Source organism: Podarcis tiliguerta, assembly GCF_965153285.1.
Source record: "Podarcis tiliguerta genome assembly, chromosome: 11".
Taxonomy (NCBI): Eukaryota; Metazoa; Chordata; class Lepidosauria; order Squamata; family Lacertidae; genus Podarcis; species Podarcis tiliguerta.
Window position 1 is genome coordinate 36,249,441 of NC_139544.1, and position 226,587 is coordinate 36,476,027.

General features: G+C 41.2%; 5 protein-coding genes and 1 long non-coding RNA gene across 18 annotated transcripts in view; 2 read left to right on the top strand and 4 right to left on the bottom strand.

Annotated features, from left to right (window-relative positions):
- Window positions 1-9,443, bottom strand: part of ARSB (arylsulfatase B) — a 68,552-nt gene extending 59,109 nt beyond the window's left edge. The window contains exon 1 of the mRNA XM_083404080.1: window positions 9,060-9,443. Within this exon, the coding sequence (XP_083260206.1) occupies window positions 9,060-9,350 (291 nt within the window). The 5' untranslated portion in view covers window positions 9,351-9,443. The remainder of the gene's footprint in view (window positions 1-9,059) is intronic.
- An 865-nt stretch (window positions 9,444-10,308) lies between these two features.
- On the bottom strand, window positions 10,309-53,754 carry DMGDH (dimethylglycine dehydrogenase). 6 transcript variants are annotated; one of them, XR_014503052.1, is made up of 17 exons: window positions 53,457-53,754; window positions 51,029-51,197; window positions 48,134-48,232; window positions 46,099-46,263; window positions 44,382-44,586; window positions 39,345-39,593; window positions 37,597-37,795; window positions 36,244-36,413; window positions 34,675-34,828; window positions 33,002-33,167; window positions 31,911-32,041; window positions 30,836-31,053; window positions 30,476-30,633; window positions 28,180-28,239; window positions 17,639-17,773; window positions 12,373-15,378; window positions 10,309-12,233 (listed from the first exon to the last, which is right to left on the bottom strand). XR_014503052.1 is itself a non-coding variant. In XM_083403859.1 (16 exons), the coding sequence occupies exons 1-16, from the start codon at window positions 53,561-53,563 to the stop codon at window positions 15,163-15,165; spliced, it is 2,601 nt and encodes an 866-aa protein (XP_083259985.1). In that variant the 5' UTR covers window positions 53,564-53,754; the 3' UTR covers window positions 10,309-15,162. The 6 variants fall into 6 exon arrangements, 2 of the variants coding, with proteins under 2 accessions (XP_083259985.1, XP_083259986.1); XR_014503053.1 differs by having other exon boundaries at window positions 12,363-15,378; XR_014503054.1 differs by having other exon boundaries at window positions 53,460-53,666.
- Window positions 53,755-54,760: 1,006 nt separating this feature from the next.
- LOC310659961 (betaine--homocysteine S-methyltransferase 1) lies at window positions 54,761-70,538 on the top strand. The gene is made up of 8 exons (XM_083404214.1): window positions 54,761-54,901; window positions 58,385-58,517; window positions 61,263-61,381; window positions 62,563-62,754; window positions 63,811-63,958; window positions 65,181-65,363; window positions 66,761-66,989; window positions 68,615-70,538. The coding sequence occupies exons 1-8, from the start codon at window positions 54,866-54,868 to the stop codon at window positions 68,805-68,807; spliced, it is 1,233 nt and encodes a 410-aa protein (XP_083260340.1). The 5' UTR covers window positions 54,761-54,865; the 3' UTR covers window positions 68,808-70,538.
- Window positions 70,539-90,435: 19,897 nt separating this feature from the next.
- Window positions 90,436-135,818, top strand: JMY (junction mediating and regulatory protein, p53 cofactor). Of its 4 annotated transcripts, XR_014503050.1 has the most exons (12): window positions 90,436-92,532; window positions 104,181-104,354; window positions 108,053-108,203; window positions 110,106-110,275; window positions 115,829-115,994; window positions 116,668-116,855; window positions 119,711-119,791; window positions 121,695-121,790; window positions 122,395-122,926; window positions 124,802-125,112; window positions 128,565-128,620; window positions 128,725-135,818. XR_014503050.1 is itself a non-coding variant. In XM_083403840.1 (11 exons), exons 1-10 carry the CDS (start codon window positions 91,555-91,557, stop codon window positions 125,107-125,109), a joined length of 2,844 nt encoding a protein of 947 aa, XP_083259966.1. In that variant the 5' UTR covers window positions 90,436-91,554; the 3' UTR covers window positions 125,110-125,130; window positions 128,725-135,818. The 4 variants fall into 4 exon arrangements, 3 of the variants coding, with proteins under 3 accessions (XP_083259966.1, XP_083259968.1, XP_083259967.1); XM_083403840.1 differs by lacking the exon at window positions 128,565-128,620 and having other exon boundaries at window positions 124,802-125,130; XM_083403842.1 differs by having other exon boundaries at window positions 128,565-135,818.
- Window positions 111,975-115,636, bottom strand: LOC310660164. Its single transcript, XR_014503262.1, has 4 exons — window positions 114,848-115,636; window positions 114,598-114,711; window positions 112,162-112,665; window positions 111,975-112,009 (listed from the first exon to the last, which is right to left on the bottom strand). It is a non-coding gene; the product is annotated as an uncharacterized lncRNA (long non-coding RNA).
- A 2,542-nt stretch (window positions 135,819-138,360) lies between the features above and the next one.
- HOMER1 (homer scaffold protein 1) lies at window positions 138,361-214,106 on the bottom strand. 5 transcript variants are annotated; one of them, XM_083404217.1, is made up of 9 exons: window positions 211,693-214,106; window positions 182,221-182,377; window positions 177,888-178,019; window positions 174,923-175,015; window positions 168,716-168,858; window positions 155,511-155,667; window positions 145,752-145,862; window positions 144,365-144,445; window positions 138,361-141,481 (listed from the first exon to the last, which is right to left on the bottom strand). In XM_083404217.1, exons 3-9 carry the CDS (start codon window positions 177,987-177,989, stop codon window positions 141,293-141,295), a joined length of 876 nt encoding a protein of 291 aa, XP_083260343.1. In that variant the 5' UTR covers window positions 177,990-178,019; window positions 182,221-182,377; window positions 211,693-214,106; the 3' UTR covers window positions 138,361-141,292. The 5 variants fall into 5 exon arrangements, with proteins under 5 accessions (XP_083260343.1, XP_083260344.1, XP_083260342.1 ...); XM_083404218.1 differs by lacking the exon at window positions 211,693-214,106 and adding an exon at window positions 209,421-210,003; XM_083404216.1 differs by lacking the exon at window positions 211,693-214,106 and adding an exon at window positions 208,294-210,002.
- Between the last annotated feature and the right edge of the window lie 12,481 nt (window positions 214,107-226,587).

A 226,587-nucleotide genomic window follows, 5' to 3' on the forward strand; every position in this document is an offset into this window, starting at 1 on the left:
TGCTTAGTGCTAAGATGGAAGACAATAGATCCCTTATCTCCAACTTTGCCCTTAGAGCTTAGATTGGAGATGACAGAGCTTTCTTCTGACATCACATACGGGCACAGTTTGCTTCAAATGGTGTTAACAACCAAATTAGACCTGAGGTATGGTGGCTCCCCCATGTTGCTGTAGGCCATCACTGCTTTCAGTCATGGAGAGGGAATGAAGTTTTGTGGCCTTCCTAAAGTTGGAATCTGATTACTATTCAACACAGAATCTCATGATCATCAAATCCGTCACATGCAGGACTACTAAAACATTCTGTTCCCTAACACTTTGCATTCAACTCCTCCATCAAATGCCACGTACACCTGTACAACATTGCAACATACACTTGTGAAATGTTTTGCGCTTCTCTCAAAGTCCTCCCCAAAGTTGCAAGCTTCAATTAAATGCAAAATCTGTTTCCAGCTTCTGAACCACTAACCACAGAAATGACAAATACTTGTATCTCATTTTTCCAGTCATGGTTTCATTAAGCTATTTTGGAAGGCAGTTCTTAAAAGAGGAATACCAAATGTATCATAATTAGCCAAAATTATATCATCTAGCAAAATGAGGAGATTTTTGCCAGCCAAACATAATAATCAGAAGAACCAGTGAGCTTGAAGATTACCCAAATGGAGGATTCTAGCTGGCTTTAGAAAGCAAAGAAACAAGGGAGCTACTGAAACTGAACATAAACATAAAATGGAAATATAATCTGAAAAGAAAATTCACTGTTATTGCCAGAAAGCCCAAATGCATTATTTGACTTCCTTAACAGATGACCCACCAACCATCTAGAGACAGCAAAGATGAGTTTCATGAACAGCCAGATTTATTAAAAATTCTAAAGAAAGCAAAGCATCAATTTACATATCTTTGCATGCCTCTCTCAAGTAAAAATCACTGTCAAATATGTACTACACATTTAAAAAACACTATGAAGGTGCTCTAGTCTTCTGGTTTTATTATACTTGTGAGAAGGTTAATACGAAAATCTTCAAAACTGTCACATGCAACTCTGAACGGTGATCTAACAACAGATTTATGATCAAGTGTAAGGAAGGAATAGCAGAGGACTAACATCAATAAGATCACAGGATTAATCTTTCTTTAGGTGATTTTTGAAAATGGCTATGAACTGGGAACAAAGCAAGACATATTTTCCATTGGGCTCTTTTCATGTAAAAAAAAAAAAGGTATTTTAAAATGTTTCAAAATCGTCCACTGTTCTCCGCAAATTCTCTAGCCTGCCCTACCAGCGATGGAAATGGAGTGTCGCTTGCTAGTGAGGGTGAAAAGCACCTGGCGGCAGGTTTTCATGAGCAACTGACAGGGGCGGTCAATATCACTTGCCAATGCAGTAAAATATAAATTTCCATTTCTGATTGGAAAGCAGATGGCCAGGCTGAATTGACATAGATGGCTTCCTTTCAGGAAATAAAAAGCTCTGAAAATATATATGAAACTATAGGGCAGTTTTAGCAAGACAGGGTGGTGATCAGCAGAGGAATGGCTAACACCCCAGACTGTTTTTTTACTACTAATGTTTTAAATTAGCTTCCCCCCCCCTTTTATATCAACCAAAACAAAGAGGTGAACTAGAGAGAGAGAGCACACAATGACTCCTTAGACAGAGGAGAAAAAGATCACTGTTCTTACCTTGTGCTCATTCCCCAGGTTTTCAATTTATGGACAGACTGGCTGAAATAGCAAGAGCTCAAAGTAGCCATGCGCTCCCATGAAAGAACAAAAAGAGAGCCTTGTTGATCAAGCCAAATGTCTATCTAGTCGAGCCTCCCATTCTCACTGTGGCCACCTAGATGCTCATGGGAAGAATATTCAGCTATAAAGCATCCAGCTCATATGATGTGAGAGGCTAACACCAGGCAGAGTGAGGGTGGGGCCACCCCAAAGGGAAGACACCAAATGGATCTGTCTCTCTGGGGACATCTCAAGGTTTTGTTGACCTGTTGTTTTAAGCTAGACTTATATAAAAATATGAAGTTGTATAACTCCACATTTTTCTGCAACATCCTAGCTTATACGAGTTGTGTAGAATTTTTATTATCTGCTGGTGGGGAAACTAGTGGAAGGTGAATGGAAATTGCTTCATGTTCCAGGTGAGGACCTGTTGCCATTGATCTCGTTCCTCTGGGTGGGAGACAGGAGGGAAATGAGTGCTGTATGCCAGGTTTGTAGCACATTTCTATTCTTTCTTCTTTGCACTCTGGCTATTATAATATGGGTTTCATGCATATTTTGTCTGCTGGCTTCAGGAAGATAGAATTGGTTTCTACCCCCAGGGAGAGCCTGTTGGTAGAATCTGCCCTCCTGTGTGAGAGACGGGAATTAAATGTGCACATCATAGGTGAGCAAGATTAGGAGCTTTTTTTCTGTTTCATGCTGCAGGGCTGATTGGTGTTGCTAATATATATATATATCCAACATGACTGATTTAGTTTGTGGTTTTTGTTATTTTATATCATTTTTATTCTATTACTGCATTTATTGTATTTTTTTGCCTATTTCTTTTCTATTAGGGAGCACCCCCTGTTTGATAATGTTTTGCTCTTGTTGTGAGCCAGTTTGAGCTCAGCTTGGCTGTTGGAAAAGCAGCATGCAAATACAGTGGTACCTCGGGTTACATACGCTTCAGGTTACACACTCCGCTAACCCAGAAATAGTACCTCGGGTTAAGAACTTTGCTTCAGGGCGAGAACAGAAATCGTGCTCCGGCAGCATGGCAGCAGCAGGAGGCCCCATTAGCTAAAGTGGTGCTTCAGGTTAAGAACAGCTTCCAGAGCAGCTGAAAGAAGTCCACAAAGATTTAATTTGTTAAAAATTTGGATAAAACTGTATAATTTTGTTTGGAAATCAATAAAAACTTATTTATTTTTTTAAAAAGAACAGCTTCAGGTTAAGAACAGACCTCCGGAACGAATTAAGTACTTAACCCGAGGTAAAGGTAAAGGTACCCCTGCCCGTACGGGCCAGTCTTGACAGACTCTAGAGTTGTGAGCCCATCTCACTCAAGAGGCCGGGGGCCAGCGCTGTCCGGAGACACTTCCGGGTCACGTGGCCAGCGTAACAAAGCCACATCTGGTGAGCCAGCGCAGCACACGGAAACGCCATTTACCTTCCCGCCAGTAAGCGGTCCCTATTTATCTACTTGCACCCGGGGGTGCTTTCAAACTGCTAGGTTGGCAGGCGCTGGGACCGAGCAACGGGAGCGCACCCCGCCGCAGGGATTTGAACCGCCGACCTTTCGATCGGCAAGCCCTAGGCGCTGAGGCTTTTACTCACAGCACCACCCGCGTCCCAGCGCCACCCGCGTCCCGAGGTACCACTGTATTAAAGTGGGAACTGGATGTAACAGGTCTCTCCCCAACTGTGATTCCTTGCAAGTGTTCAGAGGCCTCATGCTTCAAAGAGTGGATGTAGAACACAGAACATCCTTGTGAAGAAACCACTACCCTATACTTAAAACGGAAGAGGAAATAAAATTGCCCTCTGGGTCACCATTAGGAAATATGAGATGACCACCTTTCATTTCAGCCGGGGAGCAAATCAGGGAGGTGAGCTGTGCCCTCCAGGGCCTCTTCCAGATATACCAGCTCTCCTTCCCTTGCTATCATAGTAATTGGCCACTAGTTACTGTTACAAAAGCAGAGGTCTAAGACATCTCCACATATCATGAAATAACTGGGTCACCAAAGCCCAGTCAGGATGGAATAGGCTGGGATCACAGCAGGGGCAGATGAAGATCAAGGGGCCAGAAGCAGAAGACATGGTCTAAGGCAAGCAATCTGCATTGTTCCCAGTCTGATTAGGGAACCCAAGGAAGCTGAAGCAAAGGGTATGTAGAACCAGCCAGGCCCCTATTGATTTCTCAGGTCACCCGGTCATGACTGGTGAAAAATGCTGCATATCCAGTATCAGGAACCATATGGCTGCTGCAGAACATTCCCCCAAATGTCCCAGTAGCAGAGTCTCTTATGGCTTACAAGGTCTTACCAGAACAGCTCCTATCTAGAAAATATTTTGTTTTTAAAACCTACTGAAATAGGAAAAATGCAGGAGTAGATAAGGAGAACATGTGGTCAAATATTTAGCCTCTGGCTATGATCTTCTTCAAAGGCTGTAAAGAGTGATTAACCGCAGGGAGAAAAGCAAAGTAGGTTATGGATCACAGATAAAACAAAACACAATTTGTGAAAGGCCTATATCTAAAAGAAATAATGAATTGAGCAAATGAGTTTTAAAAAGAGAAATATGTATTACATTCATTCCTTTATGAAAATAACAGTAAGGCACCTGTACTAGGAATGGTGAATTATATCTACCAAAGATCAGGAGGAGAGGGGGGAAAGAAGTGGCTTTGTGGTTAGTCTTGAAGATGGGGACACTGCTGGCCCTTTCACGACATGTCTGCAAAACCCTTTGCAGGGGTGGGGGACTCACGCTGTGTCCCTGAGTTGCAATATTAACAAAGTAAGAGAAATATTTGAGAAATAGCAACTTAGTACTCATGGATACATTTTTTTTAAAGCAATGTTGTATCTCATGTTAACTATTACCTGTTCCTGTATCTGCTACTTGGATCTGAATTTGCAGCTGCAAAGCAACTGGATAACCCTTGCAAAAAAACAAAAAACAAAACAAAAATCCTTGATGTTTGGGCTAATAAACCCTAAAAGTTGGGAGGAAAGGAATAGAAGCTCCACAGCAGAGATAGTTGCAAGTAGTAAAGGTTGTGCATGCATCTACCTACCAATCAGATGCCGACATGTAGCTCGGCACTAGCTTCATTTACTGTTAATAATAATAATAATAATAATTTTTATTTATACCCCGCCCTCCCCAGCCAAGGCAGGGCTCAGAGCGGCTTACAAGCAATAATAAAAACAAGTTGAATGATTACAACTTAAAAACAACAACATTAAAATATTGAAACATTAAAATATTAAAATGTAGCCTCATCGCAGGAGGAGAAGGAAAGGAAAAAAGAAAGAGAGGGAGGGAATCAAATTGGCTCCAAGACAAAGGCCAGGCGGAACAACTCTGTCTTACAGGCCCGGCAGAAAGAAATCAGATCCTGCAGAGCCCTGGTCTCATGAGGCAGAGCGTTCCACCAGGCCGGAGCCAGAGTTGAAAAGGCCCTGACCCTGGTTGAAGCCAATCTAACTTCCTTAGGGCCCGGGACCACTAGGGTGTTGCTATTTATGGACCTTGAGGCTCTCCGTGGGGCATATTGGGAGAGGCGGTCCCGTAGGTACGAGGGTCCTAGGCCATGAAGGGCTCTAAAGGTCAAAAGCAGCACCTTAAATCTGACCCTGTACTCTACCGGGAGACAGTGCAGTTTGAAAAGCACTGGGTGAATATGCTCCCATGGCAGAGACCCCGTGAGGAGCCTCGCTGCAGCATTCTGCACCCTCTGGAGTTTCTGGGTCAGCTTCAAGGGCAGCCCCGCGTAGAGCGAATTACAGTAGTCAAGCCTGGAGATGACCGTTGCATGGATCACTGTGGCCAGGTCGGGGCGGGAAAGGTAAGGGACCAACTGCTTGATCCGGCAAAGGTGGAAAAATGTCGCCTTGGCTGTTGCTGTAACTTGCACCTCCATGGAAAGGGAGGCGTCAAGGATTACACCCAAACTCTTAACGGAAGGCAATGGCACTAATTGGGCCCCCGCAAGAGAAGGGAGTTGGTCCCTCATCCCCATGCCATCCCTACCCAGCCATAGGACCTCTGTCTCTGAAGGATTTAGTTTCAATCGGCTCCCACGAAACCATCCAGCCACAGCTCCCAAGCATCTGGTCAGTGTGTTCGGGGCCGAGTCGGTGTGGCCATCCATCAGCAGATAGAGCTGAGTGTCATCAGCATATTGGTGACAGCCCAGCCCAAAGCTCTGGATAACCTGGGCAAGGGGGCATAAAGATGTTAAAAAGCATCGGGGAGAGAATTGCGCCCTGCGGCACTCCACACACCAAGGAATGGCGCGACGACATTTCCCTTCCTAGTGCCACCCTATGTCCCCGACCAGAGATAAAAGAGCACAGCCAGTTACGGGCTATTCCCTGTATCCCCACGTCTGCGAGGCGGTGGTCCAGAAGATCATGATCGACCATGTCAAAGGCTGCTGACAAATCTAAAAGGATCAGCAGTCCTGACCCGCCTCGATCCAGTTGTCTATGGAGATCATCTGTTAGGGCAACCAGAGCTGTCTCGGTCCCAAAACCAGGACGGAAACCGGACTGAAATGGATCTAAAGCCGATGTTTTCTCCAGAAACCTACCAAGCTGTTCAGCAACCGCTCTCTCAATTACCTTACCCAGATATGGAAGATTTGAAACTGGGCGGTAATTGGATAGGTCTAAGGGATCTAATGAAGTTTTATTTAAGAGTGGACACACTACTGCTTCCTTCAGTTCCCCTGGGAATGTCCCCGTGTCAAGGGACAAATTGATAATTTCAACCAGGGGGGTCCGCACATATCTGGACACTCCCTAATCAGCCAAGATGGGCACGGATCAAGGAGGCAGGTAGTGGGCCTACCAACGTGGAGGAATCTACCCACATCAGCAGGGAGTATCCGATCAAAATGGTCCAACACTGGACCTGAAGTCAGTCGAGGGGCCTCCAGTTCAGTCACTGTATCTAAATTGGCAGGGAGGTCACAGCAGAGCAACAGGACTGTTGGAAACTTTCCAGCGTTTCAGACAGGGAACTCCTTCAGTCCTGACTAGAAATACCGGGGACTGAACTTGGACTATTCTGCAAGCAGAGCAGATGCTCTAATTACAGGCCCATCCTAAGCTATAGAGCTTTGCAGAGTATGAAAGAGTTTAAGTTCTCCTTTTCTCAAATTGGTCATTGATGAATGAATGAACTGCAAGCAGCATACAGAGTCCCAACTATGAACAACTCTATTGTCATAAGAAATCAAAGGCTCCAATCCTTCTTTCTTTGTGTGTGCCATCTGTCAATCCATATAGCTAATGCTGCCAGGACAATATGTTTGGAGAAGGCAGGGGGCTGGAATCCTTCATCACCAGTCAGATGACTGATTAACCATCTTAATCAGGCTTATGTTCTCAATTTTTAGGTGGGTTTGCATTCTTGTATAAGGAAGGGTGTGCTTTAAACAATATTCATTGCCCTGTTTTGCACATAACACTAGGGCATGGTTTTTTAAACCATGGCACAGCATTATGTATGAACACTGCCCATCAGCTGAACTTTGTTTTGTCTATTACCTACAAAACCATGATCTGAAACCAGAGTTATTGGCTCATAGCTTAGTTTCTTTTAAACATGGCAAACTGAGCATCTTTCCTTAACCACAATTTATATGACCACCCAAGCTCACCAAACTACAAAGGCAGGATGCAGGAGCAGCTGGAAAACTGGCTAACAGTAGCAGCTGGAAAACAAACCAAACTTTGAAGACTTTTGGTTTGTTTGATAATCTGTGGGGCAACTCATGGTTTGTAAAACAAAGCAGGGCTTCAGCATGGTTTGTCATTACATCCAAATGAAGCCACCTGTGAATGGCGGCAGCTTTTCGCTGTCCCAGGCAGGGGGCTTTCACATCAGTTGCTTCCTGATTCTTTTAACTAAAGAAGGCAGGGATTGAACCTGGGACCTTGTGGATGCAAAGCATGCCCTCTGTGGCTTAACTAAAGTTCCTCCTCACTGCTGCTAAAGAATGAGATGCAGTCCCAGAACTAATTCTCCAGGTTGCCTAACAACAGCTTGAATAGTGTCCAGCCTGTGGTAGGGCTAGGTAACAGTAGTATCTTCTTGTGTAAGCAGTTTCCGTTGCCAGCAGGATAGGGTAAAGGAGCGTGAGTGTTGCAGCACTTTAGAATTCAATCGGCTTGCTACAATATGGGCTTCTGCAATAAATGCCACCAGTTGCACCAATTATTTGCTTTCTCCCTGCACCCCTGCCCCAAATCCAAACACCAGGCTTCCTAGCGGAGTGACTGGCACACATCCACTTTATGAGATAATCCCAGAATCATAGGCAGCAGGAAACACCCACAAATAGAAAGTCAGTTAGATCTGAGGCAGCCGCTGAAACTTGAGGAGAGAAGACTAAGTTTTAATCAGCGGTTTCCTTTCTCAGCTCTGCTGATAAAATGTTTCATTCATGATGCTGACATGCAAACCAAAAGGAGCTTTGTGGCTCCTCCTTCCCTTAAAAATATATGTTGTGCACTGGAAAACACTGCTTGCTGATATGCAAAAATGCACTGCTTGCTGATATGCAAAAATAAAGTATTACACGTTGCTTTCCCATTAGTACACGTTGCTTTCCCTAACAAATTACAGAAGTTTACAAAAGACACAATCCTGACCTCTTACTGAAATGCATATTAAACAGCCACTAGAGGTCTCCCCAAACCAGATAATTATCTATTCCTATGGTATCTTTGCACTAGGAAAACAATACAGTACTAGGAATTCGTCGTGCATTTTTGCAAGATATATCATTGGGCTAAGGTTTACAGGGCATACGGGCCGGAAGGGGAATATTGGCCCTCTCAATGTTAAGAGCTAATAACTTTTAGAACAACGGGCAAAGAAAACTACAAATACGTTGCCCAGAAATACAACCCCCAAACCTCAACCTTATTTCAGACGTCCAGTCAGCTCTGACAAGAAACTGACGTGACTCTTTTTGACTGTAGCTCGTCACGTTGCTGGAGAGACACAAACACACGTGACGCGCTACACGAATGAAGAGCTCTCATGATTTGGGAGTGACTTTCAAATCAGGGAAAAAAATACATATCCCTGATATGTAGACCTCAGCAGTTCCTAAGTTTTAGAAACCACTCATTCGAACTGCAACTGCGAGGGCTAGAAAGTTAGGCTGAGATTCTCACAGGAATCCACCGACGGCAAGGGAGAGATGCCCGGGCGGGAAGACACAAGCACCTCAGCCACCGTTTCTACACGTCCCTCCCTCGGTCTCTAAGCCCTTCGCTTGGCCAAGTCCAATCCCGCCGCGTTTTCCCGCCTACCTGGTACCTGCCGGTGAGCAGCTGGCTGCGCGACGGGGTGCACAGCGGCTGCGTGTAGTAGCTCTCCAGGCGCACGCCGCCCGCCCCCAGCGCGTCCAGGGTCGGGGTGCGGATTTCGGAGCCGTGCCAGCTGACATCCCCCCAGCCCAGGTCGTCGGCCAACACGAAGACCAAGTTGACGGGCCGCGGAGGCGCAGCGCTCGGGCACGTGCGCGCCGAGCATAGCAACAGCAGCAGCAGCAGCAGCAGCCCCGGGGGCGAGCAGCGCCCGAACACCAACCGCTGGAGCATCCCTAAGTCCTCCGCCAGCCCCAGCAGGAACTCACAGAGGAGGAAGGGCACAGGGACCTGCAAGTCTGCCTCCGAGGGCAAATGGTCCGCCCACCCTGGAGGAAGCCAATCACAGTCAGCTCCGCCCCCCGGAGCGAAATGAAACAGGAACCACCAGCCTGCCCGTCTCCCTTTCCTTCCCCAGCCTGAGTTTGTCCAGATGGCTTAAAGTAGTACAGAGCAGTACTGTACATGGGTTAGGGGTGGAAGGGGATGCCCCAGGGAAGCCTTGCTGCCTCATCCTTCTGGTGCCTTCCCTAGGCTTACGATATTGTTTCATTCTCTTGTTAATTGTGCTGGTTAAAATGTGCATCTCATAAATGGGCTTCTTTTAGTAATGTTTTATTTTGAAATCTTGTAAGAGAATGTTTCAGCTGAAGTGCAAGAGCGGTAAAAAAAGAAGTAATCTGGTAAAAAAAAATGGAAATATTAAAGCAGAACACAGCAGTATTATTCTATGAACGGCCCAATCCTTTGACTTAGCCCAGGGGTCAGCAATCTATTTTTTGGGGGAGGGGGGGGATGAATGAATTCCTATGCCCCACAAATAACCCAGAGATGCATTTTAAATAAAAGCACACATTCTATTCATGTAAAAATACACTAATTCCCAGACCGTCTGCGGGCCGGATATAGAAGGCGATTGGGCCAGATCCAGCCCCTGGGCCTTAGTTTGCCTACCCATGCCTTAGGCACTGTGCTGAGCTGCAGTGAGTTAAGATTACAGGCCCTACTGGAAACCATGACTCTTATCTGTTGGCTGGGAGCCCAAGGTTCCTAGGACAGTTAAAGGCAAAACCTGTAATTCAGGCTTAAGTAAATCCAGTAACTGCAAATGGGTGAAGGAGGGAAGCCATAACTTAAGAACTCTTACACGTGTGCTCCGGACAGCCTGAACCCATGTTGAGAACAGCAGAAATGGAAGAATAACAAGGTTTATTATTGTAGAAAACACTAAACTAACAGGTGCTTGTCTTATATGGATCTGGTGTTTATAAAGCTGGCTTAGAAGCATAGGAATCTTACTTTATTATTTCTATTCTGTTTTACATCGCATGGGGAAAGAAAATCTCTTAGCAGTTTACAGCACATCATACAACATCAAATACAAATATTACAAAATACTAGAAAAGAACATTGCAAATAACAATCATACACAAAAATGTAATAAAGATCCACATTTAAAGCAGCACCATTAACAGTGAAACAAAATATCAATTTGCTAAGCAAAATAACTAAGGAGGCAGCTGTGCCTAAACTTTCTTTCACAATAGCATCTCCCAAAAATAGCACACTCCCACATGCAAATCTCACTCTCAACCATTCCCACCAACCACAACCTTAACACGCTTTATTTCCAACCAACCACTTGTCACAAAGTGAATTTCTCGTTTGTAAAGAATCTATGGCAGTATTAAACATCTTGAGACCCAGATCATTCGCCTACCTCCACCCACATCAGTACAAGGCCAAAGAAACAGCAACACATCCACTTCCTTCTTGCCTTACTCTTTACTGATTCAGTCACTTGCTTATAGGCAACTTTTTGGAAGCAAAAAATATTATTTCAATTATCACCTAATAATGCATTGCTCATTTTCTTCTACTAGATTGATAAATTCATCAATGCAAACTTAAAGGGGGTGGCAGCCTCCAAGTGCCCTCTGGGGTACTTTCTTCAGGGTTGACTCCATCACCCACCCAATAGTCTGCCAAACTGCAGCAGCACTTTTATCTGATCTGTGGGCAAATCTGTTAGCTGCCGCAGTTTTCACTCTCCTCCTCCAGACCAAGGACAAGATGTATTTTCCCTTCACATTTCGGCTAATTTGTATGCTTGTCTATGTTCCCTCTCTTTTCATTTAACAATCGGTTATAGCACAGCCCAATTATCAGAACCTGATTTATCCTATGCTACTTCAGGCAACCTTCTTAACAATGTAAGTCTCACTGTACAGTGGTACCTCAGGTTACATACACTTCAGGTTACATACGCTTCAGGTTACAGACTCCACTAACCCAGAAATAGTACCTCAGATTAAGAACTTTGCTTCAGGGTGAGAACAGAAATCGTGCTCCGGTGGCACGGCGGCAGCGGGAGGCCCCATTAGCTAAAGTGGTGCTTCAGGTTAAGAACAGTTTCAGGTTAAGAACAGACCTCCGGAACGAATTAAGTTCTTAACCCCAGGTACCACTGTATACATTAGCAGGCCACGTGGATACTGAGGGTTACCAACGGGATTTTATTTTTTGTGAGTTTTAATAGGATAACAAGGATAGAAGTCTTCTACTAGTGAAAAAAAAACCAGCAGGAGGCCAAGAGCATTCTCCATATAGGACTGCTTCGAATCAGGTAAGAAAAAGGACGTACAGTGGTACCTCTGGTTACAAACACCTTCGGTTACAAACACTTTGGGTTACAGACTCCGCTAACCGGAAGTAGTAACTCGGGTTAAGAACTTCTAGAGTACCATTTAGGTGGCAATCCTAGCTTATCCTAAAGACAATCCGACTCCACCAACTCTTAGAACATCTAGTCATCAGTCTTGCTCTTCAGTCTGAGCTACTTGTATTTACTCTAGGAGTCTGGGGCCTTATATTTGCTTGCTGTTCTCCTATCTTGTTCTGGTATGCTCCTCACTACACTAGGCCTATTGGACCTGGGAACCTGCCAGCTAGGGATCTGACACTACTGTAGTGTATTAATCAGAGGCTATTTTGATGAGACTGCGCTATTATTGTATTGTACAGTATATAAAAATAATTATTTGTGGGGTTAGCTGTGCTGCCCAGTGTAACTCTTCTTACTGAAATATTTGTAAACTTAAACCAGGCATAGGCAAACTCAGCCCTCCAGATGTTTTGAGACTACAATTCCCATCATCCCTGACCACTGGTCCTGTTAGCTAGGGATGATGGGAGTTGTAGTACCAAAACATCTGGAGGCCGAGTTTGCCTATGCCTGACTTAAACTTTAGGAAACCGGTTAAGAAAAAAAAGTAAGGTCTCTCTGCATTTTATTGCTTTAACTTGTGTCAGTTAGTGTGCAACAAGTTAAGTAATCTAGGCATGTTGACAGCATTTCTCAAGGATAACTGCTAGAGCTACCTTTCTTACAAAACCACTGAATTACAATCTCCATCTGCTTACAAAATTGGCGACATGAAAAAAATGAACAAGGGCTTTTAAAAAACTATATTGCTTTGAAAGGAAAAAGTGTACGAATTTTAATAATGCAAGGAACAAAAATATATGATATTCATCAGGAATTGTAAACATGTATGAACTTACATTTTATGATTATTCAGCGAGTGAAATCACACCAATAAATAATTAATATAAAAGGCCTGATCTATTCTATTCACAAACATATCCTTAATTATATTGTCCCCTTTTAAGAGGCTTTAATTGTAAACAGCTTTGGGAGCCAATCCTGGCATGTTATAGATATAATAATCTGTAAAGGACTCCACAAAGCACAGGCTTAAATCTGGGGTAGGGTGTGCATGCGTACCTCCCGTAGTAGCATCTATGCAAAGTGCTGTGGGCAAGCTACTCATGCTCCAAGAGCAAGTAGCCCACTCGTGGTGTAGTAAAGACCAGTACCACCATAACAACCTTCTCCAACATTGTGCCCTCCAGATGTTTTGCACTAAAAGTCCCATAAACCCCAGACTACATGGCCATATTCTAGAAGACAGCAGGTTGGGGATGACTACACTATGGGAGATTATCTGTCTGTCTGTCTGTCTGTCTATCTATCTATCTATCCATCCATCTATGGACTTTCCGTTCCACATAACGGCTGGACAAGCACCTAGCCGCAAGGGGTAGGTGGAGAGATAAAAGTTTCCCTTTGTTCACAGTTTTACAAATGAGTTCTATAGGTAATGAGGCAAGAGAGAAATTGTGCCCTGTGTTTATATATTTTTGTTTCTACATAAAATATGCTTAAGTCTAATCCTTTTTAACATCTAAAAGAATGTATTGGCAAACTAAGATGTAAAAAGTGATTGATTACAAACAATGTCATCTTAAAAAAATAAAATCAGATCCTGTCATGGTTGAAGAAAATAGGCCAAATAATATAAAGTATAAGAGAATAATTTTGAAATGGATTTTTCTCTCTCACTCCAGCTAGCACTATGGGCAATCCTGTCAGCTTCTATATTTTATTGCGACCTGCTTTGTAAACAGATACTCAGATCTGTACAATGTAATGTCAGCTTGCATTAAATCACTGGCAATAATAGGTGCTCATTATTCAAACTGTGTTTCTACTGGCATGTCTTATTTATGCGTCAGCTTCTTTACTGAAGGACTTAGATGTATCAGTTTCTGTGGAAGATTCTGCACTTTTGAGCAATTTTTGTTTAAGTGACCTTTAAATAGGACAATGAAAATTTAGTGTTGAATAGTGTGAGCATTAGGCTTATGAAAAGGGAAAATTATGGCCTAAGTATGAAATTAATCAATGTTTTATGGATTTGGTATCCAGCACAGGCTATTCAACCAAGGCAGACAGATTTTCCTGGAAGGGCTAGCCCACCAGCCATGAAGTTTCAAATGAGAGATTTGTGTTGTACAGGTGTTCAAAGAAACACAGAAACACACACACACACACACAGAGAGAGAGAGAGAGAGAGAGAGAGATTCCCTATTTTCTGATATAAATCACCAACTAGAGTACCTAGGAATCTAGACCCCTGTGGTGTCATTGGTTTTATCTCCAATTCACTTTCCCAATTTCCTTTTTTTAAAAAATAGCCCAAATGGTGTGAACCAAGTAGCTGTTTTGCAAATAGGGATGGAGGAATCTGTCAATTCCAGTTTCACTGTTTCTCATCCCCCCTTCCTATTTTAAATTTACCTCTATGACTTCCATATCAATTCACCATTTTTCATATGTCCTCTACAAGATTTGACAGTAATTTACTGTGAATTTCCCCTGATGTTTACATATGTGTATGCAATTTTGCCTAATACAGTATGCACAATTTGGCAAAGCAATTTCCCCATATATAATGCATTTTTGTATGTTATTCTCACAGATATATGCATTTTTATGCATACTTAACCTTAGTATATGCATTTTTGTACACATGATTTGGTTGGGGAAAAATGCCCCCAAAATTGGAGAATTATGAATTTCAAAGGATAGCTATCTTTTGGTTTGTGCAGTGTTTCAGAAAGTGCAAATGAGATAAGTTCACCTTATCATACAAACTGAATTGAATTTCTCCCCCATCCTTATATGCAATGCAAGTTCAAAAATCATTGGGAGGTAAAACTGTCTTCTAAGTAAATTTCTGTTTGGTTACCTAGACCCTTGCTTCAGATATGGAACTTATTTCACCACTGCGCCAACCTAGGTAGGAGGCTTTCACTGCTTTCAAATTCCCATCAATTCATGGGCTTATAGCCTCAGTATTTTGTTCTCCTTTGTGATCAGACCATCATTTCTACAAAGATTTGCCACATGCTCTGTAGCCCAGGACTCCCGCCACTTGCTCAATCATACTGCAACAATCCCGTTTTTTTACAACATACTCAAGACTGTTGCTGCTGCTATTTACTGACTTGGTGTACATTATTTGCAAGAACTAATGTGCATAAGTAACAGTGGTTTCTTAAATTGTTCCTTATTCTTAATGATTAGTAAACATAAAGTATTATTTTGTTGCATATTTCATGTGTAATTTGCATTCAACTCAAATGAAATATGCTAATCAAGTCTTGACTCTTAATATTGAGGAATTAAACGCCTGCCTGTTTATATTTTAGCACTTCCACCCTTCTTCTGAAGCCGTGTTCTTGTTGGCTCAGTCATAACCAATGGTTCCTGGATAATAGTTGCTTGATAATTTTTGCCTAGTAGTTCAACTTCCAGTTTCTGTCCAACTTTACTGAGTTCCACAGGGACATATGCAAAAGCCAGACTCTGCTGAGTGCTGTAGCTGTAACATCCAGATGTGGTGTTGCCAATAACCTGAAAAATTACCCAAATATCACAAAGGTTTTAGTGCATGGAAGCCTACACAATTGATGTAGGCTGTATTATTCAATAAAACAGTCAGTATGTTAGAAAATCAAACACATGACTGCACGTTACATAGTTATCTTGTCTGCTTTAACAAAAAAAAAAAAAAAAAAAAGGCTGGGAGCATCTCAACATAGAGAACAATTTGTGCCCTGGAAAAAGATATTGCACATGCATCACCTGTTCTTGAGTAGCAACATAGCTCAACTGCTGCATACAAACTTACCATACAAACTTAAAGGTAAAGGTAAAGGTACCCCTGCCCGTACGGGCCAGTCTTGACAGACTCTAGGGTTGTGCGCCCATCTCACTCAAAGAGGCCGGGGGCCAGCGCTGTCCGGAGACACTTCCGAGTGTCAGAGCCGCACACAGAAACGCCGTTTACCTTCCCGCTAGTAAGCGGTCCCTATTTATCTACTTGCACCCAGGGGTGCTTTCGAACTGCTAGGTTGGCAGGCGCTGGGACCGAACAGCGGGAGCGCACCCCCCCCGCGGGGATTCGAACCGCCGACCTTTCGATCGGCAAGCCCTAGGCGCTGAGGCTTTTACCCACAGCGCCACCCGCGTCCCACACCCTACAAACTTACACTGAAGCATAAAAATATATCACATTCCTCAAGTAATAAATACAGTTTTTAGAATATTCCCCACTCTAAAGAAATAACTTTCATTTATATAAATGAAAGCTGTTGATATGGACACATGCAGATGGATCTAAAAAGTGACTCAATATTGTAATAAATTTTCCATTTCTAATTTCTGAGAAATATTAAATCATACTCAGAGTAGACCCACTGAAACCACTTGAGTTATTAAAGTCCATTGAATCATAGAATCATAGAGTTGGAAGAGACCACAAGGGCCATCGAGTCCAACCCCCTGCCAAGCAGGAAACACCATCAGAGCACTCCTGACATATGGTTGTCAAGCCTCTGCTTAAAGACCTCCAAAGAAGGAGACTCCACCACACTCCTCGGCAGCAAATTCCACTGTCGAACAGCTCTTACTGTCCAGAAGTTCTTCCTAATGTTTAGGTGGAATCTTCTTTCTTGTAGTTTGGATCCATTGCTCCGTGTCCGCTTCTCTGGAGCAGCAGAAAACAACCTTTCTCCCTCCTCTATGTGACATCCTTTTATATATTTGAACATGGCTATCATATCACCCCTTAACCTCCTCTTCTCCAGGCTAAATTGCATTGATCTGAATGCATCTCAAAGTATTCATTCTCTTTGGAAATTTGACACCTGAAGGTGGCACAATCTTTGTGTGAACACAGGTCTTCAACCATTTTGGACCTGGAACCCTCCTTTAACCCAAAAATGCAACTGAGGACCCACTTCTTATTTTTTTTTACCATACATTTGTATGAAGTTAGTGCTGCTATTGTGAGCAACTTAGGTCAGGATGCGTTTTTCCCCTGCTTTCCTGTTTCCTCCCAGACTCTCTCTCTCCCTCCTGAATTATAAGCTCTGTCCAATTTCAGCAGGCTGTCTTATCTTGTCTGCCTGAAAGCTGGGTGGACTGGGGTCCTGATTCTGTTTCAAAGTAGGGGGGGAAGCACAGAGTACATCAGGACAGTCCTCATCAGTCCTTTACTTTAGAGAGCCAGTGTAGTGTAGTGGTTAAGAGTGGTGGACTCGTAATCTGGTGAACCAGGTTCGATTCCCCGCTCCTCCACATGCAGCTGCTGGGTGACCTTGGGCCAGTCACACTTCTCTGAAATCTCTCAGCCCCACTCACCTCACAGAGTGTTTGTTGTGGGGGAGGAAGGGAAAAGGAGAAGGTTAGCTGCTTTGAGACTCCTTAGGGTAGTGATAAAGTGGGATATAAAATCCAAATTCTTCTTCCTCTTCTTCTTTACATAATCTTTGGGTCCAAGGTGCTTAGAGCTCTGAGAATTAACACAAGAACCTTGAACCTGGCCCAGTAACAAATTCCTTTTGTTGTGAAAAGCCCAGCAGAGGACTGTGAGAACTGCCACTGGTAGAAATTGCAAAGCGGTGGCATTTTTTAATCTGTTATAGCAAAAAATAAAAACATATATCATTCCACATGTGCGTATTTCCTTGCGCAAACATATGCTGGTGTTTGCAACCCTTTTTAAACTGTGTGCAAACTATCTTTTGTTCATTTTGAAATATGGATGGAAGCACAATATGTTCTAAAAAACTTTGCTTCAGTTTTTTGAAACAAAATCTATGCTACTTGCCTTGTTATTATACCAGACACTTTCATTTCCCTCTGGATCAACATTATCCGTTTCCAAGGTGAGATACACAAGTTGCCGTTCAAGCCCCTTTTCTTTAATCTGCTTCAGTGCTTGCTTTCCTATGAAGTCTGCTGGCTGGGAAAAAAAGATAATGATGATAAATGATTAGTCAGGCTCTGTGACAGGGTTATGGATGCAAGCATTTAAATTTGCCTTCACTTGTTTTTCCATCCATTATTAAGCTTTAGATAAAAGTACAAATTAAATCAAACCATTGGGCTTATTGAATGTTATTTCATCTTGCTCACAATGTGGGTATGTTCAGTTATTTTACCTCATATTTGTCTACATTTGTAACCTTTAAGCACTATACATTCTGATTATATACCTTAAAAAATATTATACTGAAAAGAGCTCAAGCTTCCTCTTGGCTACTTACATGGGGAAGTAACAGCAGAGTCATTTATAGAAAACTATTGAAAGAAAGCCCACATCCCCTTCCCCTGCCTCCTGATCCCACAAAAGATAGCAACAACAGACATTTATCTGGTAAGCTACTTTGTGCATTCCAAAGCTATTGGGGTAGCTCATGCTATGTGCAAATACTTTGCATGCAGAAAACCCCAGGCTTTGCCTGCGGTATCTCTCTCAAGTTAAAAAGACGTAAGGTAACAGTTGTGGGAAAGACTCTTGCATGCGTGTATGAACTACTGACAACTAGACCAAAAGTCTGAGGTTGTGTGCACATTAACTCACTGGTAGCACAAAATCCAGAACCATTCATGTTTGTCTTCAACATGCTGATTTCAATCAAGATTGATTCTAGATCCTGCCATCTACTTAGGGTGGGTGGAGTTACTTGATATGTGTTTCAAAACCATCACCTTGCTTAGGTTAGGCACACCGTTTTCTCTTTGCACATTCCCCAGGAGAAGGAAGTTGTGATTGTGCTTTTAGTATACACCCATCCACAGCTTCATTGGTCAGGTATGGAGACAACCCCCCCCCCGCCCCACATACCATTGCTGGGACCGCCTACATATTACTTGGGGTAATACAGAATCAATCTGCAATGAGCCTTTATTTTCAGAATGAATCCAGTTTCTCAAGAAGCGCTTTTCAGGAGCAAAATATGCAACAGATCTAGATAGTGTGCGTATGAAGAGAAAACAAAGAATTTCAACTGATTCTAGAATAGAATGCTGTGTGTATACAGAACTACAAGGGTGCTACATTGGCTGCAGTAGCTGAGTACAGTGGTGCCCCGCAAGATGAATGCCTCGCAAGACGGAAAACCCGCTAAACGAAAGGGTTTTCCGTTTTCAGAGGTGCTTCGCAGGACGAATTTCTGTATGGGCTTGCTTCGCAAGACGAAAATGTCTTGCGATTCTTGAGGGTTTTTTTCACCCCCCACCCCCTTTTTCTAAGGCGCTAAGCTGCTAATAGCCTTTTAGCAGCTAATCCGCTAATCCCTTAAGCCTTTAATAGCCACTAATAGCCGCTAATAGCCGCTAAACCGCTAATAGGGTTGCTTCGCAAGACGAAAAAACCGCTAGAGGAAGAGACTCGCGGAACGGATTCTTTTCATCTTGCGAGGCACCACTGTATCAGCAAACAGGCTTACTTAGGCCTATCCAACCCTGGCCTCAAGCCTGGCCCCTGTGTCTGCTATCAGCAGCAGTAGAGCCAAATCAACTTTTCATGCCTCCTCTGGAATCAACCTTCAGTCACACTTGTTTAGATTCCGCCCTTGCCTCTGAGTCTTTCCTGTTTCTGGTTCCTCATAGCTTTATATGCCTACCCTGGCCTTAATCTTTCTGGTATGGACCATGCTTGCCCACGTTCAGGTTGGCACCTGTTAAGAGCAGCCCCTTGCTGCAGCCTGACAGAAGACCTGAACTAAAATCTGTCAGGCAGCCTTTTTCAGCTTGCTAGGCTTTCAGGAGGCAGGTAAGAGAAAAAAACCCTCTTTGCCTTTTTGTTGTTGCTTTTTGATGGTTTCAGTGGTGATGGTGAATATGTTTCCTTCTGATACTAGATGCTAGAATTAATTGGGGAGCACTTACTCCAATTTAGTTTCTGGATGATACAATTTGTCTATGTGATGACCTTTGAAGCCAAACTAGAGAAAGAGCAATGCTTACTAAATTCACTTTGGAATGTTCTGTCTAAAACAAACAGACAGACAGACAGACAGACAGGCAAACAAACAAACAGATAGAGAGATATGCCGGTGAAGTTCTTCAAGCTAGTCTTGAAAATAAACTTCAGGAGCTTTTAAAGCTGACCTCAATATGAAAAGTGAGCTTTACAACTCCCAACACTCTACTCAGGTTTGGATTAAATACTCCCTGTCCGTATCCACCACTCTGTCCCACACCCAAGAACACTTTAAGCTAGAAGCTGGCAAGAGAAGCAGTAGAAATACATAAATCTTCCTTCTCTTCTTTCCATCACCCCAGTGCTGGCCACATGGAGTGGGGGAGAATTTTGCCTGCAATTCCTTGCAACCTGGCATGCTATTACTGTAGTTGTGACAGGGCAAAAGAGAACATAGGAGGAATGTGGGAAGCCTTCCTAATCTCAGTTCAAAATATGCTTCTGCTGCTGTTATTGCCACTGTCCAGTTTCAATATAAGAAAAGGAAACAGAGTATGTGTTTTTTGGCAGGCAGCAAAACCGCACACAGAGTGGCTCAGGATATTTACGCAGGTTTTCCTGAAAAATGCTGCAGACAGTTGATGTGACCAGGACAATCCTAAGTGGCCTTCCTCCACAGGACTCCACCTCTCTCAAGAAAGTCAGTACTGAACTTTCCTGCAACGTCCCTCAAGGCCAGAAAACAATATGCGGGGGGGGGGGGGGGCTCTGGTCTGCAGACCTACCGTAATTAGCCAGCCAGGTTTCTCATTTGGCTTGTAAGGCCACTTTACAGGTGTGGGGCAGGTAAGGGTGGGGCTCAGCCAAAACAGTTGTTTGCAGGTACCTGCAAAGCCCCAAGGCTGCAGAAAACAACGTTCTAAAAGGGGTTTCTGAAGATCTGAAGATTTGACAAATCAGCTGATTGCCAGAAGCGCAGCTCAAAGCACTGCACAAATAGTGTTTTGAGAGTCTTTGTCTTTTTGGGGCAAAATAGGATCTGCTGGCCTGTCAAACTTGGCCCACAAGGGGTGGAGGAAATAACAATCTGGTCTGCCAGGCTAGAAAGTTTCCTTACCCATGTTTTAAACACATGTTGCCCTTCTACTTGCCAATTAATTTGCTAGCAATTACCGTAAACCAGGACACTATGCTATTGCAATCCATGTACCACTTGTGAGCAGGCATGGGCAGCATGCTGCTTGAACAGGCACAATTTATTTCTTGTCCTTAGTGTCTCCTTTTCCTTTGCTGTCCTCTCCATATACCATGAATGTATTAACAGAGGGAGAGAGAAGATGAGAGACAATGAAGGGCAAACCAAAACACGAGCCACCAGAGAGATAGCAGTGCAGACATACCCTTATAGAAAATGGCAATCAGGCTTTGCCAATTAAAAGCAGTAATCCATAGTACACCAGATGATATAAATTGAGTGCACTACTGCTTTTGGTTGACTCCAGTTATTTCCAGGAGATACACTGGAAGGGGGGGGGGCAGGGTAGAAATCATAAATGTGAATCTGACAATTTACATTTGTTGGCTCTTGGCATTTCTTATCTGCAGCCAGTAATTCTGTGCATTGCTTCTCCATGTTCTAGTGAAACTGTCCTTAAAAGAAGCCCATGCATTTGAATACTTCCAAGCTCCCCCATGCTTACTCTTCAACATTATTCACTTGACTCCCATAAATCCATCATTTATAAATGGAAAACACAGTTTGCATGAAGGTTAATGCAGCAGTCATAATTGGAGCCTTGAGTATGACCTGGTAACAGATGTGAATTGCTTTAATGGGTCACTTCTAGATTAATTGCATAGAAGGTAGTTAACTCCTGTGAATATATAAACAGGGCAACAGCTAGAGTAATTCTGATTTGCTTTAGCCTTTTTTTAAAAAAAAAACCTCACAAATTAATTTGCGAAAGAAAATTTCATGTGTGTTATATTTAGTTCTAAGAAAGAAAAGGATGGTTCAAACCACATTTACCAGATATTATACAACAGCTAAATCAATGATCAAGAAAACATTTTAGTTTATGTGCTGTGTTTTTTCCTGAAATAGTTGTTTAGTGAAGACAAAGAAGCATATTTATATTACAATACAAAAAAAGAGCTTTTAGAATATTTCCTTTCCTATTGACAGTAAAGGAAAAGCATAGCTTTAATTAATATACTTTCTCTGTATTTCTTTTACTGATTTTTTTTAATGTTTTCGCATTCCACTGTGGAGGTTCTGGATTTTTGCTATACTGTATGTTAGGATAATTTTCGAAAAATTGTTTTGTAATAGTTTTTACCACAGTAGCCAGTGCTTTTTTTCTTAAAAAAATGTTTATGGGTACTTTCATTTTGACTCAAGAAATAACCATTTTATAGTTCAAATCCAGAAAAATAAATACAGTAAATGGACAAAGGTACAAAGATTCACAAAATGTTTAGGGGTATGTGTACCCCTGCGTACCCCCAGAAAAAAGCAGACTATAGCAGATGAAACTATACAACTTAAACTTAAAAAAATGTTCACTGTATATATACCCCAACCTCCTTCATTCACTATAAAATCATGCATGAGGAACTAAAATCCCAACATAGGGAAATGATTCACATGTCATGTTATTGCCAGAAGGAAAATGTGTTAGTGTACTGTAGTCCAGTCTACGTGTCCAGTATCAGCAGAGAGAATCCATGAATGAATTCAACAAAGGGTGATAAAAGTGGAGCAAAGAAACAAGTACTGTATAAAATTGCAATCCTGCAGGAGCTTCTCTTGTACAAGGGACAAACAATACTAGAAGAGTACTTGTGCTCAACTCCCATTACTTTCAATAAAGCTCATGTATGATAAAGGCTGGCTTTCCAATTGCACAGGGAGCCTTTCCTTGTGCCCATGTGCTGTAGGGGGGGTCGTAGAAAACATGCCACATATGCAACTTGTGATTGGACTCCTCCTAACCATCTTTCTCAGATTCGACTGAAATGATTTTTTAAAAGGGTGAGCAATCTCCCTCTTGAGGATCCCCACCCCTACCTACTCTTGTAGTAAATTAGTGCAAGATTTCTCTGGACCCAGTGTTAGCTGCTGGTTGATGGGATTAGGAAGAAAACTTACCTGGGCCCAGTACTGGCAGAACTGATCATAGAGTTTTTGCAATCCTGTGAGGTATATTTTCTTGTTTACCCTACATGGGAGGTTTGTTGCTTTCTGTTTTCACAACTTTGATATATCTATCAAAGGGTGCTCAGGTAGGATCCTTAAAAGTGAAGGAGTTGCAGTGGGCTCCTGAAGGCACAAGCCATTCCATCTCAAGGGTGGCGACAGAATTGTGCCCTAATGGTGGCAGGGCAGTAGCCACCAAAACACAGTTGTCACCTGTAGCTGCTTCCTGACTTCTGAAGACTCAACAGCCTGGGCTGAGCCAAGCATCATTGCAACTCAAGAGTTGTCAAAAATAGGACCACTTGTCTCTGTGAAGCTGTACCCAACAAGAGTTGTGGCCATTATAAATACTCTTTGTGGGATAAAGACCTCTTGCTTATTTGTGTGCAGGTACATGCACATACACACACACCATACCTCCTAAGTACCCTGGAAAAACAGGACATCCCGGGGTTTTTGCACAAGATCTCGACGACCATTTTGGGTGCCATGCTCTAGTGCTGCACTCTCGCCCTGGAAAAAAAACTTTTTCAGGGCAAGGATGAGGTGTGGATCATGTGACTCGCCTGGGACTACATCCCAGAAGACACACATTCTAGTTTGGTGCTTGAAAAGTTGGCTAGTATGACACCCCTCTCTGACTTTTGTATGGCTAGAATGGGGCCTCCATATCTTTTTGATTCTGGAAACTCTGAGCACTGGCCTGTGGTCCCTCCCTGGTATGCTTCCCACGAAAAAATGTGACCCTCAAGCTGATAAAACTCCACACCCCTGCTCTATACCCTAAAAGGCTACCTAAACAGCAATGGAGCCAAAAGCAACAAATTATATAGACAACCTATTTTGGCTGAAATATTTTTTTGGACTAAAATCTAATCCTTAAGTAAACAATACAACATTTCAAAATAACAAGACACCTTCAATACACACATAAATCACTGTCATGGTTGTAACTGTATGGATTTTGGCACCAGTCCACACACTTGCATGCTGATTTCCAGTTCACTTTCACAAATAATGCACATAAGCAAACTGATGTCCACTTGTACACCCACAGGTTGTAATGTCCAATCACTCAGCTAAATGGCTTTTGTCATCTGTAGAGACTGCATACTTTGCTCAATGTGTCAACCACTTTCTGTGGGACTTGGAAAACTGAGTTTGCCACAATAGCATTTTATAAAATTAAGGCTTGGTGGTGGGGCTCAACAATTTGCTGAATAAGTGCTTCTTCTGTTGGTAGCATTGCACTTCTTTCGCTTTCTGAATGGAGCAAATGAACAGAATATGAATTGAATGTGTCTTCCTGGTAGGTTCATACATCAGGTGTGTAAGACACTTCAAATCAGGTGGACATCAGGTATGTATGAGACAGGAGATGGAGACTTTGAACAGGTCTTCCAAACAGTCTTGGAAGCTGGCTTGTGGTATCATGCCCCAAGGTGGCATGAAAGCCCAGCTGTCCATCTCTTCCTTAATCATGCCATTCCACTTTGTGCTTGGCAACTTATAATTCATATAATTTGACATGACTGCTTTCATCCATAGCTCACTGTTGAGATGAGGTTAGAAGGTCATCAGTAGCAATAAAGCATCTCTATCGCTCCTTGTGACAGTGACTCTGTTATGTCCTCCTGACCCTGCCTCAGACAGATGCACAATCATATGAATGGAGTTGAGGTGGTCTGTGTTTCTTCCAACTGATGAAGCATCCTAACCATCATGATCACCACTGCTTGTCTGTGTCACTATGTTATGCCTGCTGCAGCAGTTCTCTTTTGAGGAACAGAACAAGTGAGGCCTTGTTTTCCTTGGATTTGATTAATGGTCTCCATTGCACAGGCAATATGCTGTCCCTGCTGCTAATGTCAACTCTTATTTCCTTCCTTTCCCAATTTGACACTTTACCATAAGGTTTTTGATTGATGGGTCTTTGCAGCAGTCAAGCACAATACCAACCCTGCTGCAAGTTTCCTTGAAATTCTTCATGATATTCACCACAAAAGCATCCAAATAGTCTCCAAAAGTCACTGCATCCTTGACCTTCACCATGGCTGGAAAGCCTTGCCCACTCTATGTATACCGATCCCCAATAGTTGAGGGCTGACTCTGACCAAGTTATTCCAATCAGAATTTTTTAAAAAATGAAACCAGAAAAATGCCAGTTGATAAATATTAATGTCAGAAACGTGGGACGCGGGTGGCGCTGTGGGTAAAACTTCAGCACCTAGGACTTGCCGATCGCATGGTCGGCAGTTCAAATCCCCGCGGCGGGGTGCACTCCTGTCGTTCGGTCCCAGCGCCTGCCAACCTAGCAGTTCGAAAGCACCTCTGGGTGCAAGTAGATAAATAGGGACCGCTTACCAGCGGGAAGGTAAACAGCGTTCCGTGTGCTGCGCTGGCTCGCCAGATGCAGCTTGTCACGCTGGCCACGTGACCCGGAAGTGTCTGCGGACAGCACTGGCTCCCGGCCTATAGAGTGAGATGAGCGCACAACCCTAGAGTCTGGCAAGACTGGCCCGTACGGGCAGGGGTACCTTTACCTTTACCTAATGTCAGAAACACAGAGACTGATGTAATTAATCTTCATATAACTTCCATCAGTGAAAATGAATTTTCTAATCAAGGGAGTGGTCCTCTAAAAATAACAACACACTTTTTAGTAGGTCTAGTTACTGACATTTTGATTCCTTAATCAAAACAGCAACACACCCATACTTCTATATTAGAGCCAGTGTGGTGTAGTGGTTAAGAGTGGTAGACTCGTAATCTGGTGAACCGGGTTCATGTCTCCGCTCCTCGACATGCAGCTGCTGGGTGACCTTGGGCTAGTCACACTTCTTTAAAGTCTCTCAGCCCCACTCACCTCACAGAGTGTTTGTTGTGGGGGAGGAAGGGAAAGGAGAATGTTAGCCGCTTTGAGACTCCTCCGGGTAGTGATAAAGTGGGATATCAAATCCAAACTCCTCTTCTTCTTCAAATCCAAAACCCCCATGGGCAAGGCAGACCTCCCTCAGTCATTCCATGGATGTGGAATTCTGACATAGCCACTTTTACGCCTACATTACCATGACCACCTCAGTCAGCAGCCCTCCATCAAAACCAAGTTTTTTCCTGGATTTTCTTTGTCTACATTCAGCCATCAGGCGGCTGTTTCTGAAAACCAGCAACACCAAAGCAGTGACAGAAATGAAAATACCTCTTACAACTACTGCTGCTGCGGCAAAACTGCTGTATATGGTTGCTTACCTGTAATAACTGCTGTACTTTTAAAAATCAAAGATATGAAATGTCTCAAAATAATTCATACTTTGACAAAAAAAGTAATGAAGACTAAGGTTACAGTCCCACAAACATTTGAAGTCAGTGAGACTCCCTTCTGAGTAAACAAGCATGGGATACAGTTGCACTGTTGCAATTCTTCACATAAGGCTTAATTGGCTAGGAAAGTGCATTCCAAGGTTTTGTGGAGTTTTAAAGTCCCAAAAATGTCTATTGTCAAAATGGAATAGCAATCAAACCAGCCTGACTTTCTAGTGTGAGCGTATATGGCAGAATACGAAGACTCCAAGCAAAGTACTGTCCTTCCATTTATGTCTAAGGTTTCTTTTATGAGCAAATTGTATAAAAGGTTCTGATTCCCAAATTCTTTTTTAAAAAATTATTTATTTAAACTATTTCCAGCCTGCTTTATAGGCCTGAGAAGCTTTCAAAGTGACTTACAAAAGATTTGCTCAATTAAACTTTCATTCAAGTGTGGTATCAGGAACAGAAAGATAGTATCCCTATGGTGCCATGATTCTTTTCAGGTGGCATTTCCTTCCCTCATCCTTGTACTTCCTTGGTACTGATCTTTGGCCTCTACCTACTGTGTAACAGAGCTCATTCTGATCCTCTGAGGCAAGGAAGTGGGGCTGCTTAGTAGGAGTATTAGTCTGTCATTTGCTTTTACTCTATATCATATCTGAAGAGATTCATCTGAGTATTTGTGGATCAGATTGTTACAGCAGGTGCCTTCTACAGTGTAACATGCTATATTCTCCTATACGCTGTATTCGTTTATAGGAAACATTCTAGTAGCAATTGCTATTATTTTTAAGCAAAGTATGCAGATGTGTAGAGTGTAGATAGAAACTCCCAAATTGTGAGTTTGTTTTCTTATCCAGTCAGAAAAATAAAAGGAGTTAATTAAGGACAATGATGTTTGGGGTCCCTTGGAACTAAAATATTATAATTCAATCTGTCAATAAGGCATGCAAACACCTTTTAATGGCACAATTTATTGGGTAAATCTCTTATGAATCCTGGAATGGATCCAAATTATATACACAAAGCTACTCAGCTGAGTAAGATAGCACCAACATCTGCTGCAATCTGCTTTAACCATCACCTTACAGCACACAAGAGCCAGGCCTGTGCAATATTTTGAAATTAATTATTCTTCATTGGCCATTCCTGAATAATTCCAGGACAGCCTTCCAAATTAAATTCCCTTGACATGTAAACACAGAAAAGTCTTTTTTGCCCCTAGAGGCAACTAATATTTGACAGACTTCCTATCCTGAACCGTTTCACCCTGGCATATTCTTTTTTTAAGGAGTCACAATCAAGACTATATCTGCAAATTTATTTCTTCCATTGAAGCAGGTTAATAGTTTAGGCTTGTGTAAACTTCTTACCTCCATTCATGCTTTCAAAAGGCTCACTGTATTTTGCAGCAAATTTATTTCTCTAAATGCTGGAGATAAATATCAGCAGCTGGACATTTATTATACTTTATATTCCCCTCTTTTTAAATGAACTAAGGGAGATATACATAGGGTCCCCATGTCGTCCCAAGCACTGACCAGACCCAGACCATCTGTAAAATCTCACATACTGAATTTGCCACCACACTTACAGCTGTCCAGTTGGATTGTAGGAAATATAAATGGTTTTGCAGTAGCAATTAAAGAAATGAATCAATCAGCATCCAAAATTCAACACCAGAACAAAATTCGTTTCAGATAAAGAGATGCACAAGGAACTAGTTCTGATTTTCACATTCTTTGGCAGATGTAGTTAATTCGTGGGACCAATCTACCTATCAAAGCAACATTATTTGAAACCAATTCTCCAGCATACAACGTGGAACAGTGCTGCAGAAATTTATCAATATCTGTTTTGAAGAGTTTATATATAATATTTGCAAACCCAGGAATAATTTCATAAATATATATCTCTAAAAATGTTTCAGACCTACCTTATTTAATTTTATAAAATATTTCAGTCCGGCTTCCAGAGGATTGGTGTCACAATTCATCTGTTAAAAAATATGCAATAAGCGATTTAATCACTAGATGGCATATTTCCTTCACGTCTTTTCACTTTCTCATACTGTTTTCCATTTATTTCTTTATGAACAACAAGTAACATCTCTTTTGTTAAAGGATTGTAATTCTTAGTGACATTTGTATCTTCAATAAAAAAGCAAGTATATATTTCTTCAATATCTACAGTTAAGAAGACAATAAGAAATGAGACATCCTGCAAAAAAGCCTTTACTCCACTGAGAACTAACCAAGGAAGATGCAATTATGATTTACTTGCAAATCTACCTCACTATCCCTCATCCCACAGTGAACAGCTATCTGATGCCTCAGTTGTTCTTCTCATTTTCAACAGGTAAGACAGTAGGGTGGAATTCTGTGGGATTGCTGAAGTAACAATTGCATTGGGATGCTCTCTAGACCAGGTGTAGTCAATGTGGTGTCCTCCAGATGTGGTTATACAGTGGTGCCTCGCAAGACGAAATTAATTCGTTCTGCGTGTTTTTTCGTCTTGTGAATTTTTTCGTCTTGCAAAGCACCACTGTGCATTGACGGTTTCCCATAAGAATGCATTGGCGGTTTTTAAAAAAAGGCGCAAGCCGTTTTCGTCTTGCGAAGCAAGCCCATAGGGAAATCCGTCTTGTGAAGCAACTCAGAAAACGAAAAACTCTTTCGTCTTGCGAGTTTTTCGTCTTCCGAGGCATTTGTCTTGCGAGGTACCACTGTATTACAACTTCAATCACCCCTGACCATAGGCCATGCTGGTGAGAGTTGTAATCTCAACATCTGGAGTGTGCCATGTTGACTATCTCTGCTCTCCAGGTGAAACCAGAGAATTCCATATCCACAGCAGTTTTTGTGCATGTGGAATCATACAATTGCAGACCCGGAAAGGGACAGCAAGAGTCATCTAGTCCAACCCCCTGCAATGCAGGAATCTCAACTAAAGCATCCAAGACAGATGGTCATCCAACATCTGCATAAAAACCTCCAAAGAAGGAGAGAATTATATACGCATGCATCACTACCTACTGAATTACGGTCACAGCATTTTGAAAGAGCTGGTGTCATAGTAATATCAGCATCTTTTTGCCGAGAAATGTTAGGGAAAATAAGAAGCTGGGTTATACCAATTCAGAAAATGCAAAACGTCTTTAGGAAAATACCCTGAAGTGCAAGCAAGCAAGCAGCAGTCCAATGTAGCATGAGCAGCCTCAGTTGATGTGGAATCCTGACTAGGTAGGAATGGGAACTGAATGGAGGAACCAGAAGAGAAGCAAGCAAAATACTGAACAGGAGCATGTCACACGGTTCTTTCTTTGCTTTTCCTGTTCATCCTCTGCTACACACATCCACCATACAAGTGTTAATGTATTAAGGGGGAAGTAGCAGCAAGGGTATATTATCTCCAAACGTTATCAATAACTTTTAAAAAACACTTGTTGAGTTTTATTTTGTTTAAATCTATGGAAGGTGTGAGCTCCGCCTCCTCTAAAATGGAAGGGACTTCATAATATCCAACATTTTATGAGAAGGATTGGGGCAAACAGGATAGCTATTCCTCATATTCTCTGTGATGATATATATCTAAAGTGTGTCGTACAAAGGCGAAATTGCAGTCAGTGCACATTTTGACTGCTGGAACAGAAATGCCTTGAGATAAATGAGAAAGTTTTTATAAATTCCTCATACAGCAGAGGAATGAATTAGAAATGCTTCAGAATAGAGGTTTGCATCCTGGATACAGCTACCTAAATGTAGGTCTCATTGACTCCACAGTGCATGCTGTTTTCTCTGAAGACAAACCCTTAGCTCTTTTCTGAGTAACCTGCTAAAATGGGTGTAAGGATCTGGGCACAATTTCAAAGCCCCTTAGGAGCTGAAAACACTTTAGACTGAAACGGCACAGAGTTTAATTATCAGAGTATGCTCTAAATAAGAATTCCACCCACACATACTACTGTGATCTCTTAATTGAACAGACTTTTTAATATAGAGGAAAAAGAAACATCAGTGAATTAAAAAGGAGGCCTTGGTGCCACAAATGTAATTGAAAATACTAACAGTTTGCCCTCATGAAAAATAGAAGGTGTAAATCATAATAGTAGCTGTTTCTTATTTTACTCTTATCAGGCCTTGAAGAAGCAGAATAGTTAAATATGATTTACCTGTGACCAATACACAAATAACACCAAAGAAAGAACAAAAAAGAAAGAATTATATTCAAACCTCTGCTCCCCATGCCCGGAAAGCCTTTTCTAGCCTTAACGTATTCATCACATATGTTCCAAAGTTGTCAATTCCTTCTTCACGGCCTGCTTCCATGATAGCAGAGTATAAAGGTGCAGAGTCTTCTCGCCTGTGGTACAACTCCCAACCCAGTTCACCTATTACAAACCAAAGGTTGACATCTTAATCAAGTCTAGAATTAAATTATGGTCATGCTTATTTAAAGGCATAACATGAAAATAAACATTAAATGACCCGTCTCTGCAAGTAATAGTGGTATTACTTGCAACCACTGCTGCCTTGTATAGAAACCACCTGTTTTGCTTATAACAACAATAATCCCTCCCCCTCCCGCCTTACCTGTATAGGATATTCTAATTGCAGTAACAGGAATATCCGCAATGTTTAAATGCCTGGATTGTAGAAAACTAAATGCTGCATCACTGAGATCCTCTGTTGTCAACTTCTGGAGGACTTTTCGTGCATATGGACCAGCTACACCCAATACTCCAATTTCTTCCGTGACATTTCTGATCTCAACGTTAAACTGTCCTCTAGATGCCTCCTCTTCAATCCATCTGAAAATAAAAGGCAACACTTTATTAATCCAAACATTAAAATGCATAAAAGAACTAGGTTGACAACTCTGACTATCAAGTAAACCCAAGTCATGAAGAACGTCTCTTGTACCTCTGAGACAAGCTCACCCCACTCCCTACTGTCCCATATTCAGATTCCAGATATATATATATTTAATGCATGAGATACCCAACTGAATAATATCATCTGCCAATGCAACCAATTCCCACAGCTTTTCTGAGGCTATCACATTTATCACTACAAATATTTATAAACCTCTTTTTGAGGTCCATTTAGTTTTTTATCAAGGGGCAGCCAACAGAAATTAGTTGGGACCATTAGTCATTTCTACCCAAATAAATACCCGCCTTGCTAGTATGTGTCCTCTACACTATTTGCAGTGTGCAATCATAGTCTGTTGAAGCCTTTGTTTTACCAGGATAAATAGGCTAAGCACTCTCAGCGAGAGGTGAACAATACTTTTGATTTATACCAGCAACTTCTGGAGAGAAGATTTGTAATCTCAGTATTTTTACGATGTACTCTGAGCTGTTTACAATGTTATCTCTGATTCAGAAGATCCCAGTATGCATAAAGGCCAGAGCTCAATGGTGAAGCATCTGTCCCAGGCTCAATCTCTGGCATGTCAAGGTAGGGATGGAAAAGACTCCCTGCCTGAGACAATGCTACTCACTGTAGACATTAATGAGCTAGATGGACCAATAGTCTGGCTCAGTCCAAGGCAACTTAATCTGTTCCTATGTGCTCTGGCTCTTGAAACTTTCCTGCAGCTCCTTCCCCATTTCCACCATCACAAATGGCTTTTTAAACTTCAGTAGATACAATGTACACTGACCTCAAGTCATGAAGCTCTGATCCAGAACCAGTAATTAACAAAAATTCCCCTGGCTTTAGATGAGAGACTGTGAGCTCCGCATAGACTCTGCCTCTTGGGGTTAACATATGACTTATATTTGTGAAACCTATCTGAATAGTAAAAAAAGAAAGAAAAGAAATTATAATACAGTACAGCAGACATTATACAGTATAAGGAAATTGAGCTCTTCCTAGCATACACAGGCTGCAATCCAACACAGACATAGGCATGCTTAAGCACCACTGATTTCTATGGGATTCCTGAAGGCCTCAGTTCTGGTTTGTTGCACACAAGGATGGGTGAATGTCAGTTTTTGTTTCTCTCAGTTTCTCATTTTTCTGTTTTTCAGTTAGTCACATTACCACATCAGTTTGCAATTTGAAAATTCAGCAGAATTTTAGTGCAAATTTCTCCTAATATACACATTTTTGTAAGCAATTTCCCCTAATATAATGCATTATATATATTATTTTCACTAACACAGTGCATGTATTTGTATGCTCACTTACTCCAGTATATATGTTTTGGTATACATGACTTGGCTGGAGAACTGTACTGCAAAGTATGGAGAATTGTGTAGGGATAGCCGAGTTTCAGTTTATGCATTGCTTTGCAAAGTACATATTAAATAGGTTCACATGTTAACATAAGGATGGGGAGAAAATTTGGTTAACAGAATTCCTCATTCATCCCTACATCTGTCCACCTGATTTGGAACAAATTCACATCCACAAATTTGGGGTAATGTTTAAATGAGGCTTAGGTGCATAGCATCTAATTTGTTTAGCTCCAATTCCTGCAATCTTTGCGCCACTAAATTTTGAGGCATGCAGTTTCCACAAGGTGAAATGTATAGATTCCAGGCCAACATTATATCTATAGTATGGGTATGAGGTTGATCCAGGTCAGGCCAAGTGCACACAGGAAGGTGGAGGTAGATGTAATCCTACTTCCTTACCACTCTTAGTCTCAGTGCAATTGGGACTTCATATGAGTAGGACTATAAACTTATTTTTCAGCATATATTAAAACTAATCTAAGACCTATATTGCTGTTATGTTTCCATTTACCTTTGGGATCACATTTGCAATCAGACGGTCCAAAAATTTAGCAGAATCACTGCCTTTGATGCTAATCTTGCCAAATGGAGTGAGATCAATCACACCCACTTTTTCCATCACCTGCTTATATTCACGGCCCACAGGTTCAAACCAGTTTGTACGTCGAAAACTTGGCCTAGAAAAATAATAAGTGCATTGTTTTTTAAAGTGCCTAGTAATTTTCAGCTTAACTGTAAGTAGCCCTCTCCCTTTCCTTTTGTCTACCAACCCCTTTGGACGAGTAGGGAAGGGGAATGAAACTGAAAAATCATAGGCATACCTTATTTTGGCAAGTTTATCAATAGTTTCCCTAACTGTAACTTTAGGTTAATGCTTAATTTAATTACAAATGCTGTTCAACTCCATTAAGTGGATGTTTTACATTAAAATTTATTAATTATTGCATTCTATAGACAAAAACTAGGAACTCCACAGATGCAGGTGCTATTACTGTATAGAAGTGCAGAATATAAATGCAATACAGTACAAGCGTAAGCATGACATAGAAACTTCAGTCATCATTACATGGCTAGACCCTTAAGGTCACTTGGAGTCCCAACATACCTCCCCAGTAAAACTGTAGGAGACTTTCTGCTGTTTCCGTTTCTTATACAAAAGGATTAAGCATATGTGGAAGGAAGAACTATTTTAAGATTTGTAACTTTTTCATCTGAAGTTACCCCCCCCCCAAAAAAAACCCCAATAGCTCCAGTGAATTAATCTTTAATGTTGTCATTTGTTGTTTTGCATTTCATTATCAGCTGGAGATTATCACAAGTTCTTATAGTATGTTTTGAAGATTAAGGGTGAAATCTAACAAGCGCCATTGAGTAGGATCATGGCAGCAAACCACACCCATTACATATGCATGGATGTTTATATATCTGCAATATGCCTATAGTCATACAAATTTAACAATGGAAGCGTAATGGGGACTATGCTTTCTGTAAGCCACCAACTGCACATCTAAACCAACATATGAACCGTCTGCAGGGCCGGCCCATGAATGAGGTGGGATGAGGCAGCTGACTCGGGCAGCACCTGAAGAGAGACAGCATTGAGGAGGAAAGGAACCTCCTGCCCCGCTGCTGTTTTACATGGCGGGGTCACCAAAGCTGCTGTTCTTCATACTCTTCCAGGTGCTGGCCCCCTCTAGGTGGCCTCAGTGAATACGCATACTGCTCTCATAGCCTATGTATGAGAGTGCAGAGTCACAGAAGTGTACAGTTGACAGGGAACCCGAGGGTCATCTAGTCCAACCCCCATCCAATTTGAAACCATACTGAACCCTGCTTAGCTTTGCAAATGCACTAGCAGTTTTATTGCTGCACCACCAGGAGGCGTTTTCATGTCATCCCTAACCACTGGCCATGCACTTGGTGTTGTAAAAACATGAAAATATTCCTCTTTCTTTATTGTAACTACCAATTAAACTGCTTCAAAGTTTTTCTACAATCATGTAGTGCATAAATTTTATTAAATGAATGACACCACTTCCTCTTAATGTGCATTTGACCAACAGAACAGTGATACTATGTTTCAGACTACGGTTCGCAATCCTTTATTTTAACAACCCGGAACATAATATCGCTAATGCTATTAATTTGGCACAAAAGAACAATCGATAAATATTTTTCATTTACTTGTATCCAATCTCATCACCAGGTTTGTAGAACCAATGAGGCTGCTCCCATCCTGCATGGAATCCCATGGAGCATTCCGACTTAAGGACTTCATAAAGCCCACTGACTCTCGCTGTGGGTCTCCCAGCAAATCTTTCTTCCTTAGGATAGCCAACTGCAAAACAAAAGCAAAATGGTAAAAGATATGACAATGAATCACTTATTGCACATATACACAGAGTATTTTTCATGTAGCTACAGACAAAATATCATAATGATGGAAATAAAATAAGCAAGGTAAGCAGTACAGTGTAAACTGGATGTCAGGGAATGGTCTGAATCAGACGAGTGAGGAATGCATTCTCAGGCAGAGATGGGGGGAGGATTCAACTCCCCCCCCCCAGTTTCTGGTGGTTTCAGGAGCAGACTGAGACACAGACACTGAGCAGTTTCGACAGGAGTTGCCTAGTTACAAGATAATGGAAAGAGAAACAGAAGGGAGGGAGCAGCCAGCAGAGACGTCATTAGAGAGTGTGGGGGACCCTTCCTCCCAAAAACACTAGGAGGTCCGTCCGTATTAGAGAACAAAGAATGCAGAGAGGAGGAGGAGGAACTTTCTGTTGGCTCCCAGGATGTTGCTGGGGACAGAAAGGGGAAGACTGAGAGTAGCCAACTGCTCTCCTTATGGAGAGATGTTGTCACGGTCCGGTTTATGGGTGGTCGAAGTCCTGGTGGAGGATGTCGGGACAGGGGGCAAGACGGCGGGGTGGGAGCAAGAACAGGAGTCCGGAAGCCAAGGGTCCGAGGGTCAGGAAACCAGGAGTCAAGAAGCCAAGGGTCTGAGGATCAGGAAGCAAGGAATCAACAAGCCAAATGCAGCAAGGCAGGAAGCGTGTTGCTGTGGCAAAGAGCCAAAGGGAAATGCTGACCTTATATCCCTTCCAGGCTCTTGCCACCAGGTGCTGTGAATTACCAATTGGCCTCACCTGTGCGGCTGCGCCTTGCCTCTTCAGAGCAAACTTAGAAAAGCCCCAGTCCTGCAAAGCCCTACCAGTCACAGGGCCTGGCTCCTGCACACACTCCTGACAGATGTGGATTTTTGCTTGCAACCAGATGACTGAATAAAAATGACTATAAAATATAAACTGCTCATTCATTCTTGTCTGTGAAGTTACCGAAGGGAAAGGAGGACTCTCCACACCTGACAATGTCCCAGCAAACTACAGTGGTACCTTGGTTTAAGAACAGCTTAGTTTATGAACAACTTGGATTAAAAATGCTGCAAACCCAGAAGTAGGTGTTTTGGTTTGTGAACTTTGCCTTGGAAGCAGAACATGTTCTGCTTCCTGTTGAGTGTGTTCCATTTGTAAATTGAGTCCCCCGCTGCTATGGGAAAGCACACCTTGGTTTAAGAATGTTTTGGTTTAAGAACGGACTTCCGGAATGGATTAAGTTCATAAACCAAGGTACCACTGTACAAGGCAAAGGCCTGCTCTCTATTAGTGGGGGGAAGGTGAAGAAAACCAGCACAAGAATTCTCTACTCAAGTGCTACTTTATTTATTTTTCTATGGGGAAAATTGCATCTTACCAATATTGTTAAATCCATAAGATTCTCTTGCTTTTGCTGCCGTGAATTCTGGAGTGGTCCACTTTCCATACCTATTTGGATCTAATTCTATTAGATCAAAAGGAGGCTCCCCACTGAGTATCCAGTCACTGAGATACTTTCCTATGCCACCAGCATGGATGATGCCGTATCTGGGGAAAGAAGAAGAGATAGACAGTTCCCCCACTAGCTTATTTCACATAACATTTCATTACAACCTTTGAGGACTATAAACTCACTTCTTATTATCTTCTCTATGACCTTTTTTTTTGGGGGGGGGTGCTTTCTCATTACTGGAAAGTTAGACTTGTTAAAAATCTGGAGCACTTATGCGGCCTGGAATTTAAGATGGGACAGAGTGCTCATTTGTAAATTATAACATTAGTTTGCTTTGTGTTATTTTATGATTTCAAGCTAAATTATACCTGAGATCTTTTGTAACCTGCACTGGGCCAGTTCAGTGACAGGGCTGACTACGTATAAGTACAAATAATATATATGTAAGGTGCATGAAACCCGGGCAAAGCCCAGTTAGGCTTTGAACTAAAGATTAAGTGATTACAGCAACAGAACAAACATCTGAGTGCCAGCTACATTTGGCTGGAATTAAATTTGTGTTGTTGCTCTGTTTTCTCTGTAACAGCATGATAACCTTGGCTTTTACGTCCTGATGAAATAATATGTTAAGCAAGATCAGACTGCCTAGGAAGAATAACTAATACCACCAACATTTACCACAAATTTAAATGCCACAAATTTAAGCCCACTGGCTTAAATTTCTTAGACAAATTTTCTTTGTACCAGGATGCATTTCACATTCCTTTCTGCAATTCAAAAGCTGTGATACATTCACCCTCTAGTCTTTGGCCACGGACTTGTTAGAAGCTTTTTGAAAGTCCAAGAATGTAAACCAGATTCACCCCTATCTTCATGTTTGCTAACACTCTCAAAGAATTATAAAATGAGACAAGACGTACATTTGCAGAAGCTATGCTAACACTCTCAAAGAATTATAAAATGAGACAAGACGTACATTTGCAGAAGCTATGCTGATTCTTCTTCACCCAAACTTGCACTTATGCTTGATAACAGACTCTAAGCTAACAGGACTAACTTATTGGAGCTCACCCCCACCCACAAATTCCTTTTAACAAAATGGTGTTACAGAGGCCACTCTTTGGGACAAGATACATATTGTGCTATAAGATCAGCAATATTAAATTTGAGTTCTTTAAAAACTCATGTAGATACCATCCGAGACCCAGTGAAGACAGGTGTATAAGTATAAATTTAACATTTACAAGGTTTCTCCTAACCACAGATAAATTTACTCACCCAAAACCAATAGCCACCCAATAATTTCGAACACCCTGATGTGGCCCCACCATAGGCAAGATATCTGGAGAATATGTTATAGGACCTGCAACTACATTGATAATGTCTGCTTGCTTTAGGATTGGGACCATTTCCATAGCAGCCTCAACATGATCCATTATTCGGTCCAAATCAGACTCAAAAAGCTCCTTCCCAAATCCTAGAAAAAAAGGTTTTGAGTCATGCATTTGTTATTTTCCAATTCCAAAAGCTCTGTAGTTACACACTGTGCTGATATCAAAACAAAGTGCTTATTTTTTCAGGATACACACAAATGTTGCAGGATAGGAGTTGTATGCTGAGAATCCCCATCTGCCCCCTTGAAGAGCACAAAATGAAAGACAGGCTTATATAAGAAATCTGAGAACAAGTTAATGATGCCAGAAAGGCTCTTTGTCTTTATATATATGCATGTGTAACATACATATATATAATAGTCACTCACAGATTCCAGTCACCGAACGTCTTTGCCAACATAAATTCAATTAATTCTAACAAGTGGTGAGCTTGATAATTTGCATCATTGAAAACTAAACTTTGTAGCTGTTTCTTGCAAAAATAACAATACACCTAGCTGTATCTTGCATCTGAAAATAAACTAATCGCATAAAACAATGCAAGAAATATTTGGCATTTATTTAACACAAATCTTTTTAGCTATTTTACTGATGCAAAGACATGCCTATGTGGAGTTCATCAGACATCCATTCCCCGCCCCCAGTCCACCAAATGCTACTTTCTTCATCTGGGGGACACACAGATATGTTCATGATCTCCATGCTATTTGCAACAAAAGACCCAGATGCAGACATGCAATTTGCAGCCATGGCCTTCCACACTTCACCAGTGCCACTAAAGTTTCATTCACAGCGTTGATATAAAGTTTTGTCCCTGTATCAGTGACTGTATCTGGCTGCAACCATCAGCGCAATGGCAAAAATAGTACCACTGTGATCTACACAAAGGATAGCACTAATTAGCAGAACTGGGCTATTATCCCATGCTTGTGATCCATGAGGATCCCCACCACCAAGGAGGCGTGATGGCCCAAGCAATGGGAGGTTGGAAGTTTTGAGCAGCAAAAGTAGCTTAGAAAGACTCAAAGGTATGGGTTCAGGCCCATGGACAGTGCTCAAAGTGCAAGTAGATAAATAGGCAGCACTCCGGCGGGAAGGTAAACGGCATTTCCGTGCGCTGCTGTGGTTCATCAGAAGCGGCTTAGTCATGCTGGCCACATGACCCGGAAGCTGTACGCCGGCTTCCTCGGCCAATAAAGCGAGATGAGCGCCGCAACCCCAGAGTCAGCCACAACTGGACCTGATGGTCAGGGGTCCCCTTTACCTTTACCTTTAGGTAGTTATTGACTAGAGGCTTCACCCACTAAGTGATGCCTCTTGACTTGTTAAAGGTGCCTCCTGCTGCAGCCATTGGGGTATATGGTTTCCAGTTGTGGGGAAACTCTCCTCAGGGCTCTCTTGATCCCCAAGGAGTCTATGGACAAGCCACCAGAATCTGGTGGCAGAAGTGGCTCCTGGGGGGTGTACCATGGGGGGGGGGTCTGCTGCCCATGAACACACATGCATCAAGCCAGGGAGAGGATCCATCTCTCTCTGAGCCTGCATGTGCCAGAGAACTCTGCCTCTACTCTAGGATTATGACAATAATATAACTGCAGCTAAAGCCTGAGATTATTTTTCAAGCAAAAGTACCTGGCGGGACTCCATTTTTCACCCAGGATTCCTGTAGTTTCATTTTTTCTGGACTTTCATATGGGCCAAATAAAATCCCATCCCTTTCTTGTCTTAGATAATATGAACCTTCTAGGTCACGAATCACAGGAAATTCCTTTTTAAGGGCTTTCACTTCAGGAATAGTTGCAGTAACAATGTACTGGTGATGAACTGGTATGAGTGGATGGGGCAATCCAACCATTTTCCCTATTTCACGAGCCCAGAAACCTAGAAAACACAAAGGACAGAAAGTATTAGAACAGAATACTTGGAATCTAAAGGAACAATCTTGTTGATGAGTGTATTCTCAATCCCCTCTTACATCAGAAGGTAAGGCTTTGAACCACTGCTGATCTCAGCTGTTAAATCTAGGACTCCCTACTCAGCATAGGGAAAGGTTGAAGATAGTTTCTCTCTGTCTGTGTCCTGCAAACCAGTTAACCATTCCTAGCAACTTCCTTGACCTCTGAAATTTTTGCTACTATGGTTCCTCTTCATTACCTCTCTCTCTTGTGTAATTCCTTCTCTTCTCTCCCCTCCTTGATTTTCTCTGCTGCTTATAATACAGAAATGGCTCTCCTGCTCACCCCAGATATCTCACATTTCTAAACCCTGCTCTTCTGCAGTCAACCTGAGCTTAATGCTAGGAAGCTTTTGTGGGAGGGGAACCAAATTTCATTGCTGTCTCTCCCTGCAACCAAGCTGCAACTTCCTCATATGGGAACGTTGTCAAGTTTTTGTGTATGTAACTATTTATGAACCTTGGAAGAGGAGTTTTAATACTATAAGCAGAATATTACTTAAACAAGGAGATGATTCAATAGTGTGGAACTGTTTGGGTTGTTGTCTTTGACAAAGAGACAACTCATTGGAGGACTCCTCCTTATGCCATCATGTTTTCCAAACAGGAAAAACAAACAGAATGCCTAAATTTGGTGGGAATGTTGCTTCAGGATGGCAGAGGTTGCCTGTAGAGAGAAAATTTATTTCTGTGTTGGAGGAGGCAAACAAGGCATCATCTATGGGCACCATGGCTTTGGTAGTTTTCACTTCCCCTACTTTATTCCACTGACCTTTTTTTCTAGTTAAACTACCACTGTTCCAACTAACCACTAATAGCACACAGAGTTTCTATAAACAGTATAGGACAGTGCTGAGCATTAGATAACACCACAGGCCACCTCTTAGGGGGCTGTCTCTAAAAAAATTTAAGTCCAGCGTATGTCCACCCATTTCTATTAATGCTCCTATTTCTCAAGCTTAACCATGAATACAGTTGTTTGTGGCTGAGGTTTGCCTCAGATTTTTGCTGTGATTGAAATAGCAGACTAAATGTCTTCCGCTGATAACAGCCAATTTAGTCTTGGCCACGAATCATAGGTGCATAGAATTGTAGAGTTGGAAGGGACCGTGAGGGCCATCTAGTCCAGCCCGCTGCAACACAGGAATATTTTGCCGAATGTGGAGCTTGAACCCACAACCCTAAGATTAAGAGTTACATGAAGTATATGCTGAGCAAAAAGACAAAGTGAAACATGGAAGAGGAATGGAGGGGAAGCTGGTAATGAGGCGAAAGCCTGTTGGCTAAAACCCTCTGTCCCACTTTATAACTTAACACTAAACAAGGACCCTGCGTAGGTCAATCAAGAAATAAGTTATCAGGTAGTTAATGAGCCACAATCCCTAGAACATTCACAAAACACTGAGGTTGTTCCTATCCGTGCACCAATACCAGAGGCAAGAGTTGGCAATAAGAAGTGGCTGTGGGATCTAGGCAGGATTTGTGCCAGAGATTTGGTGGGTGGGTGTGTATACAGTAATTTCTTATTTAACTAAAAATAAGCCCAAATATCAAAACAGCAGACATTATATGGACTAGTTTCCAAATAGTGATTTGGAGGCTGGGAGCATAATAATAATAAAAATAAATTTTATTTATATCCCGCCCTCCCCAGCCGAAGCCAGGCTCAGGGCGGCTAACAACAATAAAATAGTACAAAAGTACAGCACAAACAACACTCTAAAATCATTCATTATAAAATTAATTAATTCAAGCCACTTGCAACCATTGGGCCAGAGCTCTGCGAAGATTGCCGAGGGAGGGAGTCAGGCTGTGCCCTGGCCAAAGGCCTGGTGGAACAGTTCTGTCTTGCAGGCCCTGCGGAAAGATGTCAAATCCCAAAGGGCCCTGGTCTCTTGTAATAATAAGAAGGGCTTGTACCCTTATATCTACTTCACTGATATGGGGTGCTGGTCTTTCCTAATTTTCTCTACTAACAGTTTGCCATGATGTACAAATTGCCCCCAAACCATAATTATAAACCATATTCCAAAGTGGGTTTGCAAACTGTTTGGAGATGAGCACTAACCACGGGTTACTGAGTCAAACATCATTGCAAATAACAGCATAAAAGCTAGGAAATGGAGGAGGGTATGTAAAAAAAGCAGCGAAGGGGTGAGCAAATGAGGCAACAAGACAGAACACAATAAAATAATTCAGTGAAATATCCAGACCACGCTTTGTAAAATGTGAAATGTACCGTCTAATTGAGCAACTGGATGAGAAAGGGGTTGAAAGGTAAGCGGCTGTCTAATGAACCCAGCTATGTTTTGAGTTGGCAATATAAACTTAGCAATATAACAGGAATGAAAGCTCACAGTAAATTATTATTTTCTTTTGGAGAGGAGGGTATGGAAGGAAGGAAGAAGATTGGCTGCTAGAGTATTAGGAACATCATAGCTGTTTACCTACCCTGACCCAGGACATTAATCAATGCCAGCTCTAAATGTTCCCTTTGGTTGAACATTGTAACTTGACAAGTATGCCTTTGGTTTAATAAGTTAAAAAGAAATGAAAGAGCCTGAAGAGATGTCACAACTTCACATCTCAAGAGTAAAACATTGCTAATTACTGAGTATGTAAGAAGATATATGAAATAGCAATGAGGAAACTGTGGTATGCATGTCAAAGGTCCAAGTAACATGCAGTGCCTGCAAGAATGAGTTCCTGTGCCATTCATTTTACTGTTGTAGGTTATTCCTCAGCACTGAATAAATGGGGTGATACTGATGATATGGAACTGTGAAAAGTGGTAGGGTAAATGGTTTGCTTGGAAAAGATTTGAGGTCTAATTTCTGGCATCCCCAGGGAGGGCAGGGAAATAAACCCTGTTTGAAACCCTGGACAGTCTCTGCCTATGACCATCTGCTGTAATGTTGCAGCCTGTTACTCAACACTGACGATCCTGAGCTAGCAGGATCACTGATGTGATTCAGTATAAGGCAGCTTCCCATGTTCTAGTGTACCCATCAGAGGCCTGCAGACCTTTTTGCTTGTGGTATTTATGCTATAATTATAAACATTAATACATTAGAGCCAAATGCTTAATACATAAATAGGAATTTAAACTTTTGTTTTCAAAAGCACCAAATATAAACAATTTCCAATTACTGGCAAAAACTACCATCAGGAATGACCAGAACAGTAGACTGGGGCCGCTGGCATCACTGCTGTTTACCAGGTAGGGGTGAGGCAGAGCAGCAGCAAGGTTGGAGCTCTGTGGGATTGGATTGGCTGGGGTACCTGTGCAGCCCTGACCTTGCAGATGTCCTGACTCATCCAGGTAAGTAGCAGTAATGTGGAGGGGAAAGGGAAGAGGAAGTTTCCACAAATATGTGGAAGTGTGAATGAATGGAAGACCTAAAAAAAAACACCTCTGGCATTCTGTGCATAAGGTTATTGTTCCGTTATTATAAATACCAAATAAAATACTCCTTTACTCACACAAAAATAAGTCATTTTCTAAATGACAGCAACTGCATTACATTTAGGAGCCGAAAGTACTGCTGTTGGTTTGAGGTGCTAGAATATGTGGGTGCCTGGGTTTAATAAGTGCTGGGCTCAGCTTTCCATGTCCAGGTCAGCCTGATAATGGCCAACTCTTTAAGCAAACAAATGGGGCAGGGAGATGGGTGATTAATAAAGCAGAGATTCTGTGCCAGCTGGAAAAAGGAGAACCTCTCCCTGAGCTCAGAATTAGGTAGAAGGACAAAGGCCAGTAGTAGAATTTCAGGATTGCAGTTTGCCCTGGTGTGTTCTGGGGGAAATGGCTTTTCAGTCAGTAAGCTGAATCAATCTAGGCAGCTGCCTAGTGCAAAGTTAAGAGTTACGTGACAGGGAGAGAAGGGTAAGCTGCAGGGCAACAGACAAGATATCTGATGCCCGTTTGAACCCAAGACTGTGCCTATGAGAAGAAGCCAGACCCTCTTGGAGTGTAATTCTGTGTCTACTCCTCCATACTAGGCTCAAGTTGTATATATGTGTAAATAAACTATATATCATAAAGACACCACGGTCTCCGCTATGTCTCTTTTCCAAAGGAAACAAACCCTAAGTAGGCGCCTGCACCCCTAGAATCTTGCACTGCTGTGGAGATTGGGGTGGTGTGTAACAGTATCTTAACTCAATAAAAAGACAAAAGCTATTTCCAGGAAACATAGCCCATTTTAATCTTCTAAGTGTTTCTAATGTGTAAACATAATGCCAAGCAAGTGTTTCCACAATTCATGGAGACATTTTGGACTGGAATTGCCTAACAGTGCGGCCTATTTCCTCAGTTTTCAAAGTCAAAGGCCAATCTACAGGCAGGAGCCCTGTTCTCATATCCTGGTCCTAAACTAATATACATGGAAGGAAGATTCACAGACTTACATAACGGCATTTTTTAAAACCAGAATGCTAATAACATGGAATGCACATTATCCTATTATTAAGCAATGAAGCATGCTATTCTAGGAACTATTAAAATTATTTTTTTGAGGGGGGGATCACTGCTTCATGCCAAATTATCTTCCAGGAGGTCATCAAATAGCTAATGCAAAGCATATATCACTTGCGTTCTGCATGGCATTCGTTAGAGCATTTGTGCTCAATCTGTGTTTAGCGTGAGCTACTTCATCTGGCCTAGTTAGGGTATTAAATTTTCCAAAGACATGCAAATATATTTCATTTCTTACCAGCTGTATTCACAACTCTGTTTGCATGAATTATTCCTTGTGGAGTTTCAACTTCCCATGTTCCATCTGCTCTAGATTTTAGGTCAGTTACTTGGACTGGATAATTTATCTGAGCACCATATTTCCTGGCCCCTGCAGCCAAAGCCATGGTGAGTGAGTAAGGGTCAATATGACCATCTCCAGGGTTGTACAAACCAGCTAAAACCTAAGTGGGTCAAACAAAATGAAACTGTGTTAGTATTGTTATGTTTTCTTAACCAACATGTTAGAAATGGAGGATATCTACATATTAGGACTTCTTTGAACAAGGAACTGGAGACTTGTGTGTAATTTCTAAGAAAGAGAAATTCAGAATCTGGATGTAAGAAAAAACAAAATAGCTAAGGGTTTCAGCAAAAAACCAAAATAGAACAAATATAGCATGGAAATTCAACTTACCTCAATGTTAATCAAAGATACTCATTAAAATCAATGGCTGTATCCACACATAACAGTAGATCAAAAATCTTGTCTTTTTTACATGAACTGATCAGACTTGCTTCACTCCTACACATTGTAAAAATCATGATCCTTTACTTAGTATTACTTCCAAATCAGGGATTAAGATTTGTTTCATTCAAATAAACCACAACTGGTAAGCCAATAACAAATCTTGTATTTTCTTGGAGAGAAACAAACCCCGATACCTAATCCAGATAAAATGCAATGCCAGAGTTCACTGTTTGTTTCTCAACAGTGTGAATGCAAAGAGTGAAACAGGTTCAGCTCATGTATGGTAAGCCACAGTGTAGGTGGCTTTCCATGACATGGAAATGCAGCCAATGGGTGTTTTGCTACTCAGTTCAGGAGAACAGAATTACAACCAATTTAGGTGTGTGGAACCTTTGGCCTCCCAGATGTCGCTCAACTACAATTCCCATAGGCCCCTACCGGTGCTTTTTTCTGGGGGGGGGGAGGACACAGGGTACACATACCCCTAAACATTTTGTGAATCTAAGTTTGGCCTCATCCAGGGGCAGTATTTCAATATGAGTAGGAAAATGAGAGTACCCCTAAACATTTTTTTAAGAAAAAAAGCACTGGCCCCTACAATACATTTTTACTGTCACGACGATCAACATAACTACTCAAAGTGTCCTTTGTTTCCTCATCTGAATATCTGGTGGCTGTTTCTGATCAAAACCTTAGGAATTACCAAGGATTTGTAAAACCAAGAGACCAATATATTTACACATATTAATAAAGGATTCTTCTACTATGTCCAAGTTGCTCTGTTTCATTTTGGAAACACTGATAAAGTTGGTTTTGAACAGATCACAAATGTCCATTGAACATTACAATACTGTCAGCTGCTGAGGCTTCTGCAATAAATCCTAATAGTCAAGTCTTGCTACTGTACCCAGCACAGCCTGCAGAATGCAAGTAACATTTCCGCACCTGTAGCTCCTGTCAGAATGACCTCTCACCCAGACTGAAGCTCATTCTGTAAATGACACACTAAGCTGGATATTGGATACATAAAAATGGAACCCTCTGTAAAATCTGCTGCCTGAGGCAACTTCTTTCAAATGGTTTCATGTTAGGAAGATTTAATAGAGTTGTGTACTATAAAATAATCTTCAAATTTTGAAGAGGGATATTGAATCATAGAGACATATTTTTTGCATGTAAAATAAATTTCACATCATTTGGAAATAAAATAATTGAATTTGTTTACCTTTTCCATGTTTATTAAAGGGAATAATTCTTGTACTCTCTCTGGCTTGATAAGATACTGCTCTGCTGGGTGCCAACCAGCCCGAGACATCTGGTATTTAAACTCATCCACCCTCGTTGGAGTTGAAGCAATTCTAATACTTCCTGGCTGATGAAACCCAACAGCCTAACAGGAACAGAAAAAAGACTATCAGGTTCCCAATATAGAATACTTACAAGCAGTCCAATAAAGTCCTAAATGATAACCATGGCATGGTGTATCTTCAGAAGAGGCTACAGAATAAATAATAAGTTGCTATAATTAACTTTATAGTTATTTGAAATGTAACAAAAGATCAACCACTTTAATTTTTAGTTTTCTTTTCAATTCTGTTTAATTCTGGGCACCACAATTTAAGAAGGATATGCCTGACAACAAACCCTAACTATTGGATTCTTTTGCCCCATCTTTTTGTGCCTGCTAAACAGCTGCATCATGCTTATGATATTGTATTCTCTTGTTCATTATGCTGTTTTAAATGTGCATTTTATATTTGAATTCACTTAGCAATGGGGTTTTTTAATGCTTATTTTTTTTTGTTAACTTTGTTTGTGTTAAATATGTAGTTGACCTCCTTTGTAATGTTTTATTTTGAAATCTTTAAGATCATATTTTAGTTTTTCGCTAATTATGTTGCTTTGACTGTATACTCTATATCTTACTTTCTTCAGATTGTTTTATTGATGTTTTAATATGCTGTAAACTGCTTTGAGATTTTTCTTGAAAATATAAAGCAGTATAGAAATGAAATAATAAACAATAATAAACTGGAACATGTGAAGAGGAGGGTGACCAGGATGATCAAAGGTCTGGAAACATAGCCTTATGAGAAACAGTTGAGGGATTGGGGTATGTTTAGTTTGGATTAGAGGAGAATGAGAGGAGATATGACAGTCATCTTCAAGTATCTATAGTGCTGCCACATAGAAGATAGAGCAAGCTTGCTTCCTCCTGCTCCGGAAGGTAGGACCCAAACCAGTGGCTTCAAGTTACAAAAAGGAGATTCTGAAGATCAGAAAGAACTTTCTTACAGTAAGAACTGTTTGACAGTGGTGGACAAACAGAAGTTTTTAATAAGAGGCTGGATGGCTATCTGACATGTATGATTTAGTTGAGATTTCTGCATTGCAGGGGTTTGGACTAGATGACCCTCAGGGTGCCTTCCAACACTACAATTCTATTATTCTAATACAAGTCATACTTTAATGTTCAAACATATTTTTTAAACGTTCATTAGTATTTTCCAAAGTAGCAAACAATAAAACCAATCATTAAAACAAAACAAGAGAAATTATTTGCCGCTCCACCTTCATGAAGTTGAATAAGAGGGCACTGACAAATTGCCATTATCATAGTATTGTGAGTTTGTGTGGTGGGGAGACGTTAGCCTGTATCCCTGAGTCACTTCTAATTCCTGGGTCTAGCAAAGATTAAATTGTTGGAATAGCCAGGCCAGCTTCTTGACCAAGAGTGCAAGGGAGCCTGGGTACATGTATGCTCCCATGTATGCTCCCAATGACATACCATTTGGACCCTTGCCCTTCTTGGATGATTAAGGCTAGCAAGGTGGGGGATATGATTGGGTGAGTTCAGGATGTGGTGAATGGGTATCTGTATGAGGAGGAGGTGGAAAGAAGGAAGGAATAGTGCAGCCACCTCTGTAAAAACCCACCCTGGACTCAACAACTACTACCACCTGGTCACAAATACCCCCTTTGGGGGGAGGTATTTGAGATGGTTATGGTTGATGCAGCTGCAATAATTCCTGGACAATTATCTAGACCTCAACCCCTTGGCTTTTGAGCTATAGTGTGCCACAGGGCACTATGTTGTCTTCAGTGCTATTTAAAATCTACATGAAGCCACTGGGAGCAATCATTAGGGAGTTTCTAAAGTTGCTAAACAACCCCAAGCATGCAAAATGTTCTTGCTTTGTGCAGAATGCTGTATTTCACAAGATTTTGGATCTGTAATAAATATATTTAAAGATACACACCTGTCCAGTCTCATCTTCTAATTGTTCATAAAGCTTGATGCTGTAGTGATGGATCTGCTTCAGATTTATTCCAGGGTGGAAATACGTTGTCAAACCTGCCTTTTAAAAAAGAATTAAAAAAAGAAGGATACAAATGGGGGAGTCTTCAACAAAACATTGCATCGTGGAATGCTCCTATTCATGGTTCCAGCTGCTCCATCTATGAGCAACTCTCTCCTCCACCCCTGGGAACAATGAAAAAGAGCTTCTCCATGAGAACATTGAGAACACTGAACATTGAGACAGTTCCTTCTACGTATCTATGCTTCTCTGTTCTCAGTTCTAGCCATTTTACTCTATACTCCTTCCACCCAGTTTCCCCCCTCTTAGTCCCTCAATGTTCCATGCCACTGAATTATTATGGAGCTGGGTTGGGGGACGAGGCGGAGGTAAGGATTTTCCCTCTTAAGGTTTTTCTTTCCATCAGATTTGTTTTACTTGTTCATACCTTAGGGCTATACTTCTCTCTTGTGCATCAGCTGCATAAGCACGAGCATAGGAAGACTAAAAACAGTATTCTTATATAGGCTACACTTTGCATACTTCACTGAAAGATGAAATAATCCCTGTATGTTGCATTCTGCAAATCTAAGCTGCATAATTCTGGGAGTTCAATTTATTCTTTGTCTAAAAACCTGATCCTATTCTTTGGCCAAACTATGGATGGAAACGAACGGCATAGAAGTATGTTCATTCTAGCACAACATAACCAGCACAGTCGTCTCTACCTTACAGGAATGCCTTACTATAATTTTGCTCTAGTGCTGTCTGTATCATACTAGTTAGTGCTGCCTGTACTTCTATGATCAATATCCTCAGTGATATCAATACTGCAGGAGTGTTTCAAAACATCTGCAATAGGCTTTGCCAACCTAGACCAATTCCCTCACCGCTTTGATGCCTAAGTTTGGGATGGAGAATTAGTGATAAAAGAGAGCTAATGAAGAGCTCTACTGGGCCCAGCATCTTCTGAGCATTCTCAGAAAATTCTTGGAAAGACTTGAGTTTGTTCAAAGTTTGCAGCAACTTTAATTATGAAGCAAGCCAGAGGAAGCTCATCTAATCATAATCACTTAAGTGGTTAACACTGAGTGAATTCACTGAGTTCAATGCGACTTACCCCCAGCTAAGTGTGTATCTGATTTCAGCCTAAAACTTCAATGGCAAGAACATCAACACAGCTTGAGGATCAAATGCTGAGAACAGCATCAAATGCTCAAGGAACTTATGGAACCAAAATACACACTGAAGTTGGGTCTTGGGAGGACACACTGTGCAAAACTATGCACACAAAATTTGAGAAAGAGACACAATATTTCATAAAGCCTATCAAGTGCTACTTTGATAATTTACAATAGTATATGAATATGCAAGGTGACTAGAAATGTATACCACTTCAGCAGATACGGTACATGTTAGTAATGTCTAATTTGGCTTTACTACAGCCACCACCACTGACACACGATATGATATCTAGGATTACCCTGAGGCTGCAAGCTACTGAAAACAACTTCTTCTTGGTAACTAGCTAGGTCACTGCACAGTTTGCGTAATATGGATCCAGCTACTAATCTGTAATTCCCGCATGGAGCAGAATGCCTTGCATAACTACAGAAATATAAATAGATTGTTTTTCTGTGAATGCTATGGTTAGTATATGCAGGGAACCTTGCCAAATGGTCATCCTCTCTCCATTAAATCAGTGTAAGAGTTTTTCCACCTTTCAATGCAATCCTGACAATCTTAACAAGGCAGAGGCAGAATTAAGATACGACATTAACTCAGGTCAAACATTGGAGTCCTGTCACTTTCAGAGATGTGGAATTGCTGGTGATGTAAGAAGGCATTGTTTTCCATTCCTGTATTTGTAAGCAGGCAGCGCTGCTTCCACTCCATTGTAGTCATCATCTGCCAAAAACTATGCTATTCGTCTTGCTGTCAACTGCAGTGAAATTACCTAACGTGTAATTAATTATATAAATTATGTTGTCGTTACATTATTCCACCCCATTCATTTCAATGCAAAGGAAACACAATGAAATTGTGAGGGGAAGGTAATCAATTACGTATTGCTTGCAGGCTGAAAGCAACAACAACAACAACACTGAATGCTAAACACATTTGCTGGATTGATTTCTGTTCCAGACATGGGAAACTAAGCAAACACTGCCAATTGCCACTCCTGTTTCTGTTTTCTTAGGAATTCTTGAACATCCCTACCCATGAATCAGATACGCCCCCTGGGGCCCCTTCATCCACCCTGCAGATCTCTCGTCCCTCTGCCTCCCCCCCCCCATTAGTCTTTTTAAAAGCCCTCTATTGAAGTCAATAATTGCCTTTTTCATGCATAATTGTGGCATGGGACATCTTTTTGCAGTGTTGCAAAAAGGCTTCTATTGGCTTCAGTTGTATGGGTAGGGAGCAATCTCCCTGAAAAATGCAGATGGCACAAGAAGGATTTTGCTGCTTCAGAAGACACAGAGGTGTACCTAGGCTCCCTTTCACCCTTGACAAGGAGCTGTAACTAAACACGTTAGTTTAAAAAACAAAACAAAAAAACCCTGCTTCCGCTTGCTTAGGTTACATGCTATAATGGTAGCATTTGCAAGGCCCAATTTCAATTGCCAAACATGCAATGGATGAGCTATTCTGTCACACTCCCATAGTAAGCATCAGTAATTAATGAGTTTCAGCTCTATGCAAATTTCCACTGTGTTTATGAGAGACAATTCAATGAGTTGCGAAAGGCTATATTTAGAATGACAATAATTATATAATTTATGAAATTGTTATTATCTAAGCAACTAGAAATCAGATGGCTTGTTTCATATTTAATATGTTAGAACTTTCGCTTACTGCATGCCATGTAGATCCAGCAGTGAGTTCAGACTTTTCCAACAGAAGTACGTCTTTCATGCCAGCCTTGGCCAGGTGGTAGGCAAGACTCACACCCACACAACCACCTCCAATAATTACTGTTTCTGCTGCATCTTTCCATCTTGCTTCTATAGAAGGTTTTTCTTCCCTAGGAAAAACATAGAAACAGGAATCTTGCTTCTTTGCCTTTTTTATATACTGTATTTCTTATGTATTTTGCATAAATAGTTCAAAAAGCATATTGTCATCCCTAAGATAGCAGAGTGAAAGAAGCCTCAGTTTAAAAAACAAATTATATAATAAATAAATAAATAAATAAATAATCAAATTCCCCTCGTTCCTAGAGAATGAAAATCAAATTCTCTTCTTTCCTAGAGAATGAAAACAGCTAGCCAATTATGAAACTTATTTGCTGCACTTTGTGCAATTATGAGACTTATTTGCTGCACTTTGTGCAAAATCATAGCACAGCTGGTAGAGCATGAGACTCTTAATCTCAGGGTTGTGGGTCTGAGCCCCATTTTGGGCAAAAGATTCCTGCATAGCAGTGGGTTGGACTAGATGAGCCTCATGGTCCCTTCCAACTCTACAATTCAATGACACTGTTCCTTCATAACACTGTTCCTTTCAGAATGACACCCACTACCAATCAGCTAAGAGCGCTTCAAAATATTCCCCTCCCATTTTATCCAGGTTGAGAAACGAGGATTCACTGAGAATGCTTTCAGCTAATCACATTGCTGCTGCCGTTGCTGCAAATCTGAGAGGAGCTTAGTTAACATACCATTCCAGACACTGGGTAGGAAGCAACAGAAAGAGCAGGCAGGTTGTGCCACTTTTGTTTGAAGCAGAGGCAATGAGCCACAACAAGATTTTTGGTTTCCGTGCTGGAGGGAAAGACTCGCTTTCTTGCAGTGCCATGCAGAACCCCCCTGCCTGCCTTCAACTTCTCCATTAGTCCTTCTCTGAGTCCCCAGCCTTGCTTTCTTCCCCTGCCACACACTCACTTGTGTATGTGTCAACTCTGTATTTGCTTCCATATAACCTACTTATCGAGCTTTCATCCTGCTTTGTTTGCAGGGCCAGCTCACCCATGAGGACAGGTGAGATGACTGCCTCAGGCAGCAGGATGCACAGGGGCAGCATATTCTGATGTGGATCTTTGTTCCTGATGTAGGTCTTCACTCACCCCATTTTTCTTGGTGGGGAGGAGGGCACCATTTGGTGGCTCACCTCAGGTTCCAAAATGTATTGGGCTGGCCCTGTCTGTTTGTACATGTTTATGGAGCTATTTATTGAGCATTCATTCTTTTTTTCCTTTTTTATTGGCAGGGAGGTTACACAATGGCGACAGTCTAGAAGTGCCCAGTGTGTGTTTCTGGATTAAGTGAGCTTGCCTCTTGTGACCTCTAGCTCTGCTTATCCCTAGCTCCAGTTGCTGCTAGCTGCCCTGTCCACTGCCCTACCAGCTCAAGTGAGAAGCAACCACCACTCACAACCATTCACAGGTTCATTCACCCTAAAGGCAGCTTCCATATTGAGCTAAGGTATACCAAGTTAATGTTCAAAAGTCTTCAATTGTGTTTACCTTTCAGTGTGTATTAATAATACACCATGTGGGAATGGAGACAGAATGGACCTTTCTTAATTTTGGTTGATCTCTAAACAGAAAGGTTATAGTTGTGGGATGGGAAGAGGGAGGGACATCTCAGTGTCACCAACATGCAAGGATTTTGGAGAAAGTATTTACCTTTTTAGCTAAGGCATTTCACACCTGCATAGGAGTTACAAGGTATGGGCTACAACAGGGTGCCAAAAACACCTCCACAGACACTGTTAGAGGAGAAAAAGGCAATTTTGTAGAGTTCTAAGTATGCCAAGAATGGATCAAAGGCAAGCGGCCTTTTAGAAACGACTTAGGACATTAAGACCTGGGTTCCAATCCTTATTCAACCTCAAAGCTTCCCAGGTGAAAAAGGGGTGAGTTTCTCTCCGCTGTTGTGAAGATGAAAGAACAATGTATGCTACTCTGAACTCTGTGAAGGAACAATACAATAAAAATGTAACTAAATATTAATTTGACTTCTCACAGGATCTACATTAAATTTGTTCAGGTGTAATTAAGTGCATCCTCGCCCTGCTATGTTTTAATAATTTTACGCATGTAAAACACAACCCAAAGTCTCTCTGCCTCAGACCAATTTCACGAAATAGGAAAAACATCCCTTTTTAAGTCAGGAGCACCCCAAAACTTCCCAGTCTCGGGTCTGGGACAAATTACACAACCACCAACACCACAGAGCAGCTTGGCTGCCTATGCACACAGAATCAGCCTTTATTTGAGGCCAGACTAGAGAATAACGCGGCTAGAGAAGAAGTGGAGGCAAGAGCCTGAAGCTGGACTCACCACCTTTCAGTGGTCGGGCTGCAGGCAAAAGGCCGAGCAGGGAGCGAGAAGGCGGGCTCCCTGCCCCACAGCTTTGGCGGGAGCGACCGCAGGGCTCCCCGGAGCATGGCTTCTTCTCTCTCTGTCTGTCTCAGGAGATGGTGGCTCGGCCAGCCGAGGCTCTTTCCTTCCCAATGTGCACCCCGCTCCCGCTGCTCCCCACAAGACAGACAGGCTGAGCCGTCGTTTTCTAGTTGGCAGAGCTCACTCTGCGGCCAATCCCCACGGCGGAGGGAACCAGGACCGCCCCTCGAAGGCGAAAGAGACGCTTATGGGGGTGTTGTTGTTATCTTTAAACCTTTCTCCCTTTGAGGGGTGGGGGAAAGGGAGCAATTGCGGGATGGGTTCCCCCCGCCGAAATGGCTTCTTGGGAGCTAGGGATGCGGGACAAGAACGGGGGCTCAGGGCAAGTTAAGGAAGAAAACGACATTGGCGCCGTGAGGGGAGGTGAAACGCGGTGGAGGCGCACCCAAACCTAAGACCAACTCTTTAGTATTTTAAAAAGTGCTTTTCCTCCTGTGCCCTCTCCCACCCATTGCAAGCGGTCCATGTTTTTATACCCGGTAAAGATAAATATATGGGTGGGTGGATGGGATTTAGGTAAAATGACTTGCTTCCTGCAGTGAGGGATATCAAAACCTTGGGAAGTATACACGAAATCCTGAAAATGGCCGTTGGGAGCCAGCTTCTAACAGCACACTAAAAATATGATGCATTTGTGGCATCCATGAACTAGGCGCTTGAGGGAGGCGAGGGGAATTACGTGGGAATTTGAAGCATTGCTTCCTCCCACCCTGTAGGAAGCTGCCATATACTGAGCAGCACCATCGGGTCTATCCTGCTCAGTATTGTCCACACTGAGCGGCAGCCGCTGCCCAGGGTTTCAGTCACGAGTTTTCCCCAACTTGGGACCTCCTGCATGCGAGGCAAAATGCTGTGCCGTTAGCGCTTAACACCCTAATAATTATTTCTAGGTAGCTATGTGTTGCCAAATGCCCGAAGCGGCGCTTTAAATGTATGGAGCGTTTAAGTAGCCGTGATTCTACGCTGCTGCTTCTTCGAGAGTGAGAGAGACGTTACCCGGTGCTTGAGTTCTCGAGGCACCGTTACTTTTCGCCCATCGCAGAAAGGAACAAGTCCGAGCAGGGTCTTGCCCGGGCGAACGCAGCTATATTGAGACGCCTCTTTCTCCAATCGACGTCCAGCTCAGGATCCACCCACCTCCGGCCGCCCCTTCAAAAGGATATAAAACGCCCGAGCGGTTTGCAGCGCTCTCTGTGCCTCTTTGCTGGGGCGCGCTGCGTTTGTTTGTCTCGGCGGCAGAGGAGTGAAAGTGCAGTTCCCGACAAGGATCGACAGGGCGGCGGATCATGGCACCTATTGGAGGGACCCCGAAAAACAAGAAGGTAAAGCTGCCGGCTGCTTGGGGCTCTTGCTTGCTTGGTTTTTGTGGTGAAGAGAAGCCCCGAGGTGTAATAGAGCCGTCAAGCTTAGAGACCTTTCTCTGTCTTCGGAGTCTTCGGGCAAGAAGTGGTCTATTATCTCCTGCAAGGCGTCATCGAGAAAAAGAACAACGGTGCTTTAATAGAAAAGTTGTGAGCGAGAGAGGGGTTGTTTGGGGCTTTGCTAATAGGCAGACCCTGGGGGCTTCAAGAGGGTCAAAGGTGAAAGTCCGCTCCACGAGTTGAGGTATAGAAATAGACACCTCGGTCTACACCCGTGGTTCTCAACGTGGAGCAATTTGATTTTTAAGGGGAGCAATTCGAGAATGAGTTATTAACAGTGAATGGCGTTTTAGGCTTCCTCCACTTGAATAGGAGTTCACTTTTCGAAAAATAAGAATTATATGGGGGTGGGCATCAGGATTTTAGAGATACTTAGGTAGGGCATGGCAAAAAAAAAAAAGGTTGGGAACCACTGGTCTACACTCTTAACTATCTCAGCTGCCCTAGAGGCTGTTGAGTGTAAGCCAGGAGGCGTATTGAAGCCAGGGGCACCTGGTTCTGACAAATTTTTTATATCCCAGGACTTTTCATTCATTTTGTGTATAAATGTGATTATTCACATTGCTATGGGAATGTTCAGTATGATAGCAAAGTGTGTTTTCTGCATTTGGAACAACTGAATGTGATACTGATTTAGATAGATACACTTTTTACATGCTTTGGCCAGGATTCTGCATAAAAATGTAATCAGTCAGAATTGTTGGGTCACTTCCTATGCCATGAATATGCAAATTTGCAGTCCCGCAGATATGAATCTTCATTGTCATTAGAAAGCTTCACTAGAAGACTCATTGTTAATTGCTTTCGTAAACGTTACTCCGTGTGATTTCAAAGGAATTCATCTAAATATTTGTGTTACTGTTGCTTGATCATGTATATGACTAAAACCTAATAGGAGAGGTAAAAGTACTCTTAAATATTAGACCTATGGATAATATGCCTGTTGGAAAATGGAGTATGTATGTGTGCATAGCTATGGAGTTATATGTTTGAAGGAAAGTCACATGCAGGGGGAAACCTGAAGAAATAGATTATTAGAGTTTATCAATACAGCTTTTATGAAGATGGATAATCTAGCGTATGATACTAGATAGTGTTCAGAAAAACAGAGATAAAAAAGTAGCACCAGTCAACCAATAAACAGCTCCTTGGCCATGATTTTGGCAGTGTTAATAGAGAAAGAAAGGTAAATCTGGGCAATGTTATGGATAGAAGAACAAAAATATTTGACTACAGTGGAAAATGTGGGCACTTCTTGCATACAAAGCATGGAAAATGAAGAGAAGTGTAAATAATGCTTGGGCAGGAGATTATATTGTGATACTGTATAGATTTAGAAAGACTGTGTTGGCAATCATGCTGCCCCAAAAGCCTCACAGAGAGAGAAGGAGAAAAAGAAGCATAGAACTAAGCTGTTTCCTAATGGAAGGGTGAACTTTTTGGTAATAGAGAAATGCATCGCCTATCAGATTTGTTTAAAAAATGTTAGCATCCAGATTATATGTTCCTAGAACATATGGGCATGTGTGGTGTATAACATGTGTACTGTTAGACTCAATTCACACTGTCTTCACTTCAGAAGCAGAGTTTTATGAAGCAGGTCTGGTAAATCGTGAAGCGGTTAATAAAAAAGGGGGCACAGACATTTAGGGAGAGGTCAGTCTGAGCTTCAACAGCAACTGTCACTGCAGCTATGAAAAGAAACACAGGACAGCTGTCACTAATGCCTCAGTTAACTATGACTGAGGGATCACAAAAAAGAGCCGTTCAAATGGCACCCCAGGCAATTGTCAGCAAACTTTTTCCTAATAAATAGCATGACATACTCAAGGGGAAATAATCCTTTGAACAGGATCCTGCAAACCACTGCCAGTCAGGGTAGAAAATTCTGAGCTAGATGGATGAGACTTGATATAAAACCAATATAGGGCACAAATAGGTTCAAGTCTACCTGGTCGCCTAAGAGGTGTTAGTATGATATACTATAAATGCCGTCAGTGGTAAGAATCACCTCCAGACTAGGTATTTTACAGAATGCAAGTATTGTTTTTCCTTTTAGGCCCATAATAACTACCAGATATATTTCTATAGACAAAGTAGTAAAATATTTTGTACAAATAATTTTTTTAATAAATATATATATGAAGTTGCTGTAATGGAGATGATTTCCAAGTAGTGCATTGGTGATAATGAAGTGTCATGAAGGGTGAAGATTGTGTTCCTTTGACCTATCAGGGTCTCAATAGTCCTCCTAAATCAGGAATGGGTAATTTCCATCCTGGAAGCTGAATGTGACCTTCTACATATTTCCTGTAGTTTTTGTCATGCAGATTCAAAGTAGCTAGTCCATTGCAAGTTAAAAAATTGTGCTCTGTGAATCCAGCACACAACTGGTGAATTTAGTGGCTGTTGTAACAGTCCTGCATTTAAAGAATAAATGCAATGACGCAAAATGATTTTGTGTGAGTTTCAGAGGGTTGAGTAATAAACTTGGCATAGGCCTCCTGGCAAGCATTCTCTTATCAGTGGGAATGATATAAAACTAGCACACGAAGAGAGATTTAAGACAGATGTGTTGGCATGGTTGATGGTAGCTGCTTTCTACATGGCAATCCACCAGTGGAATCTTACAAAGTTTCTTCAGAAAATATCAGCTCTCATCTGTGGCTCCTAGAAGCTGTCAGTATGCGACAGCTTCAGGAACAGCTTCAACTGGCAAGCTAAACCAGATGAGGGTAGCCGATGAGTCTCAAACCCTTGGCAAGTTAGGGACTTCCCTTACACACGAAGACAGACTGCGGCGGATTGAGTGGACAAGATCAATAGTGGGTCCAACGGTCAAGAAGGCAGCTTCCGCATATCCTGTAGAGGGAAATTAGGGGCATATGGGGCTCATCAACTTGGGAAAGTAGCCCATCTACTTTCAGAAAATGAAAACTCTGATCCCAAACCTCCGCTGCCTTGTGTGATATCTTTTGGAGAAGATAAGGCTAAGGAGTAAACCCTACACAAATCCATTATGGAGTCTTAAGATGAGTGGATGGTGCCTTGTATGCCTCCTTCTGGCAACTCCTGCTGCCCTGCTGGAATCAGACATATTGCTCTGCTTTCCTTTGGACCACACCAACAAGTGGGGTCTTGTCTAGACACCCCAGGACCTCCATACACACTGCCCAGCCTTGCACCCCAGGAAGATCACTTAAGTGCAGCGGCTTAACTTTATATGTTGTATGAAATGTTAATACCTTTTATGATTTTTTCTCCTCCCCATGATATAATGTATTTATGTATATGTTTTCAGATATAAGTTGCTTGCAGACCTTTTATCTGAACGTTCTAAAATATTATATGAACACTATGTAGTTGTTGTTCCTCTTCTTCTAGGGTATTCTTGAACGTCTAGATGCTGGAGAAATTGTGATTGGTGATGGAGGATTTGTCATTGCTCTCGAAAAGAGGGGATATGTAAAAGCTGGACCTTGGACTCCAGAAGCTGCTCTAGAACACCCAGAAGCAGGTTAGTTTAATCTGCAATGTATACAGTATGAATTGTGTAAAGTTCCCAGTTGTAGAATACACATTGACCCCTATGCTTGATAAAGTTAGTCATGATAAAAGCTGTGATCCTAAACAAACTTACTAGAGAGTAAACATCATTAAATACAATGAGTAAGGCTGTAGAGGATTGTGCTTTATGCTCCTTGAAATAAGTGGAATAAGTCGGGTGCAATTAGTTCATATCCCATTTCATTCAATGGACTTAATCATAGTCCACTTTAGCTAAATAGGAGCTGTTGGGCACAACACACAGGCCAATGAAAATTGATTCTATTCAACAAATTTTAATGGGCTCTTTAATGGGCACATTTTCTGATTTATACCTGATTTTGTATTTTATGACACTTTGAACTGGTTATTACAGAAATATTGCTTTAACATTATATCAGTAAAATTTAATCTTTTTAAAAATATTTTTGCAGTTTCGGGACTGTCTTAAAATAAGGATTTACAGTATACTGTTTGTTATCCTGTGTCTGAAGGCATCTATAGGTCTTTGAAGATAGGGTCCTGGATTTACAAAGACAAGGGGATGCAAGCAAATACTGTGATAATCACAAAAGAGCCATATTGATGTAATCAGTGGTCTTTTGGTTATCCTCTGCTTCTATAATAGCAGACAATGTGGTGGGACGGCACTGCTTACCTGACCTGCGGTCATTGCATTGCCGATATTTACCAGGAGGGAGATGGTGGCTATGGTGCAAATGCACTAATGGGAGTATTGGATTGGCTCTGCCTCTGCGTTTGCACCATGCAGGCTTTGCCAGCACTTCACCCCTCTGCCTCCTGGTAAGCAGCAGTGATGCAACTAACAGGAGGTCAGGTGAACAGTAGTAACCCACCACATTGTTTGTATCTGATGGTGTCGAATACTAGGTGTTATGGTACCATTTTCAGTAGTAGCTTTATGTTCAAAATCATTTGGCAAAACCTGTACCTCTTCAAACACAAAACTGTCCCTGCCACAGTATGGGGAGAGTGAAATTAAGCCTGATGCTGCTACTTCTGTCCACCACTACAATTTTCCATGTATCACTCCAGCTCCTTTAAAGTAAGGCAAGATTTTAAAAATGCAACAAACAACTATTTCACAACTGGGGTGTATTGCGAAAGTCCCATACCAGTCAGGCAAACAGTGTTCTAAGTGTGAAATAGATGTGACCTTAAATCATTCTTAAATTACATTTGTATGGGTCAAAATGGGGGGGGGAGGGGTGACAGAGTGTGTCAGATGTGAACTCGAAACTGGATAGGAAACCAAACAGTCTTGAAGTGAAGAAACAGAGCCTGTTTTTCTTGCCTTTGGTTAGAGTGCGGATGGTGCCAGCTATTGCACAGTAACTGCTGTGGGGTTTGAGACAGCTATTCTGGCATCATAATTATAAACACATTTGCTTGGAATGAAGTCCTTTTTATTGTGGCAGAAAATGCTTCCTAAATGAGGTAACGAGTAGAAGTAATTAGTGACCTACCTGTGCACATTAAGTATCCCACACTGCAGGGATACCAGCATGGTTACCCTGCAGGTGTTGTTGGATACAACTTCTATCATCCTTGACCTTTGGTCATGCTGACTACGGCCAATTGAGTTTGGGATCCAGTAACATCTGGAGGACACTGCATTGGCTGGCTGTGTTCTACTGTCTCTATAAATTCATTGTAGTTGTGGGTGGCACATTTCCCATTTAAAATCTACTTCTGATACACTGCCTGTTAAAAATGCTATTGCATATTGCACCAGTAGACTAAGGAAAAATAGCTTAATTGGCTATAGACAATATCCAGTAGTGAACAGACTTCTAGCCATTCAACAGGACTTCCCCTTCCTCTCCTCCTCATGCAGCTCCTTGCATGCCTACTAAAACTGCTGTGTAGGGTTTTGGACCCTCTGCAGGTGATCTACTTGTAGATCGCTGGGTGTTCCTGGTAGATCTTTGGCCCCTCAGTGATCTCCCCCCCCCCCAGAAGGGGGGAAAACCTGTGGCTTCCTAAAAAAAGTTCAACAACTTTGCCTTTCCCAAAAAAGCTCAATAACTTTGAGTAGATCGCAGTCATTTGGGAGTTGGATGTCCCTGAGAGTCTAGAGCAATTTGGGGGAGGAGTGCAGGAGGCTGCAGAGGGAAAGAGAAGAAGGGGAAATCTGCTTGGATAACACTGGCTATTGCTCTAAGGAAAGGAAAGAATGTGCCTTTCTTTTGCAACTTCAGATCTACCTGGAAGTCTTTCATCAGCTATTATCATATGAACCCTATTTATTTATACTTCTACTCAAGTCAGCATTGTTCTTATTTACAGGCAGGAAAAAGATGATGAGAGAGAGAGTGATTTTGCTTTCCCAAGATATCTCTACAATAGAGATGAACCTTAAACCTCCCTGGTTCAAATCCAATTTTGTCCAACTGTCAGATCTACAAGTGAAATGGTTTAGCAGTCTCAGATGCCTTTTGCATTAATCATGTACCAATTGCAAGTTGGGAAATTAATGTGCAGATTTTTTAATTGATTAAATACGCATACCCTTTATTAATAAATCAATGGGAGTGTTTCTTTTTAACAGTATAACAACTCAGTTAAAAAATGAAGCGAATCACTATGTGTAGGTCATAAAATGGAACATGATAAGGCAATACCATGTAAAAGGAGCTGCTGCCACAATATTAACATCATATTTGACTCTCCGTTTTCTTTAAACATTTTGCAGTTCGTCAGCTGCATCGAGAATTCCTCAGGGCTGGATCAAATGTTTTACAGACATTCACCTTTTATGCCAGTGATGACAAATTAGAAAACAGGGGGAACTATGTAGCTGATAAACATTCTGTGAGTAGTTTCAACAGCTTTTTATTTTTATTGACAAGCGGAGTTACATGATCTCAATGCAGAAACATGGGTCATCTTTGCAAGACATAACTCATTAATTCAAAGATGTAGATTTAAAAATTCAAATAGAAATAAAATATATGAAGATTTAGTATACTGAAATGGCAAGACAGAGATGCTGCCTGGATTACCTTCCAAAAAAACAGGGACAACCACCTGTCAGATGAAAGAAGCAAGCTAGTTACTCTTACTGTAGTTATTTCTCACAAAGCACTTTCAAGTTGTTTAATACTGTGGAAAACAGGAGCTGACAAGGGCTATATTTATCAATTAATTGTGACAAAGAAAAGTTTGTATACCCATATACAGAAGTAACTCCTTATAGTGTGAAATAATATTATGTGCAAGACATGAATAGCCAAGAAGAATGTTTCTGTTTGATTTTTCAGTAAAACCTAGTTACCATTTTTTAATCTTGGAGGCCAGTTTGTCCTTTGCTCCTCCTTAGAGATATCGTAACACTGTGGTTACCTTTCAGGCTTGAAAATATTCCCTCCCCCTAATATTTTCCTCAGGTGCTTTTAAATCTCTCACTTGAGAACATGTCAGCAACGTCAGGACAGAACCAGAAAAGAGTTACAGACACTTTTGTCAACACTGAGAGGCACTCGCCACTTCAATATTTTAAGAATCATCTGCCTATTTTTAGGTAGTTGGTTAGGATCACATATGTCCTCCCTCTAAATTACCTTTGCTTGCCAGGAGTGACAGAATAAATGACATTTGCTGCATGATTCCTGACTGTCTGGGTGGGACTACTGATGAAGACCTAGTTAGTTGTTGTTGGTTGGTTAGTTGCTTTTGCCAAAACAGAAGCAGGCTGGCTCAATGGCAGCAAAGAGAGGCGAACTATATTTATGTTGTGATTAGAAGGAGTTATTTTCAGGAAATATTTTTGGGACCTCTGAAGATACTATTTTGGACCCAAAAACGAAGCAGGCAAACATTTACACTGTCCTCTAATAAAAACCACCCCCTTATGAAACTGTACTGTGATGATGGGTAAAATGTGAGACTTCTTAGCTGGACAACAAATGTAACGTGTATTCATTTTTCCTACAATAAAAGTGTAGGTATGTGTATGGTGTAAGTCCATACTAATGCTATTTCTGTATTATCAGGGCAAGAAAGTAAACGAAGCAGCCTGTGATATTGCAAAAGAAGTGGCTCAAGAAGGGGATGCTTTGGTGGCTGGAGGCGTCAGCCAAACCCCTTCATACTTAAGTAGCAAGAGTGAAGCTGAAGTTAAATCAATCTTTCGAAAGCAGCTAGAGGTTTTTACTAAAAAGAATGTGGACTTCTTAATTGCAGAGGTAAATGCAAACATTAAGGAAACAGTAAGTGGTGATAATGGGGGAAACGGCTTTTGTGATAAGTTCATATCCAGAGTTTGTGTGAATTGAAAAACTGCTTGCACAATGGGGCTCTGCAGATTTGCAACCCACCTACCCCCAAAGAGTGACCAAGGCATGCCAAAACAGGGCCTAAACCCCTATTGAAATGGATCTAGAAAATCTGTTTCATCCAAGAGTGCCAGAGTTGGGGGTGGGGCACCCCCTCAGAAATTTGTACCCAGGGCCATGTTCCCCTCATCCCCCCCCCCTCCAATGCTGGAAGGTGTGGGATAACAATGTCTTGGGCCTAGCCTCTGCACAAACAAATCAGAATGAATGCTCAATAAACTGATATCATATAGCCTCCACATAAATTTTACATGAACAAATCAGGATAGATGCTCAGTGAGTAGGTTGGTAGAACCCTTAAACAGATACCCTGAGGTACAAATGAGTTTAGTATATGACGAAAGATACTCAGCAAATGCAATTTTTGGAGGGAAAGTTTTGAATATTTAGAAAATAACAGGAATCCTCATTTCCCTCTCCACTGGGCTGGGAAGGGGAAGCACTGGCTTCAGCAAAGGTGTCTCCCAACTGAAGGTGAGTGGCCCACTGGTGGTATTCTTCTTGCCATTGGAGGGCAGCAGAAAGCCTTGAAATATGGAGCATTCCAAAGGTGGGGAGGGAGCAGAGCTAGGCATTAGGCCCCTTGTGGAGTCCATCAATGTGCCAGTCTGGAGCTCCGGCAGTGATCAGGGCTAATCGTAGTCCACCTCCATTTCATCATAGCCACCATGCATAGATATGGGGCAGATGCAACAATGGCTCTGACCCTCACAAAGCCCTTTTGTCAGGGGGTGGGGTTTTTGCATTGTATCCCAATTAAAAAAAAAAGTACTTTTTCTTTTAGTCTTTTGTTTGTTTCTGTCACATTTCCACACCAAAGGTAGTATTATGCTCTGAACTCTCTCTCTCTCTCTCTCTCTCTCTCTCTCTCTCTCTCTCTTACTTACTCCTTTCATCTCTTTTTAGTATTTTGAACATGTGGAAGAAGCTGTGTGGGCAGTTGAAACCTTAAAAGAAGCTGGGGTTCCAGTTGCAGCAACTCTTTGTATTGGTCCAGAAGGAGATATGCATGGCATATTACCTGGAGAATGTGCTGTCAAACTTGTAAACGCTGGTAAGATTCTATATTTGACGTATCCATCGTGATACAAGTTAAAATATTAGCGATATGGAATGAGATGAAAGAAGCTCAGCAAAAGTAGGTGCATGTTTGAGTAGGAAAATATTGGACAAGGTGAAAGGGAAGGCCTGTTGGCTCATAGTGGACCCAGCTTGTGGGGCGGGGGCATTGCCTCATTCTCCCTAATGGACCAATTACTCAAATAGTTCTACTTTTTATTTTAAAATTCCGAATCTGCTTTATTAAGGCTCAAAGTAAAAATGGCATTTTAACAAGTGGTTTGCAAATGACCCTGTCGCCCACTTTAGCTGTTGCAGCACAGAAAAACAGGCAAGTGGCCCCATCCACAGGCAAGTGGGGAACAGCTATCAATCTCTTGATTCTGCCTGAAAAGGTGCACGAGATGCAAATCCCGGCACAAATACTTGAAGCTTGTACCCCACACCCATACTTGGTTGCTTTACAATACCAACAATTCCACACTTAAATTAGGTGGCTAAAACGAATAAGCTTTGGATGGGAGGAACCAGGAATGGGTTTTTGTGTGAAAGGACTGTGAGCAAAAAAAACAAAAACACACACAACCAAATTTCTGGACTGGGAGGTATCACTAAGAGGTACATCCTGCCCTTTAATTTTAAGTATACATTTACCTCCCTTTCTAAGGTGGTATTTTGCATCTGATTCCAACCTGATAATTGCCACCTGCCCCAGATTTTAACTTGTAAGAATTAATTTTAAGATGTATTTTAATTAATTGATGTCTGTTTTTATGCATATTGTGTTGTTTTTATGATGTTAGCCGCTCTGAGCCTGGCCTCAGCTGGGGAGGATGGGATACAAACAAACAAACAAACAAACAAACAAACAAACACAAACTTATTTATTTATTTATTTAGTGATGCCAGCTTGTGGTCTTTGGGTTTGTGGGTGGGAACTTAGCAAATCCCTCAAGCTTGAAGTCTGCCCACCCCAGGTCTAGAGTACATTCAGCCCAGTCCTGCAAGGTGTGGATCTCATACTTTAATCTGACGCTCCCAGCGTTTCAAAGATAATAAGTACTTTGCTATTTATGTCTGTTTCCATACATGCATATTTAAAGTGCAGATAAAAAAAACACCATAGCATCGCAAGGGGCCCTTTATACACAGATCACATTAGTTTAAAAACATTGAATTGAAAGATATTGTGAAACACTTCACATCTTGTTCTTTAGGTGCTTCTATTGTTGGAGTGAACTGCCATTTTGATCCAGCTACTTCCCTCAAAACTCTGAAACTCATGAAGGAGGGCTTGGCAGCTGCTAAACTAAAAGCGCACCTCATGTCACAGCCACTTGCGTTTCATACTCCGGACTGTGGGAAGCAGGGCTTCATTGATCTACCTGAATTTCCTTTTGGTAAGACTTTTGTTGTTGCTGCTGTTCTTAGCGTGAAGCTGCGAGAAAAATAGCACTTATACATCAAATAGCAGTATACAGTATACATCAAATATCCAGTCCATGTACTGGAAATAGGCCCCATTGCCTTCAAAAGCATACAGTTGGTCTGGAACTGAAGCCATGTTGCATTGTATAAAATGTATTATTTTTTTTTTTAAATGCACCATCATTCTATTCATATTTCAAGAGTGATTTATAGTCAATTAGATTAATTATAGGGATGCGGGTGGTGCTGTGGGTTCGGCGGTTCGGATCCCCACGACGGGGTGAGCTCCCATTTGTTTGGTCCCTGCTCCTGCCAACCTAGCAGTTCAAAAGCATGACAAAGTGCAAGTAGATAAGTAGGTACCACTCTGGCGGGAAGGTAAACGGCGTTTCCGTGCGCTGCTCTGGTTTGCCAGAAGCGGCTTAGTCATGCTGGCCACATGACCCGGAAGCTGTACGCCGGCTCCCTCGGCCAATAAAGCGAGATGAGCACCGCAACCCCAGAGTCAGTCACAACTGGACCTAATGGTTAGGGATCCCTTTACCTTTACTTAGATTAATTATAAAATACAACACTAAAACAGTAGGGTCAGAGTCTAAATATTTAAACCTAAAGATTGCTGGCAGGTAAACGTCTATAGCAAGAATAGGAACCATTTTTCAGGCCACAGACCACGTTACTCAGCAAAAAGCTATTGGGGGGGGTCACATTTCATACGTGGGCAGAGCCCAAAAGTAGATAGGGCCAGTTACCATGCAGATCAGCTGAGGGGTGTGTGTGTTATTTTCATCCTGTTATAGGGCTGGGCTTGATGTCCGTGCTGAGACTGGGATGAAATTGGGCCATCTGCTTCCCAGATGATCTACAAATATCATCTAAGGAGCAGGAGAAAGCTACTGATTTTCATCCCCATCTCAGTATGCTTAAAGCTTCCCACCCTGCATGCTGAACTGGGGATTAAAAATAAATAAATACAATCTCCCTGTTCCTCAGATGATCTATTCCATTTGGTTGGGAAAACATGTAGGTAATTCTTGGAACTAGAAAAGAGTGCTGAAAAATTTGTTTAGATCACTTTGTGGAATAGGGAGCCCTACCTTAGAAAAGTCAGTTTGGAAACCGAAAACCTGTTCCCCAAGAGTGGCTATTGTGGCTCTGCCTTATGGTACCTGGAAAGAGACTCCTTGCTGCTGTTTGCAAACTAAATAGTTGTGAATAAATACACAATTGTCTGTCCTGGTTAGCGCTGTCTAAAGAAAACAAACCTATTTTGTAAAACATTTGGATGACAATGGTAGTGTTTTGCACAGATTTTTATCACCGAATGTTCAGATAATAATGAAGTTAAAGTAATTACATATCATTACAGCTTTGGAGCCAAGAATTCTATCCAGATGGGATGTTCACAAATATGCAAGAGAGGCCTATAATTTGGGGGTTCGATATATTGGAGGGTGCTGTGGGTTTGAACCATATCACATCAGAGCAATTGCAGAGGAGCTGGCCCCTGAAAGAGGATTTTTACCACAAGCCTCTGAAAAACATGGCAGCTGGGGGAGCGAATTGAGCATGCATACCAAACCATGGGTCAGAGCAAGGTAAAGTATATTTTTAACTCTGATACTAAAATAACCCACTATATATATATTTCCTTTTCAGAAATGCATTGCTTCATATAGCAAATTTCTTGGTAGTAGTAGTAGAACTCTATGTCATGGTATAAAACCATGCACACAAGCAGTTTTGAACAGTAATTTTATAGACCTAAACACCAAGATGGAAGTAATGGATGCAGGATATTACTAAACATGCGCATTTAGATCAATACAGTGACTGAGTTAAATACCCTCCAGTTTACTAGAGTACCTGTTATTCAGCCATTGTACAGTAAAGTTTCATTCAGATTTCCTGATGATATAAATGTTGTTCCTTTCATGTTAAGCTGGAAGCATTAGCTATGTATAGTAAAGCTAGAGAGACTGAATTCAATCAGAATACTAGCTACTTAGTTTCCCCTCATGCTCCAAACATGTTGGGACATTTAGATATCAATTTCATAATAAACTTGTTCTGTTCATACTACTTCTTAGGCGCCCAATGCAGTGCCCATCAAGGCCTTCTGTCCCTACCAATTTTTATTTATTTATTTTTAAAAACCTGTGAGGGTTTTATTTCAGGCCAGGGGTTTCTCTTTTGGGGGGGACTTTTTCTTTGGGGGGGTGTTTTCTTTGTTTTGAGCTGTATGTAGATATGTTGCTGGGCCCCTGGGGAGATTTTGTTTCAGGGAGTGGAGGCAGTTCTGACCAGCACCACTTTCATTCTGTGAAATGGGTATTTTGTGGTGCTCATAACAGTTTCTTAGATTTCCAAATATTCTCCCTCCCTGACACAAAATGTTGGGGATTCTTTTGTTATTGTGTGGTATTGCCTTCCTTTTTGTTGCAGCTAAGCCAGAGGGCCACTATAAAGTTCAGCATATATCTGTATCATGGTTGTGAAGGTTGTCTGAGGTCCTGAAACCTCATTTAAATGTCTTACATTGCAATCATTATATAGGTTGCCTTTGAAGTTCAACAATGTGCTGCCTTTGAACATTCAACAATGTTTAAAGCTATAGTCGAGATTTCTGGAAACCTACTGTTCATATTCCTGGGGCTACAAAGTTCATTTTAGCCCCCTCCCCCTTTTCACGATATTATTTATGTCAATGTTATTTTTGACCTGGCCTTAGGAGGAAAAGAAACTAGGAAATATGCATATAAACCTTTCAAAAGCACCTGTATTCCAGAAGTGATATGTTAGGGTTTTATGCCTCAATATCCTTGGAGAGGTGGAGTGGGGAGAATTAGCAACGATACAGCACTACCAATGTGCCCCCTTAAGTGTTTGAGGCCCTCAGTGCTAGATCTCAGTATCCTGGCTGAATGATTACACTATTAATCCCTCTGGCAAGTCAGGGTTGCCATATATCCTCTTTTTCCAGGACAGGTCCTCTTTTTCATGGGTATGTAAAACCAGAGGCGTCATAGTGAGCCCATAGTTAAAAGTAGAACACCTTAAATTTAGTTATTAAAACAATCGTTTGCACTGCTAGGTTTACAACCAAAAGTATTCTATGACAATCTGTTGATTTACATGCTAAAACATTTTGCAAAATATCTCGTACTGTATCCCTCTTTGATTAAAAATATATTGAATAGGATTTGTCCCTTTTTTAACCTAGGGCTAGGAAGGAATACTGGGAGAATCTCTTACCTGCTTCAGGAAGACCATATTGCCCCTCACTGTCAAAGCCAGATGCCTGGGGGGTGACCAAAGGGGATGCTGAGTTGATACAGCAGAAAGAAGCAACATCTGAACAACAGCAGAAAGAACTCTTCAAAAGACAGAAATTCAAATCCAGCACTGTAGCATAGATTATTAGCAATTTTGTCTATGCAAAAACAAGCATGTCATTCTATAATTGACAACTCAGTGGAAAGATCAGACAGAATTTATTAATTGCAAGTTGGAAGTATAATAAATCTCAAAACACTTTTTTAAAATTAAAATGCGCCCATGCTATGTGCTGCACTTCTATTGAATACTCCAACTTATTTGCAGTACACACAATTCAGAGCACGTTCATCCTCTAATCCTATTGAAATAATTGGGATTTAATGCTTACATGTAAAATAGTCCAATCCTAAGCAACTTTTCTCATAATTAAGTCACACTGCATTTAACAGAATTTCGTTCCTAGTGAATGTGCTTAGGATTTCACCAAAGAACTTGGGTTAATTGGAACTTTATATGGATTGTGCCCAATATCTTAGATGGAGAAGCTTTATCTTCCATTTCCCCCCTTATAATCATAGCACTCTTTATGAAAGCTAAAAGAGATGAATACTTATTTTGGAAAGATATATTTTTCTCAGGATAAGAATAGCTTAAATCATTGCAATTATAAAATTTTTAAAAATAAAATATTTCTGATAAACAGCAGACTATTTTCAAAATATTTGTTGGTTTTATTCTCCCAGGCCTGAGATGCCATTGCGATCTCTAAATGCATATTGCAGGAGATCAAATTAAGCTAAAAATTATTCTGCATTAAAAAAAGGAAAGTTTATTAAAAAGGGTTATTTACAGTCCCAATTAGAAACAGAAAAATGTAAAGAAGATACAAGAATATAAAACTCTTTTCTGCATGTGAAATCCAAACAGGTAACTTCTGGAAATGTATGAAATCCACTTGGCTTTTCCATTACAAATTAGCAAGAAGTCTTATATAGATCATGAATGAAGTTTCCTCTTGAGCTGCTTAGCTTCCCAGACTGTGGGTGGTATCCAAAAGTGATGGTACTGAAATAATCCACCAGTGGAATGGGGAGGAGGCCATTTCAATGACCCCTAAATTCCATGCCCTCTCTAAATCTGCCTCAAGGGTTGGGGGGGGGGTCCCCTCAGGGCAGATTTTTGCCCCCCCCCCAGTATGTTTTTTGAGAGGTGCTATGCAGGAAGGTGAAATGGACACACACAAAAATCCCTCCCTGTTTTGCTGACCAATTCCTTCTGTCAATAGATAGTTGCCACTGGATACCACTCTATAACTATGCAGATATTTCTTCACCATGTAGCATCTGTGGAAGCTGATCACATTTACTTTCACCACTCAGCATGATTGATCCATTCCAATATACTTCACTGGTGCACCTGATCAAGAAGTTGAAATAATCTTTCTTACATCTAATCTCGTATGAGGGCTTTGGTACCCGCTTTTAAAAAGGGAGATCTCCATTGCTCACTGAAACTAAGGTCACATGACTTAATGACTGAAAATCTTCTGGCATGTGGCTCAGGGCCGGCCTGAGACATTTTGGCACCTGAGGCAAACCACAAAATAGCACCACCCTCCTTGCCAGGGAAGAAGGGCTGAGTGAAGATATACATCAGGAACAAGGGGGGAAATAAAGATCTACATTGGAATCTGCTGCCCTCTGTGGTTCCTGCCACTTAAGGTGCTTGCCTCACCTTGCCTGATATAGCTAAATAAATGACTAGTATCTGCTATATACTGAGGGAATTGGCCTATATGTGACATCATTCAGTTCTTTTATATCTAAGAGCAATGTTCTGTATTAATACCAATAAAGATTTACAAATTACCCTAATGTCTTGCTGTTTTAAGAGTGAAATTATATTTAAAACGTGCATTGTTAAGAAAAATGAATAAAGGTACCTAACACAATGTTTTAACATGCTTCGTTTGGCACAGAATATTCTTCCTGAATATGTTTGCCTTGCCACCTTTCTTCTCCACGACACATTATAGAACTCTTTTGTAATTGTGCATACACACACACACAAAAGGCAGCATCAATCTTGTAACAATAAAGCAGGAATGGGAAGTTCTGGCCCTCCAGATGTAGCTGTAACAATATATATACAGTTAAACTTCAGTTGTCAAATGTAATCTGTTCTGGAAGCCTATTCGGCTTCCGAAATGTTCAACAACCAAGGCTTCTGATTGGTTGCAGGAGCTTCCTGCACTCTGGAGAGCCAGTGTGGTGTAGTGGTTAAGAGCGATAGTCTCGTAGTCCAGTGAACCGGGTTTGCGTCTCCGCTCCTCCACATGCAGCTGCTGGGTGACCTTGGGCCAGTCACACTTCTCTGAAGTCTCTCAGCCCCACTCACCTCACAAAGTGTTTGTTGTGGGGGAGGAAGGGAAAGGAGAATGTTAGCCGCTTTGAGACTCCTTCCGTAGTGATAAAGCGGAATATCAAATCCAAACTCTTCAAAGCAGAAGCTGTGTCAGATGTTCAGTTTCCGAAAAATGTTCAAAAACTGGAGCATTTACTTCTGGGTTTTCGGCGTTCAGGAGCTGAAACATTCCAAAATGGAGGCGTTTGGGAGCTGAGGTTTGACTGTATATATATCATTCCTGTTCTTTGTCACTGGTGTCCAAAAGGAATAGTCTAATACTTTAGCCATCAAATACTTGAATCTAGGACTTTACTTCACTTTGTGTGTCTTGTGTCCAAGAAGATGCTTTGCCAGGGAGTTCTGGAGCAACCATAGTTTGTTTAAAAATAATAACAACAGACAAGTTTTCAAGCCTTGAATGTTTTCAGTTAACCATCCGCTGAGAATTGAACATTTGCTGCACATCCTGGAAGCCAAATAGGGCATTTCTGCAGCAGTTACTTGGAAGAGTTTGTGTTGCCTTTACACACATTTAAGGTATTTGGATTCATTCTTTATTTTCTCCACAAGGAGGAGCTGGCTGAGGGAAATCATATAACACCGTCTCACAATTCTCTGGGGCAGCCTTTAGGTTGGGCATAAGGGTGTTCTGTTCTGGTAATATACATGGTAATAAACAGTCCTTAGGAATATATGCTCCTTAAATCAGGGGTGGGGAAACCTGTGGCCCTCCAGATGTTGAACTCCAGCTCCCCTCATTCTTGGCCATTGGCTATGCTGGATGGGGCTGATGGGAGTTGGAGTCCAACAATATATGGTGGCCCACAGGTTCTTTGCTTTACATTGACTGTATTTTAATCCACTGTTTAGAGAGCCTTCAAGTGGAAAAACATTTACAAGTGAATGTTAATAGTAACAATGGAATGCTGTTCCTGCTTCTTCCTCACGAATGTCTCTGAGCAAGAGTAAATAACATGAATTGCTTATTAAACTGGAATAGATGGCTGCCTCAGAAGAATGCGCCATTAAGCAGTCATGATAATCCACATCCACTCAACTTGAGAAACTTTTCCATTACATATAAAATGTCCATTCAGCCGGCAATAAAGTGAATTAAACCAAACAAAATGTGAAACAGGTTTTTTTATTAAAACACACATGAAATTTTTCCTTAAGCTATGCATGGCCATAAACAATAGTGTGACTGTTTCTATATATAGTATTTTTTTTAAAAAAACACAAAATCGCTGCACATCTGTTTGCAGTTTGTGGTAACAATGCAACTCTTCCCTACCATTGAGTGAGATAGGATCATGGAAATGCATTAACGTTCTCGCTGCACTGGGGTGTACTGAATGTGCATGACGGTCAGTTTTTAATTAAAGATAATTGAATTCCAGGATCTTCACATTAGAGCAGCTTTTTGGTTGCCATTCTGGGATCACATCCAGACAACCTGTTCGTTGAACATTCGTCCAGATTTGTTTGCAGAAGGTTTGCAGGGAGATGAGACGGTGTCAGCTACTTTTTGAGTATTAATTCTGATTTGGTTGCAGGGTGGTTAGTTGACGCTGAGTCAAGCAAATCTTATCCCATACTTTCCAGTGCATTTCCCCCACTGCTTTTCTTATTGCAAAAAGTCTGGGGGGGTTGGGGGGGGAGTGGAGGAGGAAGCAGGATTGCTGCACAATAGATCAGAATAAACTTTTATTGTGTAAATTGCAAGGCCAAAACAGTGGCTGTCTAGAAGTGCCCTTAGTTGTCCGCCATAAAGTGAAGAATGAGAAGAAATCGGTAATTCAACAGGGATATCCAACAGTTACTATCTGATGATGAACTAATGGAATAGTATTTGTAGTTCTGCAGCCTCTGTTTCCATCCTTCCTTCCTTGCCCCAAACCGAAGACTGGCGCTTACCCAGAAGAAACATGAGCTAAAGCACTGGTGAAACCCAAGGTGATGCATTAGCACAAAATGGATGTGTTTGTGCTGAATCTTGACATCAACAGTTTCGGCTTCTTTCTCGTTATGTTGTCCCAGAAAGTGGTGCAGACAGCTATGTGGTATTGTGAGGCATTTTGCCTTGAAAAACCATCGTAAGGGTCTTGCTCTGGCAGCAAAGCAGAATCTCACACTCTTTATTTGTAAAGGTAAAGGTACCCCTGCCCGTACGGGCCACTCATGTCTGACTCTAGGGTTGTGTGCCCATCTCACCTAAGAGGCTGGGGGCCAGCGCTGTCCGGAGACACTTCCGGGTCACGTGGCCAGCGTGACGAAGCTGCTCTGGCGAGCCGGCACCAGCGCAGCACACAGAAACGCTGTTTACCTTCCCGCTGTAAAGCGGTACCTATTTATCTAGGGGTGCTTTTGAACTGCTAGGTGGGCAGGAGCTGGGACCGAAAGACGGGAGCTCACCCCGCCGTGGGGATTTGAACCGCCGACCATGCGATTGGCAAGCCCTAGGCGCTGAGGTTTTACCCACAGCGCCACCCGTGTCCCTCTTTATTTGTAGTTCAGCACTAATACAAAATCATAATCTAGGAAAGCAGGTAATAGGTAATGTCCCTAGAAAACATCTTTATAATTATTTTTTCCATCTCAGCATTCCCTACCCCACCCCACCCTACACATCACTAGGTGGATTTTTTTAAAGTACTGTAAATATGTAAAAGCACTGCCTCCTTGTGGTAAGCGAGATAGTTACAGGAGCAGTGAAAAATAAGGCAATCCTCCCAAGGGATTTATTCCCAGTTAATTAAGTTGTGAACAGTTGCTGTGCTTATTTTGCATACATTTAAGCTTAAATTCAACTGTCACAGGTGCTAGTTTATACATTTAATTGCCATTTGGCCCTACTGGTTACAATTTTTCTACTTATATCCATGAGGATATATACTTGCGAACTGAGAAAAAGGCTTCAAGTATCTGATTGCATTCACAATACAGTGGTACCTCAGGTTAAGTACTTAATTCGTTCCAGAGGTCCGTACTTAACCTGAAACTGTTCTTAACCTGAAGCACCACTGTAGCTAATGGGGCCTCCTGCTGCTGTCGCACCACCAGAGCATGATTTCTGTTCTCATCCTGAAGCAAAGTTCTTAACCTGAAGCACTATTTCTGGGTTAGCGGAGTCTGTAACCTGAAGCGTATGTAATCTGAAGTGTATGTAACCTGAGGTACCACTGTACTTGTTATATCTTTAATGTGTTCCAATATTGCATCACAACGACTTCCAATCGGGACTTCAGTGCCTCGTACAAGGCTTGCAAAAGGTTCTGCACAGTCTCTAGCCAACAGGCTTGAAGCCAGTTTCTACTTTCTGAAAGCATCTGCTGCATTACCAAGAGCCCCACAGGCAATTGGGCAACTCAATTATGCAGTTGATCAAGTCACATATCTACCTGCTCCACACCTAACAACAAATATACTGTCAGGTGGGAGGCTGCTCTAGGAGCAACGGACTGATGATACCTTCGCCACATTGTCGTGGTGAATACACTCCAGGGACAGATTCTCCATGCAAGTACCAAGTGCTCAAGGTCTACTCCCATGTGGCTTTTCAGGTAGTACAGAGCAGACACTCAGCAATAGTGATGTCCAAAGGGGGTATAGCAATGGAACATCACTATTGTGAAACACGGGAGACTGTTTCCTTCTTGGACATAGTGTGTGTGGGGGGGTGGGGGGAGGATCATAGCCAGGGCCCAAGAAGATGTGGGTTGACGGGATTGTGCTGCTCTTCACAGCAATATACATACTGTTCTGTTGCGGCCCATGACATTTGTGCGTACACAATCGACATATAAAGTTCACTGTTGCCACATAAATGTTGGTGGGTTGGGTGGGTGGACAGTATTTTCCTGCTGTCCACACTTTGCTTCTTGAATTCCAGGACAGTTTGGAAAGGTCCTAACCATGGTTTATTTAAATTATTACATAGAAATGTGCCCATCTAGAGCAATTCTGTCTACATTGACTAGCAGATGGATTTCAGATAGGGTCATCTCCCTACCTTGAGATGCTAGAACTGGGACCTTTTGCATGCACAGCAGATGCTTATTCACTGAGCTATGGCCATTCCCCAGAGGACAGTGCCAATGTGGACAACAGCAACCAAAGTGTAATTTATTTTCTCCCAGTGGTCTCTTCGGCCCCAAGTTTTAGCATTCTGCTTTGAATCAAATTCCTGGTGTGTTATTCTGATTTTTAAAAAAATACAGATGAACAAATGTCACCCTCATAATAAAAGCACAATAAAAGTCATACAGTAACCAAAACTGCCCAGACTCTACATGTGGACCTTATCCTCCAATAAATAACTGTACATTATGCAAGTTACTTTGTTATCTGGAAGAGTTGGTGTGTGAACACGGCAAGACAGAGTACAGTTACGCCGAGGCAAATTCACACCATTTAACAGGTAGGTTGCTAGACCTGTTGAGAAGTTCAATGGGTGCAGCATTTACCTGGGTCCAGTTTCTTCTGAAAGGATGTCACTAGAGGCTTATTGACATTTTATAACATTTCTGTGTTGTTGTTGTTTTAATGTATTGCTTTAGCATAGGTGAAGGCACAGTTTAAAACACTCCAGCAGACAAACAAAGGTCACTGCTTCCACATCAGACTTCCAAATAGAATCAGCTAGCAGTGGCCCAAAACAGAACCCAATCTCTGCTATAACTTCGTTGGAAATGCTAAATCATGGTACTAAACTAGTCAGCCAAAGTCATTACCCTCACAGATACAGGATCTCAGGTTTGGAAGGGTACCCAGAGTCTCATCCAGGCTGACCCCCCCTCCCCAATTAATCAGCATAAGCATCATTAATTTGTACCCCACCCATCTGGCTGGGTTGCCTCAGACACTCTGGGCAGCTCCCAGCATATATAAAAACACAGTAAAACATTAAACCTTGAAAAGCTTCCCTATACAGGGCTGCCTTCAGGTGCTTCCTAAATGTTATACAATTACTCATCTCCTTAACATCTGATGGGAGGGCATTCCACAGCCGAGAAGGCCCTCTGCCTGGTTCCCTGTAGCTTCATTTATTGCAGTGTGGGAACTGCCAGAATGCTGGATCTCAGTGTCCGGGCTGAACAATTAGTCTTTTAATCCCTCTGGCAAATCCATCTTAGGGTTGCCATATGTCCTCTTTTTCCAGGACAGGTCCTTTTTTTCATGGGTATGTAAAATCAGAGTCATAGTGATCCATAGTGAAATGTAGAAGTCAGCAAATGTGTCCGCTTTTTTGATCTTCAAAATATGAAGAACAATCTTCTTTTGCTTTCAGTGTCTATCAGGTCCCTCTTTCTTGAGTAGACCTGCTCTCTTTCTTCCCATTCCCACTTTCACGTCAACCTTTGGCCATGTCCCAAAGTCTTGCATTCTCCTTCTTCTGACAACTTTCCTCTCTATTTCTAAAGCAAGTGGCTCTGGTCAGCATCTGGTTCCCTTCTGGATGCCCTCCACCTCCAGCTAAAATTTCCCCTTCTACCTTTAGTCAACATCTTTTTTTCCCCTTGACCATTTCTCTACATCTTGCAGTTTCTATGTGTTTTGATGCATGCTTTTGCAACTGGCAGCTTGAATCATTAGGCATGAATCATTTAAAGTATTAAAACTATTGTTAGTGTTAAATTGCTTGAATGATACTCAGTGATGTTTTCTGACTTCATAGAATGCCAATTTAGGGGCACATTCGGGTCTCAGTGTCAAAAGACACCTCAAGGTTTTGGGGCAAACTGCACACTTTGTAAGCAAGTGTATATTGCTTTGTGCATTAGTGTGATTATTAGGATAATGTATTTGTTAGCTGGATCAGAAGCATATTTACTCAGAAATTAGTCACACTTCTTCCAGTGGGATTTATCCCCTAGTAAGCTAATTTAGGATAACAATCTACCTTTACACATTGAAGCAATGCCTTTCACAGAGCATTTATCTTATGGAAGTCAGACTTTGTTCTCTTGGTTTTGTGTACTATTTTACCCTGTTTAAGAAGCACAAAGGAAAACCCTGCTCTATAAAAATATATTCTCTAATGTTTAGGTGTACTTGAATTTCAACAAATCAAGGAATCCAGTAAATAGGAATGGATAATTGTTTATTGCATTGAGAAATGAACCAACAGCTTCAGAAATGAATAGCAAGAGGTGTGTTGCTGTTTACAAGGATGTGTTTCTAATAGTTTTGATGGATTAATAACCTCAGAGTCTAAGAGATCCTCCTTATTCATCATCTCGAAAATTAGGTATGCTATGCCTTGTTTAATTAGCATACCAGACTAATGCGCTTTCATTTACAGTATGAATATATGCATGGTAACATCTACAATTTTAGAATAAGCCTAACTACCATATATGCAGCATAGCTTTTTTATGTTTTTGTGCCCTCTCATTATGTCTTTAAACAGAATACAAACATAGCATTGAATAGGTGTTTTTGAGAGGCAATGTGCTCTGTGTCACCTGCAAACATGTATGAGTTATATAGTCATACATTCCATGGCAAATATTTTTCAGATTTTCTAAACCCCATAGCAGTCACGTGAAGTTTGGCAGCACACTAATAACAAAACCTGATCTCAATCAATCAAAAAAAATGCCAGGGGGAGGGTGGGGAGAGTAAGTCTTTATCTGGAGCCAGAAATATGTCATTTAAGGTGTCAAGCAGACCTTACTGGTGTGAACATTCCACAGATGGGGAGCCACAACTGAAAAGGCCCTCTCCTTTGTCACCACCCTCTGCTGCTTCCTAAGAGGAGGGACCCAGAGAAGTTCTAATGATGGGTAAAATAATAACAATACAGTAATAATAGTAAGCCTGAAGAACTGGGCACTGGGCACCAATTACATTTAACAGAAGAAACCCTGTCTATTGACATGCAATAAAACAGAGGGCATAAGACCTTAGAAAATAGGGAAAGATACAAAAAGAAGTGGGTTAAGGAAAGGAAAGGCTAGTATTAGAGGTCAAAGGCACAGGAGAATAAGATATAAACTTTAAAAGCTTTTTGAACAGCAAGGAGGGAGAGGCTCAGATGCTGGGAGGCTGTGATTTCTAGAGAGAAGGGCTGAGGCATGAAGGAGAATAAGTGACTCAAGGTTTAGCTATGAGGAAAGTTAGGGAAGAACAAAGACAGCAAGAAGACAAATAAGAGACATGAGCAAACAGGTAAAAAGAAGGCAAAGGGTGTTAAGAGGTTTTAAATCAACTAAAATCTAATAACTTAAACATTATAGAATAAAGAAACAGAAGTTAATGGCAGTTGGAGGATGGATGGCGGCAAACAGATTGAGGTTGAATCCTGACAAGACAGAAGTACTGTTTTTGGGGCACAGAGGGCGGGTGGGTATGGAGGACTCCCTGGTCCTGAATGGGGTAACTGTGCCCCTGAAGGACCAGGTGGGCAGCAAAGGAGTCATTTTGGACTCACAGGTGTCCATAGAGGCGCAGGTCAATTCTGTGTCCAGGGCAGCTGTCTACCAGCTCCAACAGGTACACAGGCTGAGGCCCTACCTGCCCTGCCAGATGGGCAGGTATAAGTTGCTGTTGTTGTTGTTGTTAAACTACTGTTTTTGCTGCTGCTGTTATTCTTTAAATGTACCACTTGGAGATTCAAGCCCTCCAACTGGACTTCAGGTCAGACCTGGAGGTGTGGCAACCCTATTTAAAAGGTATTTGCCTTTGGCACTGGCTTTCAGCAGCAGCTTTGAGAAACAACAGCCTTATGGAGTCCAGTAGGGCCTTGCCCTCTTAGGAGCTTGGCATTATGTACAATGTTGACACTATACACAGTTATTAGCTGTTAATGCTTTGGTTTTATTTTGTCATGGTGTTTTCAGCTTCTTTCCTTGTTCTGATAGACCCAGAATAACTGAGATTCATCCATCACCGTTGTCAGATTTTTATATGTATCAGAAAGGGCAGAAAGTGACGTGTGACCAGGATATGTGCGAAGGGGTAAAACCTATAAAATCTGTGACTTGCATCCAAACATTTTTTTTACTGATGAAAAATGCAAATTACTTCAGTAGGAAACTATTTTTGTACTTTGGTAGCTTTTGGAAGGAACAACAGGACAATTCTGTTAGGCGAAATAATAACAATGATCAATCAAAATCAGCTTGCAAGCCAATATGTTAGGACAGCCAGAGTGAAATTCATAACCACAGGAAACTAATCAAAATCACCAAAATAGCTGGACTATAAATTGCTTTTGCCCTGAATAAGCCACCACTTCACTATTCCATTATCTCTCATTGAGTACAATTAAATGTAGGGATCAATTGTGATTTTAATTGTAAGTCTTGGCTCTTTGGTATGATTGTAATGTATAAATATGAACGGAAAAGTCTGGATCATGGGTACCAAAGCAGTGGAAGGAATTCTGGGATGTTTCAGGATGTGTAGGAAAGCTAACGTAAGAGAGAGAAGGCATTTCCTGATACAAACTGGGTCTATACACAATTAGGCATATTGTTGCATGTTAGAAGAAAACAACAAGGCTTATATTAAGGGATTTATAATGTGCTCATTATAATTGATAGGAATTAGGCATATGCCTTGGTGTCTCCCTTACTGTTCCTGGATGTTAGGAAAGTTTAGATAATCTCTGACTTTATTATTCTGTGTTGTTTTATTTTTAAGTTATGTATTTAAAATGATTTATAAACTGCTTGATATTTTACAAACCTGTTAGCAGTATTCTATAGATCTATATTTTGAAAACAAAAATACAATGTAATACCAATAAATTAGCAGTGTAAAAGCATATAATAGCAAATAAAACAAATGTTGAGGGATTCAAGCTTAAGGGATTCAAATTATATAGATTTAATTATTATCCCTGTATGTAGCATTAGAACATCGAGGTACCACTGTAGAATGTAGAATTTGGGGGAAATGGTAGAATCCTTGAAGCAAAAACCTGTAACAATTGTAACAACTTGCAAGAGCAGGATTGTAAAATTGTTATTTAAGCAAAGTGGCATCAGAATAATGTTAACGGTACTATAGACCCACTCCATTAGTATTGCAACATCACTGCCTCATATAATTTTGCAGAAAACTCTTTTGCAGAACTAGTTCATAGCTCCAGAACGTTTCTCCTTTTTTTCCTTTAATTGGCAGACTTAACCAGAGCATAACAAAGGCTCTTTGTGTTACTGCACAGGGGAGCCAAAAAGTTCCTGAAGCAAAGTTTGTTTACAAGAGGACCAAATACAGTACTTACATAAAAGGAGCGATCAGTCTGTGTAATGGAAGATACATTCCTTCAGACTGTAAGGAAGACAGAGCTATTGCATACTAATTGAAGGAAATGTAGGCCGCCATTATAACTGCCTTGTCATTTCTGGGCTCGTGTCAATCGAATACCACAATCCTATATTCAAGACTTGTGTTCAAAACCTGGAAAGGTGAATCTGCTGCGCAGATGGTAGCCAGACATGCTGGAATTGTTTCCAGATTGAAGCGCTTCCAGATGATTCTATGCAGCTGGCACCTGTAGCCCACGGGCTGATCGTTGCTGGTCCACAGGGCCAGATATATGTGAAGAAGAAGAAGAGTTTGGATTTGATATCCCGCCTTTCACTCCCCTTCAGGAGTCTCAAAGCGGCTAACATTCTCCTTTCCCTTCCTCCCCCACAACAAACACTCTGTGAGGTGAGTGGGGCTGAGAGACTTCAAAGAAGTGTGACTGGCCCAAGGTCACCCAGCAGCTGCATGTGGAGGAGCGGAGACGCGAACCCGGTTCCCCAGATTATGAGACTACCGCTCTTAACCACTACACCACACTGGCTCTCAAACTAAGCGGGCTGCAGTTTAGGGACTCAGATTAAGTAGGCTAAGTAGGTTGCAATTTAGGGTCTCTAAATACAAAAACTAAACTAAACTAAATTTCAAGTTTTATGTAATTGGTTAAGAAAACAAATAGACTTATTTATTGCAAGGTACACATTTTTGTTAGCTTTTAGTTGCATCCTCAGCTATGTACCAGTTTATACGCAGATATGAAAGTTAATTATTTCTATTTTCATTGTCCTTTCTGTTAAAATAACAGTTTGTTGTTGTTAAGGCTATGGCATCTCTTAAACTTGACATAACTTAGAACTTGCCTTGATCCAGCCCTGCATGGTCTAAATTGACCAGCTGGATGGATCCATGTGGGTGATGCTGAAATGGCTTCACCTTGACTATATCTATAACAACCTTGGCTTTGAAATTCCATGCTATATTGAATACCTTCCTAGCATTATTTTCCACCCCAATTTGCTGTCGCTACCATTATTGAGAAAGTTTATTTGGAAGCATAGAGACTAGAATCCCAAGCCAGTTGAGAGTGATGGCCAGTGCCACAATTCCGAATTGTAGACTGCATCTTTTGTAGGTGCCCTCTTCAGGTAGCAAGACAGAGAGAACATTGCCCAGCGCAGTGTCTTGTGTCCCCACTAGAACCTAATAGTCGCTTCTTCCTTTCATACATCCTGATCCACTCATTCTGTTTCTGATCTTTCAAATCTCATATTCCATTTCACTCACTTACCTTTGTCTTTTCTTTGCCCAGATTAATTCAAAGAATGGGAGACTCTTACACTTCAATATGATAAAATCAACTTTATTGTCACTTTCATATTCTCAGTTATTGTATGTAAACATAATGTTGGTTCTGTATATGCTTTGCAGAATTTTGTGCATATGCTAAATTAAGCTTCTATTGAGATAACTATCATGTTGCTTGAAGAGATTGGACCCACCACATAATATACATTTGTTGTGTTGTTTAGTCGTTCAGTCGTGTCCGACTCTTTGTGACCCCATGGACCAGAGCACGCCAGGCACTCCTGTCTTCCACTGCCACCCGCAGTTTGGTCAGATTCATGTTTGTAGCTTCGAGAACACTGTCTAACCATCTCGTCCTCTGTCATCCCCTTCTCCTTGTGCCCTCCATCTTTCCCAACATCAGGGTCTTTTCCAGGGAGTCTTCTCTTCTCATGAGGTGGCCAAAGTATTGGAGCCTCAGCTTCACGATCTGTCCTTCCAGTGAGCACTCAGGGCTGATTTCCTTAAGAATGGATGCGTTTGATCTTCTTGCAGTCCATGGGACTCTCAAGAGTTTCCTCCAGCACCATAATTCAAAAGCGTCAATTCTTCGGCGATCAGCCTTCTTTATGGTCCAGCTCTCACTTCCATACATCACATACATTTATGTTTCCTCTTAACTAGTCCTTTCAAAAGCACACACAACAAATTTCCCATTCAATTTTAGTGTCAATATTGATTTGGGGGGAGATTTGCACATCTCAGGTAGACTGAAGTTACTTTAATCAAGTCGTTTCGCTATGTTTATCCCTTCTACCCAATTCTGAGAACCAGGTGTTTAGACAAGAGCCTGCCTTCAGATCACTGATGTGAAGAATAATACCTATCATTATCTGGAATCAATAATACTTAATAGTGACCTGCCTTGATTCTTAACATTTATGCTGTTCAATACAAGGAGAGCTGAAGTCAGCCAATTTTGTTCCCTTGTTTACTTTTGCCCCAATTCTTTTTAATGTTTCAAAGCCATGATCACCAGATTGGTTAAGGGGCCTGGAACTTCTAGCAACTGTAACTGTGTGGTGACCCACACAACCATCAATTGTATATTTTGTTACCTGACACTTTACTTTATTTGGTTGCCTCTCACTGGATTTTATGTACACAGTGTTAGCTTCTATTCTATAACCATTTTTAGAGCACGCTAGCTGTGTGTGTTTATTATCATGCCAGATGGATGAGTCATCCCAAACTGAACTCAGTACCTGTCAGCCTTCCTCCAGATGTTAGTTTAAAAGCCTCTCTGCAACCTAATTCATTTTAAGTACCAGCAGTAGAGTCACATTTTAGTTATAGCTAAGAATATTTATCTGTGCCTAACAAATGTAATCCCTCTTTCCTAATTCCATCTTGTCATACATGCACTGACAGTTTGAGACCATAAAGTTTTGCTTGTAAATAGAATAGGAAGCATTTCAGAAAATGGTACTTTGGAAACCTTAGAACTTTACCTTCCACCTAAGTTTGGGATCTGGGGTCTCTCATTTTTATTTCACATATCTCAGACTCTGATTAGCTTGCCTTCAGGAATGGATGTTGCAGCAGCAAATTTGGGCTCAAATAAGTGGGGCTCAGAAGACCCCTACCTGTACTGCCTTGTACTCAGTTTGTGGTTTCAGGCAAGCAATTTATTTTGTCCAGCATGCTGAGCAGCACAGTTAGGTAATTTTAGACCCCGGTTTTACACGTGCTCACCTTGTGATGAACATACACATGAAGAGTACACATCAACATCTATCTCCTGTTCCCACAGTCATTCAATGATTTACAACTGCTTCTACATTCAAGATATGTTGGCCAACACTGATAAAAAAGAATCAAAGAGTCTTGTGATATCTTAAATGCTAACAAATTTCCTATGAAATAAGTTTCCGTGGACTCAAGCACACTTCATCTGTTGCCTTTGTTCTCTGTTTTACATTGTAGGTTGAGCCACAGCAGGATGCTCTGTGGTAAATGTGGCTTCCTCAGCCTAGTCCTAGTCCCCTTTAGCCACTAGATTTGAGGATCAGGGCTGCTCCAATATGTATTCTTATGAGTTTGTGGGTGCCAGACCAGTTTGCTGGAGGTAGGGTGGAAGTAGGCTGAATGCAAGACCTCCTGATTCCTGGATCCAGCAGGGAAGCCTGGATAGCTCAGTTGGTTAGACCATGGTGCTGATAACACCAAGGTTGCAGGTTCGATCCCTGTATGGACCAGCTGCATATTCCTGCATTGCAGGGGGTTGGACTAGATGATCCTTAGGGTCCCTTCCAACTCTACAGTTCTGTGATTCTGTGGATTCAGTGGGTGAAATAGCCAATGCAGTCTGGGTTGATGGGCCATTCAGAGAAATGAGGAAAGGGGGCTCTGTGCCAGAAGGGAAATGATTGGAGCCCTTCTTTCAGTTTCCTTAGATAGTGAGAAAAACAAAAGTCTGGTTTGAAAGCAGATCTTGCTGTGATGTGAGCTAGAGGGGAAAGCTGTGATCTGGTAAGGCAGAGAGAAAGCCATGGCTGGTTTCTGCTTGAATCCAAGGCTATGGAGGAACAAGACTTTTGGAGTGTTAATGCTGTGAACCTCTCCATTGTAGGCTCAGACTGTATATTTGTGTAAATAAAACATATATAATAAAGACACCACAATCTCCTCTGCTCAATTCCAAAAGGAAACACAGAACCAGGGTAAAGAGCCTGCAAACCCTGAAATCTTGCACAACTCTGAAATTGAGGTTGTGTGCAACAGTATGTTTCTAATTTGGAGTAAAGAACATTTTTTATTATGGGGACACATGGTCATTAATATTGCAAAAACTCAGTGATCTTTGATCCAGTAAATACAAAATGTTGTTTCATTACACAAAGGAATATTAAATTTCCCCACATACTGTGTGTAAAGTTAAATAAACTGTTTTTTAAAAAAAAACATTCTGATCAATGTATAGTACTGACATTGCTGACACATCCATTAAAACCAAGACAGCTTAGGATTTTCCATCTATCCATCCATCTTTACTGTATAGCTGTATGGACAAGCTAAAAAAGCTCATGAGACCGAGCTTTTTTACTTTCCTTAGCCAAAACAAGTGAAGATCTGCACATAGCTGATACCTTTTAAGTGTACTTGGCTGAAATTGCTTGATAGTTTTATAGAAGAAAGGAAGTAAGCTGATTATATTAATTTATTTGAGAGATGTAGCTTTTAATTTGTTGCAGCAAATACAGTGTTTGGATTAATTAGTAAACTGTTATTAAAGAAATTCTGAAATAATTATAATTCAGAGAGATGGTAAATTGAAGCTATGCAATTCATAATTACAATTTGGGGAACAATAAAGGAAGCATCACTCAGTTGATTTTAAATTTCACCAGATATGCAATGTTTGATGAGAAAATGTGTAAAATTAACGAGAGAAGTTTCAATTTTTAATTTTAATTTTAATTTTTATTTATGAGGATACAAAAATTTTATTACAAATAAGAAATGAAAAACAATAATATATACTAAAAGTGCCTGTATGTGCCCAAGTTACATTCCCCAAGAATGCTTCAAACAAATACTTCTGTTGACAAAGAGTTCCCTAAAGCCAAGCAATACTAAGTCACCAAACAGGAATGTATGACAACTGAGATATCATTTATATACTGCCTCATATGAAAAAGAATGCAAAAATTCTGACACACCTCTAGCAGCAAAGCGCTGGCAAAATAACTTGTCAAACCAGATAGAGATTGGGGGGAGAAAGGATGGCTTGGCTTTACTTCAGAGAAGCGCTTTAAGCTGATAACTATTTTAGGATCTAAAAATGCCAAAATGGAATAACATTTAAATATCTACTTTCCTGACACATATGTCATAGCATATCTAATCTGTAATTCCTCAGTTATACCAAGGTAGGATGAATCCTTGGTCCTTTTGTTTCACTAAACAAGGGCACAATGTTTCTATGAATATACAATATGCAAGCTTAAATAGGCCATCATTTATTCATAGTATATCATTAGCATATGCTCACCTGGAAACTAGGTTGAGAGGTGAGGTAAAAATTTATATTAAACAATACTGTTTGTTTTCTATGAATCAGTGTCTGCGTTAACAATAAGGAAGTTTTGCCTTAACAATAACATACCAGCCTGCTGTTAATTAGACACCATATTTCAACATAGTTGTTACTTCTCATAGAATCATAGGGTTGGGAGAGATCCTGGAGGTTCATGCAGCTCAACCTGCTACTCAGTGCAGGATCCAAAATGCAGGATGTAACTACAGCAGCCTTGACAGATGGCTGTCTAATCTAGCTTCTGTTTAAATATCACTGGCAGAGTAAGTCCACCACCCTTGAGGATGTCTGATCCATTGTTGAACTCCCCTTACCAAAGAAAGTTCCCCCTAATATTTAGCTGAAATACGCTTCTGTGCAGTTTGGACTCTTGGTTCTAGCCCTACCCTTGTAAACAACAGAGAACAAATATCTTCCATCTTCTTTAGCAAACCTATCGCCTCCCAAGTTGCAAGGGTTAGTGTTTTCCATTGTGACAGTGCTGGGAAGCAAAGTGACATGAAGATATCCATGTCAAAATCTGTCACCTCAGTTATAAGAACTATTGTTGAAGAATGGGAGACTGGGAGATTCATCTAAAAAGCAGTGCTGAAAGGGTAAAATATTATTTGCTTCTTTCTGGAAAGCTAATGGGGAAATGGCCTGGATGTTTTAGTTTAAAGAATACAGTTGTACCTCGGGTTACAGATGCTTCAGGTTACAGACTCCACTAACCCAGAAATAGTACCTTGGGTTAAGAACTTTGCTTAGGATGAGAACAGAAGTTGCATGGCGGCAGTGGGAGACCCCATTAACTAAAGTGGTACCTTAGGTTAAGAACAGTTTCAGGTTAAGAACGGACCTCCAGAACAAATTAAGTTCTTAACCCAAGGTACCACTGTACTAGAGTAGTAAACTTCAACCTTTTCAAAGTCAGGACCCACCTAGTGTTTTGAGACCCATTTATTACAATTTTTTACCATATGTTTGTATGGTGATAGTACTGCTGTTATGACCCACCTTGGATATAGGTTAGGGATAAGACCCAAACCCATGACAAGATAGTGGGTCCCAACCAGTGCTAGAGTAATGTTTTCATAGTTAACCTTGGTCAATCCTTTCTTTTATGAATGAGTTACGGTACATTTCCATTTTAAAATAAATGTACCCAGCAGCTATTACATAATACATATTGTGTGGTTTGTGGTGTTTCCCTCAGTTCCTGATTTACTGTTTGGAGGACCAGCTTCCAGTTGTGGTTACTTGCTAAATTACTTAATTTTGTTTCATTTTTGGAATAAGTCTTCTGTTCTAGTGAAATTATAGCATTAGTCCATAATCTAGAGTGTCCTGATGCAGTCTTTCCTATTTATTTTATAGGGCAAATATCTGTGCACACAACTGGACATGATTGTTGGAATGGGATACTTCTATTCTTGTAGGAAAGGGAAGTAGAGATTCATCGGCTAGTGAGGTTCTCCATCGTTTCATTAAAATATAACCTGGGTAAAAAGGTAAAGGATCCCTGGACAGTTGAGTCCAGTCAAAGGTGACTATGGGGTGAGTTGCTCATCTTGCTTCATGCCAAGGGAGTCAGCTTTTGTCCACAGACAGTTTTCCAGGACATGCTGGTATGCTTTTGAACTGCTAGGTTGGAAGAAGCTGGGACAGAACAACAGGAGCTTACCCTTTCGCACAGATTTCAACCTCTGACCTTCTGATTGGCATGCCCAAGAGGCTCAGTGGCTTAGGCCACAGCACCACCCGCGTCCCAGAATATAACCTGCTATTATATGATTCACAGTTGACAGGAGTATCCTTATTAAGCAAACTCACTATGTTTCTCCTTACCAATGTAATTCTCAGGACTAATTCTCATTTTCCCTTTTATATTTGCATAAGTGAATCTGGGAACAACCCTCAAAATAGCCTTTGGGTGTTTTGAAAAATTATATTTCCAAAAACACTTGGAAAGCACACCATGGCAGGGGCCATTAGTACCTGCTATGGTGCCCATGAAATGTCAATATCCCCTCAAAATCCTTCCCCCCCCCCTGCTCAGTTCCTGTTTGCACTGGTTCAGCTTCTCCCACATTAAACACCCCCCTCTGAAATATGCTCGTTGATGGAGTGCCTGATGGGGTGGCATGCCAATATCATTTTGTGTTTTTGTCTCTTTTTCTGCTCTTTTAAATATGGCAGCCATTACTCCTGTTCTCACAGCAGTCATTTTGTGTTATCCCACTGTAGCCATTTTTTAAATTTTTTTTTTTGCAATGACATATCCCCACAGAAGCCATTTTGTGACTGGCACTCATGGCACTTTTTCAAAATTCCAGGTGTGTCTCTAGGTCCAGAAAGGCTGGCAATCCCTGCACTAGGGCATAACCCATTGCTGTGTAAACACAGGATTACAATTGACTGCTGCTTTAACTGGAGATGGTCTTATAATCTTGTGATGTTTCAAGTACCAGAAAGCTTTTATCTTGTTGGGCAGATGAGTCTTCATATGGTGAACGCTGCTTAGGGCTTTTAAACTGCTGAGCGTGTTTTAATATCTGTTGAGCTGGTTTTTATATTGCTTGGTTTTATATGGTTGTTTTATTAGGGAAGTGGTAGTTTCATTGTTGTAAGATGCTCTGAATAATGCAAATACACGAGAAAGGAGAGATATAAATTAAGAAAGAAAGAAAGAAAGAAAGAAAGAAAGAAAGAAAGAAAGACTGTATGTGCTTCAGTTGCATAAGCTGCAGGGCGGTATCTGGGAGAGCTTTGTCAATACTTGCAACTAATAACACTATGCATTAGAGCCTGGACTGCTAAGTAGCCAAGGCATCTGCTTGGAACTCAGTATGCAGTCTGTTTGGAGCACAGGGTTATACACATGCTGATGACACACAGCTCTGTTTTTCTCTAACATCTGAACCAGGAGGTGTTGAGCAAGTCCTGAACCACTGCCTGAACTCAGTAATGGGCTGGATAAAAGCCAATAAACTGAAGCTGAAGTTTAGCAAAATGGAGTCCCTGTGGGTGAGTGACTGCCAGGTCTGGGAAAATGGTCTGTTGCCTGCTTTGGATGGGGTTTCACTCCCTCTGAAAGAACAGGTGCATAGCTTAGGGGAAATCCTTGTGGGGGGGGGGTACTACTCAGGTGTCTTCAATGTCTTTGAATGACTATTGCCAGCTTTGGCTGGCGTTCCAGCTACAATTGCTCCTGGACAGGGATTGATTGGATACTGTGGTGCATGCATTAGAAACTAGATTAATTAATAGACTTGATTATTGTAATACACTTTATTTGGGGTTGCCCTTGAATTTGGTCTGGAAGCTGCAGCTTGTAGGAGCATAGGAGGGGCAGGGGCCCTGGGTGCAAAATTCTTGGGGTACAAATTTTCAAAAGAAAAGGAAAGAAAGTAGTCATAATGAATCATTATAATAATTAGTAATTATATCTTTTAGGAGACATCTGTAGGCAGCACTGTATAGGGAAGCTTTTAAGGTTTAATGTTTTACTATATTTTTATATATGCTCAAAGCCATCCAGAGTGGCTGGGGCAACCCAGTCAGATGGGTGGGGTATAAATAATGTATCATCATCATCAATTAATTAATTAAATGCAAATTAGTGTGCCTTCCCCCTTGTACAGAAAATCTCCCAATGTTTGCATGGGCAGACTGAGGAGTGGATTTGGGCAAGAGCTGGTTGCTAGGGTGCCCTCTACATGGGCTTTAGAAATATACCTGCTCTCTGCCGCGCTCGGTGCTCACTGGGCACTATGCCTGCCACTCATGTACGTTGCCAAGCTATTGCCCATTTGTTCCATCTACTGCCAGGTGGTGGAGAGCATACTTGCCTTGCCCGGGCACTGGCAACCCATGCTACACCACTTACAGCTTGTGCAGAAAACTGCTGTGTGATTGTTCTCCAGGGCAACCTACTAGCAACATGCAACACGTGTGTTGAAAATATTGTATCGGCTGCCAATTTGCTAATGGGCTAGACTCAAGGCATTCAAGATTTCAATCCAAGGCTGCAGCTATGGGAGAAACAAGACCCTTTTCGGGTGTCCATGCTGTGAACTCCTCCATTTTAGGCTCAGGTTGTATACCTGTGTTAATAAACCATATACAGTGGTACCTCTGGTTACAAACTTAATTCGTTCTGGAGGTTTGCTCTTAACCTGAAACCGTTCTTAACCTGAGGTACCACTTTAGCTAATGAGGTGTCCTGCTGCCGCCACACTGCTGACGTGCGATTTCTGTTGTCATCCTGGGGAAAAGTTCTTAACCCGAGGTACTACTTCCAGTTAAGCAGAGTCTGTAACCGGAGGTGTTTGTAACCCGAGGTACCACTGTATCATAAAGACATCACAGTCTCTGCTGTACCTCATTCCAAAAAGCAGCACAAAGCTTGGGTAAGCACCTGGTGCCCCTGGAATCTTGCACCGCTTGGAGATTGGTGTGGTTGCTACAATATATTCCAGGATCAGAGACAGGCATTTTTGTGCTGGAAGTACAAAACAGCTTCTACAGACTAAACCAGCTCAAAATTAAGTCCTCCTGATTTCCAGGAGAATCAGAGATGTCCTTTCTGACCACCTGACCAGCAGCACATGAATGCCCATTTGTGTTGTTGCACACATCTCCTTCCCAAAGCGTTTGGATATTAACAAAGACTCATTTGAAATGAATAGATTTAATTTAGGAATATAGACATTTACAATGAATAAAATACCACCACCCTCCTCCGAATAACACACCCACCGCCAACATTCATACTAGCAAAAGCTGGCGTGTCCTCATGAGGCGCAAAGCGGTTGTGAGATGCAGCTGTCAGGAGAGCCTCCAGCAGCTGGGCTACCATATTTATCCGCACACACCAGGTCCACAATCGCCATTGCTTTTCCATAGGCACAAGGGCCGTGGCTAGGGGTATTGTTATGTTGGGAGGACGGTGAAGTTATTGTGCTTTTTCGGGTACGGTGCAAGTCCCTCAGCGAGGGAGGAGCAGGAGGCTAAGCTTGACGTGCGCTGCCTGCGTGGCTTGAATAATAGGAACATTGTTTGAGGGAGAGGGATAATGAAGGCGCTCCTGGCAGGCGGGAGAGGGAGAAACTGGAGAAAGGAGGCAATCTGGTCGGGCCGGAGACAACAGGAAGGGGGAGGGAAGGACTGTGCAAACGGCTCCGGCAGCGCCCCCCCCCCCGCTCCGTCGCCTCCCCATACCCAGGGCTGGCGTCGGAGAGGAGGAGTCGCCGTCTGCGCCGGGGCGCAGTGTATGTGTGTGTCGTGAGGGGGGGAGAAGAGAGTCCTGGAGGCGGGGCAAGAGCTGAGCATCCGGAACGCAGCTGCCGCCTCCTCCTCCTCGTCGTCGTTGTCGTCGCCGCCGCAGCGGCTTGTAAACAGATCCGGGGTCTCCACGTGACCGCCTCAAGTACCTGTGTGAGGGGACTGTATTGACTTGCCTCTCGTATTGTCTCCGGCAGGCAAGCAGCAGCAGCAGCAGCAGCAGCAAGAGGAGCCGCCGCCGCCGCCGCCGCCGCCGGGCTCATGACAACAAAGCCGAGCGGGAGAGCGCGAGGGGAGCGCGCGCCGCGGCGGCAGCAGCAGCAGCAGCAGCTGCAGTTGCTGACGACTCTCTGGCGCCTTCTTAGCCTATCCCCCTCGTCGTCCCTTCCCCTCGCATCCCACCCGGCCCCGCCAGTAGCGCATCCTTCCTTTCACGTTCCCTCCCTCCCTGCCCGCCGCTAAAATGGCTGAGGCTGCTGGGCAGTGACTTGAGCGCCCTCCCGGTTTGGTGGTCGTGAGGAAGCAAGGGAGCCGGGCGGCGGCGGGCAGCGGCTGCCCTCCCGGCCACCATGAGCACCTTCGCCTTGGAGGAGACCCTGGAGGCGGACTGGGTGGCCGTGAGGCCTCACGCCTTCCACGAACGGGAGAAGCACAAGTTCGTCTTCATCGTGGCCTGGAATGAGATCGAGGGCAAGTTCGCCATCACCTGCCACAACCGGACGGCGCAGAGGCAGCGCAGCGGCTCCAGGGAGATCCGCCGCGGGGGGAGCCCCGGCCTCGAGCACCAGCGAGCCGCCGCCTCTTCCTCCAAGGTGCCCGGGAGCCCCACCGTCCGCAGGAGCAGCCCGGCCTGGAGCAGCGCCGAGCCTGGCCAAGCCAGGAGCTCGCCGGTTTCTCCCGCCCGGGCCGAGCCGTTGCCTAGGAGCCCCGGCAGCCGAGTGGCGGAGGCACCGCCGCCGCAGAGGAGCCCGGCCCGGGCGCGGAGCAGCCCTGCCCGGAGGCCTCAGCCTGCTGCGAAGGCGCCGCTCAGCCCCGCGGCCTGCGCGGCCGAGGACATCGAGGTGCTGGAGCTGGGGAAAGACGAGCCTGCGGGAGGCGCCGCTTTCCTGCTGCCGTCCCCGCTCGCCGGGCCTGCGGTTGCCCCGCAGCCGCCTTCGGCGGCCGTCTCGGAGACCGAGGCGCCGTCGGGCGAGGAGTGCAGCTGGGCCGGCCTCTTCTCTTTCCAGGACCTGCGGGCCGTGCACCAGCAGCTGTGCTCGGTGAGCTCCGAGCTGGAGCCCTGCTTGCCGGTCCTTCCCGAGGAGCCGTCGGGCATGTGGACGGTCCTCTTCGGAGCTCCGGAGATGTCGGAGGAGGAGATGGACACTTTGTGCTGCCGGCTGCAGGTCTACCTGGGCCACTGCCTGGACACCTGCGGGTGGAAGATCCTCTCCCAGGTGCTCTTCACCGAAACGGACGACCCGGAGGAGTATTACGAGAGCCTGAGCGAGCTGCGGCAAAAGGGTTACGAGGAAGTGCTGCAGCGGGCCCGCAAGCGCATCCAGGAGGTGAGGAAGGTCCCCAGTGCTGATAAAATAGAAACCCCTTCAGCCCGATCCTGAACATGCTAAGTTCCCCTGAGTCCCATGCAACTTACTCTCAGTATAAGCTTTCTTTGGATTTCTGCCTCCAACACTGCTGCTGACTTGAATATATTTTCATGTAAAGTCTTTATTGGGGGAAATAAGACTTCGGAGAAGGGCAGAAAGATGCTAAAAGCTGAATCCAGTGCATTATCTATCTATCTATATCTATCTATCTATCTATCTATCTATATCTATATCTATATCTATACCCAGTCACATGTGCTTCCAAGTAAACTTCCAGAGGATCTGGCTTTCTGTATCTAAGGCCCTTTTTGTATCTTTCAAAAGCTGGTGTATTCTTATACAGTACTTACTGGTATCTTGACTTTTTAAGGAGGAGCCATATGTTTTTATTTTAACTGGCTGGGTCAGTGGGGTGGGTGGGTACTGGACTTGACCATGTTTACTCTGGTACTTGGATATGTTTGCCAGTTATTCTGCTAGCTAGACACTATTCCTAATACAAGGAAATGGATTGTAATAAAATCAGTCAGAACTAAATTGTCCTGTCAGATTTACATCTGAGATCAGCATCAGTGTGAGTCAATATCTTCTATTCACCTTGTGCATTTTTTATTTATAGTTGGTGGTGGATACATCAAACAATACTTCGTATTTTTTTAATTGGGCAAAAATTACATGCATAATTTTGCAACAGAATTTTTTATATATTTCCATTTAGGATGAAATCATATTATTAGTGAACTTAATGAGGAAGATAATTAGTGAATGATGTTTCCAACATTGTCAGTTTTGAAGCAGAGGACCAACATTTTGCCCACAGTATTTCGACTCTGAGTTTGATCTTTGTTATCCTATTGTGTGAATACCTCACGAGTCTGTCTAGTTGTGGTTTTCATGAAGATATATATTTACAGTATTTGGAATAAGAGGTTGGGTAAGGACCAAAAATAGTCTCACTCATTTCCCAAGTAACTAATTACTCTTGTTTGCCCAACTTGCTTGTCAAGTGAAACTTTGCAGCATGATGTGAAGGGCATGCTTGGCTTGAATTAAGTGTGATTCTAGAGCCATTGGCTTGGCTGCTTCAGAGTTCTGATGATTATATGCCTTTTATTGTATGGTGGCATTTGTAGGAAATGCTGGTTGTGGTTACTTTTAGAAAAGTGTGATTTGATTCATTTTTTTTTTTTAATAATCTGCATGGATTGAAGGCTGCTAACTTTAGTGAAAATCTGTTGTATTTGTAATTTAGTGTTAATTGGTGTTAATTGTTTCCAGGGTAATGAATAGTTGCTAGTTTATGTTAAAATTCAATGCCTTCTGTGTTTCCTCTTTCTTTTTTGGTTTTTAGGGTCATGTTCAGCTTCTCAAAACAGAGTTGCCACAGGTATATTCTTTTGGCATGAATATATGCAAAACTTCACTTCTGGCATTTTTTTTTAAAAAAAGGATGGTGGAAGACACCTGATTGCCTAAGTGCCTAAAAACTTTGATACTGAAAGCTAGGAAAGAGTAATTGTTACCACCCGTAGTAACAAGCAAGCGACTTCAGTAAAATTTCAGTTCCTCTACTGTAGTTCTGTGGGACAAATGCATTATGGAGACAGAGAAAATGTGAGGCAGATACATGAATAGGTGAGATGCTAAGAACCAAAGGCAAATGTGTGGAACTTTCCAAAATAATGTGAAGTAACCTGTAGTGTAAAAAAAAGGTAAAGGACCCCTGGACAGTTAAGTCCAGTCAAATGTGACTATGGGGTTGCAGCGCTCATCTCGCTTTCAGGCCAAGAGAGCCGATGTTTGTCCACAGACAGCTTTCCAGGTCATGTGGTCAGCATGACTAAACCGCTTCTGGTGGAACAGAACACCATGATGGGAACCAGAGCGCATGGAAACACTGTTTACCTTCCCGCTGCATCAGTACCTGTTTATCTACTTGCACGGGTGTGCTTTCGAACTGATAGGTTGGTAGGAGCTGGGACAGAGCAGTGTGGGGATTCGAACCGCCGACCTTCTTATCGGCAAGCCCAAGAGGCTCAGTGGTTTAGGCCACAGTGCCACCCACCACAACCTGTAGTGTAGATATGATCCAACTGGGTAGGATATTGTGTTTAATTGCAAGGCAGCTCTCTTGGTGACTCAATTAATTTAATCCAGTGAATATTAATCCATATCTGGTGTCAGTATCTCTGTTAGTGTATGTATGCTGTGTAAATTGACCCATCTTTAATTAAAATGTGCTTCATATTTAAGAAAGAAGATCATTTAGGTAGCTCTCTGTCCTTTGGCTCTCAGGTTTCTACTGTCTGTTACACGCTTGATAGTGGCTTTCTTTGAAACAAGAAGCTCATATCTCATTTGGCTAAGTTATTCCATGATAATGGAACAATAGATGACAGCCATTTAATATTAATGTGTAATTCTGATGCAGTGCTTTTCCATACTTCAGGATGAGACTCTGTTCTCTTCCTGAAATATGAACCTAACCAAGCTCACATATATTTTCTTCCACGTTACTTTTGCCACCTGCACTTTGAAAGTAGCTTTCAAGAGACTAGAGATGCAGATAGAGATACTGGATTCTGGCATTTGTGTGATTAAAAAGCTAGTAGAACTTTCAGGAAAATGTGGCCTTGGTTTCAAAGGGAAACTATAAAAGTTGACATTGTTCATAAAATGATATATTGTGAAGTGCCCTGTGATCTTTTGATGAAGAGCATTGTACAAATTTAATAAATAATAATGAAGATAATATTTTATTAGCATAAAACAAATGAAGAACATTACAGAAAACAAAGATATTCAAAAATGTGTGATGTTATTAGACGTATGCTAAAACTCGTTCTAACCGACAGATTCTACTGTATGTATGACTCAACTTGTTTGAACAAAATTCTTATTGTTTTAGAGTGCTAACACTGCCAGTCTTTTGTTCAGTTGGTTAATATATCATTTAGTTTAACTCTGCAACATTTAAAACTTGTTCTGATCAGTACTGTACTAGTTTTATTTGCTAAATTCTAAATCTTTCTAAATTATGCAATGCTTTTTAATGAGGCAGTGCATTAGAATCCAGGTTGGAAAGCTCAAAATTATAAACAAATAAAATATGAGAACTTCACCGTAAATGTTCTTCAAGGCATGAAAATAAAAGAATGGCTATGATTTGTGCTAAAAGGAAGTATAGTAATTTTTAAAAAGGCCAATCACACAAAGGGAGCGGAATTCTGGTCTATCTTCCCACACAGGAGATTTATGTTTAAAAAGAAAACATCATTTGCTTAAATTCTTCACTATGAAGTCAAACCACTGGAAAATCACAGTGCCCTCTGTGGCTGCAGAGACCGGTAACTCATAACTGCTGCCTCCCACATGGTTTTCGCTGTGTTCACAAGCACCGAAGTGACCTCTTTGGGGCACAAGCCTGGGCAGTGTGTATGGAGAGGTCTTTGGCTGCCCAGATGACAAGTCCTCCCTCTTGGCCTTGCTGATGTGGCCCAAAGGAAAGCACAGCAATACATTTGCCACCAGCTTTACTGCTGGAGTTGCTGGAAGGAGGCATACAAGGTGCCATCCAACTGTATTCTACTCCAGATTTGTGTAGGGTTTATTCCTTAGTCTTTTTTTTCTCCCGAAGATGTCGCACAAGGAATCAGTTGCAGATTTTTCGTTGGGGTTTACTCCCAAAGCCTTTGTCATGAATGCGCAAGGCAGCAGAGGTTTAGGATCAGAGTTTTCCTTCCCCTACCTTCCCAGGTTGACGAGCCCCATCTTCCCCTACTATACATGCCCAAGGGATCAAGATGGACAGCTCAGTAGCCAAGTGATTTCCTCTACCTGTGATTTTTACAGTGCAAGCCTATACATGTATACTCAGCAGTAAGTCCCATTGTTCTCAATAGGTATAAATTTGTATACAATTGTAGATCAAGGTGCTTTTAAAAAAAACTAGTAAATGTAACTCCAGGCTTTTCATCCTTATCTATCCTTCTGCAGCTTTAATCACAATGTAATAAGTAAGTGAGGAGCAGTCATTTTATTTTATATAACAACTGTAATGCTTTATCTTTATTAAAATACCTTATTAGAGGATCAATAATTTGAATGGGCATTAACGACTGCATTTGCACTTTAGAAAAGATAAAACTTCTGCTCAATTAAGCCCAGAGTAATCTAGAATCCGAATTGGTAAAGACTGTGGCATGTGTTGTGTGTGGGCAGTAGCCTTAAAATGCTTTGCTTACTTCTTATCTCCATCTGAAATGTTTTAAACTGAGCTTAGGTTGTAATAGTCTACTACTCCAACGTATCTGTCATAAATTCTCAGTTCTGTGTAAGTTAAAAGAGTAGTTTTTTCAGAAGCAATGAAACTTCCATGTGCATCATGTGGGGTGCTACCGTCATGTGATTCTCCATGCCCTCATATCATGTTACTAGTGGCTTTTGGTACAGATGTGGAGACTCTCAGTGCTATGATGTCATTCCACATATTGAGTACTTCAAAATGTTATCCAGAGCTCACTAATGGGGTTGGCATTTTTGGTGGCATCTCCATAGTTGTCATAACGTATGCACTATGGCTTAGATATCTTTCAAAATTAATGAAGGTTACCTCTTACCAGTTGTTTTGACATCTATATGGAATCACAGTATTCAAAAGGAGCAAACTGCTAATTACCACATAGAGAAAAATAATAGGGGGTGGTTATTCTTATTGTACTTTGCATGTGAGCTTCCCAGACACATTAGAATAGCTTCTGTTGGAAGATGTGTTAGGCTATGGGTGCCTAGATCTGATACAGCAAGCCTGTTCTCACAAAACATCTGTGTTGGGTTTAGAACGGTATACTTCTAAGAAGATGAAGAGATTTATTAATGTTGTTTAGTCGTTCAGTCGTGTCCGACTCTTTGTGACCCCATGGACCAGAGCACGCCAGGCACTCCTGTCTTCCACTGCCACCCGCAGTTTGGTCAGACTCATGTTTGTAGCTTCGAGAACACTGTCTAACCATCTCGTCCTCTGTCGTCACCTTCTCCTTGTGCCCTCCATCTTTCCCAGCATCAGGTCTTTTCCAGGGAGTCTTCTCTTCTCATGAGGTGGCCAAAGTATTGGAGCCTCAGCTTCAGGATCTGTCCTTCCAGTGAGCACTCAGGACTGATTTCCTTAAGAATGGATGCGTTTGATCTTCTTGCAGTCCATGGGACTCTCAAGAGTCTCCTCCAGCACCATAATTCAAAAGCGTCAATTCTTTGGCGATCAGCCTTCTTTATGGTCCAGCTCTCACTATTTATTAATAGCTGATGTAATAATAATAATAATAATAATAATAATTAATAATAATAATTTATTATTTATACCCCACCCATCTGGCTGGGTTTCTTTAGTTCTTGTACTTCGTCTCCTTTTAATCTAAATAATTCTCTTCCTATAAAGTGTTACTGCTTGGACGCTTTCCTGGGCCAAACCTATATTCTCTTTTAATAGTATTCCATAATTTTTCATTCCAATGATCATTGAGTTTTTCCAAGATGTCGTCTGCCGCTGCTGACACATGAGCCTAGATTTAGGCTCTGGCTTGTTACAACTGCTCCCATGACATGGAGAATCATCCTTCATGTGTGTGCGTGTCAGTGGTTATGGGCCTAGTGGCAGGTCCGTGCAGAGGAGCAGGGCAGCTAGATACACTTGCCTTGGGCCTCAGATGGCTAAGCTGGTCGGGGAACACCGCCAGCGACTGGCTGCTTTTTTGTTTGAGTTTATATCTTTATTCTAACTAGACTCCCGTCCTGGGCCTCAGACAAGTTCTGCACAGGCCTGCCTAGTGGTGGTAGTGAGGGTAGTGACTTTGGCCAGGAAATAGTATTCTAGGCTAGGGACTAATGTTGCTCACCCATTTTTACTCTAAAATTTCTTTAGTACAGTATGTATGGCTTTCCATTTCTAACAGCTGCATGTCTTCTTATAGATAAGTGACTTTATTTCTTTAAAGAAATAATGAACTGTCATTCAAACAAAACAAAATGCCCCAATATTATGTACAATTTCAGCCTTGGGCATCCTGACCCTATTAGCTGCTTCTTTTCCTTTTGTTGTTGACAACGTTGGCCATGTTTTTTAAAATACTAAGGTTTCTGACTGCAGCTTTTTCTTAATTGAGCATCCATAACACTAACTATGAACTCACAGAGGAGTGGCATTTTTAAAAATACAGTAAAAGAGTAATTCTTTGAGCTAGTAATCTTTTTGGGGATTTTCTTTTGCAAGCAGGGCTGTTGAAATCCATTTGTAAGTTTGGAATTGTAAACAGTAAGTTTTTGGATATGTGTTTTTGTGGGGAAATGTTTAAGAATGCCACCTAATATTTGTTACAAGATAAAAAATTGTGCTAAGTCAATGACTTTTTATCCAGGATGAAATGTACTCTAAAAAGTCGCATGTGTATCAGTCACCCTTGCAAGTTTTCTGTGCCTTGGACAGTGGCTGAACAGACAACAGCATATTAGGTTCAGTGTCACTCATGGCTCCAGCACCAGCTCTATGCTTAGAATCATAGAATCGTACCGTTGGAAAGGGACCATGAGGGTCATCTAATCCAACCCCATGCAGTCTTTTGCAACATGGAGCTTGAATCCGTGACCCTGAGGTTAAGCATGCTAGTAGGCTCTACCACCTGAGCTATCTCAGGAACGCCATTGGTAGGAACAACTTTGCCTGTTGGGCTCATTGAGCTTGCTAAGATATAGGAGGAATAACTGGAGGAGGAATAACTGGAACATCCTGGTCACTGTTGTTGGTCATGGTGTAGATCTCGTTTGGGACCTGCATAGAACAGGGTGTAAAATTCATCCTGTAGCTGTGGGGGAGATTGTGAAGAACAAAGGGAGAGACAGGGAGAATGAGCAATAGACCTCAGCCGGAGCTCATCATTCCTGAATCAAGATACTGAACGTGGGTGGGAGCAGAGGGCGTGGTGCCACCTGTATGTTTAGACAGCACTTATGCCTCAGGCTCCCCTCTCTCATGTGGGAAGGAGAGGAATGCTGTGTGTGTGTGTGTGTGTGTGTGTGTGTGTTTATCTACATATCTCTGTATCTACCGTGTATCCATCCCTTGGGGGTTGCAGTGGAATCCAGAACATGCATGCAGTTGTTCCTTTAAAGCCAAACTGCTGATGAGTATTTGGCCAGCAGTGGTGACAGTTGGGGACAGAGTGCCTGGCCTTTGCCAACTGGGAGCTTAACTGTATGGGAATAAGTGCCTCTCCTCTTGAAAGACCCTGCTTCCTGCTGTTGATAATAGGGAACAGCATTAGAGCAGTACATTTCAGACAAGATTTGATATTCATATACAGTGTTACCTCAGGTTACAGACGCTTCAGGTTACAGACTCCGCTAACCCAGAAACAGTACCTCATGTTAACAACTTTGCTTCAGGATGAGAACAGAAATCGTGCGGTGGCAGTAGGAGGCCCCATTAGCTAAAGTGGTGCTTCAGGTTAAGAACAGTTTCAGGTTAAGAATGGACCTCCTGAACGAATTAAGTTCTTAACCCAAGGTACCACTGTATGGCAAAAGGGGTAGGTAGAAGACAAGGGAGAGGATTCTGAAGTTATACTTCTGCTTAGCCTGGCAGTCCTAGTTGTGGAGTGGGGTGTTGGCTGTTTGTGTCGAGAGAGTCCTGAGGCAGGAGTCCTTCTCAAGGTTCTAGGTAGAGAAGTGTTAATAATGTCCCAGAATATTCTGAGGACAGTTTTGTGCAAAGTTCTCCTTTGCAGCTCTAAATAAACAGGGACAGAGAGTTGTACTCCGTGTCATATGTCTTATTTGAATTATGGTCTTCCTGTTGGAGGTTTGGTGTGCTGTGATTTGGTGCTAACATTATATCCCATGTTTGGTGGTCCTCAATATAGTGGGGATTTTTAATACCCCCCTCATTGGAAATCAAAGGGAGGAAAATTTCTTGCATCATATCCAGCTGTGCTGTCAGAAGTGAGATAGCTCTGATCTGGAGGGTTACAGGGTATGGTTTAAGTGTGTACATCCCTTGCTTTATTTTGTGATGCAAGTTTGTGACCTCACAGTTTTAGTTACCATATACAGTAGTACCTTGGTTTACGAACTTAATCTTTTCCGGAAGTCTGTTCTTAAACCAAAGCGTTCTTAAACCAAAGTTTGCTTGCCCATAGCAGCAGGGGACTCAATTTACAAATGGAACACACTCAACAGCAAGCAGAACATGTTTTGCTTCCAAGGCAAAGTTCACAAACCAAAACACCTATTTCCAGGTTTGCAGTGTTCTTAATCTAAGTTGTTCATAAACTAAGCTGTTCTTCAACCAAGGTACCACTGTATGTCTACTTTTTGCTACTGGTGAAAAATAATTGATATTTACAAATAGTAATATAATAGAGTATTGGAGAGCATAGTATAATCTACATTCTGTCTACCTAGGCAAGGTAGTCAAATCAAGTAGTGAATATTTTAACAGTGGGTAATAAGTAGGGTTGGAACGTATATCCAGGTAAAAATGGTGTGGCCTCAGATATGTCTCTGTTCCTCTGCCTTGATTTTTGTGAGGGTAGAAAGCCACTCTTAAGTTCCATGGAGGGATGGATGATGGATGGGATAAAAAGTAATGAATAATGTCTCAGGAGTGTTGCTGCCATGTGGGTCAGACAGATGTCATATTAAACAAAATGTGTGCTGGTCTGACAAATTTGCCTTGCATATTTTAGAGAAGTTCTTTATGCCTCAAGGCCATAACTTGCTGGTGTAACAATTTACTTTATTCAGTGGGTACAACTGTGGAGGGTTTGTGTACACAGCACACTTTTGCCTAATTCCCACTCCCTTGTCCCAATTCCCCTCTACCTCTACACCACATTGCAAGCTGTTTATAAACTCTACTTAATTTCACAAGTAGTATGTCATAAGATGCTGAGTACTTCTGCTTCGGGGAGGAGCCAAAAGACAAAAGCCCTGCTGTGTGAGCAGAGCTAGCCAGGCAGTTCTGTCAGTCAAAGCTTTAGTTTTATTGAGATTTCTTTGAAGAATATAAAAGAAATATTGTGCAAATAATAAATGCAAGTATCTTCTTGCATCTTTTATCTTGGAATATATATTCTAATTCCATCAGATGCTTATCTTGGCATCATTTAGCTTAATGACTGTCCAGAAAAGATTTCCACTGTAAGCATTTATGAAGGTTCTTTAAGTTCTGCATATTGATTACATATTGTAAAACCATTAAAAAGCAGCCAGGGGCATGGACATTGTTTCCCCCTTATACCTACACTTTCCACTTTACTTTTAAATAAGTAACATCAAGGCATAGCCTTATAGAGTTTTTATACTTCTATTGGTAGATAAAACAGCATGAGAAGTTGTATTCCAGTTTTGTCTTGATATGAACTATGCATTTCTTAGTATGGGCAGTTAAACTCTCTGATCAGCTGTTTCCTGTTCAGGGTTTTAGAATATGGTTTGCGCTATTCATTGTAGTTTGAGTCACTTGATTAAAAGATAAGAACAAGGATATGGAGGAACAAAGATAAAGAGCTCTTGTCCTTTGACTGAGCAGGATTTTGGGCATACTTTGCATTCAAGGACCTAACACTTCAGGTTTTGGTACCATGAGATGGGGGTAAGCGGTACAGTATATACTTGCTTACATAGTGTTGGAGAATATCTGCTGTAGTACATCTCCTGATTGAGAGGCCTTGGATGCAGAGTCTACTGAGCTGGGTAGACCTGGCCTCTGAAAAACTGGGGCTGCATACATTTAAAGCCTTCTGCCCCCACAAAAAGAAATCCTGGTAGCTGTAATATACCACTAACAGTTCACAGAACTACAGTTCCTGGGATTCTTGGGAAGTTGGGAAATGTGCTTTCAATGTGCTTTCAATTTTCTTCCTGATTCTAATCTAAAAGTATGATCCACCTCTTCATGAGCACAGCTGCAGGTGCACAAAAAGGTCAGCATGGGACTCAGTGGAACCCAGTTCCCTGCTTCTTCCCCTCACCCACATTGCAATCTGCCAAGCCATTACTGGGAATGGGAGGCTTCTGTCCGCCTCCCACAGCTCCTTGCCTGGTACAAATTACTCATGTTTAGTGTACTTCGTGTGGCAAATCTGTCTGCACCCACAAGGTGATGGGAGTGCGAACAGCGCACTCTGTTAAGATTTGTGGCAGTCCCTCTGTGCATGGGCAGCTGTACCTTCTTGGGAGTAGATCGTGCTATGTATTTTTATATTTTACTACTTGTTTAACAGTGAGATATTTCAATGTCTTAAATATTTACAGACAAACTATGCATCTTCAAGCTCTGGACAGTTTAGAAAAACAAATTGGCTTTCTTAGTTTCTACTTATCAAACTAGGTTTCCTACTTTAGGAAGATTTCATCATAAAATTGTAGAGAACAAAGAAATGATGCGGAACAGATATTATATACACTACTTCTACATAAAATTAGTTTGCAGAGGTTTGCAGGATGGATTATTATTATTATTACAGAAAGAACAAAAAACTTAGTGCAATGTAGAAATGGTATAAAAGGTAAAGGGACCCCTGACCATTAGGTCCAGTCATGGCCGACTCTGGGGTTGTGGCGTTCATCTTGCTTTATTGGCCGAGGGAGCCGGGGTACAGCTTCCAGGTCATGTGGCCAGCATGACTAAGCCGCTTCTGGCGAACCAGAGCAGCGCACGGAAACGCCGTTTACCTTCCTGCCGGAGCAGTACCTATTTATCTACTTGCACTTCATGCTTTTGAACTGCTAAGTTGGCAGGAGCAGGGACTGAGCAACCCATGTCCCTAATGGTATGTCTTTTGCTAAATGACAAAAAAAATCTTAAAGATAGAATTGTAAGTAATATACGGGCATAACAGTCCAACCAAAGGAAGCCAGTGTAATTTACACTGGGGTAAATTATACTGGTGTAACTTACCCCTATTTCAAAAGCCATTTAGGAGTGAAGCTACTGCTGGCTGAGCCAGCCCAAGCCTGGCAGAGGGGAACAAAGCCTTTAAAGTAGAATATGACTTACTCTACCCTTTTTGCCATTGTAACTTCCACTGGATTGCTAGGCCACATGACTGAGTGGAAAGTGTTTGGAATAGGAGTAAGTCTCCCCTTGTGCCACCAGACCCCTTTTAGGGGGCTTATGCCAGCTTATTTTTTGACTTGGACAAGATGAGGGACTTCAGATGCTGTAGCCCAGACTGAGCCACCAGAGATTTCCTTGTTTCAGACTCCTCTCATTTTGTCAGACCATGATTTCGAATGCCTCCCTAACGCTGTGTACTTCCTACATGCTTGACATAAAATTGGAGATCAAATATTTTAGGTTGCAATCCTAACCACACTTATCTAGCCTCATTGAATTCAGTCTGGCTTACTTTTAAGTTGGATTGCCCTGTTAACCCTTTTTTAGTTTTATAACTTTATGCAAAAGAGAGAGAGTAGGATTAAGTGATACTGGTGCTATTCACCGAGGTTATCAGAATACAAAACTTGAAAATGTTAGTCGTCATATCTGGTTGCATTTTGATAGCAGGAAAATGTGTTTATGCTTTGATGTATTATTATTTCTCCTTACTTAGCTCCTAGAGAAACACAAGAATACCGAAAGCATGGTAGAGCTGCTTGAACTATATCAAATGGAAGATGAAGCATATAGCATTCTTGCTGAAGCAACTACAGAACTTTATCAGTACTTACTGCAGCCATTCCGAGATATGAGGGAGCTTGCAATGCTCAGAAGACAGCAGATAAAGGTACACATTAACATAAATCTTATAATTTAAATTTATTTATTTTGAAAAATAACAAAGAAGATAAAATGAATATAAATCTTAAAAGGTGTTACATGTGTTTATGCATAATCTGTTTTTGTCTTTTAGAAATTTTGGTCATTTTCAAATCACCTTGTGATGGTTCTGTTTGAAATTCTTGAAAGTTTGAGTTCTGTATTTACTTGCATGTTCTGCCTGTCTTATCTATCTGATCTATAATTAGGGCATGTATCTGGAGAGTTTGGAATTTTTATTTGGAATTCCATATTTTTATTGCTCTTATTGATTGATCTAAATTCTGTGCTGCTTTCTTGTTAAAATATCCAGAGTGACTTAGAATAAAAATGGGCCCAGTTAAAACAATAAAAACAGTACAGGTAGCAGCAGCCATATGCAGCAGAATAGAGATCTAGTAAAAGTCACGTGAACATCTGAAAATGGCAGAACCACAGGCCAGAGACTAGAAGTCTTGAAAAACAAAAAGCCACTGACCTGCTGTGTATAAAAATAGTTGTGTTTGGGTGCCAAATCAGAATGGGTCCAGATAGTTAATGGTGCTCATAAAAGCTAAAATTGATCCTCTACCACAGAGCTTTCCAAATTTTTCATGTCGATGACACACTTTTTAGACATGCATCATTTCATGACACATTAATTCAGTTTTACTAGCAAACCAGAGGTTAAACAAACCCCTTTCCAGTCCCGGAGGAGTGCGGGAAGCGGTCGCGTGACACACCTACATACTGCAGCCGACACACTAATGTGTTCCAACACAGTTTCAAAAGCTCTGCTCTACCACCTGTAGAATCCCCAAATATCCCCCAAAGGGAAAACTTGTGACTGGCTAATAGTTGTTGATATTTATAGTTGTTACAATGTTGTTGTTGTTTAGTTGTTTAGTCGTGTCCGACTCTTCGTGACCCCATGGACCAGAGCACTCCAGGACCAGAGCACGCCATTGTTGTTACAATAATCTCCATCAAAGGAGGGCTTCTAATGTTAATAGAGTTGATCTGATGACTGCCTCCTACAAGGTGTCTGGGACCACTCTTCTTATAATGAAGCATTAACCACCTGAGGTGTTACTGAAGTGCTTTGTCCTACTGTTATTCTGAGTGTACCCGAACCCCTTGACACAAGAAGCTTCATGCTGTAGGTGACTGTTTAGAGCAAAGACTTATGCAAGGCAGGGCAAGGGACTGAACAGTGAAGTACCCCACCCCTTTCTAATTTGAGGTATGTTTACCCTCATTGCCTCAGATAAGAGAACTCTTGATATATGCAAATGTTTCACTCTGTACCTGTCTGCATTTGCATACAGCCACTACAGGCAAACGCCTCTAAGGACATAAGAACAGGATCAGGCCATTGGCCCATCTCATACAGCATCCTGTTCTCACAGTGGTCAACTAGATGCCTATGGAAAGCCCACAAGCAGGGTCTGAGTGTTGATTCCGCTTCAGCAGAGCCTGTTGTTTGTCCTTCAATATGCTTGGTTATTTTATCTTTCAAAAAGTTTGCCTGCGACAGATGAAACACACCTCTAGCTCTACCTTTTCAACTATGGGTTTTGAGTCTTTAGCACAGGGATAGCCAATGTAGTGCTATCCAAATGTTGGACTCAACTCCCATCATTCCTAATTGCTGGTCACGCTGACTGTGGCTAATGGGGGTAATAGTCCAACAACATCTGGAGGGAGGAAGGGAAAGGAGAATGTTAGCTGCTTTGAGACTCCTTCGGGTAGTGATAAAGCGGGATATCAAATCCAAACTCCTCCTCCTCTTCTTCTTTAGTAGCTAATCACCTGCATCAGAGGTTTTCAACCTTTTTGAGTCTACGGCTCCCTTGACCAGCTACATTCTTTCTGCGGCACCCCTGTGGGACTCAGGAACCCAGTTATGTCACCCCTTGCTTGCAGAACTGGCAGCTTCTCACCCTTTTTTGAACACCCTCCCATTTGGAGTGTTTCCTCAGCCTCCTCTCCTCTCCTTGGCCGTCCTCTGAGCCACTGCAGCTGCCACCCCGGTCTTTGAGCCTCCCCCCCCCCCCGCCCCAAAGAGAGGTGCCTCCTCACATTGCCCCACAGGGGCCTGGCTAGCACCCTCTGGCCAGCCCCAGGGGCATCATTTCCCTAGGGAGCTTGTAGCCAGGGCTGCTGCAATAAACAGTCGTGCAAGCCTTTGGGAGGCAGAGACGCAGGAGGGCATCAGAAGAGGGGGAGAAGGAAAGAGGGTCAGAGGCTGGTGCTGCCCGTGGCACCCCTGACTATCATTCAGGGCACTGGCCTACATGTTTCAAAGTACCGGTATTTTCCCGCAGAAGCCTCTTTCTTTGAACAAAGGTTGGAATCATGTAGGAGACACCAGAGTCCATTTTAGAAGTTTGATTTAAATTTTAATAGTCATGCAAGCACATTTCATATAGAAAATCCTGAAACAATACTAATATCTTTAAAAGACAGTTCCGTGGATGTACTTTGTGAACCAGCCAATCACATTTTCCATAGCGCAAATTCATAGAATCATAGAATCATAGAGTTGGAAGAGACCACAAGGGCCATCGAGTCCAACCCCCTGCCAAGCAGGAAACACCATCAGAGCACTCCTGACATATGGTTGTCAAGCCTCTGCTTAAAGACCTCCAAAGAAGGAGACTCCACCACACTCCTTGGCAGCAAATTCCACTGTCGAACAGCTCTTACTGTCAGGAAGTTATTACCTACCAGTGTAATAAAACCTTTGTTAAAGCAAAGATAAGTTGATGTTTCATTTTGCTCTTGTCCTTTGTACAAGGAATAGTTAAAAATTTAGGCACTCTAACATTTCTGTAGTGTTCTAAGGATAGGGAACACAGGGTATAATTGTGTTTAATGAGTAAGATTGCTTTCCTAATACGCCTTTTTATAAATCTCTTCAAACCAAATCAGTTAGATCATTTAAGGGGTAGAGATTGGGATATATGCCAAAATATGCTTTTAATATATGAATGGCATGTTATCCATAGTAACATGCTAATCATTTTCATTTGTGAGGAAAAACAGCCCAAGTTAAGCATGCTCTCCCCACAGAAAAGTGATATATTATAGTTGCAGACCCCTGCAAAAGCTTTTCATTAGAAGTAGAGTGGGATTTGTGCGCAACTGCTCATGTGATACTTGATTTGCAGAGTGCCTCTCAGTACAAATTATGTCTTGGAAATTTCTCCTTCCAGACAGTAGCATTCTGTGGGAGCTTTGATTGCTTGTGAATTCTCAGCAAGAAGCTGTATTGTTCACCTTTCCAAACCTTTATCTAAAGGATGGCTCTCATCCTTTTACCTGAGTCCTTCCATTGGTAGACAACAGATGTCCGAATAAATGCGTGTGCTGTGACTGAGCTTGTCACTTCAAAAAGTCCCTTTCTCATGCTTGGATCCGATGCAAATTTATGAAGATTTACCCATGCTGTAATGCTTACTCAGATTAGTAGCTAAGAGCAAATAATTTGGGAAACATTTGCTCGTGAGATTTATCTCCCTAAGTTATTTCTAAGCAGTTCCGGAAAGCACATGATCATTCATCTGTCCTTCCCAGTTAAATTATTTCATCTATATCATAATTGTTAAACAGTTTAACTTTTTGAAGTTTTCTGTGTAGCTTTTAAGCTTTGATGGTGGATATAATGTACTGATCTATTTTCAGATATCCATAGAGAATGATTACCTGGGACCTAGAAGAATTGAGAGTCTACAAAAAGAAGATGCAGACTGGCAGCGGAAGGCCCACATGGCTGTGCTTTCTATTCAAGACCTCACTGTTAAATATTTTGAAATAACAGCAAAAGCACAGAAAGGTAATGGAGTTTTACTACTTCATGTTTTCCAGTAAAGGCCTTTTAAGAACTAGGAAGTCTTACTTACATGATCCAAGGTCTTATAGCTGCACCTTCTTACTTTGTCTCAAATCACTGTCATTGCTTTTTTATGAATTGCTAGTAGAGATGGACAAATAAGACTTCATCTGGTTTGTGTCACTTTTCACGTGTATTCATCTGTAGATTAAACCTGCCCTTCCATGTGGATTATAAAAATCAGTACAGGTTTAGCACATTCTTTTCATTAAGTACTTACAATTTGAAGTCTAACGTTACATTATTATTATTATTATTATTATTATTATTATTATTATTATTAATTATTTATTATTAACCCGCATACTAGCTGTCTGGGATGGCCAGAAAAAAATGCATTAAAATGGGTCCAGTGTTGCCCATGCTAGCAATGGAACATGATTTTGTTTAAGGAAAGGAGGAGAGAGAGTGAGAGAGATGGTATTGTACCCAGGGAGGCAGCCATATTTTTTCCTTGCATTGTAACAGAGGATCTCCCAGGAACATTGTATGGAAAAAGATGGCGGGCTGCCTCCATGGAGACAGTCATGCTGCTTTTGTGCAAAGTCCATTGTATAATATGGAGAATGTGGATTGATGCAATGGTTCTTGGCTCTTGAAGCTTAATCATTTTGGAAAAGTGAGAATCTTACAGTTTCCTTCCTTCCTCAGACTCTTCAAAAACATTTACACAATAGTTCATAGCAGTAGGGAAAGGGGCTGGCATAGGCTTTAATTGAGTCATTTCCTTCCTTCTCACCCCCTCCCTCCTAGGATAGTATTTCTATGCCTTATAGTGTACTAGCCACTTCTCAGATTGGAAGGCCCTGATATTCATTTATGCATCCTTCTGTCCGATTCTTTCTTGTGTTCATAGCCTCCATGTTACTCAACTCTTTCTCAGGCTTGAGGTATTGAGATTTCACACTAAATTTGGAGAGATCGCTTATATTTTTAAAAACCATTCTTGGTTTGTGATTTGATTTGTAAACTGAGTACTTGTATGTTCGGACTGAAAATGATATTGATGTTGAAAGATCTTGACATTACTGCTGCTATAGGCTGCTAACAAAGTGAAAAGGGATTTTGTAAACTTCTAACATATACATTAGCCTGTTCTTGCTAATTAATGTTCCTGTGAATTAAATAATTAATTTTTCTTGTGAATCAATTAACTTGTAGGATGATGCAGTATAAGAAGCAATGTAATATCTCATTCACAAGTAAAACCTTTGTGAAATGTATCCTTGTTCTCAGGATCTGTCAGTAAACAGCAAAATAGGTTATCTGAAAATACTTATTCAAAATTTGATAGACACGTAAAACATTGTGACATTTCAGTCCTCCATCTTGATTCAAAATGGCATCCAAATGGTGACAAAGTTTGCTGGCCTCAGGAGCTCTCGTGCCGTGTTTGGCGATGTCATGTTGAGATGCGTCTGAACCTATACTAAAAGAGTTCACCCAAATTCATGTTTTGGTCCACCATCTTGATTCAGAATGGCGTCTGGCATCCATTGACAAAGAGTGCCACCCTCACCTAGGAAACTCTTGTGCCAAGGTGTCTGAATGTATAGAGAACAAATGGACAGACAACAAACCACTTTCCAAAATATATAGTAGCTTTTGGATATACCATACCTTTTATTTAGGGGGCAGTAAATTAGTTTATGTCCATACCTGCCCAACCTTAGTCCCTGTAGTTCTCTGTCTGATCCTGTGTAGGATTATGCCCTTGGCTAAGCAATAAAGATTTTGTTTTATTTCTTTACACAAACATATGCTTAAGTCCAAGTTTTGTAATGAAATATGAAACATTTCCATATATGACAAATCTGCTGTTTTTTAAAAAATCATTTTTTACAGCTGTATATGATCGAATGCGAGCAGACCAGAAAAAGTTTGGTAAGGCAGCTTGGGCCGCAGCAGTGGAACGAATGGAAAAGCTTCAGTATGCAGTGTCTAAGGAGACTTTGCAGCTTATGAGAGCAAAAGAAATCTGTTTGGAACAGAAGAAACATGCGTTAAAAGAAGAGGTAATTTTTTAGAGTAATTAGATTTTTAAAAGACAAAAATAAATTGGTTTGTTACCTCAAACTGCTTTGAAAACAATATAAAATCCGCTACTACATTGACTTATTGGAGAGACTGGATTTTTTTTTTACATAAATGTATTTATCTTTCAGGAATGCGGGAGCTAATTGTGATTTACTTTCTATGAAAATTTGGATGGCAAGATAGTATGAATATTTTCCCCCACTTGGAAGTTATCCTTGTATAGAAAAAAAATCACTTCAAAATATGGAGTGCCCCATTTGTGATTAGATTATTGTGATACTCACCGCATTTTCTTTCTTCCTTTTCTTCCCACTGTCTCCATGTTGTCAAAACGCAGCTTATAAGCTCTTGAGTCAGGAGCAATCTTTTTGATTATAGAACTCTGTGAAGTGGCCATACACATTGATGGCATCATTTAAAACTGTAGTCTCCATTTGCAGCCGGTATAGAAAAATATTGAGCATTTTCTGTTTTTCTCCAGAGCTCCATTTTAAAAGGAATAGCATGAACTGATTTGTACAACTGACTCACTGCAAAATCTGACTTATGTCTCTCTCACTTAATTGATTCTGATTCTCTTGATCATTTTGAGGGACATTTATCAAAGAAAGTGCTTATTCATGTTGAAATTTATTACCAGACTGCATTACTGCAAAAACTAGCCCTGCAAGTAAATACTACTTCAGTAATTCATTGGAAGTTTGAAGCACACAAGTTGTTTCAACATGCTTGTTGTGAATTAGTGCATTAGTTATTTTAAATAAATGTGCATGCTATTATATACATAGATTCTCTGGGTGACAAGCTAGAGGCCTTCAGTATAGCCATGGATTAAGGCTGCTGTAAATAGACAGGTCAGATGATAGAAATGTAAAAACTGCTGTTTCAGCTCTATCCCCAGTTCTTTTCCCTGCCTCTGCTTTCCTTCTTACATTTCTAATCCTTGTTGCCTTTCCACCAATGGTTTTAACTGAGGACAGATTGATGAGGCAGCAAATGTAGGTGGGGAAAAGATTTTCTTGCTGTCTTGTTGGATCAGCAAAGTCAGCAAACACCACCTTAGCTTCAGGATTTGATTGTGGTATCCTCTGTCAATTACCAAAGAGGCAGCGCTCTTCAGGTAGCAGAAACCTAATCTTCCTGTCCATGATTATTGCCATAGAATTTGCACACATACCCTTTATGCTTCTTTGCAAAGTTTTAACATCTGCCTTCTGGGAGAGGGGGATTCTTTAACATACACCCATCCTTATTGTGTAATAGTATTTGCTGAAAATAAATTCTAGGGACTTTCAATTCAAAGCCCAACCCTTCAATGTTGCTTCACTGCCCAGAGTCTTAACAAAGATAATGATGGTAAAGGTGTTGCATCAAGTCTGCAAGGTATTCACATTTATTCCTATCTAGACAACCTGCTGGTCAGGTCCCCTTTGTTGCTTCAAGCGAGGGAGGAACTTGTTACAACACAGTTTGGGGATGGATGGTAAACCTCGGGCAACAGCATTGGTATGTGTGTGTGTCAAAGTGATCAGGCCTGAAAAACAGATAGCTCAGGATATTTCTTTGCACAGGGAATGCAAAGATAGCAGCCTGTGGTCTTCCTTTGCAAGGAAATACAAGGACAAACAACCAGACCAAAAATGAAGGGCCAAAGCTTTATTATTTAAAAATACTTACCCAGTGAGGTGTTCTCTCCCTTGTGAAGATTGACTCTGGAGGAAAAGGGAAATAGAAGCTGGAGTGAAGATACTAGCACACTAACCCTAAATTCACACACAGAGGATGGAGTACACCCACACACCAAAGACCTGAGCTAGAGATCCTGTAAGAGAAAAAAAAGGAAAAACATGAAGCCTGCAGATACCTGCTGCCTCTTTGGATTTCTGCAGTTTTAAATCTCTGAATTATAATCCTTTCTTCAAATTGTAATTCATTTCCCAATTGGCTTCTTCCAATTGGCCTTCTTGGTTCTACTTGATCTTCTCCACCATTGGTGTTTCTGCCCCATATTTCCTCTGAGTTGATATTGATAGAGAACTGTTTTTATAGTCATGTGTTGTGGCATACAAAAGTTCTTTCCCATAGAATCTATAATTTCAATTGGTTTGTGAAAACATCATTCTTCTCTGCCAAGATCCAGGTTTGAATTGTTTCAATATTGTTCTCTTCGCTTGCATAGGAACATCCTCCATTTGTTTATAGCAAAGTCCACATTGCCAGCTCGCTCATCTGCTAGGCTACATCTGTTTATTTGCTTCTTAGCCCTCTTTAAGGGAAATCATTCTCATAAAAACACATATGTAACTCCTGGTTTCCATGAAGTCACTAAGGCTTGTATTATTTCTTATCAAAGTTGTTACATTCTGTTCTGCAAAGTTCACAAACAATTTTTCAGTCCAACTGAAAATGCAACTTTAACTTTCAAAATGATATAATAGAATACAGAGATAAGATGCATGTTCTTAAAAGCATTATATGTAATGCTTGAACATAAATTTATCTAACAAACATGTACTTACAAGGTTATCAAATACACAAGTTGGGGTCTAGTGCTTCTTCTTACTGGGGTTGTCAACTGACTAATACAATGTTTAAAGATACAAGATGCATTTTAATTGCGACAATCTAGCCAACAAAATGTGCTTGGTTTCCTGATTTCCAGCATCAAAGTTGTGCCGTGGGCCAAGTTCCACTCTCGTCACATCCACTGGCTGCTCTGATTGTTTTAGACTCAATATTGCCCCTAGGGGCTCTGGAAAAGACCATCTAGTTTCCCCTCCAGTCATTTGGCAGCCTCTTTTACCTTCACCCAATGATAGCATGTGGCCAATACATAGAATCAACTGAGGAAAGTGTAGGGGAGAATGAACTAGGCCTCATTCAATGCACAGGGAGTCCAATCTCCTGTCCCACAAGACTGAGTACATTCTGAGAACGCAGAACAAACAGGAGGATTTTTTGAGGTCCTGCCCAGTAGTTTTGGGTGGGTAGGATGTTTTGTTTTGTTTTTGCATTTTTCATTTGGATTCAGTATTTTCGCCAACTTAGCCTTCCTTCCTGCCTAAAGTGAACTCATTTCACTGTTTGCAGGAAAAATTGCTCTCTTCCTTTTACCTAAACTCTCTCATTAGAGTGGCCAGGGCATTAACCAGATGTTTGAAGGGCTCTCAAACTATATCTCTAAATAACTTAGCTAATTCAGAAATCTGACTTTCTGTTCATCTTTCATTCCATAACTTTGGGTACAAAGATGTCCTTCTTTACATGGTCTAGAATCTAGATGGTTCAGTGCCTGAATTACTACAGCATATGAGGCTTAGTATCGCCCTTCACCCCTTAATGTTACTGCTCTTTTTACTAGGGCTGCAGCTACCTCTGCTGCCTGTTCAAATAATGCCTCTTCATTGGAAATGTGCAAGGTCTATATGGGCTACTTCAACCACTTTTACCAAGCATAAAATCGACAGTGCTTTAGCTGAGGCAATGTTTGGGGGAAAGGTACTTTAAAAGGTTATTCCTGCTTCCTAGTTTTCATGGGTAGATGAGTGTTTCCCGTCCTCAAGGGCTGAGCTTTGGCACATCCCATGGTGGCACTGGAGAACTCCTAGACATTATCCAGAGAATGGATCATTGGATATTTGCTATGAATTCTCCTTCTAAAATAACTTTGGGAAGACTCCAGGCCCACCTTGGATCTGCTTCTGTTGGCAGTCTTTACTTGCCTCTTTAAATCTGGTCCTGGATATTTTCTCTGGTTCTTGGACCTCTGGTTTGTGTCATGCCCTATAGAGGGAACTGATGGTTCTCTGACATCTCTTCCTTCTCTGTGTTACACTTTGCAGTCTTGCCATAGTGTCCTATATGCTGTCATTTTTAAAAAATGTTTTCCAGTGTGCTTTTCTTTTGCTAGATAATTCTGCTTTAACTATTTGTGCTTTAAAATTTGGGTCCCTTCTTTGAAAATGGCATACTGAAATAACGTTGACCATTGTTGTGGTTCTATCACTCATAAAAGTTGTTGATAACATAATTAGGGATTTTTTTGTCCCTTGCTTGCATCATTTAGCAGTCCCTGCTGGATTTTGGGTCCTAATTTGACAGTGCGGATGAAGACTTTGGATGCAAGGGAAGAAAACAAGACTGAGTTTCTATTTTACTTGATACCAAATACATTTAAGCTATTTTTTTTAAACCCATGAGCACAGTTAGTTTCTTCCTTTAAGCACTTGTATATAAATGCATAGAATATGGGTAGTTATAGCGTGAAAGGGAACAGTGAAGAGTTTTCCTGGAGGCATACCAGATCCTGTTTTGCAGTTCAGCTGCCAGGCCATGTCTTTGTGATGACAGCTAGAAACGCCAAATCATCAAGTAGTCTTTGTAGTTCTCTAAATGTGTAAAACAGCGCAGGTACCTAGAATAGAATATTAGGACATTGCATTAAGGGCTAAACTGCATGTTCACAGGCAAACATTTTCCACTTACTGTAAAAATAGGGGGTTTTTTTGGTAACCCAAAAAAATTCTTCAATAGATTTCTCCAAAGCTCACCTTTTCAGAGAGGTTCACAGCAGGTTTGGCTCCTCTTCTTCTTCTTCTTCTTCTTCTTTAAAAACATAGCTGCTGCCTTGTTTGCTATCATGTAGCTAGTCAGGTTTGGTTGTGCAACAATATTAGCAAGGGGAAATGAAAATAATTGTGTGGCAGTGTCACTGTTTTACTTGGGAGATTTTCTTTTTGCCATAATTGGTACCGGAGCAGCAGCCTTTGGGGGCTGTGAAGAGCCCGTTCTGTGATGTCATTGCTGCCTGAAATTCAAGTGCCAAGGGAACATCATGTGCATCGGGGCACCTGAATGTGTGCCAGGGAGACTTCCCTCTATACAAATACTGTTGTTCCCATTTCTGCAGTCTGAAAAATTGCCAAAAGTGATGGTGTATTTCATGGGGCAGAAGAAACAAAGTGTCCTGTTTTTCTTCAGCCCTTGTTTTATTCCAATAAGCTTTTCGGTGTGAAAATTAATTTCTGTGTGGCTGTCTTTAGAAAACAATAGTTACACTTAGCATTTTTACAGCTCACACCAAGGGTTCAGTGTGATTATGTACATTTCGGTCATTCCAAAAGGCTTGCATTATAGGTCAATATTATTATCCTCATATTGGAGATATAAGTCCCTTTGAATAAAGTGGGGAGAGTTAGATGATGCATATGAAGCTAAGGTTTATGTAGTATTAATATACTTTTCATTTAAAATGCCTTTAAATAGTTTTTATTTTATTTTATTGATGGATTGATTTGAATTTATATTCCGCCCTATAACCAGAGGTCTCAGGGCGGTTCACAGAATAAAATCAAATCATAAAACCACAAAGACGTAATTAAAATAAAAACAACAAACCAATAACCCTTCCCCCCCCCATAAAGCTCAAAAACTTCACAATACTTCTTGATAGGAGGCATTGTAAACGTTTTGTGACAGAGTTAAGATTTAATAGGTCATCTCGTTGTAACTATTATATATTTCCTGTTCAGATGCAGAGTTTACAAGGTGGCACAGAAGCCATAGCCCATTTGGATCAACTTGAATCTGATTATTATGACCTGCAACTTCAGTTGTATGAAGTACAGTTTGAAATTTTGAAGTGTGAAGAACTGCTGCTGACAGCACAACTTGAAAGCATCAAAAGACTTATTTCAGGTGACATACATTCATTTTACATGTATATTATTTATAACAATATGCCATAGGCAGCTGTAGTACAAGTTGGTTATTGAGATTATCCTGTGGCTGCAAATTTCCCACTCCAGTTCTTATGCATATTTACTCAGAAGTGAATCTAAATGTATTCAATAAGGCTCACTTTCAGGTAAGCGTGGACAGAACTGTGGCCTTAACTGTTTGGCTTTTGATTTCTTTCTCCTTCTGAGGTATCAAAGATTGTCCTAGTTGGAGTCAAAATGTTGGATAAATTGAATTTATTATTGAGGGTGATGAGAGATGTAACTTCTGTGTTGAATGGAGTTTGCCACACTTGGAGTCGGTTCGAGCACCACAATCCTTATATCTGTTTGGGAGAAAATACCTCTGTAGCCTGGTCTCAGTCACCTGTAATGTAATTTCCATTAGTTGCTCCTGTTTCCTGCTCTGGTCACACTATAGCTGGGATTTTGTGTGGTATTAGATCAGTGTTGGTGTGTGACTACAACCCTCAAGCCCTTCTGGCTCTGTGACCCATTCCAATATCATTAAACAACTTATTTCTACATAATTCTGTTTATCACAACTGAAGGTTGATCTAGATTTTATTGCATTGTGTAGTTTGTGTGTGTGCATGTTTAAAATTATTAAAATTGTTAGTATTTTCTAACAGAGAAAAGAGATGAAGTAGTGTATTATGATACCTATGAAAGTATGGAAGCCATGCTCGAAAAAGAAGATATGGCAGCATCTATACACTTGCAAAGAGAAGAGCTACAGAAATTGCAGCAGAAAGTCCGCCAGCTAGAAGCAAGGCGTGGGCGCATTTCAGCCAAGAAAGCCTACCTCAGAAATAAAAAGGTAAAACACTAATTCATTCACTACTCAGCAAAGAGTTTCTTGCCTATTTGGCACAGGAACATAGGAGGCTGCCTTATATCAGATCAGACCATTGGTCGTGTGCACTTTCTTCAGTTCATATGGGGTGAGGTAGAGGGTTAATGCAGGTAAAAAGGTAATAGGTAAAGGACCCCTGGATGGTTAAGTCCAGTCAAAGGCAACTATGGGGTGCGGTGCTCATTTCAATTCAGGCTGAGGGAGCCGGCGTTTGTTCACAGACAGCTTTCTGGGTCATTTGGCCAGCATGACTAAACTGCTTCTGATACAGCTGAACACCATGATGGAAGCCAGAGTGCACAGAAACGTTGTTTGCCTTCCCACTGCAGCTGTACCTATTTATCTGCTTGCAATGATGTGCTTTCGAACTGCTAGGTTGGCAGAAGCTTGGAGACAGGGCAATGGGAGCTCACCACCATCAAATGGATTCGAACAGCCAACCTTCTAATCAGCAAATCCAAGAGGCTCAGTGGTTTAGACCACAGCACCACCCGTGTCCCTGCATTCTTGTCAGGGATGTTTAAACCTCTTAGCTCACTCAAGCACTGTAATGACAGTAATTTTTGTTTTGTTTTGGTAATAATGAAAAGTACATTGCACAAAGGGAAGAGTCTTGTCACTTCAGCCTACTGGTGATGTGTGTGTGACATATTTTGCTGTTTTCCTTTGCTTTGTTGCATGTATAAAGTTAGCATAGAGTATCAAGAACAAACTAGGCTAAACTCCTTGTCCCTAATGTGGAGGAACCTATTTCTTTTTACATACAGCAAAGTGTTTTGTTAAACACATAGGGGAAAAAGGTAATAAAGGTTTGGGGGCAGCAGAAGTTAAATGGATAAAACATGAAATTTAGAATAGGAGGCGGATGGGAAAGAAAATACCTGGGAGTAGTAGAAGGGAAGGGAGGCCACTAGCAGCAGGATGTGGATGTAAAAAATGGTATTTCCAAACGTAGTATTACTGGGAAGCATATTGATTCACAACATGCTACTTTCAAACATTAGAGCTCAAATTGTGGGGCTGTGGGTGGGAGTGGGGAAAGCCCTTACCATGGTAAAGCCATTTCATGCAGCATCTCTAGGGTGGCCATCGCCTGCAGTTTAAAATATTTTTTTTATTTTAAAATATGTTGAGATGTGCACAGAATAATGCTAGTTGTAAGTACTTGCTTTCTTGCCGCAAGCTGCATTATAGAAGTGATATTATTGTTCCCTGAATTGACCGAGTTTTAGCTAATATATTGCTGTTTTGATCAGCTGTAAGCAAAGTCATGGATATAATTTAACAGCCTTTTCTTCCAAAGAAAGTAATCATTAGCTTTTAAAGTTAAGGGAGTAAATTCTAGATTGCCTTTTTAATTTTTCACCCACATTCCTCTGTAAGCTGTGTGCTGTGGAGAGAGGAGGGATATTTTGTTCAGTTTTTTTTTTTAGGGGGTGCACCATCAAAGTGGTGATTTGGTGTTACTATACACAGTGGGCATGTATCCTGTTCCTACATGCAGGGATCTCAGGCTCATGTTCATAGTGTGGAGACTAGAAATTCCTTTATAGGTGGTGTCTGTTTTGCTATGGTTAGAGATTTTGTGTGTGTGTGTATTTATTTGGATAATGTAATTCTTTTCCTAGTATCTTTTATAACAGCTACTTATATGTAATGTTACCTTCCTGACAATGTCTTGATAGCAGGTTGATATGGGATCACTGTGCAAACAGTTTCCTATTATCCCAGTGCTACCACCTGCTGGCTAAGCCCTGGTAGTCTTGGTTTATTGTATCAAGCAACTGTTGGTGTTAGGAAAGCTAGTTTTGAAATAAATTGGTAATAGGAGATAAATGCTGAAATTGTACACACTGTTTGGCAGAATATTTTAGTACTGATTGAGGTTTTCCTGTAGTAAACTAAATCAGCACAGCAGCCAGTGGATATATGTGTTCTGAAATAAATGCTGTATTTTTCTTTGAATTTTGAATGTTGCAAACTTCTTAAACTATTAAGCAAACAGACACATACACACACACTGGATTGTTTCTATAAACTCACTGACACCTTTAAGGCTGTCAAGCTGAGGCTACAGATTCGACAGACCCACAGACCCACTTTACAAAAAGATACAGAAAACTGCACAAGTTTCCAAAGCCACACAATTGCCCATTTGCTCCTAGTTGTGACTTTGCTGTGTTGAAATCTCCTTTGCAACAAACTCACTGAAATGCATAAACTTGGATAACGTTTCACACTCTTTTCCAGGGCATGATTAATTGTTATTATGTATTCCCTTTACAAAACCCTTCACGAAGCATATCTAGTTCCTTTCCTATCCTGACTGTGGCTTTCTTTTAGTCTAGATGTTGACTTTTGTGTCCATCTACGCCTTACCAGTGACTGCTTTTCCGGGTTTTTAAAAAACAAACATACAGAAAATACTTAAAGCGTATTTTTAAAACAAACCTCACATTTGTTGCTGTGTTTAGACTGAAATTATTTTGTGCTACTCATTTTATACCTTCTTAGCTTGATTACTGTTGATCATTTCAATTGAACCAGACAGAGGGCCTTCTTGGTAGTGGCGCCCGCCCTGTGGAATGCCCTCCCTTCAGATGTGAAGGAAATAAGTAGCTATCTTATCTTTAAAAGACATCTGAAGGCAGCCCTGTTTAGGGAAGTTTTTAATATTTAATGCTGTATTGTTTTTAACACTCGATTGGAAGCTGGGGAAACTCAGCCAGATGGGTAGGGTATAAATAATAAATTATTATTATTATTATTATTATTATTATTATTATTATTATCTTATACAGTATCTTGTGTATTGACAGGAGATCTGCATTGCAAAACATCATGAAAAATTCTTGCAGCACTTTCAGAGTGAAGAAGAGTCACAGCATACTGCACAGTTTGTGAGTTTTATCTTGGTTAATATTAAAATAAGGCTCCAGCTCAAGGTTTCCCCCCAACTTAAGCAAATTTAAATCCCCCTGCCTTGTTTTTGAATGTTACTGTATACTGAGCAATATACAATAGGACAGTAATAGGACATTAACACTGCAATTCTATGCACATCTCCTCAGAAGTAGGTCACTTTGAATTCAGTGACACTTGGTCCAAGGTAAGTGGCTAAAGAACTGTATCTTAAATGACCAAGGGCTGACAAGAATATTATTTTATTGATTTCATTTTTCATGTTACTAACCACAATTCTGTTTTTTAAAAAATGCTATTTTTTTATAAAGCTGCGCAATAACATTGTACTCTGGAAGCTCACATATAAAATCATTGTAATAAGATACAATTAAAATACAGCATCAGAAAAATATCAGTTTGTAGCATAATTTATCACCATCGTCATCTTACACTCTACATTAGTTTATCTGCACTAACTACTATCTACAGATTCCTAGGCAGCATCACTAACATAAATTAGAATCCCAATTTCTTCTAAAAGCATGAAGGAGTCTAAATATGCAGGTTATGCCTCTTTCTAAGTCATGATGCAGCTGAGGGACGTTCACCTATAATTTTGGTATCTGGTGGTATCCTAGTTTGCATCTATGACCGGTCTGGTCCTGCTCTTGTTACAAAGCAATGAATGCTGTATTTGATAATTACTGACATTTTAAAAATAAAAATGGCTGCAACCCTACAGCTAGCTAGAAGCTAACTGACAGGTGTTATGAAGTATACAGTTTGCCTGTAAACTTGTAAACTTGTAGTTCTCACATGCAACCTTGACAAGCCATTTCCGATCTTTTGACATTGAGACCGGAACATGTCCCATACCTGGCAGTTTATGGAGTCAAAGAATACCACAGGGTATCATTCAAACAATTTATTACAATAAAAGGGAATCAGCATGTTCATTAAAAAGGGGTTGATTGGAATCAATTAATACAGACTGGGGCCTAGGGCCAGTTGCTTTAGAGGAGATGGGGAAATTGTCAAGAAGAAGGAGGTTGGTATATTGTTTTTGGAAGGCTTTGGGGAGGGGTTAGGGCAAGAATTGGAAGAAAGCAATTGGATGACTTTGGGACATGCTTTGAAATAAGTTCCATTTTTGTAAAGGAGCAGAACTACTAAGGAAGAATAAAAGGGCTTGGCAAAGAGCAGATCACCTCAAGAAAGCAGAAATGCGGGTGGGGAGAAGGAGAAAGAAAGACAGAAAGACAAAGCAGTAGGATGTCTGGGGACATGAAAAAGGGGAGGGGAGGGATGGAAGGATGGAGAGGGAATGGGAAGAGGGAGAGGGGAAGAAGGTAGATGACTGGAGTCCTGTGGAGAGGGTGGGGAAGAACATGGTCAGCTGAGGTACTTGCCAGGAGAGGGGAAAGAGAGATTTAGTACCTGTCCTTATTTTGCAAAGCTGGACTTCGATGGGTGGTTGGTGTGGAGATCTCTTCTGCACTGGAGTGAGAAGAGGCAGAGGGCAGAAGAGAAAAGAAAAAAGAAAAGAGAAAGCTTTCCACAAGAAGTGGTGTTGTGTGGAAGTAGTGAAGTTTCTTCAGGGGGTTCCAAAGATTTATGGTTCCTAAGGCAAAAAGCAACTCGTTTTACACTTAATATTGAGCTCCTGGTGATTAAAATGAAAACAAAGATTAACAATCCCATTTTCCTGTCTCATCAAAGACAAGCTGTGTATGATGCCTGGATTAAGAGGTTTTGGTTTAAAACCTCTAACGAAAGGAAGAAAAAAGTTAACTTTAACTGGGACTAAGCAGTAGTGGGTGAAAGTTATTCCATCCAAATTCGTCCTCCCAGCCTGGTGTTTCTAACCTCCAACTTTCATCTTTTTGTTTTCATTCTTAGAAGAGGGAGCAGTTGCAAGCTGAAGAAGAAAGAAAAAGCTCATGGGTTACTCAGGAACGACAGATAACACTGGACAGACTTCGAACATTTAAACAGGTAAATGGAAGAAGGGAGACATTCTACTGATGCTTTGTAAGTTACACACATACATAAGTTAGACATACACATACACATACACATACACATACATATACATATACATATACATATATGATTGCCCACCAATAATAGCGCCTTTGACACAAGTACTTGTTCCAGAGAGCATGCATTAGCTATGGCTTCGTGTTGTTTGTATATGTGATGGCAACCATAAATCATTGCTATATAATGTGTGAAACAAGCCTTCTTAATTATTAAACTATATTCATATTCACAAGAAAATAGAAAAGAACATTGGAATTATTCTTAGGAAAAAATTGTGTTATACTTCTCTTCATATTAATTAATTCCCATGTTTATGTTTCTCAATTTACAAGTTAACCTGACAATTTTGAAAGGGTTGAATCATAATTATATGTGAGCAGTTGAGGTTAGCAGTAATGTCTCTTGGCCTGCAATCCTAACCCCACTCACCTGGGAGTAAGTTCCATTGAATTCAGTAGGACTTCATTCTGAGTTTACAGGGTTAAAATTGTGCTGTTAGTCACCATGCTTTTGATGCTTGCCTAATTTTTAACTCATTTCTCCCCCCCCTCCTAAGCGCTATCCTGGACAGGTAATACTCAAATCAACCAGACTTCGACTGGCCCATGCAAGAAGAAAAAGTACAGCCAGTTCAACTTCATGTGCTGATCATCGTCTGTCGCTACCTGTAACTACACAGACTGATGTGGTGGGGCAAGAAAAAAGAATACAACCTTTACAAATCCAGGAGTTTAGAAATTTAGGACCACTTGAAGATACTTCACCTCCCTGTGGCGTTATCTCTGAATTTTCTCAAATTCCTTCTCCTCCTGCTCTTCTCAGTAATGAACTTCAGCCCAATATAGTTAATGAGGCCCCAATGCCTCCTCCTCTTCCACCGCCGCCGCCACCACCTCTGCCCACCAAGGAAGAGTCTACTCAGTGCTCTGAGAAGAGCAGTAGCCCTGTGAAACAACCCAGCATTGAGAAGCCAGCACTGCTGACCACTATAGCACCATCAGCTCATTTCTTTGATAGCAGCCAGTTGGTCAGTGCCAAGAAGAAACTAAAGAAAATGGGCGATATGGAAGGCTTGCAGAGGAGAAGAGGTAACTTCATTTCTCTTGAATGTGATTCAGGGAAAAGAAAAAGCAGTTTTCCTTACCTTGAGTAATAAAAAAGGGTCTCTACCTCCCAAGATGGGACACGGGTGGCGCTGTGGGTTAAAGCCTCAGCGCCTAGGGCTTGCCGATTGAAAGGTCGGCGGTTCGAATCCCCGCGGCGGGGTGCGCTCCCGTTGTTCGGTCCCAGCGCCTGCCAACCTAGCAGTTCGAAAGCACTCTCGGGTGCAAGTAGATAAATAAGGACCGCTTACTAGCGTTTCTGTGTGTGCGGCTCTGGCTCGCCAGAGCAGCGATGTCATGCTGGCCACGTGACCTGGAAGTGTCTTCGGGCAGCGCTGGCCCCCGGCCTCTTTGAGATGGGCGCACAACCCTAGAGTCTGTCAAGACTGGCCCGTACGGGCAGGGGTACCTTTACCTTTACCTTTACCCCCCAAGATACCATGGCTTTGTGATTTTTGAACATGATCCCCCCAAATCATGTTTGAAACGGGTGTGTGTGTCTTTTAATACCATTTTGTGATGTTTCCCAGGGGAGGGGGTGTTGGTGGCTTTGAGCAAAAAAAAGCAACAAAACAGTTTTTACACCTGAAGTAGATCTCTGGATTCCAGCTGGTGGAATTAATGAAAACTCTTGATAACTCTGTTGATGTTTTTATCCAAATTTTGATTTCTGTTTTGTCAACATTGAACAATGGGAAAGGTGGCGTTGGTATATTTTAATTAATAAATGGTGACATTTTCAATGGCTTGAGTACAGGGTGTTAGTCCACAGCTCAGAGTACTTATTTTGTACTAGTACCAAAAGTTTTGTTTTTTTTTAAACAGAACTTTTAAGAACAAGGTTCCACACCTCTGCCGGTAGGAAGTGGTGTATCTTAACAGATCTGTGGTTTATAAATGAAAAGAATAAACATGATACAGTGGATCTTAAAAACTAAGGGCACAGTCCAACCTATTCCCTAGGTCAGGGGTCTGCAACCCGTGGCTCCGGAGCCGCATGTGGCTCTTTTACACCTTTGCCGCGGCTCTGGGGCGGATACTAGCGAGGGGAGGAGGCGCATTGTGCGCCCCGACACTCCCCACTGTGGTGGGTGCAGTACTGGCTGTGACGTCGCATGGGGGCAGTGTGTGCGTTAGTCACGCACTGTCCCAACGTCACCTTCCCGCCCGCTGTCAGATCGGAGGGCAGCGGCGCGCATGCTTTAAATGTCGCAATGGTGTTGCGGCTCCCAGGTTTTTTTTCCTTCGGAAACGGGTCCAAGTGGCTCTTTTTGTCTTAAAGGTTGCAGACCCCTGCCCTAGGTGGACATGCATGTGTGGGCAGGTAGACCAGGAGGTGTCCAGGTTTGGTCGTTGCCCCTGTACACAAGGGCATTTGGGTATGTAGAGGGATTGGGTTGGCTCTCTAAGGAATGGCAGCCTCCCTCAATACCAGCTGCATTGTCCTAACGTAGAAAGTTGAGCCAGATACTTACCAGACATTTTGTGAGAACCAAAGACAACAGTGGGGGCTCATCTCTCGATGCAGTAGCTTCATTTCACCTTTGGAACTACATAATCCTCCAATTGTTTTGATCTTCTTTCTTATGGGCTTGATTATTGTGATCTGAAAATAATGTACCTTTTTTTCAGAATTGTGGAAACAGTGCATTAGAAATATATAGCAGGGTTTTTTTACCTTCCATATAGGAGATGTGCTTTGTGGGTTGGGGAACCCAATGGAGAGGAGGTGGAGCCGCAAGGAGGAGGAGAGGAAAAGGAGATTTCAGACATCCTTGGCTTTTGTGAATGTCTTGTTGAAATTTCATAGCATAAAATATGAAAAGTTGCAGTGCTTACTGAACTCTTGATTTTCTGCAGTGAGTTCCCCAATGGATGAGGTGTTGGCTTCCTTGAAACGTGGTAGCTTCCACCTGAGGAAAGTTGAGCAGAGAAATCTCCCGCCTTTCCCTGACGAAGATGACAGCAATAACATCTTGGCACAGATAAGAAAAGGTGTGAAACTGAAGAAAGTGCAAAAGGACCTTATGAGAGAATCATTCACAATTCTACCTGATGATGACCCTTTGACACGCAGCATCCATGAAGCACTACGGCGAATTAAGGAAGCATCACCAGAGTCTGAAGATGAAGAGGAGAACCTGCCTTGCACAGACTGGGAAAATTAAGGAGTAATCTTTCATCTTTTGGTATATATCTGGTTTCCTCAAATAGTAGTAGCACCTATAATAGTAGATGCTTGTTAGGAATGTGCCTAAGTTCTCCTACATTTACACAGGAGAAGTGCATGTGTGGCTTAAGATCCGCAGCCACTGTATAAACTCAAAATAGGCAGATTAATGTATCTGGGTTTATTTCTGCTTTTAGACTAAAACAAAATGGTTTTATCCAAAATATTTATTAGCAATAAATCATTTTCAAGTTCAGGCAATTTTTTTGTATATTAATATTTCAGTGCAGAGCACTGCTGTGCATAAATAGATTACCGTATTTTTTGCTCGATAACACGCACCTGACCATAACACGCACATAGTTTTTAGAGGAGGAAAACAAGGGGGGGGGGAATCTGAATGAAACAGTGGATGTATCATTTTTGTGCTTCATGCTGTGGCCACAGACATGTGATTTGATGGTGAGTTTGGGGTGACCCAATGCAAAGATCCTGAGGATCCATGTGGATCCATGCTTTGTAACCATGTTTTTGCACCATTGCAGCCCCAGGCAACAGTGGGTGTGTGATTTTATTGGTGTAGGCTGTAGCCATGGACATGCTATGTGATCTGATGGTGAATTTGGGGTGACCCAATGCAAAGATCCTGAGGATCCATGTGGATCCGTGCTTTGTAACCACATTTTCAGTGGGGAGGGAAGGAAAAACACAGAAGGGACAAGGAGCATTGTTAGCCAGCTGCGGAGAAGCAGCTGGCTAACAATGCAGGAGAGGGGTTTAACGGGAGGGAGGAAAGGAAGGCAAAAGTTTTTCCCCACCCACCCAAGCTAGCCCTCTCTCTCTCTCTCTCTCCCACCTGCATTTTTCGGCTGCCTGCAATGCTGGACGCAGCAGCCGCGGAGCACGGAGAGGAGGAGGTGGTGGCTGTCGGCTGTGCTCCTAGCGAAAACAGTGGGCAGTAAGACCCTGAGGCAGAATGCAGGAAAGCAGCAATCTCCTCTCTTTAGCCTTCCCTCCTCTGCGATCTGATTTTTGCCCCTGTACTCGGGCCAGTCAGCTCCAGGGACCACACATTCACTCAATAACACGCACCAGACATTTCCCCTTACTTTTTAGGAGGAAAAATGTGAGTGTTATAGAGAGAAAAATACGGTAATTTTATTTAATTTTATTTATTAAATTTCTGCACCACCCTTCACCTGAGCAACACAGGGCGGTTTACAATATAAAAACACAAAAATACGTATACCATAGTAACAAGAAAAAACAATATGCCCCACAGTTTAAAAGGCCAAATATTGTTTAAGTAGCCAAAGGCCTGGGAAAAGAGGAATGTTTTAGCCTGACACCTAAAAATGAGCTTTCCACAAGCAGGGAGCCATAGTAGAAGAGGCCTGCTCTCGTGTTGCCACCCTCCTGAACTTTCACAGAAGAGACGAGGATGTTAGTACATTTAGGAAATCCCAGAACTATATTCCTTAATTGAGTAGGATTGAGGCGGGGGCGGGAAGTGTATGGGAAAAGAAAGTTGGAACTTCTCACAAGATACTTCTCTGAAGGAAACTTGCTTTGTCAGAATGGATATAGTTTCCTTATTTCTGACTGACAGATGCCTCTGCTGCTTCCATTTTTACCAAAGTGTGTCTTAGCCAGTACTCCTAGAGTTATATGGCCTCCTTTCTAGTCATTGATTTGGGAGGAGTTTTCCTAATTCAGAGATCTGTTGCCCATTTTTTCTGGGTTGTTGAGCTGGCTGGCTAGGGGTGTTATATTCCACTGTTCTAATCGGAGAAGAGAGATGCACACTATATTCCTCCCTAACTCTTCTAAAACATCTAAATTACAGTTTGATGATATGGAATTTTGGAATATATTGATGCTTGTGCTTATTTGAACAAAAGCTCTAGACATGTTTTTTTTTTTAAAAGAAAATCAAGATCTTTCCCCATTTATAGCATCTTTCTTAAATGGTGATACGTTTTCAGGATGCTGGAAATGTGGAAAGGCAGTATTTGCAAGCAAACCTTACTGTCTGAATCAACAGCATGAGCAAAGTGGGGGAGATTGTGATCATGGAGAGGGTTAAGACTTAGTGAAAAATTGTGTGAAAACCTTAATCTGATTTCTGGGTTGCAGGTGGAAACATATGTTGCATTAGTGGAATGTAAGATTTGTCTCATCACGGTTGTTATCAATTTGACAGAGGTGACCCTACTGGACTAATGTGTGAATTGGCATGCCAATAACTAATTGCAATATATTTAATCAAAATTAAGGTCACTTCCAAAGTCTGCAAGGCAAGTTTTCCCGTAAAGGGGGAATCAATTTAAAGGATGAAATTACTAATTTACTCTGTAAATCAATCTGCAGTGGAAAAATCTCTATAAAAAGTAAAGCATACATAAATTAAAGCTACAAATGTTCCACTCATCCACAGATCTTCACGTACAGTAGTTAGACTAGGCATAGGCAAACTCAGCCCTCCAGATGTTTTGGGACTACAACTCCCATCATCCCTGAGCACTGGTCCTGTTAGCTAGGGATGATGGGAGTTTGTAATGGTTCTAGGAGTTGCTCGTGCGTAAGCTTGTCCCAACCTCTGGCTGGGTTGCCTGAGTGAACCTTTCCTGTCTGGGCAGCCACTCGCCCGTGACTGCCTCAATCACTGGCAGAATCCGTCAGTGGGCGTTTCTTAAACTTCTTCTAGCAAAGAAACTCTTTGACGCCAAGTCTCCTCTTACTCTCCCTGCGCGGAAGCCTTCTGCGCAAGGAGGGCGTAGGCAGCGGAGGACCCTTCCTCTCCTCGCTGGTCCCCGGCAAGGAATCATGGGACCGCCTCGCCGATTCCCCCATCTGCCCCCCTTCTCCACTGGAGCTACGTTGATTCTCTTCCCCAGAAGACGGGCTGCCTCTCCCACTCCCGGGACGCTCTCTGGAATCCCTTTGGAGCTTGCTCTCTCCCTCGGACACTGATAGCAGTTCCCTGACAGAGTTGTAGTCCCAAAACATCTGGAGGGCCGAGTTTGCCTATGCCTGAGTTAAACGATGCTGCCTTACAGTGAGTCGGCTCATGAGTCCCTCTAGCCCAGTATAGGTGACTTAGACTGGAAGCAACTCTTCTCAGGTTCTCAGAAAGGAGATTCTCTGCCAGCCCTGATATTTAACTGGAGATTACATTAACTGGAGGTGCTGGGGGATTGAAAATGGAACTGTCAATAAGCAAAGCAGGTACTGCTGTGGTATCTGTGTTTTCATATGCACAACTGCAAAACAGTATTGACATTGAGTTTCTACACTAGCACTCTTGTCGTGGGCAGAGGAGGAAAGGGTCCTCTTGATTCAGTATTCCAAGCAGGTGATGTGGGGAGGGAAAGACTAATCATATTGATGAGCTGTTGGGAGAGCTAAGCCTCTCATTTTCTTCTACTAATTTTGTTTCTATCATATCTTCAGCTAGAGCAGCCTGTCACAGAACGTGGCCTGCAGACTCAGATGCCAAGGAGGAATAGGTGCTTGAAAAGCACATTTTGATGTGGCCTCTAAAGGAATAGAATTTGATTTAAAAAGCAACTTTACAGTTTGTCCTTCAGCTGTTTTTTGTTTGTTTAAACAGGTGGTGAGGATTCCACAGAATAATGATTTTCCTTTCACTTCTGAACATCCATAGTCAACAGTTTGATCACCACCTTCTGTCTGGGAAAGGCGTCATCTGACAAACAATTTGATATGTGCAGAAGAGCTTAAAATGCATTTTTTAAAATTATGGTACAAAATTCTGATGGGATCAAAAACTACCTTATTAGATGTGTATTTTGCAGAACACTGAGGAGAATGAACCATTCAAGATATTTCTGGTTCTTCACTCACTTTTTACAGTCGTGTGAAACACTAAATCAGCACCTATTGCAGCAGAGCTTCTTCCCAACATAATTTACCAGGACAGGTATGCAATCTGACCTTTGGTTCACTGAAGACTTCACTGTTTAATCAACAAATTGCTACTTTCACATCAGCTTCTATTACAGCAACAGGAATTCTCCTAAAGGTCTTTATTTCTCACTATATTTGTCATGTAGGAAGTGGATTTCAGAGATATAATGCATTTTAACTATTCATTCTACAAAATACAAGTTATTTTGAAAATGGGAACAAATGGCTCTACAGAATAACAGGAAGCCCCCTAAGAGTGGAATACATATACTTAAGAATGTATTGTTTACAGCCTAGTACATTTAAAATGGCATATAGCAAAACCCTTTAGAAGGCCATGTATACTGTGTACATCTTGTATTTTTAAATTAGAATTTCCCATGCTCGTATAAATAGAAACATTTTAATTGCAGGACTGAGTGATAGATAATAAAGTTACATAAAATTTTATTTATAGAAGCAATATTTTGTAATGAGAATACTTAAAATTATTTTTGTCTATTAGTTTGACTGTTCTTTGATTACTCTAAGGAACCTTTATTTAAAGAAAATTCAAAACTGAAATCCAATTTTACTGTTAAGTTGTGGAAGTTATAATTTTTTTCCAGTTTTCATTATTCCTATCATTGTTAAAATATTTGAATTATGTAACAGCCTGCTTATTTGAAAAACACTTCATTTTTAACCCTGGTTGTATAATGGTCTAAAGGAGGCACAGCCTTTGGTACAGTGAATATCTAAAGCAACGTAATCCCAAACAGCATGACTAATAGCTGCAGGCAGCTCATTTTTTAATAACAGAGTACTGTACGGAATAGTATTTCTGCACCAGGGCTAATCTTACCCTTATTAAAATGCTCTCTAATGAAAATTTCTGCTTGTAGGAGAATCTTGTGCTTGACAAACTATGATCCCTTATGATAGGAAATATCCATTTTAAAATGATTTACTATATTCACTGCCCTGTTGTAAGTAGATGCATATTGAATGGAATGCATTTAGTAAGCCCACTCACCTTTCATAGTAAGAGGTTAAATGTCTTGCTCTTTTTCCTTTTAAAAATACTTGGGAGTACCTTGAATACTTGACAGTACATGTAACAGTCCAGGTCAACTCTTGGAAATATTTGGGTGTGCAAAAATGACTACCTAGGTCAGTAATAATAATGAGAAATATTTTATCGGGATACCTGCCATTCTGTTTTTTGTTTTTTTTAAAAAAAGCTTATTGCCTTATATAGTCTGAAATGCTGTCCTTTCCCAAAGGTAAGCTTGAGAATAGCATGAGTTCAATTATTGTGAGAACGCCTTCTGTTGGGGAGACAAAGAACTGTATTAGGAACTGAACATTAATTTTCTGAAAAACAAGACAACCCATTTCCTTTCCAAGTTACTGCATATTAACCAAAATCGCATTATGCACTGTGTGGTTACAATCACAGGTAATGCAAGATTTGGTGGTGGCAATAATTAAATAGCTGCAAAATATAACTGTTGACCTTTAGCATAAACCATAATATATGTAGTTGGTGTGCCTTTGCCATTTAGTCACCTCCATTTAGTCACGCTCCAGATTTCCACTGTATAATATATTGTGTTTGAAATTTTAGTTGTAGCCCGAAACACGAACTTCTAAAAATTAGGATGAGATGGATCATGTAAAGCTTTACACAATCAGTTGCAGCAGGAGCTTTGAATGACAAATTTTGCTGGACAATTCACATAATCAAGGAGACATAACTTATTGAAAATTGAGAGTAACACTCCTTACGCTAACACTCTTTTGCAACTATAAATTTTAAATTCATATGGAAAGTTTATAAAGCTCTCAAGATGATTGTGAAATGTTCAGGCTATATATATGGAATCTTTGCCTTGAAAGCTCTAGTTTCTTTTTGTTTTTTAAAAAACTATTTCTGACAGTTTAATTAATGCAAAAAAATAAAACTGGCTTTTGGCGCTATAAAAATGGCTGTTTCAGAGGAACATATTTTATACACACCTGGCTGCTGTACAGTGGAACCTTGGGTTGCGAACGCGATCCGTGTGGGAGGCACGTTCACAACCCGCAGCGCCGCGTCTGCACATGCGCGGGTTGTGATTCTGCGCGAGCACAGAAACCCGGAAGTAACCTGTTCTGGTACTTCTGGGTTCGGCGTCGTGTGCAACCCGAAAACTCGTAACCTGAAGTGTCTGTAACCCGAGGTACCACTGTACTGTGGCTGATCTCCTATCCAGAGTTTTCCTTTAGACTGAGTATAGTTTTTTTCCATAAGAAGAGATTAATCTGGGTGCCAGTAGTGCCTGGATAGCATTTTACACAAATTTGTCAAGTTAGGACCTTGTCCATCTTATCTATGTGCAATTCCTTATAATTATATTCCCACATGTTTTGCTTTTGCTTTTAATTAATAGTGATTCCTAATTTTATTTCTTGAAGCCATTGCATACCGGCTGAGAACTCACAGTACTCTAGTCTAGTACATTTATTGCAGCAGACTTAGCAAATATATGGGCATTTAAGAAAAGTTATTGATGAATGCTTCTTGAACTGGCATTCACACCTAAATCTATGCAGCTGACAAGTATGCATGAAAAAATGCATTCCATTATTTTGTATGCTGTAGACTGACTGTGGTACATGGTTGTACTGCAGCCGCTGTTCTCAATTTATTGTCCACAATGCATTCTGTCAAGAAATGTAGTGATCTACCTGGATGCCCCTGAACTGGTGGTAGACTAGCTCAAGGAACTATAAATGCCAGGAGGTGATGAGTCGTGTGTTTGGCAGTTTGGCAGCAAGGGGGCCAAGGTGTTTTATTTCCACTAGAAAAATAAATTACGTTGAACAGCAACATTTATTAAAGTGGTTTTATCTTCTGCAGCATGATCCCATAAGTCTTTAATTTTAGTTGCTTGGTTTATTTGTATACTGACTATATTCTTTAGTATAGATAGTTTTGCTTCTTATTTCAACCATTTGCTTGTAAAGTTTTTCAGAGTAGAGCAGCTTATATTATAAAATTGGTAACCACAAAAACAAATTAACAGCACTAAATTATGTCTTGCTGGTGCATTCCAAGTTTTTGCTTTTGAGTTGTGTTTCATGTAGACACTGTCTTCAGAGAATCATGTGCATTTTTGTCACAGTCTAGTGAAAAGGGGGGAAACTTTCACTCAAAGTCAATGTTCTCTTTTTATTTGCACTGACTTTAAAGAGCAAACTGTAAAACTATTTGGATTTATGAGCATTCTTTTATTTTCGCTGTAATGCTTTTGTAATTTGGTTACCTGTGTTTCTCATAACGAACCCAGAAGCATGAAACAAGGTATATCTAGTGTTGGTGAACTGCTAACAAGCAAATAAGCTTATTGAAAAGGAGGCATAAGAGATGCTTGTTGCAAGAGATGTAAGCACCTTATTGAGAGGATGTGGAATTTTAAAATGCTACTAGAGTCAAGTGTCAGTAGTTGTGTGCTATCAATATTGACCCTAATCTATTAGCAATCTATTCATGGAAGCAGATGGCAGCACCAACCACCATGAAAGGGGACATCCAGATTCAATATGGTGTCCTGCTCTTCTGACTGCTTCGGTCATGCCTTAGGCAGGCTGATGCTCTGTGGTGAAGCAGCAGCCATACAGCCTTTTGCTGCACTCTCATTTCCCTGGATTGGGGCCAAGTGTTCTTTAGTAGAGAAAAGCACATTGTTTTGTTACTGTGTGTGATGGTTTGAAAAATAAAGCACTAGCGGTTTTATCCTATAACTCATTTGAAAGCTTCCAACAAAAAATAATGTATATTAGTTGCTACATGAAATCTTACGTAATTAAAATCTAATTTGGGCCATGGTGAACGTTCTATTTTGCAAAGCTGTTTTATAATGTTTTGCACAACCTTTTCTGCTATTTAAGACCATTTCCTGGGAATTCCTAGCTTTGAGCATAAAAATCAACAGCAAGCAGATAAACATAAGAAGAGCCTGCTGGATCAGGCCAATGTCACATCTATGCCAACATCCTGTTCTCAGTGGCCAACCAGTTGCCCATGAGAAGCATGGAAGCAGGACCTGAGCACAGCAGCAGTCGACCCATTCCTGGACCTGGAACATGGTCAGTGTGGCTAGCAGCCTGTTATACCTGGCCTTTCTTGGTCTATGTACTCTCTAGACCTGGGCACCAGCATTTTATTTATTCTGTTTTCTAGTATGGGTGTTCACACTATCTTTGATTAAGAGTCCAATTCAGAAAATACTTTCTTCGTGGCTTTATTCCCAGGAGGAGCTGAAGAGTGGGCTGCAGATTAGAATGGTCCCTCCCCACCATTAATTGTAGATAAAACAGAACCTCTGGTCACTCAGCTTGAACATGTGAGGTCAAAAAGAGGGGAGGGCAGGGGTGTACATGGTGGGCTCACCCCCTTCAATACCTTGCCAGCTTGAGCGGGGAGCTTCTAAGCCTGTTCAACACGCCTGTTCTAAGCCTGTTCAACACGCCGATAAGCACCCTCATGGTTGAGATTGGGCTCCTGGTTGCAGAGAGATTTGGGGGCACTTTGAGACTTCCTTCAGGACTTGATGCTAAACATGCAAATGGCTGAAGTGGAAGCAGGACTAGTATATGTGTCCCCAGCCTCCTACACATCTTTTACCCTCATATGTTTGGGCTGAATATCTGAAAAGGGCTAACTGAGCCACAATCACTAGTGGCATTCATAAATAAATTCTAGCCAACAGGAGAAAGCCTTTTGTACGCCCCACCATAAAACAATGTTGTTTATTTAAAAAAAGCTGTCAGTAACAGCAAGGGACCAAGGGCCAGTTTGAATGTAACACTAAGCCATAGTTTAATGTTACAGAAATGGGCTGCAAACCTTGGGCTTACACTCCTATATATTCACTGTCTAGTTTAAACAAATCACTGTTCATTGGTAGGTCTGAAGTAGTGGTTAGTTTTAAAGTATGGTTTATTGAAACAAACCAGGATTAAACTCTTAAGCAGGCTTGTTCACGTGACACTGGCTAAACCGTGGTTTAGTATTATATCTGAGCCAGGCACAAAGTGCCTCTTTCCAAATGTACCAGCCATTATCTTGAATTTGGAAATGGCAGCAGTGGCGTGGGTTGGAAGGGAAGCACCCTTCCCTGTAGGAAAAATGATTGCAAGCCCAGCTAAGACATCACTGATCAACAACAATCTCCTGCAGTGAGGGGGCATGTCAACCTGACTTCACATTGGGTATAATCCTAGAAGTTGTCTCATTCCCTGAACAGACCCAAGCGTGTATGATTTGGCATGTGGTGCTGTGAAGGGTACTTAGCTGGTATGAGCATATAATAGTTGGCTGTGTTGCACATAGTAGAGTGGTGGCTAACCTGTGGCCCTCTAGGTGTTGCTGGATTACAACTCCCGTGAACGTGGACAATTGTTAGGTATGACAAGAGTTGTAGTCAAACTGATTTCTCCACTCCATTGTCCTATTTCCCCACTCCTCCTTTGGAAATGTGAGTATATTACTTTCAGAGCTGATTCAGATATACAGACAGATATGGCAGATTACAAGTGAGAATGTTCTCTGCAGATTGAAAGCTAGGAGATGGGGAGGCCCCTAGACTAATGTGATTGTTCCTTGTATGTGGGGAGTTTTAAAAAATCTTACAGGAAGCAATCATCCTCATGTACTCAGTCATTCCTAGACTGTATGATTTCTATCACATGCGGTGTCTACACACTTGATGTAGAACTTCGACCTCAACAAGGCAGGACATTAGAACTAGGACCAGATCTTGCAAAGTTCTTTTTAAAAGGTGAAAGCATCCACAAGGTTCCCATATAGGAGTTGGACTGTGATGCATTTTTTGTAACCCTTTCCCTGCTGCTCTATTTTGCTGATTTGAATTGCCCCCTGAAACTGTATGTTTCCTCAGTGAAGTAAATGACAATTTCAAAGGGAGAGGAGATTTAAATAGGGGAAATAATAAATTAGGAATGAGATAAAAGCAAAGCAGCATTATGGCCCAAATTAATTCTCTCCCTCACTGATTGCTTTTAACCCCCCCCCCCTTTCTGTTTTTTTAAAAAACAAACCTCAGGGGAACCTGTCATGGATCTCCCACTACCACATCTTAACTTTGGGTCTTTAGTCTTACATTCGTATGGCTACAGCCCACTTGTTGTTTGTCATTTTATGAGTTGCCAAGAGCAGAGCTGTGTTAACATATTTGCTGAAATGTAGAAGGCTGTTGATTATGTTGCATGGATAAAGCTTGTTAAACATTAATGGAACGCCTCATTTTTGAACAGCTAAAAAATTAAAAAGAAAACCAATTCACCATTCACTAACTTAGTGCAAAAAGAATGAAAATCGGTGTGCTGTGCTGCACTTCTTTAAAACAATTGTATTTAATGGACATTTGTAAATGGACATTGCATTTCTGAAATGCTCCAGCAAACTTGCAATACCTTTATAATGCTCAGTGTTCCAAAGTATTAAGCACGAAGTATAAACGAAAAGAGCATTGTTAGCAATATTTTGAAAACTAAAAGTTTTAACTGTTTGCCCTTTTGCTTTTTCCCCCTTTAAGTGCAGCCTTCCTGCAACTTTATTGTACTGCTTTGTACTTCATGTTTTTTACTATCATGGCTTCGAAATTCAAACCTATACCCAAAGTCCTGAATGACTTGTCTCGTGTACATGCAATGTAACAACATACTTAAAAATTTTGGTGCTTAAAAGTTGTTCCTTTTTTTTTCTTTAATAAAGGATATTTATTTGAACACAGTTTCTTTCACATTCATTTAAAGGACTTGTGGAGCTCTGAAGCAGACATGCTAGTATAATATTGTACGGTTATGTTAAGCATAAGCAATCCCTATCAACTCTCTGTACATTCTTATACTGATGTGTTAGAAGATGATTTTTTCATTGCAATTGAAGGATCACAGGTAGTTCTGACCCTCTCATTCCACCATCCAAGATTTCCTTAATGAGACGTAAAACTCTGAAAACAAAAGATTTCATTTTGGATAAATTAAAAATGGTGGGCAACCACTACAGATAGGAACCACACATGAGTTCCATTCACACTGGCTGCAGAGTTGAATGGGGAGAGCAGCAAATGTGTTGCAGCCACTCCTGTGCCATCAAGGAAAAATAATATGGCTATAGTGGAGTAGCAGGGGTTTTGTGTGTTTGTTGAGGACTCATCAGGGCACCACAAGACCCCTGAAGTCTGGTTCCAGTCCTGGATAGTCCTCTTTGGAGGCAGCTGGCTGACCAGGGATGCTGCAACCTTTTGTGTTGTGGGCCTCTTTGTTGGCAATGAGGCAAGTCTGAAGGTTGAGAAGGTGGTGTGTCACTAGAACCCTCCTCATCATTGCAGCGGCAGAAAGCTCTGCTGCTGTCACTCCACTGATGGTACTCTGGCAGGGAATGAAAAGGACCACCTTGGGGGAAGTCTTGGATCTGCATGATTCCAATCCCTGCCCCCCAGTCCCCTGACATACCTCAAACAAACTATGTCAATGGGAGAAATAATAAAAAGACCAAGTTCAAAAAGAAGAGGGGAAAGCACATTCCATCTTTTGTGGCTCATGTGAACCGGGTCAGGCTTAAGAAGTGGTGGCTCCTCTGTCATAGACTGTCCCTAGGATTACTCTTGGTAAGTCTGTTCTTTTCCCCCCAAGTGTAAGTGTGAATTGGTACATCTGATTTAACACAAGAGAATACATTTGTTAGTCTGCACATTCAAGTGCACAGGTGCCACTTCACAGATTATTTTCCAGATTTGTAAGAGACTGTTTACAACAAGAGCAAACATAAGTCAAGACACCAATATGTATTTTGCTTTCTTTATTCCAAGGCTATGTCTTCAGAGCTTGAGAACGCTGCTATGATCACATGTACAGAACTAGTAGTCTCTCAGCAATGCTTCCTTTTTCCTGGTAGCAAAACCAAATTTCAAGCGCTTTTTGTGCCGTTGAGACCAAACTTAAGAACTGCAGATTGCTGTGAGTTCCAACATGTAATTAATCAGATCCTGTGCAACTGGTTAGTCACCCAGACTACTCACACGAAAGACCTGCTTGCTACAAAGTTGCTATGAAGTATTAAACTCTGGCAGTATTCTATGTGAGTTTCCCTAACCATTACCCCCTCTTCTCTGCCAGGATCAGAAAATCTATTGGAAATTGTCCAATAATACTGCCATTTTGGCACAAAAATCAAAGAACCAGTACAGTGTGGAAATGAATTTTTCTACTTACGTTTTCCAAAAGGAACCTTGATTTTGTGGGGAGCTGGCTTGCAATAAAGGATGGGAAAAGCTAATTTGCTGTCTAGTTCCATACATGTTTTGTTGAAAGCAATTCACACTGAATTATTTGAGGCTGTTCAAGTGTAGGTGTCCTTCGAACTACATCCTTATTAACTTTAATGAATTATATTATCTATTCTCACGTAAGAATTTTAGAGAGTTATTTTGGCTTGGGTTCCTATGAGCAGAATTCCGTTCCCAGGATGTTCTTATGGAAGGAGTGGGTGGTGCCTCTCCAAAGCAGCCGCTTGTGTTCCAGGTGGGGGATTAACAGTGGTGGCGGCTGCTGCCTTCTTGTTGCTATTGGCTCTTGTGCCCAGTGCAGGGTTTGCCTTTTGCCACAAGGCAAGAAGTTGAAATGGAGCTCAAGGTGGAGGCCCTACCTCCTGCAGATGATATGTAGGCGACTGCTTCTCAAGCCCAGACATTGAGAGTGCAGCCTTTTCCAAAGAAGCTGGTCTCTTGCACCAGAGGGGAGAACAGGGCGGGAGGTAGCTTGGGGGTGATGATGATGATGCAAGAGGAAAGGGGCATCTTGGGAGCATTCACTGTATTGTCATCCCTTCTATTTATTAAAGGGCAACTCTGGATCCAACCTTACATTTACAATCAGATCTCACAGATCTCACAAAGCAGCAAGGAGGAAATTGGCCACAGTAAACTCCAGATTGCCTGTCAATTGGTTTCTTGGAGACCTGACCAATCAATCAATTGGACTTTCTGTTATGCTCCATCTTGCTTACTAAGGCTCCATACATGTGCTGTAGTTAAGGTACTGTTGGGATGGAACCAGACTTGGTCATTATTACACTAGACCCACAGAAACCAATTAGACTTAAGTTACTCATGATTAATAATTCCCATTGATTTCAAAGCATCTAACTTCAGTCACATTTCTTTCAATGGATCTACTTGAATCCAGACTAGGTGTTGGGGGAAATATTGGAATATTCTGGAGTAGAGTTATGAGAAAGAGGCTCCAATAACCAACTTCCAGACGGGGATGTACTTATAAAACCTTTTTATGTCAAAGTCAGAATTTCACAACATGACACTCTAATTCAAAATCCAGTAGCACCTGAAGGATTAAGGTAAATGCTGCCATCCATTGAACAGTTTGTAATACTTAAAAAGAGCTGAAGAAGAAAAAATTGAGTAAAGTACATTCTCCAGAACAGCAATTGTATTTCAAAATAAAAACTGTATTTGTTGGGTTTTAAAAGAATGTTTTTTTTAAAAAAACAAGTCTCCATAATTGTCATATGACAAGTACACAGGGTAATTGTTCTCCTATGTAATTTCTTGTTTGTTTGTTTGTCCACAGTACCCAACATTTTCTGGCATATATATTCCCACAGTTTCTCTTAAGATAGATACAATATGTAATACCAGTCTCTGGGGAAAACACGACTTTGTCCATTATGCCAATTATTACCTTAATAATACAGAAGTGTAGTGGCTAAAGTAGGTATGATCACCTAATTAGGAATTTCAGAATACAATTTCTAGAATACAATTTCTAAACACCCACCTACCGTAAATGAACATTAAAATATTCTTAACAATAGGATTTTATTTATATGTGCACTTAATTCCACTTATCCCATATACATATTGGATGACTTTTGGGAGTTCAATGGTGCAGCCCTCATAGATTTTATTTTTACAAACAAAAGAACCCAAAGTCAAGCATCTTAATATACATGAGAAAAGAAATTCTCAAATATTGATTTCCAATTTTCAAATTTAATTTCAATAGGAAAATATTAAAAATGTGCACATTTAAATTTTTCCATGTACTGTATATACATGTGTGTGTATGTGTACATATACAAATAAATTTCTTGTACCACACATATACACAGCATTTCAGTGGAAATATTTTGTAAACTATTTTCCCACATGTAAATGTCATTGTATTAAAAATTTTGATCTCATTAAAAATAATGTTACATTTTTTGCCATCAAATTTCTGTTCTAACTTGTTATAATTAATAACACTCATGAACATACTTCATTCCTCCTACAATTACACCAATTTTATACTTTTCTGAAGATGTTTCCAATTGACACTCATATAGCAAGAGAATCAGGTACAAACTTCTCCAGGTAAATTAAAATCAGGTAATCACTACTGTCCTGGACCTGATAAAGTTACACATCGTTAACATCTAGCTATAAAAAAAAAAATCACCATAGAAAGCTTTTACCTATGAATGCAATGAACAAATATTTTCTCCAGTAATAAATAAAATAAGTGGCAGAATACTCTAAAATATGGATGAAACTCAAATGATGTGTACAGTACATACAGTATAATACATGATAATTTACTGTTGGCTAAACAGTAATCCTGACATTTCAGGAGACACCTGTTATATTACAGATAAAGAAAATGGCATTTTATAAATTAACCCACCATGTATTTCTCCCACTTTGAATACAAATTAGAATGCGTGTATTATACAGTATATACATACAGTACACACATAAAAAACCCGACTTATATTATCTAGTTTTGAATAGCAGTCCTTAAGTGGAAAAAAAAATTCTATTGTACAGAGTTTATATTCAAGCTGGATTTTGCATTTAACATTCAAATTAATTTGGGTGTAAAGAAAAGGTCAGTGCATCTTTGTGTTTGATTTTCCCCCCCATTCATTTTAAAAATCCTCTCCAATATTAGACAATTTACAGCAAGATTGTCCCATAATGCAACTCCCATTCAGTAAGCAGACATTTGACACTTGGCTTACCTTTCATTTTTTCCGCTTTAAAATAAAAAATATTATATAAAGAAATACATGTTTGGCAAAAGTCTTTGTAAATCACATCAAAACAACTTAAAAACATGTTCACTGAGGATAACTGAATTCAATTCCTGTTTTGAAATTCAGAATATTGCCTGGTGTGGTTCTGATAAACATGTGATGTGAAGGTTCAAAGAGGAGGGGAAAAGATCCCCAATTTCCTGTGATTATACAGTTTCTTTGAATGAGCAAGGTCAACGTAAACACCCTGGCAATTGCTGTATATCCACAATATATCTATAACAAGCTGCACTGATTACTCTGAAGAAGTTTTGGTTAAAATAATTATTAAAACATATGTTGGTAACAGTGAATATTAAACATATGTGGTATTAATAAATAAGACTAGATGGATACTTATCTGTATATAGCAAATTTGAAAATACTTTTCAGGGACTCACCTGTCTTCATAGATAGGCTTCAAAATGGAACACAGAACTTCTACATACATGAACTTAAATAGAGAAAAGTAAACCATACACTGGACAATATTAGTGAACACCAGAGTGAACATCGTAAATAAATACAGTATCTTCCAGTATAAAAAGGGGAAGAACTCTATACAAGCAGTTACTCACTAGGTATGAATTAAAGATGCAACTCTCTCTCACTCCTGGCAAGAATTAATTAGTAATGCACTATTTCTTAACAGTGCAAAATATCCTGAGAAATTATTAAGATTACAACAAAAGAGAGGGCTGTCATCGCAAAGTTCTTGCACAAAACACAGCAATTGAGTGTCTTAACCAACAAAATAAAAACAAAATAAGACAGATCATCTACAATGTGTCTAACACTAAAAGGGATGCCATATGGGGCACTTCTCATTATTTCACTGGCTAATAATAGAAAAGGATTGCATTCAATTACTGTTAATATCTTTCGAGTTATCTATGGCCAATTATATACAAGGAGGTAATTTGTAGTTCAAGTTATTATTTTTCCCCAACTAGCTACAAGCTGAATTCTAAAATTTTACACTGAAATATATTGTTGAAAATTTAAAACAGGCCCTCCTGGAGGAGCGTTTTCCTAATTTTGTGCAACTTTGATGCAGAGCCCAACAAAGTCCTATGAAGAGAGACAGTGCATCTTTAAGAAGGTTGGCACTGAAATCCCGTTTTCTTTAGCTGCATTCTATTAGCTTGGCCAGGTTATCTCGTAGTTCTGTTAGTTCAAAGATTTTGCCATCAAGAATTTCTAAAAGTGTTTTCAAGTTATTGCGAAAAGCTTCTTGTTCATTCTGACTTTTCTCCAGACGCTGCTCTAGGTCAGACAGTTGTCCTTCTAGGTCCTTGTTTCGAACTTCCACTTCCTTAAAAAAAAAAGAAGAAGAAGCAATATATGTCATTTGTAAATGCAGTATTATCTTTATCAGTTTTCTATACAGTTAACATGGAGCTGGAATGATCATCAGGCTCAACAGGGTTATCTCTTACTCACAAATAGGGAGTGAGGCTCACATTCCTAAATGGAGGTATCTACGTAGGATAGTATCTTCATCAGGGCTGTCCAACTTTTCATACCAAGTGGGCTGCAACAGAACTTTGACCCAGAAGGTGTAGGCCCCACACTGCTTTGTTGGTTGGGGGGCAGAGGCGAGGCCAAAATTTGACACACAGAGACCCTGGCAGGGTCCTAGAGCCCTCCCCCCCTCCCCAAAGCTGGGAAAGAGCTAACTAGGCTTTGGGATGGAGGAAGGAGGAGTCTAGGACCCCATCAGAGTGCTCACAAAAATGGCCTTGAGGGCCACATGCTATATACCATGATTAGCATGGACAGAAGTGTGCTTTTGCTGCTGCCTCACATACAATTAGGAAGGGAAAGGAGGATAGATAGAGATGCATGGACTAGCCTACACAATATGATTTAGCATCTTAGTAAAGATATATATATTTATATATATCTTATATATATAAATTTATATTTATATTATATATTTATAAATTATATTTATAAATTTATATTTATAAATTTATAAATTTATATTTATATATTTATTTTATATTTATATTTATATATTTATAAATTTATATTTATAAATTTATATTATATATATATATTTATATATATCTTAGTAAAGATATATATTTGTGGGGACGCGGGTGGCGCTGTGGGTTAAAGCCTCAGCACCTAGGACTTGCTGATCGAAAGGTCGGCGGTTCGAATCCCCGTGGCGGGGTGCACTCCCGCTGTTCGGTCCCAGCATCTGCCAACCTAGCAGTTCGAAAGCACTCTCGGGTGCAAGTAGATAAATAGGGACCGCTTACTAGCGGGAAGGTAAACGGCGTTTCCGTGTGTGGCTCTGGCTCGCCAGAGCAGCGTTGTCACGCTGGCCACGTGACCCGGAAGTGTCTTCGGACAGCGCTGGCCCCCGGCCTCTTTGAGTGAGATGGGCGCACAACCCTAGAGTCTGTCAAGACTGGCCCGTACGGGCAGGGGTACCTTTACCTTTACCTTTTAAAAGATATATTTTAGTCATTTAAGCATCATTTAATTACAAATGGATTTAAAAGGAAAACTTTGTTTTTGGCAGTGTCAGGAGCCAGGTCATTGTTAACAGGATTCCTCTGCTCCTTATTTATTTATCCTTCCCCAGGCCCCACACAAAGCTGTGTTCACGTAAATAAAATAAGCATAAGATACGAGTTACCTGTAGGAAAGAACATGTAACCACGTAAAATTGTTTTGCAAAGGATTCTTTTGTTGCACTTATTTAAGATTTTTTTTTTTTAAGTTTGTCAAGGGCATAGATTCCACTGAATGGTCATACATGTCAAATGAAAATGCACTGTGCAGCATTTGGCTAATAACAGACCATGATATCATTTGAGTGTGTATATAATCTTGCTGCTATCTCCAAGTAACTTGACCAGTCAGTTTTGAAAACACAGAATCCACAGGCAATCAAGATCTAAAACATACGCTCATTTGAAGAGATGAAAGACATCAAGGCCTACAGCAATTTGTTAAGGAATGCCGCTTCAAAAGCGATGAACGCTAAAATTCCCAGCATAAATTGCAACAGATATGTAAGAGGAAGTGTTTGTGTTCTAGCAGAAATTACTCCTACAAGTTTGGTTGTTTGCCATTCAATAGAAATATCAAATGCAGTCCAAATTTCCAGATACTAATTTCAGCATTTTTACCTGCTCAGGAAAGCATCAGCATAAGGCTTTATTTTGGCCCACCAGATGTTGATGGACTCCAACTCCCATTAGCTTCAGCCAGCATGGCTAATGGTCAGGGATGATGGCGGTCAGAGCGCAACTATGTTCAAATGCCCACATGTACCCCAACCCTCCCTGCTCTAGACAGCCCTCTTCTGCTTCTTCCCAGGAAAATACACTGCCATGTTCCCGACCATCAAATATCCCCAAGTAACTCAAGGGGCAATATATTGCATTTGAGCATTCTGTTGACCTGTCTGCATGAGATGGGAGGATTATCTTCGAGCAGCTTGTGCTCGTGGGCTTGTAATTCTTTGCTGATCTTGGAGTGATCTGGAAATTCAACTCTAAGAGCCTTTCTTTGGAAAAGAGGCATAAAGCTCTGGCAGGATCCTAGAGCCCTCCCACCTCCTCCCCAAAGCTGGGAAAGTGCTAACTAGGAAGGAGGCAGGGGGACTCCAGAAGCCTATCAGAGCCCTCACACCTCCTTCTCAAAGCCCAGCACCTTGCTTACCCAGCTTTGGGAAGGCAAAGTGAGGGCTGTACAGGGACATCAAATGTTGCTGAAAGGCGCCAAAATAGGGCCACACATTGGACCACCCTGGAACTCTAGGAATACTTACCGGTATGTAACCTTTTATTAAGAAAAGGAAGTCTGAAAGGGAATTCACATACCCACACCAGAGCACATCACTTCTTTTATTTGTTTGCTCCCCCCTTGAAAAATGTACAGTCCTTCTCTTCAGCACTAGGACACTCATCCTCATGATTTGTTTGTTTGTTTAACGTGAACGGGCTTTCCCTGCGCAGTGACAAAGCTTCCCTTCTTCCATCACACTTGTACAATGTTCACACAAACACCGCAAGAACACAGTTAGCCCCATCAAAGAAGTAAGGAGGTGGGGGCTATTCTGCACCCCCAAACTGTCTGTCTGTACAAGTCTTCAAGATCCAAAATTATCCAACTTCTTTCCTCTTTTTTATTGTTACCTACAAGCAGATACAACCCTATTCGCCCTGTAACTTACTTGTAACTTCTGAGTTAAAGAGTCCCTCTGTGCCTGAAGCTCTCTGGCATTGTCAATTTCTTGTCTCAATTTTTCTATTTCCTAAAGGGGATAAAACAGCATATTATCCAAAGTCAACCTAACTTTCATCCTGGACAAATCCTCCTCATCCAATCAGGACATACAAGACAGGGTTGCCAATGCTGCAGAACCCATTGGTACTTCTCACAGGTACTTATGCAGTGAAACTAGAATTGGAGAGTGGGCCAAACTGTATCACCCTGAGAGCCATCTGGCCAGCCCTAGAGCTTTGAACTTCAGCATGCTTCTCAAAACATGCACAGTTCCCAGTAGGAAGCATCATTTGTGCTTCAGGTTCATAAGCATAGAAATCTGCTAATGATTATGCAGCAATAGCTGAAATTGAGTCATAAGAATCGGCTGCCAGAGAGCCAGTTTCTCAGGGCTAAACACACCAGGGAGGGAACGCTGCAAAGAACAAAGTTGAAATTTCAGTTACAAGGGACTGTGAACAATTGTCTATTTTATAGCAAGAAGAAAGCCAGAGGAATCGTAATGAAATATATGCAACAATTCATGACCAAGTCTAAAACAACACTGGAATCATTTAGTCAGGCTAGATACTAATAACGTTGGCTTGGAGCCTAACTTGCCTTCTGTGAAGAGAATGATTTCAAGAATTAAAGTAGACATCTGTGGAAGTAGTGAACAACTCAACACTTCTTTGTGCAATAAAAGTCTACCAGTTAGGTGACTAGGAAGAAACTTCCCTGAAGGCATGCTATTTCAGAACTGCAGTGAGATATCTTGAACTGTCCTCTGAAACATCTGGCGCCAATTACTGACAGCGAAATAATAGCGTGCTTCTAGGACTAGAGAAGTGATATAAAAAGCAATCCCTACCTATTATTCACTCTTTGGGGAAGTGAGTGTGCTTTGCCAAAGGCAACAAAGACGCTTTTTGAACTTCCCACCAATGCATGACCTCATACTGCAGGGGTCAGTCTGCAGATCATCATCACTAGAGGAAGTACTTTCAATTCTAATACACCTGACTCTTCGGGCACTTTGAACCAGTATATAAAAGCCATCTTTTAGAAATGAGTTATGGCCTGTTTGTCAGCCTGCTTTCACACTTCTAGGAAGGACAGAGGAAAGCTACTGACTTTTGAAAGAAATGTGTGTTTTTGGGGGGAAACAACCCATATTTATCTAAAGAATTTTGCATCTCATTCTAGATGTTAGTCAACAGAATAAAAAAACAACAAATTAGACAACTTATTTTTGTAACCCGTATTTTGATACAAGCTAATGCAATACTATGAATGGTGTATGAGATAAATAATCAGGTCTATTAAAAAGTCAATTAACAAATGCAAGCAAGTACCTCTTCCTTTTTCTTCAACGTTGCCTCTAATTCTTGTATTGTCTGGTTTAATTCTGTTTTATGTGTGTGGACCGCACTTGCTTGACTACTAACACACTCCAGCTCAGTCACCTGTAAAAATAAACACAAATGATAAATATACAATTATAGGACCATATGGGACATTTCTGCTTTACTAAGCATCTGTATCACAGCATTAACACTATTGAAATGGTTTCATTAGCTTTGCATTGTATTTTATGAAATGATGGTGGAGCACTGTTTAAGATCTGTGCCTGATGCTAGTGCTTCTAAAAATGGCAAAGTTTGAATCAAATAATGGGTTGGTTGGGAATTAAAGTGATAAATACAAACCTAAGAATGGCTTATTTAATTATGAAGACTGTTCTCCTTCAAACTGCACTCTTCTAGTTGACACTATATAGTAGAATGATGTGTAACTAGTTTGCTAAAATGATTCACACAAAGCTTTTAACCCCCCACTTCTTCTTCTTCTTCTTATTTAGATACTGCCCTATACTTTAGTAATTCATAAACCTTTACCATCCAAAGACTTCCCCAAAATTCTAATTAACCTCTGTATTTTTCCACCAGCACTGTACAACAAAACCAATGGACGCTTGAAACAATGTGATTTAAACATCAATACTTACAATTCTACAGACCATGTGCATGTTGTCACTCAGGTGCTTGTAGAAAACATTAATAGAATTGAAGTATGCTTAACTTTCTCTAGATTGCGCCATTCAGTGGGACCTAACTGTACAATTAAATACTAATGTAGCACTAAGTTCAACAACTCATAAGCATGCTTAACTTTCTCTGGTTTATGCCCAATGCTAATTTTTATTTAACGGCAGCCAAATCCTCTGAATGTGACTTGAGGGCATTAAAACATAAGCACAAAGGAAAAACTCTGCTGGATAAGAGGGCTCATCTAATCCGGCACTGTTTTGACCAGCCAAAGGCCTGCAGAAAACCCACTAGCAGGCCATGAAAGAAACACACCTCCTCCATTGATTATTGCCAACATCTAGTATTCAGAGGCATACTGCTTTTAACTTCAAAGGTCTCATTTAACTATCATCATTCCACATAATAGCAAGCTCAGGTGTTTGAGCGCCTATCATTTTGGAAGCAAAATGGGGCCACTCAAATACAAGGCTGTAATTTCTGCAAGCTTTGTGGACTCCCTAGGTACTCGGAAGTATAGAGGTTTGTAAAGAAAGAGAAAACAGAAATTAATAAAAACAGCTCAACCACAACATGTGAGCTCACAGAATGCGGTGGGGAGTTGAACCTTTAAAAAAGAAGAGGGAAACTAGAAGTCAGGTAGACTGTATCCCTTTTCATAGAGAAGAAACTCTCTGTGATTAAAGCAAAGCAGGGTCATGCCACCAAATTGACCTCCCTGGGATGCAAGCCTGGGCAGTGTGTATGGAGATCCTGGGCAGCCCAGACGACAAGATCCTTCTCTTGGTCTCACTGATGTGGAACAAAGGAAAGCACAGCAATACGTTTGGTACCAGCTGGGCCTAAGGAGTTGTTGGAAGGAGGCGTACAAGACACTGTTCAACTACCTTCTTGACCACTGGACCCACTATTGGTCTCATCCACTCAACCCCCCGGAGCCTGTCTTTACATGCAGATGAAGTTTCTAATTCATTATGCAAATTATGAAATTTTCCCACAGCAGACAGCAAGGTGAATAACAGTATTTGATGGAAGATGAACTGCAGCAGAATGGAAACAGTGCTGCATATGACAAATACGGGGTGGAAGAGAAAATGATGCCTATCTCACATTCCTATAGAAAAATTAGTTGGCTGGCGTGTAATTCTGGCCTGAGATGTAGAAAGTGAGTTTTCCATGACATAGCTACTATAAAAACCCTGTAACTAACAACTCCAGGACATTTTTTTAAGGTAGAAGCAATAATTGTTCAACGCGGACAAAGAGGTCCAGCGCTGAGGGCCTTCTGGCGGTTTCCTTGCTGCAGAAGTGAGGTTACAGGGAACCAGGCAGAGGGCCTTCTCGGTAGTGGTGCCTGCCCTATGGAACGCCCTCCCAGCAAATGTCAAGGCAATAAGAAACTAACTTACTTTTTAAAGACACCTGAAGGCAGCCCTGTTTAGGGAAGTTTTTAATGTTTGATGCTGTATTGTGTTTTTAATATTTGGTTGGAAGCCACCCAGAGTGGCTGGGGAAACCCAGCCAGATGGGGGGGGTAATAATAATAATAATAATAATAATAATAATAATAATAATTTCACCTGGCCACCTTCCCACCTTCAACCCAGACCAGCTCAAATAAGCCATGATGGGCAGGGGTTGCCGGGGGGGGGGGCAGGGGACATATTATAGGCTAAAGAGCTGCAAGCACCTTGTCCATATTTTCAGGCCTCATCAGCTGAAACCAATCCCACAGGATTGGGCAATATGTTTTGCTGAACAGCTCCCTGGCTCTATAATAATGGTGGCACTAAACTTAGCATGAAGACAAGTACTTTTATCCTCAAAGGTCTGTCAAACTCGTCACAGCAGGCCTCCCATGGTTCCAACACTATTCCCTGGGACAGATGTCAACATTCCTCTCACCACATGGAACAGTTCTGCTGGCCAGCTACTCAAATATGCAGTGCAGTCAGCACACTAAGCCTTCTTTGCTGTCTTCACCACCACACAAAAGGCCTGACTGAGAACTCAAATATAAGTCCCATCAGTTTCATACTGGGTCTTTGGACAGCATGCTAAACCAGGGATTGTGGTTTGTTGCTCCTGCCTATGCTATGGGAGTAGTGAAGCCAGAGACATCTACATGTTCACAGAAAATCATTAATTAAGATCTACTGCCAATGTATTGGTCCTGATCATCTGATAATTACAATGGTTTATTAACAGCACACATGACTCTAACTGGATTTAGGCCCTATTGTCATAAACCAAATTACTCTTTGGCTTCTAGCAATGAGCTGTTAAAAGATGCTGGTGTGCTTACTATGTTGTTGGTTTTTTTTTTAAAAAAAATACTTTTTATTAACCGGCCAATCAAATCAAATCACATCACATAAATTACGAATTACAAAGCCGAATTTAAAATTTTGTTGAGGGGACCCATATTTCAAGATCCGAAGGGGGATTCTGATCATCTTCTTGCTACTGCGTTAATGTCCAAATCAGTCCAAACAAAGTTCATAATTCTATCCAGTCTTATCTTGCTGTTTCCACATCACATCTTGTTCATATATTTTCTCTTTTTTCTTTATGATCTCTTCTGATGGTCTCCTTAAGCCGATAAACACCAATAATAATCCTGTGTGAATTTTTCCGTTCTTCCAATCCTCAAATCGAGATGGTTTCCATATATCATCGCCTTTATAGATAACATTGCTCTTTCCATCTTTAATTACAGAACTGTCGTTCTTAAGTCCCTCTGAGGAGTTTCACCCACAATATAAAAACAGCTCTATTTCTCTATTTCTCCTCCCAGACTTAAGTCCTCTGACAGAACTTCCCAATATGGCAACGGCACTTTTAACTGCGTCATTCCAAAGCCCTTATACATTCCACGCTCTTCTCAAAACATGCTTTGGTTCGAAGGTTTATCTCCACACAGCCTTAAATCCACAGCTTAAGTCCTTAAAACGACATTTCTGACTTGTGAGGGGGGGGGATTCTTGTTTAATCACATAAAAGAAAGAAAGGAAAGTTTTTTTCCCCTCCCCCATCAGTCCTTTTGCCATACCGAGTCTTGGCGTATCTTCTCAAGATTTATACTTGTTGCTCCGACTCGTCTTGTTTTATCAGAGATCTCTTCTGTTAGCAGTCTTTACTCCCCCTCCTTCCTTGAAATATGTGCATTCGCTTCATCCTAATCATTTCTTTTGAAGTTCTTGCAGCTAGTGGCGCGGATCAGAGACGGTGTCCAGGAGCGCCGAAATCCCACAGGAGGGCATTGTGCCTAGTGCCCCCATCCCCACAAATTTGGGGGTGGTATAGGGCACAGCAGGCAAGGGCAGTCCCACCCCACAATCCTGAGGGGGTAGGGAGGCTATTTACTCCCATCACAGCCTCCAAATTACCTCGTGTGGGTCAGAGAGATGTTATTGTCAGCCATCTTCTGATGCGCCCCTAGTGGCCCCTCCGCTGTGCTTACTATGTTAAAAGGTATTGCTAAAGATGACTAATCCAGATTTCCAAATTAATCAGAATACAAATCTCAAGGGTCTTGTTACAAAGTTTTTAAAAAGAGAGAGGAAAAAGAAACATCACACAACTCATTACATGAAGAACGAAGTCAAATATCAAACAATTCAAATAAAAGTTTTCCATATTTCAAGCAATGTCTCCTTGATGTTAGTTAGACAATTCCTGATTGCCAGGGGGTTGAAAAATTGTCCAAGGATATCTGAAAGCTTAGAATTTACATTTTCAGTGTAGAAACCATTTTTGCATGCACTTTTAACCTTAACACATTATGGTAACATGTAGAATTCCAATAGTTAGTTGATTAGTTAGTTAGTTAGTTAGTTAGTTAATTTACCTAAACACAAGAAAATATGAACTCTCTACAAAATGTGCTTATAATAAATATACAACCAGCATGTTGCTTTAAAAGAAGGGTAGTATCAGCAGAATCCACAATTACTCTTAAACCCCAATCCAGCAAAGCATGAATAGAAGACCCATATAACAATTTCTATCTAATTCTGCTTATCCATTCCTGATATATCCAAAGTTGCTTTTAAACTTCCCTTAGGTTAAAAAAGGCAACTTGTAATATAATTATGTACTTTCATGAAGGCACTGTTGTATGTAATAAATCCCTTATGTCAGTGGTTTTCAACTGGTGTGCCGTGGTACCCTGGCCTCTGTCCCTCTTTCCATCCCTCCCTCCACTGATGCTCTCTTGTGTCTCTGCCTCCCAAAGGCTTGCACAGCTGTTTATTGCAGCAGCCTGGCTATAAGATCTACAGGCAAATGGTGCCTCTGGCAGGCACCTCTCTTTGGGGCAGGGGGCGGGGCTTAGAGGGCAAGGGCAGCAGCAGCTGCCACCTAGAGGACTCCCAAGGAGAGAGGAGAGGGGAGAAGGATGAGGGAACACTCCAAGGCTGTTTGAAAAAGAGTGAGAGGCTGCCAGCTCTGCAGGCAAGAGGGGACATAACTGGGCTCCTGGGCCCCACGGGGTGCTGCAGAAAGAATGTAATTGGTTAAGGGAGCCGTGGACTCAAAAAGGTTGGTAACCTCTGCCTTATGTGAAGAAGCAAAATAGAGTGGAGCTCCCATTTATAAATGTCTATGTTCTTCTATTTCTAAAACTCCAATTGAGAATAGGTGTTACATCAGTTGAAATGGAAATCCTTTGGCTTGCTAAGTTTATAGGTCACATTTCTAGGTATCCAGGAGGGAATGATCAACTTAAACTATGCATGGAAGGTAAGTTGTATATACAGCACTCAAAATCTACAAAACAAGTAATTGCATAGCACTGCAGTACAAGAGTTGTACAACTGAAAGTGGGAGCAAACAAACAAAAGGATAATGGCCCCAGGCAAAATGTATGGATGAAATTTTGTTTTGCTCTGTTTCCTTAGCTTGTTTTTATTATAACTGATGTTCCAGGACCTGTTAAAACAATATCCTCTGTCCTAGAACATTCATGATACTTGGGCAAGAAGCTGAAGCAGGAATTGGGAGAAACACTCCGAGTGGAATGTAGAATATTCAGAATGCCTGTGACAATTTAAACAGTACTGGGCACAAAACACGCACAGAACAGCTGACACATTTAGCAGTTTGTTTTTTTCACCTACAATATGAATGTATCAACTATGGTAAGATTCTGCATTAATTGGATTCTTCTCATGCGCATGGCTAACCTCAAATTCTACAATTCCAGCTCTTACTGGATGGACAAATGGAGGAAAAACAACAAGGGACCCACTTTCCCCAGCAAATTAAGTCTTCCAGTAATGCCAATAAAGGACTATGAACAAATATGTGCTTTGGGGCATTTTTTTCACCTGGCTGAGGGTGGAAGGACTACACTATGCTTTATTGCATTAATATATTTAATATATAATATTTAACTGCTTTAATTAAGGGATAACCAATAGTATCCCCATGCTAACAAAAGCCTCTTTAATTCAGTAGAAGCGAAACAGTAAGGGAGACAATTTTCACCTTTCCCCCTCATCCTTTGAGGATATCGCTATGCAAAATCTGCTCTAGAGACCAGCTGACCCTTCGCAAAGGTGTGGGTACAGAAGGAGGGGAAGCAGCAAACTTGGTTTCTCCCTGTATTCTGATGACAAGAGCCTTCACTGGATCAAAGTCTTCCACCAGCAGAAGGATGCCAGTTGAAAACAAGGAAAACTGAAGTTGAAATCCTATGCACACTTAACTGGATGTAAGCACCACTGAATACTTCCTTTGGCATATACATGGATAGGTTTACACTGCATATCAGTAAAGGGCCATAGTTTTATGACGAGATGGAAAAGGGAAAGGGGGAAAAAATGCCACAAAACCTGTGCTCTCTGCTAAGGCTTGCCTGTCACCTACTAAGCATTCCTGAGGACCAATTATGCCAGGGGGAGAGAGGGCCAGAAAAACCTGCTATTGCTGAGGATGGAAGTAGCCCAGGAAGGAAGGAAGCAAACAGTGTGTGGTCAGCCTTTTACAGGAATAGGCACATTGATTTCCCAACTTTACCCTGTTTTGCTTCACCTCTACAGCTATTGAGGTGATCGCAAATTGAAGTTGATTTGTTTTTTAAATACAAACATGTCCTAGGTTTCCTTGGAGAGTTGGATTTATTAGTTTGGCCGTGTCTGTCAGCTACGCTTAGTAATTCCCAAAGAGGACAGCACACTGCAGGAGCCTTCCCTGGTGTGATTTATGGTCACGTTTATACACATTTCTCAGCATAAACATGCAGCCAACTTCATAACTAACCCTCTGTTATTATAACTTAAGTCAATAATTTCACAAAACAAAGGAGAAATTATACTAGGAAAGGAAGGAAAGAAAACTATAGAAAACAATGTGGCAAGGAGGTGTCACATGCAAATCCAGCTTTTGCAAAATACACATTTTCTTATTTCTTTAAGTTTAAATTGTATTTATAGGCACATGAACACGCTTAAAAACATCTGGAGTGAATTGGACAGTGTAGTTTCTTCATGGTGAATGAGAGACGCTCCCACACCTACAGTAGCGAATGTTCTTATGTGATGCCAATAAAGGTTACTCGACTCGACTTGACCTACAGTGGCCACAAAGTGCTTACTGTACCTGTAAAATATTCTGAAGTTTGTATTTATATTAATATTATGGAGGCTCTTGATGTACCTGTTTAAATCATCCTTACAGCTTTGAAGTCTGCTGCTCCCAGAAAAGTGGATGGATCAAGGGTTAACGACTAAGCATTGTGAAGGCTATAGGCCTTTTAGCAATATTGCTTGACAGCAATTTGTGTCCATACAAAAAACAGTATTGAAGCTTACTGAAACATCTTGCTTGGATGGATTTTAGTGAAACAAGTGTGAACAAGACTACAGTCTTTTAGAGACAAAAAGAACCACGTGTGAATGCTGCTCCTCCAGCCACTTTTTCTGAAGAAAATAGGCTTTGGGAGAGAACCATTTTGAGCAGCGAAGCATTAGATAGGGAGCAGGCGCTTAAGCCTTTTCCCAACAGACAGACTTTTCTTTTCCAAATTATCCTAGCTGATTACCATCCTGATTACTATCAGGATGCAAGTATCTACAGTAGTACCTCGGGTTAAGAACTTAATTCGTTCCGGAGGTCCGTTCTTAACCCGAAACTGTTCATAACCTGAAGCACCACTTTAGCAAATGGGGCCTTCTGCTGCCACTGCACTGCCGCTGCATGATCTCTGTTCTCATCCTGAAGCAAAGTTCTTAACCCAAGGTAATATTTCTGGGTTAGCAGAGTCTGTAACCTGAAGCGTCTGTAATCTGAAGCATCTGTACCCAAGGTACCACTGTATTTCCTTGTTTGAGAAGCTAGCTGTCAGGGAAAGGGTTAAAAGCCTTTCCCCACTTTTCGACTGAAGATATGCCCCTCCCAACCCACTTTTATTCAGAAATGCAGCTGCCAGGGATTTGTTACAAACATTTGCATATGATATGTAGTTTGCCCCTTAGACAGTTTCAGAACTTCCATCCTTTATCCTCTGAAAGGTTCTTATCACAGTGGCATGCTGGGATAAATACTTTGCAGTGATCCTCCCTGGAGAATGGGATATGCATAGAAAAATCTTTTGCATCCAGTGATGTTGGGCTTTAACAGATTTGCATACAAAATACAGCTCCCTTTTGTCTACAACCATCACCCACCCAAAATTCCAACACATTTAATAAAACTTGATGTAACAAAACAGTACCAAGGGTGTTTCTAACAGCAATGCAAGACTGGCTTCCTTCCAGCTCTACAGCTGAAATGATAGACACACATACCAACAAATCATGCATGAGCTCAGCTAACAATCTTGACCTTCCCTCCCATACTTCAGATGGCTATCCACTTTTTAATTTTATTTTAATCTGCTCACTTGTCAACTCATAAATTGAAGACGGGAAAAAAATTCAAAAGCACAAAACTTCTCTAGGAGTATTTGCTTCTGGATGACACCAAGAGGAACAGCTGGGCAGAAGAGTACATTGCAGGCTTCTACTTGATCCTTGCAGAGCTATTTCCCTCCAGAGGTCAACAAGGTATGTTTGAACTGAATGCGGTGAATGTGCTTTCTGGGCAAATGCTCTTCTAAAAATGTTACATATGCCTTCACCCTTACAGAATCTTAATTCATGCACTTGCCTTAGTTTATCTTATTAACAGATCTAAAGAGAGAATATAGTTTAGAGTGGGAGGAATGTACAAACTAGAGGATAAATGAAACAACAAGAGATGAAAAAGAGAGCAGATCATTTTGAATATCCACAGTTGTCTACACTATGAGTTTATCGAATTAGTGCTCGGTTGAATATGAATCAATGCAGTATATAAAGTGAAAAAAATTGTGCTTGCTACCATTTCACAAGGCACATAAATATACACAGACAAAACGACACTGTGCCTGCCATATATCTGGACTGAGATAGTTTGCCCCTGCACTTCTCCATGAATAAAGAATTTATTTTCCAGCTATTTTGCACTGGTTTCAGTTGTCTTAATGGGCACAAGCTCACAAAATCAAACCTACAGTAGGTTGCAGCTCATGGTTTGTTTGGAGAAAGAAAAACCATGAGCCCAGGTGGAGACCTAATGCTAAACCAAACCATGGTTTAGCTTCCAGCAGTGAAGCAGCAGCATGAGAAGAAGAGAAGCAAAGTTGCCCACAATTTTAGCCCCATGCACCACTACACTGCACATTCACCTTTAAACCAAAATAATGCTTAGCTATGGTTTAAAGTGACTCCACATACAGGCAAGTCCAAGTACACTAGATTAATCTTATATGTCTGACCCAGCGCTATAGACATCACTTAGTAATACATATTTATATGATTTGTTAGATGACACTCAAACTATATAATACAATAATATATAATTTATTACTATGGGATAATTTATTACATGAAAACTTTATAATATATTTCATCAGAAGAGAAAATAAAGCTCAGCTTGCATGAATGCTATTGTCAGATGACCAGAAGATTTTTACTGCATCTTTTTCTTAGTTCATAACATGCAGATCCACTAACAATATGTAGTCAAAAGCTTTAAACTTACCCGCTTGTGTAGACGTTCTGCTTCCTCTTGATATGCAGCAAGCTGTTGTTTCCATTGTTTCACGTTGGCAGTGGACTCGAGCAGAGCTGCTGTAAGCTTGGCATTGTTACCCTTGAGTGTTGCAAGTTCTGCCTCCCAGTGCTTGCCGATTGCTGAACTATGGACAAAAAAACAGTTGTCACAATAGTGGAGACCACAGCATCACTGGATTATTTTTGTTCTCTGGCTCGGCCTATACAATTGTCTTTAGAAGCCAGCAAGTCTTGTGGTCCCTCCCAAGTTCTATGATTATTATTTTTTTCAAAGTAAAGCATGATGCAAAAACACATTGCCTAGGGATTCGGGTGGGAGGAAGCTTAGTAGATAAGCACATATTTTGCACGCTGAAGATTCTAGGTTCAAACTCTGGTTCGCCACTTAAAAGGACATCAAGGCTGGGAAAGACCTCTCCCTAAGATGGCTGAGAGCCACTGCCACATTAGTGGGGCAGATGGCCCAATTATTTGACTCAATATAAGGTAGCTTTGTATGTTTTGGAAGACAAATATCTGACTGTGAATATGTGAATGATTTTTTTGAATTTCCATACTAGATATTACCTAATCATAGAAGATAAAAAGTAAACAATGAAAACACCTATTGTTACCTTCTCCAATAACAGGTCAGGAATTAGTAAAAAAATTAGTTGCATGATATTAGTTAACCATCTTACAATATGCAAAGAGAGAGTTTGAAAGCCAAAGATTAGCAATATGGAAAATAACTTGGACAAGCCCAAGGCCCATGTACTCTCCCTTCCCCTGCTCAACCTCAAGGAAGATAGAAACATTTGCTTTCATTTGTAAACTAACCACAGTTTGCCATTACATCTGTCATAAAATTTATATACCATTTGATTGTAAAAAAAAAAAAAAACCCTTGAAGCAGTTAACCAACATAATAAAACAATAAATTATAAGTAAAAGTCATTAAAACAATAAAAAAATTAAAACCATAGATATGGTGTTCAGGTGACGCAGACTGTTGGTTCTGGGGGACTTTGGCATCCATGTTGAGGCCATTAAATCTGGGACAGCTCAGGACTTCATGGCTGCCATGACAACCATGGCACTGTCTCAACAGGCCATTGGCCTCACACATGTAGCAGGCCATAGCCTATACATCTGATTTCATCAACTGAGCAGAAATAGGGTGATCGGAGAGTGATCCAGTCCGTTGTCAAGATCAGATCACTTCCTGTTGCATTCTAGGTTTTCAGCAGCTTTCTCCCTCCACAGAGGCAGGGGAATGTCCTTGGAGGCTGAAGGATTCAATTAGTTCCCAGACCCTATGGAGGATTTTCCAGCTGATATGACTGGCCCTGGTTGCCTGTAGAAAACATGGATGATCTGGGCCACTGACACAATCCCCCGAGTTCCCTCTGCCACTTGATAGAACCCTGTTGGCTTCTTTGGTATACGCCAGAGCCTTGGGCAATGAAACAAGCTGGAAGACGACTTGAATGCAAGTGGAGAAAATCTTCAGGCGAATGCAACAGAAAACTAGTGAGTGCTCATTATCAAGTTTACTCAGTGGCAATGAAGGTGATATAAAGCTTACTTTGTTTGCAATGTGTTTGTGGGTTATTGGTTTGTTTTTCCTTTTGTTTATTTAGTATGTAAAGTATTTTGTATTCTCATTTTGTATTTATCTGTTGTGAACTGCCCTGGGATCTTGACATGAAGGGCAGTATACAAATTTAATAAATCCTAATGATAATCTAGCTGAGCTAAAACCAGTGGTGGCTTGCTGTGATTTGTTTGCAGAGCAATTTGAAGATAAAAATCACTTGAATCAGCTGAGACCTTGACTCCACTATTTTAGCATGTGATTCTCAAGAGCCATACAGAGTTTGTTAGTAAAGCACGAGGATGTGGACAAGGTGCTGGCATCAGCACAGGTGACCATTTCTGTTCTTACTCTTGCTCTTCAAGGCTGGTAAAATCTAACAAGGAGGCAGCAGCTTGCTTGGCCATGCAAGAAGAGGTGGTCCTTGCTTGCCAAAAGGAGGTGATGGTAAGACCACTCAATAGAAACCTCTCCTGGATCCATAAAATCTAAACAATTAGTGACCAGTTGCCAATGTTTGTTTCTTGAGCAACGTTCTTGAGTGCATGGCTGCAGGTCAGATCCAGGCTCTCTTGTGTAAGACTAACTTTTCAGACCTATTTCAATCAGGGTTTGGGCCCAGCTTGGGCATGGAAACCACCTTGGTCACAAAGACCTTTGTTAGGAGAAACAGGCGGCCTGTGTCTCTGTTACTGTTCCTTGATCTCTCAGTGGCTTTCTATACCATTGACCACAGTATTTGTGACTATCCAAATTGAGGGTAGGCAGTGCCGCTTTTCAGGTTCCAATTCAGGGTGGTTATCTTCAGAGGCTGGTGATGGGGGAGGGGTGTTGTTCAGCCCTTACAGTGCTCAGTGCTGCAGGTTTGCAGGTTTAGGTTTTCCTATACTGAATGGGCTCACCCAGAGCTCTGGAGTACATTTTCAGTAATGTGCTGGTGATACATTGCTCTATCACAGCTGCAGAAGTATTGTGTCCAGATTAAGGGAAGTAATAGTACTGCTTTATTCTACCTTCGTCAGACCCCACCTGGTGTCCAATTCTGGGCACCACAATATAAGGATATTGACAAGCCGAAGAGTGTGCAGAGGGTGGAAACCAAAATGAAGGGTCTGGAAACCAAGTCTTTTGAGCAACAGTCGAAGGAGTTGGGTATGTTTAGCCCGGAGAAGGGGAGACTGAGAAGTGATATGATAGCCATCTTCAAATATCTAAAGGTCTGTCACATGGGAAATGGAGCAGGCTTCTTTTCTACTGCCCTGGTGGGAAGGACCCAAACCAATGGAATCAAATTACAAGAAAGGAGATTCCAACCAAATGTTAAAAATAACTTTTTGACAGTAATAGCTATGCAACAGCAGAATGGACTCCCTCAGAAGCTGGTGGACTCCCCTTCATTGAAGGTTTTTAAGCAGATGTTGGATGGCCATTGGTCAGGGGTTCTTTAGAAGACGAAGAGTTTGGATTTGATATCCCACTTTATCACTACCTGAACGAGTCTCAAAGTGGCTAACATTCTCCTTTCCCTTCCTCCCCCACAACAAACGCTCTGTGAGGTGAGTGGAGCTGAGAGACTTCAAAGACGTGTGACTAGCCCAAGGTCACCCAGCAGCTGCATGTGGAGCAGCGGAGATGCAAATCCGGTTCACCAGATTACAAGATTACCACTCTTAACCACTACACCACACCGACTCTTTAGTTATGATTCCTGCATTTCAGGGGGTTGGACTAGATGAGCCTTGGAATCCCTTCCAACTTTACAGTTCTACGATTCTATGTAGTCGTGGCAGTGAATCTGCTAGACTGGTGTCTTGCCTCAGTAATGGACTGGATAAGACCCAATAAACTGAAACTTAATTGAATAAGGCTGAGGTGCTGTTAGTGGGTGTTTCCCTCAAATCCATGGCTGCTCTGGATTGGGTCACAGTCCCTCTGAAGGAGCAGGTGTATAGCCTGGGGCTACTTCTGGATCCATTACTGTTGCTTGATGCACAACTGGCCTTGGTGGAGCAGATTGTATTCTATGCAGCTAAGTCCAGATGGCTATCTGGACAGAGATAAACTGACTTCTGTTGTCTACATTCTGGTAAACTCCAGTAAACATTACGGCAATGTACTATATACATGGGGCTGCCTTTGAAACCGCTCTCGGTTGGTACAGAATTCAACAGCCAGGTGGACTGAGTACGTAACACGTATCCTGACACAACTGTACTGGCTACCAGTAAGTGTCCATAACAAAGTGCTAGTTTTGACCTATTAAGCAATATGTGGTTCAGGACCCCAATACCTCAGGGACGCCTCTCCCTACATGAACCAACCCAAACACCGTGTTCATCATATGAGACCCTTCTCTGTGTTTCTCGCCCACAGGGATGCAGAAGGTGGCAACACAAGAACAGGCTTTTTCAGTGGTGGCTTCGTCCTGGAAAGCTTTCCCCCAAGGAAGCACAGCTGGCACCATTATGGTCTACTTTTAGATGTCAGCCAAATTTTGGCCCTTAATTCGATGGGTAACTAGCTATACCTGTGGCCTCTTTTGTGCTCATCTTTTAAGGGGATAGGTAGGATATTTTATATATGAATGAGTACTTGTATTACTGCTGTTCTGACATTTGGTTTTAATGTTTCTTGTTATCCCCCCCCCCCCCCCGTTGGTCAGTTTAAGACACTTTGCTGTAAAAAGCAGCAAATAAATATAACATAAATGGTATCAAAAGGGACGCGGGTGGCACTGTGGGTAAAAGCCTCAGTGCCTAGGGCTTGCCGATCGAAAGGTCGGCGGTTCGAATCCCCGCGGCGGGGTGCGCTCCCGTTGTTCGGTCCCAGCGCCTGCCAACCTAGCAGTTCGAAAGCACTCCCGGGTGCAAGTAGATAAATAGGGACCGCTCACTAGCGGGAAGGTAAACGGCGTTTCCGTGTGTGGCTCTGGCTCACCAGAGCAGCGATGTCACGCTGGCCACGTGACCCGGAAGTGTCTCCAGACAGCGCTGGTCCCCGGCCTCTTGAGTGAGATGGGCGCACAACCCTAGAGTCTGTCAAGACTGGCCCGTATGGGCAGGGGTACCTTTACCTTTAAATGGTATCAAAAATGTACAAATTTCCTTTTTCATTGCCACTCTGCTTAAGAACTGGATTACCCTACTTACTGCTTCTCTCTATGCTCAAGGCAGAAAAATATATTCACCACAATAAAAGCTGTTGGACACTTTCTTAAAATTATAAAAAGTGCTCTATAGTTGCTAGTTAAATAATCCCTTATGTGACAATTAGTTGCAGCACCTTGAGTTATTATCTGTCTTTTGGCATGCAATGCAGGGTTTTTGAAATCTTCTCTTGGCTCTTGTAAACCTAGGATTCCCAAATGAGCTACCTTTGTACTATTCTACATCATGGAATGATTGAAATTTGATGCCAGCTGCATCTATGTGACCAAGAGTAGAATCTGAATCATGCCAGCTGCATCCCATTTAGAGAGAGGTCAGATCTTGCCTTGATTGCTCATGCACCAGTCACATCTAGGCTGGACTACTGTAAGACACTCTGAGAGGAGCTACCATTGATGATGGTTCCGATACCTCAACTGATGCAGAAGACAGCCCCCCTGCCAGATGTTTTCTGGTCCCATGTGACAGTGGTCCTGTACCAGTTGTACTGGTTACTGGCACATTTTAAAGTCCTAAAGAGTTTGTGATCAAGTAGCCTGAAGGTCAGCCTACACTCATACAAGCCTGCTTGGGTACAAAAATGTGCTTCAGAGGCCATGCATCTAGGCTTGATTCAGCTGCCAAGAGATAGGGCCTTTGCTGTGATGGTACCCAAGTTATGAAGTTTCCTCCCCACTAAGATGGGCACAAACTTTTAAGTGGATTTCAAAACTTATTTTGGGCCACTGCTTCTTAAATGCTGTTTGTGAAGAATGACTGGGCTATTTTTTTAAGTATTAAGTATTTTCATTTATTTAAAATAAATCTATGCTGCTGTTTTACTTATTTTTATTTAATTAATACACACTTTATATACATACACCGCTGCCATCTTAAAATGTTTAGGTTTTCATTTAAAAATATTTTGATAGGGCTATTACTGAATTTTTCCATCTCAAAGTAGATTGAGAAAAATATATTTTAAATGTGTGTGAAGAGAGAGCCACATTTCATCTGGCATCTGGTATAGGGATTTTGGAGTATAAATAATTATGCCTTTCCTGGACGCCGAGATGTCAAGTGCTATCATTAGCACCATAATGAATGCAACTGCACGAGAGTCACACCTGTTCGATAATGCCTCCAATACTGGTGGAGGCAAAAGGTCATAACTTCTCTCCTTGGCAGCCAGCAATATTATGTGAGCTTCTGCAAAGGTTCTCTCAGATAATTTGCACTCTCTTACAGTATTTGTCATGTGTGTGTTAAAGTTATGTGGCCCTTTGGCATTCCCCCCCCCCAATGGTAATAACCAGCAAGATCACTCCCTTCCCTTCACAATTTCCTGGAAGTCTGTCATTTTACTTCTTCTCCAAACGGTGAAGTACACATGCCATCCAATTCTTTTCAGTGTAGGAATAGCCCCTGCACTAAGGCTCCTCTCCTTCCATTATGGATGGAAGGAAGAAATAGGACAGTATACTTGCGATGTTGGATTACCATTAGTTTTATTGCAAGGGACCTGCAACAAAATTCTGTAGTGCGCAGTTCAGGGTTCCAACCATTCCACCCCCCACCCCATTTTCTGTTTCATTTCCTCACAGTTAAATAGCATTCACTGCCCACTGAGCATGCTTAGTCATCACTGGGCTGTTTGCCTCCATTTTTTCTTTTTAAAAAGTTCTGTCAGCTTTGGTGGTAACTTGCTGTTGTGTGGATAGTGCGACATTGGCTACTTAGAGCACGAGGAGTTTGCAATTAGTGTGTGTGGTAGATCTATACAATCCGCCCCGCCCCCAACTGGCTAATAACAGAATTTCAAGACTGAAATTTGTTTACAAAATTATTTATTTAAAATATTTATACACCACTATCCTTCAAAATATTCTCAAAGCAGTTTGCATAGTAAGCAAGTTGAAGTCATCTTCTCGTTTACTGTTACTTCCTCATGAAAGGTAGTATTAACTGCCACAAAAACACAAATGCATTCCAGGGCAGGGGTAAAGAACTCCATACCCTCCAACATTTCTCCAATGAAAATAAGGACATCTTAAGAAAAAGTGGGACATTCTGGGATCAAACCAGATCAAAACTGGAATGGCTTCTGGAAAACAGGGACACTTAGAGGGTCTGGAACTAGTTCCCATATTTGTGAAGGAAAAATACAGAACTCAAGAGAAAACCACGATTAGTGTCTTGTGTAACCCATAGTGCTGTTATTGGCATATTTTATTTTTGCCATAAATGAAGCCGCTTCAACTTGAATTATTCTAAAATCAGGGTTGGGAAACTGCCTTTGGCTCTTGAGACTCTCTCTAGGTTGTATCCTCTCTCTCCAAGCCACATGCCTCAGCAACCTTACTTCACACCCTTGTGTGTTTTGCCTTGAGAGGGTATATCCCTGAGCTCTGATAATGACTCCTGTTTGCTATGGAAGCAGAATAGAGAGGGGTGTAGATAGAAATTTGCCTGCTGTGCATGCTTAGCATTTACATCCGCTGCTATGAGCACTTCTCTCTCAGTGTAAATCTTTACGCTAAGCATAAATAAATATTTTGTTCAATTATGCTGAAGATCAATTAAGGCCCTGCATTGACATGGTATCCTTCTACTTCTACAAAAGACCTGGATTATAAAGTAAGCAAACAAGGATGTTCGTGAAAGGGCAATTTCCCCTCCCCGCCCCTTGCAGCCAACTGTGCCCTCTCCACCTTCCAGGCAAAGAGGGTCAGGGACTTTCCTGAACAATGCAGAAAGGGGTGTGTGGGGATGCAAATTAAAACTTTCCTTCTGTAAACTTGCTTAACATAGTTTTAGTTCCAAGCCCAATTTTGGGAAATTCTGCTTTCCTCCAGCTGCTCAACTCCTCCCTTCCCCTCCCCCCCCCCATCCATCCAGTTTTGTTCAGGAGGGAATTGCCAGTTCTACAAAGAACATTTATTAAAAACAAAATGCTTTTTTGGAAGGGTGCAGATTGCTGCAAATGAAAAGGGGAGGGAAACCTTCCTTCTGCGAACTTCCTTGAATTAATTTCTCTTAAGATCCAAATAAACGCTTGTTATATTCATGAGATGATTGAGATAAACGTATGATGAAAATCATTTAAGATTTAAATTATAGTGAATTCAATGAGAAGAACTCCTGCTTTAAATCGCAATCCTATACACATTTACACGGGAGTAAACCTCATTAAGCATAATGGGACTTACTTCCAAGGAAATATGCACAGGCTTCTACTGTTAGGCTACGTAACTATATGCAAGCCTGAACTGGAGGAGAACTCTGAAAATGAAATATGACACTACTTTGTAAATTTGAGCCATTGAAGACTATGTATTAAAATGCATTAACTATCTGTTATTAGATGTTTCCTGTGTTACTTTCAATTAAAACATATTTACACTGCATTATGGTTTTTAAGAACGTTGGTCAGCAACATGTTTATTAAACATGTTTATTATTGTTGTTTTTAAACTCTATCCCCTGAATGTAGAGTTCCAAAATAATGTGTGCTTTTTGTCTGCTGACGTGTAGATATATCACTGGTTTAATAATAGAAACCTGCCTTCTACAATGCCAGATCATGGGGTCCATGTGGTTCACTACAGGGTTTCAGGCCAAGAGCCTTTTCCAGCCATACCTGGAGATGCCACAGATTGAATTTGGGTTCATCTGCATGAAAAGCATGTACTCTATCATTGAATTTTTGTATTTATTTGTAAATAAAATACTCCAGCAATTTTTACCCTGACTTTTATATTATTTTTACTTATCATTTGTGACTAGGCACCATTGCTTTTAATTAGTTTGTTTGCTGCTAGAAAGGACCCATAACATATGAATCCGCACAAATCTTTCCTGAAAACTAGCACTGCTCATTTCCCTTCAGGCAAGAGGGCTACCCTTGGGATGTCTGGCCAGATCCCAATAAGGGTTGACCATAATTTATACAAAAGTACTTTTGCTTCATGGGCATGAAGCAAAGGAAGGAAACAATATTGCTCAGAATTTAAATTCTGATAATTTCCTGAATAATTTACTTTTGAACAAAAGGCAGAATGTACAAGGATGACAACACTGATACCAGACCAGGTGGAGTTTTGAGTGCTTTTTTTCTGCAGTGCATGACACTTCTATTTAAAAAGGACTAGTTTGCTGTTACAAAAGGATTTTGGTTGTGTTGATGGTGAAACTTCTGGCATCAACTGATGACGCCTTAACATATTTGCAAACACTCTAAGAACTGAGAATGGGAATAGGAACCATGGAACACACAGATGCAAGGTCCTTTGAGAGAAGCTAGGAGTTGGTGGATTGCAGGAGCAGTTTCACAGAGCTAAAACTGTTCATGTGCACACCTGCCTCTCTTCGTATAGAGAAAAGACTCATCCATAGTCTAAGCTGTATATTGCTGGGAAAGAATGAAATGAGTGTGGTACAACAAAGAATGCTGAGCATGAGCCAAAGTAGCTGATAGAATAGAAGAAGGAGTAGTAAGCAAAACAAGGGTTTGAAGCAACTGTAATTGGTGCAAGAACAGAACTTGGGATAAAAGAGGAACCAAGGAAGGAAAGGACCTATAGAAAAATTAATACTGGGCTAGGGTTGCTACGTTTTTGCTTGCAGTGCCATTATATTGTTATAATCTTCTACCCTGGGACCTTATGATGAAGGACAGGTAAAAAGCCAATTTATCTTTAGCATTTATTGATGTGATTTAAAGCAAGGATAAACTACACACATAGGAAGGTTGTGCAAATTGAAGATGATGTTTGGATTCAAATTTAAGATATTTAAGGAATATAGTAAAGCCTTTAATTTAAAAAAAAAAACTTTTTGCTAAACAGTAAAGTTATAAATGCCTCAGTACAAAAGTAATACATATTTAAAAAATGCAAGCCAGTCTTCAAAAGGTAAATTTCTATAGTCATTCTTTAATAATAACCCATAGGAGAGAAACAGGGTCTTAACAAATTTGTTACAGTAATGGATATACATGCAGCATTATCAAATGGTTTGCTATACAGAGAATAAAAATTAAATGAAATCCATGATCTGAAAGAACCTCTTCACTATGGCAATAAATCAGGTTTGTTTGTGGGGTTTTTTTTGCCAAAACGTTGAACAGAAAAAAACAATTACTTAAGTAGGCAAGCAATCACATCACTGTAAATCTATTTCTGTTAGTCCTACAATGTATTTTCCAAACACACTATATATTAAAATGTTCCAATAAGAAGATATATGACACAGTTTATGATACTGAAAAGATACTTAGGAACATCTTCAAGTCAGTGTGGACAAGAAATTTTAACAGGACATCCGAAATATCTGAGAAGCTGTCTCCAACCTGCTTATTAATCTCCAGTTTTTAAAGGTTATTAAACAACATTCCACTTGTTTTCAAGCAATGTTCTGGTTTTCTTGTAAAATGAACATTTAATAATGTAAAGGTTGATTTTAGAAGCATCCAAAATTGGATTCAAATTTATAAATGTGGCTAGCTTTCCAGCAACCCCCCCCCCCCACTTTCACAATAATAAGTAAATTATGCACATGCAAAAACTTAAAACATCTAGGATGGCTATTCCGCCCCCCCCATGGTCTCCTTTGAAAAATATCCAAAAACCCAATTAATACATTTTTTTTGCCAAAGTTTTCATATCAGGGAAAGAGCTCTATTGAAAATTTCACCTTTTTGTTCTTAAAAAGTGGGCAGCAGATACAACAGTAAGCACAGTGGTGCCTCGCAAGACGAATAGAATCTGTTCCGCGGTTTTTTTGTCTTGTGAAGCAAGCCCATTAGCGGATTAGCGCTATTAGCAGTTTAAGGGCTATTAACGGCTATTAAAGGCTTAAGGGATTAGCGGATTAGCTGCTAAAAGGCTATTAGCAGCTTAGCGCTTTAGAAAAAGGGGTTGGGGAGTGGAAAAAAATCGCAAGAATCGCAAGACATTTTCGTCTTGTGAAGCAAGCCCATAGGGAAATTCGTCTTGCGAAGCACCTCTGAAAACGGAAAACCCTTTCGTCTTGCGAGGCATTCGTCTTGCGGGGCACCACTGTATAAATCTTCAGCATTTCAGAGCCACAGAACAGGGGATGTAATTCCCACTCAGTTATATGTTCCCATCAGCACGATTACCACAACAGTCCATTTTCAGAAGTCAATTTGAGATTCTTCTCCCACCCTTTCATTCACTCATACCTGCATACACCCGCACACCCCTAACTTACAGAATAGAAACCGAAGTATTTGTGAACACAATTTTTTTGATCTTCAAAGAAACATACCTTTCTGATAAAAAAAAATCCTAGGAGTTTCTAAAAGTCTACAAACTCTCTCCATCAAGAAGAGCCCATAACAAAGCAGTTGTCTATAAAAATCTACACTGAACTTCAACATATACCAGTATGTTGACAATCACCTCTGCATATTAAATCATAACTTGCTGGTGAAATCTAGCTGTAAGTAACTTAAGATGAGACTGTTCACATGAGATTCAGGCAACAAATATTCTTTTCTTTCAGCAGAAGGTTGAGTACTGGAAGACCAATTCAAAATTTTGAAGCCCGATAGCACGATACTGTAAAAGATTCTCTCTCAAAGTATGTATACATATTGTAGAAATGTACATAGATCAAATTTAGACTTCTGCTACTAACGATACAGTTTAAACTGTAGTACAATTACTTATTTTCAGGGAAATAATAATATCTGCTGTTAGTCTGAGTGACAGTTTTTAAATTGTTATTAAAAACAGACACAATTTGTTGTTGTTTAGTCATTTAGTCGTGTCCGACTGTTCATGACCCCATGGACCAGAGCACGCCAGGCACTCCTGTCTTCAGACACAATTTACCACAATGTAAATAGGAATTGGTCATTTTGCAATAATCAAGATAGGTTACCAAAGTCACTTCAACATATACTTTTCAAGTTATTTAGCTCAACTCATGATCATATCTTTTGATGGCTAGAGTAGTAAATGTGTCTGGACAAATTTGGTACGGTTTCACCTTAACCATAATCTGGATCCTAATATCCAGAGCCCATATCTGCACATACAGTTCTCATCACTGGTAAGCAATCTCAAATTAATCAGCTGTTTGATATGGGGATGATGAGATTGTATTTTGGTCTTCTTTCCCCATCCCACAAGTGATTGGGACTATCTAAAATAGAAGGTGGGCACAGTTCTGTGCCCACAGGTTTTTAGATAAGAATTGGAAACTACAGCAGCTCAAAATAATTCAAACACTCTGCTTCAACTTAATGTGCTTTAGTGCAATATATAAAAATTACATTAGAAAAGTTAAAGTTCAGCCCTTCTAGATGCGAAAAGATGGTTCACTATATAATAAATGTCAAACACCTGCCTGCTCTTATTCATGTGAAATATCACAATTCTGATTTCATCAATGTTTTAATCATCAGGCTGAAGGTATTATATAATGTCATATTTTCCCATAAAACATACTTGTTTTGGATATTAGCATTTCCTTTGACATTCAAGACCTGCTTAAGTGTCATTTTTAAGTGCAAAAGAGAATAATACCACGTAGCTCAAGAATTTGAAGTAATTCTCATTACCCACAAAATACACACACTAGACCAATAATTCTTGAAGCAGTATAAAATATTCTTGTACACTAGAAAGTTAAAGGTTGCAGCATAGTGTGATCACTCATCCTATATATTAACAGCAAACTCAATTCTCCTAGTGTGGATCCTTATGTAACCGTAATAGCACCATCCAAACACAACAGGGAGGAACCTGCCAGCTGGGAGGAGCCCAAAGGGCTGCAGAAGCACAAGCAGTTTTTAAAGCCACTTCCCCAAAATAGCCCAGTGAGGAATGAGCATGCTCAGTAGGCCTGGATTGCTGACCAACAGCGGGTGAGTGGGGGTGGGGGCAGAGAGGAAAACAGGGGATAGGAGGTAAGAAATTAAGAATTCTGACATGGCTGACTGGCACCCTGGACAGAAGCACTCCACACTGCAACATTTTGTTGCAGCTTCTACTCCCCCTTCTTCTTCTTCTAATCTGCATTTAGTCCAAAGTATTAAAGTCTCAGAGGCATCTGTATTGAAGCTCATGTTGAAGCTCAAAAGCAGCCATTCTATTCCATTTCCTTTTCTTTACTTTAAGGAAAGGGTAAGACATAAATGAGCTATGCACACAGGAGCGCAAAACCTGTGAAGTTTCTTGTTTTTGCTGCAGTGGTTTCCCTCCTGAAGAGACAAGCTTCTTTTTATACTGAACAGTAGTCCCTTAGTAATAGTGTGGCTCCTTCACTGCACCCTCTGCACAAATGCCTCTTTGGACAGAGATCCACGCTGCAAGCATCAAGTCTTTTAAAATTTTAAATTAAACAAATGGAGAAAGAGGCCGTCTTAACAATAAAGTGCACGCGTATTACTTAATAAGGATGTGTGAATGAAATCTGTACCTATGCGCAAATGGTAATGCATTCTGGGTTGGTTCAGCCCTTGGTTCTGAGTTTTGCGTCACTTCTGGGGTTGTTCTTTCATCATCTGTTCCATTAATACTCTCAGGTGTAAGAGGAGATTGAATATCACCTCCTGCAGATTCCTTAAAAAAAGAAAATTATGGTTACACACTGAATTATGCACAAATGTACTTCCAATATTAGACAAACATCCAAGTACTAGAGTTGACTTTTACACCTATTACACCCTTAGCAGATATTGGGGGGGGGGGGGGAATGGCAACGTTTCCCTCCATCATTTGAAAGAAAAACAAATGAATTAATTGGTGATCTTTACTTCCATAGGGAACTGGCCTAGAATGCCCATTAAGACCATTTAGTTTTATGTGGTAGAGTACTGGCTTCTGTTACAAAATAAGTGTCACATCTCACTATAAGAGATCATATATATGACCATGTTTCCATCTTTACTAGTAATCAGTATGCCCTGGGCCACATGTATACCAAATTACAGCTTTCTGGTTGATTTGGAGTACTTTAACAATTTTGGGTTAAACTTCAGACCCTTGCTTTTGAAGGCAGGAGGGACAATTTTCAGTTTTCTCTAGTTAAGCAGGGTGTCTAGGATAATGTGCGCTCCAAATTTCAATTTTGGGAGCAGTATGGTAGTACTACAAATATTATGGATATGGTAATGTTTCCACTTTGGGGACTCTGGATCCCATTTTCTGACTTTTCTAGTAGTTAAAGACATATACACCACATTTAAGTTCCATTTTGTATGGAAATAAACTAACAAATGCAAAAGACCTAAGATACCTATAGTAGTTTGTATATCCCACTAACTCAAACACAGTTGTTATTACATTTGCTGTATTTAAGATGTTCCTCGTTATATAACAGATATCCATTTAAATCAGCCTTTGTGTACCAATATGAAATGGGAGTTTTACACAACAGCTTAAAAACATGTGTACTAAAATCCAGAGCAAATGAATACAAAATTGTCCTGTACGTTTGCATAAATGACTCAAATTCTGTAAGTCAGGTTGTCATAGGAATTTTTTAAAAACCAAGATAGATCAAATACTTCTTGTCACATATTAATAAAAATCACATTAGCTGGAAAATTCTTTACCATCTGGTTGCAGCATATTTAAAGATGCCTTATCACCTAAGGCTAGGTCTGAATCAAATGGAAATCCCTCCCCTCTCTTCTTCCACACCCACCTACATCCCTATCCATATGATAGTCAGGGAACTTACAACACCTCATGAATTAATAGTTTACTGCAATGCATTATATGTGGGGCTGCCTTTAAAGACAGTTCAGAAACTATGGTTGATACAGAACTCAGCAACCAAATTGTTGGCTGATGCAAAATGGTTTGAGTATATAACGCCAATTCTGGTACATTTTCAATTAAATTCCAGACCCAGTTCTAAGCTTTAGACCTATAAAGCTTTATGGGGCTCAAGACCGTAATACTTCAAGGACCACCTACCCCTACATGAACCAACCCAGACCCTGCATTCATTACCTAAGGCCCTTCTCTGTGGAATAGGGGAAGTACAGAAGGTGGCAACATGAGGACGGGACTTTTCAGTGGTGGCTCCCTGCTTATGGAATGCTCTTCTCAGGGAGACATGTCTGGTGCCATGACTAGCGACTTTTAGGCACTAAGCAGAAACGTTAATTTTCAGCCAGGCTTTTTGCCTTCAACCTGGAGAGTTTTAAATATTGTGGCCTCCTTCAGTGGATGGGATGTATTAGACCGTATTTTATATATATGAATGTTTTAAGGGTTTTGTTGTATTGGTTTTAATTTTTGTATTATATTGTAAGTCACTTTCGGTTTACTTTTTGTAAAAAATAACACAGTGTTTCTGTTAGTAACTGAAATTTAGTTAGGGATTGGAAGAACAGAATTAATAGTGCAACTGTCAGCAAAGGTGATCATGCGATAGTGATTCTTCTTCATGTTGGTATTTAACATTAATTACCTAAAACAGTCTTCACCAGTTACCGTACATGTAAACAGAAAAAAACTCATGAATTAGGAAACAGTAAGGTTGCCATATTTCAAAAAGTAAAAACCAGGGCACCCCAAAAGTTGTTGAGCTTTTTTAAAAAACAAAAAATACAAAAAAGCACCACCTTTCAGAAATCCCCCCCAAACATCAATTCTGCCTTTGAAATCCCAGTAATGTCTAGAATAATCCGGATATATGGCAGCCCTAGGAAACAATTCAGTTCAAACTGCATACTGCCAACTTTCTTATTTTCCCTATTACGTTATCATCCATTCACAGGAATAAATATATGAGTCCTGGGTCTTGTATGAGGAAAAACTCAAAGACACTCACTGCCATTTAAAGCAATGTGATTCATGCTGACTGGTCAGGGAGGTTTACACAGTGTCCTGGATATTGCATGAACCTAACCCTTTGGACCATGCTACTCTGTGACATGCAGGTGGTGCTGTGGTCTAAACCACTGAACCTTGGGCTTGCTGATCGGAAGGTCAGTGGTTCGAATCCCCGTGATGCGGTGAGCTCCCGTTGCTTGGTCCCTGCTCCTGTCCACCTAGCAGTTCGAAAGCATGTCAAAGTGCAAGTAGATAAATAGGTACCACTCTGGCAGGAAGGTAAATGGCGTTTCTGTGTGCTGTTCTGGTTGTGCCAGAAGCGGCTTAGTCATGCTGGCCAAGTGACCTGGAAGCTGCACGCCGGCTCCCTCAGCCAATAAAGCGAGATGAGCACCGCAACCCCGAGTCGTTTGCAACTGGACCTTACGGTCAGGGGTACCTTTACCTTTACTCTGTGACAAAAGGGTGACCAGTTTCTACATTCCAATTATAGGAGCGGGGTGGGGAGGGGCAAATGATTACTGCTATGCAATCATTTAAGTATCAGAACATATTGCTATTAGTATTTTTAAAAAGTATTTAAGGCATGCACTAGGTTCACATTTTCAATATTTCTTTTGTAACTATAACTGAAGTGTTCTCTAAGTAAAACCAAATAGCAGTTTCTTATTTTCAAGAAACTCCAGACAAAGCAACATGAAATTCTGCATTTTAACAGAAAGTTGCCTGATTTCTAAAAGGCTTTATTTTGTATTTCAGAGCAGATTGAACACCTGAGGTGGTTACAAGGAAGATAAGAATACTAACAGGGGCAATGTTATTATAATATTCACTGGGTATACTTAAAAGCTTTCCTCGAAGCTTTTCAACAACTATTCTTAAAGCTGCAGTACCAGAAGACTTATAGGTAATAAAGGTACGGAGTTGCAATGACAAATAAAAAACAACAACTGACCATTTCTAGCAGCTATTTAAATTAATGCACCAGTAAATAAGAAATAAATAAATTCAGATTAAAATATAAATACCAAATGCCACTCATGAAAGCCTTGTTGATACTTGCAAGTCAATTACTACATAAGGAAAAGAGTGAGAGGAGATATAATCCACATACAACACTGATCCTGGTTTTCCTCCATATTTATAACAACTTCTTTCTAACTGAAGAATTTTCATATTGAATTTTTTATCTGATGGAAGCTTCCACAGAGCAGTAACATATATTTCACACCACACATAAACATTAATTTTTTCTCATTGTTGAGGGTAAGCTTTGCGTTTCTACTCTATGTTCTTGAGCTAGTACGTAACACCAAACTACAGCTATAGCTTCAAGGGATCTCACCTCAGCCAGGAAAAGTATGCATATACTGTATAAGTGTCTTGGCAATTGTCTTTCCTAAATGTTACCTGCTAGGACGCCCTGCTAGAATCTTATTTTGGGCAGGGGCAGACAGACTCCAGAATACACACAGGAGGATATAAGGGTTTCTGCATATTGTACTGAGGCCAAAATGCCCAAGGATGTTAGGCCCCCAAGACACAAAACATGTCCTAGGTGGAATTGTCTGTAATGTAAGGTAGAAGCAGCTATCCTATGGAATATCTAGGGTGTACTGTTGTAGGGTAGATGGGAGCATTTATCATTTGATTTCCATTATCATTCATGAACTTGTGAAATAGAAATATTTTGCTGTAACAGTTTGAGTAGAAACATGTGCTCAGTAGGAAAAATCCAACCTGTGCAGTTTTGTCATTGGTATCTAATATCTTACACTGAACATATTGTACCCCAGATACATACACACCACAGTGTAAATTGATGCATGCCATGTGTGCATGTTTTTCATGTCATCCCACACAGAGTTGTCCTCATCCAAGTGGCAGCCCACATGTTCCCCCCATTTAATTCAGTTTTTCTCCATCCATGGATAATGTGGTAAAAAAAAAATCAAAGATAACACCACATGTTACTCAGCTTTAGACACACTGAAGCATATTGTGTAGGTGGTTTGTTTTTTTAACTTCTGTGGTAGTGTTTTCCCATCTATCACCACACCCTCTACTTCCACTGGTGCAGCACACACATTTTAAAAATTATTTTTTAATCCACAGTTTTGTTCAAGTCTGTTTTGGGAAAGTCTGGTATATTGGAAAGTTTGTATCTCTCTCTCTCTCTCTTTTTATGGCCATGTGCACAGGTAAATGAATGCACGTGTGCATGCCCCAAAATGGACCCCAGGTTTCTGGAACTCAGGAAGGTAGGCAGGTACTAACTGAGGGAAGTAAACACCACCACACAGGGGGCTACATTCCATCAATAACTGCCACTAACATGGACTGGAAAAACTGAGACAGAGTTCAATTGAAAGCAGTCGTTTTTGGAGAAATATGCTCAAAAGCAAATTGAGAAGCAGCCACTAGCTGTTGTGTGAGACAAAGCAAGGACATAGTATCTTTAGTACTTCCTTGCTTTTGCTTGCCTGCTTGGCAGCCATGCACAGCCTAGGCAGATAGGATTAAGTCCCCAGTCTTCCTTGCAGGCGTCCCTGTGCCACCATACTTCTCCCAGGATTCCCTGCCCTCTAACCCTGGCAAGCTTTTTGGGGAAAGAAATAGCTATTGAGGGCAAGAAGTAACAATTTGAGGCCAGGAGCCCCTAAGTCGCCTTTTCTTTTTCCATCTTCCACAGCACACCTTTCCTCAGCATCCCCATCCACCCACTTTGCTTAGATTTAAAAGGACCCCTGACCATTAGGTCCAGTCGTGACTGACTCTTGGGTTGCGGCGCTCATCTCGCTTTATTGGCCGAGGGAGCCAGCATACAGCTTCCGGGTCATGTGGCCAGCATGACTAAGCCGCTTCTGGCAAACCAGAGCAGCGCACGGAAACGCCGTTTACCTTCCCGCTGGAGCGGTACCTATTTATCTACTTGCACTTTGATGTGCTTTTGAACTGCTAGGTTGGCAGGAGCAGGGACTGAGCAACAGGAGCTCACCCCATTGCGGGGATTCAAACCGCCGACCTTCTGATTGGCAAATCCTAGGTTCTGTGGTTTAACCCACAGTGCCACCTGCGTCCTCTTTGCTTAGATTTACGCTCCTCTATTATCCTCACTGCCCAAAATCCTCTCTGCCCCCTCCCTAGCTCCTCAGTTGCCCTAGATTGGAGATAAGAATGCAACTGCACACTACAGCCAATTGTCAGTCTAGGAAATACCGGTAATCCTGCGGTCCTCCCCTGGTCCCTACAGTTTCTTACAGTACTGTATTCCAGGAAAGTCGCTATCTGAATCCTGAATAGGAGTACTCCTGCTAGAGGCAATGATGCATAGCAGCATTTTGTTGCAGGTCTCATTTGGTGCAGCATAAAAGTTAAAACCCAAGCTTAGGTATTTGCGATTAGGTTAACAGGGGCATGAAATCATCTTCTTACAAAGGGTCACTGATTGACCCATGGGGAAAAAACAGTGCATGCACATGTCTTCTATGATGAGTGAAGCCAGAGCCAAAAATGGGCTGAACTTGCAATACTGAAGGGCTGTATGCAAGCCCACTCTGCCTCTCACCCAGTGTTTGTGCTATCCCAACCTTAAGACTATATAAATTACTGCTACTTGGGCTGCATACACACTCCCACAGAAACCCCACAGAATTTATTACAGAGCATTATTCAACATAACTATTGTCAAACCAGGTACAGGACTGTGAAACAGTTTGCATGCAACTAAGCACCTGTCTTTCCCAAACTGCAAAGTAAAATGGATTAATGAAGTCCATCTGCAAAGAAGTTAGTAGCATTCAGAATCCAATCTGAACAGAGAGCAGAACAAACGCACCTGGGAGGGTGTACTTGTTAATTCCATCTTTTCTTGGGATTTTTCCTTAGCTAGCCGTGCAGCTTCTTTAAATTCCTGAAATTTTTCTGCAAACTAAAGGCAAAGATTACATAATTATACACTGTATATAGCATAGCTTTGCTAAGCAGAACATATTCTATATAATAAAGCGGGCTAGAGAAAAACATTTGCTCTCCAATAATAAACAGGGGTTTATAGAGAATCCGAAGAGACCGTTTTTGAAATATCATGTTCTAGTGGTGGTGGTCACAAAGAATCTGTCTTCTGTTTGTCACTCTATCTACAAAATGCAATGTGGAACAGCTATTCAGATTGCTAAGCCAGGTTGCTACCTCTCAAAAATGTCCAAACCCATACCCTTCAAAAACTGTCATCTAGCCTCTAGCCAAAAGTCAGTTATGCGGCGAAACTTTTGGTATAACAGTTAACCAGTCAGAGCCTGCAGTATCAGGGAAGAGGACCTTTAGGTATACTTGAATGCTCTTGCTCTTTGACCCACTGACTGGCTGGGTTTCTACTGAAGTAAAGCAAGGACTGCTGAAAGGCCATGGCTGAATATTCCTGCCTAGAGATTCATAAGGAAACTGTTGCTGTTCTGATCCTAATATATTTTTCTACAGTACTAGTCACCATTAATTTTCAGAATACAGCTTGCTAGCCTCCCCCCCCACCCCCCAGCAAGTGGCTCTGTGGGTTTTTTCTAATCCTGTGTAAGTAATCAATTTTAAATGGCATTTTACTTCAGATGATATGAATCATCAGTTCTTTAGATGGGAGCCAAAGGCTCCCCTCTTCCACTGGAGAAAGGCTCTCTCTATCAGTGGATGAGAACCTTTGAATTCAGACATTATGAATAGTAAATCAGAGAAGAATTCTCCTAGTGTACAGGGTCTGGCATATGCTCCTCTGTTACACTTGCTGATGTCTCTACCTGCAGAGTGGCTGGGGAAACCCAGCCAGATGGGTGGGGTATAAATAATAAATAAGTATTATTATTATTGTCATTGGTTCTCACACGTAAGTCACTCTCTGAGCTGGGGAGCATATAGGAGGACAGATTCCCAAGGGCCAGTGGAGAAATTTGAGAGGAAAGCTTTCCCTTATTTTCTTTAATTCTTTGTTGCATATAAACCTCTGGTTTACTTGACCATTTTATCACCAAGATATAGATGTGCAGGCATCTATATTTGAAAAATAATCCTTTTGTAATTTGCCAAGAAGCCATTTTTGTTCCCAATCTAACTGGCTTACACTTGCTTTTACATTTGTTTAATTTTCACTACTCAAGCACCTGTCTGATTCCACAGAACTACCGTATTTTTTGCCCCATAGGACACACTTTTTCCCCTTTCCCCCCCTTTTTCTTCAGATACCGTGCACAAAACCACATGTTCCCCACTACATACTTCTCTGTAGAACAGCTGCATGCAAAAGAATGTGCAAGAAGTCAATGTTCCCTGGGCTACATCTGTACAAATACTCTGCTCCATATATAGGATACTCTTAAAAACCTACTTTCCCCACACAGAAATGAATAGCTCTATGGATAGCTCATAGCTTAGTAGGGAACATGCTTTGCATCTAGAAGGTCTTGGATACACTCCATTGGCATCTTTAGTTGAAATGGTCAGGTAACGGGAGATGAGAAAGACCTACGCTTGAGGCCCTGGAGAGTCACAGGCAGTCAGAGCAGACTATATTGAGCTAGATGGCAAACAATATGATGTAGTATAAATGCAGCTCCCTGTATTCCTAGCTACACTATAGCACTATTGGGGTTAAACCCTGACTTATTAATTGCCCACTGCCAAATCTCTCTTGCACCAAAGGCAGCTCTGTTACCATGGCCACTGTAGGTTCTCAGCTGGAAGGGGGAGTGTGAACTGTGGGACCTGCCAAATGTTCACTAGAATAGTCAAGTGCGGTTTTAAGAGGGTGTCCTCCATTTGAGATCCCATACCACTTTAAAAGTGAATATAAACCCATTGAACAAGATTATATGGAGAACTGAGGAAGACAATATCAGTGCTCTGACCATGTAGCTCACTATTGCCTCTTCTCCAGCTTGGGTCTTTGCTTCATGCCTCACCATCATAAAATGAAAGCAAGCCAACCAAAGCAGAAATCAGAACAAAACCTGAATGAATTATGGTCTTCAGTGCCACTGGTTTGGTCAATTCAACTTGGCCAATGTAACTTGTACTGACTCCAACCCAACACATAAGGTTCACCTTCTCCATCAGGTTATATAACTGTAAGACTAGATGAGAGCACTCTCAACCCAAAACAGGTAATGCACATGGAGAAGTGCTGCCAAGTCCAATCCTGAACAAAGTTTAAGGGCTTTGAATGTTGAGTGGGTTTTGGTCATTTGGCAAACAACATGATGGCACTCACCCCATTCCATGTACAGAAACTAAGCAGAACGGCAGTTGTATCTTGGTTGGACTCTAGTGATGGGTGAAGCATCTTCCACTGCCCACAAGGGCAGCAAGCTCATTTATGGGGTTCAGGGCAGGCCCATGCAGCTCCAATGTCTTGCTGCTACTTCCTGCACCACCCAGCACTTGCTACCTAAGGCAGCTGCCTCACTCTGCCTAACAAGAAGCCCAGGCTTAGTTTTGGTATCCAGGGTTCTACAAATTCATGATTGATGGCTTTAGTAGTTTTAGTAACTTTTATAGGCTAAAAAAAAAATTATTTCTTTTAATACTAGTAAAGTATTAAAAGAGCAAAATAATAAATTTGAGAATTAATATGGCATTATTCTTCCCAAACCTGCAATTATTTTGCTTTTACTGCTATGAATTGGAGGAATATAGTGGCAACTTATGGTTTCCTTGATGAGTCTTCCTCCAGGGCAGGGGTAGGGAGGCATCTTTGCAGACACACACTAGACAACACTTCAAGACCATATTGAGATATTACCTTGCCTTTTACTTACTTTTGAGAGATGGTGTTCAGAGGAAAATCCCAAGCCATAAACAGTATTTGCTCTGCTATCTGCCCACTGACCAAACTTCTGTGATGTTTTAGTGAATGTCATGTTGGGAGTGATGGTGCTGTTTATTATTGCCTGCAAAAAAAGAAAAGAAGAAGTTATGAAATAACAAAGTAATATACTCATAAAGCTTCCCTTAATGTCATGTGCCAGGAGTCAGCTTCGCCTGTTGAACAGCAACCTGAAGAGGGAGAAGGTGGAATTTTGTTAGTGATTAACAGATCAGTGTAGCTCCAGCTATGGATTCCAGTTCCTGCTTGCTCTCAGAGTAATTGTAAGGATAAAAGGAGGGCAGAATGGAAGACTCAAAATTTGAGAATGATGCTAGACCCACTTTTGGAAAGCTGGAGAGAGCTGTGCTCACCCTCGGGTTTTTTTGCCTTGCCTGCTGCGCTTTTTCTGTTGTTATCCTAGCCTTTAATTAAAATTTAATTAAAAACCGGGGACACCTTCAGCCACAGCCCTGCCCACCCCTTTGTAAAATGGGTGTAATAATGATGGAATCTTTCCCCCCATAGGATTAACAGAGATAAAGGTTGGGGGGTGGAAAGCTATGCAACCATTCCCCAGAGGAGTTTTTTCAGAGATAGGCTAACAGCAGCAACTGAAAGAGGCAGAGCAAGCTACCTTTTTTTCTACCCAAACTCCCCTGAACTTGCTATCCTGGGAATATTCTCTTAGGAACCTTTTCTCCTTACAGTTATTTGCTGACAGGTCTCTAGCCTTACTCCAGGTTATTGCTAGTTAGACTTGGAAGCAGCGAGATCTGTAGTGGACACATCACTCTATTCCCTTACAAGTCCCTAAATAAGCCAGGGACTTTGGAAAAATCAAAGTCTGTACCTCTGAAGCAGGTAAATGTTTATATCCAGATGGCACTCAGAAATCCAGAAAATGGAAAATGTTAAAAAATTAGAAAGGCACAATCAAGTGCACTCTTTTTATTTACAATGAAGGTTGCAATCAATTCCAAGTACAGCTTTTAGAAAGAGCACTAACGAGTAAGCCATTGTGTCACCCTTAAAAATCGTGATTAAGGCTTTTATGGAAGGTTGAGACCCATCCTCTTGAAAGAGTCTTAGTACAAAGATTCAGATGAAGGTCACTCTCTATTAGCCTGTTGTATGACAGCATCACTACACTAAAAATGTTGGAGATATTGAAGTCATAGAATTACAAACCCATCAGGCTTGGCAGATAGCACCTCCTTAAAATTAGCAAGCTGGCACAGGATTGGCAGCAACACATCTGGTGCAGCACAATCGTGTTCATGTCTACTCAGAAGTAATTTCCATGAAATTCAACAAGGCTTGCTCCCAGTTAATTGGGCACAAGATTATAGCCTTTAAAAAAACAAACCTGCTGAGGTGGCAGAAACAGTCATCAGATAAGATTCAGAGAGCATGTTATTGCTTAATTCACATGGCGAGGTTTGCTATTAGCAGCCTTCCTGAAAAAGCTTACTGGGATTATCATTATTTTAAGAGACTGAACAGGCAATCAGGAATGTTGTGCTTCCTTTCAGCAATTGCTGTAACATCAAAGCACCATGTGCAACTGTGTGTAGAAAAGGAGGAGTTTGTATTGGAAGGTTTCTTTCTTCTGCTGGTATGCACCAAAAAGGCATTGTTAAGAGGGGCTTTGAAACATGCTGCATTAGTTTTAAAAATAGCTATACAGTGGTACCTCAGGTTAAGTACTTAATTCATTCCGGATGTCCGTTCTTAACCTGAAACTGTTCTTAACCTGAAGCTCACCACTTTAGCTAATGGGGCCTCCTGCTGCCGCTGCACCGCCACTACACAATTTCTGTTCTCATCCTGAAGCAAAGTTCTTAACCTGAGGTAATATTTCTTGGGTTCGCAGAGTCTGTAACCTGAAGCGTATGTAACCTGAGGTACCACTGTATAGAGGGGTGAAACTGTACATTCCACAGAAAATCTGTAATTCAGTTTTCCAAAACACAGTTTTCCTTACAATTTAAAGCAACCACAGGAAAACTCCAAATTTGATCAAAGCTTGTGGAACTGAGTGAGGGTCGCTTAACTGTCTCATCACAAAGCAGCCACTAGCCCCAAAGGAAGAAAAAGTTGCAGCACCTTCCCCCTCTGCTGGGCTAATAGCAGCTTTGGGTAGTAAGATCAGGATAGAGTTAAAATAGTCCCACATCTTCAACTCTGAGCTCTCCTACAGTGGCTTTGAAATGTTGAGTGATTCGATCCACAGATCTTATGCATCACATGTAGTTCTGTAATGTGCTCTTGTATGTGACTCTTTGGATGAAACCGTTGAGCAAAAGTCAAGAACAAGATAGCAATAATACTCCACATTTAATTTATTTCAGAAGTCTAGGTTAACGAAACCTAATTAGCAAGTATGTGTCATAAACTCTATTCTGTGTTTTTCAGGTTTTTCAAAAAATATGCTATCTATGCACTTTGTTCTAGTAAACTACAGCTCAGAAACCGGAGAAGATTCATTTTAAAGCAATAATTAGCTCTGAATTTAGATCAGGGCCATGGGAAGTTTGACACCTGTAGTCAGATCAGTTCCTGAATCCAAAGGTCATCTTCCCTGGGATTAGAAATCGAGACTTACCACAGCAGCTTGAAATCTGCCACTCAGCAAAACTGGAGAAAGAAATACTCATTCAAACCTCAGTAACTGTAAATTGTGCCTCATTCCAAGGAATAGGTTTTCAAAAGATACAAATGACACTGAAGCCAATGAAATCCTAATTAAAATGCCTACGTCAAAGGTTCATATTTTTTGCATTGACGGCAGCTGCCTTTCATCCAGATGAGAAGTTGGTACCATATAGTTGTCAAAAAATGAAGGGATATTTTAGCTTTCTACATTTAAATCATCCAGTTGGTGGTGCTAGATAATTGTGCAAACTGAATCCTTACATGAAACACTGCATGTTTATTCTGATGTCTGCAAGAGTCCCACTACAGCATGAATGAAATTGAATGGCAGTGGAAATATTATCAGAAGTTTACTTTGTGCCTTACCAACAGGATACAATAGAAAAATTACATGATCTTTTATTGTTTGAAATAAATCATACAGCATCCATATCTGCTTTGCATATTGACATCAACTAGTTTTCTTAATGAATTAGTTTTCTTAATGACTGATTTACTCCAAGAATACAAACTGCTCATAATACTAGAGGCCAGGCAGCTGGATTTCCTAAGTGGTGGATCATGAAATCAGCACATCTTTAGACACCCCAGCCCCAATAATTATAGGACAATTAGTAAAATGCCATTTTTTAAAAAGAAAAAAACTTTTTCCACCACAGAGCAAACAATGCAGATGTTTTAATAGTATTCTATTGTCTCTCCTGCTATCAAAATTTTGATTGTGAACTCCTTTGAGGCAGGGACCTCCATTTTTCTTTTGCTTATGTTACATCATGAACTTGGGTGACATAATCTATATTTTCTGCACAAGTATGCAGGAAGTTGGCCTTTTCCTTGAAGGTTTTTTTTTTTTTTTTTAACTCTGGTCAGGAAGGATGAGTTTTGGATAATGTAATCTAAATACACTGATAAACCAATTTACCTAAGATACAATATATTTGAACCATGTCAGGATTTTAAAGAAGATTCAGAGAGAGAGAAAATGCCAGTTGGAATAATCAAGCTGTTGATTTCCAAATGGTAATTTAGACTTGAAATCTTCACATTCAATATTATCAGCATATCTATCTATCTATCTATCTATCTATCTATCTATCTATCTAACATATATCCTGCCCTTTCTCCCAATGGAGCCCAGGGTAGCAATCAAATTTTAGTAAATGGATCAACTGTTGAACAGATTGATTAAATGCAAACATTAGAACGTTCCTCAATATGCAGTGTTATGTTTAGTATAGACATTTTGACATTCTGGCACACAGGGAAAATAAGACTAGATTTTCTGGTGGAAAATGGATTTCTACATTAATATTAATAAAAACAATAAAACTACTCAACATAATATCTGCCATATTACTTAGGACTAAAGATATATACTCCAAGCAGAATGCCTTTTAGCCTCCTTCCTCCTTTACACTTACAGTGAATTGAGAGACAGAGAAGTCAGAGGAGACAAGCAGTCCCCAAAGAGGTTTCTCGACCAACTTCAAAAGTTAATAAAGTATTATATTGTATGTTAAGTTCCAAGAGTGGTGCTCTCATTTTGCATCACTTTTCAGTAACGTTAAAAGGGGGAGGGCAGATTAAATGTAGAAGTTTACCTGAGTTTAAACTGTCAGATAGCTTACCTTTGAGCCATCCAAGCTGATTATCCTATAGACATTTCTTGTGCTGTCATAGAAGTAGGACACAGTAACAGCATGCTTGCTGGTGGGAACCCAGTTCTTCTTCGTGTTAGGGTCAATCTGGAAGACATGAGCTCGGGTGCTGTAGATGGGTTGCTCCCTGAAGGGCAGAAAGTAAAAGTGATGAATCTGATTTGGACGCAATATGGTTGTACACAAGTCATTTGGATATTCCATCCATTGGCCCCTATGAACTTCACTTTGCATGAGTAATGTACTTGGCCCCCACAGACTTGCGTGCATGGAGTAGGATATATCTGTGAAGCACATGAAAAGTACTCACAGGAAAGCGAAGCACAAGTCCTTTAAAATAAATTGAGTGGCCAGCTGTACAGTCAGATAAAGGAGGCATATCTAAATATAGAGGCACTACTGATACACCACCTCCCCCTCCCTCATTCTCCATCTGTCAACCTCTTTAACACTAACTGTCAATAATAGAAGTGTGATTTTCTTCCATTGAGCGAAACCTAGTGAGAGGACTTTTCTCATCCTTTTCTCAATAGCCTAGAAGCCCTAGATATCATGAGCTATGACTTACTGAAAAATATTTGTTGCTTTCCTGTCAAATGCTGCACATGGTAGATCACAACTAGGGCCTCTTTATCTCACAATCTAATATTATGGCTGTTGAGGCATGTATAAAATATCTGCTTATGTCTGCCTAGAGGGGGGGGGGAGTACAGATTCTGAGCTGTCCATTAACACCAATGAATTCATTAATTCAATAATCGTGTTGCTGTGATCAGGAATCTAGCACTCTGTACAAAATGGTTTGCTTCTCTCCAAACAAGTCATGATGCTAAGCTAAGGTTTGTCCTTGGCTTCCCAAACTTGGCTTGTTTGGACAGAAACAATGCGCTAGTTTGGACATCAAAGTAAGGCTAGGGGCTTGTTGCTTGCACTTGAGGAGAATCTGCACAACAGGAGCAATTTGAAAGTGATAGCAGAGAATTGTTTATAGTACTGAATAGTTAATCAATGAAATATCAAATTAAGTGCCCTATATGTGATTTAATCCCTTAGATCAAATCTCTAAGTCACAAAACTCATTGGATAGCCTAAGGCAAGTGCAGAATGTCCACCAGCCAACTTCATAGGATTGTGTGTAAATAAATGACTTATGCAACTTTGTACATTTAAAAGATATAGAGTATTAATGCTACCAATTTTTTCTCTTCCAGGTTCAATCCTTTACATTTTTAAAGTTTAAAAGATGGAAATATTTTTTCCATATAGACTGTCTAGCATTGCTGATGTTATCTAGTAGCTACTCATCAGTGTTCTACTACTGAACTGCAATTGTAATTAACAATCTGAAGACTTTAGCACCATTCTCTATTTAATTATGTAGGGGAGAAGTAGCAACTGATAGGTCTGTAATTTTCTGGATCCTGTCTCATTCTTTTTTAAAAAGCTGGTATTACATTGGCTATCTTCTTATAGCCTCTTATTTTAGTGATGTGGCATAATTTATTTACTAGTTCAGCTTCTTCACATTGTATGTCTTCACACATTAGAGGTAACTCTCAGGTAAATGCCATCTGACTCCTGTTATATCATATTTTCACAGTTCACTTGCTTCCACACTTCATAACAAAGTTATTTTAATATTTTGCAACAATATCCTAAGCACTGAGAGCTGCTACAACAGCTGCCGCAACAAGGCTTAACATTTACCACCCTGAAACATGCTTGTACACACAAAGCAAAAATAAAAATCAGATTTCTTGGCAGGGTCTTTCTGCATTCTTCAGTCACTGTCTCCAAATATTAGCAATACCAGAAGGAACCTTTCTGCCCCTTCATCCTACCCAAGGTATTTTTATTTAGTTACAGAATGTATATGTACCCTTCACTACTACTAAGAACAGGAAATACAATTTGCACAAGAATAAAAATTCTAATTAAAAATAGCAGGCTCAAATCTAACATCCCTAACAAACCTGAAAATAGAAAGGTTTTGGCCAGATACATAAAAAATAGCCGAATATGTACCAGGTGAGCCCCTCCACAGAACAGTGGTGTGCAGTGAATTTTTTCTTAGGAAAGAGTTAGGGCCAGAGATGCCAGCTTCCAGGGGTGATGGGGAGGGGGGAAACACTGTGATGTCATACCTGTGAGCACTGCACCTCTCTCCCTAAGCCAGGCTGAAGCTTCCTGGGCTCTGGGAAGGAGACACCAGGGAAACATTTAGGGAACTAGCCTTGTTCCCTTGGTCCACTGACCACACACTATTGCCATGGAAGGAGTCCCACAAGAGTTGCAAGCAAGTTCTGCAGCATGAATGCCAGCTCCTGGGGGCTGAGGCACTTTGCCCCCTCCCATGTTTTTTTAAGGGGCGGGTCCCATCAATGTTCAGAGGCTCCATTAAGCCTCATTTCCCCACCCTAGCTACAGCCCCAGTTTGATCCCAACACTCATTTGGACTGACTTTGGAGAGATGAAAAATGAAGTAGTTTTTTGACCAGTAGTAAGCAGTAAACCAGGGACGCGGGTGGCGCTATGGGTTAAACCACGGAGCCTAGGGCTTGCCGATCAGAAGCTTGGCAGTTCAAATCCCTGTGACGGGGTGAGCTCCCATTGCTCGGTCCCTGCTCCTGCCAACCTAGCAGTTTGAAAGCACGCAGTGCACATAGATAAACAGGTACCGCTCCGGCAGGAAGGTAAACGGCATTTCCATGTGCTGCTCTGGTTTGCCAGAAGCAGCTTAGTCATGCTGGCCACATGACCTGGAAGCTGTACGCTGGCTCCCTTGGCCAGTAAAGCGAGATGAGCACCGCAACCCCAGAGTCATCCGCGACTGGACCTAACGGTCAGGGGTCCCTTCACCTTTAAGCAGTAAAGGTAAAGGTAAAGGGACCCCTGCCCATACGGGCCAGTCGTGTCCGACTCTAGGGTTGTGCGCCCATCTCGCTTAAGAGGCCAGGAGCCAGCAATGTCCGAAGACACTTCCGGGTCACGTGGCCAGCGTGACGAAGCTGCTCTAGCAAGCCAGCACCAGTGCAGCGCACGGAAACACCGTTACCTTCCCGCTACAAAGCGGTACCTATTTATCTACTTGCACTTGGGGGTGCTTTCGAACTGCTAGGTGGGCAGGAGCTGGGACCGAAAGACGGGAGCTCACCCCGCCGCGGGGATTCGAACCGCCGTTCGAGGTTTTACAGCAGTAAACCATGCCAAAGATCCTTTGAGCCTGCTTGTAGCTGTTCTGCTTGTGTAGTTTCCATTTTTGAAATACAACTGTGATGTGACTGAACAGACATATTTTAAAGAAAAATTATAAAGAAAAAACCCCAACACACCCACCCAGCCAGCAGGCACCATCTAGTCTCATCTCCTGTTCTCCTAATAGCATTATCGCCAACCCAGAGTGGGTGGCTGGCTGGCCTGATTTTTCCCATTTCTATTTGCACTGAAGGAGCCAGAGTGCTATCTAGGGTTATACTAAGAGAAGCCTCAAATACTTCCACACTGTTTGGCATTAGTAAAGATAAAGCTGGATTATTGTGTTCACTTTGGGTAACTTCTCCTTAAGATGGATGGTGCTATGTACATTGATGACACTATCTATAATTAAGGAGAAACAGGATGGAAAAGGTTTAGGAGACAGAGGAAATAAGGGCACAGAGAAGACTTAAACCAGGGGTTGGCAAGGTTTACCTTGCCTGGGCTGGTTCACTCCAGTGGAGATCCCTCCGTGGGCCGGATTGTGCGCACCCCCGCGATTTCTGGCGTCAGCGCAGATGTGATTTCCAGCATCTGCTCATGCACAGACGCAATTTCCAGCGCCGCGGAAGCAAGTCCCCGCGACATGCTGTGCCAGTTTAGTGCAGCGCGAGGGGATTCGTCGAGTGGGCAGCTCGGTTCAGGGGCGACTCGTGGGCTGGTTAAATGACCCCCATGGGCAGCTTGTGGCCCATGGGCCTTAGGTTGCCTACCCCTGATTTAAACAGTAGTGAGTAAAGCACAGAATTAAAGAGTTGGAAGGAACCCCAAGAGTCATCAAGTAAATTAATTAATTATTTACAGGTTCAAATCTAGTAAAGTCACTTTTGGAACTTGGAATCATTTTCTTAAAATGCTTATCCTTGAACATTAAGGTAAGAAATAACTCTTTAAAATACTTAAAAGCCTGATACGAAAAAATGATATTTGAGTGAATTCCTCCTACCACTTAAGGATAGGGTGAGAAGGAATTAGCAAGCACCACTATCACTGACCTAATAATTCTTTTTTGTTAGTAGATCACTGGTTAATAGTCCTTAATGACTGGTTGGTGCTTTTTTATGGGAGTTCATTGTTTCTTTATATTGAGACCTCTCTTGTTCAGCAAAGGGCAAGTCAGAATTTGGGGGAGGTGACCTATCACACCATCTCAAGGCAAAAGGTATGTGTGAGAAGGCTCAGGTCCCCAGAAGTAATTAGTTCAAACATCTAAACTTCCCTTTAAGACCCTCACAATACCTGCCCCCACAACCTATTGAGCTATCGTAGATAGTACAGAAGAGCACTGTATATTTACAGATATCACCTAATCTAAAATTATCAATTTTCCTCTTTATGGCTATCCTTACTTTTTACCTCTGCTTTCATACACTTTCTCACAACTCCACTTCAAATGCAATTCTCAGACACCCTCCATCTGTCAGTCACTCTGACTCCACCCAGCATTCCATCACGCTCCATGGCTCTCATTCATTCTTCCACTCACTCTTCTGTTACAGTGGATCTGTAGGGGTGGACAGATGTGTCTATTTCTGGTTCATTTCACTTCTGCATGTGATCATTCCTAAATCTGTGCCATCCTACTTCTGCATTAATCTGATTTTATTCAAAGTCCACGCAGAAACACATTTAAATATGTCATTGGTTGTTGACATCCACATGTATCAAGAGACAATGGGTTGTTCCTCCGGGGGTGAAGGCAAACCGCCGGAGAATCACATTACCTCCTGTGCCTGCAGAGACCGGTAACACGTAACTGCCTCCCATAGTTTTTGCTATGTTAGCTACACAGAAGTGACCTCTCCGGGCAGCATGTATGGAGGTCCAGGGTTGCCTAGATGATAACAACCCCTTTTCATCCTGCTGATGTGCTCCAAAGGGAAGCAGAGCAATACATTAGGCACCAGTTTGGCTGCAGGAGTTGCCAGAAGGAGGCATACAAGATTCCAACTGTCTTAGGGACTCCACTCTGGATTTGTGTAGGGTTTACTCCTTAACCCTCTCCTAGAGCAACCATACTGGGCAGGGCAGGGGTGTGGGGGAGAAGATGGGGTTTTTTAAAAGCAGGTCTTGGACCACCTTGTAATACTATACAGTGGTACCTCGCGTTAAGTACTTAATTCATTCTGGAGGTCTGTTCTTAACCTGAAACTGTTCTAAACCTGAAGCACCACTTTAGCTAATGGGGCCTCCTGCTGCCACTGTGCTACCGCTGCACGATTTCTGTTCTCATCCTGAAGCAAAGTTCTTAGCCCAAGGTAATATTTCTGGATTAGCGAGTCTGTAAGCTGAAGCGTATATAACCTGAAGCATATGTTAGCCAAGGTACCACTGTAAATATGTATTTAATCCATGGGCCAGCAACCTAAGGCCTATGGGCTGGAAGCGCCCCGCGGAGGTCTTTTGACCGGCCCACAAGCTACCCCCGAACTGAGCTGCCTGCTCATGCACTGTGCTAAACCAGCGCGGAGCGGGGACTCACGTCCGCAGCGTTGAAAATCGCATCTGCGCATGCGCAGACGCAGACACTGAAAATTGCAGGTGCATGCACTCGCACGCATGATCCAGCCCACGGAGGGATCTATGCAGGACCGATCCGGCCCAGGCAAGATAAACCTTGCTGACCCCTGATTTAAACTATCAACTCCCTGATTTTTAACATGCACACCGTGGTAGATGGGCGGAATTTGAACAGAACTCTGCACTGAACTCATTGAGCACTCCTGCTTATGTGCGCATGCATGTGTGTGTATAAAGTGGGGAGTGAATGTTTGGAGAAATAGCATTTCTAGCAATTTGGAAACAGGTGGAAGCAGAGAAAGCAAGAAAGTGGTGGATGGCACATGTGCCTCAGGATCTCTTTCTGGGGAATCTAATGTGGGGGTGTGATTTGCTTCCTTGCAGGTGTGCCTGTTGTTTGTTCTCACACACTATTTGTGTAATTGTAAATAAAGCCAGTGTTACAGAAACTCCGTAAGTTCCCAGTGTTCTTTCCTTTCTCACTGCTCAAAGAAGTGGGGAGGGTGGAAACGTCTATTCATGAAGCTACACTCTATCCAAGTCTAGTCGCTGGGTGACAAAGATGGCAATATTGTGGCTTACGTTTATACTGCTCTTCTTTCACAGTGGATAAAATGAGTAGGCTTTAAAAAAAAAATTGTAATGCATTATAATGCTTCATCAGTAGAGAAGGCATAAAGGGAAAAACCTAGTGAAAAAGTTAGGGTAGGTAAAGAAGACAAGCACAAATATTTAAAGCAGCTGAGCCAACCTGGAAGAGTCCTCACTACAGTCAATCAAAATGCACCTCTCTTTTAAAAGCCAAGCAGTCCACCTGAAACATGGGAGGAGAAGCAAGACTAACTACTGGAATATACTGAATTCACTGATATGTGTAAGATGTTGTTCTCATTGAGAAACTAGGAAAAAGAATGGCACCCTGCAGCCAAAATACCCACCGAGGGGTACCCACTTTTATGTCACACATATTTTCAGCACCGAAAACAAGGAAAGCTGTGCTGTTGCTTCTTTAGCAAGTTCTGCTCCCTACAAAATATTAAGCCACGGGGTATTTTAGCAAACCGTTTTAAAATGAGTGGGGAAATTGTGTGGCGAACACAGATGGAAGCAGCTGCTACATGTACTTGGTAGTGTAAACACATTGCAAATATGTCACAGCCTACTACACTTTGCCATGCCTATAAAATTTCATCTCAAGCCAAGCAATGTAAAGTAATGCCCAAAAAAATCCACCTTAGATAACAGGCTAAACAAAACAGTAGACAATATGCTTCTCAGTTAAGGTCATTGTGACCCAGGCATCTGTATCATGCACTCGTTTTCTCCTCTTATGGTGTGCATGTATAACATGCTATCTTATATGGAATGCACCAAGGACATCTGACAAGACAGTTTTAAAAGCAACATTTGATAGTGATATTTAAAGGCAGACTAGCAATAAATATAAGGTATATTCAATTGGCAAGTCAACCTTAAAGCCAATCAAAAGGCCTAAATTCATTTACAGCTGCACTCTGCTATGCATTTCACACCAATGCAGTACCCACTCAAATTTAAATGGGAAAAACAATTCTGCTACCAGTCCTTAAAGAATTTTAGTTGATTAAAATATATGTTGAGACCTTGCTTAGATTAGCACTCCAGTCACTCCAGTCAACAACCCAATCACTAAACATATTCTATTCCTGATTCTGTGAAAAGTGTTTGGCAATCTTGCCAGCTTTAAACTGCCCCTTATGAAGAAAATCACTCAATTTTAAAGTGTTTTAAAAACACCACTAGTTGGGAGCCTCATTAAAAATTATACAGTTAAGAGATCTGAAACTTAGGAGTTGTTGCTTAACTATTCTAAAATTCATTTGGGCACCAAATTCTCACAAAAACAAAAATTGTCACAAGAAGTTGTACAAAGCAGTGGTTGTGGGGTAGAAATCAAGGAAAAACAAAAAGGTACAAGCATTGTGTTGGATATTTTAGCCATGAGGTCAGCTATGCAAAATCCTGGATGTGATACACTAGTCATAATACGTATAGGTTTTGTCCAACTGTGGATTTTCAAGTTCTTCCTTATGGCCAATATGACAAACCTTTTTTTTTAAAATGTGCCTAGCTATTGTATTTACTTGAATAATATACTAGTGTCCCTCATACTGGGAACGTCCAGATGTTTTGGGCTCAAAACATCTGGAGGGCACCAGCATGGCGGAGGCTGGTATATACCATACCATAAGGAAAGCCATGGAAGCTAGAACTGCCTTCATCTTTTCATAATCTCCAGAGCTTTACTGATGCACTGGAACCTAAAAATGCAGGGAATATTGTTTCTTGATAAACTCAGGATCACTTGCCACAGACTTTCTCTAGGAGAGATTGTTCAGTTGGTTCCTGATATTAGAATTTAGAATAATATGGATGATTTCACCACTCATGGAGACCAGTTTTTCAGAACTGGCTTGTGACTGAGTTATCCCTGGAATAGCTATGAATCTATTTCTTTTGATAACTAGGCCACCACATGGGGCAGGACACAATATGAACCCAGAACAGGGGGAAATGTCCTTTTGGTTCTGAATGTATGGTGGGGAAGCCATTTTCATTGTCAAATCTTTCCATATAAAGGCACAAATCTCCATCCCTTTAGGGGCTGTAGATAAATCAGCAAGTTTAATGTACAATCAGATTCAGAGCTAACTAGATTTCAAAAGATATCTGAGGGAGATACATGTTTAGCTTGAGAGCTACCAACTCTAATTCACATTGGTTCCTTTGGGGTCAAAAGGAGTCTAGAGCAAGGGTAGGCAACATAAGGCCCATGGGCCGGATGCGGCCCAATCGCCTTCTCAATCCAGCCCACGGATTGTCTGGGAATCAGCATGTTTTTACATGAGTAGAATGTGTCCTTTTATTTAAAATGCATCTCTGGGTTATTTGTGGGGCCTGCCTGGTGTTTTTACATGAGTAGAATGGGTGCTTTTATTTAAAATGCATCTCTGGTTTTTTTGTGGGGCATAGGAATTCATTCATTATTTTTTTCCAAAATATAATCCGGCCCACCACACGGTCTGAGGGATGGTGGACCGGCCCATGGCTGAAAAAGGTTGCTGACCCCTGGTCTAGAGAGAAGTACATACTTTGAATATATAATGATCCCAGAATCCATGGTATTTCCTGTTAAAGCATCTCATGCAATAGGACTGGGAAATACATTAGTCCAAACCCTAGATAATAATTGCCAGGAACACTATAGATATTGTTCAAGTAGACAATGCCCTGACTCAGTATAAAGCCAGGGTTCCAACATAGTGCCCACAAAGCCTCTAAGCACCAGCCCCTGCCATTGCTCCCTTTGTCATAAGTTGGGGAAAGTGGTTACCTTCCGCACCCCCCATCCATAAAAAGTACAGAGCTGAAGGACTAAGAGTGACACTCTTTCCCACAGCCCTCATTCAGCTTTGTGTGCTCATCAAAGCACAGGTTGACACCTGAGCAGCTGGAGAGATGGTGCAGCAACCAAGGGTTGGAGGGAAAGTGTGGAAAGGGCAGTAATCTGGGAGACTGGGGAGAGGGAGGAAAACAAAAGCCACCAAGGCAGAGAAAGAGGCATGCCACCGAGAGAAAGAGCACACACACACACATGAACACACATACATCTTATTCAGTAAACTGGATCCTCTTGAAATGGCATCATTTTTAATGGGGTCTTTCTCCTACTCTTCCCATCACTAGTCACCTCTCTTAAAAAAAACAAAAACCCACCCAGTGCAGGCATAGGTACTCAATTTTTACAAAGGATCTTCTCAAAACTGCCACTATTAAATAGGCCACCACTTTTCCACACAAGTGTTCTCCAATTTGCTGGTGATTCTATTGTCACCCTATGTTTAAAAAATGTAACATTGAGATACATGCCTTTGATCAACGTTTTTGTGGTGATGACAATAACAAGAAGCACAATTTTACTCTGTAGTCTACCAAGGTAAGCTTTAATTTGATGGTGTTTTGAAGTTCACGGTGTAAAATCAGGCAGATTCATGAGAATCAAAAGAATATGTATGTGGACTCTCTTTCTCTCCTACTGTCCCTGCTTTATCTGTAACACTATGGAAAGCGGGGAGAAAAGCAAAGAAAGGGATGATGCCCACTGTACTCTCTAAAATTCCAGATGTGCCTGCAAGACTACAAAAATTGGTAACTTTTGTTATTAATGTAGATTTTAAAAAAATCTTATATGTATGTATTCTAACATACCAACAGACAAAAATAAATAAATGCTGGAAAGATTGTCTCAACCAGCCTGTCACTTGGCGGAGTAAAGCTCTTGATGAGCCATTAGGTACTACAGCACCTCTTGCTGAGACAGTTCCAGATGGTGACTCTGAAAGCTTTTGAGAGCTCAAGACCACTCTTCTTCAGGTTAAAAGAAGGGCACGAACAATGAACTTCACCACCTGCATCTTAAAGCTCATCTACACATTCTTTACGAATCAGGTTAATCCAATAATTTTTCACATTCTCCAGCAGGTTTAATTTGCCATTGTTCAGAGACAGTAGGGAAAAGAGGTCTGCTGTACAAACTTATTTCTAAGAATAGTAGTGAGTAAAAACCTGTTGCATTATTTATTTTATAGTCTACTTTTAGGAGGGTTCATTGTACTTGTTTCTGTGCACAACTACTTTGCAGAGGGGTGTTACTTATTAACTGAAGTTAACTTAATTGTTCTCCAAAAGTTAAATACACTGATGTTAACAGTAGCAAGTTTAAAAGTGGAGTTGTTGTTACAGTATTACTTTGAAATAACCACCTGTGTAAACACTATTATTTCAGTGATGTCTGCTCTTCAAAAGCATTAATTGCAATTTCTACCTTGGACACTGTCATATTCTTCCATCAATTCAATGATATGCCCCAAAACCTTGGATATGGAATTGTTCTCAATGCACACATACAAAGACAAAGAGGGATACTCATCTAGATGATACTAGGTGTACCAAACTGCAATTGAAATACCACATTTAAACAAAAACAATTAACCAATTAAGTCTCAGTGGGATCACTGAGACTTCTGAATTGTACTAAAACTTTATTAAACTCTATCACTTTCTTACAGGATAATAAGCTATTTAGCACTATCAAGACTAGAAAACTTTAACAACTCTTTGGAATGTGCTTCCTGTAGGATATAGACAGAAACATTTAGAATGTAGAACACCTTTACTATCCAGCCCCAGACAGCCCACTACCCAGAGCTTCCATTGTCTAGCCCTCTTCCCCCAGACACACCACAATTCGATGCTACACAGAGCATCAATATTTCTACTTCAAACTACAATTATTGTAGCACTTTGCCATTTTCTTGTTTAGGAGAGCGAAATTTCTATTAGTTGCCATGAAAGAACTAGCTATTAAGGTTAAGATAAGATTTTGAAGTTGGAACATGTAGGGGCTTGCCTAGGGACATTGCCTTCTTTTTGTATTGGAGGAATAAAAGGGAATAAATAGGAACAGTCAGGGCAAAGCATGAAAATCAGATTATATATATATATATATATCCAGTTTGGGATTTTAAAAAAGCCAGGCTTCCTCCACTCTCTTGTGTGAAAGAAAGGGACACCTGCATGCCTCCATCAAAACACCCATGGGCTGCTGCCTTTGGAAGGAGTTGTGCATACTCTGAAACAACAAGGGTGGCCTGCTCCCCCAGAGAAGCAAACCTTGATGCAAACCTCTCTTCGTTTGCTTCCAGCTTTTATGAGCCTCCAGGTGCTGATGCTCCAGGCTTGGTATGTGGCGAGCCATAAAATGGGAGAAAGAAACTTCCAGGCTCCAGTGACTACCAAAGATGCTGCCTTTGAGCCAGAGAACCACTGAAACAATCTCCTTCAACAAGCCATTGTCTTATTTTATGACTGGGATGTTGATTCTTAATTTAGTATCCAAATCTTAATCTTTTCCACCACTTGGTAGCACAGGTTTTTATCCCCACAGATAATATACTTAGAATAACAAATCCAGTTGCACTTCTTTTCTAATAAGAACTGAGATTCTGTGCATGTGACAGGTTTTTTTTAAAAAAATTTTTGATTTCAGCAAGCCTTTCTAAACTACGAGAACACCTACCGAGTCTAGATGCATACAGATTTGATTTTAGCATATTTAGAGTAAAGTAATGTTCAGCACAGCTACCCTGACAAAACTATTGTGGCATTAGGTAATCTTCTGTTCTAGTCCTTTGTAATACTAGTGCCATTTTTAATCAGGAAGTGGAAGACTCCATTTTGAAAACTCAGTATTTTTCCATAATACTTTCTTCATTAACTTGAAGGTAGGAGGAGCCCATATTATGTCTTCAGCTTTTAAAAGATACCAGAATTGGCACAGGTAGCTCTGGTTGTATTTTTACTATGTATGTATTTCAGTGTCAACCAGCAAGCAGTTGCTGAGAGACAGCTGTAGGTTTTCAGTGTGTTTAAAAGGAAAATGAAAACTACAGTTCTGTCCCTAAACAGAAGGCACACACATCTGGTTTAAATGCATTCTTGCTATACCAGAACAAAACAGTGCAAGAGAAATTTCCACAGCTGATAGTGCTTAGCATTAAGGAGCTACCAGGACTACTGCTATAATCAGCTTTAGGAAGCTCCACTGCTTCTGTTATCTTCACAGCATTTATTTTAGATTTATTTTTCAAGTGCTTATCTGAAGCTCTTTATTTCTCAAGAACTGGTGCCTAGCATTATAGCTCTTAAAAGGTCAAGTTCAGCATTATTACATGGAAAAAAAGACTACTGTACCCATGTAGTTTACAATCTGCTAGCTTTTCAGTATGAGAGTTTTTATTTAAAATTTGTATTTAAAAAGCTTTATATTTTATATTTATAAACATTTTGCTAAAAAACTTAGATTACTCTGACTAACTTAAATGGCAAAATTCTACAACTTCAAAAGGCAATATAGAGGCAAAACCCCATGTGTACACCCTCAACTTCACCAAAAATCAAATCACCTTTCCTTAGTAGGAATCACGGAAATTCCAAAATCGGATGTATTATTTTAGAGAAGACAACACACCAGATTTAGAATACAACCGAATGAAGTCAAGTTGCATGCATCACTATGCAAATGTACATTTGATGTATAATTCTAGTTTGGATTTTTTATTTTTAAATATATGGTAGATAGTACCAGTAGATCAGGTAGTCAAGCTAAATAAAAAAATTTTTTTTCTTAAATTTCACAATTAATGTTTGAACTTGTTTACTAATAGAGGCAACAATGCTGAAGTAACCTAGTGAGCTTCTCTATGCTTCAGAGTTTTCTGCAGGTCACTTCCTATAATAAGACAGAGTTGTCAGAGACAAACTAACTAACTGAAAAGCCAAACTAACTGAAAAGGAGTCTTGGGACTTGCCATGAAAAGCAGAAGACCTGCTGCTTAGCAGTTTCCTTTCCGTGGTTTCTATTTTTCTCCCCACAGAGGGAACCAAAAAACCCTATAGACTGGGATGGCTCATTTAACAGAATCATCCTTCATGCAAAAAGAATCGCGTGCACATAGAAAGTTATCATAGGGAAGCTTCTGGGCTAGGCTTTGCCTAAGACAAAGTACCGTATTTTTTGCTCTATAAGACTCACTTTTTCCCTCCTAAAAAGTAAGAGGAAATGTGTGTGCGTCTTATGGAGCGAATGCAGGCTGCACAGCTATCCCAGAAGCCTGAACAGCAAGAGGGATCGCTGCTTTCGCTGCACAGCAATCCCTATTGTTCTGGATTCTGAGATTCAGAATATTTTTTTTCTTGTTTTCCTCTTCCAAAAACTAGGTGCATCTCATGGCTGGTGCATCTTATAGAGCGAAAAATACGGTAAATTCTGGGGGCCTGGTGTATACTTCCCCTAAAACAAAATACCACAATCACTTATTGCTTTAGGGATGACATCCAGCTGGTCTTGCTCAGGCAATCACTAATCCTATAGTAATGAGCAGGATCTCCAACTCAATACCCTTAGTACCTCTTTACATTATGCACCTACAATGGAATTAAAAGATAAGCTGGGGTGTCTGTCTGAGAGTGTTCCTTTGTAAGCATGTGTTGGAAGGGTTTTTCACCCCCTGCCAACTGTTTCCAAGGACCTATGTGTGTGCCTGTACCCATCATTCTAGCCCCTACCAAGCATTGCTAATTTTCATGAGTCCCCACTTGCTGTATAATATACTCATATATAGTGTTCAAATTTCCACCTATTGACCACGTGAAGGTACCTGGGCACCAGGATAGCACCTGACATCTCCACTATCTGGATGTGCTTGCCTGGGGATCATCGGATCTTGACTGTTTTCACAGACTAATGCCTCATCCTGTAGAATTCTATCAGCTATATTTTATCTGCACAATCAGGATGAATTTCAGGAACCAAAATGCTTTTTCTGTGCAGCCTGAGCAGGAGCACTGGACAATGTTATAGTTAATTGTTGTAGCTTCTCTTCACTTACCCCACCCCACTTTCCTGCTCACAGTTGTGAAGAATATTTTTATATTATGAATGGTCTGCATCACCATTAAGAAAAGAGGTAGGAATAGGCCAGTCTATATGTGGACTGTCCCTGGATCAAGTGACTTTTCTTAAATTCTTGAAGGTTGTTATACAACTATCTCAAGGTTGTCAACTGAACTAGCCAGATGTTTAACTGATAATCAGTCACAGTCCATCATTTGAAATATAACACTTTAAAGCAAACTTGCCCAAAAATAGCAACTAGACATTCTGTTCTGGCGAGTGTAACCTTGGTTTAGGGAGCCATTTGGCACCTATACAGTATATCTGAGTTTCTAACACTGCTCCTATAGCATACAAAAAGTGCTTTACTGTTAGCCTAATAAGTCTGAACAAGATATCTAATATTAGAGAGAAGAGTGGTAAATGATAGCAAGTTATACTCAAGGCTAAAAGAACGAACTTTAACCCAGGCAACTTGTATCCATCATCCCATCTACAACACCACACCAGTAATCTCAATTTAAATTAATGAAATTCACCAATATGAAAACTGGTGTCAAGCATATTCCATTGCAGCTTATCCAACGGATCACTAAAAACATGTGGTTTTGCATATATTTAGCAATGACCATTACAAATAGTTTGGGAATGCCACAGTGGCTTTAACCAGCATTGACAGTAGCAGAGTTATATCCACGTGTTCCAAATGGACAGTTCTGCTATGCCAAAGGACATTATCAGAGCTAAGTCTTGGTCATGCAAGTGAGAAAAGGGAGGAATTCAATGTCACACTATGACAGATGATCTGCCCTCTTTTCCCACTCATGCACTGTTCCGGGGCCACGGGGAAATGTGATGGGGCAACACTGTTACACTAGCTGGACTTGTGCTGGCTCCCACTAGGGTGTCAGGATTCGGTCAGCAGCTCCCGGCTGGTTGCCCAGGAAAGTATAAAGACAAGGAAAAGTTTCTTACCCTCCGTTTTTATTTCAATCTTTACAGAGAGAGGCTATAGAACCCAGCCTCTTGGATAATGGCATTGTCCCAAGTGAATCTCCACCCCTCCCCGTCTCTTCCACTTCCACATTCATCATTCTCATCGTCTCCTCTACGGGTGCTGCTACATGCCCTCTGTCTTTGAGCTCTTTGCTCTCCTACTTTTAAGGCTTGCTGGGTTCTGGGAGATTGAGGGTCTGGAATGCTTTCTAATGACAATGTGTCAGCTGGGTGTTGTATTCTAGACAACAGTCTCCTATCAGTATTCTAGATAACCTTCTACAGCAGGAACATATTAATTGTGCTTCCCCTCCCCCCCAAAAAAAAGCTCTACAAGTTGATAGCAACAACTGAGTATAGACATTTCATGTGAAAGAATCTTCCACCATAATACAGTTTGACTTGGGACCACATGTCAAAACCTGGACACTAAATTAGTTTGATACAATTTGGTACTTTGCAATAAATTGTGCAACTGTTTTACTGCACATTCAGTACACAACTCATCATCTATGTTACCATGCAAAAGACATCTTTAAGTGGTAGGACATGAATAACAATAAGAAATTACAATTTATTCACTACAAGGTGAATTCAAGACATATCAACATGTCAGTTTAATCATGTGAATTGGCTCTGCATGACCTTGCTGCCAAGAGCAATTTGTATATAGTTCATGTACAGCATCTCTATGCAAAAGGCCTGACAATCTGGCAGTACCGTATTCTATCAAACAGAAGATTCCAGGACATGGTCTGTGTTCAACAACTCCAAGACTATGACTACCTCTTCCATGCTTCTGCTCTCAGGCAGGAGAATAATGCAGGAAGGTTTGTAAGTACTCGGTACATCGTAAATCAGGATTGGTGTGACATGAGATAACCTGGCAATTGACACAGCTTCAAGTGCAAAGCAACTGCTCTACCAACTGAATCATGTGACTGGGTTGTGCATCAGCAACACAAAGCAACTCTGCTGTGTGCCCAGGAGGAAGCACACAAATATTGCCTCTGCAAGAGAGGTGCACAGCTCCCATGACACTGCTAGCAGATGTAGCCTTCATTACTTCAACAGCGTCTTCTTCCATTTTCTATCTGCATAGATCTATTTAGACAGTAACTTTTATGATGCCAGAGTGTGGCATCTTTAATAGCACATAATGATTAACATCAAATTCACTAAACATCCACTCTAAAATTTCACAGTAGCAATGGTAATGGCATTTCATGCCTCTTCCCAGGCATGACTCTTCAAGTCAAAAGTGTGTCAGACTTAACCCATATGCTTCTGAAGCATTAGGGAGAGGCAGCGAAGCGAAAGGGTTCCTGAATCGACACAAAATCTGTCCCTTTGTTCTACTAGTGGAACCTCAATTCTAATCTTCAACTGGCAGAGTAGCAGCAGGTGTGATGGTGTTCTCTGTGAGAGCACCAATACCACGAAGAACATGATGGAGCACATTGTCTACACTTAAGGGCCTGCCTCTCCATCACCAGCACAATCTCTTACCGGTTTTAGTAACATAGAACAGGGGATTTAGAGGCACTGTTAACAGCAAGTAAAACTGAAGTGAATGGCTGAGTCTCAGCCACCTAGCAGAGGAGGCCACTATATTAAATATCCCACTCTATTCCATGGGCTCAGGGCAGCTTAGAGCACTTTCTCAATGCTAACAGTTCTGCCTCCAAGGAGCTCATAACAGCAGAGTTTTCTGACAACATTATATTAAACCAGGGACGGTTTGTCTTATGTGCAAAGTGGGGCATAGCTCTGCCAAGATTCTGAACCCCTCTCCAAACCTCCAACGCCATGGTCCAGTCTTTGACCTGTCACTCGCAATAATATCAATACATTTCTAGTGACTGAGATGATTCTGTCCATCTTTTCTGCTTAGCCTGCCATAAAAATCACTAGCAGTAGATCCTGCTGTCTCCAAGGGAAGGAAACAGTTAAAAACAGCAACCCAAACATAGAGGAAGCAAGGGAGGCAGGGCAGGATCATTCCTCTTCCCCCTGCTTTATCTTTCTCAGAAACCACCCTGGAGGCAAAATTTAAACTAAATTTAATCTCTCTAAGCCCCTGAAGGTGGAATCCAATGGGGAGGTTTCTGCAATAGACCCAAGCTGTTTGCTTCTTTGAGTGTGCAGAGTTTCATTTATTGCTTCCCTCCCTCCCTCCCTCAATATGCTTGCATGTAAGAAAGAGAGGAAGAAGAATTTTGTCCAAGCACATTGAGTGAGGTGTGTGGGGGGGGGTCTTTTTTGTAAATCCTTTGAGTTTACTTTAGAAATTCTTGAGAAAATGAATGGAAGAACCCAGCTTTCTCTTTTGCTGAAATGGTTGTGAGAAAAGGTGGACGTTTGCTTATACAGGCCTCCAACCCCCTTGTGTGCAATTGGCATGTCCATGATCGCTGATGCACACACCATTTTTGGCACTGCAAGGGGGCAGGGCAGATTTCTATTATACTGTGATTTATAGAGGTACTGCAGTGTACAGGTTCAGAGGTAAGACTGCTGGGCTAGGGGCCTGGGAAACCTGGGTTCAAAACCTCACTTAGCCATGAAGCTAGGATAATTGCTATGATTTTATTTTGGTGAACAATGTACGCTGCTTAAAATCCTCTATCCACTTACATTAGATTATTGAGCGCTTCTTTTAACCGGACAGGGAAACAAGCCACAGAGTGGTTGACTTAGTATTACAACAGGTGGGCTGCCCTGCCTACCTGCCAAATTTGGCCTGCCAGGGGTGTGGGAAATGAACATCTGGCCATCCAACCAAAATGTTTCTCCACCCCTGCTTTACACCACACATGATAACAATATGTGATTATGACCATAAGTTGATGAAGAATTGTTCCAACCATAGCTATTGGCCATAATGGCTATGTGGAATCACCTGGCGAGGGCTATTCTCTTCAGGCCATCATTGTAGAGGCATACGATTTGTCACTGTGGGAAGCAGAATGCTGTACTAAATGGACGACTGGTCCAATCCACGTGGGTACTTGAGATTGCAAATATATTTGTTTGTGTGGTTTAAATGCAACAAATGAATATGACAAATTCTGCTGAAAGATTTTAAAATCATATAAGGAACTCTACAATGGTTTCCCATGCTTCCATTCCAAGGATAATCATACAATGGTACCTCGGTTTTCAAATGTAATCCATTCCAGAAGACTGTTCTGAGTTCTGAAATGTTTGAAAACCAAAAATTCAATAGCCTACAGCTAGGCCTCAGGATCTCACACTCAGTGGAAGCCACGTGGCATGTTCGACTTCTCAGGTGTGTTCGAAAACTGAAACTTTTACCTTCGGGTTCAAAAACTGAAATGTTTGTCAACAGACGTTCAAAAACCAAGGTACCACTGTAATCTGAAATAATCTAAAACTGATACAATGTAATCTTCCCTGCCAGTCTCAACTGACTTTGTTGTTCTGTTCTTCTGAATCACCATTTCTTCTCTGTTGTTGTTAATAATATTAATATTAATTAAATTTATATCCTGTCCTTTCTCCCAAAGGAACCCAGGGAGGCAAACACACAAATGATGACACATCTAGCACATCTCCAATACAGATGCAAACTAGGAAAGATCACTACTTAAAAGGTTATTGGAAGAAGGTCTTCAGTAAGCGCTGAAAAGGCAACAGAGATGGTGCCTGTCTAATATTTAACAGGAGGGAATTCCAAAGGGTAGGTGCCACAACACTAAAGGCCAGATGCCTTTATTGTATAGAATGGATCTCCTGATAAGATGCATCTGTAAGGAGGCCCTCTCCTGCAAAGCACAATAATTGACTTAATATATGAGAAGCGAGACAATCTTTCAGGTATCCTGGTCCAAGCTGTATAGGGTCTACATACCAAAACTAGCACTTTGAACTTAGTCTGGTAGCTACTTGGCAGACAGTGCAATTCTTTCAGCGGTGGTGATACCCTGCTCTCGGCAAAAGTTGAGCTGCTGCATTTTACACTAGCTGCAGCCTCTGAACAAACGTCAAAAGCAGTCCTACATACAGCACAGTTCAGTAATCCAACCTGGTGCTTACCTGGATGACAATGGTTAGGCCATCCAGTTCAGAAATGTCAGCAGCTGTCTAACCAGCCAAAGCTGGTAAAAGGCGCTTTTAGCCACTGAGGTCAGCTGGACCTCTAGTGGTGAAGATGGATCCAGGAACATTCCCTGACTACAAGCCTGCTCTATGAGGGGAGCCCACTCTTTCCAAAGCAGGCAACTGACTAATTGCGTGGACAGCTGTCATGGTTAAGAGTCAGTTTATTGGCCCTCAACAGCCCACCACAGAGTCCAGGCACCAAACCAGGGCTTTCATGACATTTCCTGATTCATATGTTACAATTAGAGCTGGGTATCATCATCATCACCATTTAATTATTTATTGCTTGCCTTTCGCCCTAAGACCCCGATGACACCTTACTCCATATTACTGTTTGTCAATACAATCAACACAAATCATGTTGTACATACAACTTACACCATTTCCTCCCTCAAAGCAGCCCTGAGAAAGAGAGAATGGGTGACTCAGGATCATGAAGTAGCCTTTATGCCCAAGAAGGAATTTGAACAACCTCTCCACAGTAAACTCTAGAACTACTCATTCTGCAACATTGCCTCTTGGGTCTGGAATTCCACCCCGGAACACCTATGTGATGCCACCTCCTTGCCAAATCCCTCTTTGATGAAGCCACTGCTTAGTCCTCAATTTCCATCCCCAACTCCCACCACTGTATTTGCAAACACCCACCTGCCCCTGTCCTTGCCTCTCTGAGCACTCCTTCCTTCTTTCATTTTCTCTCTGCCAGACTTTACACTTTAAGCTGCATGGGGAAAGGGGGGACTGCTTGCCTTTGGGACAGGACAGATATTTCAGAGAAGAGGTTCAAGTAAACAGGAGTGCTATTTACAAAGGATTCTGCACTCATAGAATGCCACCTAGATAACTGAAGTTTCAGATAATTTAATACTATGTATGAATGGAAAAACAAGAGACACAAACATCTGACAACAGTTAGAAGAATTTCAGATGCCAAACCATGCTGCTCATGTTTGCTTTTGAAGAAAACAAGTCCTTTTTCTGCACATGTCAGTACTAAATTATAACTATCTGGTCTACGTCTGCAACTAAGAATTTTTCAGGAATCTATGAAAAGAAGAGATTTAAAACTGCAATAATTTGCCAGTCTTCAACATCATTCTGTCTCCGAAAGGCAATAAATAGTGGCATTTTTTGCCACTGCACCTGTGATTTAAGCACATGTCAATGGAGATGCCTCCTAGTAAGTTACAGGTTACATTTAATAAACCATAGGTCAGATTGTCATTTTTCACATGCTAACTCAATGTGGGCAAAGAGGGAAGCAGTAACAATGTCACAAACATATGCAGGCAAACCATGCGCTTGGCTGCGCATCTTTATCATCACCTTGTAAGAAGAAAGGGCCACGGTAGTGATGATAGCTCTCCTTGTGTTTAAAAATAATACTCCCACAATCACATAGAAAAGAGGGGTGTGTTTTAAGAGGAAAAAAGGGGCCAAAACAGTCCCTAATTCCAAGCACATTTTGTCCAACTGAGTATTGTCATTTCTGGTACAGATGTCTAGCCAAGGGAAACAGTACTTGAGGAAGAGATGCTGCAGGAAGGAAAGTACAGAGTTCAGTGCCCCACACTAATACACACTTAAGCCACACCCCTATCTCAGGCTCCCCTACCTCAAAAAGTAGCCTATGAATACTTGAAAACAACAACAAATATGCAATTGGAGCAGTTCGGGGTTTTAAAGTCAAGTAGGAGCCACCATCACATATAGTCTGGCCTTTTTGGTAACATGATTTTAGAGCTTTCATTAATATACTCTGTAGAAACATGAAATGTTAGCCAGCAGTGTTATGTCTGTAGCAGCTGGCTATCATATATACCTGAGTCAAAATTAGAGTAACCCAATGACTGATGGGAATGCAGCCAGGTGCCAAAAAGGCTTAGGCAAAATTCAACACACAACTTGTTGTGGATATCTGCTTCCATTTGTATTGGGCTTTTTATACATACAGCCTATGGAAGATTCTCTAGATGATCAAGCCTGCTCATTATAGCTTTTGCGTAAGAGTAGATAAAAACAACCACCATTCCATGACTAAGAGTATTATACACTCCAGCAGTTGCTGGTCTTTAGCAAGCCGTACAGGTTCAACAAAGGTTCTGTTTTCAGTTTTAAAAAAACATATTACACCAGTCTATACTATTGTTATTTTCAAAGGGTTATGCACCCACAGAATGCCATCAAGATAACAGAGGGGTCATTCCATATCAAGTGATCCATCTTTTTTACCTCATGTCATCCAATTTTCTTAATATTTTGTACACTAGTTGGATGATCAAAACTAAGTTTAAATCTAAAATTTTAATTTTTTCATATCATCCCATTTTTTAGTTATGATGGTTTGAAATTTCAAAACCTTTAAAGCTCAGCCCAGGATTGAGATACACCAAAACTAAAAACACCAATCTTTTCAGAACTTTGTGGGCTTTAACAGGATATGTCACATGGTGGACTGACTTTAAAATGTAAATTTTAAATTTAAGTTGCAAAATTTAAAAAGTGATAAAAAATATGATTAAAAATTTCCCAAAACCTGTGTTGATTATTTAATATTTCTAATACAGTAGCTATCTGCAAAATTTTATCTTGGGATCTCAATGGGATTGCATATATTTTATATAGTACATACATGTCTACCTTATTGGCTTCTATTTAGGATAAATGGGTCTTCTAGGAGGAAAATATAACAAAATAAACAAGACTTCAACTATAATGTTAGTCGCTACAGGCATTTCATTTAAAAGGTGTCTGAAAAGCTAGTCAGGCTTTTCTTTTAAAAATGTATTCCAAAGCAGATTGATAGCTTGCTGTTGCATGATAGAATTAACACTTTGAAAGAATTCTTGTTAGTACTTCATCTTGTGACCATTACAACAAAATGCATATCAAACAAAATTATGGGGAAAATGTGTAAGAAGGTCACAGTTGCTTCTTCACTTTTATAGTCCACCAACAGCACATAGGTCAACACCCATGTTTGCTTGTATTCACAGGTCGCATACCCAGTTATCTCAGCCATATCCAGAGATTTTGTACCTCCTTCAATGTCAAACTTCTCCCTCTCATTGCTAAAGGAGTACACCATGGTCACAATTTCTGTTGGACTGGATGTAGCAATGAAATCTTTGTGTTTCCCCTTGATCACTTTCACTCTTTTTGTCATTTTAGGAGCATTTCTTCTTTTCTGTACTCCTCATTTGTTGAAAATAAGAACTAGATATAAAGGATGTTATCTTGGCACCAGTTAAACAGTTCCAGCAGTGTCATAATGTTGTTTGATATCTATTTTGTTGCTAAACTTAGTTTTGATCATTCAACAAGTGTACAAAATCTTAAGAAAATTGGATGACATGACGTAAAAAAGTTGGGCCACGTGATATGGAATGATCAAGAAGTTTCAGTTAATTTATGGATATGTATGGACAGAATGACAAAAGAGGAAAAACATCTGGCAAGGATTTGAGATGTCAAAACACACTCCCCAAAACTAGTCTGGCCCACCTTTCCAGCAAATACTTCCATTATCCCCGACAACTGGCCATGCTGTCTGGAGTTATGAGAGAGCTGGAGTCCAACAAAGTCTGAAGTGAACCAGGTTGGGGAAATATTTGGCAAATCTACAGAACATGAGGAGGAAACTTTTCACAAGGGTGGCTAAGGCAAGTAGCAGACAGAAAACAAATGACCTGAATGCTACACAGAGACATTTTGGAATGGGCAGTTTTAACAAAGCTTAAGATCAGGGAGCTATATTCCCTGCATGTAAATGCAAATGTTTGCTTCTAGGTGGATCCATTCACCAACTAATAACTTCCTAAGGCATATTTACCACTTCAGTCATGCCACTACACTTTCCCTCACATTTCTGGGTTCCCACACATATGACAATTCAACCACAGCAGTTATATAGTAAAATAATCATGTTTTCTCCATTGGTTGCTATTAGCAGAAATGAAAAGCATGCTAGTTTAATCACAACACTTGGTTTAGGATGTTCAAGGCAAGAGGTAGGCCAAGAATGGCAATCTTTTTGTAACCTTGACAGCATTTCAGAAATTGGCTATCCTAAAGTACATGGCATATACATTTTCACAATGGGTGAATGAAAAACAATATACCTGTGTACTCTCTAAATAAGACTGACAAGATCATCATCTGGGGCTACCAGTTCTGATCATGGTGGCTCTTCTCTTCTGGCTTTATTTCTCTGTCACATTAACTTTCTCAGAAAAGTAACTGTAAAGCTTCAGGTCCTTCGACAAATGGGAATAATTTTTAATGCCTTAGATTTTCTGTGCTTTGTTCTTCAGTACAAAACATATGCAGTATGTTGTAAATATCCCACTGATTTCACTGGAATCCACATTCTAATAACTATGCTGGCAGCATTTAAATGTTACACAAAACAGCATGTTTTCGTTGTCCCAAGAAGAGCCATGTTATAGAAGCAGTGGGGTCATCGGGCCTTTTTGCATGCAACATAGATTCGGGCCTTTAGATTTAGGATGTAATAGATTAGGTTTTTCAAGGACAGAAGCAGGTTTTCTAAAATAAAATACAAACCCTTCAATGGCAATACTGAAGCTCAGATCCAAGTAGACCAAAAGCAAGAGAGAAAGCAAGGCCACAAAATCCCATGAAGTGGAAAAGCCATGGAAATCTACAGGCAAGACTGATTGTCCCAGCTAGCAAAGAAAACCTAAGCATGCAGTCTCAGGCTTCAGAAAAGACTGAAGATGGAAAGTTGGCATTCTACTACTTGGTGCAATCAAGGTACACTAAATCTCAAGTTATAGATTAAGCAATATTTTATAGTTATTTCTTCTTACTTTTTTAAAAACCCAATGCCTATGTGGGTAGGTAGGTGCTTAGCCCTTGTTACTCTATTCCCTGTCCTCTCCATCTCTCCCCCATAGATAAAAAGACAGTTTAGGGAGGGAGTTTGTGAACTGAAAACTAGCAGCTTCTTTCTGCATGCCTTTCTTCCATTGAGATGCCCCTGGCTGGTTTAAGCAGAACAAGAAAGGAGAGAAACAAGACTCTGCACACAGTGACTCTAAGAGGAAACAGAAAAAAGGTGCTCATCCACTCTACTAAGGTCTCTGGCTTCCTAGCAATTACGCTCACTGAAAATTCACAGCACACAGGGATCTACCGAAGAGAACGTTAAATTATGATTAGCTTAGACCTGTACACTAAATATTACACATGCAGATGAATCCTTTCGCTGGGTTCAATCAACTAAAGAAAGGTCTAGCATGGCTTGCAAGCTCATTATGTAGACTTGACAATGAGGAACTTGGACCACATCTCCCTAGCCCAAGATACTGCCTGGTCTCCCGAGCTGCCAACTTGAAGAGAAAAATAGAGGTGCTGCAAGTTATATTTGCAGCAACAGAACTTGAATTCAGGGCACTTTAGGGCGTGCTGTTTCAGGTGCTGGCCCCTCCTTTGCCTTCTTGAAGAAACCATCCAGGACAATTAGTTAATGACCGAGCCCTACAGACGCCATAAGCCATAGGAGAACAGAAACCAGAAACCATACAGTACTATTTGTTGCCTTTCACGAGTTAACCATGACATGCACTTTACTATGTAAACTAACCACACATTATCTTGATACATAAGAAGCATCTAGATTACAGTTCATATCACACATAGAATCATAGAATTGTGGAGTTAGAAGGGACCACAAGGATCATCTAGTCCAACCCCTGCAATGCAGGAATTTTTTGCCCAACGTGGGGCTCAAACCCACCACCCTGAGATTAAGAGTCTCATGCTCTACCAGCTGAGCTATCACATGATCCTTAGATTCTTTGGGGGAGGAGAGGGGAATGTGTAAAATAAGAATATTATTAACCAAGGATAGAAAGCAGAATATCATCTTTAAAAAACCAAAAAACTCCATGCACATTCCAGCCAATACAGATTCCACAACTGCAAAAATACACATATGTATACTGTATGCATTAAGTGGCACTTTCAAAAACTCTCGTAGCTGTACTGGTGGTTGGCACCATCAACAAAAAGGTAGTACAGTAGTGTTCAAACTACTTTGGAATAGCCATTCACCCAACCCACAAGCTGCTTAAGGAGCCATTTTCCTCACTTTTGAAAGCAACCAGCAGGGCTAAGAAAAATCCCCAGCATTTTAAAATATTTTGACTAAAGAGGATCTTCTCAGAGTGTTAACTGCTTGCAGGAAAAGAGAGTCTGTATATTATTCCTCTTTCCATTATCTTTCTAGTACTTATGGAAAACAGGATAACTGATTAAGTGTCAGACCTGGCTGACAAAACAAGAGCAACAAATGTTTCCTGTTTTATGGCTGAAGCATTCCAGTAATATTTAACGTTATCCATATTCAAAGCTGAATAAATAAGTCTCTGGTTTCATTGCCGTTGTGACATTTCTTAGTGCTGCTAACCAAGAAACAAGATATTTACTAAGCTATTACGGAAGGTAGTCTTAGTTCTGATTTAAATTCCAACATAGTTACCTATTACAGTGCCTCTCTTACAGATAATAGTGGAAATGACGTGGCCTACCTTTAAAAGGCAAGCATTCCATACCTCATGGAAACTGGACATGTTAAAGACACCCACTTCCCTCCTTTACAACTCCTAGATTCAGTATGAAATCCTTACCCCATGATGACCAATGGAGACGTGCTATGTGAGTCGTTTAAGCAGACCAATTCCTAAATGGATTAGCCTTGCACTTTCACAACGCGGCAACTGGACCCCAGCTAGTTAGCAGTGCTGACACTCCTCCTCGGTCTGGTTTTCTGCCTTTTCCTGTAGTAGATCCCAGGTGTTTCCACGAAATCCACGGGGCCCTATAATCCTTCTCAGCAGAATTTTAAACGCTAGAGTCTACAGGCATGTGGGAGCGTGGCCGGGGGAGGGGGAAGAAACCCTTATGTATAGAAGACAGGGAGTCTGGCTAGGGAGTCGGCCCGAGGGGACTCTCCCCCATAGCCTCCCGGAGCCAGTCTCCTCCGCACCCCCTGCACCACGGGGTCCAGGGGCAGCTCCAGCTCCCTGCCAGGAGGCGGCGGACAGGAGGTAGAAGCAGCAGCACCAAGCCAACTCTCCTTCTGCAGGGAGGAGGGGGGGGGATTAGAAACCCCACAGCAGCGCTTACGCCGTCGGCAGTTAATACAAATGCCCTGGAGCGGCGGCGAGAGCCCCGAATCGCCGTCCGTCTCAGGTGCAGCAGAGCGGGATTGGGGGGCTTGCGGTGTGCGCAGCGCTCCGCGCCGCCCTTCCTTCTAACACCCCCGCCGGCAGCAGCAGCAGAATGGGGGGTGTCGCTTCATTTTCCCAAGCAGCAGCGGCGACAGCGGCAGCAGCAGCAGCGGGAGGCGGCGGCGGCGGCGGAGGAAGAAGCCGTTTCGCCGGCGCTGACATCGGGCTCCGGTAAAACGGCGGCTGAGGCAGGGCACCGGCCGCGCATCCCTTGCAAGGGAGGGATGATGAAGACGTGGGGGGCTAAAGGGGAGAGGCGGCAGGAGATGTGGCGGGTCCCCCTTCAGGCACGCCTGTTTCTGCAGCGGGGGAGCATCTTCCTCCGGCTCGGAGCTGGCAGATCAATCATTCACAGCAGCAGCAGCAGCAGCGAGGCGGGAGGAGAAAAAGGAGGAGGAGTGGCGGTGGTGGTAACCGCGTCGATAGCAGCAGAGCCCCCTCGCGCCCCTCTCTGCAGCAGCGGGGCCACAGCGCGGGCTGCTGCGGCGACAGCGGGAGGAGGAGGGCGCTTGCCCCTACAACACCTCAGGCACCGTTCCCCCGACGGGCAGGCAGTCAAGGCGCGGGGCTCTCCAACCGCAGGGTCAATCCGTGCCCGGCCGCTCAGGCTCTTCCCTGCCCGCAAAAGCCTCTCCGCGCCGCCCGCTCACATCCTCCCGCCTCACACCTCCTCCTCCTCCTCCTCTCCCCGCCCTCGCACACGCCTCCGCCTCAGTCGGTTGCTCCCTCACTCTCTCCCTCTGCCGGTTTCCCGCGCAGGACAGGCTGGGGGCGTGAGGGGGGAGAGCCGGGAGGGCGGCGCTCAGAGCTGGAGGCGCCACAGAAGAGACGGGCGCCCCGCTCTCCCTTCGCTCCGTCCCTCCCACCGGCGCCCGCAGCCACCCAAACCCCCAAAAATACAATTAAAAAAGCGGGCGCGAGTGCGACGGTGGAAGGGCTGCGGCTGCAGCGGCGTGTAAGCAGCCCGAGTTAGGCGCGGGGTCTGCCCCTCCACTCGGGCCCAGCTCTTTCCCTGCGGGGCTGTGCGGTGCAATGTCTTCTCTCGGCTACTCCGCAACCACGATCCCCCCGCGCGGCAGCACCTGCTTATTCTGCCTCCATCCTCTGCTCGGGGACCTTTAAATAGGGCACGTCACCACGCTCCCCTACGCATCGCCGTCACACACTGCTCCCGGCGCTGACGTCACCGGGGTGCGGGGGATGATGTCAGGTTGGTCCACGCCGCCGGAAGCGCTTCTATAATAGGGAATGGAATAGGGGCGCGCGCGAGTGCAAAGGGAGGAAAGGATGGGCTGGGCTTCTGCGACCCACCTCCAGGATCTTGGCTTGCCCCTGATGCGTCGTCTAACCACCCACCCCCCATAGTTACCCTCAAAAAATTGCTTGTCTAGAAAGGGAAGCTCTGACTCTTCGTTTTCCACCTAAAGACTGAAAACATGCCGTGAAAGTAGCAAATACGCCCTGAAGCAAGTCAAATCCAGACTCTGATGCTGGGAGTCAGCGTTGCAATTTGAATTGCAAACCAGGCAGGCAGCTAGCTAGCACAATGCTAAAAGGGTCACGTCCTCTTTGATGTTGTTTATATGTTGCTTTGGAGATTTTTACTCAAAGAGCAACTCATAAATACTTAAAATAAATAGAATGTTATGCTACTCATAGTCTAAGGATGAACTGGGCAACAACTAGATTGCACTGTAAAATATTTTTAGTAGAATTTTACACATCTTTGGGTTTTTTGGTTTTGTGTTAAAGATGACTTCTATGATTGCATATAATAAACATTTCAAATAAAAGACGGCTTGTATGATTACAGCTTAAATTAGAAATATGATGGCAAAAACGTTAAAAATTTAGAAAGAAGCCAATGCTGTGAATTGCTAAAGGGAATCGATCCTCCTCTTGAACTGGAACACAGGAAGCTGTTTCTACCAAGTCATCAACCAACAAATCAGCAGAATTGTGAATGCTAACCAGCAGCTGCTTGCCAGGTGTCAGACAGAAATATTTCCCAGTTCCTATCTAGACACCAGGGGCAGAACCAGGGAACTGAATAGAAAACCACTAGAAACCCACTTTTCATGTATCAATAGACAATTTAGTTATCTGTTTGCATTAAAAGTTTTACTGATTTTATGTGTTTTTGTTAATAATAATAATAAGACAAAGTAGTTTTTTTAGCAGTTTGTGGAATTCAGCTGTGTTTTATCAATAATTTTATTATGTACACCACTTAAGAGACAGGTGGGATGTAGCAGCTGTCTCGGGCAGTGGAAGCCCCCAAGGCAGCATTCCTGCAGGAGCCCCACCTGCCCTGCCGCTACCTGTGGAGAAGCAAGCACCAATTTCCTGCAAGATGTTTGTGAGATCTCAGCAGAACTTGCTGCCGCTGTACAACCTAGCTAAAGGATGCTTCAATGGGGCTTGCAGCAGGGCAGGCAGCACTTCCCATTTCACCTCAAGTGGCAAAACAGGACACACTGACCCTGCTTAAAGAGACTTGTGACTGAGCAGCCTCAAAATCTTTATATATAATTGTTACTGCTGGATCTGGAAGAATTTGTAAGCAGAATTAAAATAAGCTGCTAGTACTGTTCCACAAGAGTTCATCTAATACTATATATAGATAGGAAAACATTTCTATATTGGAATCCTGTAATGCTAATTGTTTGCATACAAATATACGGCCAGGAATTTACACAGATGAATGAAAAGAAATTGAAACATAGTATTCTGTAACATGATAGAAGAGTAAAACTGTAATTTTTAGCCAAATAAATGCAATTCAGCTCTTCCTACCTGCATGTCAATGACCTGGAGCTTTTGTTTCCTTTCAGTTTGTCATTTTTTGGTCTTTTTTCTTTTTATTCACTTGCTTGTGGTTCCTTTTTACCCCATTCATTCTTTGCTCATATTGAGACGTCTTTGGTGGTCTTTACACACATAGCCCTGTTGTTTACTCTTGTGATGTTCTTGTGCTGACTCTTCAAATCTCTCAACGGTCTCAACTGCTGTCCCCATGGAAACCTCTAGAACCTTCTAATTCCAGAAGCAGAGTAAAGAAATAATAGTTTACAAAAACACCTTGTTTCAGACTTGTTTAAGAACAGCACATTCCAAATGAGGCAGAGAAAATTATACATTTGCCTTGTAAAGGCCATCAGCCAAAGTGGGAAGAGGTAGATTTCCCCACATTAGTTCTGATTAGCTAATAAAAACCAAAATGTCTCACGGGAAACATACATGCTGCTATTTATAGACTTACTTTTGCTGCCGCTGTTTAAAGGAGTATAAAGGAAACAACAAAGAAAATTAAATGGGTAACAAGCTTTCTAATTTGAAAACAGTTTGAATTAACTACATTGTTTAATTGGATGCTTTAATTTCCATGCATCCATTCAAAGTTTCAACAAGTACATTGGCCTCACATCGACACCTATCGCCTCAAGCAATAATAGTGAACTTCCCAGAGAGGAAGTACTGTATTCTAATACAGTAACACAAGTGCATGTAGAAACATGTATTAATTGGTATTTAATGTCAGTTACTTTGAAACTGTGAAGGATGTTGTTATCTCTATGGTTTATTGATATACTGATTTTCAGCTCAAAGGTGAGGCAGTCTCTGACTTAATACACACTAGGAAGTGTAATTATTGGTACAAAATTCAAATGGGTGAAGATAGGTTCTAGCTTTGGGTAATTTCTCATTTAAAAAGTTCAAATTTATGACAGGAGTATGGAATTCACTTGGAAATGTAAGGTACAGAAACAAGAGTTGACACAGTTGCCCTTTCTTCTTCAAGTATGGGTCAGAAAGAGCAAAACATTAGCAGCATCAATATGAAAACTATCATAATCCCAAGAAAATAGAATACCAGAAAGCTTTTACCTAACACTATTTAAAGCCCTTAATAAAAAATGTGGACTATTGAAGCGTGAAAGAAAAAGTAAGCTCTTGTTACAAGCTGCTAATCAGTATGTAACTGGAAAGTATAGGCCTCAAGCCTCAGGAAAAGAAATGTTTGGAATCCATTTCCCAAAACTGTAGTGGAGATTAGTGAGTTTTCAGAATATAAATTCATTTTGACATATATTACTATGCTTATTTTATTTTTTAAATGTTAAATTCTTAGTTTTAAAAAAAATCTGTTTAATGTATATTTTATCTGGAGTTTTAAATATATTTTACTTTCATATGCACTTTAAATATATTCTGTTTTGTTCTTTATTTTGATATGGTCTATGACGAGTACAACAATATTCTGTTTTATTCTATATTAGTTTAATAAACTACACAGAGTTAGTTTATCTCCCATCTAGCCTCTGCAGGTGAATCCTCCACCCCATGTCAGCAAAAACTCCTACTCTTTACTGCTCTATAACTCCAATAGGATCTGTAGATTTCCCTTCCAGGTTGCCAGAATTTGTATTTCTCTTTGAACAGGAGACCCTCATTGCCACAGAACAGAAACTGCTTTTGAAAGTCCTCCAGTGATGCTAGGAGCCAAAGTTATGTGAATCTAGTTGTCCAGTATTAATTTTTGTTTTAACATATTTGTACAAGACAGCTCACCACAAAGGAATGGGTCTTTCCCGCAAGTGTCCACTTGTTAGGGTTCCAATCTTGTTTTAAATGCATTTGTCATATTTGTGTTTTTTAACCGTTTTTAATTATTTTACGTGTAAATCAACTTGTGACAGTGGTTTAGAAGGTGATTAATAAAAATATCAAAAGCAAATCCTAAACACTCTCTAAAGGAAAAAAGCCAATAAAACTGTAGTACTACATCACCTGCAGGTTCCTGAAAGTGTCACAGATATGCAACTTCTCTGCCTTAAAAAGTAAGAGTGATAGACATATATGTACTTTGGTAGGGGGCTCATTTTATAGCTTTGAGGCAACCATATCTTTCCCCATGACTGTACAGTATTGAGTCCACCTTGACAGCAAGATGAAGCGGACAGCAAAACCACCTTTTGCTTCCCTTCCTTAAAGGACTCGTCCATATGGGCTATTTATTCACACAGAAATTGGCTGTCCCACACTTTCTACTGCAATTATCCCTTCACATAGCTAACTGCTAAATGTCCCGTATGAAAAGCAACCGAAAATTGCATTGGAAAGCGTAAGATAACCGCTAGCTGCCAATGCCATTATCTACATTAAATAAAAACAAACTCCTGAGCACAGTCGTTAGGAATGCTCTGTTAGCACTGGCGGAGGAACAGGGGTGCGGAGGGAGCGGACTGCCCCCCGGCACCACTATTCCAGTAGGGTGCCATTGCGGTGGCCCCCCTGACACACGTCGCGTACCCTCGACCGCGCCGGGTGCCACGCCCCCCAGGGGCACCAGCCACACCCCTGTCTGCTCTCCGCCCCTGGTAGTGGAGCATGCAGCTTCACCACTGTCTGTTAGTAAGGAAGTTGTTAGTCCAAAATTTGGGTGGTACATTTATTGTTCCTTATTTATTTATCATAAATGACATATACATATGTGTATAAGTATATTTAATCAGTATAAATATTTAATTACCATATTTTTCGCTCTATAAGACGCACCAGACCACAAGACACACCTAGTTTTTGGAGGAGGAAAACAAGAAAAAAAAATTCTGAATCTCAGAAGCCAGAACAACAAGAGGGATCGCTGCGCAGTGAAAGCAGCAACCCCTCTTGCTGTTCTGGCTTCTGGGATAGCTGTGCAGCCTGCATTCGCTCCGTAAGATGCATACACATTTCCCCTTACTTTTTAGGAGGGAAAAAGTGAGTATTATAGAGCAAAAAATACAGTAATAGTGTCTCGGAGAATTTTATGCTGACAAGTCTATGCAGTTGTTTAGAAATTATATTCAGTAGCCATTTTAATTACTGCTTTGTATTGCTGTGAATGAGTTTGTATGTTTTCATACACCTGTACACTGTCTTGATATTTTATGGTGGTGATATACAATTTATTTATTAAAGTGTGTATGTGTGTGTGTGTAATTGCTTTGTTAGTTTATTAGCATCTTTTCATGCTCTTGCCTAAAGTGGCCTTGCAGCAGTTAATATATGTAGAATATGGGCATTACATACAAAGGTTTGCCTTGGTCAAAATTTAGTAAGCATACTACAGGATCTAGTGGGCATTTGACATGATTTATTGGCCAGAACATTTGCCTGGTGCTGGGCATTTAAACAGTAACCCCTGGTTACTAAAGCATTCCTGATGATGGAACGCAAAATTATACATAGTGCTTGAAATAAAGTGCAGAACTAGAATTTGAACACTAATTTGTAACATAATTTGTAACCTGAGATGCAGCACAAAAGAACCTGTGGAGGCCCAGCTGCTGTGTCACAGATGTTCCGTTCTCGTTCTCTCTCTCTCTATTTAAAGTAACTACCTAGTCCATTAAGTTCCAGAAATATTAATCGGTAAACCTTCCAGTTCCCAAAAATCCAGACAACTGACGGCAACACCGTTTGGATGACTGATAAACACTTAAAGACGTTTTTTGAAAAGCTTGGTTACATTTTAAAAAAACGTTATTCAAGTATACAAAAACCAAAACACATTTTTAAAAACCTTTGACTATTTTTTTAAAAAATAAATTAAGTAAATTAATTATATAAATTTAATTTATATCCCGCCCATCTGGCTGGGTTTCCCCAGCCACTCTGGGCTGCTTACAACATATAAAACACAACAAAACATCAAACACTAAAAAGCAAGATATCCTATGCAAACAACAAACCAACCAATACATCAATAAAAACCAATAACAATAATAATAGCAACAATAAACTATTTACAGTTATACCCAAATTAACCACCAACCCCAACTAAACATTTAACCAACACCAATCCGACAAAAATGAAATGGAGGATCCAAAATTAGAACAGTTTAAAACATTTTAGCCAGTTACCCCTACCCAAGAGTTGTTCCAACAATGTCTCTCCAGCCTCCCAGGAGCCTTTTAGCTGATCAGGGTGAATCTGGGCCCCGCCCCCTAGGCCAGGTGGAAACGGGTCTTGCAGCAGGGAGCAGACTTTCTTCCAGCAGCAATCACAGGTTTGTGCTACTTTGTGTCATTACATCAAACTATATACAACTATTAAAATTACGGGGTATATGATAAATCTTTATTTGCAAAATTTTAATGCCCAATGGTAAAATCCTGTTAATCAGAATGTAAATGATAAAGAAATTTGTTATGTACTGAGTTGAATAGGATCCAAACTGCAGCAGTCTGATTGGTCCTAGAACAATGCAGCAGTATGACTGGTTGGCAGGAACCACCCAATCATGCTCCAGATATAAGTGAATCCACAACCTGATTGGCTTACAGTAGAATTCCAGAATTAGCCAATCATGTGCAGCCCATTGTGTAAATAATGTATATAAAGCAGATACTTTGAGGGGACATTCATTCATTCCTCCTCACCACTATGAGCTGAATAAAGAGCAAGAAATCACTTTGCGACTCTGAGTATATTTTGAAATTGTTGATCCAATGGGAGGAATAAGGAGATGCACCAAATGCAGGAACCAAAGGGGAAGGAGTTCTTAAAGATGCATAGAGACTACTTATTGCCCAATGAGCTTTGAGTAGTGAAACTTTTATTCAAAGGTGATTCAGATGCAAGTCTTTCAAAAAAAATGCAAAATTGGATTTAGGATATGACTTTGCAAGCAAACTTTAAAAAATGTATCAGAATGTATGGGCTACCATAATGACATCCAATCTCAGAGTTACAGACGTACATTGAAAGCCTTCACATGCATTAATTTATCAGCATAACCATTTCAAAACATAAAAGGCTTATATGGAATTGATTTTCTTCGCATAATGTTGTGCTCTCACGTCACTAGGACACCCATAGATCGAAGCTGGAATGCATGGATGAACTACTTATGTAGGTGATGGGGTACACTGAAAATCTAAAATTGCCCTTGATATAATTCAAAAACTCTGAAACTCTGGTAGATTGTAGCAGAGGAATGTGCAGAAAATGTTGCTGTTGTTCGTTATTATCTAGCCATTGCAAAACCTGCATTGCAAATATAACTCACAGAAGCACCAGTTTATGACAATATTTTAATTTGCTTTGGCCCATTTCATATTCAAATGGCATACTTTAGTTCACTTGGTTATTTTTTAGAGCCTTCAGGAGCTGGGAATATATTGTGTGCATCAGGAGTCTTGGCACCAGGCTCCACTAATGGATTCATGTCTGGAAAACACTTCAAGCGCTACAAAAGAATCCACATATTGTTAGCAATAGCCATGCAAATTTTGCATTTTTGAAGTTTTGTACATTGTAATGGTCCCATTTCAATAGAATTTATGAACCTTCTAAAACTGATGGCTGAGCAGCCTAATCAACACACATTATGTGAAATGTTTATAAAACAACACTCCAGCGCTCTAATGGGTAAGTATTATGTATTCAAGAAATTGCAATCATCATCATGGATCAACTTCAAAATACCAGATGACACATATTGACATGGCTGGACTTTTACCGATTATTTGATAGATCTTGCCGTACAAACGATGTTGACCTTTTCATCTTTGCTCTTGGCAAAATTCATTCAATATTTGTTGCTCCTTACCACCCACATTTATTTTGCTGTTTGGTTGACTTAACCGTAGAAGACACTGCAAACAAGGTTGCAGCGTCACAACAGGGAGGCATTCATGCATTTATTCACATGTGCTGCAAAGAGGAGGATAGTGATATGCATTTCAGTCAATATGCCTTTTAGTTGCCCATTATAAATGGCAAGGCTATTCAATGTGCGATGGTGCTTGCGGAGAGTAGTGGTGTGTGAACGTCTCCATCATCAGCATCCAGCATGCCTTGAAACCCATTTGGGCAATTTGACCATTTCCTTCGAGTGCTTTTAAAACCACAGTGTTTTGTTCAAGCATTTTAAAGGAAGATTTGAAATAAATATATGGTGCTTCAGCTCCCTTCCCTGCACGAGTGTCTGCAAGGAAACAGGAGAAACAATTGTTCTGGATGAGCCATAATCCTTGGATTTCCAATTAAAGAAGAAAAAAGAACAAGTCTCAATTTGTTGTATGCTCCAAGTTTCAAGGGGAAAGATGTAGGTACAATTCTGCCTATTTATTTTGTAAGAAACTAGTCTACTCCTGCCTTTCAGTGTTTTTAGCTGATGATTCACATTTAGGAATCAGAGCTAGCTAATTAGATGGAAATAAAGTTAGAGTGCTACATCTATTGTCTGGAGAAGGAACTTGCTGGTTTATTTTTAAGCCATTTGCTGCTCTTCTGGGGTGGAGAAGTGACTGCTTCCACGTAGTAAACAAGTCAGAAATCTAGGATTTTTGTGATTGGGCAGCAGCGTGTCTACCACAAAGCAAAAGATAGCAGTAAAGACAAAGAGTTCATGATCTTTCTAACTCAGATCTTATTTCATACAGAAAAATGTGACACAGCCCATTTGATTACACTGTAAATGGCAATGGATACAAAGCCTGTCATTATATTGCAGAGTTGTGGCTAAAAAGCATTTGATACCCCAGCCCTTTCCTGCTGTAGAAGCAGTAACAAATTCTATGATAATTCATGATTTTAGTAGGTTTGATTTTGACAGAGTTAATCTATGTGAGGCATTTCAGGGCTTTCCCTTTACAGCATACAGAGAGGAAAGGCAATCTGGCCACGTGAGATCTCCTACTGCATTACCAGCTCACTTTGTTTCCTCACTGTGCACTGAGAATGAACAGCTACAGCTGGGGTTGGAGGAAGAGAAACCTGTGCAATCCAGGTTCCTGATTGGGGGGAAGATTTCAAGGGTCATGCTGCTTATTGAGCATGCATCCGGATTTGTTTGAGGGGAGGTTAGATGACGTTGTGACAAAGCAAGTGTTAACCCACACTTTCCAGTGCATTTTCCACCCCTTTCCTTATCACAAAAGTCCAGTCTTTTGGGGAAGCGAGTTTGTGTCACAAGAATTCCCAATCAACTATAATTGCACATCCTGAGTTCGCCAATATGTGATTGACTCCCACTCAAAAATAGCAACAGTAAAAGCTTTAATGCCCAAATATGACTATTCAGGTGTTCAAAGAACATAAAGTGCAGAGTAGTTTAGCAGTTAAATCTTTCTTCCCAGGGAACTCTGAGAATTTTAGCTCTGTGAGGGGAATAGCAGTCTCCTAACAGCTCTCAACACCCATAACAATACTTCTCAAGATTCTTTGCAGGAAGCCAAGACTGTTTAAAGTCCTAGGATGCTACTTTAAATGTACAGTGCAGGTAGGGCTATAGATTCTTCATGTAAGTAATTTAGAACCCTGATTACACAGGGTTCTAAATCCCACAGAAAGCCCATGTGTGCAAGGCAAGTTCCCTGCTTCAGACCTTCCAGAACTTAGTTTCCATTCCCTCCCCCCCCCCCAAATGAAGCCACTTTGGCAAGCACTTAGGAGCAGTCCTCTTAAACTTTGCAGCTGCTTCCTCCTCCTTTCTAGTTTTAGGCTCTGTTTGGAATCATCTTCTGTGTTGTGGGTCATGCTGATGTATCATTTGGACTAATAGTGTAAGAAGTTGCAGTGGATTCCCCGCCGCCCCTGCTGCAGCAAGTGATAAAGGTTTCAATGCTTCAAAATTTGTAACAATAATTATTTTATAAAGAAGAGAGATGTAACGGCCTCAGGATCAGACTCTCCAAGTTCAGGAAATAGTGCCATGGATTTCTAGATGATGGGGCAGAGGAGGGAACTATGAATCCAACTAAGTCTCCTTTTCCAGAAGCCTGGAGGTTGCACTTTCATTGTCCAACAAAGTCTGAGGAACGTGCCTAGGCCATCTCTTAACAATGCCCCTGGTGCAGAGAGCGAGCGTCTGATCTAAAAGACTCTCCAGTGTGCCTGATACAAGTTTAACAATAGGATTGTTATGCACACCCCAATCTCTGAGTGATGTGATTTGGGGGGGGGTGCACCATGTTCCTGGTTATACATGGTTTTATTTACGCATATAAACTGACTGAGCATAATATGGATGGGTTCACAGCATTAGCCCTCCAGCAGATCTTGCTCCCCCACTGGATTTTGGGCGGGAGGTTCCAAAACCATAGCTCTGGACCAAGGTCATAGCCAAGTGGTGTAGAGTATTCCCTGTCCTGTGTGACTAGAATGTGGCCTTCCTGTGTTCCTTTCCTGTGTTGCTTTCCTGTTGAATTCTTGGAGTCCTGCGTAGGTGGTGTTCCGGCACATTGCCTTCCAAACAACCCTGACACAGATAGCTCCAAGTCTCTAAGTGATGTCATGACCCTGCTATCTAACTATACACATCCCCTGTTTATCACCCCAGACTAGAGGGATGTTAAGTGCACTCTATATAATCTCTGCGTACCACCCTATCAATCATAGATTACTATGTTCCTGTACTCACTCTTTCTATCTAGTGATGTGTAATGCCTGCATATAAACCCCTCGTATGTGTATGTAATATTGTAATGCTTATACGCAACCCACGTGTAACCAATCAGCACTAAGCATATCTGAGGCAATTGGGGTAATATACAATAAAAGGGACTCTCCGAGACTTGGTCTGGGAGATGCCTCCCACATGAACACCCACGACTCGTCTGCCGTTTATTTCAACCCAACAAGTGGGGATTTGAACCCTGGTCTCCCAGGTCCTAGCCCAACACTCTAACCACTATTCCACACTGAACATTTTTGTACATTCACCAATTATATCATCTCCAGATGACATCATCTCCCACTGCAAGAGTTACCCAATGAGTTTTGACTACAGTGGTAATTCGGATTACATACGCTTCAGGTTACAGACTCCGCTAACCCAGAAATAGCACCTCGGGTTAAGAACTTTGCTTCAGGATGAGAACAGAAATCGTGCTTCGGCGGCGCAGCGGTAGCAGGAGGCCCCATTAGCTAAAGTGGTGCTTCAGGTTAAGAACAGTTTCAGGTTAAGAACGGACCTTTGGAACGAATTAAGTACTTAACCCGAGGTACCACTGTATATGTGATTTTGGCTTTAGGCGTGATCCCCAGAATGTAAACCCCTGTGTAAGTTGAAATCAATTAGACTTTTGAGTAGACATACATAGTAGTGCAGTTAGATTTTCTTTTGCCAAAGGCACAGTTGTACTCTCTAGGAGCACAACATACAAAGTGTAATGAAAATTGGAATGGTGTTTGTAAGAATCTCAGACTGTGGGTGTATTCCTGTAGTTCAAGAACTATAGCTAATCTCTGGTCCCAGCTATGCTTTTGTTAACTATGTTTTAAAGGGTGGAAACCTCCCGTAGACTTGGTGTTTTCTGCTAGGTTCACGGAAGGACATATTTCAGTTTCATTTTTCATTAATTCTAAGCTTTTAGATAGTTCTCATCCCCCAGTGATCTGAAAACCTTATTTTAGAAAATAGTAGAATCAAGGAAAAACATTGTATAAGCTGAATTCATTATAATGCACAACTGCTGGGGCACACTTTGTATATAAAGTGGTTTAGTATACTCTTTGTAAGCATTTACCTCACGTGAAAGTTTCTATGTTTGTCCGAATATCAAATGATGGTTGTGTTTCAGTTCTTGATTTTTTACAGAAAGTGTAAATTATGTATCATATTTTTCCATGTATAAGACTTGGGCTTTTTACTTGGTTTAAAATTGGGGCTCGTCTTATACACGGGTAGTACTAAGGGGTGTTTTCTTAATTTGGAGTCCCCCCAAATAGGGGGGTGGGGGGTGTCTTATACATGGGAGCATCTTATACACGGAAAAATACAGTATGTTCCCTTTAAAATGCAAACTGAATTTAATTTCTCCCCGGGAATGATGGCAAGTCACCAACCAAAGCCACTGGTGCTGCAGCACCAAGATACATGCTGCACTCAGGTGGCCATAACAGGCATTATGGGATCGTGACATATTAGGTGGCGAAGCTTCCTGAGAGCTTCGGCTTTCAGCAACTGCCCATGAATATTACAACTGCCTGATGGTAGTGACCCCTGGTTCCAGGCCTGGCTTTAATAAATGGTTGTTACGCTAGGAATAACAGTGGATCTATTACTTTTTATTCTCCCCATTTCTGATATTCATGCATGGGTGCCAATGTTTATGTAGCCAAAATGGCACCATCTACACAAAAGAGGGTGGTATCAAGTGGCTCGGTGAAACTTCAGGATTTTCAGAAATGCCACAAATATTTAGGGGGGAACCCTCCCCTCATACAACCTACAAAGGGTGGTCAGGCCACAGAATGCTGAGCAAGTTTTGGGTGGAAGATGGCATAGAGTATGGCTGTCAGGCGCACTAAACAAGAACACTCCACACTGCTACATTTTGTTGCAGCTTCCACTTCTGGCTACTGCTTGCAATACTGTAACACCTGCTGTGCTGTCTTAACTAAAGCTTATAACTCAAGATACAGAGTTTGTGTCCATATAAGGATTAAAATTACAAATCAGTCATTAAAGCTTTTTGGCATAAGGCAGGTTTAAAAAAAGCACAAGACTGGTAATAATGAACAAAGAACTACAGAACCATGTGTCAGGGAAATTTAAATATAATAGTATGAACAGCATGTTTGGAGTAATTAAACACTGGTTAATGAAATTAATAATTCAGAGCTCTTATATAAAGCTGATCAATAAAGGGGGTAATTAAACCCATAGCATATTGCATATATTAAGAGTTCCTGTTATGGTTGCCATAGAAACCTTAACTTTGAGTTCTCTTCCATTTGCAGGTTTAAATTTTTAGCCTCAGTGTTGCATTAACATACTATTTTTTTGCATTGAATAAATTTGCCAATAGAGGATTATTAAGGAGCTTGACGTTTCTAAAGTGTCTAACCCTGTAGTTAATCTGCACATCAACATTTTAAATCACAAAAGTATTAATACTCAGCTCACAGAACATTCAAGATGTTCTGCCTTTGATGTGCTTATGCAAAGTTGGACACCATTTTAAGGCTTCAGTTGCACCAGCTTCCTGAAAAAGCTTCCCCCTTTCCAACTACATGTGTGTTAGGGAAAGGTGCAAACTCACTAGAGCTAAAGGTAGGTGAATAAATAATCATTGACTACAAAAAAAGACACCCTGCAATACAAGAAATCCATGCACATTTTATTAGCCCCATCCTCCAGAGCAGGGTGCCCTCCAGATGTGGTCACACTTCAGCTCCCATCAGCATCAGCCAGCATGGTGAGGAATGAAGGGAGCTCTAGCCCAAAACCTTCTGCAGGGGAACACATTTGCTATTCACAATCTACACTAATACCCTGGACCAAAACCGAGTGTTCTTTATGACTGAGGAATCCTCAGCAATATCAATGGGTTTGGGGAAATAGGATCTTATTGACAGGAGGAGGGCCTCGAAACTAGGGGTTCCTTGGCCCTGCCATACCTTCTAGCACTGATCCAAGAAGGGCTAAATTGAACCTTAGATACCTGACTCTGCCACTAATTAACCCCTGCCAATTATCAAGGAGGTGGAGCTAGGATCCCCTGCTCAGTTCCAGTAGGGATACCATGTCTCTGAGGGTCAGCAGGAGAATCAACCAATTGTGCCTGAGACAGCATGGTAGAGGCTGTGCAGAGCTAAGTGCCCAGGCACACTGTCTATTTAAGGGAAACTTTCAGGAGATCCAATCTGCTGGGTGTAAGGCCAGCCTTTTGCAGAGCTTTCAATGTGATCCAGTTCTTTGAAGACTTGCAGCATCAACCTTTAAATGAAAGCTTAGAGAAACTGAAGACAACAGTAAAGTAATGCTAGTCTGATCTTTAGTCTGATCTTATATTGTGTGTGATATGCACAGAAGGATACTGAAAGTTGCATTCTAATTTTCGCCTATTAATTTTTTAGGCTTTAAAATAAAGCTAGGCTGTCATTTAGAAGCTTTGTTATTTTCTTGTCGGGCTCTGTTATTGCCCTGTTTCTTAAAAGTCCATTTTAGAATTGCATTTTTGGTACTATTAAAGGCCTATATTGCCTTTTCAGAGGGATGTTTTTTCCACTGGAAAAGAAAATTTCCTTTACTGCTAGCTAAGCTGATCTTTTGGCTTTCTTCCCAGAATGAACTTCAAAGTACTTCATATGGGTATTATATTTTGAAAACTACAATTTTCTCTGTGGAAACTGAACGAAATTAAACTCAATTAATGTAATTTATGTCTGTGCTGCCAGAAGAGAGTATTCAATACGTTTGGTTTACTAGGTCATATTGGTCCCTCTGATATATCATATAAATTAAATTATATGCAAAAATATCAAAAATGTCTTGTTGCAAACTGGCAACAAGAAAGAAGGGTCATGTTCGGGCTATGCGTGTTTACTTGGGAGTAAGTCGCATCAAACCTTAATGCAGTGCCATTTGAATGTAAGTGCAGCCCTGCTGGATCAGAACAAAGGTCCATCTCAGCTAGGATTCTCTTACCAACAGCAGCTAGCTAGGTGGTTCCCAGAAGCCAACATTTAGGGTATAAAGGTAATAGCCTTCCTCCATTCCTCACCATGAGCCACTAACATTGAGCTATGGTTACAGTTTCTCTGAACCTGGAGATTCCATTTAGTCAACATGGCTAAGAGTAGTCAATGGACTGATCCTCCATGAATTTGTCTAATCCCAAAGCCATGTAAGTCAGTGACCCTCACCATATCTTAGGGCAATGAACTACGCATCGTGTGAATAAGTTATTTTCTTTCGTCCATCCTTAATTGATATCAAGTCAATTATATGTCCCCAAGTTCTATCACAGAAAAAAACACCTCCATCTACTTCTCCAACACCACGCATAATTTTAAAAAACTGTTATCATATCTCCCCCACCTTAACTGTCCCTTTTCTGAGCTAAAGGTGACTACATAAGGTGCTCCAACCCCTTATTTTCATTTCTCAGTGTAATATCTCTTTTTGAAATGGAATGACTAGAACTGTACACACTGTTCCACACCAATAATGTGATACTGCTTATTTTACTCCATCCCTTTTCTGATAAATACTGTGTGACGACTGCTGTCCACTGAGTTGACCATTTCATTGAACTGTCCACTGTGATCCCAAGACAGCTTCCTATTTAGTTCACAGCCAGTTCAGATTTTATCACTGGGAAGTTGGGATTCTTTTTTGCCCCAATATGCATTGCATTGTATTTATTTATGCTGAACACTTGATTTGGCTGCTGTCCCAGAAGGAAGGCTGAATCTTCAACCATTTTGTTGTTGCTTTTGGCAGAAAGGATAAAAAGGACCTTGTTATTGCCAGTTCAGCCTGGAAATAAGTAGGTATTGTGTACCATAGTTAACTGGCAACAGCTATGTACTTATTACCTTTTATATCCTGACTTGGCAATGTAGTTGGCCAGGCCTTTATAATAAATATTCAAGGCAGCTAGCAAAACAACCCTCCCCCCCCAAAAAAAAACCCTGAAAGCAATACAGAATAATAAAAACAGTGAAGATATTAGTAAAACTACAGCGAAATCTACAACTAAAAGACAATAGCATCATAAAAGACAGCTTAAAGATGGAACTCTGCAAAGGCATTATTCAAGGAAGCAATATCAGGAAACAAACCCTATAGAACAAATATGTGCAGCCAATCATATACAGAAATTAGGAGAATATACCACAATCTCTCACAAGACTGTTAGTCAAAAATACAAACATAAATTGGAATTTTAAGGAACACATTATAAGTGCTATGGATTTTGCTTTATGATACTAGATGTCTTGAGCTTGACAAAGGAGTGTGAATAGCCCAGAACAGGTGATGTATACTCATGGAAAGATGTGTCCCTGTGGAAGGAAGCTAAGGTTAGAAGATGACTTCTTGATACATGACCACTGGGATATTCAGAAAAGGGATTAGGGGGCATACACTTCCCAATTCCACATAAGGATGGTGTAAACTAGTTCTGTGTCACTGTGCAAATCCACAAGAGATAGACTGCAGTTTTGGTAGTTAAGAGAGTTTGGGGGCTTGGCAAGCTAACAGTACTAGAGAGTGAGGGAGGTACACCCTTTAGAGATTAAAGACTGATTGCCTACCTGCTTCTTCTCACCTGTAATTGATGTCTATGCACATCATATGGCCGATTTATTCATCCATCTTATTTCACCTTTACATTTTAAGTGTCCAAAGCAGTGTGCAGTGGTACCTCGGGTTAAGTACGGTACTTAATTCGTTCCAGAGGTCTGTACTTAACCTGAAACTGTTCTTAACCTGAAGCACCACTTTAGCTAATGGGGCCTCCTGCTGCTGCCACGCCACTGGAGCACGATTTCTGTTCTCATCCTGAAGCAAAGTTCTTAACCTGAAGCACTATTTCTGGGTTAGCAGATTCTGTAACCTGAAGCGTATGTAACCTGAAGCGTATGCAACCTGAGGTACCACTGTACATCATCAGTCACAATATAAAATGTTTGAAGAAGTCAGAAGCTAGCAAACAAGAAGCATAGCTGGTAAAATACACTTCCTGAGAAGTTATCGGCTGTTATGGCCCTTTAGTTGAGGAGAAACCCGAATAATTCAGAGGGGCTTACTTCTAAGTAAATATGTATTGGGTTGGCTCAAGGCAGTCGTGCTCAAAGCAGCCCCACTGACATTAATGTAGTTTTAACTCCATTGCCTTCAGCGGGTCTACTCTACACTTGACTGGATTCGCCTTCATGTTTCTTAGCAAAGCTGAGGAATTTTA

Excerpts from the sequence above, each read along its gene's own strand:
- HOMER1 (XM_083404215.1), bottom strand. The coding sequence starts at position 182,484 with ATGCAAAGTGAAGTTCATAGGGGCCAATGGATGGAATATCCAAATGAC. Across the intron at positions 155,668-168,715 it reads GCATTACCATTTGCGCATAG|TTCAGCAATCGGCAAGCACT; the intron begins GTACAGATTTCA and ends TTTTGTCCATAG. Across the intron at positions 144,446-145,751 it reads CGTTGAAGAAAAAGGAAGAG|GAAATAGAAAAATTGAGACA; the intron begins GTACTTGCTTGC and ends TATCCCCTTTAG.
- DMGDH (XM_083403859.1), bottom strand. The coding sequence starts at position 53,563 with ATGCTCCGGGGAGCCCTGCGGTCGCTCCCGCCAAAGCTGTGGGGCAGG. Across the intron at positions 36,414-37,596 it reads TGGGTGGCTATTGGTTTTGG|ATACGGCATCATCCATGCTG; the intron begins GTGAGTAAATTT and ends TTCTTTCCCCAG. Across the intron at positions 17,774-28,179 it reads ATTTTATAAAATTAAATAAG|CCAGCAGACTTCATAGGAAA; the intron begins GTAGGTCTGAAA and ends TTTTTTTCCCAG.
- JMY (XM_083403840.1), top strand. The coding sequence starts at position 91,555 with ATGAGCACCTTCGCCTTGGAGGAGACCCTGGAGGCGGACTGGGTGGCC. Across the intron at positions 104,355-108,052 it reads TCAGAAGACAGCAGATAAAG|ATATCCATAGAGAATGATTA; the intron begins GTACACATTAAC and ends ATCTATTTTCAG. Across the intron at positions 115,995-116,667 it reads CATCAAAAGACTTATTTCAG|AGAAAAGAGATGAAGTAGTG; the intron begins GTGACATACATT and ends ATTTTCTAACAG.
- LOC310659961 (XM_083404214.1), top strand. The coding sequence starts at position 54,866 with ATGGCACCTATTGGAGGGACCCCGAAAAACAAGAAG. Across the intron at positions 61,382-62,562 it reads ATGTAGCTGATAAACATTCT|GGCAAGAAAGTAAACGAAGC; the intron begins GTGAGTAGTTTC and ends CTGTATTATCAG. Across the intron at positions 65,364-66,760 it reads TCTACCTGAATTTCCTTTTG|CTTTGGAGCCAAGAATTCTA; the intron begins GTAAGACTTTTG and ends ATATCATTACAG.